This window comes from Crassostrea angulata, chromosome 2 (genome assembly GCF_025612915.1).
Source record: "Crassostrea angulata isolate pt1a10 chromosome 2, ASM2561291v2, whole genome shotgun sequence".
In the NCBI taxonomy this organism is placed as follows: Eukaryota; Metazoa; Mollusca; class Bivalvia; order Ostreida; family Ostreidae; genus Magallana; species Magallana angulata.
In genome coordinates, this window is record NC_069112.1 from 20,227,754 (window position 1) to 20,488,119 (window position 260,366).

The window sequence follows — 260,366 nt, forward strand, 5'->3', positions numbered from 1 at the left end:
TGAAAATAAAGGGCAAGAAACAGGTCAAAAGTCCCCAGAAAAAGAGCAGATTAAACAAAATACTTTTGAAACATATCATGATGCTAGGCCGTATGAAACTCGTGAACCTCGACACCGAGTCCCAGATCAGGATGAGGATAAAGATTTTTTCATTAACCAAATTAAAGCTATAACAGCTGCACTCTCAGTGCCCCTATCTTCTGTGATAATTCCTTTTGAGGGAGATGCTCAAAAATTTAAACAGTGGATAAAGGAAGTTGAAAAGTACAGTGTTATGTCTGGGAAACAAGGTCATGAGATCCCCATGCTTGCATACATAACGAGTAAGGGTTCAGTTGGGGATTATATTAAAAGGTATTTAGATGAAACAGATGCGTCTGAAGAAATCCCATCTTGGAACGATCTTAAGGAATCCCTTAAAAATAGATTTGCAGAAATAACAGATCCCCAACACGCGTTAGCAGTAATGCGTAAGACTCGACAACATTCAAATGAAAGTGTTCAGTTGTTCGCCGAGAGACTATTGCAAATCGCGGAAGACGCCTACAGTAATGACAGACTGAAAGACCCTTTGATACACCAACAGTTAGTAGATATCTTTTGTGACGGGTTGACATTCGACTACCTCAGAATGAAAATTTTGCGAGAAAACCCTAAAGATTTAGAATCCGCAATTCAAATAGCAATGCGAGAACAAAATCTGAGACAGAGGCTAGCGATAAGAGGGTCAAATATGACAGAAATTGTACAAAGTAATGACAACAGACGAACTCTTTCAAATGTTGATACTACTCTTCCCTTATTAAAGGATAGAGCAGATAATCTTACCTCAGTAGAAACAAGGCATGTAGAACCAATGGAAATTGACCATGCGCGTAATAGTAGGTGTTTTAAATGCAAACAGACGGGTCATAGGGCTCGATTTTGTACTCAAAATAAACCCCAAGTCAGGTCCAGTCCTCAAATAAATAAACGACCCAGTCAAAACAAACCCGTCCATAATATAGAGCAGAAACCCCGTTCGCCTGTGGAATGTTGGAATTGTGGTAAAGTAGGTCATGTGCGTGCAGATTGTTGGGGCTCGCATATGTATCAAAGAGCGCAGCAAAATCGGGGCAGACCATCAAATCGTCAAGGCCGAACATATAAATCTAGCGACCAAGTAAATAGGGGATCGTCTCAAAATTTCAAATCGCGTTCTTATTTTGACAAACAAAAACAGGAAAACTAAGACGTTCTTCCTTCGTTGAAGCCCGAAGAAAGAACTTTAAACAAAGACCTACATATGAAATTAATTTTACTAACAACCCTAGTAGCTGTTTATTAAAAGTAGGTAAAAATAAATTTAGAGCTTTGGTAGATACAGGTGCAGCCGTATCTCTAATTAGTAAAAAAAATGTATGAAAATCTATTTCCCCGCCCCAATTTGTTTAATAATGATATCCCCTCTTTACAAGCAGCAAATGGCAATTCTTTAATAAGATTTCAAGATTACCTTTAGACCACAAACTTTATGTGACGAAGGGACTCAACCGAAACATGATTCTCGGTCGTGATTGGCTCAAGAAAAACAATGTTCGTTTATACTTTGATCTTGGACTCATGTGTATTGATGGCAAAGTATACGCCGAACTTAAAGAAGATTTACACATCTCAACTATTGTAAGAACTTCTAAGAAACTTATTATGAGACCAAACACGGTGACTGTATTCTATGGAAAAATAAATAACAATTTTCCTCTGGAAAAAAATGACGTGGTTGAAGTGAACAGCATTGACAATAACTGCATTATGGAAGACCCAGGACTATATTTAAAAGACGCCGTTTGTATAGTTCGGAAAGATAAGAAAGTTCCAATGATCTTCGTTAACCAAACTAATAAAAATTATAAAATTCCAAGAGGCTACATAGTAGGACGAATTACCGCATTAAAACAGAAGGAAATCTCAGAAATACAGACTACTCAAGACACAAAAGAAGAAATTGATGTACCTAAAAGATTTGAACACTCAATCAAAAGACTTGTGAGCAAAAACAATGATTTATTTGCAAAGAAAGACAGTGATCTTGGAGTGACTGATACTGTTAAAATGAAGATAGACACTGGAGATCACCACCCAATACAGAACAGACCCTACCGTGTACCCTTAAATAAAAGACAGATGATTGACAAGGCCATACTGGAAATGATGGACGCAATGATTATTGAGAGAACTCAATCGCCTTGGTCATTTCCCTTAGTAGTGGTGAAAAGGACGGATCAGACCGGATGTGCGTTGACTTTAGAAGCTTGAATAAGATAGTGAAACCAGTATCATTCCCGCTACCGTTGATTGATGACATCCTATGTTTACTAGGTAAGGCAAAATATTTCACTGCACTAGACTTAAAGAGTGGATATTGGCAAGTGAAATTAGAAGATTCAACTAAAGAAAAAAAGGACTTTGCATGTCACAAAAGACTATTTCAATTCAACCGTATGCCATTTGGGTTGAGTAATGCACCAGCAGTTTTTCAGGAGCTGATGAACATAGTTCTTCAAGGACAAGAAGAGTTTGCTATCGCATACCTGGATGACATTCTTATATTCTCAGAGACACTGGAAGATCATCTTCGTCATATTCAAGACGTTTTCAACCGCCTAAGAAAGCATGGACTTAAAATGAAGCTAAAGAAATGTAGTTTCTTCAAGGAACAGACAGAATATCTTGGTTTCATCATTGATGAACATAGCGTTACACCTGATCCAAAGAAAGTCGAAGCCATAAGAAAGTTACCAGCGCCCACTACAGTCCGAGAAGTTCGTGGCTTTATAGGCATGTGTAGTTATTACAGGAGATTTATACCGAACTTCTCTAAGATTGCGGAACCATTGATTGACTTAACCAGAAAATATGCAAGGTTCAAATGGACACCATGTTGCCAAAAAGCGTTTGACTTTATTAAAGAAAGTTTAACGGTAGTGCCTTTACTAGCATATCCAGATACTAATAAGCCGTACATCCTGTACACCGATGCCAGCGACAATTGTATTGGAGCGTGCCTTACTCAAAAGACAGAGGAGGGAGAAGATAAGCCAATATATTACCTATCCCACAAGCTGAGTAAAACTCAAGAAAAGTGGTCAACTATAGAAAAGGAGGCATTTGCAATCCATTACGCCCTTCAGAATTTAGACCATTATTTACACGGTGCTCAGTTTTCTATAAGAACAGACCATAAGCCGCTCAAGTATATCTTAGAATCTCCAATGCAAAATAAGAAAATTCAACTATGGGCATTAAGTATCGCAGGATATAACTGTAAGGTAGAGTACATAGAAGGAAGATTTAACTGCTGTGCAGATCTCTTATCCAGATTACCGACAGTCAACCTCGAGTGTGAAGAGGAAGAACAATCAGAGCATGATGAACCAGATGTTAAGGACAATTTCTTTGAAGTGAACGTACTTAACTCCAATGCCTTTTCGCCTAAGAGATTGGCCAGATGTAAAGTTAAACAACACGACGAATTGGTCAATCCCTTTATTGATCTACCAGAAGAAATCAACATTAAAGAAAGTCAACAACACGATGAGCAGATCAAGAAACTGAAGAATCGGTTAAATAAAGGAACAGCAACAGCAACTGAAGAAAAGAAGTTTTTGGAAATTGATGGTTTAATGTACTATCTTTCAGATGGAGACTCAGAAGGCCAAAAACTTCGCCTGTATGTACCACGTGAGTTAGAACTTTTAGTAGTGCAGCAGTATCATGACGGACTTGGACATATGGGAGTGGACAAAACATATGACGCAATCAGACAAAAGTACTACATACCAAATTTGTACAAAAGGTTATACTCTTATATAGAAGGATGTATAGTATGCTAAACGAGGAGCAATAAGAAAAATCAACCTCCACTTCAAGAGACAGATATACCACCTTTTTCAATGGCTAAAGTAGGACTTGATCTATCAGGACCATATCCAACATCCTTGTCGGGAAACAAGTACATAGTTTCTTTTATTGACATTTACTCTGGTTGGCCAGAAGCTTTTCCCGTTCCTGATAAGTCAGCTGACAACATGGTACATCTTATATTAGAAGAAATATATCCAAGATATGGCTGTCCTCTTCAAATCCTCACAGACAACGGAACAGAAAATGTGAACAAGAAAGTGGAAGAAACCTTGAAAGAATTGAATATCAATTATATCAAAACATCTTATTACAGCCCTCAAGGTAATGGTAAAGTAGAACGATTTCATAGAACTCTACATGACGTGATGGCTAAGAAAACGACAACGCTCAAACATGGGATATTCATCTTAATCAGACGTTGGCAGCCATTCGTTTCCATCCTAACGATTCGTCAAAATTTTCTCCATATTACCTTATGTTCAACAGAGATGTCGTATTACCTCTTGATACGTTGATGAAACCTTGAAGGAGATATGCGGGAGAAGATCAACACAAGATCGCCCTTCAAGAACAACATAAAGCTTTCCTGCTAGTACATCGTAATATGAAGGAAGCCAAGAAGAAACAGAAAGCTCAGGCCGATAAGAGAAGCAAAGATGAAAATTTTCAGGTAGGTGACCCTGTCTACCTTAAGAACAACAGGAGACAAAATAAGTTAGATAAAAAGTGGCTACCATATTATCGAATCATTGAGCAGAAAGGACCAGTTAGTTTCGTGGTGAGAGACCAATTGACTGGATTAACCACCAAATGCCATGCACGATAATTAAGACTGGCAGATATTTTGCACTGGCCCCTTTCACAAACTACTGAAGATGGTAGAAGAACTCTAAGAAAAACTAACTATGTGGTGCCACCGGAAGATGAATCGTCGTCAGAAAATGAAGACATGCAACCAGAACCATTGGAAAGAGCTATACAGTCCAAACAATGGGAAAGAGAAGGATCTTCAGACGAAGAGGATATTCCCGTAGCAGAACTTCAAAGACGTATAAGAGCTAAGAAGATCATGGATGATCAGCAGTATAAACACGAGAACGATCAGACCGTAGATTCAGAATCGGATGAGACCCATGAGTCAGAACAATCTGATGAAAATAGTGGTCAAGACTATGAAATACCCTTAGATAACCCTAATGTACCCTTAGATGAAAATATGGAAATAGATGAAATAGTCCCTAAAGTAGGTCTAGGCTTCAAACCAATCCCTAAACCGCGTAAACTAATCCCTAAACCCCGTAAGAAAAATGCAAACAAGAGTATGCTGAAGATTGTTTGGCTATTTTGAAGCAATTAACCAAAGTACTGGAATAAATAAGATACTTTAATGTAGATGTAAATAATCTTGAATAAGCTTAGCTTTGTATATATAGCACGCTTTTAAAAAGATATGACAGGATGACCCCTGTAACATCAAAACATGTATTGAGATACGCCGACTAGCAAACGCGGACTCAGCACCTCGGTTATATGTATGTATATGCGGAGTTAAAGAGATTTAACATATACTCGAAAGACATGAGACAGCGACTAAGTAAAAAAAACTGTAAGACTAATTTTTGTACGTGATTTAAGATTATTGGTAAAAACAATTAAATATTACAATCGACATCTTGAGTATGGGACAAGGTTGGTCAGGTTTTCATGGTTTAATGTCTTAAGACAAAAGATATTAATTTAAAAGTTTCCCTTATGAATACACTTATGGCGGAATTGCCAATAACTAATTTGCAACCCATGAAATCCTCGTCTTGGGTGGGAAGCCCCTGGTTTTATGTGTGTTTAACTTTGGCAGTAACAATGACGATAGGACTTTGTATTAAGAAACGCAAAACTATTAAAAAGTGGGGTGGTATATGCTGTAGTGGTTGCTGGTCAGGTTGTCGAAAAAGGGGTAGTGACGGAGATAAGAAAGGTTCTTCCAAAGATACTGTATTTTGTTGTGTGAATCCAGAGAAATGGACCTCTAGCGACATTATTGAACTTGAACCAATCCCGAAAGACACTAGGATCCAAGAGAAACCTCGACGGATCGGAAGACTCGAAACTCGCAAATTGACCAGTAACACGGGGACAATTTCGACCAAACTGGCATAACATTTACTTGGAAAGGAGAAAAATGAAGAATCTTCATGGACCAAATACTATAGACCGGACCCAGAGCTAGCACGTAAATACCTGGAAGAGAAGGCCGCGATGTCTACGCAACAGAGGAACACAAGAGACGCTCCGCGAGAAGTCGCCTCGCCATCCGCGCCGACCCTCTATCCACGGGTGCCGATGATGGATAAATAATTAAGCTACAGCCGCGAAGAAGTTGTGTATTCCTTATGAAAGGATTGTGAAATTTAGCGAAAATTAAAAGTGTGAAATGTGTTAAAGTAGAAATGTGCGTTATCTTGTGCTAATATAAATCTTGTATTTGGTGATTCACTTTGGAGAACTTCAAGAAGAAACCGATGGACTCCGAACCTATGACGCTAACCTCACCCCTAAGAAGAAAGAGATATTTTGTGAACTTACAAGCATGCCTTGAATCTGTATATATATGTGACATTAAGCTTAACCATACTTAGAATTACTTTGATGATGAATTACGATTATATTCAACTATGGTTATTTCATCTTGGTCTTTATTGTCATACTTTATTCATTATTGTTTTTATGATTGTAATGCGATATAATCAAGTCATATGATTTTATGTACATGTGTACATCCTGGTTATAGATTTGTTTTTGGAGATGTATGATGTTCCAAGCCGGAGGTGGAAACATGTCACTTGATACTATCTCTTAACATAGATGTTCTGACTGGTATGTCACTAGGAAGCTCGTCTGATCAAGGATAGATCAAGGACTCTTTCCTATTCCGGGCGCCAGGCATGAGAAATCTCCCTTCGGGACATTTCTTTTGTTTGGGGGACGTATGTAAACAGATAGCCATGCTATGACCTTGAATTGCTAGTATTACATAATGGTCACTATGATATTTATGTGTACCTAAATACTGCGCACTGAATGGTATTAATGATAATTAACAGAATGAACTCTGTGACTCTTGTAGCAATGCGTAGTATTTCTAAATTATGTTATGAAACCAGGTGCATAATACGGGCATAATAATATCCAAATTGAGAGTTTAAAAACAAGTGACATATTTGGCGATTCTGTGTCTGCAACGATAGCTCTAGTACTCTATATTGACTCATGTATTGTGTATTCTTTATATTAACCTTTGTAACCTTTTATGCCGTGTATGAATGAACGTATTATGAGTAAGTGATGCCTCATACTAGGTGGGGGACTCCGAGACCCAGGACTCGGAGACTCAAATCCTGCATCCGTACTCTTTGATTGGCAGTTTTGACGGTTTTGTTACTTTATTTAGAAATAAAATATTAATCTTAATTTTGAACACTAAATGTTCACTCATGATCGTCGTAAATGGGCCGAACTTGTCAGAACTGTCCATCATAAGTAAAATGTTATATATACCCATGTAAAATGATGTTGAAGAGATAGATAGATTCCGCTTATAGATATATTCCGCTTATGGAGATTCTGAGACTCCTGATTTGGGTTGCTATTAGCTGATGTAATTGTAACTATACGATCACGCTTAATAAAACCGCTTGAGAAAGAAATACTGGACTTGTCATCACTAAGCTTGAGCTGACCCTCAATAGGATCCTGTAAGACAGAAGGCTTTCAAATGTGTGTTTTGAAATGTTATATAAATGATTACTTTACAGATGAACAAAGTATTGTATTTTAAAACTGGCGTGTCTTTGAACAACTATTGACTAAAAGTCTTTTATAATTAAAGATCTTTGGATTAATTTAGATTTATATTATATTGAATACATTATAAATATAATAACGGTTACTATAAATATAAATGTATTCAAATTGATTTCAGATTTAGAATTTTAGTTGTTGTTTTTTTAAATGTACATGACTATATTATGTGTGTCCATTATGAAGCATTTTACTTGTCTACACTTTGAATAAAAGGCAGTATCAATGCATAGTAACTTTTCTGCACTCGTGAATGAAACATTACCGCCAAAAGAACTGTGATGTCATTTTTGACAAATCCATCAGAGTAACTTGATCTTATGCTATCATCATGGCTGCCTGCAGGAATAATGTAAGTATGCAGATGTTCTTTTACATATTTTTATTATATATGGGTGAATATTATACAATAATGTTCTCAATACTTTTAAATGAAAATTTGAAAGAAAATTAAAGGCAATTTTCTTGTACAGACATCCTCCTGCTGATGTTCAAACTCGGTGACATGGCTGTCTCCTATATTATGTGTGAAGATGAATAGAAGTAAGAATCATGGAGTTTATCGGCTCAAGTTAAAGAACATCTAAGGTAACTAAATTTAATATTATGATAATATTCAATATTAAGGGAGGAATGAAAGGCACAATTTTTTATCATTGATGTGAGATGATCAGAATATGTCAGGGCAAAATGATATAATTGTCCTCAAAGGCTCAATGCAGCCTTATTAAATACTTCTGTTGCATGTTTGTATGATAAATCATCGGCATGATATGCTGATAATATTAGATCAGAAGCTGTGGGTCTTGCACGGATCTAAAGAAGGTCGGATATATCCAGACCCCCCCCCCCCCGCGTGCCCCCTCCCCGCGCCCCTGACCTCCTCCCCGGAAAATTCAAATTGACTTATTCACAGTAAAAAAGCAGTGATATTGCAAAAAAAATTCTGATACACATATTGAAAATGTGCACAGTAAAATAGACCCCCTTCCCGCAAACAAATTTAGTGTTGGATTGAAAACTAAATTTAATAAATTTAAAAATTGTTATAAATTGAGTATTTTTTCTGCATTATTATTTTTATAATGTAAATGCATTTCTATTTATATCAATTTATTTTTTCCATTTTATATGAATATTTTTTTAATTTACAGCAGCATTTTGCGAAAACGGGCTTTTGAAGTTATCAACGAGGTCAGAACTAGAGAACTAAACTGGAACTGAACTAAAGATAGTGACCAAACGCATTTATTGTGATTCGTTATTCATCTGATTGGGAAAGGGGATGAATATAGGAGTAAAGAAAACAAATGAAGAAGATTGAAGGGATGTGGAAGTATATAGATCGACTATAAAAAAAGCATTTGAAAATTTGAATATTGATTATATTTCTGTGAGAAAACAATAAAGTTTAGACTTACTGTTAATCTTTGTGAGATTGTTTTTTAAGGACAAAGTTTGGGAAATATTGGTTGGATTAAATTTTCGCCCCAACATTGGGCCAGCATTAAAACTGTCAATCCGTCAAATAGGCCAACGTCACGCCGGCGTGTTGGTGCAATGTTACGCCGATGAGCAAAATTACATTGGGCCGATGTTATTTTCCGACATTGGGCCCACATAAATGATAACATCGGGCCAACGCTGGGCCAATATAAGCTTGCTATCTGGGAAAATTCGCCTGGTAAATTTATACAAGAGTTTATCTAGATATTTAGATTAAAATAATTGATTTTGAACATAAAACTGCATTGATTTATATCAAATAGCATGCTGTTATGTGTATGCATATCTTATCTTTACCTTGCCAAATTTAATTTTTTTAAAGAAATATCAACCTTGTTACATTGGTTAGATAAGTGATGGGACTCATTTGTTTTATTGACAGCTAATCCTGTGCATAAGAGCATTAAAATATCATATACATCTATATTGGTCAAGGGTCGATACTGGCTGTGATATGGAAAAGGGGTACATGTATTTAATATATTTATTACATGTACATACGTTATTAAATTAAAAAAAACAAATTGAATAAATTGATTTGAAATTATATTAATTGAAGTTAGTCTGTACATGTAATAAAAAAAAATATGATATCTAATTGTTTTAACAAGCACGTATCTTTAGAACCGGAATTTCCCCGGGTTTTAAAAGGATAATACTGCGCAAAACCGTAATTTGAAATACCGAAATAAAACGTATACAAGTCAATTTATAAAATCAGAAATCAATTGATACACATTCAATAAATGCATCATGAAACTGAAGTGAAATTTAAACTAAATTCACATGTTTTGTAAATAGTTTAAATGCCATTTTGTTAATCCCTTCTAAACGGGTTTTAACAAAAAAAAAACTTTACATCATATCATTTACAGACCAAAAAATCTGTTTTATTCAATCAAACAGATATATATTTTTATAAAAATAGTACGTATGTCGATCAGTAGCGAGAATTCGAATGACAATTAACATTAACAAAAACAACTACAAAACGGAAATTAAAAAACAAATCACATGCTCCTATAAGTTTCTAAATATCTGAGGGTCAGCAAGTTAATTTACAAATTTGCTCAGAAATCACCAGTAAGGGACGTTGCAGTATCCATATCGCCTGTTTGTGTTGGTCGTGTAACACCATGGTCACAAGACGATGTCAAGGTTACGGCAGAACTTTTCCAAGTCACCTTGGTAACTTAAGCTGTGGGTATAGGAGGAATTGCGAACCGTAGTACTGGGTACCCTCAGGTCTGTGAATTTTGGAGGTACTCCAAGGAAGATGATACTATTAAGTTATATTTCAGTCTAGCTTGTTATCGAAAAGCTTGCTTCTTAATATAGAAATCATGCAAATCATACATGTATGTTTTTCACACTGGGTCTATATTATCACGAAATGGCCAGTTCAGTCAACTGAATATTAAATGAAAGCTTTGAAAGGTGAAGGAAAGAAATAGATATGCTAAAATAAAAATACCCTTCAATTTATTATTTACGAAAATATGCATTTTTAACTTATTTCAAATACATTGTTAAAATCATGAACCCTAAATGTATAATAAAATTGAAGCAACCCTAAATAATGTTTATGTCATGGTTTGAATATTGATAAATCAATATAATGTGAATGACTCATGACAGATGGAAACGTAAGCTGCAGTGAGAGCAGGAATATGCATGATCTGGTCTCCGACTTCTAAGAGGCTGTTGACGCAGTATGTACTACTTTCACAACCTATAAATAAGACGATTTTTTGTTTTGCCTTCATGAAGCAAAACAGAAAGTCTATAAGTTTAAAATAAATTCTTTAGAGTTTTTAACAATAAATTTTATAACAACTTACTAATTTACGGTTTCCAGAAAGTACTTATGTCGTTAATTTAGTCAGGAACAGCCTAACAACACTTTATAACAACAAAGCTTTTTATAGAGCACATTGCGATGTCAATTCATGCTGTTAATCGGTCGTAACTAACAAATACAATCATTTAATCTGTATGTGTCTTGACTCTATTTTGCAATCATTTAACACAAAGTTCATAGAGTTAAAGTGAAAATGGCATTTTTTTAAACATATAATAAGAATAAAATTGTGGATTGGGCGCCTTATTGCTTAAATAATCAATCTTTTAGCAAAAAAAGTTGATGAACTGATTAATCAAGTTTTAGTAAGTTCAAGTTCGTTTACAGATAATATATCCCTTCAGCTTCTTCCTCTCATATGCGTTGACTATTCTCCATGTAATTGGAGACAGTTGATATATTTATAGTATTGTAACTTGCAACGTCTATGTATCCAAAACACAACCAGAAAATCTCTAAATAGTGTCTCATATTTATAAACAATATTTGAAGGTTTATCTGCTTTTGTCACTGTCCACCCAGCTGCAATTCGGTACAAGTTTACATTTTAACATAATCTGCTATTTAGTTTTTACCCAGCCAGGGGGAAACAACCTCTCTTGGTCTGAAGATAAACAACGTCCGCCGTCTGTACTTTATGGCTTGAAAAAGGAGATAACCTTAGCTTGTTTAATGAATATTTATATGCATACATGTATTAAAACCTATAACATTGTTCTTATCCATTATGAATACATTGTTCAATGATCTTTCGTGATTGTTTTACTTCATCCTGAATAAAGCTATTTAAAATCACCTAATTACATTTAATTACTAATTGACGTTACTTCTTCTGATAATCTTAAAATAAGACTGGTTTTTGTTTCAACACAGGTCGTAAGAAAAATGTTAAAACATGTGTAGTTTTATATAAATGGCACTAAGAAAATCAAATGCAGGTTTTAAATAATAATTTAAAAAAAACAGTATTATTGTATCGACGAAATTCAATATTTATTTAGGAAGACTACAAGATGTGTCTGCACTATCTGGGGTGTTTCTTGTCAGCCCTCAATGTAATAAAATGTCATAGTGCCACAAATACCTAGCAATTGGGGCACGTCCATTTATGTATCTATCTTGAACATAAAAAACAAACCAAAGACTTTGTAAAGTGACGCCGTCAGCCTCCATGACAGGGTGATTCAAAACGGCGTAGTAAATGTCCCTTTCATCACTTTGATAGTACCTGATAATTTTAACAGACTCATTTTCTGGAGGACTAAATTCGCTGTGTGTTAGTTGAAAAACGTTTCCCGATTGGCCGCGAACATAAGCCATAAAGTACTTTGAAATTGCTTCGCTATCTTGACAGTTCCTAACAGTTGCCTTATATTCAGTGTGTGTGTCGTTCTGAAGTTCCTCGATTCCTATATCGCAGCTGTTTACGATAAAAGAATCTTGAATGCTATAGTCGGGGTTGAAACTGGTTAACATTTCCAAGCTTTCTCGTTTAGACTTAGACTACAGAGTTAACCATTTTTCAGAGTATCTCTTGTTTGAAAAAATTTCTCTAACCACATTGTTATTTCCTAAAAAGAAAAGTAAATATTACATGTAGCAGAAGAAATTCAATCATATTTAGTGTATTAGTTAAAAATCTAATGCATTATTGTTATATCATATCTAAAGAACATGTAAAATGTTTTGAATTGATTGATGTTTTTCAAACAATGCTTCATAATATTTTGTATCTGAAAGCATTACATGTAGCATGTAGTGGTGTATTTAATCTTTCTAATAAAAATTGCTGAGTGGAAGAACTTTTTTTTGGTAAAAAATAGTTGCGATTGAGGACACAATACATTTAACACATCGACTGATATGGCTATTTTGTTTAGTTTTTAGACTGTTAGACTTGAAGAAGACTAAGTGGTCAGCAAATGAAATAAAATGAAATTAGCAAATCAGATCTATCGTAAATTGTCAGGTATGATTCTTAGCTGTAAACCAGTATTAAGAATAAAACATTAATTTGAAAAACTTCAATTACACATAGCTTATTTTACTAAGAGATCAATAGAGCCCAAAACTGAAAATATTATTAAAAATGCGTAACAAATTGAGGATATACAAACCTTTCGGGACGTTTTCCATTTTACCCTCGTTTTCAAATTGTGTGTCAGGTGGAGCTAGAAAGACGCCTGTATAGGTGATATGGCTGTAGTTTACCGGGATGGCAGTCAGAGACAGTATTTGTAGTAACGGCTTTCCGAGACTGCGCACAGTTTCAGCTATCTGTAAAATGTAGTAGTGTGAAAAGTGCAGAAAAAATTATCACTACACAAAATAATGTAATAGCAAAGATATCATTAACAATGCCCGCTTCCTGGGGCTGCAAACAGTGCCAACAATGCGCAACAGGTGTGTAATTTGATGACAGGTGAAAAACACATACTTAAATAATAGCAACGATATAATTCAAAAAAGTATATTCTAGAAGCTGAGAACAGTTTCTGCTATCTGTAACAGATAGCCATGCTATGACCTTGAATTGCTAGTATTACATATCGGTCACTATGATACTTATGTATACAAAGTTACTGCGCAATAGATCGTGGTAATGATAACTATCAGAATGAACTCTGTGACTCATGTAGCAATGCGTAGTATTCCTAAATGATATTATCCAAGATACCTGATGAATAAACTAAGAGAGATTGATTGAAAAAAATAATGTAAAGAAAAGCAGTATGTGGTTCTAAGGAAAGGAAATGGGAGAGGAAGGGAGGGTAAATTAATCTAAAGAGTATACTTTATTACAGAGAATTAAAAAATGTCTTACCAGTTTCAAGAAGAATCCAGAAATGATGCAAAAAGAGGCCTAATTTTAAAGCGAGTATATTCAACCGGAAAAATTCCGGAAAAACATAAACACTATTTATAGGTCCTTGGATAAATTTGCATATCTTTGACAAGCCAAGATATGCCGTATTATCCAAGATACCTGATGAATAAACTAAGAGAGATTGATTAGGACTAAATACTTTATTATGGTTTGGCGTTACTGGCCGCAGTGACTTTAGGCTACCAATGGGCTGCCTCACAACAATTCAAACAATACAACAATACGTGACGGCCCATCAATAGGCTCATTGCGCAGTGGGTGAGCGCAAATGCACAAACGTCACAAAATATAATATTCTGTACAGTGGGTAAGTGCAAATACACAGACATACAAATGACAAAGTTATACACAAGGTTTGTGCGAATGGGTAAACGCAAATGCACAAGTTTCAAAGTTCAAAACACATTATAATTGTCAAAGTTCTTGTGCAGCAAGTATGTGGGCGAATGCACAAGCATGAATACACAGCATTTTAAACACATTAACAGCATTATAAACACATTATATTGACAGTAAAAAACTGTATCCTATGATAGTTTGAATGATTGCACTCTTCCATTGGAGTTGGGGTGCGACGATAGCGCCACTTGCAAGGGTCATGAACGATTGTTTATGACACTGCAACCGCCACCAATGGAGTGCGCCACTTTCCAAAAGTAACATTGGTGACGGCGGCAGGACCGCAACTCCAATGGTCACAACGAGCCAGTAGTAGTTAATTGTGATGTGGTTAGTCCGGAAGGCCAACACCGCCACAATTTAATAAATCTTGCAACGCACCTTTAATGGTATTTAAAAGGATATCATTACCCAGCTGGGACAGGTGAACTCCATCAGGGTCAAACAACGTAGGTGGTTTTTGGGAAAACTGAGGGTATTTGATGTAATGACCGCCCCTGGATGTTACAAATTTTATCGCTTCTCTATTCATTCGACCCCTTATTTCATTCATTGCTTTAACATTCTCTGAAAAGCGCCAAGCTAATCTAGGCAGGGAGGGGACCAAAATATCGTTGTGGTAGGGAACATGTCAAATTCGTGACAAGGTTGTGGAAAGGAGCTCCAGCAGCTCTTCAGTGGTTTTCTGGCCAACATTGTTTGCTCTGCAATGAATGATGAGAAACTCAGGACGATCTTCTAACCTTAGCAACGTTGATAGCCTAGTATTGAGGTCTTGTAGCTTCATGCCACTATATCCCTGCCATAAGACTGAAGTATTCTCGAGATTAAGATTAAGCCCCCCCCCCCCCCCTGTCTTGATACTGCACTCATAGCTGCTCGTTTGATGATAGAAGATCCGACAATCCAAACTCTGACAGGACCTAGAATTATCTTGTTTATAGTTAGTAAGATAGAGGTTACCGAATGTATGTACGAAATGCATTAGAGCGCCATCGTCCTGACCCTTGGATGACGTCACTGTGAACGCCTTGAATAGCAAGGGTTGTAGCTGCACCTATTCTAAATGAGTGGGAATTATAATTGGAGCTATCAACCCCTATTGCATTAAGACAACGCTTCAATATGGTGATAAATTGATAACGGGTCAATGGTTGACCTTCAAAATGAATAAACAATGGGCCAGTTTGAGATGTGCGCATGTGTAAGTAGGCATGTATGGCGGCAAAAGGACAAGCAACATCATTTGAAGCAGGAATCTGCAAGTTTGCCCCCACACCTAATTGGTCTGTTTTTTAATGACAAATTGTCAATTGAATGTTGGTCTGCTGCATTGTTATGTCATGAAATTGGATGATAGTTGCTGGTGTGTTGCCTTTAGACACTGTGAATTCCCCTATGCGCAAAAGGGCGTGAAATGCTAAAGTGAAAGCTGCAGTGAATAGTTTGGTTTCGTATATGGTGTTGCATACAGTTTGCAATGTTGGTATACTTTTGTTTAAGAGCTGTAATGTAATAGGCAAACGAGTGTCCTTGTGTAGTGTTGTTCTTTGCATGCCCTGAAGTAGCTTTCTTATAATAAAATGATTAGTAGGATCTACATTGTAAATTGCTTTGCTGTAAAAACTGATGGCTGCAATGTATGACTGAGCTGTGGAGTATTTGTAACCTGAAAGTGACAGGTAAGCGATAAACCTTGTAATGTGAGTGTCGAGAGGTGGCCACAGACTGGGCATGTTATGAGACCGGCGAAATGTTTCAAATGAATTGATGCCTGCTGTGTGTGTTTGCCTAGTGTTTACAGCAACTGAAGCGTTGAACAATGATTGGATGTGACTTTTGAGAGTAATGTCTGGAATAGGGCTGGAATGGCCTGCGGATGAAGGTCTGCATAAGGTGCTGCTGCTCGAAAGACTTCCCACTGTTTGCGAGATATAGAATCAGCAATAATGTTTGATTTTCCCGGAATATGTTGTGCTTTAAATTGTATGTTGTGTTTTAAAGCCATTAAGACTAACGATCTGACAAGTACCATTACTCTTGGGGACTTGGCTGACTGTTTGTTGAGAATATGTACAAGGGAAATATTATCTACATGGAGGATGACTTTTTTGTTTTGCAAACGCAATCCCCATATCATGAAGGCTAATACAATAGGTACTAATTCGAGAAAAGTTATGACCCGCAAAATTGGCTTGTTTAACCATGAAGATGGCCAGGTAAAATGAACCCACTGACCCTGAAAGAAACTGCCGCAACCAAGGTGGCCAGAACCTGCACTATCCGTGTAAAGTTGCAAAGTATCTAGTGTAACCCATTCAGTGTCTGGGAAGTATACAACGCCGTTAAAGTTGCCTAAAAATTGTAGCCATGTGAACATGTCTTCACGGATAGGGTTCGTAATTCTGATGTGATGATAGGGAGAGGGCACCCCGGACATAACATTGTAAAATCTCCTATTGAATGCACGGCTACCTGGGATGGCTTTACTAACGAAATTGAGCTTGCCCACTAAAGATTCTAACTGGGAAAGAAGAATTTGTTTCTGTGTGACCCAATGCTGCAACAAAAGTTTAAGTTCTTGAACCTTACTAACAGGAATTTGGACCAGCATGTTCACAGTGTCGATTTCTAAACCAAGAAATGTAAGCTTAGTGGTTGGCTCAATAGTTTTGTCTTGGTTCAGGGGGACCCCTATTTCTGAACAAATGTCCTGAAAAGTGTGCATGAGAGCTGAACAATTATCTGAATTGGACTTGCCAAAAAAATAAAGTCATCCAAGTAGTGGTGAACTGTATCGAGTTGTGTTTTAAATTTGACAGCCCATTCTAAGAAAGTGGAAAAAGTTTCAAATATTTTGCATGATATTGAACACCCAAAGGGGAGGCATTTGTCGATGTAATAAGCCCCATTAATGTAAATTCCTAGAAGTTCAAAGTCCCCTGGGTAAATTGGCAGAAGACGAAAAGCATTTTTAATGTCCACCTTAGCTAATAGAGCCATAGGACCTAGTGTGCTTATCGTTTGGACCACTGTGTCAAAAGATGTATAGGTAACTGTAGTGAACTGTGGGTCTATGTGTTCATTAATACTGAAAGAGGGTGGGTAGGATAAGTGTGTTATCATACGCCATCCACCGTCAGCTTTGGGTACAACACCTATGGGAGATACGTGTAAATTAGGCATGGGTGGGAGTAAGTATGGGCCAGACATTCGACCTGCCGTAACTTCACTCTATATTTTTTCCAAGAGAACCTCCTCGCTGTCGGAAGCTGAACTCAAGTTTTTTGAGAAAACTGAAATGCGTGGTCCAGAGTATTGCAATTTAAAGCCATGTTTTAGACCATCCTCTAAATACCTTGCCGAACCCTATCTGGGTATTGACTCAAATAATTGCTAATTGCGCTAATGATTATGGGAGAATACCCTAGGACCCAAATGTCTCTGGGGTTGACGAGGGTTTCCTGCCCAATGTTGGTTGGTGCGTGTTTGGTGTGCTGGTGTCTGATACCTGAATGTGGCATAAGAGTTGTTGCGGACTGGAGTGGATGCCCGAAAGGAATTATTTGCATGACCCGGGGGTGGGTTAGCACTGTTGCACAACATAGATGGATGGGTGCCATTGCATTTAGACATCGGTGTATGTACGGACAATGGGGCTTGTAACAGTTTGCTTTGAGATTGTAATCAAAGCACTTGTGGTGTTGGGTACTAGAATATTTATTTGAATTGGTAGTCATGTATAATAACTAAAGCTCATTATCTATGATTCCCTAGTTCTGTGACGGGTTGTGTGCAATCCTTAGCCTAAATTGTTCATCGTACGAAACCCACCCATTAGAATTCTGTGCCCCTAAGCAAACGTTGTGCATATATTTAATAAGCTGTTGCGATCTAAGTGGGTGCACTGCAGTATAAATGCTAAAATAAATGAGAAATGCATCTGTCCATTTTTCGATAGATGTTATTCTGGTTGTGGGTTTTGGTTGTGATATGATGTTACCCTGCGCATCAATTGTGAGAGTAGATGTTGCATGGGCATTAGTGGGGTCCCTTAAAAATAATGTTCCCAGATTGACAAATTCGCCCTTGATGATTTTTTGCTTAATTGGTTGGTTTACATGATACCCAATAGGAACTGTAATAGAGTTGATTGGTTCAGGAGTAGGCTGATGGGTTGCGGTGATAATGGAAGTTATCCCTGTATCTGTGCATGTAGATGTGAGACTAGAATTGACAGGCGAAATGAGGCCGGGCATTAGAGTCGTGGATTGTTGTAATGTTGCTACAGGGGGATTAAAAATCACATTACCCGCCTGATCCTGGGCTTGCTGTGGTGGGGCTGCCTGTTGTAACAGTGCCGCCTGATGCTGTGGGGCTGCCTGGGGTAGTTGGACTGCCTGGGGCTGAGGGGGTGCCAGTTGAGCCTGGACATTTTGTTCGTTATTGTTGGTCTGTTGGCGTTGAGCCCTGCGCCGGCCTGGCCTGCGTGCTTGTCCTGGGTCTTGAGTATCACGGGCAGCCGCCCGTTTAAGTTGTCTCTTCGGCCTTGGCATTGACCCCGTTGATCTCGTGGTATTTTAAAACAAAAGCAAAAATTGTTACCTAATTAATTTGTAAATAAATTAATGTTAATCAATTTCATAAAATTTTATTGGTATATTGGTAGCTTAGCCGAAAAAAAGCAGTATATTTAAGATCAAGCTAAAATAATGTGCGCCATTGAAGATTGCACTCGAGAGATTGTTACATCTAAATCCATACAATCAAAGGACCTCAGTTGCCATCAAGCGGAAATCGGTGGCATATATGCCTTTCTCGACTTAATAAAATTGATAAAAGTATTTGAACGATTAAATTAATCTAAAGAGTATACTTTATTACAGAGAATTAAAAAATGTCTTACCAGTTTCAAGAAGAATCCAGAAATGATGCAAAAAGAGGCCTAATTTTAAAGCGAGTATATTCAACCGGAAAAATTCCGGAAAAACATAAACATTATTTATAGGTCCTTGGATAAATTTGCATATCTTTGACAAGCCAAGATATGCCGTATTATGAAACCAGGGGCATAATACGGGTATAAGAATATTGAAATTGAGAGTTAATAAATAAGTGTCATATTTGTCGATTCTGTGTCTGCATCGACAGCTGTGGTACTCTATATTGTGTCATATATTGCATATTTTATATAACCTTTTAAACCATGAACTCATGTATACTTTTATATATGATATTTTAATATTGCACGCAAGCAATGCGTTATTATAAGGCTGAACACTCAAAGCCTACATCCAAATACGCTTAGTCCCAAGTGAGGCTAATTATTTCTGGCACAGTAAAATCCAAAATGAAAATATATAAAACAAATTATCAACAAATTGTCATATTTGTGATTGCAATGAATTTTTTAAAATCTTTAAAAACATATTTACATCCATGAAATATTAATCAGCCAAAGTATAATATCAGGTTGTGATCCGGTTTGAAGTCGGGAGGAGAGTCAGTCATGTTCTAAAGGAAGACTGAATGTATTCAAACGCACCAAATTTGGTGATTGGGTCTTCTGTGTTATGCCTAAATATCACTCCAATTTATCAATGCAATTTAATAGGAGGAAAGTGAATGTAAATATTGTTTGTTTCTTTATAGAGTTCCAGCTTATCTGTAACCTTTTATCACAAATCACCACTGTATTGAAACGAAAATGTGCTTGAATTTGACTACTTCTCTACTTTTGACTGGTATCTAGAATTTACTGTATATATATTTAGACAAAAATGTCTTGTTAAACAATAAAATAAACTTAACTTTGATAAAAATTACATCGAATTATTTGGGAAGTTACTAATAAAGATTATGAGGTAATTTCGTTTGCTTTCATTTTCAAACACAATTATTACAGTCGTTTATCATTAGTCTGACTGTTTATGATTTTTTTCAAGTGAACTTTCGACTTTGACAAAGAATGTTTGTTTATGCTACAGGTGTATATTCGAGGAATATTTATCAAATATTTACAATAAATATCGAACACCGGTTGTCTCCACGCTTAATGGATACCCACCTTCGTGTTGGACGGGTTACAAATGATTGTGTAGTAATGTTTTGAAAACTTATCTTTGATGTTATGACGACTTTTTTTCGGGTCCATCTCAAGTATTGCATGTTTTGTTTTGTGCATATTTGATGCCGATAACACACATGTATTTAGAACTACAAATCATTTAAGATATAAACATTACATACGAAGCAACTTTATTTAGCTAAAGACGTCAATTTTTAAAGGTCGGTTTAAGGAATATTAATCATTTAAAGACGTCACAATAAAAATGTAAGTTTCAGAAACATTAAGATAATAATGCCTTTCTTTTTTAACAGCTATGGGGAGATCGAGGTGGACCAACCAAAAAGTTCTGAAAAGCTAAACTGTGAAAAATATTTGAAGTTCTCTTAACTATTGCAATACAAATGATTGTAAAATTTATAATGATAATGATTAACAGTAAACATTGTGTTGCTGCAGAAGTGCGAAAGGTATAATTGAACGTATTCCTTTTATTGTTTAAGAATAGGTCACTAAAATATCACACTTACTTATATATACCCAAATCAAGCAAAACATTTTAATTCTACCTGACTTAACACTAATAAACGCTAAAATCAAACATCACATGAACATCAACAATGAGATACCATAAAATTAAATTCTGCGATTTTTTTGTACTGTTTTAACACCTGTCTCGCTTTTGATTATTGATACTTATATAATATGCCTAAATGTTGAAATCATTCTTATAGTATTATCAACAGTAAATAAAAATTTGTTAATCGTTACTAAACGGAGGGGCAAAAAATATGGCAATCGTTGCAATACAATTAAAGCATCAATAATAAAAAAAAAATGTAGCTCTCTTTAACTTATCTGTGCTGTTTATTTTATTTTTGCTATGGTTCTCAATAAAATGATTAACAAGATTGTTCATAATATAAGTCAAAACCAACTTTTCTTAAATCTTTCAACTTCCTTATCCCCTGTGAAGTTCTTTGTTTTAAAACATACCCAAAAGTACTTATATCGATCGAGTTTGATTGTGCAAAATTGTTCGACATGTAAGGCAACCTTTACATGGATTTGTGTAGATCGTCGCTTTGTGTTAATAAATGTCCCACTTGATAGTCTTCGGGGGAAAAAAGGATTTGATTTGTTACTGACTGACTACAGAAATATATCGGGTTAATCTTATAGACATAACTAAAAAGTAACAATATCAACTTACACATATCTGGTTCCCGGCGAGAACGAATAGTGATACTGTTATAAGACTCTGCACCATCGATGTCATCTTGCAGATCAATGATTTCGACAACTTTAAAACCGAGAAAGCTGTCCTATATATACACTGCAATGTCAAATTAAGCTGGTAAATAAATGCATACAAATGACAAATACAAATTATCTCCTTTAAGGCAAACGTTTAGTCGGAAATTGTGTTGATTCTAGCTAACAAGTTATTTAGATCATATATCATTCTACACAGGATATGTTTAGTTGATTTTATTTTGGTTTAGCAAAAAAAAAAAAAATAATAAAAATAATAAAATGAATAAATTGTGAATAAGTCATGTTAAAGACTATTTTATCGGTATAATATCGTAATTTGGATCAGTAAAATTCACAATATAAAATTAATCAAAGTACTGAAAGTACTGGAAAGCGCTAAGCCGGGAAGAGATTGTTAAATCATAGACAGTCTCTTCTGCGGTATATTTTAGGGTATATCATTAAATTTAACTTAGTCTGTAGCTCATATCTTATCATACGTAAAAAGTAGTGTGTTTCAACAAGTTTAATTAAAGGATGTTGTCATGGACGCCGATTCAAATGTCACAACAGTATTTCACCGTAGGTCACGTCAAAACAGGGCTGAAGGAAAATAATTTCCTATTTTTCCTCCGAATTTGGGCCGTTTCCACCTGCAACAAGGGATAACCTTTTATGTAATAAAAAGCATGTGTAAGGTGTCTGACTATCCAAGTTTTTTTATTATGCAAGATCATTTGATTTTTTTTATGCTTGTTTTTTTTTTTTGAGGAGGATAGATGAAAAGTTCTTGACTGGTTTTGTGCTTTTCAAACACACGTGTAACTTCGACGTAACAAACTCTCACGCCTTGATGGGTGCACATGTGTTTTTGCTAAGTTATTCTAATTATTGCTTAACACCTAATACACAACCAAATGCATATAACACCCATTTTTTCCCAAAAAAATATTTTAATTGGAAATAAATCATCATCATAAATGTGATATCTTTTGGAGCACCCATATCCGATATATAACAATAATATTCATTAAAAGAATTTATTCCCAATTTTATATTGATAGAATTGATAGAACAAATGTATCTGCATGCAGGATAACTTGAAGATAAGTTTTCCCTACTGCATAGTTATGAGTTCTCCCGAGTACGACTTCTCCAGGGTACGACTTCTCTAGCATCCGCCAGTAGGTGGCGGTATTTCGGAAATGCGAAATCGAAAGTGGAAGTAGGATCAGAAATCTGGCGACAAAAAAGCGCTGCAGCTATGCTTAGCGCTTTAAAAAAGAATACTGACCCCACCTCATCCATCTAAAAAATTATGGATTTTCCCACAAGATTTTTGTCGATTTACTAGTAGGTCTCTTGTGGGCTATATATAATTGAACACACAATAGATAAAGGTTTAAAGGGTTCTTATTAATTGAAACTGTAAAATATTTAAATATTACACTTATTTCAAATAATAACTAATTCCTTGACGATTTGGTTTATAAATAGCTCGGTTTGTATTAAACCATATTTACCACAGGATGACACTCTGTCATTCAAACAAACAAAGAGTAACTGAAAGATAACTTTAAAAATACTGAATGGCATAGTTTTGCCATTCAGACAAAGTTCCAGACTTTTTAGCAGATAAAAAGCAGAAGTTCATCCTGTGTATCAGAAGGCATTGCAGCCTCTTAATCAGGTATTACAGTCATATAGTCATAAAAAAGAATGTTTTTCCTAATATTGATTTGAATATGGTTTATTATTCCGTCTTAGAAGATTTTTACACATGATCTGTAGAAATCAAGATTTCCAAATGATCTCTTTGTTAGCCAATCAACAAAGGCTTACATCTGTTTGGAACTAGTGTATTTTCGTAAAAGTTTCAATCTTAAGGTCAAATTAATTATGAATAGTAACATTTTCTTATGATTTTTTGAATTATCTAGTAATTGACCAAATGAAATAAATTTATTTCAATAAAATTGCTTTTAATTATTATTGACAAAATTTCTCCAATTTGAACTATTTAGAAACAAATCTTCGTAAAATACTTCTCTAGCCAAACAAAACTATCAATACTTTTATAAATGAAGCATGGATAAACTGTTGAGACAACCATTCCGATAATGAGCTGGCTATTGGAGTTTATATCACAATATCAAAGTCGAATATGGCATCAAATTTTTTATGCAGTCAATGAATTATATCATTACTAATTAAGTTTGTTACTGACTGACTACAGAAGTATATCAGGTTGACCAATCTCATAGACAGGGGGCGAAATATGTGTTTTGTTTTCTCCAGGACTATTAAGTGAGACATTTATTCACAAACAGTAATGATCTACGCAAAATCCATGTACAAGTGGTTTTACATCTTGTCCAATTTTACACAATCAATCTCTTGAACATTATCATTCTCACTTTTCAAATACTCTTTTAAAAAAATCTTCGCTGTACCCTTGTTCACTTACAATGTTTTGTTCCTATTCAATTTTAAATTGTTTCTTCCTTTCCTCCGCAGAGGTTTTAGTACATTTTAAGATGCCATTTTATCATGCTCCACACAAAACAATGTGACGTCTATTTAAAAGGCAACAACTCTAATTTTAAAGTTATCCCAAAGTACCACTACGCCAAATATTTAAAAAACTTAAGAAACGCGGTTTCTCTATTAACTAGATACGATCTCATGGCAATAATTTTTTTCAAACAGATATTGGTTTGATCAACAACTATGCTTCTGTAATGCCTTAGAAAAGATTGATGTTTTTTAAAGGTTACTTGTAATAGACTTTGTCTCTTGGCCTTTAACTAAAGAGGTCAGTTTCTTTTTTTATTGATATCTTAGAAAAGATCACAGAAATACACACATGTTTTCTTCTTCTATATATATTTATCTATAATTGTTGTTCATTTTTGAGATACATGGGATTAAATATTTTATAGACCAGTCCTGTAGATAGATCCTTATTAGGGTCAGACGTTGGTGTTTTGATTAAGGGAAGCGATCAATATTATCAGTACGAGAAATGTCTCTTCCACACTTACTATGAAATATATATCCTTCTCTAGATATATTCCGTTTTGAGAAATTTTGCCCCTAAAAATCCAAAATTACGTTACAAATGGGCGTAGCAACAATTTTTTGAAATAGTTATTCTTACGATAAACAACTTTGTTTCAAAACGCATTACAAAGTCATTTTTAAGTTATTTTTAATTGAGTTTACGAGTCTATTGGGGCCCTACCAAACGGAGCCAACCCTTTTTTTTATTTCAAAGTTTCCACCGTTATATATATATATATATATATATATATATATATATATATATATACATATATATATATATATATATATATATATATATATATATATATATATATATATATATATATGGAAAGTTCTAAACTTTTCACTTAAGAAATAAAGGGAACACGTCCTGATTACTCGTGTATTCTTGTATATTTGTTCAACTTTAATAAGCATGTTATTTATTTCAATACACAATAAACAGTCGCCATGTTAAGTTTGTTCCTAAGACATCGATTTATCTGTCTTAAAGTTAAGACATATCTTAGGAAGTCCATAAGATAAGACCGGAATAGTGAAACGGATAAGTAATGAACTAAGGAAAAAGTTCTTTTCTAAGATATAACTTAGTCCTAAGTATGCTTTGTGAAACGGGTCCCAGAGCTTTGGCTGCGATAACCTAAACATTTAAAGAAAAGTATACTATCAAAAAGTATAGCGTGTTGTTTTAAAATTGACACGAATGGTTTTGGTGTCTGCTTATAAGTCAAAGCACAAGTCGCTATTTAATTCACAAACAAAATGTTTTTAATCTCTAGAAATAACAACATTATCTATACAATATAATATAGGTTCCAAAATCTGACTGTTCAATTGGATTTGTTTATATATATTATATTGTAGTTCTTTTATTTTGAATGGAAATATACAATGATAACATACAGTGCATTACATTAAAAAAACAAAATTATTGTTCTATTGAATAAACTAAGTGCAGTAATTATACATATTTTAGAACAACATTAAGTTTGTCAGCTACATATACAAAGCGTGGAGAAGCTTGTATAAATTCATATAAATAATTCAGTGTTTAATCTATCTTTCTGTAAGTTTATTGAGAACAATGGCTTTTTCTGCTTTGCTTATTAGAGTCACATTAAGCATGTTTTATATTATTCATTTAAATTTGAATGGTCGAATAATGAATACCAATGATCACAAGGGTAAATTGTTATGACAGTGTTGTGTGTATTATTCAACACATGATTGCTTCAGAAAATACTTTGAAATAGATACTGCGCCTTAAAAAATAATCCTACATTTTACTCTTAAAGCATAGAAAATGCATAAGCACACATTAGTCAAAGAAATTATTTGTGAAGTAGTGTTCATATCAAATAGGAAAGAAATGGGGACGAAATGTTATTCCTTTATTGTCTTGATTTTGGTTTTACACCCTTCAGAAAGCCAGGATATAAGAACCCTGCAATTGTCAATGGACCCTAGGTACACGTCACTGCTCCCTTTGTCATCTCAATATTTCATAACTGAACTCAGCAGTACGCCTCGTATGCTATGTTTCTTGATTTGTGTGTTTCTATTCCCCAAGCCCTGGATATGTACGTTCGTATCCCATAGCCTTAATTGTGTCATGTGTTTCTATCCTCCAAGACTTGGATATGTGTGTTTGTACCCCCAAGTCTTTGATATATACATATATGTTTGTATCCCAAAGTCATTGGCACCAGTGTTTGTATCCTCCAATCCTTGTATGTGTGTTTGTATCTACCAAACCTTGGATATGTGTGCTTGTATCCTAAAGTCTTTCATGTATGTGTTTTTATCCAACAGCAATGGGTACGTTATTTATATCCTCAAACCCATGTATGTGCGTTTGTATCCACCAAACCTTGAATATGTGTATTTGTATCCCTTAAGCCTTGGAAATGTTTTTTGGTTTCTCCCAAGCGTTGGATTTGTATGTATTTGTATCCCCAAAGCCTTGTGTATATCTGATTGTACCCCCTAACCATGTATATGTTTGTATGTATCCCCCAAGTCTTGTATACGTGTGTTTGTATCCCTCAAGCATTGGGTATGTGTGTTTATATTTTTTAAGCCTTGGATATGTGTGTTTGTTTCCCCGAGGCCTCAGCAAGGGGATAAAAAACAACGGTACGTTATTTCATGTATCACATGTTTCATATTTTTTGTTTGACTGCGATCTTTTTTATTAACATCATAGGTTTGACCTGCGTGACACTTTTACAAAGAGATGTCAGCAATTTTACGCATAAAAAGTTCAATGTCAAGCAAACATTTTATTTTCGAGAAAAGTCGTTTTAGCTTATAAAAGACAATTATAAAACAGCGTTAAACAATTTTTCAATTATGTACAAATAATTCTAAACCGTTCAACTTTATGATTTTGTTACTTTTTCAACCAATGTAAATTATTCGACTTACAGCTACATAATAATTTATCATGTCGTCACATGGCGTATGAATACACAGTGCAACAGTGCAAAATTATTACGTGAATGTTATCCCCGATTATTTAGCTAAAAATGTAATATAAAACGAGTATATAAGCTTAATGAAATGATATAAATAAACTTATTTCTGCATTTCTGTTAACTTAATTTTATTCGCGACTTTACTTCACGTTTACTTCCGATGAATCGGTCCACAACGACTCTTGTTCGTAACCAAGACTAATCCAGACCCTAGTTTTAATAACAACCGAACAAGAACTAATTGCAGTGAGAAATATTCGCGACTACGAGACTCTACAATATTCTACTCTATGAGAGAATTCTGCTTTAAAAAAAAAAAAAAGATGTAAAGTTAGTTCTGCTGTAACGACTTTCTATTTTTAGTCGGGTTTGCTGAGATGAGGGCATGCGTAACTTCTCCTTATGTGCATTATGAACTGCTATCATAAAATATCTTTATATTCTAGGAAATATTTTTCGATGAAAAGCATGTGATTCATTTTATTATATAGTTTGCAATTTTGTACCAAAACATTTGAAAAAAAAAATTTCTGTTTAAAAAAAATCTACGAACTTTTTATCCATTAATTTAATATCACAATAACTTTTTATGATATAATAATTCAATTCTGGTTGTAACGCGGTATTTGATTGGAGAAAAAAATAGTTTAATGGGTTTAGTTTCTTTGAAAATATGCCGAACAATTCAAAAGTTGTTTAAATCTCATGAAAATGCATATATATAATACATGCTTGTATAACCTGGTTTGTACGTCACAAGACACGTCACAATGCACCAACATCAAACAACTACTAATCTGCTTGAGGTTACGTTTGAAATTTGAATATATATATATATATATATATATATATATATATATATATATATATATATATATATATATATATATATATATATATATATACACCCCGAGTAAACCCAAAGTAAACCCCGAGATGACCCAAATTTTCAAAAAGTAAGCCCAGAGTAAACCCAAAGTAAACCCCAAAAATAAAGCCGAAGTTTAGTTAGGGTTTACTCTGGTGTTAGGTTGGGTCTGATCGGTACTGTATTTGATACTTTTTATGCAAGAATGACTTTTTGGGGGCCTTGTTTAGCCTAATGGGATAAAAAGAACTCAATGCATATTCAGCTAAATTGAAAAATAATTTCTCGATAAGAATTACTTGTTTTGGTTTTCTCTTCTCATAAGCTTACTTAGTTTGACATTGAACAGATAAAAAACAACTGGAGAGAATTGAATTCACAAAATGTGACATGAATTGCATCGCTTAGCAACTGCATTTTCCTTTTGTTGTGTATGCAGCATCCTAGAAACAAAACTGATTTACATATATTGATTATGGAGATCATTGCATAACATATTTCAACTGGCTTAAAGGTACCTCACTAAACCTACATTTATACTTTTTAAGACACTTCGTCACAAGATGGCGATTTAAATCATTTGTTAAACTGATTATGTCGTTTGTTTGGGTTGTATAACGTTGTGGCTCATTGGCTTAAGTATTGGGCTTCAGAACCGCAGATCATGAGTTCGAATCTAGCTGGACCTTTTGTTCATGTTAACTGAATTAAATTTTTGAAAATGCAATTTTTTTTATCAAAAAATGCACATTTGTTTGCCTATTAGACTTAAATACTCCTTATCCATTATGATATCTATCATAGTCAAGTAATTTTATGCTGATTTGAAAATAAATTTCACAGTATAGTGAGCCACCTTAATTCGTGTGCTAATAAACAGACATGATAAAACAAAAGGATACGTTACACTGTAATTGTGGTTCGAGAGATAACAAAAATGCATGTTCTTATTCCCATTTGAACTAAGCATTTCATTGTATGATCATGTCATTACTATCAGGCTTTTTGCAAAAAATTCGAAGGATTACTGAAGATTTGAAAAAGATAAAATAAAAATATGGTCAAAATACGTTATATAAAAACCTGTAATATTATACAATTATTTTAAATGTTTAATTGACATATTGTGGATTCTTTAATGTAAGTTAACTCCATTTTCGTGATATTCGTGGGTGGTCCTCTCTCATGCAAGAGTTTTCTTCCTCGACAGAAACAAATTTAGACTTATGTTTCTAACCGAAACTGAAAACCGTGAATTAATAATTTTTTTCACAAATGTAAGAAAGCGGTATATCACACGATTGGTCATTCCAATTCCCATCTTTTTCTAAATGAATGCAGTTTTCACTATCTCGTCCGTTCGGTTCTTCGGGGTACCAGTTAGTAAAGCTTACTAGCGTGTTTGTATGGTCCCATAGATATTCTCCCTCTGTGCTTCTGTCGTTACCTCCTGTCCATGCGGTGCAACTAAGGTAAACGTTGCTGTCACAACTGTCTGTCAAAGAGAAACACAACAGTTTCCATCATTGGTTCATTTAGGAATATTTACATTTACAAGTATGTATCTGTATAATGTGTATTAACCTATTGAAAAGCAAGACAGATTAATTTCTTGGTATTTCAAAATGTTTTTTCTCATATGAACATATAGCATAGAATAAACGTTTATGCTGTATATCTACATTTGCAAATGTTATTCCTTATATAAGCCTATAAAAAAGCAAATACGTTCAATAATTTTTCTGAAATTTTTAATGACATCACAGTGACTACTGAACTCACTTATTGTTTATAAAGTTTATAATTAATAATTCTAGGCAGTTTGCCTTTCTCAATAGTAAATAGTTATGAACAGCAATGCTAAAAAATTCACCGAGATATGAACTTGATTGGTAAATCATATCTTTTGAAAAACCCTTTCGGTTTCACAGGAATTAATCACGTGACTAACCAAGTTCATATTCCAACTAACTTGATAACAGGATGTTCATTGCTTATTTCAGCATTTTGAATTAAGAAATAAAGAGCAATTTAAGGTCAGACGACACGTTCCTCGAGAATTTTTTTTTGTATCTCCTCGTAAAAAAGAGTTCCAATAAAAAATATTAATTTTATAATTATTTTAAAAATGATAAAAATTTAATTGTATGTGGTTATGTGTCTAGATAGATGGCCGAGTGGTTAGAACCGTTGCCGCTCACTGCCAATAGCGTATAGGTTCTAGATGTCGTGAGTTAAAGCCCCACCCCGGCCGAGATAGAGTTCAAATATAGTGAATTTTGCTGCGCTGTATATGTATTAATTTTATATCAGCAATTCAAGTGTATCTTTAAGAAGATTATAGAGGAAATTGCATACTCTAGTATTTTGCAGAAATACCTAGTAAGGTATCCTAACTTTTTGCAAGAAAACTTGTCAAAATAGTAGTAAACCATCAACAAATTCCTGGTAAAAGTTATATGAAATTAAGAGATGTGTCGTCTGACCTTAAAAGGTTCACTGGGACATAAAGTCGGTTGGTCACATGATCTAATCCTGTGAAGCCCGAAGGGCTTCTCAGTAGGTTTGATCACGTACCAACCAACTTCATCTCCCTCTGAACTTTTTAATATTGATGTTCATTACTAATAATTACGTTTGAAAAAGACAACAAATCGTTTGGAATTATTAAAGATACCGAGATTTTACGTTTAAAATAATCCAAGCGAAAAACGATAAGCGCATTTAAGAAATAAACATCAATTTTTAAAGTTCACCGGGATATGAATTTGGTTGGTCACGTGATCAATTCCTGTAAAGCCCGAAGGGTAGTCAGATTCCCGAGACACATCTGGTTTTATTATTGTACATTTGGACGATTTTTAATAAAAATACACATATCTGTGGGAAAAGTGCAGTTATAATCAAAGGGAAAATTATCAAGATAACTTCATTCGCATATTGTAATTTTTCTCTAAAAATTTCACAGGAACGGAAACAAATTACGGAGAATATTGACATTTTTTCTCCATTCATTTTTTCATCGTTTTCATCCAACCTTAATTATAGCTGATGCAATGCAAAATCCCCTTGGATTTTTTATTTTTAGCCGTGTATTGAAACATGAAAATCTAGAGGGGACGTTTCAAACGAGAAATCTTGGGATTGTTTCATACTATTGAATGAACATCGTCTAATTTAAGAAGTAAATATAGATATCGAATAATTAATGAAAATAATCGGCAAAAATATTTTGGGATAGGCTTTAACTGAGTTCTAACTTGAGTTCCAGCTGAAACCGGCTCTTGAGATGTTTTTCCGAGCTTTGCCGGAAACGTCCGAAAAGTTTCTATAGGAACGGATAGTTCAAAACATTTTAGCGATGACGCAATCCTGGGACGCAAGCGGGCTTTTTGCATAACCATACGAAATGAAACTAAAAGATATCAAGAATTTAATATTCAATGGAACAATTGCTAAAAATTATTTTAAATATTGATACGGAAGTCTTTGAATATGATAGGGTGATTAATATACGGTCGGGCGTAATCCAATCTTTGATCAAATCTTTGACCATACCTGATCGTATTTGATCACCTCATTATACACAATTGTTTCTTGATGATATAATTTATACACCTGTATAAATCCGTGCTGAACTGATGATATAATGAAAGGTAGCCGATCCCGCAAATAGTGTCCCTCAAAATGAGTTGAGCAACGTCAATTTTATAACAATATTAGAGGCAAACCACTCAACCCTACAATGACGTAAACACGCAAAATGTATACATTCATTTAAAAATACATTTAATCGTCTGTGATAACCAAAATCACCGAATACAAATAGCCATCTACCCCCACCCCCCTCCATCTGCGAGATATCAAACAAATAACAATTACCTTTCATGAGAAATGAGGCAGCCAGCCAATCGGATTCCTCTTTACTGTTGATCTCCACAAGGTAAGAGCACAGCTTCTGACACTCCAACTGTTTTCCAATATAATCATAAGTACTAGTATAATTTTAGACATAAATGTAAAAAAAGAAGACAAAAAATGAATATTACTAAACCTGAAGATTAGTTTTCCACCTTATAACCAATGTGTACAACGTATTTATGTCTGTACTATAAATTGTTAATTTTATCAAAATCTCATAGACCCAGCCTATACTGCTTTTATTTTTTTTCTATGCTCATGCAAGTTTAGATATGCACAATTATTTACTTAAATGCGGTGGCTGATTTGCTTTAAATAAGATATATTTAACAACAACAAAACGAAACAAAAAAAAAAACAAAAACAAAAAAAACCCTTCCCCAAAAACTAATAATAAAGATGATAATAATAAAAAAACCAACATTATTTTTATCAACCATTGTTTAGTCTTCCTTTTCAAATTACCTTGGCTTCTTCCCAAGTGGCAGTTTTTTCTACGGGATAATAATAATGTCCCATGTACATCCAGTTTAAATCTGTAATGAATTACCATTAATATGTAATCTGCACTGATAAGCTGTACAGCTTAAAGTTAATAAAGAACTGAACTGAAAATCAAAATTTAAATATTTAACAATTACGTTAAGTATTAAACTTGTAAATAGGTAATTAATTACCATGGACACTAATTAAAAATTATAAATCGCTGATTAATTACTTACTCTCATTTGGTAAAAGAAAAATCATACGTAAACAGAAATTGATGAAGCTTTTACCGGGCTTCTACAAAATTCCGATTATTTTCTCTAAGTTTTTTTTTCTTTGAAAATCAAAATTTAAAAATTTTATGCATATGATCATGGTAAAAAAATCAAACCAAATATGATCTTGCTTAATTTTAATGTTTACTTAAATCAGTTTGTCTTTTATTAATGTTTAATCTAGAGGGAAAAATTGTCACATGGCAGAATAACTTTTCATGTAGCATAATTTTTACTGTACATTGAATTTTTCTTTTAATCAAATTGCTCCAGTTTTTAGCTTAATTGAATGTGCGTAGTGAATCGACTTTTTTTTACCTTACCGGTAACATTAATATAAAAATATTTTTTATAAAAAAAGACGCTCCTTTAATCTGTGTCAAAAGGTAGAACCATTTAAAAAAGAGCTTGGACTTTGGGTTGTTTTGCCAAACAGCAATGTGACGTAAGCCTGTTTATTTCATTACTAGCCACTCAGCCATGGCTCTTTGAAATCAGCAAGATTTGTCTGGCTTTTGGGCTAAGACTACGTAATCGGTGCATATTTCGCCTGAAACCGCGTCATTTTTAACTTGTTCTGACGCAAAGAATAGATACTAAAAGTCCAAGGTCTTCTTACAATGGTTCTTATTAAGTTTAATTGAATAAAACCGCCGGCCAAATTACAGAACTAGTTTCGATATAAATTTGTTTCTTACCTTTCCGGAAACGGAGTATTTGGTCATTTTTCGGACTCAAAAACTGATACGAGTAGCCTGGCTTGTTTACGCAATGGACTGCGTTGCACTGTTTGTTTGTTTTGTTGAAAAGAAACTCTGTGCAATAGCTATCTTCTGTGCACACCGTTCCACATTGCAAAATACTAAAATTTGGATAAGACACCGTAAAAGGGTAAAAAGTCACCTCGATGTCCACTACAGAGTAAGAAACACTTCTCTGCTTACAGAAAACTTCAAGAAATAGAGTGACAAAAACATAATGCGATGTTTGGAACATGTTTTCTTCTGCGTGTCCCTTTACTGTCTGTTTTTGAGCAAGTCGTTGCGTCAATTTTTAACTAAAAAAAAAAGATCGATTTCTAGATTTGTCAATATTTCATCGTCAAATCCAACCAATACTATATGTGTCTCAATCGTGACCGGTATATATGAATGCAAATCAACATTTAAAAAAGAGGTTTGAGAAAACGAGTCTCTTTGAAACAACAATTGTATGCAGCTTGTTTTTTTGTTGTTTTTTTTTTTTGCCTGTCAACGAAAAATACTGTCGGGTTTATAGTTAATATTAATAATATTAATATGTAATTATTTAGATGGCTCAGCTTCAGATATTTATGAATTACAATGTATCTGAGGAATCAAACATTCTTTGCATTATTATGGAGTATATTTGCGTGAACAAATCCAACAAAGCCCAAAGTATTGCATATTTCGTTTTTGTTGGACTTTAAATCCCATGTACTGTCACGATTAATGCAACAATTGCCCACGAATTGCTAAAAGTTAAAAATCGCCATTATCTGCCATGTCAGACTTGCGATAACTCTACAGACGGTGCTTTTTCAAATTTATTACGACTCAACTACGATGTCTGCTCGACTTTTTACGATGTTTGTGCGATAACAGGATGAATTGTGGTGATTCATATACGAATTTTGACGATTAAAGGGGAAGGAAAGTCAAAAACATAATTAATTTATTTTAATAGTGATGTAAATTATCACATGTGGTCATGCTGCTTTGAAAATAAAATACATAATTTAGCTTAAATGAACGTTTGAAGTTGGAGAAATCGTATTTACTGGAGGCTGACATGATGTCGAACTCTTTTGTATTAAAAATCAAAAAAATAATTATTTTGACGTCACACCATCCATTACGGTTTGGTTTATATATACAAATGAATGTACACAGTGCTCTGAATATAATTAACGCTGGTTTATGCCTTTCTGTTACTCAAATGATTGACTAAACAAAATTGATAATGTTTGAGTTCACACGTCAATCTAAAGAATAAATACATGTATCATTGTGTGCATAAATATATGCATTTTTATAAGTAAATGACAGCTGTTAATCTGCTACCATTCAACGTTGAAAACGACCTCGATTTAAATTTGTTATTCCAAGTCAAGTAATTCGCTAACTGAATAAATGTTATAATTGTAATCAGGATGTTTAAAATTCATTCTTTAAAGTCGGAATTACCATATCGAAATAACGACGGCAGACATGTTCTATGATACTTGGCATCTGTTGATAATTTTCACATTTGCGCGGAGATTTCTCTGACACTAACCTCCGCTTTTAGATTTCAACGAACATGCTCCATTTGACGTTAGTTTGTAGTTTGCAAAGGTAAAAGAACGGTCTCAAATCAATATTGTTTCAAATTTTCCAGAACTTGTCATTTAGAGCGAGATCATGATTTACTAACACTGATGCTATGTTGATAAGACAAACCGGAATAGATGGTGTGACGTCATAGATTAAAGTTCAATGGCAGCCCCCATGGCGGCGGTGAATTTAAATTAAGTGATCGATTTTCTTGATTAATTCATTGTTCCGGGGTTTTTAATGAAAATAAATGAGATTTACAATTATAGTAGATGATAATTAATTGATTTATTGTACAACATATTTTTAGTTTCCTTCCCCTTTAAGTAACGAACACTTTATGGTCTTCGTACGAGCAGATAAGATGGGAGGCGATTTTTATACGATACTGTACGATTGATACACGATAATCTTACGAATAGATACGAGTTTATACGAATATGTACATGTAACTGCATAGTGTGTTAATTTATAAAGTGATCGTTATACAAATTAATAATTGCATTTTTGCGAAAAACACTTACCTGGATTTTTTTTAATCTCACAACAGAAGATTATGTAGAGTAATATCCCTATGAATTATAAAAAAAAAGATTGAAAACAAGTACACGTAGTGTGGGTTAAGATTACCAGCGAATGCCATATTGAAACAATCTTTGCAACTGTGACTAAAATTGTTTGAATAGTTTGCTGACGGACGTTTATTAATTGTTGTATTTTTAAACGAACAAGAAGATCGTTCGTTGGTTTGTTATAGTTCATAAATGATTTAATAATCATGAAAGCGACAGAAGTAATTTTTGATTTACACCATGAAAATTAATAATGAAGAACAAAAATGTCTTGGTTTTTTATTTAATGAACACAATTGTATATAAAATTACGAGAGACGATGTTCTGCAAGTAACTTACATAATCACTGGACGATGTACTTAGTGATCAACAGAAGAATACTATTACGAAACACTGACTAGGCTCGTATTTTCGTACTAACTCGTAGTTCACTCACAACTCTCGTATTGCAATTGCCCCCGATCGCCTGTTTTCGTATAGTATTCGCAGCAATTCGAACTACATTCCCATTTATTTGGAGAACATTTTGGGAGGACTTGAGAAACAATCGCATAAACTTGAAAAATACTCGGGGTAGATCTTAGAATATTCGTAGCAACGTAAGTACTACGAAGTTTCGCGATTTTTCTAAGAATGTCAAAGACTTATTGCGACTATCTGCACGAGTGCAGAGCGAGTGTCGTGCGAAAGTCTACGAATACTTAAAAAAATCGTACTGTGGGTACGATTGTTTTGAACATTCTCAAAACATTTACCGTACTTGGCGATTTGCACGACTATCTCTACGGTGAACCCCGATCCCTGACGAATGCAGTTATTGAATTCGTACAGTATCGTAGCTCAACTCGTGACAGTGTGACAGGGGCTTCATATGAGAGAGAGAGAGAGAGAGAGAGAGAGAGAGAGAGAGAGAGAGAGAGAACGAGAGAGAGAGAGAGAATCATTGGGGTACATGTAGTTGGTACTCTTAGTTTATTGCATTAATCAAATGTCGGGCCACATATCATTACTCTCAAGCCATATACTGGGTTTTAAAAAAAAATATACTCTGTAACTGTTTGGCTAAAATTGAACATTGAAATTTTTATGTTGAATTGCTTTTTCAAATATATTAATTAACTGCGCTTGTGTATGAGATACATTTATAAACGACATGGTATGTCTAAAAAATTTGCAAAACCTTTTTGTTTTTATTGTGCATCAATGATTAATAAAATTGCCTTCTTAAAAAAATATTGCTGGTCTGCAAAGTTTTTTCCACATCAATAGAAAATGAATTATGTAAGTGTATAAATATAAAACTGCTTGTATATATTACAAATATATATAAAGGAGTTAAATCACTCATCAAGATGAATGGCATGGTGTCCGACTTTTTCTCTCGTAATGTTGGAGTCCGCCAAAGAGAAAATTTATCAAAGTTTGAAAGTTACTAAAAAGAGTGGAAATTAAATATTAATATAGATGAAACAAAAATATTGATTTTTCCAAAGGACCTATGTGTAAGAGAGGTTTTTTTTTTTCTTTAAACAACAGAGTTAAAGAAATTGTGAAAGAATGTAAGTACCTTGGAATTATATTTTCAAGATCTGCAGGCATGTTCACGAAGGACTATTGTGTGTCCTAAGTACGTCTTAGGATACGTGTGCATTAGACATTGAATTTCACTTCCAAATGACGCTATTCCCTATGACAATGATAGAATTCGAATTGACTACAGAGGATGGATTAACGATGGTGCTGGACTGCGTGATCAACTGAATGTTGGACGATTTTCAGTGTAAATTTTGATTATAAGTATTTTTTAAATATCAATTAATGTTTGTATGTATATTTTACAAAGCTGTAACTCTAATGTTGCAGACAATGAATTACAAGTAAATAAACTATATTAAATGTATAAATATAATTTTCTAATGATTCTAATATATACGGTATAATAAATATAATTACTAAAAGAAAACATCGAAAATAAATGTATCTCGGCTGAGTGAAGAAGCGAGGATAAAATGCAACAGTTTCGCAATGAAACAACATTCCCATGGAGGATTAAGCATCGACATTCCTGAACCACTTCCTGGTTACTCCTACCCCCCCCACCCCTTCAACAAACAAAAAATCAAATGAACAACCCACCCACCTACCTTAAAAAAAACATCTAATTTTCTCCCGTTAAAGATTAGTTTATTTTGCGGAGGGATAGGACAATAATCCAGTCATTCTGTAATTGAGAATTCATTTATTAGTTATACCTGTTTTAGGACATCAATGATTCTCGGGCATGAATAATTTAATTATTATCAGTGCACTAGCTGTAACTATACCCGCTATCCATCTGCGCGTGCGACCAGATAATCTAAAAAATTGTAAACATTTACACCAAAGAAATTAATTGAAGAAATATATGTATATTTGGATAGTTCTAAACCTTTCAGTTAAGAAATAAAGGGAACAAGTCCTGTTACTCGTGTATTCTTGTATTTTTTTTTTCAACCTTAATGTGCATGTAATTTATTTCAATACAAAATAAACAGTCGCCATGTTAAGTTTGTTCCTAAGACATCGATTTATGTGTCTTAAAGTTAAGACACACCTTAGGAAGTCCATGAGATAAGACCGGAATAGTGTAAACGGATAAGTAATGATGAAAGACCTTAGTATGCTTTGTGAAACGGGCCCCAGAGCTTTGGCTACGATAACCTAAACATTTAAGAAATTTATCAAAAAGTTTATCGTGTCGTTTTCACACACATGTTTAAAATTGACACGAATGGTTTTGGTGTCTACTTATAAGTCAAAGCACAAGTCGCACAATTCACAAACAAAATGTTTTTAATCTCTAGAATTAACAACATTGTCTGTACAATATTTATATAGGTTCCAAAATCGAACTGTTCTATTGATTTGTTTAATATACATTATATTGTAGTTCTTTTATTTTGAATGGAACTATTACAATGATAACATGCAGTACATTACATTAAAAAAACAAAAATAAAGTTCTATTGAATAAACTAAGTGCTGTAATCATAAATATTTTAGAACGACATTAAGTTTGTCAGCTACATATACAAAGCGTGGAGAAGCTTGTATAAATTCATATAAATAATTCAGTGTTTAATATATCTTTCTGTAAGTTTATTAAGAAAAATGGCTTTTCTGCTTTGCTTATTGGAATCACATTAAGCATCCTTTATATTATTCATTTAAATTTGAATGGTCGAATAATGAATGCAAATGATCACACGTGTAAAACGTTATGACAATGTTTTGTGTATTTAACACATGATTGCTTCAGAGATGGCTTTGAAATAGATATTGCGCCTAAGAAAATAATCTACATTTTACTCTTAAAGCGTAGAAAATGCATAACCACACACTAGTCAAAGAAATTATGTGTGAAGTAGTGTTCATATCAAATAGGAAAGAAATGGGGGCGAAATTTTTTTTCTTTATTGTCTTTCTTTGGGTTTTCCGCCCTTCAGAAAGCCAGGCTATAAGAACCCTGCAATTGGCAATGGACCCTAGATGTACGTCATTGCTCCCTTTGTCATCTCAGTATTGCATAACTGAACTCAGCAGTACGCCTCGTATGCTATGTTTCTTGCTGTGTTGTGAACAGAATGAGACATGTGCTGGAGCGTTAGTGAATACTGATGCTTTGCAATGTAAACTTATCAATTCACATTTAGACGGACTGAGTCTGGACGAAGACAACCCAGCGCACGGGTGGTCGTTCTATGCCGTCGATGGTGTTTTTTTTAAAACAAGATTTACGGTACTTTAAGCTGTTTATATTTCATTAGGGCCCTCCGTCTTCAGCGAAAGACCCTTCTATAATTCTACTGTTTCTTTTTCATTAAGGTCTTCCGTTTCCAACGGAAGACCTTATAGTGATTGTAATGTTTCTTATTATTATTATTTTTTTTTTTTTTTTTTTGTCCGTTTTTTGTCCACAAGATTTCTCAGAGATGGCTGGATGGATTTTCTTGAAATTTTCAGGACTGACAGAAAATTATAATATCTCCAGGCGTTTTTTTCATTTTTTCAAAATTCACTTCCTGTCGTCCGTTTCCTGTCCCGCGACAAAAAGCTATGGACAATGAGATCTCAGAAACGATAAAGACTTGAACATCCAAACTTTGAGGGATGATAGACCTATAGTTGTAGATGTGTTTAAACTATTTTGTTTTGTTCGTCGTAACTTCCGGTCGTCACCGGAAGCTCTTCAAAAATTATGCTTTTACGCATTTAATATATTTCTCGGAGAATTGAAATATAAGTATAAATGCTTACATATATCATCTATCCGATGATTAATAAACATAAAAATTCTACTTCCGGTGAGATATCTCAAATATCTCATGAAGCCTTTTTTAAAGTAAATGTTTGAACCCCGAGATCTCAGAAACTGTAAGTGATCAAAACACGAAACTTACAGGGATGATAGACATTTGATAGAAGATGTGTTTAACCGTTTTCATTTTGTCGACTGTCACTTCCGGTCCACACAGGAAGAGTTCAAACAAATCAAGTTTTTTAAAAAGTTAACTCGATTTTTCAGTGATGCATGGATGGATTTTCTTGAAATTTATAGGACTGATAGAGAACGAAAATATCTCTAAGCACTTTTTTCATTTTTTAAAAATTCCCTTCCTGTCGTCCGTTTCCTGTCCCGAGACAAAAAGCTATGGACAATGAGATCTCAGAAACGATAAAGACTTGAACATCCAAACTTTGAGGGATGATAGACCTATAGTTGTAGATGTGTTTAAACTATTTTGTTTTGTTCGTCGTAACTTCCGGTCGTCACCGGAAGCTCTTCAAAAATTATGTTTTTACGCATTTAATATATTTCTCGGAGAATTGAAATATAAGTATAAATGCTTACATATGTCATCTATCCGATGATAACTAAACATAAAATTCTACTTCCGGTGAGATATCTCAAATATCTCATGAAGCCTTTTTTAAAGTAAATGTTTGAACCCCGAGATCTCAGAAACTGTAAGTGATCAAAACACGAAACTTACAGGGATGATAGACATTTGATAGAAGATGTGTTTAACCGTTTTTATTTGGTCGACCGTCACTTCCGGTCCACACAGGAAGAGTTCAAACAAATCAAGTTTTTTTAAAGTTTAACTCGATTTTTCAGAGATGCATGGATGGATTTTCTTGAAATTTATAGGACTGATAGAGAACGAAAATATCTCTAAGCACTTTTTTCATTTTTTCAAAATTCCCTTCCTGTCGTCTGTTTCCTGTCCCGCGATAAAAAGCTATGAACAATGGGATCTCAGAAACGATAAAGACTTGAACATCCAAACTTTGAGGGATGATAGACCTATAGCTGTAGATGTGTTTAAACTATTTTGTTTTGTTCGTCGTAACTTCCGGTCGTCACCGGAAGCACTTCAAAAATTATGTTTTTACGCATTTTATTTGTTTAACACTGAAATGATATAAAGGTATAAACGCTTTCATATGTCATCTATCCGATGATTGATAAACAAAAAAAATTACTTCCGGTGAGATATCTCAAATATCTCAGGTAGTCTTTTTAAAACAAATATTATGACAGCGAAGTCTCATAAACTGTATGTGACCAAGACACAAAACTTACACGGATGATAGACATTTGATAGAAGATGTGTTTAACCGTTTTTATTTTGTCGACCGTCACTTCCGGTCCACACCGGAAGAGTTCAAACAATTCATGTTGTTTAAGAGATTTACTGCTTCTGTTTGACAAAGTAAGACAAATTGATAGTCAATTAAGTCCTGTTGTCTAATGGTTATGAAATACTGAGAGAAGCAATGTCTTACAGTTAAATTGATACATGTATATCAAAACGGAAGACCTTTTTGTTGCTTTTGCAACAAGAGTCTAGTGTTTCTTATTATTATTATTTTTTTTTTGTCCGTTTTTTGTCCACAAGATTTCTCAGAGATGGCTGGATGGATTTTCTTGAAATTTTCAGGACTGACAGAAAATTATAATATCTCCAGGCGTTTTTTTCATTTTTTCAAAATTCACTTCCTGTCGTCCGTTTCCTGTCCCGCGACAAAAAGCTATGGACAATGAGATCTCAAAAACGATAAAGACTTGAACATCCAAACTTTGAGGGATGATAGACCTATAGTTGTAGATGTGTTTAAACTATTTTGTTTTGTTCGTCGTAACTTCCGGTCGTCACCGGAAGCTCTTCAAAAATTATGCTTTTACGCATTTAATATATTTCTCGGAGAATTGAAATATAAGTATAAATGCTTACATATATCATCTATCCGATGATTAATAAACATAAAAATTCTACTTCCGGTGAGATATCTCAAATATCTCATGAAGCCTTTTTTAAAGTAAATGTTTGAACCCCGAGATCTCAGAAACTGTAAGTGATCAAAACACAAAACTTACAGGGATGATAGACATTTGATAGAAGATGTGTTTAACCGTTTTCATTTTGTCGACCGTCACTTCCGGTCCACACAGGAAGAGTTCAAACAAATCAAGTTTTTTAAAAAGTTAACTCGATTTTTCAGTGATGCATGGATGGATTTTCTTGAAATTTATAGGACTGATAGAGAACGAAAATATCTCTAAGCACTTTTTTCATTTTTTCAAAATTCCCTTCCTGTCGTCCGTTTCCTGTCCCGAGACAAAAAGCTATGGACAATGAGATCTCAGAAACGATAAAGACTTGAACATCCAAACTTTGAGGGATGATAGACCTATAGTTGTAGATGTGTTTAAACTATTTTGTTTTGTTCGTCGTAACTTCCGGTCGTCACCGGAAGCTCTTCAAAAATTATGTTTTTACGCATTTAATATATTTCTCGGAGAATTGAAATATAAGTATAAATGCTTACATATGTCATCTATCCGATGATAACTAAACATAAAAATTCTACTTCCGGTGAGATATCTCAAATATCTCATGAAGCCTTTTTTAAAGTAAATGTTTGAACCCCGAGATCTCAGAAACTGTAAGTGATCAAAACACGAAACTTACAGGGATGATAGACATTTGATAGAAGATGTGTTTAACCGTTTTTATTTGGTCGACCGTCACTTCCGGTCCACACAGGAAGAGTTCAAACAAATCAAGTTTTTTAAAAGTTTAACTCGATTTTTCAGAGATGCATGGATGGATTTTCTTGAAATTTATAGGACTGATAGAGAACGAAAATATCTCTAAGCACTTTTTTCATTTTTTCAAAATTCCCTTCCTGTCGTCCGTTTCCTGTCCCGCGATAAAAAGCTATGAACAATGGGATCTCAGAAACGATAAAGACTTGAACATCCAAACTTTGAGGGATGATAGACCTATAGCTGTAGATGTGTTTAAACTATTTTGTTTTGTTCGTCGTAACTTCCGGTCGTCACCGGAAGCACTTCAAAAATAGTTATTTTACGCATTAAATTCATTTTCGAAATATATAAGTATAAATCTATACATATGTTATCTATGCAATGTTATGTCAACAAAAAAATTCTACTTCCGGTGAGATATCTCAATCGTCTCAGGTAACCTTTTTAAAACACATTTTGTACCCGCGAGATCTCAGAAACTATAAGTGATCAAATCGCGAAACTTTCATGGATGAAAGACATTTGATTGAAGATGTGTTTAACCGGTTTTATTTTGTCTTTCGTCGCTTCCGGTCCACACCGGAAGAGTTCAAACAAATCGAGCTGTTTATCAGTTTAACTGTTTACCTTTGACATTTTTTTGTTAGATAAATGGAAAATAATCTACAAAAGGCAAGTATACAAGAAATATTTCATACAATTTAAATTGAGCACTTCCGCATGTCCGTTTCCTGTCCCGAGACAAAAAACCTTATTTCGACGAGATCTCAAAAACGGTGACGACTTGAACAACCAAACTTTGTGGGATGATAGACCTATGTAAGAACATGTGTTAACACTATTTTTTTTGTTCGGCGTAACTTCCGGTCGTCACCGGAAGCACTTTTATTTTTTTTCTTCATATTTTATTCATTTTACACAAAATGAAAATATCAGTATACAATCTTACATATGTCATCTATATAATGTTTAATTAGCAAATAAATTTTACTTCCGGTGAGATATCTCAAATATCTCTATGTAGCTTTCTTTTTTACAAATTTGATATCTGCGAGATTTTTGTCATTGTAAGTGATTGATACATGAATCTTTCATGATTGATAGAAATTTGATTGGGGATATGTTTAACGGGTTTAATTTTGTGAACTGTCACTTCCGGTTCTTACCGGAATGGTTCAGACAAATCATGTTTTTAACAAGTTTAACTGACTTTCGTGGGTGTTTCATCTAGCCTGATAAACAGTGATGTACGTTAAGCAAATGTACGAGAAAAGCCATCTTTTGTTTTCATTAATCACTTCCGTTCGTCCGTTTCCGGTCCCGAGACAAAAAATATTGTCTTAAAGAGATCAGAGATGTGAACAACTAAACTTTGAGGAAAGATTGACTTATGATTGTACAAATGGTTAAAATTTTTGTTCAGTTCGGCGTTCCTTCTGGTCATCACAGAAATTACTTCAAAAATTGATTTCTTTTTCATTCCCGTTGTTTTTTTTAGAAGTAACGTCTGGATATATCATTCACAATAATTATCATATCTACTTTTTTTTCTATGTGAGAGAAGCAATGTCTTACAGTTGAATTGATACATGTATATCAAAACGGAAGACCTTTTTGTTGCTTTTGCAACAAGAGTCTAGTTATTATTCTTTTTATCTTTTAGATTAAAAAAAAATATTGAACACTCAAAGGCAGTTGTAACACGTCAATTTAACACTTGCTTTAAACACATTTTTTTATGATTGTCGGACATTTACCAACAGAAAAAACCGCAGAATATTATATGTATCCATGTTTTTCATCAAATAATAAAAATTAAAAACAACAACAATAGACTATTGCATCGCTCGTTGTCAATGCCTTTTTATTCTAAATAAGCCACATCGTTCTTTTCAACCCTTAATATCAACGTCCATTTTTAGTTAAGAAAAGCAAATTAGGCTGAAATAAGAGGTGGTGTTAATTGTAAGATTTTCATAGAGTTTATTAAAGCTGAGTTGTCGTAAGGTCTTAAGAAGGCTGTATGGTCAAAAAACTACTAAAGATCTTTATTTCAAAAGTGTATCCGGGAAATTTAAGCAGTTATTGTTAAGTAAAGAATATAGAAACATTCTCTCTTTACAATTTGTACATTTAAGTGTATCTACGGTATGTACATGGTTCTTCGTATCCAGGATTTTAATAATAAAACTTAAAGTCAGTTCTCTAAATATTTGATTATGCATCAAAAAAAAATAAATTGGTCATCTTTACAACTGGATTTAGATGTAGTCTATTTACTCTATCTCAACCTTTAAATTAGGTTGTGCCTCTGGTTGGACGGCCTACAACGGATATTGCTATATCAGAATAAGCACTCAACTCAGCTTTTATGATGCTCATGTAAGTTTATTCCTCAATCTGACTTGAAAAAAATACTTTAAACAGGGGTTATTTTCGCCCTTCTTCGTTTGCAAACGGTTTCGTCCCGTCCTGAATTTGCCCAGGTGCAATTGTGTTAAACGAGATATTATGTGCAAGAACGGAATTCACCCTGCCTTAAATTCGACCGCTGATAACGTGGACGAAAGGACGAAAATAAAAACTGAGCAAAAATATCTCGGTAAACAGAAATTTACTTAATTCTTAATGTATCATAAACATATATATATATATATATATATATATATATATATATATATATATATATATATATATATATATATATATATATATATATATATAGTTAGTTGTAATGTGAGAAACTATTGATCGTTGAAAGCGAACATCATATATATATATAACATTGCTGTATTAGACTTGCTGAAATTTCAGAAGGTTCTCTTTTTTATATTTTTCACGATGAAGGCCAAGTTGATGTTGTTTTCAGCAAGCTTTCTCATTGTAATTATTAAATGTGTCTAATTTATTGAACAATTAAAGTATCTCTGATTTTAAAACGAATCGCAGACGTTGTCCTGACATTTTGATTTTCGGGTATTTTCTTAAGTTTGCTGAGCAAATGGCTCTTTGAATTTCGAGCCCAACTTAATGGAATGCAGATTTAATGCATCCGAGGTTGATATCATAGTAACAGTTTTTGGGGGAAAAAATTTTTTTCTTCAAAAATGTTATATATTGCTATATCTCGTAATAAGATTATACTTTCACTGCAGTAAACAACAGGTCTTTGTATAAAAAAGATAAAACTATATAGCTATAAGTTTATAACATAACGATTATAAATAAATAAATTAAACGACATCACTAGTACTGGAAGTGAAAAAAAGAATTTGAAAGAAAATAATGAATCTATAATATGACATGCATTTTTCATTATGAAGATACATTATCTACAGTTGGGTGCATATTTAGTTGAAATCAACGACCCGAGTGAAAACACCTGGATCACACAAAATTTGCTGAACAACGTATGTAAGTGTCAATTTACACACATATTTATTCTGTAAATGGCGGAGCTTCAGAGTTTCAATATAAATATAATTAACGACCCTTTTAGATTTCATTTTGTTTTGGTGCTACAAGATGAGGATGGATACATTTTCTCTTTGTGTTGATTAAGTGTTTTTTTTATTGCAAACAGGGAAATTATATTAAATATTTCATGAGAAACTAAGATAAAAGATGAAAACAATCAATGTCCTATAGATCTCTTTAAAATGATGTGCTTATAAATAATTCTTTATCGTTTGGTATAAGATTCATCTTCTGTATAAAAAAAAAACAAATAAATTTAACTGCTTATGTCAGCGAATGAAAACTGGATATTTTGATACGAAAATCACAAAGTTAAAAAAAAGCAAAGTATTATTACAGACAAATACACGAGACAACATAATACTAAAACTATTAGTCTGTGTTTATCATAAACATTTTTTGCAAAAAACTGCAAGTGTTGTTATTGCATTTCTTTAGCGCCTTACCTAGTAAAGATCCTCGACACCACGTGACTTCTACTTTTAAAGTCAGTACGTCACACCATGGCGATTTTAACGCATTGTGAAACAGTGAAACAGTGAAACAGTTTATACCGCCGAAAATTGTTGTTTATCTCTGAGGCGCAATGAATGTACATGTAGCTTAGATCTACCAATTAATCCGCAAGTCCAGAGTTCTAATATGGCGGGGACTTTTATTTTCAGTTAAAAATATTGATGTACAATATAAAAAAGAAATAACAAAAGGTAAATCTAAGTTAAGCTAAGTCACATGAACCCATTGACTGAATTAATGCTGTTATAATTTAAGCTAGAATTTCGTTCAAGACCATACCGGTTACGTAGAGCAAGGTAGCTGCTACGATCTGAAAGAAGACCATCGAATTTTTTAAATCCACTACCTCAATCCTCAACTCATAATGTTTAAAGAAAAGTGCATAAATTTGAGGTAGATTCCCATACTTGACGCTGAATATTGACGTGAGGAAAGTTGGTAACGGCGAGGCCTGCGCCTTGATTTTAGACTTTTTTATTTAGGTTGTGCATACATGTAAATTTGAAGTAAAATCTCATCTTGAGGCTGAGTTTGGCTTTCCCTGTGCTTTTAATTTTCAAGTTTGGCGCACATTTTAGACTGTGAAAATAAGTACGATTGTGGATCATGGAAGGGAGCGAACGATATCAGCGTGGAGGACAGTTTTGTGTATATAGGTTCGAACACCCCTGTTACTTTCACCAACTGGTCTGGAGCGAACCCTGATGATGATATGGTAACGGAGGACTTAGACTGTGTGGAAATCTTCTATGATAGCACGTAGAATGACAGGCCTTGTCCGGATCTGAAGCCGTTCATTTGTGAAAAGTAACGGCTTGTGTGATTTTTTGCATCGTAGCGTGAATTTTTTTCATTAACAGTAATGTGCGTTGATTATTTGATTGACTTGAAATATTGATGAAAGAACTATTTCCAATGTGTTATTTGTTCCTTTTTTTTGTTTTATTCGGTTTATATTTTGTTTTGTTTTAATAACTTATTAATATGTCAAATATTGTTTTTTCCCTTTTCTAATAAACGTTACAATATAGCATTAACCGGAACTATGTTCAAGATGAATCACTCACTTTTTACTCTTATTCACAGTTTAAGATTTTGCGTCAAAATTAAAAGTACCAAAGCAAATTATATAAATTATTAGTTATTATTAACGATTAATCGTTGTTATATTTTGCGTCAATATTGGCGTTCTTTGTATTAAATAAAAATTAGTATTGAAAGTCATGGCGAAAGATGTCGCGTCAGACTGTGTTGGATTCTTCTATTTTTGGTCTTGGAATGATAGGATTTGTCCGGAAATAGTCTCGTTCAACCAGACGCTCGGCTGTCTCCATAAATCTCCGACGAGCAGAGAGTCTGGTAAAGCGTCACGTTGATAACCGCTACCGATAGGGGGCGCTGATTTAGCTTCATTTTGAATCGTTGTCAACATGGTCAATGTGTGCCGGTTAAAGATTTGTGTGATATACAGTACTTTATTTTCTTGCCGTGAAAATTATGGAACTTACGTCAATTTAGTCTTATACTATAGTCTCGCTTTCCATAGACTCATTAAACATGGCTGAACTTAAGTTCGACGAAGCGGTGAATGTTTGTTTACAACCTTGACAGCTATAAAATAGATGAATTATTGGTTTTACCCTATCCCGTAAGGTAACACTGCAAATAAATCCTTTCCATTTATAACCGTTTTTAAACTTTCCAGTCGTAGATCTTTCTTACGTTTGCTTCGTTTGCTTCTGTCATTGTTTACATGTTATAGGAGGTGTGTTTCTTTCAACCAATCAAATTCAATACCAGGATTTTGGTAAGCCTCGTTTAGACTTTGCAAACATTAACGTGACGCTTTACCAGACTCTCTGCTCGTCGGAGATTTACGGAGACAGCCGAGCGTCTGGTTGAACGAGACTAGTCCGGAAATCGAGCCGTTCATTAGTGCAAAGAAACGGCTAGTGTATATTTGTGCATCGTAGCGTGAAGTTTTTACATGAACAGGGGTGCGTAAAACAATTTATTTACTTTAATATTGATGAAAATATCTATTCCAGTGTGTTATTCTATACTTTTTTTAAATTCTTTTCTGTTTACTTGTTTTAAAATGTATTTTACATTGGTTTTGCACTTTTGCAATAAACGTTACAGTAGCTCACAAACCGGAAGTAGATCGCAAACCATATTTATGCTCAAGATGTATAAATTACTTATTACTCTTATTTACAGTTTCTGATTTTGCGTCAAAATTAAAAGGTACCAAAGTTAATGGTATGAATGATAAATATGATCGATTAATCGTTGTTACATTTTGCGTCTTTAAAAAACAATTTTCGTCAATATAGGCGTGAATTGTATCAATAACAAATTATTATTGAAGTTCACTTCCTTTCTTTAAAACAACGGTAGAAGTGGCCTGTCTAAAGCCCCTTTCACATTTGGCCCCCGAGCAGAAGCGACCAAATATTCGTGCGACCGAAAAAATTAGATATGAATCGCCAATTGTTGCCGAAATAATCGCATATGAAAAAAGTATTCGTACGAATTTCGCACAATCTAAGCGAGCGTTGTGCGATGTAAACGCATCGAATCTTGCGATATATCTTGCGTCTATATGCGACTGTTGTACAATGAAAACAACTGTTGAAAGATAATACGATAGGAACGCGCGAGAGACTAATTGATCGGACGATTGAACGCACGCCAATGTGATTGGACGTGCGATTATGCCTTCCATGGTTCGAATGGTCGTGCGAGTCAGCGGGGGCATGTAAACCGCCCATATTCAGTAGACATAGTTGGAAGCGAGAAAAGATGAGGCCTAAGAAGGTACAGATATGCAGCAGCATTTATTATTATACCTCAATATGCTTATTCTGTTATATCTGATTGGTCTAGAAAGTCACGTGACAGGGAGATATCATAGGAATGAAAAAGCAGATATGAGCATTCGATGAAGACAAATATGATTAAATCAAAAATATTTAATCATTATGATTCTCTTTATATCTCAGAACCAACTTAACTATCTATGATTTATGAAAGAAAAGTGAGACAGTTGCATGGGAAATCAAACAATCACGACGTTAATGTTGCAACTGTTGAAAAGAAAAAACATTTTTATAAATCAACGTATTTTGTGTAATCATATGTTGCTTGGTATAATAAAACGTTCATTGCATTAATGTTCAGGGAATATGAAGATTTATTTCCCAGTAAAAAACAAATTTCTCTCAGGCGAAGCCCTCGGGAAATATGATTTTTCTTGAGGGAATAAATCTTCATACATGTATTTCCCTCACCATCATGCAATAAATGAACATTGTTAATTTGATTCTGAAACAGAGATATATACAGGGTATATATACTAATAGCAAAACATGGCAGATTGAGGCTGATAAGTCGTGCAATGAGAGTAAAACGTTGCAAGATTACATGAGATATGTTGAGCAACAGTCTTACGGTCGCAAAACAGACGCATAAACACCAGCGATTTATCTTACGATCTTTACAAATCGTGTATCACTCTTGCGAGTACACAAAACGTTGTAAAACGTTCGTACTAATGTTCGTGCGTTGCACTGCGATAATTTGGATCGCATTGGGTCGAGTCTGAATAGTGTGCATGTCCACTATTCAGAGGAGACTTGATGCGACCAGTAAAACGTATACAACGAATGCGAGAGCTCGTTCAACGTAAGCGAGCGCTCGTGCAACGTATGCGAGAGCTCGTGCGAAGCTCACAAATTTCGATCTCAAAGTGGTGTGAAGTGGTCGTGCGCCAATTGTGAAAGGGGCTTAATATATAGATGTTTAAGCAATAACAGAATTGTCGCTAGTATGAAGTCCAAGTAGAAAACAAATGATGATGTGCATTGTGTTTTCTATGACAAAAACCTTGTCCAACATTAGATAGGTTCTTTAGGAGGCCGAGTGGTAAAAAAAATAACCATCAAATTTGCCTTCAACTTTGATATATGGTATTTTTAGTCAAACACTAATATAAAGATAACAAAAATTTAAAATATTATAGCTTAGAAATTTTATTTCATCATTTTCCCATATTTCAAATACATAGCTCTTCTTCATAAGGAGATTAAAATAGTCTAAAATTGATCTCGACCATGGAGCCCTCTTAACTGTCTTTCGTTGGGAATCTAATTATTTATATTGGTGCCTTCTTAACGTTTGTGAGCTTTTTCTTTTTTGCTTGTTAGTTTCTTATATACCAACGACAGCGACGTTTAATGTTCAAAAGCAACAACAACAAGCCACGAGATGATGTATTATTAAATACTCTCTTATTTAAAATTTAATTTTACATGCGTCTCTGTAAATAAATTCTGCACAAATGACGTCTGTTTAAAACATTGAAGACATTCTTAAAGGGGCATGGTCACGATTTTGGTCAAATTTTATTTTTCTGTTTTTATCATTTACAAAGCTTTAAGAATGCATTTCTAATGATCAAATGAAATTTGGGTGCCAGTCGATGAGTTTTAAGCAAGATACAGGGCTCACAATTCTTCGTCTGGTAAACAAGGCTCATGCCCTGTTTTTGTTTAATTAGGTTCAAAATACCAGCAAAAAATCTTTTTCAAGCTGATTTGTCTATCTTTTTTTTATTCCTTTTAAGCATAAATAAACAGTTCCTAACGTTTAACACATTTATTTGAGGTCTAACACTGGAATTTTCACTTCAACATTAAAAATGTAAACAAACGCTTTGTTTACATAGCGAAGAGTTGTAAGCTCTGTAACTCGCTTATAACTCAACAAATGACTCTCAAATTTTGGTTGCCTATAAAAAATGTCTCACTGAAGCATTGTAAACATTAAAATCAAAAAAAAAATTGACCAAAATCGTGACCATGCCCCTTTAAAGCAAAGTGGATTAAACGAAGAATTGAATATAAGGTGAATAGGATAAATACGATCAATATGTGTAAATAAAAAAGTTTTGATGATATCACATTTTTTCAAAGAATTATATTTTTTTTACATAATATAATTATTAGAAATGAAAGAATGTTTATAACATAAAATTCGATCAGAATAATCCAGTTGTGTTAATGAAAAAAATTCTAAAGAGAAATAACTGATAAATGTAATTTGTACAACGGTATATTCGTAATGTTTGAAATTATCAATGAAAAAGTGGATTTTATTATCCACTGAACATAAAATGTTGGTAATAAGAACCTTTATGAGATTTGTTGCTAATGCAATGAACCTAGTAAGGTTTCTACTCGATTTCAATTTTTATCAGAAACAGAAAGTTGAGTGATTTTTAATGCGAATTACGAAACCTACTGATTTATACAGGAGCGGATCCAGGACAGCTTTCTAGTCGGCGAGGGATCACGCCTTGTCAATCACCTTGACAACTTCCTTCAAGGCGCACAGCGGAGCTGCTGGTACTCCTCCTATATATAAAACGTTTGTACATAAAATACCATTCCCACATAAATGTGATGAGAAATGAAATTATTGATACGATTCCATTGATGCGTTAACCCGCAGTGTGAATATTAACTGAAGGAGCAAATTTCATATGCGCTAAACTGAGTGTATTTTGGAATTTTTAAAAAACTACGTAGATCAATGACGTTTCTTTAACACAATTCATATTGATTCATATAATTTTTTATTAATTGTTCTATTTACGGTTTCAACAGCACAGCTTCTAATCATTTTGTTTTTGTAACCAATAGTCAACAAATACAGTGCAAACATTAAATGTCCACTGGTTAAAAAATATGATTCACAGAAACGAATGCTACACTGTCTGATTTTCAAAACATTTCTCTAGTGTTATTTGAATTCCCACATACAGTTTTTTGTACCAAAATTAAAAAAGTTCTCGTTAATCACTAAAAGCATAAAATGTTGCTTTTAAAAAGTCAAAATAAAGTGCTGTTTTTATAAGTCTCAGCAACCAGTGGGAAATACAGATTGACGTATCATAGTGGGTTGGGGGTGGGGTTAAAACAGGGCCTATATTTATGTGGTAGTTAACATTGAACAGTTCAATCCAGTGAACTATCAATTTTTTAAAATCTGTTGCTGATTATTTAGTTTATTTTATAAATATTTGCTTCATGGTACCTGATCCTACCTCTATTTTTTGTTGACGGCCGTGTTTGTACTACTCCAGTTTCGTAATTTTCTTTTGGACTTTGGAACACTATCCGTTATCACCAGATAGCATGCAATGAAAAAATGACAATGACCATAGAGGTAAGATTAGGTGCCTAGGAGGAGTGAGCATCTTCTGCTGACCAGTCACACCCGCCGTGTGCTCTTTGTCGTAATCGGTAATACACAATAAAACAGGAGATGGGGTTTATGAAATAAAAATCACAAAACTATGCAAATGTTTTGAGTGATTCTTACAGAAGAAAAAATAAAAAAAATTAGATGATATAAAGAATAATAGTCTAGCTTGGTTATACATATATGTAAACTCTTTATTTTGACGCTAAAAATTTGTATATTTTATCATGATATTTTAATTTGTTGGTGTCTTAACGTCTAAACATTGAAAACAAGACGCCAGAAACGCATTGAGCATTAGTTAACCAATTTCAAATACAATACTTTAAAAAAGTATTACTTGTCACGTTCACAATTTTTTTTTTAAATTGACTTCAATATGTTTGGCCTGTGCATGTAAGTCGAAGCGCAAATCGCTATAAAATTCACAGCGCATTCGTAAATGTTTTTCATCTTCTATTACTCTATCTGTGCAATATTTACAGGTTCCAAAATCTAATTGTGTTATTGGTTTTTCATAATCTACATCACAATGTCGTTTTGTTTTAAATTTTATTAGAAAAATAGAACACTAATCAAAGGCAATGTAGTAGATTAAGAATAAAAGTCCTATTGAATGAAATGAGTGCTGTAATTATTCGTATCTCATAACAATATTGATTTTATTTTGAAAATTACAAAGCTTGAAGAAACATGCTAAAAAATCGTATGTATTATTCAGTGTTCAATCCTGGTTTTCTTTGCTTTTATTCAAAACTAACTGTTTTTTTCTGGTTCGATAATTCGAATCAAATAACTGTGTTTTATCATTCATTCAAGTTTGATTGGTCTAATAATGAATACCATTCACCAAAAGGGTAAAAACCTAGACATAATTCCGTTTATTGTTCAGCAGATAATCGCTTTGAAAGTACATTGAAATAGATACTGCGTCTTGAAAATAATCAATCATTTTATGGCGTATATAGTATATAAGCATGCACTAGCCCCCCAAAAAGCCTTTCTGAGGTAGTGGCCAGGCCAAATAGGAAAGAAATGGGGACAAATTTTATTCCCTTGTTGTCCTTCTTGTGGTTTTCCGCCCTTCAGGAAGCCAGAATATAAGAACCCTGAAATTGGCTCTGGACCCGAAATATACGTCACTGCTCCCTTTGTCAACCAAGTATTACATAACTGAACTCAGCAGTACGCCTCGTATGCTATGTTTCTTGATGTGTCTTCAACTGATTGATATCTGTGCTGGAACGGTGGTGAATACTGATGCCTTGCAATGTAAACTTATGAATTCACATTTGAACGGATTGATTCTGGACGTAAGCAACCCAGTGCCCGGGTGGTCATTCTGGGCTGTTGAAAGCGGTATGGCTTTTTTCTGTTTTAAACGCAGATTTACATTATTACAAGCCGATTATTTCATATTTCATCTTTTTAACCTTTACTTTCTAAAAATAATCTATTGAACACTCAAAGACAGTTGTTACACGTAGTATTAACGTTTGCAATAAAGACATTCTCATTTTTTGTCAAATACCTACCGAAAAAAGCAGAATATTATATGTATCCGTGTTTTTTAATTAAAGGAATATCGGTATGTATTAAAAAGACATTAATTGCATTGCCCGTTGCTATTGCCTTTTTTTTTTATATAAGATACAACCTTCTTATCAGACCAGGAGGTTGATAGAGAGTAAACGAGGAAAACCAAATTCTATTAATGTTAATTTGTCTAAGATGTGAATCTATTAATGTTAATTCATTTGTCAAATTTAGTCGCCAGTGAATCTTTACAGGAAGATATACATGATATCTCACCCTTTAAATTAGGTTGTGCCTCTGGTTGGACGGCCTACAACGGACATTGCTACATCAGAATAAGCACTCAACTCAGCTTTTATGATGCTCATGTAAGTTTATTTTTCAATCTGACTCGAAAATTAATAAAATGTTTTCAATAATTAATGGACCATTTATCATAAAAATTGCTTTATCAGAATAAGCACTCAATTCACTTCAGTGATGCTCATGTAAGTTTGTTCCTTAATTTAACTTGAAAAAAAACCCTTCTTCAATACTTTATGGATCATTTGTTTATACAAAAAGGTCTACTGATCTAATGTGTATATTAACTGTGATGTTTGAAAGTATTGAATGCTCAATGCTGACATAATGTTATGTCTTGGAATTAGATAATACTTTTACTGAACTAAAGCCCATTTCACAATTGGCGCACGAGCACTATGCAACACTTTGCGATCGAAAGTGTTTAAGCTTCGCACGAGCTGTTGCATACGTTGCACGAACTCTCGCATTCGTTGCATGCGTTTTTATGGTCGCATCAAGTCTCCTCTAAATAATGGACGAGCTATTGCATACGTTGCACGAACTCTCGCATTCGTTGCATGCGTTTTTGTGGTCGCATTAAGTCTCCTCAAAATAGTGGAAATGCACACTATTCAGACGCAACCGAATGCGACCAAAATATTGCAATGCAACGCGTGTATATTACTACGAGCGTGTTTACAACGTTTTGTGTACTTGCAAGAGTGATGCACGATTTTCAAAGATCGAAAGATAAATCGCACCTGTTTATGCGTGTGCTAGGCGACCATGAGGCTGTTGCATAAAGTGGTTTATGTAATCTTGCAAAGATTTACTATAATTGCAACATTTATCGGTTTCAGTTCCTATGCTTTGTCTCTAATGTATACTGGATACAGGGTTAATTTCGCCCCGTGATATTTTCGCTTCTACTTACGTTTTTTGCCTCGTCTTGAATTCGTCTTCTCAGTATTTTGGTAAGAGATAATGTGAGACATTGGAATTTATTGCAGAGCCGTTTGAATATTGCTTTCAGAATAATTCCTATAACAGATTAAAATCGTGTTAAATTTTCTGTTCATTTTGTCCTCGATATTGTTTTAAATATTAAGCAATCCGAAGCAAACGTTATTTTTAACATAATTGTTCTCTGCTGTAGTCATTTTCATCGGCAATCTAAACCGATCCGAAAGTTCTGGGCCATTTCTAACCAAACTTTGAAGTTTTTTCTCTACTGAATATTCAGCAAAGGTCCAGGGTTTGGGTCAAATCAAGAGGTCAAGATCAATACACAATTCTTAATAACGCTAGAATTAAATGGAAATCGGACAGCCCAATGACAAAGCAAATGATGGATTTATTTCATAAGAAATAAATATTATACTAAGTGATCACTCATATTTTTACCCAGTGTATATATCAACATGCCCAAAACTATTTTTGGCATGTAAAGTGCATGAAAAGCTACTGCTGTTATATCACTATAACACATACTGGGTAAATAATGTGTTTTATTAAGGCGCCATTAACGTTTATCGCTAAGTAGAAACATCACATGCGAAAGTCAAAATTTTTCCATTAAGTTGAACGTATTCTTAATAATGCAATTATCTTAGGTTAAAATCGGGTTTGCAGACAAGGCAATATGTTAAAAAAATATTAAAAGGTAACTTACTCAATTTTTATGCACACTGCGTTGCAATTCTGAGACTAAGTCTTTCACAAAATAATGTTTTAATTTATAACATAATAGATGAATGAATTACACGCCAGCACTCTTTGTACTAAAGGAATTTAAATGTATATGATAATTATTATGACATTAGCATTTTATGATGTAGACGCATTGTCAACAGTTTGCCGCATACTTGGTTGAAATCAACGACCCAAATGAAAACACCTGGATCACACAAAATTTGCTAAAGGACTTTTGTAAGTGACACTTACAATGTGTTTAATCAACGGTTCACTGATTTTTTGTTTAAGTGTTGCAAAACGAGGTTGGAGTCGTTTTCCTTTAATGTTGATTGAATTTATTAATTGCAGACCTGGGATTCAGATAGAAACCTCAATAAAAAGTAATATAAAGCATGTTAGATTGAAAAATTGAACAAAGCAAAATAGATCTCTAGATGAGAGGAATAGTTTTTTTTTAAAGTTATTTACTAATGTTTCATTACTAGACATTTGTGATGCATGTTTTGTCAAAAAAAATTATAACATAAAGATGTTTCTTAGAGTCGAAAACATTAGACAACAAAATACTAAAACTATTTTTTCTGACGTTAAAATAAATATTCTATTTTATCTTATGGAAGCTGCAAATGGTGATACTTTGGCACCGACGTATATTTTGTCGTTTTATAGTTAAATAAAAAATGAAAACACGAATTACAAATTGCAAAATGCTCCAGTTCAAATAACAATACATTAGCGTTATATATTATTGCAAATGTGAAAAATTATTCTTATGTCTTGTTTCTATATTCATCGTATCTTGAAAAAAAAAATTGGAAAAAAGTTGAGTTTTTAGGAATTATAATTTTAAAAAATAATTTTAGTTATTATTCACTAAAGTTTCTTTTGTATTTCTTTTTGCATTGCAAATCTCAGGAGTTTTATCTCCACTGAACATATAAATCCTTTCTGAGTTCTTTGTATTTGATAAATATACATTTTGTAAAATACCAGGTGCACAATTTAATCTGTTTTAAAACTTTCATTTTGATAAAGGAAGAAAATAATATGGTCGAAGATGACAGCATGCGCATTTTGTTTGACTTCTGGTTCAATTATGTATCTATATAAAATAGCTCTATTTTTTCAAATTTGGCGCCAAAAACTGCTTATACATTACTTTTTTCCAAATTTGGCGCCGATTTCAGACTGTGCTGATCCATACGCATGCGGAACATGGACGGGTGGAAATGACATAGCGTGGAGGACAGTTTCGTGTGGAAAGGGTCGAACACACCCTTCACCTTCACCAACTGGTATGGATCTAACCCTGATGATGCCTCAACAACAGAGAAACTAGACTGTGTGGAAATCTTCTATCTTGGCTCGTGGAATGATAGGCCTTGTCCAGATCTGAAGCCGTTTATTTGTGAAAAGTAACGGCTAGTGCAATTTTGTGCATTGTAGAATAAATTATTATTTTTCCAAAAACATGTAAAGTACGTTGATTGATTGACTGACGTTTCAGAATCTGGATAGTCAACAAATCCTTCCCTTTGATTATAGAATTAATTTTATAGGCCATAAACTATTGTTACGAAAACATAAATTCCTAATACTTAACCTTTAAAGTTTGAATGTTTTCCTGTATGTTTTTTAAAAAAAAGGATATTTATACAGTATAATATGGCCGGCGCTATCTATCTGTTTAAATGTTTGTGGAAACTAGATACACCCCTGCGAATGTGTTCGGAATGTTTTCTTTATCGTTGCTAAGTATGTAATAAATCTAGAGGTGCTCGAATGAAAGTTCACGAGACTTCATCGAGATTTGTTCAGTTCCTGTGAAATTTCGAGCGGAAGTATAAGTGTTCGGATAATATTCTCAAATTACGTAAGTACTGGTCGATTATCATATCCTACTTTGATTTATGTTAACACATCAACATCTTTCAAGATGTATGTCTTATTTCACCAGCTAGCGGTTTTTAAAAATTAAACGATATTACTCAGAACAGAGTTATCGTTCGTGTTTAACCAAGTGTAGAGTGGTTGATAATATAAACATTGGGTTGCTTAAGAAAATCATAGCCATGTTTGATGCTTGTGGTGTGCAATACCATGTTTTTTAAAAAAAATGAATGTTTTGCATAAAACCCTATTATATCGAGCCATTTTCGAAAAACGTTCTGCATAAAATAGTACAGTCTGTTTCACTATTGATGTTATTAATAGGTCAGGCGCGGATCGAAAATTAATTCTTAGTGGGATCTCTATGACGCATAGTAATTGTCGCAACAGCAGAAAAAAATGTTTTTTGTATAGTCACATTTATTTCAAGAACACATTTTATCCTCCAATTAATGAAGATAAAGTTTAAAATCAATAAACCTTTAGAATTTATATTTGACTAGTACCTAGATTCTCTAAAATAGACTATAAACACGAGGCACTATTTTTACTGCGAAACTGAAAGGTTCAAATAAAACCACGTGATCTAATATTTAAACGACAATAACATTCGCAGGGGTGAGATAGTCTGAGTGTAAAAAGTTGGTGTTTTGTTTTGTGTCTTATTAAAAAGGAAAAAAACTGTCTGTATCATCTCTGTTCAAAATGACATGTAGGGTGGTCTTAACCATTTTGTACTGATGCCTGCTTGAATCCTTGCGATTCCCCCCTCCCATATTATTCTCTTTTATAATACCTCTACTAATTTTTTCAATATATAAGAGGACTTCGATATCTTTTGCTGATTTACTTAAAATTCTTCGTTAATAGACTGAATGTCTGCAAAACAAACCGATTTTCTTTTTTAAAAAATGCGTACGTTCGATAAACTGATACACCCATGTTCGGAAAACTTCGCAATTTCCTCTAATCTAAGTAAAAGTTTCGAAATATTCCGAATAGAATCACGTACATGTATATTCATTATCGAATAAACTGACAACCTTGACGTTTTAATGACACATCAACAAAAACAAAAATAAAACAAACTCAGAGATGATATATTGCTCTAAATCTCTATCTTACTTCAAATGTACATTTACAGGCATATGTGTCAATGATTTTGTGCACATGACATCAGTTTGGAACATGGAAGACATACTAAAAGGAAAGTGAAATATAGGAAAATTGAAAATCATTTAAGGTCAAGATCTAGTATATAATTCCAGAGTGTCTTTTTGGTTCTAGAACCATTATGACGTCATAATTGATTTGAAGAATCTTTTTCCCGTGCTTTACGGCTTTAAAGGAATAGCACGTGCTATACTAATGGATCTGTTCAATAGACCGGAAAATCGGCGTAACAGAAATGTGAAATGTGAAATTCTTGAGGTGCTTAATTGACTTGACTTCGAGATAACGCATGTCTTTTAGTGACTTAAATTTACTTCGAGATAAGCGGGGTATTCGGGATTTTCGTGTTCGACATGCTGGTTTTTTTTTCAAATCTATATAGTAAAAATGGCCGGGACCACAGGTATGCCTCGAGATATCCTTGGTACATGTATTGGAAATCTCGGTGTTCGAGATACCGAAGTTTAACTGTATGTCTGTATGTAGAAAATTAAACAATATATTCTATGTTAAATCATGGGAAAAGTAATCCCGATACCTATATTTAATTTGACATCATTTTAAAGAGAGGTCAAGAGCTTGTTTAATTCCGTTTTGAGAGAGACTGGTAGCACTTTAGATATATCTTATTAGTCAAAAATGGACAAAACTCCGAAATTTGTTCCTCAATTCCTTCATATTTCATTGAAAATGACAGTTTGAAATATGATTTTTCATTGTGTTTACCAAACATTTAGCCCCGGAATACCCTATCACACAAAGCTATTGTTATGAAGCATCATTGAAAGAATTTATATCTTAAATTGTATGAACCTGTGGTCACCTTTCATTTACTAGATCTTGACCTTAAATTAAATCAAATTCATTCCAAATAAAGAAATTCAACAAAACTTATTTAGATAATATTGATGTCAATATAAAAGTTCAATATCATGCAAATATCAATACATATAAATGATTCAATCCAAATATTTATCAAAACAAATGTTTATAAAAACGAATTTTGAAAAGAAACGGCTTTGTACATTTTAGAACCATGTATTATCATTTATTTTATTATAAACAACGAAAGGATAGAATATATTTTGCAACATGTCAATAATAAGAACCTTTGATTAGTTTGCTGATAAAACTAAATGTAATTAAGGATTTTGAATATATACTTGATATTTTTTGGCAAAATCTGTTACAGACAGATAGTTAAGTAATTTCCATTGAAAATAACGTGACTTACCGATTTATGAACGAGCGGATCCAGGACACCAATCCAGTCCGTCAGAGACCAGGCCTTGTCAATCACCTTGACAACGCCATTAATGGCGTACAGCGGTGTTCCCGACACTCCACCTGGAAATGCAAAAAAAAATCATTTAAAAAAGTTATAATCTAATTATTAAGAAAAATATTCAAAGTTCAACATTAAATTTGATAAGTTACTACCAAACGAAGTTTATTAATCAGACTCCGTTAAAAACGTCATTTAATCAGTTGCATCAGTGTCCAACCCTTTGACTTTTATGATATACAGTCCACATAGAATAACAGTGCAAAATTTAAACACTGACTGTTCTAGATGTCGGAAATTTGTATCGTGTTCAAAAATATCTCAGAATGATGGAATGCCAATCAGTTAACAGTAAGGTGACTGAAGGTAGAAGACAGATGCCTGAGAGAGGCTGGAAAGTATACTAAAACAAAAAGACTAAACGGTAGCTGTAACCAGACTGAAATGTGACTAAGATTGGACTGAATGGAGACAAAAGGTGATTGAAAGGTAACTGAAAGTGATTGAAAGTAGACAGCAAAATGCTTCAAAGGAGCTAGAAGGTTGACTTAAACAGAAGGACTGAAAAGTGGCGTAAAGAAAACTGAAGTGTGAGTGAAAAAAAGACTAAAACGTGACTAAAAAAACTTAAAGGTAAACGAAAGAGGACTAAAAATTGACTGAAAGTAGACTGAAAAGTACTTGATAGGAGCTGGACAGTTTACTGAAAGAGGCAGACTGAAAAATGACTTAAAGAACACTGAAGTGTGTCTGTAAGAGGACTAAATAAGGATTAAAAGTAGACTTAAAGAAAAATGAAAAAAGAGGTTTGAAAGAAAATTGAAAAGTGACTGACAAAATTTTTTTAAAGGTAAATGAAAGAAAATTATTGAAAAAAAGATTAAAAAGTAAGTCAAATAAGAATGAAAAGTACATAAAAGAAGACTAAAAGCTGACTGAAAGAAGATTTAAAATTTGACAAGATTGCAGAACAGTGCCATTCGGTTCCCTTTTTAGACCTTTTAGTTAACATTCATTTGACTGAATAACATACGTTTATTCTGTGCATGTAACGGTCTGACTATCATAGTATTTTGATAACACGATTACAAGAATTGTCTTGTTTACAACAACGCAAAAACCATTCAAAGTCTGACAAGATGTAATATAGCCTTTTTAGATATAATCCTGTATGGTAGCGTGTTTTATCAATGTAGGGTGTTATCAGTACCCCTTGAATTTGAGTAGATTTTGTTGTTAAGTTGAAATAACGCATCATCAGAAAATGAATCTCTGATCGAAACGAGATTTCGTTTTATCAAAAGGATTTTGTCGACGGCACGCGGTACGGGACACGTACATCACAACCCTGGCATAGACTTTCGTTCTTACTTACTAAATTTTGATTTTAAAATTTAAAATATAAATTTTAGATTTCTATTTTTTATCCCAAAACTGAAATATTTTCGCTTATTTGACTTATATAAAGTTTACTTATCATCGTATCTTTCATAATAAAAAAATTACTGTTATTTTGGGTTATTTTTTACATATGTGTAATTGCACTTTAAGTTTACAACGAAATAAGATGGCGAACTATTAAATTTCATTGCATTGATATGGTTATCGCCTACGGATTTACCTATTCGTAAAACTGTTATTTTTACTTAATGCACAATGCATAGCCTTTTTCGGTAGTTTTCAATACTCACGAGTGCATACGTACTTCCAATCCATTCGAATATTCATGTCCACCCATGCATCAGCCATCTTGTGTAAGAATTGTGATTTTTGTATGCCCAACTGCGCAGCGATGTCTCCAAGCATGCTTTAAAAGATAACTTCACTGAAATGCGTTCATAATGACAAACATGTTTTGTTTGGAAACCAGACATACGAGGGTTGTTCAAAAAGTTCGCGGACAAGTTCGATTGTGAGCGGATTATTCGCATGATACCAGCGAAACTTTTCATATTCAATCTTGACGTATTTTCTAAGAAATATGTAAAGATTTGTTTATTATAAATGCACATTAAAAAATATACAGATTAATTATTTTGATAAGATGTGCTTCACGGAACATGTCAGCTTTTAATTGTGTTATATTGTGTACGCATATTTTCTAATTAAGAAAATGTACAGTTTGAGCGCATAAAAATAAACGATATTTCATATGATATCACAATAAGTTATGAAGGTCATTTAGTGAAAGTTTTAATTAAATTGAAGAATTTTGACCGTTTTATCGCCAAATATGGTCGACCAACGGTAGAAAATTGTGTCAAAAACGTTAACGTAAATGGATACCTTGGAGCACCGGGTCGTCATTAAATTTTGTGTGCACGCAGAAAAATCTCTGATGGAGACCAAAAGGTTCTTAGATGCTGCTTTTTTTATAGGACAAAGGTTTACAATTGGAAACACAATTGGAATTGTAGGTTTAAAAATGAAAATACTGATATATTTAGCTCTTGCAGCACCCCGACCCCCCATACAGCCCGGATCTTGCAACAATGGATTTCGCTTTATTTTCTTATCTGAAGTCGAAACTGTGCGATCAGAGATTTTCGGACCTAAATGATATACGATATGACACAAAAGACATTATACAAAAATTTGACAAATAATGGTGAGAACATGCGTTTTACAAATGGGTTAAATGGAATGAAGAGTGTGTGAACTAAAAGGTGTTTACTTTGAAAAAGAGTGACATGTTAAAATTGCCTTTCGGTAGCTTGACGTCACCTGACGTCGTGGAATATGAAATGGTGCCCGTTAATCCAATTCATGCAAAATAAATATCGCTGTATCTTTTGAAAACATCTTCAAAAATATGATTTTTTGCATACTTATTACGGGCCGCCGGAAGGCGGTCCGTTATTTGATACACATTTAAATATTGTCACTGCGTTTCTGCGGGATAGTTCTTTTTTAATAGAATTAATACTATGCTTATTTTTATGAATTAAACGTAAATTTGCATGTAGAAATATGTTTTATGCCTTTTAGAAAATATCACATATTTTTTTGTTTTACTCGTAAATGAAAGGTAGGCCATACTTAGTAGATTGTCGTATTTGGCGCGTTTTTATCGAGACTATAATCTATTCGGAAAATTTCGGAGTTCTTCATTCTTTTCAAAACAATGCATCAGGATCGGTATGCGGGACATACTAAAGACCTAAAATACGAAAGACCTGAATGTCATTAAATTTTATATAAATGATACATTTGAATTTCTATGTGCCGTGTCAAATAAAATGACTATATAATGCGTTAAGTTTTCATTCAATACAATGCAACAAAAAAAAACAAACAAAAAAATGGTTTGAAATTCATAATCTCCAAGAGAAAAATGATAAGTTGAACTTTTTATTAGAGTAATGTAAAAATCAATGTGTTCTCCATTACTTCATACTATGGCAATGATCATACAATTTCCGTTAGAAATGCTTACAGTAACGAAATCGATTCTTTATGATAATAGTAAAATGTTAAACTTCAAAACAAGTTGCTGAAAGTATATTAAAATTTACCATACAAATTAGTACAACCAACTCTTATTTTCTTCCTTGTGGTGTGTTTTTATGTAAACAACCAATGATTTATAAAACAATTATATTTTTGCGGCCCATTTGACGCTTGCGTCAATATGATTTCTTGTTTACATTTGGTAGTCATTTAATAAAACATACGTCATCCTACAAAGTACACTATAATTTTGCCGTAAATAACTTTGTCCACGAGCTTTTCTAACAACCCTCGTACTTGTCAAATATTATGAACTAAACTAGAATTTATCTATACAATATATTTATATAAAAATGCTCAAAATTTCGTTTTCAAAATAGGTGCAATTTCGACGACATAATTGAATGAATTGGCGGAATTAAGAGACGAATGAACATATGTACTTAGTGACATCCGTTTCAGACATGTGTTTGGTGGGTGCATTGGACAGTGGGTAGATGTTGTCATAGATTTTGGCAACCCAGTCAAACACAGCACTTGGAGACGATGCTAACTGGTAGACCGCCTCGGTTCCCTGTCAAAATAACAATAATTAAACAAACAAATGAAGAATTGAATAAACAGATTAATGGATGATTAAATGAACAAATGATTAAATTAATTAACCGATCAATAGATAATTGAGTAAATAAATAAATAAATAAATAAATAAAAAAGAGCATAAGTTAATAAATAAATAAATAAATAAATAAATAAATAAATAAATAAATAAATAAATAAATAAATAAATGAATAAATAAATAAATAAAAGATATATAAATACTAGTATTCATTTGATGAATAAGTATTATATCATCGATTTATTAAAAAAAAAGTGATCAGAAAGCGGGGTATGAATAAATATTATAATGGGCTATTAAACAGTTTTATATGTTATGTATTGCAAAAAAAGACGAATGTATTGTCGAAACTTAGAAATACAATAAAACAATAATGAAAATTTTTAAAGCATGCAGCAAGACGAATGTAAAATCAAATTAATATGTCCATTAATAAATAAAAATGACAGATAATTTAATATTTACCATAGATGCAAGGAAAGAATTCCTATGGTACGGAAGCGGAAACATATGAAGACGAAGCGTCAGCACATCTGGTCCATAGTGATTTGCCACTTGAAGCAGCGTAGGAAAGGCTTGTTTGCTGTCCGGACACAGCGGATCAAAAAACGCGTGAAGCTGCAGGTCGGTCAGATTGTTGGATTGACTGTAAGCATAAACGTACCCTTGGGGACGAGGTGGGACCGGAACTTCCTGAGCATGCGCAATAATTGTTACGCAAAATATTACTGTGCATCTGAAACCCGTCATTTCGGTACGGCGTCGGAGTTAAAAATGGCTCTAAATGGAAGATTTGATAGTTATATAATGGAAGCCTCAAATTCCTACGTGACTATGTTCTGCATGTACCAGATGCCTAATTGAGTTACTGAGTAGTCATGAATTTATGGGGTATTAAAACAACGAAACGGGTATCGCTATCAGGTTTTGTAAACATCTTGATATTTCGATTGAAAGGTAGGCACACATTTTTTCTAAACTTCATCTCATGTACACATGAAATAAACTTTCAAAATCGTCTGATTAAATTTTGTGAATAGTTTATTTTGAAGAATTTGATGTCTTGAACATGCACACGCCCGTGCATTTTATATTGCTGATATTAGTCGGTTAATTGCCTAAATTCATCGTTCGTGGTCTAAAATGATCATGTTATGAAGAATTTTACCAATATATTACATAACTAATGTGGTTTATTAGGTTTTTATTTTAACATTAATTTGATAAATAAAAATCCCGCATTCGTCATTTTAATACAACAGGATACATGCAGGAGACATGTATTTTACATATTCAGATGCACAGTTTCATATATTTAATGTTAAGTTTAGTTGATATACTTATCTTTTAACTTTTCATATTCATTTTGTCTCGCTGAAATAAACATGTTTTGCACATTTTTTTTTTGGTTATTCATGATATTAAGATGTTATGTATATAACGGGGTCATTAAATGCCAGTAGCTCTTATCAGTAATACCGGGTAGAAAATAAACAAACTATATAAACAAACAGCCTACCAATTAAAAACTCAATCATTTTGCGAGTATTTTAAAATCTTGACCCCTGAACTCCGTAGCAAACTTTACTTTTACAAGAAAAATGTAAAGCATATCTAGTCGTGTTGTAATTTTTTTATTTGATGAAACAAAGTATATGAGAATGAAGCAGAATACTTACAATTACTCAAAAAATTCATTAAATTGATTTGATGGATCTTTTCCCAATAGTTAACGACTTAAAGAAATTATGTAAAAAATGAAAAATATGAGAGAACTTAATTATTTCATTTTCACTTTGCAAGAAGTAAGACCTTGACCCTCTGTATATTACTGACTTTTGAACTCCAACAAGCCGATCTTACAGATCAAATACAGTTTCACTGAGGGGTCTGTGATTACCAATGAAACAATAGTACGACTTATGGCAATCACTTTAATAAATGATTATTTGTCATAAACTGTCAAATGATTTTACTTAAATTAATTAAACCATACATAAAAACGAATCTGACATTGATAGTTCTGAATAAATCCTGCACGTTGAAAATCTTTTCATTGGACTGAAACAATTTCTTCCTTTTTTTTCGTTGTGGGGTTTCTCTCAACCGCAGGCATGGGGTATTTGTAGTCATTGCAGAGAAAATATAAATCCTATGAATACGTGATTGCATGCACAGTACAGTTAAGGCGGCATATAAAAATATCGGCATTTTTTGTAATGAAAACACATATACTTTAATTCAACTGGCATGTTGTATTTTCTCCAGTTTGGTGTTTCGTTTGTTCGGTGCACAAATAAAATAATTAAACTGAATTAAACTTAAACGAATAAGCGAGAACTACTTTCTTAGAAAATGTTGAGGACTTGTATTTTGCTGAAATAAAAAGATTGACAATGTGCACTTATATTCCTTGATTGTATTCGACTAGGTAGCCTGTTCTTAACACAAAAAGCTGCTGCTAGCTGTTAAAAGTTATAACCAATTGTGCTAGGATGAGCGATGTGGCCCTTGGGCCTCTTGTTTTATGATGAATTGTTCAATTCTCCCATGTACACGTGAAATTTAGGGGTTTTTTTATATAACTTCTATTTATATATAAATTTGCCATTGCGACCTGTTCTCTGTTTTGTGTCTGTTTAGGGCAGTGAAATCTGACCTCTCTTCGTGTCTGTCTACCCCGTCCGCGTCCGAGTCCACTTGTAGATCTAGATCTTCTGATGACAGATCTAGGTCTCCCTCTATCATAAAAATCCCCAGCAGTTGATGATGATGATTAAAATATTACAGAAATAACGTCTTATCTTTAACTGCCGTATTTGTCATATTGTCTAATTAACCTTCTTTGTCATTTTTCTCAATACGACATCAGTTCTCAGTATACCGTTTTTAATAGGTTTAAATGCAATGTAATATAGCATTGAATGATTCATTTTTGACGTCGTCGTGTCAATAACTGCCGTCAGGTGAGCAGACAAATTGAATAACGCGCGTTAGCGCGTTATGATAATTTGTCTGCTCACCTGACGGCAGTTATTGACACGACGACGTCAAAAATGAATCATTTAATGCTTATATTTACATTCCCTTCCTGAAGAAATCAATTGTTTACTTAAATAAATCGATATAAAGTGCAGATCACGGAGGAAGTGAATAAGTAACAGCAGGAACAGCTGTTTTGTAAAACCGGTTTAAACTGGTTTTCACATAGACTGTTGGAATGAGATCGACGAGCATGAAAATATAATCCATGATAAATAACTCTTGAAATGGTGCTTTAAACAATAAAGTCAACTTTTTTGTTGAATAATTATAAAACATGGTGTTTTTACAACATTCATGAAATACATTTTTTAACAAATAACATAGAAATCACTGTTTGAGAACTACTTATGTAAATTAATCGTAAATTCATACGCAGTGAATAGGTGTTGCATTTAGAGGCATTTAAACGTCACGGAATTTAATGGAAAAACACAGTAGAATGTAAATATTATATTATTAAAAAAGCAGAATGCTTACTTCCATGAAATCGAAAGTCAGGTGATCTTTTCTGTTAAATATTCAGACAAAATTTCGGAGAGTTTTGTTTTGATTGTTTCTCGTTTTTAACTTAAGAACAATGTTCTTATAATCAAAGAAACAATTAGAATATTCATTTATAAATACATATATAATACGAAATCGGTGTTTTATTGCCAAAAATATGCTTCATAATCGGACTAATCAGCTTTGTTTAAAGTATATAATCAAAATCACTATCATTCAAGCCAGTCACTGAACGTCTATCCATTTACTACGCATCTCAATCTTGTGTATCCCTTTTTTCATAAAAACAAAGTGGATCAAAGCCATACGGATGTACACATAACATCAGTTTAACCAAATAGATAACCTATAGATTGTTAAGCTCATGAATGAAAAACGTTGCATTGACCGAGGATTCAGAGTAAGCGTATTAGGAATCCGTTATGACTGGGTTTTTTTTCTAAATATAAAATTATTGATTTTCTTAATAGCAAATTAATATTCTATATTTCTGAAAATGTTTAAAGCATTAAAGGTTCGTTTAAGGGGGTGCGCTCGATTGAAACCCTTCTTATTCCGGATTTATTATTCCGTCCTCTCAATTGGTTTGGTAGATTACACTTAGAAGGCCTTTTTAGCCTTCCGCACCAATGATGGAAGGATAACATTCCGGTAAGGCGTCAAAAAGTCGTTTTTAAAGTCGTCCCCTACCAGCTGGACTTCAAACCGGAATGCTATTCTTCCCTCTATGTAAATACCCTGGAACCACTCATTCCATACATTTAAATTCTATAAAAGGCACGAAATTTGATGCATTTTAATGCAGTAATTAATTTAGTTGACAAACCGTCATATTCAATACCTTTCTGAGCACTCGATTGAGACATAAAAATTTTAACCCGTCTGACCTTCCCTACCGCTTCAGGGAATTTAATGGGACTGTTTGTAATAACTCAATGTACAGGGTCTGATATACTTTAACTAATGCTTGGCTTTGAGCAATAGTTCCTGTGTTGTTTTCATGTTTTACTTGTCCAGTTTAATAAACCGACAATACTACTCCGTACTGGAAAATGTCTATACTGTATATGATGATTAACGCCTAGCATTGTATTTGTCTTTCTGAAATAATTCTTAAAGTGATGTACTGAAAATGTTTAACTGAAATAAGACCAAATTGACAGACTTACTGTTTATTATTCATTTAACTACAATAAACAACAGCAGAAGTTGGGTCCGCAGTGTGTTTTAGTACACCCATCATTGCCTCCATAGATCCATGTGTTGATCCATTTAGTGTTTGCAGTGTTTTTTGAGCCGCGATTACCAGGATATATGTGAAGAGCATTGAAGCATTGAGGGCTACCAATAAAAAAAGAGAGATAAGTACAATATTATTGTTATACAAATCAATTATTAGTATATATATATATATATAGAGAGAGAGAGAGAGAGAGAGATAACTGCAGTATTATTTACTTACGCTCCGTAACCGCCATTAGTTTCATCCATGGTTTTTACAGATGAACAGATATCTTTACACGACTTCCCACCATGACAGTCGCGGGGAATGGCGGCGGTGTATCTTCTAGTTGATGATAGACCAATGCAAGCAGATGTTGCAATGGCATGATCATCGCCGATGCTTCCAATGATCTGCGTTCCCAACACTTCAATTATAATACTCTTATGAATTTAGAACGGCAAATCAAATTAAAAGGATATGCTATTTTTAGGTTATTTCATCTTTGATAATATGTCTTTTCTATATTTACGCCCAATCTGATTCTGTTTTGCTTTGGTTTGAGTCTCGGAGAAGTTACTGAAATTTAAAAGCTGGACGAAACGACTAAACGATACCCCCTTGATGCAGAACAAGCAAACTTTTTTGTTAAAGGGTACCTGCAGTGCCGGTCAATTTTTGATATAATGGAGATCTATGTGTAAAAACATCATCCTGAAAATTTTACAGCGATCGCATAAGTAGTTTTCGAGATATTTGGGGAAAACCCGATTTCACACCTGAACGAGTTTTGAATCAAGCCGATTTGGCGCGAGATGAACTGTGACGTCACAGGGTCAACGCCGCTGCATGAGAAACAGGAATATCGTATGAAAACTGTTTGTTTTCTTGCATTGTTTTATCGATATATGAACATTTTTTCTGTTGTTTTATTTCCGTATCAACCCTGGATGACTTATTATACTGTTGTTTGAGTTTAACCCGCATTTTATCGAACAAAAATACCGAATTTGGACAATTGTTTGCTTCATGAATTTCGTCAAATGTGTAACACATTTAACATATAAATGCACACCATATGTAGCAAAATGACAATTAATCAAAGCATCATTGTTATAAGAAACATATTTTGTTAATATTGTCATCCTTTCGATTGATTTCTCAGTGACATTATTAACTGATTAATAATATTGATAATACATAAAGTAATTTCGTAAAAGGTAATTTGGGGTCTATTTCTCGTATAAGGCATAAAATTACAAATGATGTCGCCCGATTATTCAATAATACTGACATCGGACCAATAACAATCAAAATAGTATGCATTCTTTAACAAACAAACACGGGATTATAAACGGATCAAGGCGAAAGTCCAAAATGGCTGCATGATTAAGTCTGTCTCGTATTCTTTTAAAAATACGATAATGGAATTTAATTTTACATTTATTTACATCCTTTGTCAAAATGTTCCACTTTATTTAGATTTCATAATGATTCCTTGACAGTATTACAATTTAAGCTCTACGGAGTTATAAAGCGTTTAATTGCTGACCATAGCGCTCGAAAGAAAGTTGCACTTTATTAAATAAGAAATTATAAATCCGAAATAATTACTTATTCACATAAAAAAGGTCTCAATTGCTGAATTGTAAATTTGGTCATTATTTAAGTGATAAGATAAGTAACAATAAATGCATTTACCTCGAACATTAGTTTTACTATTTAATAGTATCATGCATGATTCTTTAATCACTGATTGGCGGACATGTTTTAGCTGACGAATGCTTGATTTTACACAGTCTAATTTATTTTTCTGTTTTATCTGTTAACAATTGAGTAGTTAATCATACACAAATCAATTTACCAGTCTAGAGGTGTGAAACCCTCTCTTTGTTCACCAGACTCGTGTACCTTGTGTATACATACCCCAGATACACGTGTGTCTGGAGCAGTGGCTTCGTTAGTTTACCTGTTTACCTGTGTCGTCATCTCGGATCACTCGTGTGTGAAATGATATTATGTAATCAAAAAATGAATAATGAACATAAATTTGCCCATGTAAGCGTTTTAAGATATCGTATTCATCGGTAAAAAGGCGAGGAGAATAAGAAATTTTAAAATCCTTTAAAAAGAAATCTGATTGTAATAAAATAATAACGGATACAAATTTCTAGATCTACAATACTTAAAATAACAAGATACGTCAAAACATCAGACCTATATCAATCATTTTGGCTGAAAAATCGAATTAAATTTGTATAGCTTTGTAAGGAAATTTCCCTCGTGTTGACCTCGTGACGTCACTTCCGCTGAAGCCTCGTTATCGCCTAATTCTGATTTCTCTTGATTAGATTTCCGAAAGCAGGTAAAAATAGCCACTTTGAAGAGGCGTAACTCCGTTATTTTTGCACCGATTTCGATGCGGTTTTTTGCATTTAATTTTGGTAAATAAACTCTTTAACATATGTTTCACATCGGCTGGGCTGCAGGTACCCTTTAAGATTTGACGGCCATGTTTTTTTTAATGCGAAAGGTTGGAAATAGTAAACACCCTAAATACCAACTTAAAGGGTTTATTCAACGATGAATGACGCTTGTGAGTATTGACCTCTGTTAAAGCAGAAATGGCAACATCTTTTTTTAATATAGTTTAAACACTATGCTTGCTTTCACAAATTTAATGCATTTTAACTCAACAAATTGAGTTCAAAGGGAGATAACGATAATAATTAGTTTTCTTTTATTTTGTTTCAGACAACAATATAATTTTTAAGGTAACTTATTAATTTAAAAAATTATTTAATTAAGATATTAATTAGATTAGATTAGATTAATTAGATTAATATAGTATTTGATGAAAAAAATTATTTAATTGTAACCAAATCAGTAATTTATCTGAGATGTAGTCTTTTTAAATAAATGGAGTTTTCTATTGCAACGTTTTTAGAGGTTTTATTGTTCCCACTTAAGATGGGCGGCGGGTTTGCCTTCGTCATCAAATTCTGTACGCAATTTATACAACTTGCATGGCCCTTTTGTGCACATTAGTTTATGACATCATAACGGATACATCTCAAGTTTTCCTATTACACTCTAAAGCCAAAAGCTGTAAATTAATATATAATGGTATGATATATCAATGATATATTATTATATTATTACATGTAACTATTTTATACCAAAAAAGGGAAGAGTACAGGCGGGGATTTATATTTTCTAAGTTGTGAAGATCTTGATAAGCAAAATAAATGCCCACAGCTTACAAATAATATCCGTTTTCTAGATTCAAGATTATAATATACATTATGTTTAACTGATATTCCGACTGAGCAAATTAATATGGAAAAGGGGAACTGGATAATCTTGGACTTAACAAATTTGATGCTTTCGTTCTCTTCGTGATTAAAATATTCAAAAGATTATGTAATGCATCATCTGATTTCGAATAAAAGTGTAAAAGTTAACATTTCTTGTTAATATTTTTCAATTAAGAAATGAAGATAATAATTTTTCTATTGATCGACGTATCAAAGAAAAAATTGACCGGAAAACTTCATCAATGCGCTACGCGCATTGATGTAAAAGTTTTCCGGTCAATTTTTTCTTTGATACGTCGATCAATAGAAAAATTATTATCTTCATTTCTTATCATTTAATAAAACATTTTCAAATAAAATAATGTGAAGTGTCATTGATCAAACATGTAAATAAATGTAAATGAAGCGGCGCGTATGAATACTAAACAACAACAGCAACAGTATTCAAAATGGATGCGCCTTCAGCTGATGCAGAGCTATTGAGCTGAATTTAATGGATTAAACACAAAAAGTGAGTTAAAATCTGAGCCGGCTGAATTGAAAACGAAAGGAAAATACATGCGATAGCTTGTGATATTATTCACTGTGCAGAAAAACTCGTATTAGAACTAGTTTTCATTTGAGACGCTGGAAAATGCAACTGGACATAACCATTCAAGGAAAGGCGATCGTGAACGAAAATAGCTGATATGTCGACAAAGAATAGTATGTATAAGCGACTTTTGTAAACGTTGTGGTAACTAGATAGCCAGTGATGTACTTAAATGGCATATCTGCCGTTTGGAATGCGCCGAAGGAGTTGATGCATTACTCATAGCTTTTCTTTACGACGCTATTTCTGATAACCGATCATGTACGTGTGTAAAATTTGAAACTTATGATTATCGTTACCAAATTTTAACAGCAGTGCAGTGTTACCGTGAAAGTTTATAGGTCTATATGTTCGTTATAATATTCCTGGAAAAGGAACAGCCAGCCTCGCTGTAAATGTTGATTTATCTCTAGCAGACGAAATCGTGAGAAGACGCTTAATTTTCTGTTTCGTGAATCAAATAATGTGTTTCGTTCATTTTTGAAGGTTAAACTTTCAAGTTTTTATATTCACAAGATTGCATTTTCTTTGCTGACAATAAAACAGACACAACTTTACATTTTGTTGACAGTGTTTATCTTGGAAATACCCGTTCTATAAATAGTGTTAGACCAGAACAGTTGAGAAAAGTAGATCCGGCAAAAATTTTATTGATGCAGGTATCAAAGAAATTTTTCAACCAATCAGAAGCGCCGATATCTCATCAAACGAATAAATATTAAATGATTATCAACTGAATTGATGTATTAATGTACATAAAACCGGAGGTACACGAGAGGCTGCGCCGCAATTAAAAACTTTGAAATAATGATAAAAATATATTTAATCTCTTTCATATTCTTAAAAAGTCTTAATATATGTATATATGCATGTTCATGACGGTAGGTGGTCTAATCACTAGGAAAATGGTCACTTGAACTGTTACAAAGGTATGTTTTTGAACATGGATATATGTGCGGGTATGTAAAAAGTTTTCTCTTTTCTCTTGTTTTGTGGAGAATACTTTTGTAAAAAGAAACTGCATCGTCCTTTGCACATTAAATCGGTAAAAGTTTTAGCTTTAGAAGTCCTGAATATAGTGTTTAAATGATTGCTATCACTGAGTAATAGGAACAGGTTTAACATTGTTGACGTCGAACTCATGCTACTCTAATGTTTGGTAGAATAATCAGAAACATTACATAAAATTGCAAGAAATCTAGCGAGAACACATATGATTTTTTACATACATAATTTGTAAATCACGTTTTCTGTACACATAGAGACAGTTGATAAGTTTTAAAGGATATTTGAAATTTCGCAAAATAACTCGATCTCGAATATAAAGAGCAATATACTCTTTTTCCTATATATTTCCTTAGAAAAGCATCAAAACAGCACCACAAACAAAGTTTAGAGCGGCATTGCATAAAAAAAGCGTAGGCAAATTTGATGAAAAAATTTATATAATGACCTGTTTATCCTAAATAACGATTTAACAAATTTTCAGGGCACGTTTGGTCATGAGATTTGTTATGGGGTAAACCCGTGACCCACCTTAAATACAACTATAAGCTTTTGAAAAGAATGAATCCTGCATTGTTTCCTGAAACTGAAATTTCCGGACTTTATGTTTTTGGTTAACACATTTTTTTTAAACATTTTGAATTCAATTTTGTTTTCATTAAATTACTTTTCAACAGCCTTTCAAAAAGTATAGGATACAAATAAAATATATTTTTAAACATTATTCCTTTACCCTAAATTTACAGTACTCACCTATCATGAAACCAACAAAAATGTTTGAAACCATGTTGAACAGTTGCTTCTAACAACTGTATTTTAATCAGCTGACAAACTGTGTCTGAAAAAAACACGGATATACAGCTCTTTTATACTCAATTTTCTGGGAATACCTCATTGTTTCCCGTCAAAAGAGTTTGAACACATACGCATATTTGCACATCTTGTAAATAAAAATGACAGCTTGCAATCCAAATCAATAATTTGATTATAGTTTAAATTTGTACTTGATACTTAAATATGTTGTCTTCGATTAAAGCGCATGTTGATATTTATTTACAGAGGGTGGGATAGTGTTTGTTCATCAAAATAATGATAATTCAAAAGAATTGGTTAACAATAAAATAGAAACATATTTCATATTAATGTGTGGGTGCGCTGAGCATCAATGGAACCATTTGTAATAGATATTGTATTTATCCGTTCTATATTTCTGAACATAAAATTAACAATGTCTAAATAAGCCTTTTTATAATTCAACAACTTGGACGAGGTAACAAGGACAGTTAATATAAAGTTACTCTGAATATTTATGACGGACATACGCTGGTTGCAGTAATCTGTATATAAAAACAATATTCAAAAGTAATACCAATTTAACCTTAGAATTCTCGACTGCGACCAGAGCTATTTCTTTAGGAATACAATCACAATGTTAGATATCTTATAGTTCCAAAACTGTAATAATATGGATTCTTTTTTATTTGTCTATTCATGTTGTTTCCGAGGATATGAAAAAATTTAAAAAGAAGAAAAGATAACTTTTAAACGAAAACATATGTCTTAAATATTATCATTTATTTTTATATTACTTTATGCAATGAGTCTAATTTTTTCCCGTTTTTAATTACACTACATCTTCAAGAACACTTCATAACTTATTACCCGTATATACAAATATTAATAATGATTTCACTTCTATAATGCAGACTTATTTTAAAACTCTTGTCCAAGAGAGATTTACTATCTCTGCAGTTATCAATACTAGCACAGATTAATGATGCATTAATCGTCTTGATGTTTGACAAAAATAAAGTCAAATATGGCTTTGTGTTCGAGTTTTCTCAGTACTTTGATAATTTTTTTTTGTTTGCTGCTAGTTTCTACGCGCTAAATGGCAGCTGTTAGTGGCTGCAAACTGAGACTGGTGTCTCAGTTATCTAGCTTGTCTTAGAAAAGCTCGTTTGACATGGTAAAGTAAGTTAACGAAAAAAAGTACTTTCATTTTAAAAGAATTATAAGGGGGAGATAAATTCACTCTGATAACACATTACTTTGCAGTTTTATAAAAGATATTGTACCATCTGTTATTTATCGAATTAGCATATGAACAAGGGAGCTACATAATAATGACATTGTCAATATACACAGGAAATAACTCGCCAAAAATAGTTTGCCGTCGTCAAATATCGCTCTGCACTATTGGACTCTAGCATAATAGACAATATGTGATATTAAAAAATCGTTACGATGTAAATGAATTTCAGACTAGATGTATTGCCTTTAAATTAGTGCATGAATAAAGTCATTACCGATCTTCAATTTGGCTGCACAGGACATATCGTTCAAACGAGTGCACAGGATGGGGAAAAAAACGAGTTTCGAACGAAACAAAGAAAAATTGTGGCTAGATTCTTATTCTTCAGGGATAGAAAACTGGTATGTTTCCAAGCACCCAAGAAACTAAAAGGATCCAACATCTGGGTTAATCAGCAGTTCCCACCAGAGATAGAGGAGAAGAGAAAGACATTATACCCTCTTAAGAGAAAGGCCAGAAAGACCCGTCATCGAGTGAAGCTTGTGAGAGATAGCCTCTACTTATACATTGACGGGCGGCTTTGTGTCACCAGCAGTAAACTAATATCAGTAGTAAAAAAAATTAAAAGCAAAGGAGCGCACACACACACACACCCTCTCTCTCCCTCTCTCTCTCTCTCTCTCTCTCTCTCTCTCTCTTTTTTTTAATTTCTTTCAAATCAGAAAAAAAATTATGTATCGTTTAGCATTGTTACAACCAAAAGAATTTACCTCCTGACATTCCAAGTACCATTGCCTAAATTGAAATTAAAGATATAAATCCCATGACTTTGGATATTTTGGTGACTAATAGGATGAATGATATATACACTAAATTCTAATTAAGCATTGAATCATTTTGCTTGAAAGATATAGTCTCCTAATTGCAGCAATGTGTGCACAGGTATTAAGTTATCCACGTTAGCGCAATATTGAAATTTGTTTGCACACACCTCTGCAGTTATGTGACTATATTAAAAAAAATTAAATGCTTATTTTTACATTTTTTAACTTCTTGCATTGTATGCAAAAGTGATTTATACGTTAAAAATCCTATTTTATACAAAGGTTCAGTTTATATGAATGGAAGAGCTACTATTACAATTACAAGCAAGAAATTTGACCTTTGCTGGCAATGTTGTATTTTACAGCGTTCAACATTTGTGGCGTTGTAAGAACACTTGTCATTTTAACCGTTATATACTCTTTGTGTATTGCAGTGTTATAACTGCAGTATCTTTCAACACACCTTACATGCAAAAAAAATGTAAATATGTCTATAAATAATACGATTTAATACTGGAATTAGACACAGTTTGAAGCTATGCAATTCGGCCAACTGAAAATGAAAGTTAAATAGAAGCGGTAGGTATATTTTTAAACATGTTTTACAAAGGGTTAGAGAATACAAGGTTTTGCTGTTGGTTTTTTGTTTACGCAAGAGGCCCAAAATAGGGCTCCTTAAATCTTTGTTTATCATCAAGAGAGGATTTATGTACTTTAAGTTTACTTTAAACGTATTCTACATATTTAAGAAGGAATTACCCCTCCCCCTTCCTTTATTATATTGCTACTAAATTGTATAGATACCAACAACAACAAAAACAAAATTCAACCCCCACCCCCCAAACATATTTCTAATTGTACAATCTACTCTTTCAATTATTCTAAATACTGTACACATGGTTACTTTCGCCCCTTGCAATGTTCGCCCTTCTACACTTTAAAGCAATTTCGGACAGCGTTGAATTTGCCTATAAACAGTGTTTAGAAAGAGATAATTACTGACGTCAATGTTCGCCCTGTATTGAATTCGCATGTGACAACGATTGCGAAAGGGCAAAAATTTAACATAAGCAATTATTTCCTTGCATGTAGTATATCATGTAGTCTTGGAGATGGAGCGGGATAATGATTTTCTAACCGGGTTTTCCAACGGAAAAATCCGGTTATTAAAGTATTGAAAATGGCGGGCGGGCGGGCGGGCGGGCAGGCAGCTGCCAAAAGGGTTCCCTTATTGTACGTGTAACTCCTCCTACAGTTTTCAAGATAGGAAGTTGGTTTCTTAGCAGATTAATTGTACATGTATCAGAGGTATGCATATTGCTAAAATTTTGATTTCTGATAATTTATGAAAAAAATACCAGCTTTTGAACTTAGTCATTTTTGGCAAAATATTGCATATAGGGTACTCCATTTCACTGGATACGGTAGGTAGTGTTTATAAATTCAGGGTTGACATGAATTATGGATACTGTTCACATAAAAGGAAACCTGGTTTCTGTCACATTTACATCTTTTCACTTGTTTTTACATTTTACTAGAGCAACTACCTTATATAAAATGTTCCTTGCTACTTCAGCTTAAATCACTATGTCAAATTATTAAAAAAAAAGGATTAAGACGTTGTTATCCTTTTGTTAACCATTGGCAATGTAATATCTGTAAGGAATGACTACACATAACATTATGAAATGTTTCAATCCTAATAGTTACCAATCCTTTCAGGTGATCGTTATTTACATAAAGGGGCACTATCCCACCCATTAGAAATCAATAGTAACTCGTGCTTAAAACGAACACAACATATTCACATATTTATGAAAAGTTTTAACTATAATTGAATGATTGATTTGACTCGACAGCTGTCATTATTAATTACAAGATGTGAAAATATGCTAACATATTCATTTTTTGACAAAAAACCAGGGGATATCTCAAGAAATGTTAATATATCCGTGAGATGTATAATCGTGTTTATTCGGACATAGTCTGTCAGCTGATTAAAAAATAAAGTTCGGTATGGTTTCAAAGATTTTTGTTGGTTTCATGAATTTAAAAGATATGTACTGTAAACGTATGATTTATTTTTAAAAATGTCACTTAAAAGCTGTCTCAGTATAAAAATATATATTATAAAACACATGACTTCAAAACGTTAGCAGTATTATTTCGACTGATATCAAATTTCATGCTCTTTTGCATACTCTGGTATGAAAAAATATCATACATGTTTATACAATCGTTGTAAATTGTCATTGGGAAAATATCAAACATTTCATTAGTGCGTAAAATTTTTATGTTTTTATTACCAGCGCTAGCACATTTTCAGAATTAAGAGATTAAAAAAAAGCGAAAAAAAATCTTTAAAAAAAACATTTCATTTTGCTAGGAAACGGATATGGGCGTTATTCAACATATTTCCAAAATATTTATATATTATATAATTATTGCATAATATATAAAGAAAACTAACATTGTGTTAAAAACTGATATTAAAAGACAATCTATTTTGGCAGCAATTGGCACTACGGTTCTAGCAATTGGGGATGACTATGCAATTGCGCGAGCAGCTTGCACTGAATTGGGGTTGGAAAAAAGATATACCGCTGCAATTCCTCGAGAACGAGGGGGAAAGCCATGTCAGGATATTTGTATCTTAATAACATGGACGATGATAATGAATTTCGCTGAGCGTGAGTTTTTAATGTAGAACAAAATTATACAAAAATGTACGTCTGATTGCAGCAAATATATATATATATATATATATATATATATATATATATATATATATATATATATATATATATATATATATATATATATATATATTACACTCATTTGTTTTGAACGCGTTGTTCAAATCCACTAAACTAGAAACCTAAACAACAATAGCTGGAAACAGTACACTTTTCTTTTTACCTTGTAAGGATGAGTAAGCATCCCCTGTTGATCGGCCGCACTGGTTAAAAATAATTAAAGAAACGTGCTTTTTATTTTACATTTTGTTGATAAACTTGATATACGTTGAATTTACTGGCATAAAAAGGAAAATGTTTTCTTGTACATTGTACATTTTAATTTTGAGGGGTACAGACACGCAAATGAAGGCAAAATAAATTGATGGTATATAGATAATGATATATGTTAGACAAAAGGCCTAGACTTAAGACGCTAGACAATTTACTACAAAAATAAAGAAAAAAAATATTGTACAAAAAACTTATTCAAAACACACACTATTTCAATGTAGCAAGCACATGCAAATCAGAATGAAATGTATGAATGTCAATATTATCAGTTTAACTTCTTCAGCTAGTCATAATGAAATATGCATTTACTTTACATGTAAAACGGAATTACCAAAGCAGGGCCTATTATGTTTGAAAATTGACAAGTATAAACAAAGAGGCATAATTCTAGAAAAATGCAGATAAATTTAAATTCAGATTTTTCTCTATGTGTCTGAGGTCCTGTAAACATGCAACCCGTGACCGTAATATGAATAAACGATTTTTAAATTGATTTAAGATATTTTATACATTGAGATATCATTCCGATTGGTTTTTAAGCTAAGAAGCTGTATGTAAGAGGACTTTGCTTTTACCTTTTTATCTGACTTAACAAAGAAAGTTGAAGAACCTTGCTAACTCTTTATCCAACAATTGCTCAGTTATTTTCATACTATATTGCATAGATAAAGTTATGGAAGATGGAAAACATTTACGAATGCGCTGTGAATTTTATAGCGATTTGCGCCTCGACTTACATGTACAGGCCAAAGATATTGAAGTCAATTTAAAAAGAAAATTGTGAAAGTGACAAGTAATACTTTTTTAAAGTATTGTATTTAAAATTGGGTAACTAATGCTCAATGCATTTCTGCGTCTTGTTTTTAATGTGTCGACGTTAAGACACCAACAAATTCTGACGTCATGATAAAAATATACTTAGCGTAATATATTCTTAGCGTCAAAATGAAGTGTTTAAAACCAAGCTAGACTATTATTCTTAATAACATCTGATTTTTCGATTTTTTTATTCTGTAAGAATCACTCAAAACATGATTTTGTGATTTTTATGGTGTATTACCGCTAACGACAAAGAGCACACGGCGGATGTGACCGGTCAGAAGAGGATGCTCACTCCTCCATAGGTCCTTATCCTACCTCTATTTATTTTTTTAGATCTGTGTTGCTCTGCTTTCAATTTGTATTTCGTTTTATAGATTTTTGAGATGGTTGACGGTTTGTTATTGTCATTTTTTTTTCACTGTATGATATCTGGTGATAACGACCAGTGGTCCAAAATCCAAAAGAAAATTACAAATATGGAGCAGTACCAACAAGGCCTTCAACAAAAATAGAGGTAGGATCAGGTACCATTAAGAATATCTATAAAATAAACTAAATAATCAGCGACAGACTTTAATATATGATAGTTTACTGGAGTAGGGTTCACTGTTAACCTCCACATAAATATAGGCCTAACTTCATTGATCTACGAGGTCTTTCAAAAATTCCAAAATACGCTAGCGCATATAAAATTTGCTCCTTCAGTTAATATTCACACCGCATGTTAACGCATCAATGGATATTATATCAAAAATTTCATTTCTCGTCATATTATGAGTACAAACGTTTTATATATCGGTGGAGTATCAGCAGCACCGCTGTGCGCCATGAAGGGAGTTGTCAAGGTGATTGACAAGGCATGATCTCTCGCCGACTACAAAGCTGTCCTAGATCCGCTTGTGTGTAAATCAGTAGGTTTCGTAATTTGCATTAAGAAATGAAGATAATAATTTTTCTATTGATCGACGTATCAAAGAAAAAATTGACCGGAAAATTTCATCAATGCGCGTAATAGTGTTAGATCAGAGCAATTGAGAAAAGTAGATCCGGCGAAAATTTTATTGATGCAGGTATCAAAGAAATTTTTCAACCAACCAGATGCGCCGATATCTCATCAAACGAATAAATATTAAATGATTTAAAAATCACTCAACTTTCTGTTTCTGATAAAAATTGAAATCGAGTAGAAACCTTACTAGGTGCATTGCATTAGCAACAAATCTCAAAAAGGTTCTTATTACCAACATTTTATGTTAAATGGATAATAAAATCCACTTTTTCATTGATAATTTTAAACATTACGAATATACCGTTGAACAAATTACATCTTTCAGTTAATTCTTTTTAGAATTTTTTCAGAAACACAACTGGATTATTCAGATTGAATCATTTATTATATACTTTATCTCATATGTAATAATTATATTATGTAAAAAAAAAATTACTTCTTTGAAAAGATGTGATATCATCAAAACGTTTTTATTTACATAATTTATATTGATCGTATTTATCCAATTTATCTGATATTAAATTCTTTGTTTATTCCACTTTGCCTTAAGAATGTCTTCAATGTTTTAAACGGACGTCATGTGTGCAGAATTTATTTACAGAGACGCATGTACATTTACATTTTAAATAAGAGAGTATTTAATAATACATCATCTCGTGGCTTGGTGTTGTTGCTTTTGAACATTAAACGTCGCTGTCGTTGGTATATAAGAAACTAACAAGCAAAAAAGAAAAAGCTCACAAACGTTAAGAAGGCAACAATATAAATAATTAAATTCCCAACGAAAGACAGTTAAGAGGGCTCCATGGTCGAGATCAATTTTAGACTATTTTAATCTCCTTATGAAGAAGAGCTATGTATTTGAAATATGGGAAAATGATGAAATAATATTTCTAAGCTATAATATTTTGAATTTTTGTTATCTTTATATTAGTGTTTGACTAAAAATACCATATATCAAAGTTTAAGGCAAATTTGATGGTTATTTTTTTACCACACAGCCTCCTAAAGAACCTATCTAATGTTGGACAAGGTTTTGTCATAGAAAACACAATGCACATCATCATTTGTTTTCTACTGGGACTTCATACTAGCGACAATTCTGTTATTGCTTAAACATCTATATATTAGACAGGCCACTTCTTCCGTTCTTTTAAAGAAAGGAAGACAGTGAACTTCAATAATAATTTGTTTTTGGTACAATTCACGCCTATATTGACGAAGATTGTTAAGACGCAAAATGTAACAACGATTAATCGATCATGTTAATCATTCATTCCATTAACTTTGGTACCTTTTAATCTTGACGCAAGATCATAAACTGTAAATAAAAGTAGTAAGTAATTGATACATCTTGAGCATAAATCCGGTTTGTGATCTACTTCCGGTTTATGATCTACTTCCTGTTTATGATCTACTTCGGGTTTGTGATCTACTGTAACGTTTATTGCAAAAAAGCAAATATATTTTAAAACAAGTAAACAGAAAACAATTAAAACAAAAAAGTATAGAATAACACACTGGAATAGATATTTTTATCAATATTAAAGTCAATAAATTGTTCGACTCACCCATGTTCATGAAAAAAACTTCACGCTACGATGCACAAATATACACCAGCCGTTTCTTTTAACAAATGAACGGCTCGATTTCCGGACAAATCCTACCATTCCACGACCCAAGATAGAAGAATCCAAATCAGTGTGAGGCGACATCTTTCGCCGTGACTTTCAATACTAATTTTGTTTAATACAATTAATGCCAATATTGACGCAGCATTATTTTGATGCAAAATGTAACAACGGTTAATCGTTTATAATAATTAATAATTTACATAATTTGCTTTGGTACTTTTAATTTTGACGCAAAATATTACACTGTGAATAAGAGTAAAAAGTGATTGATTCATCTTGAACATAGTTCCGGTTAATACTATATTATAACGTTTATTAGAAAAAGGCAAAAATAATATTTGACATGTTAACAAGTTATTAAAACAAAACAGTATATATAAACCGAATGAAACAAAAAAGAAACAAATAACACATTGGAAATAGTTATTTCATCACTATTTCAAGTCAATCAATTGATCAACGCACTTTACTGTTCATGAAAAAACTTTCACGCTACGATGCAAAAAAATCACACAAGCCGTTACTTTTCACAAATTAACGGCTTCAGATGCGGACAAAGCCTATCATTTCACGTGCTAACGTAGAAGATTTCCAAACATTCTTAAGTCCTCCGTTACCATATCATCATCAGGGTTCGCTCCAGTCCAGTTAGTGAAAGTAACAGGGGTGTTCGAACCTATCCACACAAAACTGTCCTCCACGCTGATATCGTTTCCTCCCGTCCATGTTCCACAATCGTACTTTTTTTCACAGTCTGAAATGTGCGCCAAATTTGAAAATTAAAAGTCCAGGCAAAGCCAAAACTCAGCCTCAAAACTGAGATTTTACTTCAAATTTATGCACAGTCAAAAAAAAAAAAGTCAAAAATAAAGGCACAGGCCCCGCCGTCACCAACTTTCCTCATGTCAATATTCAGCGTCAAGTATGGGATTCTACCTCAAATTTATGCACTTTTCTTTGACTTTGGAGTGACGTATTGACATAAAAAGAAGAAGTCACGTGGTGTCGAGGATCTTTACTAGTTAAGGCGCTAAAGAAACGCAAAAGCACCATTTGCAGCTTTTACGAAAGATGTTTATGATAAACACAGACTAATAGTTTTAGTATTATGTTGTCTTGTGTATTTGTCTGAAATAATACTTTTGGTTTTTTAACTTTATGATTTTCATATCAAAATATCCAGATTTCATTAGCTGACATAAACAGTTAAATTTATTTTTTTTTTTTTTACAGAAGGTGTATTATACCAAACGATAAGGAATTATTTATAAGCAATCCATTTTAAAGAGATCTATAGGACATTGGTTGTTTTCATCTTTTATCTTAGTTTCTCATGAAAATTCAATATAATTTCCCTGTCTGCAATAAAAAAAAACTTAGTCAACACAAAGAGACAATGTATCCATCCTCATCTTGCAACACCAAAACAAAATGAAATCTAAACGGGTCGTTAATTATATTTATATTGAAACTCTGAAGCTCCGTCATTAACAGAATAAATTGACACTTACATACGTTGTTCAGCAAATTTTGAGTGATCCAGGTGTATTCTCCATAGAGATAGTGCACAGAGTCTACTAGTGCTTTGAAGGTTTCATATGAATAAATAGTGAATGCATAAGGCACAGAAGAAAAACTAGCAATGAAAGAGTGCTGGATAAAATTTTAAAGACATTGCAAAATCATCTGTTAAAGAGAGACCACTCTATCAAGGACATACATGTAGAACCCATAATCAAAAAACCAATGAACCTAAATAAAACAGAGGTCCGTGAGATAATCAAGAGCGAAGCAAAATGCGCCCCCCCCCACACACACACACACCAAATGGTTATTGTTACAAATGACAATCCATGCGTTAATGGTTAAAAGAAAAAAATGATCAAATATGTTACCAAAAATTTAGATAATTGTATCTTGCGAAAATAAGAGCACATAAGACTTAAAGATATGATTATTTGATCAAACTTTACACAAAAGTAAGACTTTTTGTAGTACTGCCGAATGACTCTTCTCTTAAAATTCTGCAAACTATATATACATGTATATTGATGTGCAGAACATGTTAAAGTATCATAAATATAAGAGTAAAGCTCGACCAAGACTATTATAAATAACACATCTACATTAAAATGTAAATCAAGAACAAGAATAAATCGATAGAATATTTAGACTCAGAAGTAAAACGAACAAAACTGATCTTTCCATCACTTGTATTTGGTTTGAGTGCTCGTTTCCAAATGATATACCAATCTAGTGTGTGCGTAGGTATATTTGATTTTTATTCTCTTCTATGATGCTTTAGTTGTAGTCATTGTTTTCGAATTGCAGCTTTTTATATATCTCGTGATAGAGATACATAAGTTATGAAATAGTGCAATAACTCCTTGAGCAATCTAAATAAATACCTCAAAGTCAATTGATTTTATTAACACACGTTTTGTAATGTTCGTTTAAATATATTTTTCTGCATCAAATTTATTCACTTATCTATTTTTAAGTTATATTAGTCATCAACTTAATTAACAATTATCAGATAAAAATGCAATAACATACGTATACTTTCTCGAAAGAAAACTTTGACTCAAATTTGCATAAAATCTATTCAATAATTCCTATATAATATTACTACAGTATTCATCAAAAACATAAGTGTGATTGCTTAATTAAAAAATGCCTTTGACCCATTTATATGTCAATACAAATTGAAATAGACTTGTACGTTTATTGAATACGCCATCAGTTCTTTGAACATACCATCAAATATATCACATCACATATATGCAGGTTTGCATAGACGACTGACGAAAAAAGTAGAAAATAAGATAATAAGCCTATGAATTTAATTGTTATATATTATCTTTTGTTGTTTACATATCAAACTTCAGGTCCTCGACAAAACAAAACACGTATTAGGGTTTGTTACTGACTGTTTACATAAATTTGCGGTGTCGGTAAGGTCCATAGAAGGCGAGGCGGACTTTATCGACCCCACAAATTTATGTAAACAGTCAGTAACAAACCTAAAAAGTAATAATGTATTGTAAAGACGCAGAGAGCATTGGTGTATAGAATAAATCCTTGACAAATGTCAAATGAATTTATTCTCTAAATTTGTATTGCATAACACAATTTAAAAAAGACAACGAAAGCATTTTTGGTAACAACCCTTTATATGGTCTGAATATTAATGCTTGCTTACAAATAAGCTTTTAGTCGTGTTAAACTTCTTAGAAATAACTAATTTGTATTCTCCTTATGTGCTGAAAGTTCTCAATATGATGAAATATCCGTGTTATGCTCATTATTTTTTATCAAATGCAATTGGTTCTATGAACACACTTTTTAAGTTATGTTCTAATCTATGGGAAAATGTGCTCTTTTTATCATTTGACATAACTCTGTTAATTCAAGCCTTATACTATAGTATAAAACATTGTGACAGGTCGCGTTCAGAGATAAACGTTTACATGTTAATTAAACATGTATAAGTACATACAGTTGGATAAAAGAGAAAAAGTCGGTTTATACATTTTAAACCTATCTTCTTTGAACACATCTCTAAAGATAAAAGGGGCTTTCATTTAAATATATTCTGTGAACATGTACATCTTATTATTAACTACATTTTTCAAATAAAGTTTTCTACTTATTCATATTAGTGTTACATTAAATACAATAATTTTAATCAATTGGGCAGCATTAAATACATTCTCCTATGTGTCTCAACATCTAGAATCTTCTTTTATGTTGCTTGATAGTCTGCACTTTAATAATTCTTCTCGTCATGTCTTTCTACATGTGGTAATCAAATAGCATTGCTTTTATTCAAACAAAAAATAATAAAGTTACTTTGAAACTGGTTTATGACGAATTGTTTCCATACCCATTTAACATATGAAGTTTCTAATCATGATATATAAGTGACACTTTCACCGACATTTTATGTTTGTATTCAAGAATGCGCATAATAATCAAAATGACCTATGTCATTCTCAAATGAAATCTAGTGGAACGCACTCCCAAAGGACGAGAAAGATGATCATTTTATGCTAATTTCTAAAGCAGTTCAGGATGATATAATTTAAATTTGCTAAACATAACGTCTTTGTCAAGCATTGTTTACTCTATTAAAATTCGGTTTAAATTAATGTATCTAAATTTATTTAATGGGCCATTTTAAAGGTGTCACACCTCTCTTTATATTTTACATGGAACTGGACGTTAATTTGTGAAATCACACATTTCATGTCGAGGCTAATAAATATCTTTCTACGTAGACCAAGAAAGGTATTCGAAAGTTAATGCGACGTTGGTCACCCAAACATTGACTAGGATTTCTTTTCAAAACACAAATTCGTGTATATTTGGAGTTCCTTCGCATTTGGACGGTATAATATCATTGATTTAGTGTGCGTGCTGTTGAAATATGACCAGCCAAAAGTTAGGCGACAAAATTTGTTTATGCCTGTTAGACATTTTACATTAAATACCTAAAGGTAAAATATTTGGCAGAATTTCCAGGTCGCGAGAATGTTTATTCAAAGAGAGTCTCTACTACAGACAGAATTAGCAAAGAAGGATAAGTGTAACAGCAACAAGAGAAAAAGTTTGTCAAATACAGATGCGGTAAGTAAGATGTTAAAAAATCTAAGTATCTAATGTTATGAACCTACTTTGATATACACATTTTCATTGTTTGCTGAGAATTTACTTTGAGGTTTTAAATTCGAAAAAAAAATTTATAAAGCAGTTTTCTATATTCCAACAAATAATGCTCTTTCATTTATTTATATGAAATATCAATTGGTCCAGAGCTATTTTATACGCATAAATTGTTCTTCTTTTATAAACACAGAGCATACAAATTAAAAACGTTTAGTGCACATGAAATCTGACGTAATTTATTTTTTAAAAAATAAATGTATTTATGATGAATTGTTTACATGAAAGTATTCCTAGTTGCTAAAGTGTATTCTTTTTAAAAAGATTAAAATTTTCTTTTTTAAACAAACTTTACAATTTTATTTTTTTAGCAAATGCACGAGTGTATTCTTGTTTGAAAGGTAAACACGCAAATGTTTATGTTTATTGTCTGTTAATGTAAAATTTCCTTCCTCTTTTTACAGTTAACTATTCCTACTTGGATAGTTTTGGCTACTAACATACGGAAACCTACTAGTACAATATCTGAAAATACGGCGAGAGCTTCATTCGTCGGAAACTACAACACAACTCTTGATGACATAGAGATTTACTCGGACATGTCAGCGACAGACATGATCGGTCAGCACGAGGAAAAATCAAAACGAGGCAGGATACCTGTTCTATTTATAGTTTTGCTGTTAGTGGTGGTCTTTGTCGCTGTGGCTGTTGGAATTACACTTAGTTTTGTCGCTCGTAGTGGTAAGATTATGCAGATACATGTAAACAGTCAAACCTCATTACATTGAATGTGTAAAATATTAAAGACTGGGTTGCTTAAAACTGTGGTTTACAATGGCCACTGCTTAATAACCAGTTGCCAAAATTGGGATGCTTAAACTGAAGAACTGTGAACGCTAGCGCCCGTTTCCCGCCTACATTTTACATCCAAATATTTAGAAATTTCTGTCAGATATTCAAAAACAAATTTATCTACTTAAAGGTATGATCAAATCCTAATTGATTTATTTCAAAACTAAAATTTGAAGTCAAAATATTAATTTTTAAACAAAAGTTTTGTTTGGGGGGGGGATAATTTTTTTTTCATAGAAATCAGTCTCTATGAGTGAGGAAAGTATTATTTAGCGGCCGATTTGTGCAATAAAACTAAATAAACACATGTTTACGTTACACATTAAAATAAAATTGCATTTTAATTCATATCTGTTGATTATTTTTCGAAAATTTACAAAGCAAAATTCTTTTTTTGGAATGTATTCCGGTCTGTAGACATATGCCTCCCCCCCCCCCCCCCGGAAACAACAAACCCTTTGGTATAAATATGCTAAATTACAATATATAAAACCCCTCAAAAGGAATTTTTGTTTAACGTGGGGGGGGGGGTATGTTTTAAAAAACATTTCCGTTTTCCGTTATTTTCTATTATGAAATGAGCTATTTTAACCCAAAATACAGTTATCTCTCTTTATTTGACCAAATCATTTATATTTAATGAAAATATACATAGATGTTTACATTATTGTGAAAAATAACTTTAATTAGACAATTTTCAAAAAATGACTTTTAGTTAGGCGGCTAGACAATGCTATCGTTCGCAGTCCTTTGGTCGGGGGTTATCTATTTGACCAGTCAAAATTCAATCACTGAATAAGAGAATCGCACCCTTTTAATAGATTGAACTTTTTAAGAAGAATTGTCTAGTAGGTAATTGCAAAGAAAGTTTATTTTACACAAAGCTCAAGGTTCTTCATACTGATTCAAATCTATTTAAGATGCAGTAATAGAATAGTTTAATAAAGTGCGCTTAGATCAACTACATTTAATCATATAAATTGCATTGTTTTCTTTAGCAAGCTACAACAATGTCATTTTTCAATACCCAGTTCTTTAAAGCAAGAACATTCCATTGGCAAATAATTATTTTTATATTTTTGAAATAATTTAATAATTTCAAAGCTACATTTTCATTAGTGTCATCAGGTGACCCTTTTTAGATGCCATCTACATTTACAGTTTCATAATCTTACTTCTCTTTCATCGGAGCGTTCCAACATGGGAGATGCTTAAAAGCAAAAAATCTAATTGTTCACTAAGGCATACATAATTAATCTTATAGTTTTAACTGCATGTATGATGAATTATAGGTACATATATTATGTTTTATACATGTAGATATATGTAAGAGCTAACATTAATCTTATGTACCCTTTTACAGATATAACGAGATTACACGTCACCTTTAGTGTAACAAAAGACAACACAACACAGCAACATGGAACTGACACAGGACAAATAAAAGAAGCAGATGCTTATTGTGAGAAGGTGATAGTGATGTAAAGGGACTGATTTCAGTCATTTCAAGGAGAGCTCTATGACAAATAATGTTTAGCTTTTCAACAATACAATGTTTTAATACTTAAAAAAGATTGTTCTTTATATCCGGATCTAATAATTATTTGTTGTTCACCCTTCACATATTTTGAAGTTGAGAATTTTTTTATCGTAACAGCCAATTATAAAGGCTGAAACAAGCATCACTTCCCATGAATTCAAAGTTGAATTATGCTTTAAAAAGGGAACGATGAAAATTATGAAAAATTGTTGCATATTTTTACAAATTTCTTGGCTCATTTTACAGATAAAGCATGCAATTTATTTGTCGGATTGGAAAAGAAATTTTATCAGTTGCCATTCCTTTGTCACGAGGTAACTTTTGTTCTTCAGCAATCTTTTTGTGTACATCTCAACCTTAAATCGTTATTGATTGATTAGTTGATTGATGTTTTTGTTGTTTTGTATTCTGATTTTACCGGATGATAAACATGTGTTTATGCACATGTATATTTTGACGTGAGCATGTGTCTCTTTGGAAAAAAAATAAATGATTGTACAATTTCCTTTACATCTAGTAATGTTCATATACACTCTGATATTATTTAAATTGTAAAAAAATGCAATATTCTTTATACGTAAAACATGCAATATTCTTTATCTTTTATTATGCCCCCCCCCCCCCCCCCTCGACGAAGGGAGGGCTTATTGCTTTGTTGTTGTTGTCGGTCGGTCGGTTAGGTTTTAGGTACAATCACGCAATATTTGACATATTTGCTTTCCGTTCATTACCTCTCCAAAAGTTAAATAAATTAAATACTGATTTTACATGAAAAACGTGTTTTTGCAAATGATGTAATGTAACAGATTTGTGCAACCTATAATTTTAAAACTTGTTTAGCTTTAGACTCGTCATACTTGTTATAATTATAACGTATTCATAACAATGCATCTCAGATAGTACCTGTAAATGACCCGCATTGATTGTAAGTTCAAAAAGTCAATTTCATTTCCATGTATATTGCATGCACTGAAGGGTTATGTAACCTATAAGGTATGTCAAAAAGCGGGAGGTATAAGTGTTTCACAAACATCTCTTGTTACTTAAAGGAAAACACAGGACGACATCTACTTCTCTCTCACACTTGACCTAAATGACCACAATAGTAAGAGTGACGTCGACGAAATCAAAACAATCGTCATTAACGTCATCAAAGAAGGAAGTGACGCCACCATTCAATCAGTAAATGGACAACACGTTAAACCTGACAAAGGTATGTTAGCAGCTGTATTCCTTTGACTACATAATTTCGTGCCTTTAAAAAAGATTCTCACTGATTCGGAATTTATTTCTAACAGTTAAATGATAATGATTTTACAATATGAAAATGGGATTTGCTGATATCTGATCAGTCTTGTGAACTTGTGACGTAAAAAAAAACAACTTTGATACCTATCAAAGTTGTTAAAAGAACTATCAGTAATGCTAGTACTTGTTTTATAGAATACTCTGTGGTGCAGTTGAACAATGCATGCATAACTAAGTTTGCAAGTTAATTTAAATTCAAATTTTAGCATTTTATTTAAAATTATTTACTCTGGAATTAATTAAATTTGTAAGAGCCATTTTTTTTGTGAATTGTGGGCTTTTTGTTTATTCGCGGGGGTTTAATTTCGTGGATACGTCGGGTTTCAGTAAGAAAACTCTTTCAAATTTTGTTTTTGTCGACAATATACATTGGTTTGGGAGGGGGCTTCTAACGATTACGATAAAAATTAAGCCACCACGGATTCTCATGATTCCACAGTATTCTAAATTAGCTTTAAATTTTAAATTTTCATATTTGAATATATGAACAAAGTGGGGGGGGGGGGGGGGGTTGCAGGAAATAAATAGGCCCTGACATTAGTGAATTTTAAAAGCGGAAAGAGTTACGTTTGGTTATAATAATATACGCATACAGCACCAGTTTCATTTTGCATTAAAATACCTTTAGAACAAGAAGTATAATGTTCCAACCGTAATAATTTATATTTAACAATAACTTCTAATTAACGTACAAAATGTTCTCAACCTTTTAACTCTATATAATATTTATAATAGATTGATTAATAAAGCAATAATTCATATTTAACAATAACATCTAATTAACGTACAAAATGTTCTCAACCTGACAACTTCTCTATATAATATTATGTAGGAATTATAAGGACCAAGAGCACGCCGAATGAAACAAAAGGGACGAAAATCGGTCAAAATGGCACTGTTGCTGATTCAGAACAATCGAGAAAGAAACCAAATATAGTGTCCGGAACAAGAAATGATTTGCCGTCAGGGAGTGTGACAAACAATAAAGATGGACGGAGAATGACAGATATAAAAGTTTCATCATCATCATCAACATTATCATCATCATCATCAACAACAACAACAACAAAAACAACAATTACAGCAACAAAATCAACAGAAAGTGTTAATGAACAGCAAAAGACAACTTTACAAGCCAAAGTAAGGTCAACAGCTAAATCAAAAACAACCAAAAAAGAAGCAATTGTGATGAAAACAGCGAAGACAACCACCACGCCAGGCTCTTCTGATTCGGACAAGAATTCATGGGATAAACTATTGTCAAAAATTTTGGATCAAGAATTGTTCTCCAAATAGTGGTTTTTTTTTCATTAAAAATCAATGCGCTTGGTGTGAACTTCATTGTGCTCCATTAAAATCAACACCGGAGTTAAGCTTTGGCGGTTTCAAAGAAAGAAAATAGATTGTGTAAAAACAACAATTCATAATAATGTTGGTTTTTTTTCATACAACATACATAACATACCCACTATATGCTAGCAAACTTGTACTTTTGTTTTTGTAATATGAATGTGACATTCATTGCGTAAGTGGTAGGCAGCCAATTTCCTAATATCTTTAAACTCCTTATCAAATCTAATTTGTTAATATGTTGTATAACACAACTTCCCAAATTTCTGTGTTTTAATTGATATATAAAAGATTGGTTGTAAAAGTATTTGATTAAAGATAAATATATACATGTACCTTTAGAATTATGTGCCTTTCAATGTAGCTTTACCATTTATACAACACGATACTCTGTGATTTTGTTATTTAAATCGATAAAAAAAAACTGTATAAGTACTGTGTTGTTTATACATGTGTAGGTATCGATATAAATAAATATTTTGGATGTTTCATTACCCTTCCATAGTACTGTTTTAAAGGATTTTTTCTCAGTGTCTTATTCAGTGTTAAACAACATTTCCCAGTAAGAGCAATTGAAATTTGATGAATGTATTAAATATCTCAATTTTATGTCAGAGGTTTTGAAACATTAAACCTGATGGGATTTTTTTTATTGTTTTCTAAGAAGTAAAAATAAAAGTTTTTACTTTGAATACGTTAAATTATTATCCGCTTTCATTTACATTTGGACAAAACACAAAAACGAAAAACACTAACGTCCTAAAACATTGATAACGTCGATAACTCGTCCTTTTCTTATCACTCCACACAAATCGATTCTCTTTAGAACGTTGACATTTCTTATCTATACAACCTGAACCAGTTTCGCATAGAGTTAAAATGGCGTTCCATCAATTCATACTGTTTGCCTCGCTTTTTAGTATTGTTACGTCACAGGTACCGATTCCCAAGCGGAAGCTTGGATACGTCTTCGGAGAGGTTAAAGGTCTCACCCCAGTGAACATCGATGCCTTCCTTGGTCCTGTCTGTCCGGATAGTAAAGAGGTGTTTCCTACACTACTACAATTGGCAAATCACTATGGACCGGACGTTCTTACTCTTCGTATGCACATGTTTCCGCTACCGTATCATAGAAATTCATTTCTCGTAGCAATGGTAAGGATGTGTTCAAATATTATTTTTATTTCTTTAATATAAGTTCATAGTCTATTAACACACATTTCAAGTCCCGCTGACACAGAAACATTTTTCTGATAAATCAAGTTTAGCAAGAAAGACTGCTATTCCAAATGTAAGAATGCTCCTAAATTGTACAAATATGTGTAGGGGGCCCAAGTGGTGAATAGAATGATCAGCTCGGCTCAAGGAGTGTACAACTGGACCGGAAGTGTATACGACAAGATCGACACTCTGTCAAACACTGCAACGAAATCAATGTCAGAGATTCAAATCATCAGGTAGTAAATTTCTAATGATTTACCATTTCAATTATTTCTGTCAGTCTTGTTGATATTCTATTATTCTGTGACAATTCGGCATTAATACTATATTAATAGTCAAACAATTTATTATCTCATCTAGATTGATATCTTTTAAAGGATTCATATTGAAATTTCTGAATATTGCAAACATAATTATGTTTCATGACCATATAACGTATAACGTATCATATACGTTATAAACTCTGTCATTGCAGTATGTTGGGTGATATAGCTGCCGGGCTCGGAATACAGAAATCTGTATTTGTCCAGAAAATGGCGGACCCATTAGTTGATGAGGATGCACGTGTGGAATGGAAATACACATGCACTCGTATGTATTATATATTTGATTGGAAACTTAGAGCTTCAAATTCTGCGGTTTTCATCTTATTTTTATTAAACAGACAGGTGCCTTATCAATTAAACTTATCATTTATGTATTTGTCATGAAAGTATTGAATAGTTGCGCCGTACCAACTAGTAATACATATTCATGATACTTTCATTTTTTCTTATTCTTTTCAAATGTTTTAAAATATGTGTAGTCCGACGAGAAGAGTATTGTTTGTTAGATAATGTTATTGAAAGCTGTAATATATTTTTTTTGTACCTAGGTGGAATATCGGGGACCCCCATGTTTACCATCAATGACGTCATAGTAGCTGCCGACGCGTCTTGGAGTCTTGAGGACTGGAGGAAAGTCATTGACCCTCTCTTAAGCAATAATGTACGTTGAAAACGTAACGTTTGAAAATCACCTCATGTTATGGTGTAATAATTAGAAATTTGCCTTATTGAAGTGTAGTTCAAATACAAGTGCATATATATCAACCAGCATGCACTAAAAGAGAATTAAAATGTTCTCCTCCTCTGTGTGTTGTGAGATTAAGAAATCAAAGTCAATATTTCGATTTGGTTCAGTTGTTTTGGGGGCGGTGGGTTTACAGTTTACTTAATTGTTCCCTTTGTTTGTTTTTAACTATAGTTATGACCATTTAGAATGTAAGATGTCTCTTGCACATATAAATGTATGTACATGTATGCAAAGGGATATGTTACAAGTTTGCAGGTCCTAATTATATATAACTTGTTAAAAGATTGGAAAAAAACATGCTTTCTCAAGGGATCAAAATCTAAATTTAACTGAAGCAGATTTAAGTTAGCAGGGCGGCATGGTTGAAGTTAAGATAGCCCTGAATACCTTCACACAAAAGTAGTCTTTTCAATTTAGGGGTTTTTCGTCATTTCTTGTATTATGAAGAAAAGAAGAATATCTTATGGATTATGCCTAAGACAGAACACAATAAATTGAACTTTTAGATCAGTAAAACCTACATATACAAGAATCTTTGAGATTATCATTTTAGTTATGATTTTAATTCATAATGTTCTCATTTAAATAGAGGACCCCACCCTCTAGCCGTAATCTTTAATGTATGCTGTGATCGTATTGACAATTATTTGATTTTCTCTCCTTTTGTTTTCTATTAGCTGTTTGCATTCACAATAATTTTATTTCCCGTCATGTTGTGTTGTGTCAAGCTGGTTGTATTGTCAGTACTTTGATTTTCCATCATGTTGTATTGTGTCAAGCTGGTTGTATTGTCAGTACTTTGATTTTCCATCATGTTGTGTTGTGTCAAGCTGGTTGTATTGTCAGTACTTTGATTTTCCATCATGTTGTGTTGTGTCAAGCTGGTTGTATTGTCAGTACTTTGATTTTCCATCATGTTGTGTTGTGTCAAGCTGGTTGTATTGTCAGTACTTTGATTTTCCGTCCCTGTATGTTGTACCAATCAGAATTAGATTTGCTGATGTCAAACAGTATATAATTTTAGCATTTAAGCTTCCAGCTTTTTGTCTGTTGAACGCAGCTGTTTTTGTTGGCTTTACTTTAATTTTTGTCTCTTTAAGACATCCTACCAGAGTTTCCATTTCACGGGCTGTAAGATCGGCACAACAAAATGTGAGTACCTGCCCGGTAAAATAGAGTGCTGTACCAAGGGGGAGGCGTGTATACCCAACGTGGGATGTCGGTGCTGACGTCACGACATTTAAATATATAGACAGCATCATACATGTACTTGTCAGAAATATGTAAAATACCGGTATTTTTGTGTTGTATAAAAATAAAGAATACCTACCTCACATGTATGTTTTTATTTTGTTTTGTTCTTTTGTCGGTGCTGATGCTACAACACATGAATATTGTCACCATTTAATATTTTCAAAATATCAAAAATATTTCGGGGGTTTTTTTTGGGTAAGAAAAAAAGATAAAGAATATTTACATTACACTTATGAGTTTGTTTCGTTAAGTTATTCAAAACTTACAATTGGGCATGAATGTAATTCAAAAAAAAACCTCAAACATCGCACACTTAGGATCTCTCTGTAAGGTCTTTTTTGGGTTTTTGAGATCAAAGGGAGGAAAATTGATGCTTCGATTTTAAAATCTTTAAAATATTATAACCTGTTGCAATTTTTGATATTCAGGCATGTACATGGACAGTCAACAATGTTTTTAAGTTCATAACAATAAGATTTTCCTGGATGGAAAAACCACATCCCGGCCTAAGGAGTTCTAAAATGTCTTAACTTAATAATGTACGTTGTCATCCTCATGAATAAAAAACCGCTGTAAATATGCTCATTATGATTAATGATTAACCCCTGAATGAAAACTGCTTTAATGTTTTGAATTTTGACAAGAAAGATAATTGTCCTCGATAATTGAAATAGACGGACCGCACGTCCTTTTTGACGACGCACGTGAGTTCTCTCCCTTAGACTGAAGCTTTTCTCTTATGACTGGTAAGCAGATATGTGGTGGACTTTTTTTACTTGGCTCATTCTCTCTGTTGATTTAATTCAGGTAATTTATTTTGTTTATACTGTATAGATTTGAATTATGAAATCATCTCTCTCTCTCTCTCTCTCTCTCTCTCTCTCTCTCTCTCTCTCTCTCTCTCTCTCTCTCTCTCTCTTTTTCTCTCTTTCTCTCTTAATCATATCTGAAAAGTGGTTGATTTATACCGTTACTTTTCTTTCCTTATCATTTCAAAGTTACTCCTCGGACGTTTTTTTTTTATATTTGATTAATTTAAATGCTTTGGAAAAACGTATCTAATTGAATTTGTTCTCTATTTATTCTAAAGTCAAAAAGGATTTTTCAATAATAGCACTGTGAACAAATTATGTTAAGTTTTTACAATTATTTGCAAATTAACCAGCTAAAATATAATTTGAGAGTAAGAAAGTTGTTCATTCAATGAATTTGATTTGAAATATTCTATAGCCAGGGTAGGAAATTCTACCTGTATGCATGTCTATACACAGGCACCTGAATATATAGTAGGGGTAAAATTTTTCGATATATGACTTATTACGCGACTCATTGATAAAAATTCAGGTGCCTAGGGTCTATTGCCCCCCCGTCTGAGAAAAATGGATGGACGACATTGAGACTGTAGTTCCCTATGAGTTAAAAAGTTGCAAGTGTACGGCGGATAAAATCCTTCCCTAGTTTTGGACTAGAAAAATACAAGAATTCTCGACCTCTTTTTATCTTGAAGCACGTGATAAAAAAGTTATTGTATTTTATTGTATGAAGTATTTCTGTTATCATATGCAACTTAGATTTACTCTTCTGCAAAATATGAAACCCTGGCGACACCTTTCTGTCCGGATATTTTTCCTTCAAAATCCGGAGCATGTCCACAACTTCCGGTATGGACGCCATGTGACTGTCACCTTGGAAACATCTGGTGCAAAAAAGATATTGATTGCCCCGCAAGTGAGAAAAATTTTCATTCAATTTTTGTTTAAGTTTTTATTCATTTTTATTTTCTTTTACCAATGTTTTTTGAATTTCTTGTTAAAATTATTCATTTACTATTTTTATTCTGTGTTGGATTTGCGTCACCTGAAATTTTATTTTCATCAAACATCTGCATTGCATTCGAATTAAACGTATAAAACATGTATTAGATAATCCTTTATACTACAGTGTATGACCAAGATTCATAACAATTGATAAAAATCTTAATACAAATACACAATTGCACATTGTTTTTTTCTTGAGAAAAAAAATCCGATCCGGTGAATGTTAAAATCTTGATTAATTGGGATGTCTGCATGTGCATTGCACATTAATTTTAATTAATTTTAGCTGTTATGCTTGCTGACAGCTAGCCAAGTGGTTTATGAATTCGAGAAGTTTTGTTTGTTTGCCAAAGAATATTATGAAATTGGATCTTCCTTTATTCTGTGTTTTGATAAAATGATGTTTGGGATTATGCTGCTTTAAATAGTATGAAGTTACATTGAATATAAAGGATACATTTTTATGATGCTTGATAAAGTGTCGCCTTTTTGGAATGTGCTGTTAATCATTGCTCTAATTTCTTTAGGATATGGAAACCTTAAGTATTATGTCGTTATTTTGTAAATATAGTGTAATTTATGCTTATTTTTTCTCATTATGCTTAAGGGTGCTGTTTACTCAGGGTTTGAGTTCTCAAATTCGGATTGTTGGATAAAGTTCAATGTAATGAGTAAAATTTGTTCTAAACAAAATGAATTATTATTGACGAAACATTCAACATTTTTACTTTATTATGGCATTAGGCTGAAACAAAAATAGGCTTTTAGCCAAACATATGAAATTCGGACTAAATTTTGCAGATTTTGTTTTCCGCGTTAACATTTTTGGCAGCACTCTAATATGAAAAGTTGAGGTTCAATATCTTAATCTATTTAATTTTTCATATTTTCTGATGGTTTAACCTCACTTATTCATTAAAATAAGGGTATGGTACGAATTGCAAAAGTATTGAAAAATGCTTTAAAACGATAAAAGACACCATATCTCAAAATTTTGATCATTTACCACATATAATTTTTATGTCAATACTATAAGGTTAATATAAGCAGTTCCATACTATAAATGTTTTGTCATCATTCAATTTTTTGTAAACTTGGATCAAAAATGGGTAGGGATTTGAAAACTAATAGAGGAAATTCGGACTGGAATTTTTCTTAAAATTGTCGGTGAAATCTAACTGCTTTGTATTTATGAAGTGCCACTACCATTCATAAACTGTATTTCATTTTTTTAAGTGTTAAATGAAAATAACCTACTTTTTTGAAAGTGAACAATAACAATACAATCAAAGGTCTATAACATACAAAAGATGACTTTTCATTATCATCAGTGGATTTTTTTTTTCATTCTGAGTAAACATCATCCTTAAGTAGACAGTTAGTTATTTTTCGAGTTTTTTGGAGGGTGGGGGTAAGATGCTATACAATAGAAGTATACTATCGTTCAAGTATATGGAAGGGGGACTTAGAGAGAAAATCAAATCTTTTAATTTTAACACAGAAATATAACGTAGATGGGGCTCAGACTCAACAGTCCCCGGGAGAGTGGGAGAGGGGCGATTTCTGAAACTGCGTATAATTGTTTTTTTTTTAATTACGATGTAGAACATATTGAGAATATAAACTTCTATTTCATGTCTTTCTTTTTTGCACTTTAGGACAGAAATGCTGCTCTTACGGCTGTGGGTGCCGATCTATGTGCATTATCCCTGACAAAATTCCTAAACAGATCAAATGTAAGAAACCTCTCACCAGATTCAAAACTTTTGGTGAATGATGGCTATATAGACTATATTTAAATCCTTTAGATAAAATGCTCTGCATTTAGATATTGAAAAAAAAAAATAAGATTTTAAAGCTAAAGTATTTTAATTTTTAGTTTACTAATTGTTTGTTTGTTTGTTTGTTTGTTTGTTTAATTGTTTGTTTGCTTTATAGGCCAAAAATATCATATTTAAATTTTCAGGTAGGTCTGAGGAAGTCATTTGTTGACCAACTATACTATACCATGTTTATATTGGTACCGAATATATTGAACATATTTTGAATTTTATTCAACAGGGACAAGGCACAATTTTAGAAACTTAAATCGCCCTTTCCCCTTAGACTGTAAGCTATCAATTTACCCGGAAGCTTCATTTGAAATGTAACATCTTAGATAAATCATGCTATGATTCTTAATAACTGATCCTGATGAAAATGTTCATCTATTAAGGTAGATCTCAGGGAATATCCTGTTAAAAGATTTCTTTTTATCTAAGGAGAAAGTCGATAATCATTAAATTGATTCAAAATGTATACAAAATTATGAAAACATTTTCGATTACGGTTTTCTCGTCTATTTGCTTGACAGACACTGTTAAGGTTGCCGATCTGTCATACATTTTCCGCCAGAAGCTTTACATATCAACCTAATATCTTTCATTTTAACAATTGTTAATGAATTGAGTGTTTGGCTAATTTTGTATATGTATCAATATATAAAGTGGATATAACATTTCATTGTCAATGTAGATCTTCCACTCCTTATCTCCCCTTGTCAGCTACCAAAACTTCCAGGACCTTGTATAGCCGCCATTCCTCGCTGGTGGTACAGCGCAACTTCCGGTCGATGTGAGGTCTTCCGGTATGGCGGATGTTGCGGGAATGCCAATAATTTTCTTTCTCGAGAGGACTGCGAGAAGCAATGTGTTTGACGACATTTCTGAATCGACACTGAGAAAAAATTCTAAACAGATAATTTTGATAAATTTCACATGAAATAAAATTTGGTAGACTTTCATGATTTTTTTTATCGACAGTGTAATCATTTCATTTTCTGTATATATTAATTTGTTTTAAAGAAAAGGTTGAGGCCTGTCGGCATGTGTGAACTCTGTAAAAACTGCAACCAACCTAAATATAACGCAATCAAAAAATAAATGAATATCAATCAATTTTGTGTATATACCTTTTATTGAGAAGTTATATGAAGAAAACGAATAATTGTGTTTCAAGGCCTCGAATACAATCAATCGATCAGTTAATCCATAAAACGCTACTAGGACCCCGCTGTGTACTCCATCAAAAAAACTTCTTGTGTTAAACTTCAAAAATAGAGTATTTAAATTTAGATCAGCAATTTTAGCGTTATTTTGGAAGAAGAAACACTGCTTTGAATCACTGTGCACTACGCGTCAAACTTTTCAGCAACATGACTGATTCAAATTAATAAGCACGATTCATATGAATTTAATAAATTTCATCGCCGCTCGGAGTCATTAAAATCTGTCTTCTAATTAATCTCTATATGTATTTTTTCTGACGTGCATGAATCTTAATCTAAAGGATTATGGTAAAGAATGGCGAATTAAACTGACAGTTATAAATTTGGATCCTGATGAACATAGTGTCTCTCTTTTAGCTGTCGGGATTTGTAATTTTCTGAAGCAGACCGGACCAGTGTTTTCAAGCCTCTGATTTAAACAGCAATGTGACTGCGCATTTTATGCAGTGGCTTGAGCCTGCGTCATATTCATTTTCTAAATTTCGTGTAGAATTTAACGAGGGATTAATTTTCGGAGAAGAATAAATTAAGGATTAATCCCAACATGTTCTTTCTGAATGGAGTGTTCCTTTTGCTCCATCTCTGTGTTTTAGTAACGGTAAGATAGATTTTGATTCAATTATAATTATTTCGTTTAATTACTTATTTTAATCAAAGATACATATTTTTTATATCTTTATTCATTTTTTATATTAATCTTTTAACGCAATATGTAACTATTAACCGAATTATAGGTGGTACGTAAAGACAAACTTCATAATTGTTTGATTTGTGCCTGTGTGTAATGCAAGGGGGTCCATTAACCCCATCGGTTTTCACATTTAGTCGATATTGATAAGAACTGTCATATAAAAAAAGTTTTTCTTGATATTATTGTAATTTTTAGATACTGTTTTGTTGTCAAGAAAATCTGGTTTTGGTTTCATTGATCATGCACAGCGCAACATGAATTGCGTTGTGTTCAATACTTGTCTTCAATACTGTTTCGTTTTAGTATAATTACCCATGAAAATAAAAAAGCATTTTATACATTCTCGTTTTAAATTGACTAGATAATTGATCAAATATATTAGATTGAAAAATTATCTAATCGCATATTAGTTTGTCATGTTAATAGTTCGGATGGGGTGAAAGCGGATCCAGAATTATTTTTCAAGAGGGAAGGGACAAGTCTAAACTTAAAGGCAGGCGTTCTAATGTGTTCATGATAAAACGTACGCTCGATGATAGACGAAAAAATCTGGGAATGAGGAGGGGATAACATCGCCCACCCCCGCCACCACCCACGTATCCGAACAATAGAAATTATGCATGTCATTTTTCATCCCAACTATTGATGATACCGGATTAGGTTGGTTTTGAGAAAAAAATGTTTTGCAATTATCTATGAATCGAAGATAAAAGAGGGATTAAACTCCACTGACGTAAAAATATAATAGTCATCATTTAGAATTTAAAAAAAAAACCTTATCTTTTAATAACGTTTAAACTTAGATTGATAGTACTTTGAGATAGTTGACGGTTTGTTATTGTAATTTTTTCATTGATATTTGGTTGATTTCTTATAACAGATGTTCGATATTGTTTGATGTTGGGTGTTGGGTTTTGCTTGTTTGCTGGCATCAACGTCACTGAAAATTTACACTCGTATACTGGTATTTGTTTCCATATTGTCGTTGCGTTCGATGATGATATCTGTTGTGTTGCAGTTTGTTGAGTTGGTAGTGAGGATTTTCACTTGTTTTGATGACGCGTATTGATGACCAATCCATGTGTTCTCTTCGGGGTTTATGACGTGTCATTTAATGAATCTCAAAAAAATATACTAATCCCATATAACCCCACTAATCCCATATAATCCCATTAACTCCATTAACTTTACTTTTCGTTTAATATTTCGATTTTTCCTATGTACCTCAGTTCCACAGCAATTCTCATTCATTCCGATGAGAAAAAGTCCATTGTTTTTGTTGGGTGGATAATATTTTATCATCTTTTTTATCTGTTTTACACAATAAGAATGTTGAGTGGTCAGCAACATATGTCGTTCAGATTTACCGACAAGTTTCAAAATAATTAAATTTTTGATATGAACTTTATTTTTGAAAAGTAAAATCCTTCAATTTTACTCCATTTACCATTTCCTATATTTCTTCAAAGATATTTTCCTCTAAGGTACGTGACTGTAACAATGGTCATACCATACAGCCCATTTATATCTGTTTTTTTTAAAGAGTAATGCAAATTGATTTATTCTCACTGCATAATAAAAAAATATTTCCCTCAAAATAGAGTAGAATTATTTATTTATAATATTATAAATATTCAAGTAATATTCCTTCTTCTTAATTACTGTTGCATCAAAAGTAATTAAACCAAATCCGTAGCACGTAAAAGCGCATTTTCCAATCTGACCTCAATGACCTTACAAGGTCATTATTGCACAGATATGACAGATACCGTTCCTATTTTTACCTGTATTCACCTGTTGATTGTTACCTGTGTTTTTACCTGTTCTCGCAACGTTCACTCAACTCAACGTGTATGACATGTTATTGCCATATTTGTGATAATGGAATTACATTTAAGCATTTTATTGTTAACGTATGCGTTATTTTATCTGCACAATTTCTATATATAATTCATCAATATGCATTTTTGTCATTATTTTCAGCGGTTCGAAATAATTTTATGCATTCTTAAAAATTCAGAACCGCCACCTTGTTATGTCGTCATACTTTGAAAAAATGTTAATATTTTATCTTATTGAGAACTCGACTAAAGAAAACCATTATTGCCTGCAGATTTAATTCTAAATTCGATCGATTTATAAAAAGCAATGTTAGTCAATCTTGGTATGTTTAGGTACATGTATATGAAATTATTAAAATATGATATTTCTACTGAAAATGTTAATGTACACTTAGATAGAGACAACTTTTATAATTATGATCATACAAACCCAGTTGATCAGATAAGTATTATGATAGTGGGTTTTTTTTTCTTTTTCGTTACAATCATAAACTTAGTCTACTACATTCTTTCTTTTGTGGTTCATGGGTATATGATTGTATTACAGCAAAAATAACCCGCGTCACTGGCTTTTGTGTTTTCTTTTATAAATATTTTTAAATCTTTTTTTTTGGGGGGGGGGGGAGGGGGGGGGGGGCAATAATTGCTCCTTTAACCACATGTGAGAACCTCCAAGAATGAATTTCACTGTTTATATTTACACAAGTCTCTGAATCTCTTTTCTTCCATAAAAGAAAAGTTACAAATAATATTGTTATATTGAATCTGATATTAGTTTGTGCATGTCAATTGAGCTATGTTTTGATCGATGAGAAAAAGACATGCTAAGTCTATATAATCTATAAGGACTGAGTAGGAATTCGGTTTCAACATGTAATAAGTTTACTATATATTCATTTATTTGTTCCTTTGAATTATCTCCCATCGTGGAAAGCTTCAGTGAATGAGAAGTGATATTATGAGATTATGGTATCCTAAAAAGCAATTGCAACTCCTCGGGCCTTTTCGGTCGAGTTCGGATATATAACATATGCGTCTATGACAACCTCGCTTGAAATAAATACATTAAAACCTTTAAGGTTTAAGCTATACTTTATCAATTTGAATCATATATATCTATAATATACACCAGAAAAGAAATACAAGGCTATTTAACAGATGCTTAATTTGCGATTCTTATTTTTGTATTGAATTGTGACATCTGGAAACATTAATACATTCAAGTGGATAAATCAAATAAGAGAAATTATATATCGTGTCTATGCCTGCTTTTCGGCCATACAACTTATATAATCACTAAAATTCGTGGTGGCTCAATTTTAGTGATATTCGTGGGTAGACCTCCTCCACGAATTTACAACCCCGACGAAAACAAATTTTGAAAGAGTTGGTTTTCTTACTGAAACTGAAAACTGATGCATCCACGAAATCACATCCCTGCAAAAAAGCAGAAACCCAAAACATTTACGAAAATTGGCCCCGCGAATTTAAATGAGTCCACAGTATTTTGTTTTATACGAAATGTTCAAAAATGATTTTGACGTTCGTGGTCCCACCGAATGATAGACTGGCTTTGACATGCTGTATGGTTAGAAAACTTGTATCATGCACAATTGTACAAAACTTGTATTACACGTATAAGAGAACGTGTTTACCCATCTGTTATCACATTAATTGTTTACATACATGTACATATATATACTGAAGCTACTAATTCTTGCGGGCTTTAGCTATAAATATAGCTATAAGATGTATGTACATTTACCTTTATACATGCTAGTATGTGTTTATATTTACACATTAAATGAAATATGCTACATGTTTAACTTAGCTAATTCACCACATGTTTCTCCTCGTGAATAAAGTTGTTACTAAAATCATTAAGAAAATATAAATAAGTAAATAATTGAATAAATGTATATAATTAAATTTTAATCGTAATTAATCCTATGAAGAAATCACGAACTACGAGCCAAGTTGTCCTAAAGTTGTTTAAACACACCACATTATGTTTTTAATTGTATTATAAATGTCATTTTTTATCCGCAGGGAACTAAATATTTGTATAAATAAAACACGAAAACAATTGGACAATGTCTATTACTTGTTGATCTCTTTTCTTTTCCTTCCTTTTGCCAACAATACAACGAGTAGGAATAAGTTAGGTTTTAAATCTACATAACAATTTGACACACATAAAGTTTTTCCTCGTTTCTATTTTTTTTAACACAGAGAGAAATGTTCATGAATATTTAAGTAAAAAGTTCGCCATAAATCCTAGCCTTAACAAGGGTTTGTGTCGCGGTAACTTTTAGGAAATGGAAAATAATTATAAGCGTGCAGCCATGAGATCGTGTGTTCAGTTATTATTTCTAATTTTAACAGGGGTAAGATTTTTACATTGATATCATTAACGCAATTTTATTAACTCTCTCTTTTAACAGCAAAAAAGACGTATCTATTTTTAATTTTTTTAGCATTATTATAATGGCATTCATGAAAAATTGTTTCATTAATTATTGTATTCTCCGTGCAGATCTTGCTTTGAGTCCGTTTTCTAAAATAGAAAAATCGTGTGTATATGGTTTTAGAGAGAAAGCATTTTCAAAGGTATGCACGACGATGAGTAAAATGAAGGATTTATTGCCGAAATCTCCGGTTCTAATTCGTCTGCTTATGTTAATCATTTCGTCAGCCGGAACATCTTACCATTATAATTCAGATATTTGTATAAAAACTTTAATGCTTTTAATCAAATAACGTCTTTCAGTGGAGACTGGAATATGAAAAGGAAAATAGCATTCACTTTTGTAAATTGAGGAATGTAACAAACGAAGCTTTGAACGTTTTAAATTTAGCGAGTACTATATTTAGCGTAATGTGATTTTTAAACAAGTTACAAGCCAGGATTTGAGCGTATTTCTAAATGAGCCTAGTTTTTGGAACTCACGATTGCTTTGTTAGAGACAAAAACGTACTCCAGCGACCAGGCTAAATTGTTAACCTATTAATTACCGTTAGTTGGAACATGATAGTCTTGAACTATAATACATGTGGACTATCATATATCCTTATCATATTTTTACCCTTTTTTCATCGTCTATTTTAAATCTGATAAGGTTTATGTGCGCTAGGATTCAATCGACCTCGAGCATGCTTTATATGTGTACTTTGTATGATTACAAGATAAAATGCAAATATACAAACTTGAACTTGAAAAAAAAACATACAAATTTAAATGCAACATGGGATGACAGTTATGGTTCCACTATTTCAAAAGTAGGTCAATGATAATGCTGTTACTTCGAGCATAAAATGAAGCATTTAAACCACCTTTGAAAATGGTTTTGTTAGTCCTCAAAACCAGTATAAGATCGTTTAACCATTGTGTGCGGTGGAATGAGATTTTTCGATTATCCTTGAATTTCTACTCTATACTTTATCTTCTTCTTTTATCATTAGTACATTATTTGTACGTTAACTAATTTCAAAGCAAACATTGTTCTTTACAAATCCTATAAAGAACGTTAAATTTCATTTTCACTTACTCGTCTTCTTTTAATGTTTTTTTAAACATCCAATTATTCAAAACAAACTATAACTTCCTGCAGACAAAGAGTTAACGCCAAATTTCTTTATGCAAATACAACTGTACAAAGTCTGGCTGAAGTTAACCATGAACATAGACTCCTTAATTTAAGGCGGTATATTTGCACTGTTAACCCCCTCTTCTTCCTAATGAGGTCGTATGTTTAACATGACAAGTTAAGGCTGTTCACGTCTTTCCAGTGAGCTGTTGCACATCTGTGGTTTTTTGGCCACAATTTTATACCACCTGTTTGACTTATACATTTTGTTGGTATTAACTAAGTTCTTTATTCATGCATTTTTATTTGTTTTTTAGTGTATGTATATTTTTTAAATGAGTCGACCACTCCCAAAATTCCCACAGTCCTTGAGGAAAGAATCGAACAATCCCCCCCCCCTTTTTTTTAAAAATCAGACCATCCACATATAAAATTATATATGTAGAGGGTCTGATTTAAAAAAAAATGTTTGTTTTAGGTAAATTTGTGCAATGAACGTATAAATAAGATTAGAAAATATGTCATAAAAGGATAATTTAATAAAAAATGAATAAATAAAGTCCCGGGGTCTATATATTTGGGGGTGGAAAGGGGGGTCGACCCTGTCCTCAAGTACCTATGAAAATTCCCAGTCATTTTGTTCCAGGATAGGAACAATCATTAAACTAACTTTGAATGCATAAGTTTAAAGGGACATGGTCACGATTTTGGTCAAATTCTATTTTTTTCTGTTTTTATTTTTCACAATGCTTTAAAAATGCATTTGTAATGATCAAATGGAATTTGAAAACCAGTCGTAGAGTTATCTTTGTCATGTAAAGAAGGCTTATGTCCTGTATTTGTTTACTTAAGTTTAATATACCAGCTTTCAAGCTTATTAAATTACCTTTTTATTCATTTTAAGCATTAATAAACGGTTTCTATTACTTAATTCATTCATTTTAGGTAAAAACAAAACTGGAATTTTCACATTAAAATTCAAAATATAAACAAAAGCTTTGTTTACATAGCAGATAATTGTAAATGTAAGCTCTGTAATTCGCTTTTTACTCAACGAATGACAATGAAATGTTGGTTGCTCATTAAAAATGCATTTCTGAAATATTGTAAACAATAAAATCCAAAAACAAATTATGAATAAAATTGTGACCGTTCCCCTTTTACGATCATATTTTGTTTTATCTCCACATATGAATGGAATGAACGTTACTGTAATTTTCACCATGGGATGTATTTAATCCGTAATCAATTTAGCTTTTGACCCTTTTGTCAGGTACTACATTGTAGATAAATAATAATTTCTTCTGATAAACAATTCTTTTAAACATGAGCTTAGACTTGTGACGTAGGCCTGTCTATTTCATTGCTGGCCACTCAGGCATGGCTCTTTGAAATCAACACGATTTGTCTCGCTTTTGAGCAAAGACTACGCAATCGGTGTATATTTCGCTTGACACCAGCGTCATTTTAACTTTTTTCGACGCAAGAAATAGATCGTTACATCCTACCGAAAGTCCAAGGCCTTGTTACAATGGTTCTAGTAAAAATTAAAAATATTCTTTTATCAGGGTAGTGGAACTTCTGAAAAACGATATTCTCACTGTTTTAATGTAGATCAGTTGGTTTGTTTGTTTCTGTTTTAAGTTTATTGTCTGATTGTCTCTCTGTCTCTGCCGTAGGTCAATTGTCTGGTGATTGTCTGTTTCTATAGAAAGTCAGTTGTTTTTTCTTCCGTCTTTGTTATACATAAATTGTATGATGATTGTTTGGTTCTGTTGTACGTTAATTGTCTAATTCTGAAGTATGTCTGATTTTTGTTTGTGGATTGTTTTTTTTTTTTAAAGGTATGTCTGTTTTGTCCAATTGTCCGTTTCTATTGTAGCTAGGTCAATCGGTTGATGATTGTCTTTAAAAAGACAATTACCTTATGTCTTACAAATCTCTATTTAATTGACTGACGGTCTGTTTGTCTTTGTTGTAGGTCAATGCCCAACTTTCCGGACAGCTCCAGTTCGCGGTTAAATCAGGAACATGTCCAACCGATATCTGTGTGTCTGTTTTTGACAATGGGTGTACCAGTGACTTAACGTGTCCCGGAGGTAAGAAGATTGAGAATAAGATAAAGAAAGTGAGAAAGAGACAAAACAGCGAGAAAGAAAAAAAAAGACATACAGAATCAGACTTACTGGGGGAGAGAGAGAGAGAGAGAGAGAGAGAGAGAGAGAGAGAGAGAGAGAGAGAGAGAGAGAGAGAGAGAGAGAGAGAGAGAGAGAGAGAGAGAGAGAGAACAAGAGTTGTTGTAGAAGGGTAATGGGCTGATAGAGGTTATAAAAGTACAAAGATTATGAGAGGAGAAACGAGAGAAAAAAATTCCTTTTAACGTTCACTACTGCAAATATATAACTTGTTAAATTTTCGAATAGTTAGCTAACATATAGGGAAAGTCAAGAACCACTATACTTAGCTCTGCCTAAACGTTAAAGACAAAACTAACATATCTTAATCATGTCTTCGATCCTTTCGTTTCAGATTTTAAATGTTGTTCAAACAACTGTGGGAAGAATATGTGCTATCCTCCAAAAGCTCAAGGTAAGTATTTGACAAAGTGTCCCTTGCATACATATACTAACTAACCTCCATTGATTAACAGCGACAAGTTTACCTTGTATTTCACTCACATTAAGTTGTATTTCATGTAATTTCGAACGACCAATGAAATGGAATTCGCGTTAAATACAACATGCAAGTGAATTTCACTTTGTTAAATGTTAATTTCACATTAACTTAAGTGATTTTTTTTTAGTTCTATACATGTTTTATTTTCGGAAATAATGTTTGTTGTATGCAGTGGCGTCGGAAGCAAATTAGAGGAGGGGGAGGGGGCTAGACTTATCCAAAAAATGATGATATGGTTATGTCTTACTTTGCAAATAAAAGACGGAGTCTAAGCCGCTCCTAGACCCCCCCCCCCCCCGCCCAGTTCCGACGCCTATATGTTGCAAATATTTTTCTTAGCAGTTCATCAAATGTTAAAACTGATGAGTTTTTAACTTTTTTGCCCTTATCAGTAGCCAGTACCCAAATTTCTTTTCACTATATTTATACGCAAATTTTTAAGGTCAGAATTACTAAAAATCGTAGTAACTAATAAATAAATGTATCCATTCTCTTTTATTTTAGTAATACGACTTCATTTCTCTTTTAACAACAGCTACACAACAGGAACAACCGCTACACGTGTCGTTTGTTCAAAATGGCGGAATGGAGTTTAACAACCATTGCTACTACAACTCAAAGTGGTACAGCGCCGGCCAAAACCTAATCAGTCGAAATGGCGACGTCTGCACGTGTGTTAACAGAGACAAGATCACGTGTTCTCGATCAAACAATAACATGAATAACAACAATCAACAAAGTAACAACTTCAACGGTAACAGGAACAACTTTAATACACAATATAACAACAATGCAAACAACGGTCAACGTTTCCAACGTAAGTACCGCTATTTTCTGCTTATTAATTTACAATTTAAATGGATACAAATTTGAAAAAAATCCTGATTGTCACTGGATGTTATCATATATCATATGATTCTATGTATTACATTTTAAAATATCTGAGGTAATAAATTCTGGGTTTTAATTTCTGAAAGTGTCAGGTTTTATGAGTATTTTTCAAATAGATATCTTTATTTTCTTTGATTTCCATTCTTTTTTTTTCTGAAAAGATGCTTATTTTCTGCGTTTTTCATTATTAGTTAAAAGAATCATCTGCAAAATTTCTAGTTAAAAGCTATTCCATAGAAATAGTAACAACGGGTGTCTCTCTTTAATTCCAGAGAATTCTCCAGTCCAACAGCAAGCAAACTTCCGCATGGGACCGGACACGTGGCAATCTTCGTGGACCACCAAGGCCCCACCAACAACCACCACCCAGCGGGAAGCCACCCCTCATCCCGCCAAAATCTTCATCCAAAATATAAATCATAACCAGGTCATGAACGGTTTGGGAAGTAACCAACAGGCAAACGGACAAATGTACAACAGTCTCGGAGACCACAAGATGACACAAACGCCTGCCTTCTTTCATGCGAGTCCGGTTAAAGAGGCACAAGCCAACGGTGTAATTAACGGACATGTGAACTTCCATGACCCTTTTGAACCGGCAAGTACGCATGCGCACCAGTCTTTATTCGATAAAGGATTTCCAAGCATAGCCAACAAACCTTTGTATGTTCAGGAACACAAGACGGAATCTAGCGGACCTTACAAGCCAATAATGGACGGGAATGTAAACTTTGGCTTGCCTAGTAAACAGGCGGGAAATGTTTGGGCGGGCCCACTAACGACAGAAATAAGTGTGATGCAAGAGGTTGGTTCGCCCGGTGGGTCGCATCAAGGACAAAGCGTGGCCCAGGAGTACAATCCTTGGGGCGTCACCCAGACCTACGAGAACACAGGCTTCAGCCAAAACGTCGTGGAGAACATCGAACTAGGTTTGCTCGAAAGTCAGACGCAAGGCTTTGTTGCCTCCAGTGACTTTAACGCTGCCTTTTTTGGAGGTCAAGAGCAGCCTCAAGATATCAGTAACCCATCCAATCAAAACAATAGACAAGTAAAGAGTCAGTCTCTTGGTCAGTTCCAGCAGCAAATTGCAATGCCACCGACCAATATCAATCAAAACTTCAATCAACAGTCCATGGGTAGTAGTTTTCAAACAAGTAATGTTAATTACCAAAATAATCCGAGCGTTATCAATAATGGTATGGGCCATGGATCGGAATCACATATGTATCAGCCAGCGGATCAAAGGAATTCCCAGTCCTCTTTTCAAATGCATAATGTTGAAAATCAAAATGTGAATCCTCAATCAGTATTTGGCAGTTCCAATCAATATGATAATCAATACCAAGGAACTCATACTTCGAACGTGAGAATGCAAGAAATGGGAAATCCCTTCCAACAACCTGCTGAAAGAAATCCTTACCCACAACCCGTTCAACAAAATCCTTACCCACAACCCGTTCAACAAAATCCTTACCCACAACCCGTTCAACAAAATCCTTATCCACAACATGTTCAACAAACATTTGCAGAGCAACAACCCTGGTCAAACCAACGTGCAGAAAATGCCAACCAACAATGGGCACCTAAGCATCAAATCTCTGCTAATGGTCCAGCAATCTTTCAACATGACCAAAGTCAAATTTCTAATGTACAACAAAGGATCGGCTCAGGGAACATTCAAAATTTAAGTAAGCAACCAACAATGAATAATATTTGGGACAATGCAGAGGAAGCCAATCAACACAACAACAAGAACAAAGCCGATAAATTTTCGATCATCCCAAATCCAAACGAAAATCTTTCCCAAGGGTCACAATTTACATTTGGTAATGGTAGAAGCCAAGCTAAAGTGCGAAACGTCATTAGTTTCGAAGCATTGCAAAGTCAAAGTGATTTAAGACGCTTTAATAGTAAGCTAGCAAGAACACAGTTTTCCTTAAGTGATGCCCAAGGGGGTCAACCAACACAGATAGAAACTCCGATTCCTCCGACAACGAAAATTGTCGAAAAAACTACAGCCAAACCAATTGAAACCACTGAAACACCTAAAACCAAGACAAAGTCGGACATAGATATCCAGCCCGCTGTTGATGAAATTGTTATTGAAACCACCATACCTCCAAAAACTTCCACACAGAGTTTCATACAGTTCTTGCAGTTTGTTTTGGAACAGAGAGAGTTGGTTAAAAGTAAAGCAGATGCAAAAGCGTCGGAAACTATTGACACCAGTGACTTCGTGAAAAGTAAAACTGCTGCACCTACGACGAAGATATCCGTAAAAGCTGAAACAGTGGCATCTACAACAAAACTTCCTTTAAAGAGTTCATCATCAGCCCCAATCACACCCTCTCAAAGCACTTCGACTGCTGCTCCTACAACGCAGAAACTGACAACTGTTGTAAAAAGTACAACGACAGTACCGACAACACCAACTGCAGCAGCGATAACAACAACAGCAGCCAAGATAACAACAGCAGCCCCAGAAACAACTACAAAAGCAAGGACAACAACAGTCAAAACGACTGTTGTTACTGCTGCCCCAACAGTCGCTTCAACGGAAGCTGCTACTCCAGCAGCTTCTACGACCACGTCCAGTGTAACACCAGCCGCAACCACCGCCGCAACCGTTATTACCACTACTGCTGCCAGCAAAATGAACTCTATTGAACCGACCACGTCTGTCAATTTTAGTAAAATACCAAGCACATTGAGATCCCTATTGGCTGACATAGACAAACAGACCACAGTTCGTATAAAGTTTAAGAAGTCAAATGATGCAACTCCTGAAATATCCATAGAGTATGTCACGCCTTCACCAAAGAAAGATGAAAAACCGTCGTTAAAACAGGTGGCTACTTCCACCATTCCTACTACGACATTCAAATATGGACCAAATAACGCCGCACAAAAACTATCCTTCAAAAACCCGATTCCGATAGAATCAAAAGAATCACGCATAAAGATTGTTACAGACACGCCTCCTCCAAAAGTTGTTACGTCTACTGAAAATCCAGGTTCGACACAAGCCGGTGTTCCAGACGAAAAGAGTGGGGGACTAACTAATTCGCGCTTTTCTCATTATCAATTTACCGACAGTTCTCCAGTGCGTATGGATGTGGTCGATTATAGCAAAGATATTCCCTTGAATGCAAAGCAGACGACAACAGCCGTGCCAGCGGAGACACCGGGTGTTTACAATGGGAATTCAACCAACTTCGGTCCAGGAAACATTGCAAAGCAAAATTCTCCACCAAAGACCTCGAACAGGCAACAAGAAGAGGAGGCACTTCCTGCAAATGCGACATTTTTCCAAAAGATTATGTTTCTGAAAAGACAAAAGGCTGCCAGGGAGAACCCGGTAGAAGCGCTGCAGAAGTTCGGAGACCCGTCAGCCAACATGCTGAATCTCATTAAGCTGCTCCCAAAGAACAACAACAGTCCGATGGCTGCGACAAACGAAGCTGCGTTATTTACATCCAAGGTGGAACCACCTGTGAGAAAGACGACATCGAGAGACACTGCCACCACTCCTGCTCCAAAAAAGTCACCCAAGGTCGTTAATAGGAATGTTCCTGCTAAGACTAACACTAGGGTGAAAACTCCATCGGGTAATATGCGTACTAATAGCAGAAGCAATTCAAGGAATACAGCACAGCGGAGGGGCTCTAAAAATGTCCCTGTGACGCCAAAAGGACGTCGACCACAGTCAAATAAAAAGAAACCACAACCAAAGAGAAACAAAAACCAGTGCATATATTTTGGAAAGGTCTACAGAGCTGGTCAAAGGTTTAAGAACGACAAGGGACAGAAGTGTAAATGCCAGCGAGGAGGACGAGTCAAATGTAGACGATAACAATGTCGCAAGTGACGGCGTCTGTTTTCAATTTTTTTTTTTTTTTAATTTTTTTTCGTGAGATGTGTCAGAGATTTTACCATGTTAAAAATAAAAAAAAAAACTTTTATAGAAAGACGAATCACTTAGTTTTTTTTTAGTTCGAATAACTCTTAAATAGATTTATATACCGGTATACGGTGTGATTATAATTAACTTTTTTTTTTATTTTAAAACGAATTTAAGAAATGTAAGAAATTGGCGTGGTTGTTTGACACACTATTTAATAAGTTCCATATAAGTGCGATGTAGTTATATTATGGGGCATTACCAGCACAAAGTCAAGTTATGTCCCTTAATTTAGGACCTTGCAAATACTAGTAGACATAAGATCGAGGTCATGCGCGGATCCAGAAAATTCGAAGGGATCCGTGGAAGGGTTTGGTATTGGGGAGGTCCGATGTATATTTTCGGTAATTTGACTATGCATACATATGAAATTCGAATTTCCATTAGTTGGGGGGGGGTGTCCGATACACATCCTATTGACCCCTCTCCCCCTATAGCCCCCCCCCCCCCTGCATGAGAATTGTTTTAATAAAAACAGCGCTTAAAAATACTACACCAGTAAATGGTAACACTATTGATAATGCAAGTGCTTAAGTTTATTGTTATAATGAATGTTTACATAATGTTGCACGATTTTGTGGAGACTATATATAGTTGCTAGAAATAAATGAATCCAAATAGAACTTTGTGTTTTATTGTTTATTGATATATTTTCATTTTAATCTTTTAATTAATTATACAATAGTCAATATTACAATATGCTCCGGTTTCCTGTCGCCAGACTTTTTCATTCTTTCTACAATAAAACAATAACTTAAATCACATCGAAAAAGAAAGAATAACAAATTTTAACAAGAGAGTACAATTAAAAATAAATTGGTCCCTAGGATATAAAATCGGTTTGTCTCGTGATTAAATCCCCTGAGATTCAAAGAGCTTTTAGGGGCACTTTATAATCATCAGCCGCTAAAAAATGAAATTACGGAAAATATTGTGAATCATTTAAAATTCGCGGGGGTCAATTTTCGTGGATTGTGGGGCTTTTGTTTATTCGTGGGGATGTTATTTACTGGATACGTCCTTTTTCAGTTTCGGTAAAAAAAATAACTTTCAAAATTTGTTTTCGTCGAGGATGTAAGTTCCCGGGGGGGGGGGGGAGCTATTCACAAGTACCACGAAAATTAAGCCACCATAAATTCCAATGATACCACAGCATTTAAGAAATGGAACAAAGAGTGAATATTCCCAGATAACCCGTATGACCATTCAGACATTCGGTATAGAAAGAAATCTTTTTTGGCAGCTTCACTTTGCAGCGCACTTAACATTAATTTCAAGAATTAAAATTCTCCTTAAAAAAATTGGAGAAAGAAAACCAAAATGAACCAAGTTTGAAAGCACGTAGTAAAATTTCTGTAAGTAACGGATTGAAATTTTCTTTAATTCAAGAAAGGAAAAATAATGCAAAAAAATACCGTCATAACTCAGAAACAAAATCATGTTGACATGTATAATCTCTGTCTTTAATACAACACCTAGACCATAACAATTAAGTGACGTCACGTACCTTAGCCTTCAGCCTGACACTCAATCATGCAATCTTGTAGAGTCTCAAAGTTATTCCTGTTTCCATAGCAACCGCTGTAGTCAAAGGACTCGCACTTCTGTTGCTCGGGGTTGTACCAGAACCTGGTAATGGAATCTCTGCAGTAGCCTCGCTTTAGAGGCTCTGTACACCGACTGGGCTTCTCTTCCACTGATAAATGGATGGATGGACACATGTACAGAGAGAATGCAAAATATGAAAGAAATGAATATGTGTAGCTATCTTTCAATACAACTTATCTCGATCTTTACGTGCTGATAAATAAGATAAACAAGGAATAAAGTGACCAGTACTAGCTTGTGATGTGAATTTTCAGTATTATTACTAGTCTGCATGTTAGTAATGTGTTGTAAAGTAGACATTTGTCTTGTAAAATTGCTGCATATATTCTGTGTTAATAAGTTACTCAATTTGAGCTTTTTGCTCTCTCTCTCTCTCTCTCTCTCTCTCTCTCTCTCTCTCTCTCTCTCTCTCTCTCTCTCTCTCTTTTGTTTGTTGTTTGTTGCAAAGCCAATCCATTGGATTCCGCCGTTGTGGCGCATGTGCGGATCCAGAATGTTTTTCCAGTTGGGGGCGGGGGGAGGGAGGTTCCGCGGGATATTTGAGTTTGACCGGGGGAGGCATATTCGTAATTTTGTCATGTAAATTAAGAAAATACAAATTTTATAGGGAGTAAAGGGTCGAGGACCCCCCTCTCAGATACGCGCATTAAGGTGGTGTACTAATGCTTTATTAAGGATAACGTACAGAAAACATCCTAGCTGTTTTAAATGTTATATACGAATTTATATTGCCGACTGTCGTTGTGATAACACTTGGAATCAAAAACTGTTATCACTTAAAACTCAATACAGTTTATAGATGATGATGCAAATGACGGACTATTAGGGCGCATGCGGAGTTTGCATAGTAATACGAAATGAAAGTAACGTAAAAACGTCAAAAAAAAATTTTAATACCCAGTCGCACCGTTGCTAAAAATAAAAATGAATAATAAGGGATGATGAGGTAATAATGATGTTTATGGCGTGATCAAATCTAGCATTTTTTATTTGACCACACCCCTTCCAAAGTTATCACCTCATAATATTCAAAGAGTTGTTTCTTATTCATTTAGGTTAATTTCTCTTACCCTGCTTGTTGCAGACCTCCTTTGTACATTGGACACCCCCGTTGGTAAGACATCGACACAGGTTGCAGCCATCCTTGGCTTTGAACATATATTGTGATGAATAGGGAATGCCTTCATAGATGCATTCGACTGAAAAAAGGTTTCAGTGTTAAAGAATTTTTTCGGTTTCTACAAAGTCACATGTCATCTGAACCTTTTGTTTGTTAATTACATGTACCAGTTCTTACGATTTTTTTTTTGTTGGGTCTTTGTTGAGCGGATTATTGATAACAAAATATTTTTATTAGTAAAGCCGTTGCCAACAAATTAACGTATTAATAGTGCATGTGTTTTACAAATTCAACGAAACCCACAAATATCAACCAAACCGTCACTATATCAGGTATTGAACAAGAACATTACACGCCAATGCTACGATGAGAAAAAAGTGACCAATTAATTGCTTTTGAATTTTGTTTCTTTTTATACTCTCTCTTTCTTTTCACCTTGAAATGAAATGTGATGCAGCAGAAAAAAACCATAAACACTTGTGTGCATACCTTGAAGAAATTATCAATCACTAACTGACTTCTTGATTGACAAGAGTGACTTCGAAAACACATCAAGACAGATTTCAAAGGTCATGTATCGTCCTACTGTGTACGTGCCCTGTCAATGTTACTGTTTTTGATTCAACCGCAATTATTTTACTCATCTGGTTTGACCTAATTTGAAACCTTACCACAATTTATTTTGGAACGCATTATTCAAATTTTTCTCATGATCGTTTCCAATGTCTTACTGCATTTTATATTTGGAGTATTTTAAATGGCAGTTTTTATAATCATTGATAATCAAACGTATTTATTTTTGGTGTACACATTATTTTGCGTGTTTTCAAGTGGTGTGTGCATTAGACAGCGTTTCAAATGAGTTAACGTCTTTCCACTAAATCATAAATTCTAGTGTTCTCATCAACTTCCACTGCAAACGTTAAAACTGATAAGGTATTCAATCATAGTTAGAAGTGGTTGGGAATAAACATATTAGTATATTTTTGCGTTTTGGATCATTTGATATAGATTAAACGACTTAATTTTTTATAACATTTGACATGATTCTTCTTTTGAAATATTATTCCGCTTTTACTCGTTGTGCAATTAATACATTGTATATCCCTTTTCCACTTTTTAGTGCACCAATATTTAAAAAGTTGTTTTATTTGATTTTATATGTAGCAGATATTGGAGTCTTGTCGCATTAAGTCGTGATTCATGATTTAACCCTTTTAATCATTTTTATTTTGCATCGGTGCATTTGCTTTGACCTATTTTTAAAGAGGCTGGGTGATTAACAAATTATCCATCAGATCTGCCTTAATTTTTTAGAAATGATATTTTGAGCTGTTAACTTTTGTTTTGAAAAGAAAAAATCCCAGATATATTAGCTTTAAAATTTAAGAATTTCCTGGTTGTTTTTTTTTAAATCGAACTCTTCTCTTTATTGAGATCAATATTGTCTTACCACACTTAGTCTTTGAACACGTGACTTGGCCTCCCTCACAGCGACATTTGTTGCATCCGTCTGGAGCCGGAAAGGTGGACATTTCCGGATATTTTTCACCCCTATACATACAGCCTAGAAAGATGAACGTAGACATTCCTAAGATAGACTATTAGAACCATCTTTAAAAGACTTTGGACTTCCGGTAGGACGTCAATATCTATTTCTTGCATCAAAACAGGTTTAAAATGACGCTGATTTCGAGTGAAATATGCATAGAATGCGTGGTCTTAGCTCAAAAGCCAGAAAAAACTTGTTGATATTTCAAAGAGCCATGACTAAATGGCAAACGATGAAAGAGACGTCACACTGCTGTTTGACAAAACTACCCAAAGTCCAAGCTCTTATTAAAATATTGCTTATATACATGTTGACATCACAATAGACTACCGTTGGGTACGTTGACGGCCTCCGTGCATCGACGCTCCCTTCCACAGCCGTACATACAACACTTCTGTTCTGAAACAGATATATAACTGTTACAACATCCTTAGCGAAAGAAAGCAGATCAAAAATTAAACCATTTGTATTTTACCGATTATTGTAAAAGTTTGAAATAATTTGTTTCGTCTTTGCCAAAAAACTAAGAAACAAATTAGTAGATTAATATATTAATAGATAAAGGAATATATATTAAAAATAAAAGAAAGAAATAGATAAAAATAAATGAATAACATATAAGTAAATAATTACTTACGGCCAGAACAGTCGTAATCACTGGTACAGAACGTGAAGAAAAATTCGTTAACACATGATCTTCTGTTCGTGTAACGAGGGCACTCCCCGACCTACAAAATATTAAGCGTTTTATGAACGGTGGATTTGTATAGTAAGTAAGTAAGTAAATAATTTATTATAGTGACATGTGTATATAGCATGATTATATGATCTTTTTAAAAGATAAGCTTGTTAATACTTACCTTGTCGAAACGGAAGTCAGTTTGTCTTCTTGTAGACTGTAAGCCTGCAAACGGAAGTTGCTTCAGAGCTCTATATGTGGCTAACTGAAATAATTATTTTATTCATTAATATTTTTAAACAACATTTAATTTTCATTTGTATTTATTTTTGCGACAATGACGACATTCATATTAGTTCTGCTTGTTTCCGTAATAAAAGAACTATAGACTTAAGACCAAAAAGACCTCTTCGCGAATATTGCGCATGCAATACTGTTCTCTAGCAGGGCAAATTCATATACTTTGCCGAAGTTTAAGTAGGTAGATAATTAAATGACTTGTATAACAATTGATGTAACGTCATATTTCTCCAAATTAAATCAAGAGTAGTATCGCAGATACTGTGAAAAGGCCTATTAATGAATCCTCTTTAATCTCAAATTAAAAAATGTTTCAAATGTACAACATAACAGGCAAAAATTTAAAAAGTTGTAAATAAATTGTTTAATATAAGTTTTGTTCATCAAAGAGCATTTCATGAGACTAAAAATATTGACGACTCTGTCGTAAGTTCTTTTGTAAAACGCAGCCCATTGCATTCTTGAATATTAAAATTAGAACAATTTTAACGAGACCTTGGACTTTCGGTATGAAGTAGCTATCTATTTCTTGCGTCAAAACAAGTTAAAAATGACCCGATTTTAAGCTAAATATGCACCGATTGCGTAGTCTTAGCTCAAAAGTCAGACAAATCTTGCTGATTTCAAAAAGCCATAACTGAGTGGCCAGCAGTGAAATAGACAGGCCTACGTCACATTGCTGCATGTTTGACACAACTACCCAAAAGTCCAAGCTCTTGTTAAAATGGTTCTATGATTGTCGTCCAGGGATATTTTTCTGTTCTTTTTCATTGACATGGATACATACCTTTCTGAATCGTAAGTCCCTAGTGGGAGTATATATCTTCTTAAATCTCTGGGACACCACCTGAAACAAATACATGTATACTAGAATATACTTACATACATTACATACATCGGTACATTACGAATGAATACAAAAAGACAAATTAAGAATAAATACCAGAAATCTTGTAATTATAACAATTATTAACTACTAAACTCACATAAACTTCCGGTTAAGCGCCATCTATACTTTGAAACAACGTTTACAGGATAATTTGTAAACCTTCCTAAATGCGATCTTTAAAACTAGAACTAAACATTTTAGTTTATCCCATTAACTGGTATAAAATGCTTTTTAGCATTGGAACAATATTGCATGTTTATGATTATATCAGTTATTATAAAATATTCGATTCAGTAGACATCTGTGGAAGACAGAAGTCTGCACACAGATAAATCAACTTTAATATATTGGATGGTAGTTCGCACAGATCTATACTGTGATCAATCCTGTTAATGAATCCACTTTAATCACAACTTTATAAATGTTCCAATTTAATGGCTGTACAATATAACTGGCAAAAAAATAGTTGTTAATAGAATTTTTTATATAAATTCTGTTCATCAAAGAGCATTTCATGAGACAAAAAATATTTACGACTGTGTGGTAAGTTCTTTAATTTGTAAAATGCAGCCCATTGCATTCTAATAAAAAAGGGTCAAAAGAATAAAAGATAAAACTTACCGCTGTCAATACAATGGTAAATATCAAAAGTCGAATCATGACTAGAATACAACAATGCAGGCAGCGTGCAGCAATGGTCGTTCACGAATCTTTGCTGGTTTCTGTGTATTTAACTGACGGGGTTCGTTCGACATTCTGTTTTAAACGATTTATCAGGGTCAGTGCAGTGGGAAGAAAATGCAAGGCGGTTGATTTGTCTTAATCAAGCAACTGGTAATTAATTACTTGAATCATTTAATTACCGGTTTTTGATAACAGATCTCTCTAAGCCCCGCACGCCCCCCGGTTCCGCCGCCTATGTCTTGCATACTTTTGCTGCTGAAATACCACGAAAGTAGGTACGCAGGATTTCTAGCTGTAATGTTTAGGTACTCAGGATTACTAGCTGTAATGTTTAGGTACTCAGGATTACTAGCTGTAATGTTTAGGTATGCAGGATTTCTAGCTGTAATGTTTAGGTACGCAGGATTTCTAGCTGTAATGTTTAGGTACGCAGGATTTCTAGCTGTAATGTTTAGGTATGCAGGATTTCTAGCTGTAATGTTTAGGTATGCAGGATTTCTAGCTGTAATGTTTAGGTACGCAGGATTTCTAGCTGTAATGTTTAGGTACGCAGGATTTCTAGCTGTAATGTTTAGGTACGCAGGATGTCTAGCTGTAATGTTTAGGTACTCCATTATAATACAGTTCAGCTGTGGTAAAGTTACATTATTACATGAATGTCCCTTAGTTATATCATATACACAAAACATCAAAAATATCACTCTGTAAACCAATTACTAGTATACTATATTCTTTAGAAATATTTAAACTTCAATTCTTGACTTTGTGTATGGAAACGGGTTTATATGGGTTTTGCCTGTTACCTGTTGCCTGTCAACTTGAGCATCAAAAATAAATATGTTTTTTAAAGTAAAAAAAAAAATTGAAATACAGGAATAGAAATGTTGGTGGGGAGATCTTTCATCAGACATATTTAGATTTTGAATTGCACACCGCTGGTTTCAATGTCTGATGGGCTAGCGCTGTAAAGCCTAAAGTGAATGAATGAATGACTCAGCCTGTCCACGTTCGGTATAAGGTACAAAGTTTACTGACAGACAAAATTCGATCAGTATTGATAAGTAAAAGAAGCCTTAAGCGAAAAATAAAACTACAAATTCCCATTAAACTTACCATTTTTAATACACTTGGACATTGAAAAAATTACCTTAAATTAAATTAGTTTTTTAAAAGGTCAATGACCACAGACACAATGAAATATTTCTTTGTCTGTTAAACATTTTTAAATTTTAACGATTCATGAATGTTTTTTTTTTCGTTAAAAGCTTAGGAGATACGTATTAACAAATCGGCGACCCAGTTTATTTTCCGGATCGTTTTTAATGTTAAAGGGATGGGGGTATTATATTATAAACTTAAATCATAAACTTGTACACTATAACTATATATATATAAAGGATAATGGGGATTAATTAACATCCTCTAAACATGTGTCGTTTTATATTATTTTATTTTGCTCTTTCTGATGAAAGACAGAACGATAATACACGTACTCCATTCGTTTGTATGGAAATCTAATTCCTGGTTTTGATATTTACACGTTTTAAAAGTCCCCTCTCATCTACAGATTAATATTGTCTTTATCACAGAATTACAAACATTTACAGTATTCATGAAAATATAGATAGCGTCCTTTCCAATATATTTCATTTTATCAAATAAAATATACAACATGACTACATTTAATTTGATGAAATTAAATACATGGGAAAGAACAATAGAATAAAAATCAATGTTCAGTTATCTGGAACAACTTGTAAAATACTCATGTTACTTGCAAACTAAACAGCAACATCCTATTTTCCTTCATTATTTCACAGCGAGTTTGCTGCAAGATCGCAGCAAAAGCAGAATTGATTCATCTACGAACGATCAAAAGAGTTTCCTTCCTGCAAACGATTTTGTTTACCGCAAAGTGAGGCAGAGCTAGGCGGGTCCAGCAATTTGGAAAGGGGGGGGGGGGGGGGGGTTCCAATAGATGAAAATCAAAAGGTGCAAATTTCATTATTTGTCAATGAACAAGGCCTTTTGAACGTTTTCCGTGCGCAAATCTGATAAACATTTAGCTCGCCAATGTCTTCTTCATATCTATTTTAATATCATATGTCTCGAAGAAAGGGGGGGGGGGTTCGGGGTCCCCCCCCCCCTGGATCCGCCAATGAAATGAGGTACAGCATTTACTGCACAAATTGTGACATAATGAAAAAAAGTATGGAGATAAGGGACTTATTGCAAAGATATTTCATCTTTTGGCCAACCTTTTGAACGCTGGCAGCAAATGCATGAGTTTAGTTTCTGTAACTGGTTCTTTTAAGTAAAAGTATGCAACCATTGGAGTAAACGAAATATTTTTTTTATAAAATATGTAAACATGTACATGTATAAAACTGCGGTTTCTAATTAAACTGATACTTAGTATTCATAATTTTATGGACCATTCGTCTTAATTTTTTACCTGATGATAGATAAGTTTTAAGTGTAAGGAATGAATGCTACAATTCATTGAAATTATTCAAAGAATAAACTGCTTTCGTAGATATAGGTATAAATGTAGTGAGCATCCACCCTTAAAATCACACCTTAATATCCCCCACCCCCACCCCCAGCCAAAAAAAAAAAAAACCAAAAGAAAAACCCTCAAAACTGTATAACCCGTGTTCTCTCTCTCTCTCTCTCTCTCTCTCTCTCTCTCTCTCTCTCTCTCTCTCTCTCTCTCTCTCTCTCTCTCTCTCCTAAAATCTTTCTATATGACAAATGAACGATAACTCTTTTAAATAGTTAATATTTCCAATTTTATCTGAGAAATTTTTTTCGAGTTATAGTAAACTGAACGCCGGTAAGAAGAGAACCAGTTTTGTTGTTTTCCCTCGAGCAGTCACGAGAGTGTTGCTAAATTAAGATGTGAAGGCTGCAAGCCCACGCGACTCTCTGATACAACCGCTGCACAATTTAGGTGTAAAAAATGGTTTTCGAATCTCTTGTGGCGGACTTGATTAACAAATATCTGGGCGACTTCGTGGAAAACCTTGACAGGTCGCAACTGAAAATCGGGATATGGGGAGGTATGTTTAGTGTCTCAGCATCCATCACGCATGAGTGAGCAGGCTCTGAGCCGCGTAGCATCCGATTGATTTGTATTACATGTATATTTAAAGATATCAGTGCTACTGGGTACTGACATCGCACTTTTTTCTGCTTGTCATCCTTTGCACTGTGTTGATGCGCAGAAAAGGCGCGGATCAGGACTTTTGGGGGTGTTTTTTTTAAAAATCATTTCCACATAGTTTAGTGTTATGCAAGGTTACTCTGTTCCTCTGGGAATCAAACTATGACACACCCCTTTACAAATTGGAAAAAGAAAGTAGTTTGGCATTCATTCAGTATCTAGCTTGTTAGACTTGTTAGACTTAGCTTTGTTGCAGGGATGTGTGCTGAAGTTTATAGATCTTCTAGATCTATTAATTAGATTAAGATGATGCTCTTGAATTATCTTGAATTGTTAGTAATTAGTTTATTCACTGTAGGAGAGCCTGCAAGGGTGAATGATCAAGGGAGTTAGTGCACTCATCGTGTAGCCTATAATGCTGTCAGTTAGTTCATGTTTTCACGAATTAGCATAGTAATATAAAGCATTTGGGTTCAATCATTAAAAGGATCTTTTCCCTATCCTTTGGGAATGGTATTCTTGGCATGAGTTATTCATTTAAGGAAAAAACACAGATCAATTTTAGCTATCATAATAGAAAAGACCCTTTCACAATATTACCCACTGCAGTAACTGCTCTCTTACATGGCAAATTGATAAATTTTGGCCAAGTTTAAGTTGGTATATAATTAATGATAAAGATAAGCTGCAGGTCTGTAGCTCCCGGTCTGAAAAAAATTGGATGGACGACTTGGGAGCCACAGTGGCACCCACTGAAAAAATTATGTATTTATTGCGCACAAAAACATGTACAAGTTTTGGACCGATCAACCTTATGTGAAAATTCTCTGAAAACAATGAGTACCATTATATTCTTCATGCAATTTACTACAGTAACTGTTATGGTCTCTTGTATTTGTGAGGAGCAGTAAAATCCTGACTTCATGATTTCAACAACACCCCCCCCCCCTTTTTTTTTGAATTAGTGATCCTGGCCACTGGTATTGTGTTATGAATTAAAAATATTGTAGGAACATGAATCTGCACTTATGTTAAACTTCTCAAATCTGTTTGACCAAGTGAGACTGTATAAAACTTGCAATTAAATGTGTTTTTAAACATGTCATCTTAATTTTGGACCTACATGTATTTCTCTAATTTCATAAAACAATATAATACCTATGTACAATATTTGATGCCGAAAAATACTTAAAAATTTTACTATTACTTTCACTTTGCTTTTCTGAGAACCTCTTTAACTATGTCAAGTATATCGCTAGTAGGAATTTTATATTAACTCACCAGCCAAATGTCAGAATTTTTCAGAAACAGTATGGGGTTTTGATTTTTCTATACAGTCATAATTTATCATATGATAAATCCCCTATGGAGTGAATAACTTATAATTATGGTTTTTGTACTAAATATATTCTTTGTACATATTGAACCCAACTGTGTTGAGTTTGAACTTCTGTCCATAAAGTTAGAGTGCACTGTATCCATGGAAATTATTCACCCCTCTTTTATTTTATCCCCTTAAATTCACCCTCGTTGCTATAGTGGGCAAATTTTAAGACTGGATGAATTCCAAATAAATGTCTCATATTATCTCTCTTTATCCAAAACTGTGTCTGGGTGAATTCAAGATGGGGCAAAACTATTTGCAAATGTAGAGAGGTGAATATTACATGGGGCATATTATGTGTCCAATATGACCATTATTGATATACCCCTCATTTTACATTCTTGCATTATAATTGTTACACAAAGAGAGAGAGAGAGAGAGAGAGAGAGAGAGAGAGAGAGAGAGAGAGAGGCAGAGGCATGAAGAAATAGAGATGGAAGTCTGACTGGTTTATTATATTTTTGTGCAGAGATCCCCACCCCCCCCCCCCCCCATAATAAAACAACATTTCGCAGATTGCTTTTATATGATTGTTATAATCTTCCAAAATTATAAACATTGTCAAAAGCAACTTATAAAATGTATATGTACCATAAAAAAATACATAATTAAGCTAGGCTCCCATACTGTATACATTTTGTGTGATTATTTATACCAGTGACAAAAAAGAGTCCAGCCTTATAACCCTTTAATCTGTTATGGTTAATTGCATGTGAGTGTCACTCTGATCTCTCCACCTATATAATGTAATAATTACAACCAGTCCCTTGTCAAGTGCCCAGATTTATGACTGTGTACTGAAAGGTTACAGAGGGTCACATGATCAATGACTGTTTTGTCATTTTTATGCTAAGGTCAGGGGTCAGGCAGAAATAGACTACATGTAACCTTCCATAGACTTTCAGGATGTGGGATCAATTTTTGTGAAAGTTCCAAAGACTTAAGAATATTATATGGATCTAAAAGGAGAGAACTGCATTGTTTAGAGAAAACCTTCTTGTAAAAGCTTTTAGACTTGCTGTCTAGAAATAAAATTCATGCAGGTTTAAGAAGTCATGCAACTGAAGAAATAGACACTGTTTTATATATCATTTTAAAAAGTTAAATGGACTCAATTTGTACGGCAAATTAAGGAAAATTAAATTATAAGGAATGAACTCAATATCTACCCAAGTTATACTCGCGGATTATAAAGCGTAAATTGCCCCAACCGAAGTTATATGAGTATAACTTGGGTAGACATTGAGTTCATTTCTTCAATATATTTACAAAGCTTTCCCTCTAAAGGAGATAAATATGGTCTAAAAGTTGTCACGACCATCGAGTCCTATTAAAACTTAATTTAAGTGATGATATAATATGATTTTTGTAGGCATCATATTTTGTAGATTCAGAGAAAATCACTAATAATTAATGCATAAAAATTAATTCCAGATATTGCACTTCAATGAACTAAATAATTCCTAGATGAACTGAAGAATGAAATCCACTCAAATTGATATTCATCAATTACTGAAATCAATTATTGAAATCACAGTATCACTTCTACAGAATAAGTTGGCCAAGGATATATATTGAGTGTTTTGTTTGTTAATCTTTTGACGGTTGGTTTCATGAACTCCATTATCTGCCTATTATCTGTTGTTTTGTTTGTGATAAGTGGCCAACGCCCCCGCTGATTCTTTACTGAGTCTTGGTTATATGTACACCACTGCAACCGATTAAACTGGTATGCAGGTTGTGCACGAGATAATTGCCTCATTGAAACTTGTGCATAGCATTGCATAGTAAGCAGATGTGTGCAGGAAGTACTCTTATTTTGCATTGGTATAGAAATATCCATATTCCACATGCAGTGACTATCTATTGAACCCTGTATTGGATGGGGTGAGGGGTGGGCTGGGGGGGAGGGGGGGGGGGGTCACAGATTGAAATATAAAAGTAACCTAGGTCATTAAGTTTGACCCATTATACAGTATTAAATTATAAAACATGCTTATTGCTTGCAAATAAAGATAGTTATATGAAATCAATTAAGAATCAGCGGGGGCATCTGCCACTTATTAATATTATGTAATCTTCTTATTTTAATGTATTACTTAATATATTTAAATAATAATAATTTGAATGCAGTTAAAATCATGATGATTCCCAAGAGGTGGTTAATTATTTCTTGCATCAAGAAATTAAGTTGGAGAAAAAAGGACGAGCAGAGTAAACCAAATTGTATGTTTATTGAACTTACATGTATACTAAGTGGGCAGAGAGGCATATAAGTAATACTGTAGGTATCTTGCCCCATTATTTTGAAATTCTGGTTGCTTTGATTCATTTTCCTTGCTTCTAATTAACAGGCGATGTTGTGCTCCAGAACTTGGATCTAAAGGAAAGTGCACTGGTAAGCCTATCAATTCTTATTGCCTTATTACATCACAGTATTGATTTGAGGTTTTGTATACCATTTACTGTGATATCCGTAGAATTCATCAGGGATCAGTTTTCGAAAATTACTGCAGTTATATTGGTACCTTCAGTCTATGAATAAACATTAACTGCAATCTGTGAAAAACTGTCCTTATTTATTGGACATGTTGTATGTGCAAACAATCCCCGAAATTACATCTCCCCTAAAAAATCATCGCTAACTGTTTTTGAAAATTGACCGCAGTCAATGATTCTACAGTCGGTTTTTTTTTGGCTGGAAAACTTGATTGCGATTTCTTTCATGACTGAGCAGAATGTATTGCATTTGAGATGATACATCCAGATTTATGGAAAAAGGACACCCCACAGAAAACTACTATGTTTAATTAAAAACAGTATATATGGTGATACAGTCAAACTTCGTTATCTCGAACTAGATGGAACTGTTTAATAACTTCAAGATATTTGAGAATTCAAGATACTGAGGGTAAAATACTTAAAAAAATAAGTGGTTGGGACTTATAAATCACTTCGACATATCCGCTGTATTTGAGATATCAGTGTTCGAGATTTCAAAGTTTAACTGTACAGTACATAAATATCTGTAAAGACAACAGTTTTAAAGAGATCCTGTTATGCATTGTATACATTTTTTATATTTCATATATTGATAAGCATTTACGTATTAAATTAAAGTAGCATGGCAACAAAAACTGGTTGCTAAAAGTATTCATTGTCAGGGAAAAACAGACACTGAATATGAGAAAATGGCAAATCTTTTCTACATTGTAGCCTTCATATAAAAAAGTAAATCTGTTTTTAAAATCTTTATTTATCTTTTATTCACTCTGAGTTCACAATTTTTACAAGTGTTTTGTTATTGTTATACAAGTTCCTTGTGTACAGTATTTTTTTTTGCTTCGGAACCAATATTAATATACACAAGGAAGTCTCTTTCAATTAAAAATTACCGTAAATTCTATCATAATGTGAAACTGACTTAAAGATGTGGTAGAGTTAACTGAAGCTTGTAAAACAGTTATGGTCTGTTGGTCATTGTCACCATAAAATTACAATATTGTGATAAACCTTTTTTTCTCTCTTTTTAGGATGATTTGGATCTTCCAGTGAAGATAAAGGCGGGCCATATCGGTAAATATGATTTCAAATTAGATATGCACATTCAGATGTTCTTAATTAATTATAAGCATGGTTTAAGATAAATATGGGGCATATTAGTAAATGTGATTTTGAAATCAATAGATTAATACAATGGAAAGTCCAACAGATGTACTAAAATGTCAGCATGGGAAAGATAAACGCGGGCCATATCTGTAAATGTGATTTCAAAATCAATAGGTGAACACACATGCACTGACGAGTTAGCTATATGATGCAATTTCCCACGTCTCTTCAAGTACTTGATAAGGCCTGAGTATCAAAACAGCTTGCTTCTTTGTCTACTTGTGGAGTGATATAGCAGGGAAAATTAATATCAATGTCATTACATATCCCTTTCCCCTTAGATGCAATGATTTCCTTATTCATGTAGATTTTATAGACTTTGCTTTAGACATGTACTGAGGTATGACAAGATGTCCTTGTCTACGCATCATGAACAAGATACTAATTAAGTCAAACAAATCTTACTGAACATTCACAGGATGTAAGGCAAAGAACTCAATCTACTTATGTCTGAGTTCAAAGGTCAAGGTCATAGTACACTAAGCTTGGAATTTCTGGCCAGACTTCTGAAAAAATAAATATAAAAATTTGGACAAAGTGATATATATGAGAGAATCAGATGATATGTTGCTGTAAATATGATAAAGCATTTTAGAGTATTTTATTCAAGGTGGCATGGCACACCAATGTATTATTTGAATGTTAGAGTTAATGTCCAGTGCAGTTGTTAAAGATTTACCTTCTGGGAAAGTTCAAAATATATAGATGGGAACCATGCTAGCCAGGGTACTGATATCTTGTATGTATATTGACTTAGGTAATGTTTGATGAATAATCACCGGGGAGTTATATTTCCTGCATAAAAAAAACCAAAAAGGCGATTGAAAGATTAATGTTATCACTGGCTATTTTTTTGGTTTCAGGAAAATTGACATTGAAGATTCCTTGGAAGAATCTTTACACTGAATCAGTGGTTGCCTCTATAGATGGACTCTATGCCTTGGCTGTGCCAAATGTTGGTGAGTTTTGTACAATGCATATATTTTCAACAGAAAAAATACTCTTAATCTCTCTTTATTCAAACATGTTAGTCAGGAACTTTTAATGTTATTTTGAAAAAAAAAAGTGAAAAGGATGAATGGTGGTGTATATACAATTGAAATTATGGAGAACTTTGAACAACTTGACTTTAAACATATGGCTAAAAGGATATGTCTTGCCCAACATTCCCCAAGTATAGTTGTCAAGAATTACAGATACACTGTCTTTTAATCTCCCAGGATGTTCTTTTTGCCAATAATAAGATCAGAGCTTGCATAGCAACTTTCAAGTCTTCAATCCCTCATTACATTGGTGTATTTGTTTATTAAGCCACCAGAGAATTTCAAATTGATTGTAATGACTATTATTACTTTGAGTAATTACAGTTCAGTACGTACTTTTAGTTCATTGATTATTAGGTTATCAATAGTAAAACAATGTGTAGAAGTCCAGTACTCTCAGTACGTTGATTATTTTGTTTTTTCTTCCAGCCATCAAGTATAATGCTGAGAAGGAGGAGAAGGCCAAGCAAGAATCCAAACAGAGGAAACTGCTGCAGATTGAAGAAGCCAAGAAAGCTGCCACAGATAAAGGTCCTTATACTTTCCTTATAGTTTAGAGCTATAATTAGAAAGATTCAAGGTTTTTGTTTAATTATACAAAAATTGAAGGCATGCCCTGTACCTGAGTTTGCTCAAGTAATTTGGAAATTCGATTGAAAAGATTTGAATCTTAAACTGAATACTTTGAACTTAAAAGAGAAGCACAACAAAGATCTCATTTTTAAGAAAATGGCTTTTTAAATTAAAAAAAAAAATGCCCTCCTAGTGCAAACAAAAATTTTACACTCAAATTTAAAAAAAAAAAAACTTCCTCAAAACCAGCCTGGAAAAAATATTGAAAAAAATAGCATTGTGAATTACAGTAGTTGCTGGTTTTGATAAAAAAAAAAAATTTAAGTTTTGAATCTGTTCATTTTGGACGACTATGGAAAGTTCTGAATTGGGCTCAATAAGAGATGCATTTAAGTACCACCTGTCTTGTTTGAATTAAAAACAGGAAAAGAGAAGGAGCCAAAGAAGGACTCCTTTGCTGAGAAAATGGCTGCCCAGATCATCAAAAACCTACAGATACAGATCAGGAACATCCATGTCCGCTACGAGGACGCCTACACCGATCCCAAGCACCCCTTCTCCATCGGAGTCAGTCTAGCTGAACTCTTGTTTCAGGTACCTAGATTTTCTCAGGGGTCGATCATCAATTAGATATACTATTTGAAATGTTTAAATGTTGTTTTACCAAGTATTACCCATGAATTAATTGATCATGAGACAGATTTAGTTTGATTAATTTTTTGGCTTTTTTTAGACGACAGATGAAAACTGGAAACCATGCGTGGTAAAGGAAGCCGTGAACCAGATTTTTAAGGTAAATCCTTGATTAATTTTGTTCAATTGTCCAAATGCTAGTAGTTGAAGTCTTGCTGCTAGCTGTTACCCAATCATATTCTTTCAAACTTACTATATTTAGAGGTACATTTTGGAGAAAATAAAATAGTGATAAGAAAATTGATACTAGAAAAAAAAAGTTCATCGTACATCATACTGTAAATTCCTTACATTACACGAGTACTTAATTCCGCGACCCCACTGTTTTGTATCAAATCGCAAGAATATAAAATCGTGAATGTGGAACATTTATCCACATTTCTTATAGTTCCAAACTCTCAGAAAATAATGGCAAGGTTTTAAAATCGGCGAGAAGTGCTTCTCGCAATTTTCCACTGATATTTAAAAATTCCTCGCATTTAATTAGAAATTTACAGTAATAGAAAATGTGGAAACTGAGACGGATATTTGCCTTTCAGCTGGTAAAGTTGGATTCTCTTGCTGTTTACTGGAACAGCAGTTCTGAACAGTACGCCTCCCTCAGCAACGAACGGCTGCTGGTAAGTACATGTACTTACAATATCACAACAAAGAAGGAAGCATTTAGCAGTAAAATGTTGTTCTTTTCTATCGGACTACCTTTTGATAATCTTGTTCCTCTGTTATCTCATATTCCAGGAGAGACTTGGGAAAGAAATTGCAGGACAAGACAAAACGTCGGCCTACCAGTTCTGTGAGTCCTTTGTCTGACATACTCTGTTTAATTAAATGTTGTAATTATGATGGTAAAACATCTTAATTTACATAAATGTATTAAGATGTAGGTGATATATGCATTCATGTGTCAGAATGGAAAAAAACCTACCTAAGCCAACACCTGTCAACTAATATGAAAAAGTTTTTGATTTCCCTTAAACATCATTAATTCTTATAGAAAAGTCTGTCCATTCATGCTGTTAAAGAGAGATCAGGCCCCAAGATCATGAATCGGTCTTAATTAAAATTTGTTCATCACACCACATATTTATAAAACCATACCTTCAAAATTCAAAATGCAATTTAGAATTTTTCCCAGTCTTGTTGAATTTTACACATTTAGAGTCTTAAATCTTAGACTAATAAGTATTTCATGAACGAATCAAATTTTTTCCTAAGTCTAAAAAATCTTTAATGATCCTTGAAGCAGATGTGTTTTGACCAGCATTTCCTCTGTACTGTAGTGATAAAGCCGATTTCCTCCGTGGCTCACCTCAAGCTGAACATGAAGCCAGAACTGAACAACTTTACTCTCCCGAAGGCCTTCCTGACGGTCGTGTTTGATGAGATAGGCATTGGACTGTCCAAACTTCAGGTGAAAAATATTCAGAAATCTGTAATAAGTTTCAAGAGAGTCAACTGCTCTTTCAGTACAAATATACAGATTTGCCTTGGAAAAAAAGTATGTTGAGGAATTGGCATTTTCTTGCATGATTTCAGCTGAATTTAAGAGTGCAACTTCAATATGATTTAACCAACTGAAACTAAATCTAATTTGAGTCAAATTTTGCGTGGAATATATTAAATATAAATATCAATCAAGATAGGCATAGAACGATTGGTTTAATTTTGATTTCAATAGATAAATTAATTTTATTAATGCTTTAATGAAGACTTAAGACAAGGGTCTGATCCTCATTATTTTGTTCTATTTACAGTACAATGATGTCCTAAATATGTTGGAGTCTTTTGAGAGAATGTACCTGATGAGTGTGTATAGAAAATACCGGCCTGACGTCCCACTACATAAACACGCCAAGACTTGGTACGTAGAGAGAAGGAAAAATTTATGTTTATAGAGAAAATACCAGCCTGACGTCCCACTGCATAAACTCGCCAAGACTTGGTATGTATAAAGTAAGAAAAAATTACATGTGTTATACAGAAAATACCGGCCTGATGTCCCACCGCATAAACACGCCAAAACTTGGTACGTATAGAGAAGGAAAAATTTATGTCTATACTGTAACTGAAAATACAGACGAGACGTCCCACTGCATAAACACGCCAATACTTGGTAAGTATAAAGTTAGAACAAAAATACATGTGATATACAGAAAATACAGGCCTAACGTCCCACTATATTAACATGCCAAAACTTGGTTAAGAATGGATTGAAATACATACAGTTAAAGAATGCAAAAAATGCTTGTACAGAATTGCTGTCAGAGGTAATGATACATGTGTACACTTGTATATTGTTTGATAGGTGGCATTTTGCAAGGGACAGCGTATTAGAGGAAAAAGTTCGTCGAAGGCGTCAAATGTTTTCCTGGGGTCATATAATTCACCATCGAACAGTTATGAAGAAATACAGGGACGCTTACACCAAGAAGCTTTCAAATCCCAAGAAAGTGCCCCAAGACGTGCAGAAAGGCATTGAGGTAAAAATACATGACATTGTATAGAAATGAAGTCATTCCCCTTTTCAATAGCGCAATACTGATTATAAATCAACGCTGCAGCATCCGACCTGATGCAGTAGCTTGGAAATAAAACATGAATTTATTTGGCCATAGGCCATGATTTTTTCTTTCTAGTAGTAAATAAATTTACAGAATTTGGGAGTTAATTTTATTACGTGTGTTATTCAATCATTGCAGGAGTATGAGAAAGTTTTGGACGTGTTTTCAATTACTCTGATGAGATCTCAGGCAGAAGTTGAGGTAAATATCATAGTTACTAAACACATTATGACCAAGCATTGTTATTGAATCTAATGCTATGCATAGCTAGTATCTATATCCTGTAACAGAGAAGTTGTTACACACAGTTTTAAGTTATTTTAATTTGTTGATTTTAAATGTGAAATTTCCTTATTTTTGCTTTGTATAAATCAATCTTACCTGTTTATCTGTGGAAAAAAAGCCCCCCCCCCCCCCCTCCTCCCCAAACCGTAGAAAAATGTATACCAGTAATTATGAATGATAATGAATGTGACATTGTTGATAAGATGATTGTATGATCAGTAACTATACGTTTAATTTAATAATTGGCAGGCTGCAAAGCTTGGGGCCAAGAAAGCCGAGGAGAAGTCGGGGGGATGGTTTGGAGGATTTTTCGGGGGCAGCAAGAAGAAAAAGGCGGGAAAAGAGGAGCAAGATATCAGTAATGTGGCTTATGTTGAGATCTTAATTTCCAATTAATTTTTTATTGCAGTAATATCTAATTTTTATTTGAGTAGCCTCTTATTGTTACCCCTTTCAATGCGTCATGGTGACAATATAAATCCTTTTTCTTTAATGGAGTGACATCATGGAAAAACCTGACAGGAAAAATATCGGGTTATTTTAATGGAAGACATTTGAAATTTGTATATGTATAATTATTTTGCTGCTATTTGAGAAAAGAAGTCTTTATGTACCATTTTTGATGCTGTAAGCATAGTATACTTTATGGTAGATAGAATCATATAATTATTTATAATTCTAGAGGAACAATTTGAAAAAGAATTCAGTGAAAAAGAGAAAGCCAAGCTGTATGAAGCCATTGGATATCAGGAGAATGAGGTGGACCCCGCTCTCCCAAGAGAAGTAAGTGTGAATAGATATCAAACAGATATCAAGCAGATATCAGATATCAAGCAGATATCAGAGATGTGTTTTATGGAATCATTATTGCTTGTGGTGGTTCGATGTTTAGGAATTTTTTTAAACAATAAATTTTGTTGTTGGTATGTGTGGATTCAGTTGGATATTAAAAATATAATGCATTGTTAAAGAGATATCAAGTTTAATCAAATTCAACAAATTAACCTTTTGCTGTCAGAAACTTTGAAATGAATAGTAGTCATTCTGAAACCTGTTTTCTCTGTTTTTAGTTTGTAGCAGTGAGGCTTGTTACCAAATTAAGCACGCTGTCTTTGACCTTGACTGATGAAACCAAAAAGTGAGTAACCGAAAGGGTGTCCTCAGACTGTGCAATGAATCTTATGGGCAGTTTCTATATTCTTTTATCAATGAATTGCGGTTGAAAGGGTTAAAGAGAGGTTTTATAATCCAAATAATGAGTTTGGTGGTAGACTAAATGTGTACAGTTTATTTTTGTAAAATATATATTATGTTTGTAAGGAAGTATAGCAATCTTCCTACACATACAATTGTGCATTACGAGTACATGGAATAAGTGCATTACTTCGATTAATCTTTTAGAGAGCCTCAAATTCTGAAGCTGCAGCTGAAAGATGTGTATGCTAGTGTTGGACAGAGACCTGCAGAGAGTGCAATACAGTGAGTATCCAAAAGTTTGTAACAGTTATAGCATTGTACATTGAGTATCCAAAAGTATGTGACAGAATTAGCCTAAGTAATGTACAGTGAGTACCCAAAAGTCTGTGACTGTAACTGCTTTTAATTTGTAATGTACAGTTAGTATTCAAAAGTTAGTAACAGTTATAGCATTGTACAGTGGGTATCCAAAAGTTTTTAGCAGTTATAGCAATCAACAGTAATTATCCAAACAGTTTGAATACTGATGATATTGTATGCAAGGTTATGTATGAACTTAATTTTTTTGCTTAATCACACTCGTAAAAGAATTTCCCCCATTTTCAAAATGCCGTAACACCTTCAAGATATTAAGTGTAACAAATCTTTTCAAATAAACCATCATGATGTTTTAAAATTTTGTAACAGTAAAAGTGCAGTACAGTGAGTATCCAAAAGTCTTTAACAGCAATAGCAGTGTACAGTGTGTATCCAAAAACTTTTATTAGTTCTAACAGAATACAGAGCATCTCTTCACAGTACATATCTTAAAACTTGTAACGTGCAGCATATATCCAAATGTTTATACCACACTAATTTTACAATATGTCATATGTCTCCAAAAGTCTTTAACCTTAGTGGAACCATACTTTGTTTATCTAAAACTTTTGGAACAGTACTTTTACACATATAGCAATGTAAGGTTGGTATATTAAATACTGTGAAATTGATTGATACAGAAATTGCTTAAGTTACTGTATACAAGGAAATTTTTGCCCCCATTTTGTTTTCGCCACTTTTGCCCTGGTTGTCAGTGGGCAAATTTAAGACTAGGTGAATTCGAGTGTTCCAAATTATCTCTGTGTAAACACAACTTTGTGTGCCTGGGCGAATTCATGACTGGGCTTTACCATATGCAAGTAAAGAAAGGGGAAAATAACACACGACAAAAATAACCCTGTATACAGTATGTCTTGTTAGTTATAAGTTGATAAAAATGCCATTTGAGGTCACAAACTCAGACATGTACTATGAACCTGATAAGAGAAAAATAAATTTTCAGAGTTGAAGGGAAGATTGACCGCCTACAAGTGGTCGGTTCACCCCAAGATGGTTCCACTCCTAAGATGGTCATGTCTCAGAATCAGGAGAAGGACAAGGTGTACGCCCTCCTGAACTTTAACCTTGAGACAAACCCTCTGGACAAGAAATGTGACACCAGGGTCATTGTGGAGTCGAGGCCACTACAGATAGTGTACGATGCGGTGAGTAGCTGGGGTCAAGGGTGATATTGTGTAGGATGCATTGAGAAGGAAGGGGTTAAAAGTCAAATCGTGTAGGATGGAGTAAGTAGATGCCAGTGGGTTCAAGGGTAAAGGATCAAATTATGAATGAAATTCAGGGATTAGATTATGCTGGATGTGATAATGATTAGCCAGGGTCAAGGATTAGCTTGCAGAAAACAACACGGAGTTGTTTCTGATGCTGTTGAGTTAAAGGTCAAGGGTCGGATTGAAATATTGGATATAAAAAAAAATTACTTTTATTTATCGCCTCATGCAGTAGTTACTATCATGGTACTTTTATATTTTTTTATTGTTTTTTTAATAAAAATCTGTAATAATTATTCTAATTTTTTATGAGTGAGAAAATTCATTTATATTTCAGATTTCTATCAACAATATGGCTGACTTCTTCAAACCTCCAAAGGAAGTTTATTTGAAACAGTAAGTGGTCATTTTATATTAAAACTGTGTTTGAGGAGACTTTATTGTGACAGTCAAAAAATGGATTCAAACATTTTGAGACAGATATAATAAAATTAATCTTATTTTAATTAAACAGTCATTTAAATTTTTTAAAGATTTGCCATTTTAATACATGTAGGTTATCAAATCTTGATACTTTTCCCAATATCATGCTGTCAAACAAATTCTTTTAAATTTACCATGTGAAGCTATCATGTTTTGACACTTTCCCCAGGTTATCGAGGGCTGCCATGGCTAAGTTTGAAGACATCAAGGAACAGTCTGCCACTGGACTGAAGCACGCCATAGAGCAGCATAAATACACCGACATACGTGTCGACCTGAAACCGTCGTATGTCATCATTCCACATGGCGGAGTCTACAAAAAGTAAGGCAATAGAAAAACTTACTGAGTTTTATCAAGGATTAATTTTATTCAATCATTGATTAAGGTTCTATCTAAGAGTTTATATTGTAAAAAGAAAAAAAAGATTAAAGAAGTCAGATTTGATTTCAGTCTTAATAAATTTTAGGTCAGTCCTTTACATGATTGTATAAAAGCCAGCATAATGTAAAAAAAAATAATTGACCTTAAGCCTTTTGATAATTTCTTCATGTTTTTTTTTTTTCGTTTTTAGAGGGGCTGTGAATATGCTTATTCTTGACCTAGGTAACCTCAAGGTCAACAGTGAAAAGAACAAAGTGGGCGGAGATGACAAGGTAATTAATATATTGTAGCACAAGTCTGTTTGTTTTTGAGTGAAATATTTCAAACGTTAACCAAATGATTTAGTTTTAGAAATAGTTTACCATACTGTACATTAAACAATGTTTTATTGGAGAGATTTAATACTTAGATAAGTATCTTTAGAATATGTTTTCGTAAAGGACATTTATTTTAAAACTGATAAATATAGTGTTTTTTGAATCAAATGATCAAGGGTGATGCTTTTAATGAAGACACATTTAGATATGTTAACCTTTGCTGATGTGATCTTCTTTAGTCCAAACTATGGAGCAATTCAAGGAAAATTCTGTATCCAAAGATGGTAGATATATTAAATGATTTATATTTTATTCATCTTCCAACTACAAGATTTTTGTCAGCCTGCGAAATTTTGAAACAGGTTTTCAGGGGAATCGACTTTGAAATAAATTTTTTCAAACTTTTTGGCATGATTTTATTTCAAGCCTATCTTTAGCTACCTTAAGTCATTGTTAGAAAAAAAAGAATGATGCAAGTTTTATCAAATTAATAACATATATCTTTTGGATAGTAATTATTATGAGTGTACAGGAAAAGGTTGAATGAACAGCAAACTGAACATCTGAAAAGGAGTCAAAACACAGAGAGAGAGAGAGAGAGAGAGAGAGAGAGAGAGAGAGAGAGAGAGAGAGAGAGAGAGAGAGAGAAAGAGAGGGGGAGAGAGAGAAGGTGGGAGATTACATATGAAAATATCTTAATGACTTTTTTCAAGATACATGTACTATGTTCAAATAATGTTCATACATTTTAAAACTCAAGGAAACATATTTTATTGTTGTTTTCAGGAAGTTCTTCTGGTAATGCATGTTATGGGGGTCTTCTTCACTTCATTTGACTTCAAGTTTGAGGAATTTTGTAATTTTCTAATTGTTATTTTGATGATCGATGCATGCTATAAGTCAAGGGTATCCTGATTTTGGGTTAAATTATTAAACATTTTTATTGATGAAAAATATCCTTTTGGGAATAACCCATTGTTATGGATAAAGATATCCTGTTGGGTAGATTATTTTTTTGTTGTTGGAATTACTTGTTAATGTTTCCCAAAACAGGGAGACTACATTTAATTTTATTAAATTCAAATGCCAAATGTTATGAGTTACATTCTGTATGTTACTGTGGAATCATTATAATTTGTGGTGGCTCAATTTTTGTGGTATTCGTGGGAAGCCCTCTCCCACGAATTTACATCCTCAACGAAAACTAATTATTAAAGATTTAGTTTACATACTGAAACTGAAAACTGACTCATCCACGAAATAACATCCTCACGAATCAGCAAAAAACCCACAATCCACGAAAATTGGCCCCCATGAAATTAAATGATTCCACAGTATCTGTAACATTGTTCAGTTACATTTATTGTAAAAATGGTATGAGCTGAAGTTTGTTTCTTTTACAGTTATGTCATCATTATATATAAGAATATATGATATGAATGTGTAGTTTATAGTTTGAATTTTTTTAATGAAACTCTGTGACATACAATTTAAAAAAGCTTAATGAATGGATATTGTTTAAACTAAATTGATCATGAAAATTCAGTTCAAGTGCTTAATGAGATTTGGTCATTTATGATCCAATAATCTGTTCAAAAATTGAATGGTTTGTTTTAGATTTTTTGTTTTAAAAGATTGAAGACATTGAGGCCTTTCATGCCTTTGATCATTTATTAACAGGCTATGGCTGTTGAGGAAGTGATGTCCAGAGCTTATGACAATTTCAAGATCAAGTTAGACAGAGTTCAACTCCTTTATGCAAAACCAGGTAAATTGATCATGCCAACTGTTTAAATAAACTCTGCACACTATGCATTTGTAAGAATATTTTAAATTGGTAGTTCTTTGTCCAAAAATGTTATTATTTTCTAGGAGTAACTGGTCAGGAATGATTCAAAATTTTATGATCATAGTTTTTTAATTGGTAACTCTATAGTCATGGAAATTTCGAGGGATTTTTAATGCAGTCCAGAGGATCAATTATAATTAAGTTTAAGTTTTAGGATAAATCTATGGTTGATCAGTTGAACTGTCGGTTGTCCATTATTTCAGGAGAGGACTGGAATTCTGCCAGACTGGCAGGGACTTCCCCTCAGCATGTCCTTCTACCCATCTCTATCAACCTCCTTCTACAGAAGAGCATGTTTGACAATGACCGACGATTGGCCAAGTAAGTGATGACTTATGACAACTCCGTGTTTAAGGAACCCCACTTTTATACTATATTGCTGTGTTTTATAGAAACTGTTAAAATCCTTTAAAATACATGTATATAATTTTAAAAGAACTCATAAATGTCATAATCATATTTTTCTGTAACTGTCTCATTCCATTTTAATTCGTAAAATTTTAAGAAAAAAATTTAAGTATAGTACAATTAAAACCAACCCAAACCAACTGTCAAGTTTCATGCCTCTCCCATTCCTTAGCCTAAGCTTGGCTTCTGATTGGCTGTTATTTTTATCCAGGATGAAGATGTCTGGGGATCTCCCGTTACTGAGCCTGAGCCTGTCTGACCTGCGTCTACAGGAAATCCTCCAGCTGGCCCAGAGTATCCCCCTCCCGGAGGCCGGGGACGAGGATCAAGAACTGGAAGATATGGATGTTTTCTCTGTGAGTCTCATTGACCTTCAGGGTGCTATTTTTAGCCCAATATCATTGACTCTTAGAGCAGTTGATGTAAAAATTATCCATATTGGCCATGACCATTCAGGGTATAAAAAGTTAAGGTGAAGTCAAGTGATTATTCAGAATTTTGCAATTTAATATCTGTTCACACCAAAATGAAATAATTATTGATTTATTTGTACCTTTAATTGGGTCAGTCTTTTTTACTTGCATAGTTTTCAAGTTAGACATTAAAAAATATCTTACTATATCAACAATTTGTGTTGGTGATTTCAGTAATTTGATTTTATCTTGCTTGTATATATGTTGATAGAAAAGTTGATATATAGATGCTAAAATAGTAAGGCTGTGCTAATACAACTGTTATAATAGCTCTTGCAGTCATAAATAGTTGAGTCAATATAAATCTTCCTGATATCTATTAATGCCTTTATGAATTGTGAACAGGTGCTTGGGGTATTTCTGTATAGAGTGTATATTGACTTTACAAGTGAAAGTTCGATTGAAGAGTCTGATTTCAATTACAGGATGCCCTTGATATTCCCCTGGATGTCAATGAGAATCGGATCATGAAGAAAGTGGTCAACGTTTCGGCTGAAATGGCTGAGCAGGTAATGTACCTTTAATCTCTGTACAGGTCAAACTAATTAAAGCAATCTAGTAGTTGTTTAATTACATCTAAATATTTTGAACGTTAACGTTTCTAAAAATTACCAAATTACCTAGTACTTATAAGGAAAGACTACATAATCTGTAATGGAAAGAATGTTCTACTTTTGTCATTGGCTATAATGCATTCATGCATGAACCTGTTTGATTGGTCGGAAACTTTTGATTGACAGGAAGGTGAATCTGGTCCACCCCGCCCACAAGATGTAGTGAACAGAACTATTTTAGAGATGAAGTTTGAAATAAAAGAGGTAGGTTAACTTTAGACAGTCTTAGACACATTCAGTTTGTGTCAGAATCATCAATTCTGATTGGCTGACATGGGTTACAGCAAGATGGTGAATATCTTACCCCTCAATGCCAATTCTGAACCCCCACCCCCCAAAAAATGCATCAGGCTTATTTTTGATTAGAAAAGTTTTATAAAGTCAACAATAGGATGTATTATATACAAAGTCATTAGATTAACAGGTTAGTACGTGATGATAATAGTTCAGTAACTGTTACAAAAGAAAATACCATTACACCTGATTTTATCGAGGAGCAGATTGTTTCCTTTTGCAGTCAATTCTTCTTCTATCTGTTTAGGTGTCATTTTCCTCTCTTGCTTCTCTCTAATGATTGGTCACTTTGCAGGTGTCTGTCTGCTTGCAAGAACACACAGAGGATGGGGATATTCCGATGATTAAACTGGTTCTCACAACAATGGGAACCAATGTAACCACCAGGAAATTTGATATGGAGGCAGAGGCCTACTTAGGGGGAATCTACTTGCAGAATCTCAAGTTCAAAGGTCAGTTTTTAGAGATCTAAGAACACATAAGAACAGGAGGTCAGTATGCCAAAAAAACTTGTAACCAATTTTAAAGTGTTTGATACAATGAACCAACTTTTTTTGAGACACAGATTGTTTGACATAATTGTCAGAAACTACCCATGGTGATAATTGGAGAGTTGAATGGTAAAGTTGTCATGACCAAAAAAAAAAAAGAAAAAAAGAATTGGTTTACAACATTTTCAGCATGTATATTGTGTATTATTGGATTACAAAGTTATGAAATTATTTTATTTTATGTCCTCAAGATGTCACACAGAGAGCCCGCTCTTTTCTGATCGATTCAATAGCTTCAGCATTATTATATGTGTACCATGATATGGTACAACTTATTTTTTCAAAAATTAGAATCTGAATGGTAGTGAGTGATAATGCGGTTTGTTTAAGCATACCAGATATCTTACAGGTCAAAATTTGATAGCAATCACCTTTTAACTTGATTTTACATTTGATCAAACTTTATTGATTTGATTTAAAGAAGAATGGTAATTTGTTCCAGTGAGAGCAGAACGGTTTCTCTGTGGTGACTAAGTTAAGTTCTTGTTTGTTTGGTAAATAGTGACCAATGAAAAATAATGTCAATTTTATGAATTTGATTTGATTGTTGAAAAAATCCTTGACAAGTCTCTCTCTCTCTCTCTAATTTTTTCATTTTCATGTGCTTTTTCAGTTGTTTTTAGCTCACCTGAGCCAAAGGCTCAAGTGAGCTTTTCTGATCACAATTTGTCCGTTGTCTGTCGTTGTCGTTGTCGTAGTCGTCGTCGTCGTCGTTGTTGTCGTCGTCGTTGTAAACTTTTCACATTTTCATCTTCTTCTCAAGAACCACTGGGCAGATTTCAACCAAATTTGGCACAAAGCACCACTAGGTGAAGGGGATTCAAGTTTGTTCAAATGAAGGGCCAAGCCCTCTTTAAAGGGGAGATAATTGAGAATTATTGAAAATTTGTTGGTATTTTTCAAAAATCTTCTTCTCAAAAACTAATCGGCCTGAAAAGCTTAAACTTGTGTGGAGGCATCCTCAGGTAGTGTAGATTCAAGTTTGTTCAAATCATGGTCCCCGGGGGTAGGGAGGGGCCACAAGAGGGGGATCAAGTTTAACATAGGAATATATAGAGAAAATCCTTAAAAATCTTCTTCTCAAAAACTAATAGACCAGAAAAGCTAAAATTAAAATGGAAGCATCCTCAGATAGTGTAGATTCAAGTTTGTTCAAATCAAAGTCCCTGGGGGTAGGGCGGGGCCACAATTGGGGGATCAAGTTTTACATAGGAATATATAGAGAAAATCTTTAAAAATCATCTTTTAAAAAACTATTAGGCCAGAAAAGCTAAAATTAAAATGGAAGCATCCTCAGATAGTGTAGATTCAAGTTTGTTCAAATCATAGTCTCTATGGGTATGGTGGGGCCACAATGGGGGATCAAGTTTTAAATAGGAATATATAGAGAAAATCTTTAAAAATATTCTTTTCAAAAACTATTAGGCCAGGAAAGCTCAAATTAAAATGGAAGCATCCTCAGATAGTGTAGATTCAAATTTGTTCAAATCATAGTCCCTGGGGGTAGGGTGGGGCCACAATTAGGGGATCAAGTTTTACATAGGAATATATAGAGAAAATCTTTAAAAATCTTCTTTTCAAAAACTATTAGGCCAGGAAAGCTCAAATTTGAGTGGAAGCATCCTCAGATAGTGTAGATTCAAGTTTGTTCAAATCATAGTCCCTGTGGGTAGGGTGGGGCCACAATTGGGGGATCAAGTTTAACATAGGAATATATAGAGAAAATCTTTAAAAATCTTCTTTTCAAAAACTATTAGGCCAGAAAAGCTAAAATTAAAATGGCAGCATCCTCAGATAGTGTAGATTCAAGTTTGTTCAAATCATGGTCCCTCAGGGTAGGGTGGGGCCACAATTTGGGGATAAATTTTATACAGGAATATATAGAGAAAATCTTTAAAAAAATTCTTTTAATAACTATTTGGCCAAGAAAGTTCAAATTGGTGTGTAACCATCCTCAGATAATGTAGATTTAAGTTTGTTCAAATCATGGTCCCTGGGGGTAGGGCTGGACCACAATGGGGGATGAATTTTTATAAATAGAGAAAATCTTTAAAAATCTTCTTCTCAAAACTATTAGGCCAGGAAAGCCCAAATTTGAGTGGAAGCATCCCCAGATCATATAGATTCAAGTTTGTTTAAATAATAGTCCAGGGGTAGGGTGAGGCCACAATGGGGGATGAATTTTTACATAGGAATATATTGAGAAAATCTTTAAATATCTTCTTTTTAAAGACTATTTGGCCAGAAAAGCTTAAAGTTGTGTACAGGCATCCTTGGGTAGTGTAAATTCAAGTTTTCAAAATCACAGTCCCTAGTGGTAGTGCGGGGCCATGATGGCGGTTTGAATTTTTACATAGGAATATATAGAGAAAATCTTAAAAAATATTCTGGGAAAGTTTTCAGTACAAAACTCAGTACTATGTGTGAAAGCACAGGTTATGCAGATTTAAGTTTGATGAAACCATGATTCCCTAGAGAAAAGTGGGGCCACGAAATGGGGGGTAGGGGTATATAGGATAGAGAAAAATCTTCTTACAGGTACAACAACAAAAGGGGCTTGGTATTTACTAGCTGCAGGACTGTAGCTCCCGGTCTGAAAAAATTCGGATGGACGACCTGGGAGCTACAGTGCCTCCCATAGTAAAAAACTGCAATTTACGGCGCACAAAAAAATGCGCTAGGTTTTGACTGATTAATCTCATCTACGATCACATTCTGTACAAATATTTAATCCCAAAAAATTCCTCGGACATTTTACTACAGATATTGTCACTTCACTTGCCTCTGATATTCTTTTAAACACCATCCCCAGCCCTGTCAATTAAAAGTGGTGCATGTTTGTTTACATTTAAAAATGGCGACTCTCGATCTCGACGTAAATTAACATACTTCATTTATCATGTTTAAGAGAAGGTCTGAGGCAAGTTAAGTGATGATATCAGTAGTAAATTTGCTGAAGAATTTTATGGTTCTAATTATTTTTACAGAATTTGTGTGAAAATAAGGTTAATAAGTCCAAACTTAGCGCAATTTTTTGTGCGCTGTAAATTGCAGTTTTTTACTATGGGAGGCACTGTAGCTCCCAGGTCGTCCATCCGAATTTTTTCAGACCGGGAGCTACAGTCCTGCAGCTAGGTATTTACCAAAAAAAAGAGGTGGATAAAAATTTGCAGATTTTCAATTTTTTTTTAGCAAGATCTACTGTACTTAGTTGTCAAGATATTTTGATACTGTAATGCTAATTTGATCAGAATTAAGACAATTGTTGCTCAGGTGAGCGATGTGGCCCCTGGGCCTCTTGTTCTCTTTCATTTGCTCTCTCTCACATTTGTATCTTCATTTGCTCTTGATTTTTTCTCTCCTCTTTTTATTAAACTCTGTAAAACTTATTTTACCCTCCTTACTCCCTCGTTAAGTCTCATTAATTTTACCAACCTCCCTCTACCTTTCCATCTCTCTCTCTCTCTCTCTCTCTCTCTCTCTCTCTCTCTCTCTCTTTCTCAGAGCTCTTTTCATTCCAGATCACTATTTTACATTCTTTCCTACAACTAACACATATTATGATGCCGTTTTATTTTGTTTTCACTTGTTCTTTGTTTGTTAGCTTTTTGAGTGACATTATATTTTTATTGCATGTTCCAACAGCCACAGAAAGTTTGAATCAACAACTTGATTCTTTGACATCATCAGGTAAACTCCAGTGTTAAATATAGTAACAAATTGATAGCATGGCATCATCAGGTATTCTCCAGCCTTAAAAAAAGTTACAGTAACAAATTATTACTATGACATCAGCAGTTAGTTTCCAATGTTACACTGATATTGAAATCATTCTATAATATAATCAGAAAACATTCTTTGGCATATATATATACAGTAAAACACAGTTATAGCTAACACGCTTACAATGAATTGACGCTTACAGCGAAGTGATTTTCATTCCTTGAGACTGTATAATATGTTTTTAACTTGACCGATTTATCGATTTTCGATTATAACGAAGTAAAATCACCCGTCCCTGGCACTTCATTTTAAGCGTGTTTTACTGTATTGAGTTTTATGATAATGAGAGGTAAATATCGCTTTATCCTTTAACATTTATATTTAGTAGGATAGTAATTTCTGATAATATTTTAGCATTTAGTTCAATTTCTAATGCAATTTTCTTTGTGAGATTAATATTACCTTGTGTTCAAAGATGGGAAGATGAAGATATAAAATTTGCAGTGATTATATAATCCAAAGACATTCAGATAAAGTTACTCTGAGACTAATTAGTACATTCCAATAAGCCAGATTATACTCATCTGATTCAGTAACTATAGGATTGTGATGCCAAACCAAAACTTTATAAATCTGTTCCCATTCTTATTATCTTGATACAATTTGTAATGGTCAGATTCTAGATTTAATTATTTTCCTTGCTTTGACAGTGCTTGAGGGCGGACCTCTGATTAACTTGATTAACACGCCTACTAATGAGGAGACACGTCTACTGACCTTCACCTTCCACAAGGTCAGTTTCACCAACACCTTTTTCTGTGTCCATATTGATCGCCCCATGCCATGTTTAAGAACCACCATTGAATAATTGTCTGAGAAATTGATTGGTTAAAAGATATTGCAATAAAATAATACAATGCATGATAAAACTGAGTTAAATTTTGGAACATTAATTAAAGCTGTTCTTAACATAATTTTTTTAAAGTTAATCACAATGCATATATTATTTTAATAGCGAGCGCAGCTCGCCGGCGCGCAGCGCCGGCGCAAAGCGAGCTCTACCGGCAAGGCGTGTGTGAATAGAAAATTTGGACTAGTTGCACATTCATTCATCGGATTTTTTTGGCGTCAGTAAATCGGACCAGTAATGCATCGTTTTAATCGTCCCAGTAGTTCCCTGTAATCATGGCAATTTTTATCACTTCACACTCTCACGAGAATCAGCAAGACAAATTTAGACAGTAAAAACAATAACGATGTAAGCGACATACAGTCAATGTTACCTCTAAAGTTCACCTCGGTACACTTTCAATCAAAAATAATCGTGTGACGTCACAAACGTTTACACATTGATCCGATATATTTTTTCGGAGTCAGTAAATTTTGACCCACAATTCATAGTACCAATGGTTTCCAACCTCACGTTCCAACATCACGTTCTCCCGAGAATCAAAGTAAAACCTTTGAAAAGCTTATAAGATGTGTAATTTTAAGAACATCATGCTTTTTAAGTAAATAAAACAGTATACTTCGCATACTTTTATTTCTCAGGGGAGTTTTAAAGAGTAAGACGACACTAAACCAACGTCAGCTTTGACGTCACAATAAGCACTGATAAGGGGAAATTACTCTAATTGAAGTTATTGTAAATCTGCTGAAATGACCAAAATCCTCTTAAAATCTTGCAAAGGCTAAGATAAAGAACAGCTGACGAATAAGGGCATTTCTTCAGATACAGGAAACAGTTGTAAATTGCACTAATTTGGATGAATGCTCACAAATATTTTATTCACTATAATTACGGTAATTTCCTGAAACGTAACGTTATACGTAGCAGCGCCTTTTTTTAAAGGGGGTGGGTGGGTGGATGGCAGCCTCATCCAAAAAATCTTTGCAAGCAAAAAGAAAAATAAATCATGAAAATTCTAATCCTTCAGCTCTTTAGCAGTTCAATGGTTTCTTTATTTTCACTTCCATTTATTACATGCGGGGGGGGGGGGGGGGGGGGGGGGGGGGGGGGGGACAACAACATGTTCTTTTAACATGATATTAAGCAAATATTTTTAAGCGTAAATTAAAAATAAAATTAAACATTAATTATTTTTTTTAAGTGGAGGGGCAAATCCATGGTAAGTCGATTTTCTATGTATAAATTGACAAAAATGAAAAAAAATTTAGCATGGGGGGAGCTCTATGATGAGTCAAGTTTTATATGTAAGTTTAAGAAAAAATGTCTACTGCAAAAAAAAAGGGGGGAAATCAATCAATCAATCATAATCACAATCACTTTAAAAGAGGAGATGCAGTGCAATGAATATTTATATATTAAAATCTTTATTATCTAACAACATTGTATCTGAGATTAAACTATTGTTCTACATATAAATAAATAAATTATAACAAATCTTATAAACTATGAATAATGAAAATTTACTGAAAAATTGGTATGTTTTATTTTTTGGCATTCAAATTTCACGTTGTTAATTTTATTTTATTAATTTATTATAATTCATTGTTTGATCACATGCTGTGCTCGCCCCAACGGTCGCACCGTAAAACATATTATTTTAGTGTCATGAAATCTTCCCTCATTTTTGTAATATTTGTGATTTTTCAAACTGTGTTGACTGTTTGATCAGGCTGATCCAGAGGGACCTGAGTTTGAATCGACGTTTGAGAACACGGAGCAGAAGATCGGTGTAACATTTACCTCCCTTGAAGTACTGCTTCACCAGGAGGCACTGCTTAGTGTGATGAAGTTTGCAGCTCAACTGCAGAAGAGTTTGCAGGTATAAGACATAAACTGTATTCCATTTTCTTGATTTATTTTGTGATGTAAAATGATCCCCCCTCAAAATAGGGAAAAAGGATAACCTTCCCCCAGTCCTCCCATCTACACCCCTGAAATTTTTTGGATTTAGAACTGAATTTAAAAAAATGAGATGTAAATATTTATGATAGTCTCGATTTCAGTTTCGACATGTTCACATTTATGAGAAGTCTTGTTAACTGAGTCTAATAATTTTTATCTGTATAAATCTTTTAACAGTTACATGTTGCTGTCTAAAAAAAACCAAAACTTGATGTTTGATCATAAAATAAAACAGTGTCACTCTTTTTTGAAAGCTTTGTTTATGTTAATTTTTAGGTTGAAGAATCTCCGACCAAGGAAGCAAAGACCAACGCAGATGCCCAGAAAAAGAAAGAGGAACAATCAAAGACCGCAAAAGATAAACAGGCTGGGTCAAAGGGGTCACAGAAAAAAGGTAGGTCATCAAGTTCAAAAGTTCAAGGTCAGATTTATCAGAGAAAGGTCAAAGTTTCTTACAAAGATAAAATCTAGGGTATAAATGAGATTAAAGTTAAAAAAAAAATATCATTATGATGTCGAAAAGAGGTCATCTGTGTAAAAATAAGATTAATGTGGCGAAAAGGTCAGTGTTTACATTATAAAGTTAGAACAAACTCAGACAGGAAAGGTAGATAGTGCAGTAACACATGACGTTTACCATTGGTGAGGTCCATGATTGGTTCCCTTAGTATGCAATATAGAAACCTCTGATTCTTTGTATTTAGAAATTCTATGTATGTATATAAGTATAATGTTTTGCAGGGAAAGTTAAGGATACAGAGAGGATAAACCTCCGTGTGACGGCTGAGCTGGAGGGATTTGGAGTCGCAGTGTGTACAAATAACACCGTCATAACAAATGCCAGGATCAATGGTAAGAAAGATCAGCATCTTAACTCATTCAGAACAATATTAAAAGATATGCTTTTGGGTTAGTGTTTATTTACAGTACTTGTGTTGATGTGAATAATGGGCATTAGTTTTTGTGGGTATTGTGAAAACACAAAGTAGCAAGTATATGTCAATTAGTGTACATCAATTGATTTCCCTGTTCAAACTGTTACTTTATCTCTTACTTTGATGAGCATTGATTTCATTGATCATCACAAAAAATGTATGCTCTTTAGATAATAATCAAATCTCAATATTCAATAATGAAACAATGAATGCACTAACTTTGTGTACATATTGAATTTTATGAGAAAGTATTTGATGGAAAATATCACCTTTCATGCAGTTCATGACATACAGGTGTGTTTTACAGGTATATCAGCAGGTGTAGTGATACAGGACAGCAAGACTGTTGTAACGTCAGAACTAAGGGAGGTCACTGTGTATGACTCCAATACAAAAACAAAGTATCCGAAGGTAAGCAGGCATTATCAGGGATCAGTCTTTTGGACTAAGGGATCAGTATTTATGTTAATAACAGAAAGCAAGCAGTCTTTAAGTGAGAGGCTCAAAGGGATCAGTCTTTAAGTTAGAGTAAGGGAGCAGTCTCTGTATACTTAAGAGAGCAGTGTTTGTGCTAGAAACAGTTTTCATTGCAATGTATGGTGTTATTAGTACTAGATGATGTATTTTACAGATTGTAGAAATTAAGGGTGATGCTGTGTTGAAGCTGAACCTGACGATTTACAATAATGCGACAGAGGGTGATAAATACTCCGACATGTCATGTGTCGACACGAGCGTGGATGTCCAGCTTGGATGTATTAGAGGAGTGTTTCTGATGAGATTTGTCAGCGATTTACTGGTAATCTATGTTAACTTTATAGAATTGACAACTTGTCTGTAAGATCTACACCTGATCTTCAACATTTGAAACATAAAAAGATTTCTTTACAAATCATACGTCTCTAAACAGGAATACCTGAATGGCTTCCAAGTAGAAGAGCTAGAAAGTCAGATTGAGGCCGCCAAGGGGAAAGTACGCGAGGCGTCCGAGGCCGTGACAGAGAGTGCAAAGGTCGCCATGGCCCAGTTAGCAGAGAAATCACCACGTGTCTCAATCAAGGTCTCCATGAGCGCCCCAGTTATCCTAGTTCCTCAGCGTTCCGATTCCTTGAATGTCTTAATGGTGGACTTTGGACATCTTCACGTCAGTAATTCATTCAGTCCTTTCAAGACAGACGCCAAAATTCCTGCTGTTCTGGACGCAATGAAGATTGATCTGAAGTCACTGAAAGTTGCTCGGTTAGTAATGAAGAAAAATGATAAGCCGCAAAGCCTGATAATGAAATCATGCTTAAAAGAAAGTCAAATTTGGAATTATATTTATACCCCCGCAAACGAAGTTTAGGGGGGTATATTGGTTTCACCCTGTCCGTCTGTCCGTCTGTCCGTCTGTCCGTCTGTCCGTCTGTCTGTAGACGCAACTTTGTCCCCCCTATAGAATTTTTTATTACTGCATGGAACAGTTTGAAAATTTGTACATATGTTGAACACCATCTGAAGATGTGCACCTGCAATTTTTTTTAAGATCAGACAAGATTTAATGATTTTATGACAGTATTCATTTTCCTTATTCTATATATTGTACACTATTGTTGAAAAGTAAGGGAGGTAATCCTTACAGATTTTATTAATTAATTAATAGAAAACAGTCTAAAATATATTTATATAAATACATCCAGATGGAGTTTTTTGTCTTTATGTCTTAATTAATAAAAAAAAAAATTATTTTTTATAATTATTCTATCAACTGACAATGCAAAGTTTTTTTTGTCAATGATAAATTCTTAGGAGCTAATGAGAACATCAAAGACAAGTGTGGCTGAATTCATTTGTCCCAAGGGAGCCATTATCTGAGCCATGGCTCAGATGGAGCATGTGTTTAGGGGAAATTGATAATCTGTAAAATGGGTGATGGTTTTGGGGCTATTTTAAAACTGTTTCATGTAAACCAAAAGGTCTATCATTATAAGGAAATAAATAATATAATTATTAATAAAGAAGTTAAACTATTTTTAGAGGTTGTTTAAATTTATTTGTCAAGTAATTTGATGAAGTGACCCTATTGGGCATTAATTTAAATGAAATTCAAAATTACTGATATGATTGTAGTGTTTTGGCAATTTTAAAATTGTTTGTAATATTAAATTTTCTTTTTTTTTTTTTTTTTTTACATATTTTTACATAGTATGGTAATTATGGTAATGTTTTGGGAGTTTATTAAATTTAACAAGCTCATCAAAGAAAATCATAGTCCTATGGGATCAATTTTCTGATATGGAGTTCAATTGTGCCATAGGAGAAAGTGAGGAAAATTTGAAACAACTAATTGCATCTGTCAAGACTCTTATTAGAAAGATATTGAAAGTTTTATCAACAGAAGAGCATTGCTTGGCTACCAGTATTTCTATTCACTGCAAAGGGAGGGGTTATTGTCATTTTGTTGGTTTTTCTTTAAATCAATTAAATTAAAAAAATATATCATCAAATACATACATTTGCAAATGTATTACTGTTATAGATATGTATTTACAGTGAAATTCTGACAATTTTGATTTTAATTTTTCTTTGTTAACTATTTTTTTTTTTTTTACAATTCTAGAATTTTTTTTGGGTATGTGTTCCAAACCTTAATTATTATTCAATTCAATTATTTGTCCCATTTGAAATTAGCCTAGCGGGGGTATTAGTCCCATTAGGACAGTTCTAGTTTAGAATCAGAAAGCTTCACTTTATGTTCTTTTTTTCTCAATGGTAACGAAATTCAGAATTCACTTGTTACAACCATATCAAATGCATGTATATCCCTAACAACATCTTGAGAGCATTTTGAAAGTAGTTTTATTGCCATTCCAAAAGATACCAAGTCATAGAGCTTTTGGTCATTTTCAGAGCGGAGTTGAGCACAGAGAAGGAAGTGGTGGGACAGTGCCTAGTTTTAGAACCGGTATCGCTTAACCTGTCTGTTACCAGGAACCTGGCGTTTGGATGGTACAAGGAAATCCCTGCCGTGGATATCGGTGGTCAGCTGGAGAGCATAGAGGTCAGTTTGAGGTCAAGATCAAAATAGTTAGATCAAAGGTCAAGGTCACAAAGAAGTTTTTCAAAGGTCAAGATCATAAAAAAACAACAAGGAAACCAATCAATATGTGGCATTGTTTTTTTTGAGAGATGTTTGTATTTTGATATCATGAATTAAATGATAAAAAGAGTATCTTTATTATGTATTGAAAAGGCAAAAATTCATAATCTTACAGACAATCCATGTTACAGTACATGTACCTGATAAAATTATGCCTGCAATTTTTAGGCGACCATGAGTCAAGGTGACTACAAAGTCATTATGACCTTGCTCAGTGACAACTTGTCTGAAGGTCAGAAGTCTGACACAGTTGCTGGATCATCAAAGGTCAAGGACACAGAAATGACCCCGGCCCAAGGTCAAACCGTTGATACAGAGAAAACCACCACAGGTATGTTAGGTTGATGTAATTTATAAAAATCTACTTTTTTTTATTTGGCAATGAAATAGTTATGTACCATGTGTGATTTTTTTAATTTAAAAATGGTAAATTGCATATATTATTGTCAATACCTGTGGTGTTAAAAAATTATCTCCTTTGACAGCTGGTGCCCCTGCTATAACTTTGACCCCTCCGGAGCAGTCGGATACATATAAGCTCCACACTCAGCTCAAGTTCCAGTTCCAGATCAACTCTCTGTCAGCCACACTGTACTCAGGGGAAAGTACACTGGTGAGTGAAGGAAAGAGAGAGAGAGAGAGAGAGAGAGAGAGAGAGAGAGAACTAAAGCTTTTTAGAGAATGAGGAAAATCTATACAGTCTTGTGAGAGAGATAAATAAAGAGAGTAAGAGAAAATATTTGCTTTGTCTCCTTGGATAAACACCATTGCTACTTGTTAGTTTTTTACTTCTTTAGACAACAGATGGTCAGAATTCTCGATCAGCTGATCAGGCCCTCGGTCAGTTCATGATTGAGGTCGTCGGGGTCAAAGGTGAGATGAAGAGTGATGGCTCCTTGACAACCAGTGTCATTCTGAAGGACACAGTGGTAGATGACAAGAGGAAGCAGAAACAGGAAGCGGGCATAAAGAGGTAAATTTAAGGAGAATCAGCACCCTGTTAGGGGAGATAACTAGTGATTTTACTTATAACATTATTTTATCAGAGAATATATCTGTAACTATGGATTTGGTTATTATAATGAAATTCATTAATATTTGATGGGGAGTTAGATGGTTTTATACTATGACTCAGAAAAGATAACTGGCTTTTGCTCATCATAATTGTAACATTATTGGGTAATAAATATGTAACTCTGGATTTGGTTATTAACCTGAATATATTTACATTGAAAGTGGGAATTAATGGCTTGGATTCAGAGATTTATCAGGATTGAAAGGGAGATAAATTGCTTGATACTTAGATTTTGAGGTTGACCATCATTTCATAGGAAATTACTTTGCCTTTCTTGTAAACTGTTGTGCTAGTACTTTCATCAAGAAAATTGCTCATGCATTTTCATTTCCATGTTTCATAAATTGCAACTGATATTTTGATTCAACTTTGACCATGTGATGAAGAGGAAATTGGACTTCCTGTTCATTCTATGAATTCATCGAATTCATTGACTGTAATACATGTTTTGTTTGTATGGTGACTCATATATTGAGTCAAGATTTCCCTAAATCAAGCACTACATTGTATTTGAAAAGAACCCCAAAAATAAACCAAAGGATTTTTCTTAAAATTTTCATGCCTTGTTGTTAATGTATCAAATTCATTGATTCAAATACTGTATACAGGGTTATTTTTACTCCTTGATTGATCAATTGAACAATAATTTCTCGGAATCATATGTCATTGATACTGTAAACATATTATATTTAGCATGTACAATATTTGGCGGAAAATGATTTTTCGATAAGTTAGCATGGATTTGAATTGACGTTTTTCTGAATGTACTTATTCTAATACATAATTATATCAAAGGCATTTAGCGATGTACAGACCCTGAAACGTGCTACTACACCTCTAAAACGAACCGTACCGTTCCGTGCAAGAAACTAACCGTACCGTTCACAAAACGAAACGTACCGTTCACAAAGTGTACTGTACCGTTCACAAAACGAACCATACCGTTCACAAAGCGAACCGTACCGTTCACAAAGCGAACCGTACCGTGCAAAAAGCGTGCAAGATAATTTATGCAAGACCCGCCTCCAGACGGACAAAAAAGCGTACCGTACCGTGCAATAAGCATGCAACTTCCATATATGGCTTATTGACCTAATGTCTTTCGATGAATACGGACGGAGATTATCGCTGACCAGATAAGTTCAATATTTTGCTAGATTTTTTGTACGGGATTAGATAACACATACTAAGATTTAAAACTGTTATTCTTATTAAAACAGTCACAAAAATAGTTCCTTTCTTAGACCGTAACCATTTCTTTTTTTTTCGACAAAACTTCCATCGCCGATTTCTTAAACATTGTAAACTATTAACGTTCACACAATCAGTGGTTATACTATTTTGATTATTTTTATGAAATGTTTGAAACATTGGGTACATACTGGACTTTACATAGCTTTAAGTGATTCTCGGGAGAGAGAGAGAGAGAGAGAGAGAGAGATATCTCGTTACCCGAAACGTTAGAAAAGTAGCGTTTGTTTAGAAATATATATATATACACTATGGCTAAATAAGGTTGATATATATCTATTTATAATTTTATATCCTTTTTAAATAAAAAAAAATGTCGACTTTAGTTACGCAGACCCAGAAAATGTAAATGACAACTACATATTACCGGTGACTCGAGTGAATTGTTCTTGAGCTATTTATGTACCAATAAATAAACAAAAAATCACTCATACATGTATGATGAATTGTAAATAAATACATGTACAAAATCCTTATGCATTAAATGCAAGCATTGAGCGGGAAAAAAGTACACGCATTCCATGAAATAACTTTCAACTTTATTTCCCGCATAGCTGGAAATGGCATCGTGATTTCACATGAACAAAAATCACTCGTGCGAAACACGTGTACAGAAGCTGATCTTTGGTTCTATACACAACAGGTGTTATTGTCTTTCTTTGGTTTTTAGCAGTTATTGTACTTTACAACTAACTCTGTATATTTGGACGCTTAAATAGGTGTACACAAGATGCCGGTATTCACACCTTTCCACGGGCACCTGTTAGGTTACTCATCACAATCTGTCGTGTGTATAGTCTGAATATATCTTACTTCTACTTTGTTAGTTTCATGGCTTTTCTTAATCTCTAAAAAACAAAAGAACCGTCTGTAGAAATGGACACAAACAACTACACGAAAGACTATCGGCGCATGGATCCGTGGAACAATTCAGTGACTCTATACATGCGGGATTTTTACATATTAACTTGCGATAAAAATATCATTTACGGGGTACATTAATGTACCAAAAAAAATGATTAATTAAATCATAAATAGTTGAATGAGATAACAAGTAAATGTAAGCACAAACACAGCTCTTTTAAAATTTATTTTCAATCTTATATGTGTGATGTGAAATAGCGTCGAAATTTTAACCGTCGAGATCAATCTTTATGTACATCGTCCGTTGTACAAACTTTTAGTCATTGTGTTGAAATCGTTGTGAAAACAATGAGTCTAAAATAAATGAATTCAATTCATACAAATAAAAATCTAATAATTCCAAATGGTTTGCACACAATCACATACACCCTCAGAGAGAGAGAGAGAGAGAGAGAAAGAGAGAGGGAGAGAACTTGTGTGTTGATTATAATATTTAAATTAAAATTTTATCCCTGAACTTTCTTATTTAAAATTTCGCTTTAGGTTTCTTTAGTTGGTCATTTGAGCGGGATTTTATCTCAGGACTCCACGTGCTTCGCCTGTCAATCAGTTTAAGTATAACAGTACAGATCACGCCACGCGCCGCGTGCTACTTGGCTCCTCCTATATGGCTAGAAGAAAATTATCGAATGAAACGTTTTTAGCTCACCGAGACGAAGTCAGGGGGAGCTTATGCTATACCCTCGGCGTCGGCGTCGGCGTCCGGACCTGGTTAAAGTTTTTGTTGCAGGTCCTGTATCTAAGCTATTACTTGTCCTATCTTCACCAAACTTGCATGGATGATGCATCTGGACCTACTTATGGACTTGAAAGACTTGGATGCTGATTCTGAGTCCTAAATTTCAGATGCTGGAGGAGGTTAAGGTTGTTGGACCAGGTTAAAGTTTTTGTTGCAGGTGCCCTTTGATAGCAATATCTAAGTTACTGCAGGTCCGTACTTCACCAAACTTGCATGGATGGTGTGTCTTATGATACTGATGCACCAGACAGGCTTGAGTGCTGAATCTGAGCTATAGGTTTCGGATCCTGGAGGAGGTTAAGGTTTTTGGAGCAGGTTAAAGTTTTTGTTGCAGGTGCCCGTTGATAGCATTATCTAAGTTACTACAGGTCCGTACTTCACCAAACTTGCATGGATGGTGTGTCTTATGATACTGATGCACCAGACAGGCTTGAGTGCTGAATCTGAGCTATAGGTTTCGGATGCTGGAGGAGGTTAAGGTTTTTGGAGCTGGTTAAAGTTTTTGTTGCAGGTGCCCTCTGATGATTATATCTTGGTTACAACTTGTACTAACTTCACCAGACTTCCATGGATGGTGCGTCTTATGATACTGATGCACCAGACAGGCTTGAATGCTGAATCTGAGCCATAGGTATCGGATGCTGGAGGAGGTTAAGGTTTTTAGAGCTGGTTAAAGTTTTTGAAACAGGTGCCCTCTGATGATTATACCTTAGTTATTACTTGTCCTAACTTCACCAGACTTCCATGGATGGTGCGTCTTATGATACTGATGCACCTGACAGGCTTGAATGCTGAGTCTGGGCCATAGGATTCAGATGCTGGATATGGTTTTTTGGATCAGGTCACATGTTTAATAGATAATAGTATTATTTCAAACTTGCATAGTTGATTAAACTGTAATATGAATGAATCACAGAGGAAGCTTCAGATGCAGAGCTTGATCTCCATTATCAAGGATGCTAAAAAATATATCTTAGTTATTACAGGTCCTTACTTCATGAAACTTGAATGGATGGTGTGTCTTATGATACAGATGCACCTGACAGGCATGGATGTTGAATCTAAGCCAAAGGTTGCAGATGCTGGAGCAGGTTAAGGTTTTAATTGCTAGTGTCCTCTGATGATGATATCTTAGTTATTACTGGTCTGAACTTCACCAAACTTGAATGGAGATGCGTCTTATGTATACTGATGCACCTGACAGGCTTGAATGCTGAATCTGAGCCATAGGTTTCGGATGCTGGATGAGGTTTAGTTTTTTTGGAACAGGTCACATGTTTTATAGATGATAGCTTGCATAGTTGATTTAACTATATTATAAATGAAACGCAGAGGTTGCTTCAGATGCAGAGCCTGATCTCCATTATCAAGGATGCTAAAGAAATCTCCTCACTCAAACCTGCTTGATAGATAGATGTGTTTGTTGATAAATGAAACAACATGATTCCTATGATATAGTATGGTATGGTATGAAACAATACTGTTTAATATGATACAATATAATATCATATGTAATATTATAAAAAGTTATATGATACGATATGATATTGTATCAATTTTTTTGATATTTTATGTTATGATATTGTATCATGATATCGATATGTATAGTATTGTATATTATGATACAATATTGTATAATATTATATTGTATTATTAATTTATTATTTTATCACATGATACTATTACATAAGATATTGCAAAATATAACATTGTATCCTATGATACAAAATTGTATATTCTATAATATTGTATCATACGATATTGTATAATATGATATTAATTTCTGTAATAAAGAATTATATGACATGAAATTGTATAATATGATACTGTAATATTATATAATATCGTATCATACGATATTGTATAATATGATATTGGTTTATATTATGATATATTATCACATCACATGAAATTGTATTGTATGATTTTGTAAAATATATTATTGTATTATATGATACAATATGTATAATATAATATTGTGTTATATAATATTTTACTTTATCACATAATATTGTATCATATGCTACAAAATCATATTATGTATCAAAAATGATACAGTATCATACAATCTCATACTATATTATTAGCTCACCTGAGCTGAAAGCTCAAGTGAGCTATTCTGATCACTTTTTGTCCTTTGTCCATCTGATCGTCCGTCCGTCTGTCCGTCCATCTGTCCGTCTGTCTGTCCGTCTGTAAACTTTTTACATTTTGAACTTCTTCTCTAAAACCGCTTATCCAATTTCAACCAAATTTGGCACAAAGCATCCTTATGGGAGGGCGAATATAAATTGCAGAAATAAAAGTCCGATCTGTATTCAAAGCGGAGAAAACCTTGAAACTGTAGAAAAAGGGGGGTGCATTTTTAAAAATCTTCTTCTCAAGAACTACTGATTCCAATTCAACGTAGTTTAGCATAAATTATCCTTATGGGAAGGAAAATATAAATTGCAAAAATTAAGTGGTAATTCTGTTTCAAATCTGAGTTATTACGAAAATAATAATAAAGGAAAGGCGTGTTTCAATCAGTTTAATAGCCTCGGATTCGGCATCCGGTAAAATGGGTAGACAAGACTTGGCCTGGGCAAAACAAAAGATAAGCAGTTATTAATCTGCCAATCCCATTAAAATTTCAGGATATTTGATGGACCAGTATATTTGTATTTGCTGTAAATATTGCTGCAAAATAATGCGTATTTGGAATTGACGATTGCCGATCTGCCCCGGCTTTTACTTTGCCACGGCCCGGTTTTGCTTACCCATTTTACCAAGACTCGTATTCCATACTTCTAAAACGAGGTTCTTTGTTTAAAGCAGCCATGACATTATACGAAAAAGGGTCGATCTGACTATGATGAATTTGCTTGTTGTGCAACAGTTCGCGTATGAAGGGAAATTTTTGAAACATGAAAAATATATTGGTGCCGATTTTGTGAAGTAAATTGAGGCTAAATATTTCAATGCGTTGACAGTTTTCACACATGACGTTGATGTTAGCTTGTTCTGATTTTCGTTTCGTTTTCATTATTTATGCTTTGTAACCTGGAAACTGTCGTCTGTATTTCGTGATTTCTACGTATCAAATCAAACAGAGACTTTGGTAAATCAAACAGTTACGTTAACTGTTTACCTGCGCAAATTAAGCAAAATCTGATGTAGGAGTACTGAAATACAATTCATTCTATCGGTAATTCGGCATTATTTTTTGCGTAATGGTAGATTAATGCAATAGGTTTTTGTTGAGATGCTCGGCATTTTCTCTAGTTTATTCAGTTTAAATAGAGTTTGATATCGCTTACGGAAATATGTAGGTATATACATGTATATATATGATTCATTTCGAAAAAATAAATTGTGTTCTTTATTTGTTATACATGTAGTGCATGTTTCTTGTGTTTAATTGTTAACAATTTCTATTTACTAACCATTTTTGAGTGTTTGCTTCGAATTATAAGCAAGATACAGAGATTTGCTAACAATTCTATGTTTGTACACAGATCTTAAAAGCTAAAGATTAAATCAAAGTACTGATAGTACTGAAAAGCGCTAACCCAGCTTCTGTATGTAACAGATATATGTATATAGCATTTCAGCTTCTGTATACGCACTATATTTCCTCATCACTGCATGACAGTCCCTGCAATGATGTATGTAAGCCCCGTACATTAATTTCACAATAACCCGTAAATTAGATTCACAATAGCCCATGCAGTTATGTGCATAAACCCCTGAAACTGGTTCCCTAACCAGTTTAAATGATGTATACTTTTGCTTATAGGGGGCGGTTATTCGATGCACCGGAAGTTGAAGTCTAACGACAATAAAGGGCTGAGCTATGCTTAGCGCTTTAAAAAGTAAAAAAATTGTCAATATTTATTACGAAAATTTTCAAAATCTGTTCTTCCAGAAACCAACTTATTGAATTGTAAACTTAACCTTTTTAGCTCACCTGAGAATGGGGCCACAATGGGGGGTCGAAGTTTAACAAATGAATATATAGAGTAAATCTTTAGAAATCCTCTTCTCAAAAACTAATCGCCAGGAAAGCTGAAACTTGTGTGGAAGCATCCTCAGGTAGTGTAGATTCAAATTTGTGAAAATAATGATCCCCAGGGGTAGGATGGGGCCACAATGGGGGGGGGGGGGTCAAAGTTTAACAAAGGAATTTATAGGGTAAATCTTTAAAAATCTTCTCAGAAACTAATCAGCCAGGTGATTCTTTATAATTGTTAAGACTTTGGCCCCAGGACAATTCTTTGGCCTCACGAGAAGGTTGAGAGTTTACTGTACGTTTATATCCCATATATAAACTATTGTTAGGGATCTTTTTGAGAACTGCAATACTCACCACATGTTATGACTATAAAATCATCCTGTTAGAAAAGGGACTAATGATTATAAACATAAGAATATCCAGGGGAAAATGGATTTTATTTATACAGGATTTACATGAATTATTGTATATTGTCCAGATAGTTTGTATTATGACTCCATTGAGCTGATTTTATCATACCTATTGTTCCTCAGGTGAGCGATGTGGCCCATGGGCCTCTTGTACAATATAATATCATATGTTTCAATGTTATGATGTAATATGATATTGTAATATAATACTATATTGTTTTATCTATTATGATATTGTATTATGTGATCTAATACAATAACATTTAACACAATACAATGTCATATCATATGTTACAATATTATATCTCATCATTGTTTATTATGGTATTTTATTGTATTATATGATACATGTTGTAGATATGATAGGATGCAATATTTAATTTTATATTATTGTATTGATTAACATATGAACATATGATTATCATACAATTTTTTAACAGATGATATACGATGTTGTGTCAAAACAGAATCCATGAATATCCAAGATCATAAAGTATGATTTTCATTTAATATGATAAGGGTGGTCTCATAAAGGTGAAGTCTCATAAGGGTGATGTCTCGTCTCGGTGAGCTTTGTAATCTGTGATTACCTATGTTTGTTTTATGTTTTCTTATATCCCTATTGAAAAGACTGTTCCTATTTTAAATTATTCAACAATAATTTCTCTCCGATTTCATGCTTATAATTCATATACTGGCGATCAGAGTCGTTTTCCCTCGCTGACGTATTATTTTTGCTACTAGATAAATTCTTATATATTTATAACTTTTAACATTCATTTGTTGATTACCGGGTATTTTGTCGTGTCCTGTTTTCGACAAGTATGTGTGTAAAAAGGTAAATAAAATATAAACAGGTTAGTCAGCATTTGTAAAACGTCAGCTAAATCGCATGCATACAGTGAAGAGTGGACACTTGTTCAACAGAATGATAAATATCGCCATTATATACATAAAAGTCTATATTGACTTGTTGTGTATATCCAGTTGTGTACATATCGTATAAAATATGTTACATGAACATGTATAGTTTAACGGAAAAACAAAAACTAATAGTCATATTTTGACTATACACGCGATCTTAGTTCAGATAAGAGAGGCGATGACGGGTTAGATGTAGGTATGATCTATGTATACAAACAAGTGCAGAAAATCATAGAATTAATATTTAAATGAATAAAAATTCGTGTCAAAAAACTATATACATGTACATGTAACAGTTGATTTCAAGATTTCTTATCTATCCATTAATTTTACACCGTCTATTCACTAAGGCAATCGGCGATCGGCAATAGTACTACAGTAGTACGCAATAAAGAATGATCATACGAATTATGAATAATAAAAACTAGCCGAGAATCAAGACAACGATAAAGGAAAATAAACTAAAAAAAATATTGGAATAAAGTCGGGGCAATTTGTTATAGCAATTTTAAATGGATTAGAAGTATTTAATGACTTCAACTTAAGTACATGTATAGAAATAAAAACTCAAGATGCTTTGTAAAATCATTGACAGCTTGCTGAATTAACAAAAATATATCGGATTAAAGTCAAACAGTTCTTTTAATCTATCTGAATGATTACATTAATCTAAATTAAATACTTATAATAACAGACTGTTCAAAATTAAAATTACCCCCGCTTCCCAGTTGTCACTGAGTACACGGTTCACGCAACGTATCAAAAACGGGGGAACGGATGGACGTTCTGATTTTAAATAGATCGATTGAAATTCTTTTGTAATATATCATATAAAAAAAGAAAAATTCTTGTCATAATTACCACCTTGCTGAAGTAGATCGACTCAACAAAATTATATGGAGAAAAATCAAAGCGTTCAGGCCACGCCTACCTCATTAATAAAGCGCGCAAACCGTTCACAAAGCGTGCAGCTATTTTTAGCAAAGCGTACCGTGCAAGAAGCGAACCGTTCCGTTCACAAAGCGTACCGTACCGTTCACAAAGCGAACCGTACCGTTCACAAAACGAACCGTACCGTTCACAAAGCGAACCGTACCGTTCATAAAGCGTAACGAACCGAACCTTGCAACTGGTGTAGAAGCACGTTTCAGGGTCTGTACTGTGGTTTCATTAATATTCGTTGAATACCAATTTTCGTGGATTTCGTTGTTTAGTTGATCCACGAAATTAAATGTTCATTGAAGTGCAATTTTTATTTACATTTTGTATTCAATTGATAACATCATTGGCCATGAATTTACGTATCCTTGAAACTGTGATTTTCACTTTATCCACGAAAATTGATACCCTTGAAAATTAATGAAACCACAGTACTTGAATAAGCAGAAGTCGCTTTCCGCCAAAAACGCTAAAAAGTATACCCAGTCAAATGTTATACATTTTACAGTAATAAATTGTTGGATTGAATAATGACAGGCCGATGTGTTATGGACAGCTCTTCAGCTACATGTATATTTGGTCATTTCATTGGTTCATACAATTTCATGCTTTGTTACCTATAGCTCTCACCCACCCATCAGGTAAAAAACCTAATGATTAAGAAAAAAAAATGTTTGCATGAATTTTAAATTTTATTTTAACTAATAACAATTGTTTTGTATTGGATCATCTTGCATTGTCAAAAACACATATTATTAAGAATTCCAACTGTTGGCCAATTTCCCTTGTTTTCTATTCTGATTAACTGCTGTGTTCATTAGGGGTATTTGTCAATATTAAGTTCAGTACTTACCATAACTGTAGTTAGTTTATTTTTTATTTTGCATTTATTTAACAGCAATATTTTTATATAAAAAAATTGATGTCATGGATTTGTTTCGGATTCCTGTATATTTTAGTTTCTGATCTGTAGATGTATCCTATTAAGCACATACAGTTATTGACAGAAAATATCAAAGCAATGTCAGATAATTATGATAAATAAAAGAGCATACAGCTAAGTATGATACATTTGGGGTTTTATTCCTAGTTTATCATTCTATCATATCTGCATGCTAATGATATGTAGAGAATATAATTGTCTTTTAAATTTTTCTTTGATTACGACTTTCTATCTATTTTTTTTCAAACTAACTTTTCTTTCATTTGTATCTTTCATTTATAAACATATTAATAAAAAAAATCATAAAGCTTCATCCTATGAAAATCTATCATCTAGCATGTTTTTAGCTCTGAATTTCCTTTCAGCAGTAAAACAAAATGGAATTTGATTATGTACAACTATCACTTGAAATTCTCAGATGCCTTGAAAAATCTTCATACACTCTATGCATTGCAAGTTTTGTATATTTATATATATAAATGTGTCCCATTCATCCAACTGAATTGATATTGATAATAAATAAAGTATCAAATATTTGCATTATATATTTACCATTCATTCATTCTTGTGCATTAATTCATTCTGTCAATATGTGGCATCAATAAAATCATCTGTATCTGTACATCCATATATCTCATTTTCAAATCAAAATGTAGTCAAGAGTTGATATTTTTGGTCTCCCTTTTCAAGATCTTGACATTGATTTTTTTCAGGATGATAGAGAGAGTGACCTCAGGAGGGAAGAAGAATGATATGATAGATGTACAGTTCACTCAGGATCCCTCCCAGAATAAAGATGGTGGGTGTAGCAGAGAGAGAGAGAGGGAGAGAGACAGACAGACAGACAGACAGAGAGAGAGAGACAGACAAACAGACAGACAGACAGAGAGAGAGATGATAGATGTACAGTTCACTCAGGATCCCAGCCAGAATAAAGATTGTGGGTGTAGCAGAGAGAGAGAGAGAGAGAGAGAGAGAGAGGGATTACTAGTATTTATATTATAGATGTACCCAGGATCCTACACAGAATGAAGATGATAGAGAGATAGGAGAGAGAGAATGGAAAAGGCCGGTCATTCAAATTATTGTAGAAGAAATGTGCCATGTAAGGGAGAGAGAGGAGGTGGAGGTGTGTCTGGGTTTTCTGATGCCCCAATATTTGCAATGCTGTAATAACATTAAATAAAGCTAGCATTTCTCTCTGTATTTCAGTGAATGTGAAGGTTTGCAGTATTCGGGTGGTGGTCTGTCTGGATTTCTTGATGCCCCTCGCTGACTTCTTCACCAGTGGACTCCCAGACTCCAAACCTGCCCCGCCCACTACAGGAAACGCCCACTCCAAAGGTACAATTTAAGAGAGACAAACAGACAGATTGAACTAATAACAATAAGTGAAAAACATATGATTCATAAGTAAATCTGGTTTTATTTGGTGTTTCATTGCTTCTTTTCAATTTAAAAGTTTGATTTTCTATGTACATATAGTATGATATTGGTTATTATTAAATGACGGTGGCTACACCATATAAACCTCAGCCTCATCTCCCCGTGATAAGATTTACTCCACTTGATTTTCTATGTAATATGATATGTCAAGTTTTTGATTGACAGTGGCCACACCATCCAAACCTCCGCCCCCTCCTCCCCCTACAAGTGAGATGTCAGTAACTGTCAGCATGGAGACACCAGAGATCATCCTGATAGAGGACCAGATGGACCCCGCCTCCAACTCACTCCTACTCAGTGTATGTATTGAACCAGATATCTTGTGTAGATATCATTTCATTACTATTATGTGTATTTTTGTCCCCCGCCACAACGCAGAGCGGGGACATAAAAATGCCGGGCGTCCGTCCGTGTGTCCGTGGGTCCGTGCGTCCGTCCGTCACACTTTTTTGTAAGCGCTCTCATGCCTACAAATTTTGACTGATTTTCATTAAATTTATACCAAATGTTTATACCACTATTACCTTGGACAAGTTCGAAAATCAGCATTGGTCGATCCTTTTTGTTGGAGTTATTGGACTTTAACCACAATAATGACTCCGTTTTATCCAAAAATTGACCTTGTAAGCACTCTCATGCCTACAAATTTTGACGGATTTTCATTAAATTTATACCAAATGATTATACCACTAATATTTGGTCAAGTTCGAAAATCAGCATTGGTTGATACTTTTTGTTGGAGTTATGGGACTTTGACCACAATAATGACTCTGTTTTATACAAAAATTGACCTTGTAAGCACTCTCATGCCTACAAATTTTGACGGATTTTCATTAAATTTATACAAAATGTTTATACCACTCATCCTTTGGTCAAGTTCGAAAATCAGCATTGGTCGATACTTTTTGTTGGAGTTATGGGACTTTGACCACAATAATGACTCCGTTTTATACAAAAATTGACCTTGTAAGCACTCTCATGCCTACAAATTTTGACGGATTTTCATTAAATTTATACCAAATGTTTATACCACTAATACCTTGGTCAAGTTCCTAAATCAGCCTTGGTCGATAGACTCGATACTAGTATACTGCTTGACAGGCGGGGGACCCAGGAATTCTATTCTTGTATGTATTGATTTAGAACCAGATATCTCTAGACTTTTGGATGTCAACTTATGACTAATCAGTGTATGTATTGAACTAGATATCTTGTGTAGAAATCGACTCTCTACTGCTAGGTGTATATATTAAGCCAGATATCTGATGTAGTATCAACTCACTCCTACCCAGTCTCTGTTTTGAATCAGATATCTGTTCTAGTTAACAACTCATTACTATTATGTGTTGTGGTAAGTGCATGTTTTAAGCCAAATATCTGAAGTAGGAATCAACTCATTACTGTGATGTGTATGTATAAAGCCAAATATCTTTTGTCCATTTCAACTCATTACTACTCAGTGTATGCAGTAATCAAGATATCTGTGGTAAATGTCATATCATTTTTCCGAAGTTAATGTATTTAGCCAGATATCTGTTGTAGATGTCAACTCAGTCATTCCTATTCAGTGTTTATATAAAACCAGATATCTTGACGTGTAGATATCAACCCTCCACTCCTTAGTGTATATATAAATCTGTCGACTGTATCTGATAAAGATAGGATAAGGATCAGATGGACTCGGTATATGTGTTAAGTAAATAATTGACTGCTACTTAGTGTACATATTAGTTTTAAAAATAAAATTGATATCCATAGCCTCCAACACACTTCTACTCATTTTGTGTATGTAACTAAATATTTGTTTTAGAAATCACAGTACTGCCACTCAGAGTATGTATTTAATCAAATATTTGCCATAGGTATCAATTTCTATTCATTCAAATTCTGTACATTAAACCGAGATGTCAACTCCTATCTACTCAATGTGGATATCTCTAGTAGATATCAAATATTTCCAACTGATCACTCCTTCTTATTGATGTATAAATGATATATCTGGTTATATCCGGTATAGATATCAACCTCCAAATTCTCAGTAGATATCAGGCATAGGGGTCATTCCCTCTGCTCAGTGTATGATAAACTTAAAAATTGATGTTTGGTGACTGTATGAATGAGATATCAATATCTCTAGCCCCACCCCTTCTTGTGTTCCTTAACCTCTTCACTTTCAGGATTTCTTCCTCGAGAGAAAAATTGTTTTCAAAAATTTGTTTATATATATATATGAAAAATAGCAAAAGTAATTCTTACGTATCATAAATTTTTTGTGTCATGATTTGAATATTTGATCCTTTGTACATGTATATATAAAATACTCAAGATTTGTCCACTATTATTGCTGCTATGTATAATAGTTAAGTGAAATTTGCTTATCGGTCAACTTTGACCTGTACAAATGTGATAGCGTAAAAGAATGAATATATAAATTTATTGTATTGGTGATTCAGATGTCTACATCCTTTCAATTTACAGATGGGGGTGGAGTTCAGAATGAGGGTGACGCCGGAAACCCAGGATATGTCCGCCAGTGTCAACAGTCTACAGATTGCCTCGGCCATATTTAATGAGAGAGAGAAACGCAGGGCTCAGGTAATGTACTACATAAAACTTTCTGAAGATTCCTTAATTTGAGTTCAAAATTTTGTGATTCCAGCATTTTAATCAAATTGCTAGTTGATTTCAAGTTGCCTGACCCATTTGATATCTGGTTTTGCAGATCCTGAATCCCTGTGATATATCCTTCTACAGCAAGACGCCGCAAGGGAAATCCCCCCACATGGACATCTCCACATCTGATCTCATACTCAATATTTCACCCCGAACAATAAGAACGATCACTCTCATTACAGCAAATCTATCCAAACAGGAAGTAAGTCCTAACAGAATCTATCCAGTTGTAATTCCTATAGGGAGTAAGTCTGAACAAATCTTCTCAGCCCCTCTCAATTAAAACCTTTCTCAGGTAGTAAGTCTTGAATAATCTATTCAATATTTGATGATTTGTTCAGAAAAATTAACATACAAAGTAGAAGTACCATAAGTCTTTGACAGTGACTTGGCAAGATGTGATTGATGATCGAAATTCTTTATTAAAAGGAATCAGAAAATGACAAGGAAAAGCAGAAAGTTCCGGCAGATTTGTGGAATACAAAAAAACTCTCGGAGCGGAAATTCTGGTTCCTGAAGGATCCGTCAGCGGAGGAATTACCAGACATTGATATGTTCTCTCCCGATATCACATTAGACGAGATTGAGCGCGGAGAGCAAGTTAGTATAAATCTAGGATAGTTTTAATGGTGTATTTTATTGTAAATGTAATATGATGGAGTCCATTTGTTGTTTTGAATTCCTGAAAATATATACATGTATGTGAGTCAGATAAATGCAAAATTCCCATTAGGTATTGTTTCAGATATTATCTTATTAAAAAAATGAAACCTTCACCGCTCAGTTATATGTACCAGATGTTCGTATAGTTCTCTGACATTGCGACGCAGTATGTCATTATCAACTTTTAATGAGAATCAGTGATAACTCTCTTAAGAAATATGGAGAGATTCTTTTCTTTTAAGAAATAATATTTAAATCCCCATCTATGATTAACAACTTACTAATGACTTAGCTTGTTAACTAACAGTTAATCCCTACTCTTTGCTAACTAGTTTTTCATTGGTTCTGTATATGGTTCATTCTAGGGCCCCTCTGAAATGGTAATTAAAAGCAATGTTCTGCACGACTGCACGACTCATACTGTTGTTGTTATATTGTACCTGTCTCATTGTCTCATTGTAACTGTCCTAATGCATGATTTATTGTACTCATCATGGTCCAAATCAGCATCCCCCATCACCTGTGTACAGGTATATGTGTGTTTCTGCCATGTAAAATGTTGTTCCTATATCAATCATTTAAAAGCTGCTTGGTCCGATTTTAAATCAAATTTTGTGCACGTTTTTTAAACGATGGTTATGCTTAGTATTTGTATAATAATAGACATTGCAGTAGTTTTCCTGGCCAAATTTTGATGAGAAAAATCATGTACAAAATTTGTTAAGAAAACAAACGACATAAATAGGGTATTGCATTATTTTGCCTCATGTTAAAATTTGCCCCTGACGTCAAGAGGGATATGGTTGTATTACGAATTTGACATCGCTATAAATAAAGGTCGTAATGTTCAGACAAATACAAATAAACCTGTGTACGTTTTGTTCGCTAATATTTCCAAAGTCTGCTTTCTTTACAATCGATGCATAGCATGCGGGTTGAATAGCCCTAATCATTCGGGGGACGAAACTAAACAGTTCCCTTTTCTAAACATCCCATGATGCATTTTGGTTTGTTTTTTCGTTTGCCCAAAGAGAAATTATTTTTATTGACTTTAAATATTTCTAACTTTGAAAGAAGACCGATTCTGTTGGTGTAAATAGGAGAAAGTCCATAACTTTCTAAGATAAATGGTTTGTATGGAAATTTATTTGATACTATAATAACCAAAAAATTGGGCCCAAGCAGCTTTAAGAAATTTACATTTACAGTAAAACATAGTTATAACTGCAAGGGACAGGCGATTTCGCTTAGTTATGAGCATAATTCGTTATATCCATTAAGTTTACAACTTAAAATTCACTTCACTGTGAACGTCAATTCATTATAAGTATGTTCGCAATAAGTGTTTTACTGTTTATTTTTCCCTGTTCATGCCATGTCAATGCTTTGTGGGTTGTTGCAGTGCATTGAATTTACTTCCCTTCCCCAACTCCAACATCCCCCTCCTTTGATCTCAACTTCCACCTACCGGTAACCCTTTCCACCATTCGATTTAAAATTTTTAAAATGTTTTTGCCCATGTTGTTGATTTCTAAATAATTATGAGTTAACATTTTATGTGAGAAAAATTTATACAAAGTTAACGTCTCTCAAGTTGGGTGTTATGTCTTCAAAATTTTAATAGCTGATGCCTTAAGAAAAAACGCATGCTCAAAAAACGCATTATCTTTTGAATTCATTTTATATTTAATATCTGAATGATATTGTGATTGCTACATATTTAGAGAATGCATGAATTGATAAAGGTTGGTTTGTATACAAATGAGTGCTTCTCTTGTTTGCCTCAAATAATGTTACAATATGGTGTTTGCGTTTCTGAAGATAATGGTAGATTTCGAAACTGTGTGATTTTCTCTGATCTTTATTTTTCGTGCAGACACTTGATAATACACTTGTAATGCATAAACACTTTTAAATACACTTACTGTCTCTCATTAGTTTATAGATCTGTATGTAATCAAAATATGACATTGATGTGCTTAATGTTATAAAATTATATACCGTATATCCGGTAATTTTTGCGATGATCTACTCTTCGCTTTTTTCGTGATCTCTTTGAAATAGCAAATAATTGAATATGCAAAAATCACATACTGTATCATTTTCTATAACAAACTTATAAAATCGCAAAAAAATGACAGACGCAAATTAAAAATGTTACAGAATTTCCCCATTTTAGCAAATTTTGTGACAAGGATATACGGTATGTTTTTTTGACCGTCAGTATATTGTAAACTAACTTTTATTTGAGTGAGAGAAATTTATGATGACATGGCTGTTGATAAAGCTTTTTCAAGAAAATAAGTCACCATGAACCAGTTTATCTCGCAAATCGCAAAGCAAAATTATCACCAAAAAAAGTTTGTTTACAGTTACTGTATCTCAAAGTGACACAGAGATCTGACTTATTGGATCACCCACAATTAAATTAAATTGTGTTTAATCTAACATTCTGCAATAATTTGTACAGCAAGGTTTAGGTGATTAAGTCTTCATTACTATTATTACAAAACATGGATATGCCTTTCATTTTATGAAAAAAAAGTTGTTTTGAATTATTTGTTCATGCCAATTAGGTATTATATTAAGTATTTCTTCGAGAAAACAATGATTAGTTTTTACCTGCAACTTTTTAGAAGTAGAACAAGACAGTGTTACAATGTATATATTATATAGATTAATTATACATAACATAATTAATAATGAAAATTTGTGAGCATTTTAAAGCTTTGCTGATTGAGATATGATTTCTGTGTCTGTTAACAGCTGATAATAAAGGTCCCCAACATCGTGGTGAAGCTGGAGGGAGGGGTGGGGAAGCGTACTGTACCCCTGCTCATTGCTGAGACCTCGTTTGACGCCCAGGTCAGGGACTGGAGTTCTAAGGTAGGTCACTTGTTTTATCTTGCAAATATAGCGAAATCATCATACTCAACATATCTGTCAGAGGTGGATAACCCTCTCAAGTCCCTGTCCTCTGGCATTTAACATTGGATCTTAGGATAGAGTTTAGTAGGAATGTTGGTCCTGTAGATGGTTTTTCCTTTAGTTTAGTTTAAAGGGCAATGAATGTATGCAATTGATAATGTACATTATTAGAGTGTACAATTTGAAACCTCTAATCCCCCACCCCCTACACACACAGATACTAAGCCTATGAACTTGCTTGTATTATTCAGCTTGAAGTGGAGAGTAACATGCGGCTGGAGGTGGCGTTCTACAATGAGAAGTTGTCAGTCTGGGAGTCCCTTGTGGAACCAGTCGTAGAGAACGGGAAAATGAAGAAGTGGGATCTGGGACTACAGGTAGGAATGAGGGATTACAGGTAGGATTGTATCATTGAAGGGGATCTGGGACTACAGGTAGGAATGAGGGATTACAGGTGGGATTGTATCATTGAAGGGGATCTGGGACTACAGGTAGGAATGAGGGATTACAGGTAGGATTGTATCATTGAAGGGGATCTGAGACTACAGGTTAGTTTAAGTCAATGAGTGGGATCTGGGACTACAGGTAGGAATGAGGGATTACAGGTAGGATTGTATCATTGAATGGGATCTGGGACAACAGATTAGTTTATGTCAATGAATGGGATCTGGGACTACAGGTTGGTTTATGACATTGTGATCTATGATTACAGACAGGATGTATTGAGTGGGATGTGGGATCATGGGTAGGAATATATAATGGAGTGGGATCTGGGATAACTTTGAAGAAATATTGTTTTGGTCTGGTATTTGGGGTTTCATGTAGAAAATATAAGATGATATTTATGGATTTCTGGTAGAAAATATTAAGTGGAATCTGGAATCATACCGGAAATATTGAGTAAGATCTGGTATTACTGATTGGTAAATATGTCAGGATAGTTTGTATTATGTTGGGTCTGAGTTTACAGGTGGGAGTATTTGCCTAGAATCTGGGATTGTCTGTAGTGAATATTCAGTACTAGGATTTGTGATTAATTGAAGAGGATTCATAAAAAGGTGATTGATAATAGAAAAAAAAATACTGCACAAGAATTCAGAAAGAACAAAAAAATGTAAAAAGATAGTTGAACTTCTTATCAAATTTTTAATTAATGAGGTCTGTCCTAATATATTAGGTAACGAAGAATGATGAACTAGCCCCGGAGGATGATGAAGAGGATGAAGACTCCAAGAACATTGTGTTACCCCCGCCCAAAATGTCAATCAACGTCCGCTCCAACGATCCAATGGAAGTGACTGTTACAAAGACTTGTCTGGAGGTCCTCAACAACTTGGCTAAGGTAGGCAGTAGAGGGGGTTATTATTGTGGATTCAAGATTTGAGAATATGAAAATGGATTGCTTGAACTGCAAAATACATTTTAAGAAATTTTTATTTGTTACAATTTTATAATATTATTAATTTCTATATAAATTATTTTTTTCTGGTGGGGGGATTAGAGAGCCTTAATTGATTGTATATCTCCATTTTGCTTTTCTTGCAAATATGTAACATTCACTGTACAATTTCTCTCACAGCATTCACATATTTTTACAGACTTCTTGCTTCATTTGAGGATTTTTGAAATGACTTCTAATCTACAATACCATTTATATACTATATATCAATTACATTTTAGGCATTTGGAGATGCCTACAGACTTGTTGCGCCAGCAGAAGAGGCAGGGAAGATCCTGTCACCTTACGTCATCTACAACAACACAGGACTACCTGTTGTTCTCAAACTGGACAATGCTTTTGAGGTCAGTAGTCGTTATTGTGTGTATCACTCTATTTATACCAATTTATACTGTAGTTTCATTGATATTCAAGGGTATCAATTTTCGTGGATTAAGTGAAAATCACAGTTTCAAGGATACGTAAATTCATGGCCAATGACCCCATCAGTACAAATTAATAGTAGAAATTGCACTTCAATGAGCATTAAATTTCATGGATAAACTTAACAACGAAATCCACGAAAATTGGTTTTCAGCGAATATTGATGAAACCACAGTATGGGGGGTTATCAGAGGCTGGATGATGGGATGTTGATTTGGTCAAACTTGTTTTTCAATAACATTAATTTTTCTTTCTATTAAAGTTTGAAGTTGACAAAACGGAGACTAAAATTTAGTTAACAGTTCATTCTTCTTGTAAAATAAAGTGGTGAAATTGTCAGTTTTTTAAACCAATTTTAAGGTCAAAAATATTTTCAAGGACAAATGTGGTAATGTATCCTGAGGAAGTTTTGGTGTTGCTAGACCCTCAATCTGCTAATTTCAAAATATTGTTCTATTCAGATGCCTCCTGAAGTGAAAAATGGCAAGGTGACCCTGGAAACAGATCAATCACTTCCTCTTTATGGACGGCAAAAGGCTGTACTGAAACGACAGGCATCGGTCATCAAAGCCACGCAGGAGGGCGACGAGAAAAAGTTCATCTTTCAGGTGTGATACTCAATCTACGCTTAATTTTAACATATATAAGAACCCTCTTAAAAAAAAGTTGCGTTCTTAGTTAGTCTTGTTCAATTCGATCTTGTTTTTGTGTTGTTTTAATTCAGCAAAAAATATACAACCTTTAAAATCACAAGTTATAGTACAGAAAATGCATGCAAATAATTTGTTTTCAATTATTTGATCTTTGTCTGAAATTATTGCATCAAGGGAATATTAAAGGCATAAGAATATACATACATGTATTCATTGAAACTTGTGGATCTGACAACATATTCATGGAAAAGAATCATAGTCATGTAGTCTAATAGATTATGTTGTCAATGACTTTGCAATAGAAAAATGTTGTGAATGTATGTGTATTTCTAAAGATGTTTATTAAAACTCATGGAATTTTATCACTTGTGCATGACCAAAAAAATGGTGTTAATCTATTGGTATGTTACAGATTGAGCAATTTGGAGCTACGCGAGAGGTGACAATAAAACGTTCTGAGAGACGACTGTACCCAGTCAACCATAAGACGTATCCAGGCGATACGTGGGCCGTAGTCTGTAGTATTGAGGCTCCCATTGGTCAGAAGATTCTTCATCTTCGCTCCATTGTACAGGTAGAGTGGCCCTTGCTTGAAGGGGTTGTGTTTGCTCCTATAACTTAAAAAGAAACATTGTCTAACTTAGGCCTAAAAAAAAAGTTGTGTGTTTAGGGTAACCCGACCTAACCTACAAAAATGCCCGATCCTACCATTTTTAGATGTCTGTTTTTTTCCAATTGTGAACTTTTATTATTTCTATTAAAAAATCCGTTTTTAAATATAGCAGAAACAAACATTCTAAGGATTCATGCAGAAAAAAAAAAGATAAAATAAAAATAAATCCCTACCTACCTAACCTACTTTTTTCATCAGTGTTACCCTAAACACACAAATTTTTATATTAGGTCTTACTGACTATAACTTTATCAGATCTATTGAAGTATGGAATTATCAAGACTTGTGTGTCTTTTGAATATTAAATGCTCATGCAGAATTAGAGCCATTTTTACAAGAGCTTGGACTTTGGGTGATGCCCTACTGATAGTCCAAGGTCTTGTTAGAATGGTTCTAATTGATTTCATAGTTTGGCTATAGATTACTGTGGAATCATTTAATTTCGTGGGGGCCAATTTTCGTGGATTGCTTAAATTTTACAGGTTCGTGGGGACGTAATTTTGTGTATTCTCTAAAACCTACAAAGGAAATATCACTTTATTACCCTAATTTATTAATTCGTGGAGGATTTTAATTCATGGATGAGAGGAACCCACGAATTCCACGAAAATTGAGCCACCACGAAATCTAATGATTCCACAGTAACAGAGTTGCAATCTGAAATTGTTTAGATCTCCTAGCTGATTAGCTGGCAAGTTAATCATTAAATGATTAATGTTCATGCAGGATTTATTCCTTTGGTCGGTTGTAGATGAAGAACCACCTCCCTAATGCTGTGGAGCTGTTTTCCCGGCACGGACAGGATGTGAAGTCGTGCGGGGTCATTGAGCCCGGAGAGAAGTTTCACGTCCCCCTGTCTGACGTCTACACCCCGGAAGGTTACTTCCTCCTGAAACCTAAGGACAGTGGGTAAGTACTTATAGCATTAATGTATTACAGTGCATTAAAAAAAACCTAGAAAATTCATGTAAAGCAACCAAAAAAAATGCAGAATTTAAGACAAATACTAAATGTTGGCCATGAGTTCTAGGTACAAGAAATGCAAATTAAAGTTTAATAGATATCCATTATAAATGTACAAGAATCAAACTGGCATATTAAGACGTTGTCTTCTGATTTAAAATGAATTTACTCTTTTGTTGTTATCCAGGTGTGAAATGTCGCAGACCCCATTCTCTTGGAGAGGTGCAGAGAACTCTCCCAAAGTGTACCTCTCCTGTAAATTCAAGGATGGCTCCGATTATGTCATCTGTGTAAGTGAAATCAATTAAGAAGGCAACATGCTGTCAATAATTTTAATGAAATATGAAAATCCTTGAATTTCTTACCTTTAATTTGTCTGTAAAAATTGATCTTGCAAAAATGAAAATATAATCTAGAATATTTGTACATACAAGTTTTAGTAGAGCATGCCAAAAAAATAGTCATGATGTTGCTGATTCTGTCAAAGGGACAGAGTAAAATGATATTTTCAGAACTTGTGCCAAATACCATTCTCAATGTTGCAATTATATCTTTAAAACATTCCATTGAATTCATGGAAAACTTTTTTTCGAAACTTGTCACGCTCTATCTTTCTTAATGATAACTCTCCCTTTTAAAAGTGTTTCAGGGGACGTAAGAATTTTAATTTCTCTTCATTGAATACAGGTGAGGTCTGAGGTGATTAACGTCTACTTTGATGAGACGGAGAAACTGTCGGCCAAGACTTACCTGTTCCATCTGTCTCCCACCATCGTGTTCCACAACCTGCTGAATATTCCCGTTACCTTCCTCCTAGAGGTATGCTACATACTCTTCATAAAGTACAGTAACCACTATATTAAAACAAATATTACTGCTCTGATTTCAGGCATGCTTTAAAATTGAATGACTGTCAGAAACAATGAAATGTGATTTGATTTTTTGGTAAATTAAATTTTTTAATTAAGTTTTTTCAATGGCCTATGTCATGTATTATACAGTTGATTCTGCTCAGAGATGAAATACATTTTCATCAGATTCCTAAATCTATGGTGAATTTAGATTGATATTAATTTCCAAAATGATTGTAAATTCAAATACATTTTCTTTATGAAAGAGAACATAGACTAGTAATTTTAAATTTTTCATTTGAAAATTAAAGCTGCTTGGTCCGATTTTATATCAAATTTTATGCACACTTTTAAACGATTGCTATGCTTAATTAGTATATGTATAATAATAAGACATTGCAGTAGTTTTACCCGTCAATTATGCCAAATTTCAATGAAGAAAAATACGTACAAAATTTGCTAACAAAACAAAAAACATTAAAAGGTACCGCGTTATTTTGCCTCATGTTAAATTTCACAGAGACGGGTATGGTTGTATTACGAATTTGATATCGCTTTGCTTTAAATAAAGGTCGAAATGATCAGACAAATTACAAATAAACATGTGTACGTTTTGTTTGCTAATATTTCCAAAGTCTGCTTTCTTTACAATCGATGCATAGCATGCGGGTTGAATAACCCCAATCAGTCAGGGGACGAAACCAATCAGTTTCCTTTTTAGCCGGGTTTTCCAACGGAAAAATCCGGTTATTGAAATGGTGAAAATGGCGGGCGGGCGGGTGGGTGGGCGGGCAGCTGCCAAAAGGGTACCTTCATTGTACGGATAACTCCTCCTACAGTTTTGAAGATAGGAAGTTGTTCTTTTGCAGATAATTTGTACATATATCAGAGGTGTGCATATTGCTAGGATTTTGATTTCCGATAATTCATGAAAAAAATACTAGCTTTTGAACTTAGTCATTTTTTGGCAAAATATTGCATATAGGGTACCTTCATTGTACGGATAACTCCTCCTACAGTTCTCAAGATAGGAAGTTGTTCTTTTGCAGATAAATTGTACATATATCAGAGGTGTGCATATTGCTAGGATTTTGATTTCCGATAATTAATCGAAAAGATACCAGCTTTTGAACTTAGTCATTTTTTGGCAAAATATTGCATATAGGGTACCCTCATTGTACGGATAACTCCTCCTACAGTTCTCAAGATAGGAAGTTGCTCTTTTGCAGATCAATTGTGCATACATCAGAGGTGTGCAAATTGCTAGGATTTTGATTTCCGATAATTCATGAAAAAAATACTAGCTTTTGAACTTAGTCATTTTTTGGCAAAATGTTGCATATACATGTAGGGTACTCCATTTCACTGGATAAGGGTTGACATGGATTATGGATACAGTTTACATAAAAGAAAACCCGGTTTGCTGTCACATTGACAGCTTTTCACTTGTCTAATCATTCCCGTGATGCATTTTTGTTTGTTTTTTCATTTGCCCAAAGAGAAATTATTTTTATTTACTTTGAATATTTCTAACTTTGAAAGACTGATTTTGCTGGTGTAAATAGGAGGAAGTCCATAACTTTCTCAGATAAATGATTTGTATGAAAAAAAATTTGATACTGTAATCACAAAAAAATCGGACCAAGCAGCTTTAAGATAGAATGCAGAATGGAAGATTCATATTAATTATTTTTCCCAAGGGAATGGCATCGGAGGTGTCCCTAGGTAAAGGAGAGAACAAACCACTGCTTCACGCCATGCCAGGGCATTCCCACATAGAAGTCAAGGTAATTAGGTCTGATGGGCCTCCGGATAGGGTCTCGGGCAAAACATTGTTAAATAAATATAATTCAGTATGTTAAGGTAGAGTTGTTTTAACGTCTGTGGTATTATGCAAAAAAAATTTTGACCATAAAAGATTTTTTAAAAATTATGAATTCAGCATTAATTTTTGCAAATATGCAGCGTAAACTGTTGTTCATATTTATTTTTAATTCTCAATATATTTTTTTTTTTTGAAAAAATTTTCTGTAGATCCCAGCGTATCAAGATCTGGAGTGGCATGGAACACAGCTTCTCTCCACGGAGTTTCCGGAACTATCCATGTGGACCTTCAGTGCCTTATTCAAAGGACCCCAGAAAATTTCCTTGGTAAGGCCTTATCGTACACTATGTAAAGTGTACTTCATTAATCATGACCGAATGCAATGAACTTAACTTCAATTCCAATGAACTTGTTACATGAACCATATATGCTGAAATTGTCTTTTGAGAACTATGCTCTAAAAACAGTAAATGATGTTTTAATATTTCTAGTCAAAGTTTGAATTTCATTTTAAATACTATATTACAAAACTGACTGCACTGTAAATTAAGACATTTTAAATACTATATTACAAAACTGACTGCACTGTAAATTAAGACAGTGAGGAATGTTTTATTATCCCCATAATGGCTTTTCTTTAATTTACACTTTCACAGGTTAAAGGTCTTGTGTAATGACTTGACAATTTATTTAAATCTCTATTGCAGATTTTAGGACTGCACTGTAGTCTTGTGTAATGACTTGACAATTTATTTAAATCTCTATTACAGATTTTAGGACTGCACTGTAAGGAAAATGAGGGATGTCTAGACATGTCTATTTATAGTCCGTACTGGATGGTCAACAAAACTGGAATGACTCTATATTACAAGGTTTGTGTATTGTGAATGCATAATCTCTGACTCTCTCTCTCTCTCTCTCTCTCTCTCTCTCTCTCTTTTTTTTATTTATTATTTTTTCATATGCATACAAACATTTTAATAATATAATTCTAAGCCATTTTTTATTCATCCACTCACACATTCGTGCTCACATTCATCCAGATTTGGCAGTGGTTGCTGGTTTAACAAAGGCAAACGGTTAATATTAATAATAAACAAAGAAGAAACAAAGAACAAAAAATTACTGAATTGTATCAAATATATGTTTCCATACATGTCAGTTGTTGGTAAACTTTTGCATTTGAAATTTCTGACATGAAATATATTTTTCAAATTTGTATTTGTTATATCGATAAAATAGCAGCCCTGATAGACTAGGCAGTATATTTTTTTTTATTTTTTTTCTCTCTCTCTCTTAGCTTTCTAGCTTTCTATTTATCTTTTGAATCAAATCTATTTGAATATTTGTCACAGGTTTTTATCTATTTGAATATCTATGAGTGTGTACTTTTCTATCTGAATCAGTTTTTCATTATTGATTTGGGACAAAAATTTGATACTTGCGACTTGCAAGGATACAAGGTTTGGACTTACTGTTGTTGGTTTTTCAGGGCAGTGATTCTGATGATGTTATAGAACACTCCCCCGATCATCAGGAGGTGGCCTTTTTCTCCTTTAAACCAAAGACCTGCCTTGGTGGAAAGAAAAAGGTATAGATAACATTCAGTAGAGTAATTGATTAATAGCTTTCATTATTGTCTACTTAAATTCTGTTAATCTGACTTAAATAGTCAGCTGTCTATAAGGATACCAGCCATAGAGGGTACCAAGCAATAAAGACGGCTGAAATTAAGGAGTCTGATAATTATTGGGTACAGGAAAAATCCCCAAGTCGTCTTTTTAAATCATTCTCCTGAATAAAAATAGATCATACTTCAAAAATGTGAATTACTATCAATGAGAAAAAACAATTCTAACATTTGAGTATGAATTTAGGGGTTACTTTATGATAGAAACATGCAGAGTAGATAATTCGACATGAAATACTCTTTACAAAAATACAAAGGAGACAAAACCGCAGAAAGAAAATTCCAAAGAGAAAGTGAAGGAATGGCGGCAAGTTGGTAAAGTAAGTGCTGGGCACCAGTCAACAATGCTACCAGTCAAGTGGGCAAAACACCCTCGCTTTTAATATGAATTGGTCTCATTCTATTTTAAACTGCATGGCATATAACAGTTTTTCTTATTTGCAAAACACCTGAGCAGAGTTTGTTGTGATTTGTTTTATGTAACAGTAATTCTGTTATTTTTTTTCCTTTCTTTTTTCTCTTGCTTGAAGAGTTTAGATTTTTAGGATTTTATGATAACTGATTTAGCCTATTGCAATAAACTAAGGGCTATCATCCCTTTCATACCTTAAAACCCTTAATATCATAAACACCAAACTGTTATAAACTTTAATGTAACATCTTATACTTTATAAATATCAGACAAATGACAAAGTATAACCCATGTAAATAAATGCGCCAGGTATAAGTTTCTTTGAGTTTATTTAGGAATTTACAGTATGTTACATGAATAGTTGTCTGTCTGAGGGGTTTTCTTCTGTGATTTTTATGGCATTGCTAACATTGCCTCAGGGTCTTCAAACTGTTTAATATACATTTATCACATAGGATGAGGATGAAACATATCATTTTAATTTGATAAAGAGATAAGATTAGTAAATTTTCATTTTATAATACAGTCAAACCTCATTTTCTCGGACAGGATGGGACTGGTTAAAAACTTAGAGATATCCGTGTATTTGACATATTGCCAATGGGTTTAAATACTTAAAGTATAAGTGGTTGGGACCTTCAAATCACTTTGACATATCCATTATATTTGAAATATCTCATTTTATTCTGTGTTTGAGATGCCAAAGTTCAACTTTACTTTTACAAATTTCCAGTTATCAAATGTTTAAATAAATCATCCTGAAATTAAAGAAAAATCTAAAAGCTCAGTTATTACTGCATATAGGATTATTTTCGCCCATGTTATTTTCGCCCTTCTACACTTGCAAACGGTTTTTCTCCATCTTAAATTCGCCCAGACTCGCTTGTGTGTTGAAGAAATAGCTTGGAACATTGGAATTCGCCCAGTCTTAAATTTGCCCGCTGATAACAAGAATGAAAGGGGCGAAAATTAAAAGGGGGCAAGTTTTTCCCTATATACAGTATATATTGTTTTGTTTTTCTTTAGGAGATAGGGGTTTGGAGTGAGGAGATTTGCAGTGTATGTTATTTACTGGAAATGATTGATTGATTAAGTGTTGTTTTATGTCATAGTTGAAAACGTTTTTTAATTTCTTGTAATATTGTTTTTGTTTTTTTTTTACAATTTAAACTGTTACTTTCAAACAATTTAAATTTGTTGGGGTCAATTTTAATGGATTTTACAAGTTCATGAGGATATGATTTCATAAATTTACTTGAATTTATAAATGAAGAATCATCTTTAAAGGTTTTGCTGTATTATTCACCGAGGATTTGATGATGCTTAATGCTTAGTTTGTTAACTCCAAGAAAATCCATCAAAATTGACTTATGATGAATCTGAATGACTTTTGTTCTGCATGATGTGGTACCAAGTGTCTGGTTTACAATTTCCTCAATAATTATATTAAGTTTTACAGAAGTTATAATAGCCTGTTTAAATTAAGGTTACTTAGTTTGAGTTGAATTTAGAGGATCTGACAAATTATTTGCCTTTTAATCCAGGCATTTTTGTGCCCGGTATGTTAAGGCTTTCCATAGCATTGTGTAGAAAGTCACTTGTCTGTATTTCATACAATATGACGTCATATTAAATTAACTTTGACACCACAATCTGCATTCCTGTCGAGAGTTCTCAGGGAGTGTATCATAACGTTAAAAGTGGATTATATTGAAACGGAGTAATAAAACCGATTATTTCCTCTATATAGATGCTGTCGTTAATGCTTGAGGTATAGAATTCAATCATTTTAATAATCAGTATCAAATAATTGGCTGATTTAGAGCTTTGCTTCAAGTAAAAACTTAAGACTATTTATAAATTAGTGGTTTAGAGATTCTCCCTGCTATATGTAAACAACTGAAGGAAGAAATTTCAATGCATTTAAAAAACAGCTTGGCGCAAGTTGAAGATCAATACAATTTAAAAATATTTTACATAAAATTGGTAGAAAATATAAGTACCAATGTGAATCATGCTTGGGAAACCAACGGATATACCCCAATTTTATGTAAATTTTTAGTAGTAAAAATATGCCTTGAGGTTCTTTTGATGATTTGATGAAATGTTTTAATAGTATATTTCATAAACAAACAAGATTCTTAAGGTATATGACAAAACAAAGGATTTCTTAAAAATATTTTTGATTTATTGTCATTAATCACCTGCGCCCATGCGATTTAATAAGATAAGTTGCAATATTAGGATACGCTTGTCACGTCACAAAAATGCATCAAATATTGATAATGTTAAACATTGTTTTCAATATATGTCATTCAGATCTTAAGGAATACTCTCAGTCAAAGTAAATTTCTGTTGATTCAAACAATATCGTTTTACAGTGGTATTTTTAGCTCCGGGACAGTTTAACATTGCTGCGTGTGGCTTCCATTGTAAATATAAGTCCAGTATGAAGATAAAAATCTCAGCTCTTTGAATGATTATAGCCCATTCTATGACTATAAAGTGTTTCTTGCACCATGTTCATTATTGTTATTCTGAATGTATATAATTATATTTAGGCGTCGCTAAGGATAGCGGATGCTGATTGGTCAGACAAGTTCTCCTTGGATACAGTGGGAAGTTCTGGAACCATCCAAAGCAAAACCAAATCCAGGGTGTATGAGGTGAGATTAGTGTTTTACAATCCAAGTTTACTGTAAATTATTTCTTCCCTATATTATGCGATCCCGCTGGTATGTATCAAATTGCGAGAATATAAAATCTCGAATGTGGAACTTTGCTCTTTTGAATTATTTCTTATAGTTCTCAACTCTCAGAAAATAATGGCCAAATTGTGCAATCCTCGAAGGGTGCTTCTCGCAATTTTATGCAAAAATTATTTCCTCACGTTTAATTAGGAATATGTTCCATATGTTATATGTAACAGTTGTTTGGGAATTTGTTCACTGTTCATACAAATATCAAAGGATGCAATTATTTATTTATCATTTAAAGTTTTCACAAGTCAGTTGTGAGTAAACGATTTTGATTTAGAAACCAAAATTTCTGTGAATACTTTGGTCACTTAGCAAACTTTTGGGTTTTTGAAAAAAAGGGATTTTTAATGAATCACATATTATTTCTTAAAAGATTGTGGTAAACTTTGGTAATGAATTATATAATTTTACTCTTGGTGCTCAACCATGTTAAACTTTTATGAATTTACATCTCTCCATATTTCTCTAGCTTTGGGTCTGACTGAACAATTGCAATAAGTTTGGTGTTTTTACCTTTTTGAGCTTGATTGAAATCAATTCTATAAGTTTTGTTCTAATATTTTATGTTAATTTTTGAATTATCATATTTGGCTGTAAATTTCATACATTAAATTCCATCAATTTCCATACAAATATCTATCTAATTAGGCACATCAATTAGTCTTGGAAATTTTATAAATTGTCTAGAGGGTGCTCGCAAAAGAACAGATTCTGAAGTTGAAACAATTTGGTAATGAGTCTGGGACCCTTGTTGATTCTTGGTCCTGGCTGCGTTTTTTCCCATTATTTAACATAAAATGGATTTGTGTTTTAGGCAGGGGTAAAAATTCGCCTTTCAAGCTCTGGGCTGACCAAGATCTGTACGTTTACACCTCTATACATGCTGCTGAATACATCAGAGGTCAAACTGCTGTGTGCTGAAACCACGAAACAAGATGAATGGACTCAAATTCCGCCCAAATCAGTAAATGGAAAAAAATGATTGAAAAATTGTATAGAGGGTCAATTTTGCCTTGGTTATTTTCGCCCTTCTTTACTTGCAAACCGTTTGGCCCTTTCTTAAATTCGCCAAAACATAGTTGTGTTTCAAGGAGATAAAATAATACCTGAGAATACGCCCAGTCTTAAATTCGCCCGCTGACAGCGAGGACGAAAAAGGCAAAATTAAAACGACGAATATTTCCCTTTATACAGTATTTTCAATTATCTCCATAATTTTGCAATTGGTCCTACCTTAATGAAATATAAGCGTTTATTGTAAATGTAATTCATCTTTGTTGTTTCTTCAGTGTCTGCCCTTTTGGCCATTGCATTCTGGGAAGGAGATGACAATGGTGGCCAAAGTTGACGGGTCTGCGTATAGTACAACACCGTTCTACTTTAACAAACCACACACTACTCTGATGAGAGTGGATGATGAGGTAAAATACTTACTGATATATTCATAAAGTTCAACAATTCTCTGATTTGATTTCAACATATTTTATTGTATATATAGCATTCATATACGAAAGGTTAGGACACAAGTTCTAACAACTTATAAGGTCTTTACTATTTAACTTGAAAAATTGTTAAAAACTTTCAACTGTTATAACTTACATGACAATCATATGAATTTGTAATTAGAAAATAACAAAATACACGATATCTACAAGTATAAGAAACATGCACATACACTATAAAATGAATCTTCCATTTTCGTTGATATACTATAATTGGTGAGATTGTTAATACTAGACAAAATAATGCATATTTTGTGTGTTTTTGGGATGTTTAATTTCTCTTTAGACTAAGTATATTCAGTTCAATGTTATTTGTTCTTGTGAAGGTTGGAGGAATAAATGTGGACTGTCAGGTGACAGAGGCTGCCACGGTAACATCCTTGACAACATATAAACCAGGCATGGCTACTGTCCTTATGATCAACAGTACAGACCGGGCAGTCGTCAAGTACAACCAGTGGTGAGTGGTCAGGAGAGAGAGAGAGAGAGAGAGAGAGAGAGAGAGAGAGAGAGAGAGAGAGAGAGAGAGGGTGAAAATATGGTCAGAGAGAGGGAGAGAGAGAATCTCAGTCAAGTCAGGGGTAAAACTTTCGCAGAGAAAAGAAGAGATTGGTGAAATTTTGATTACACAGTAGATGACTACAATTTGAGTTGCGTTACTTATTTTTAGTGGTGAGAAGTCGGCACACGTTGTGAATCCCATGGAGTGTGTACTGTACACCTGGGAGAATGCCATAGGAAAGAGGGAGCTAGAATGGAGCTCTGGAGAAGTGAAATCTCAGAAAACCAGCCTTATCCAGGTAAATAGAATACTAGGTGTAAATTAGATTTATACTATGATGAAGACTGTTGAATTAATAAGTGAGTTTGTTACACTCATGGTCTACCTAACAAATAAAGAAGACAGTTGTGGCTTTGTGCGTAGAATTATATTGAAATTTTATGTAGTAAAAAAGTAAAAGATATAACTAAATATGAACTATAGTCAAATTAGATGCAATAGTTGAACAAAATAAATACCTCAGTGGTTCCAGGAAGACAAAAAAATTATAATCATTAATACTAAAGATATGTGGATGTGAAGAGAACAGCCAAATAGACTGAGAAAAAATCTTGTTTGACAGTATTATTTGTCTCTATTTGTAGGACGGTACAGACAGTTTTTTCCTGGATTCGGACACCAAGATTTTCTGGGTCTCCTTCCTGGACGGACTACAGAGAGTGCTGTTGTTTACTGAGGACCTCGCCGTGGCCATTAATGCTCAGGAGGTTAGTACAGTGACTCTCATGTCTCCTGAATGAATGCGAAACTTGAACAGTTTCAAAATTGTTGATGTGTCTGTCTGATTGAAAGAGGAGATGTCTGGATAATTGAAATTTTGAGACATTATTGTTAACCATTTGAATATTGTTGCTGTGCGCTTTTGATAGAAAGGGGAAATAACTGGATGAATGAGATTAATATGATGAAGGTGGATACTCTGGTTTTAGTGATACTCATTAGCATCAATTGTAATGGATTTAGTGAAAAAAAACAGTTTTCAAGATATGTAAATTGGTGGACAATGATCCTATTAACCAAGATACCATTAGATTTTGCTGAATTTCATGAATCAACACAACAACAAAGTCTTCAAAAATTACTAATATATAAATATTGGTGAAACCACCTGAGTGTAGTAAATGACATAAGATTGATGTCAGACAAACGGCAAAGTTGTAATGGTTGACATGTGTATGCTATATTTTTTATTTTTGTTATACAGGCAGGAGAGTTGGAGAGAATTGAGCAGGAGATCAACCTCTCTCTCCACAGTATGGGTGTATCCCTGGTCAATGACACAACACAGACTGAAGTTGCTTACCTCGGCATCACAAGGTATCTCTCTCTCTCTCTCTCTCTCTCTCTCTCTCTTTCTCTCTCTATCACAAGGTGCTATGTCCACCAGATGCTGCGTACCAGGGCATTATGTGTGGTTTTATGCCCCCTGTCTTATCTATATATCCATCTATCCAGATTTGTCTACTTTTGGTTTCGTAGTGACTCCATGGACTTTTCAAATTGATTCAAGTATCATAATATATTTATTCTATTTATTTGCTTCATATTTCTTTGTTTCTGACAGTTCTGGAGTAATTTGGGAAGAGAAGAAAAAGAGGTATAAAGCACTGAATGGAAAGACAACAGGATTACTGGAGGCAGCCTATCAGAAGTATGTCATGGAGATAGAATTAGGTCACCGTCCACCAGAGAAAATTGCCCTGGACAATAAAATGGAGGTAAGCTTTCGATGAGAATGGTGATTGAAATGATTAAACTAGTAATTTATGTAGTACTTCTAATTCTTGGATTTTGTTTGTTGACTGATTCTACAATATTGTACATATACATGTATATGTTCAGAAATAGAGACTTCAGATGAAAATAGATGTAGTTCTGAATTATGTCTTTATTTTGTATAAGTGAAGAGTAGATTTATTCAATACATACTTGTTAAAGTGGGTCTATGTGGGAGGTTTTTCTGTCTTTTAATTTAGTGTATCTTTAGGTCATCCCTCGCGTATCTGAAGTCTGTTTCTCGGGGTACGTGCAGTACTTTCAGTACTTTTATTTCGATTGTCTCCCTGTCAGTGCATTCAGTTCTTTGATTTTCTTCAAGGTGAATTTCCAGGAGATGAGGATGATAAAGCCAAACAACAGGGGGATTCGAAGATCTTTCCAGGATGGGGTGTGGATCCAGTATAAAACATCACCCCATCAACTTCAGGTCCATGCCAAGATCAATCGCCTACAGGTAACAAAATTATTGATTTGATTAATGATTCAATAGTGATAGTTTAAATATTAAAACATGGATTAATTGATTTGATAATTGAAGTATAAATGAGTCCAGTGCATAAAATATTACCCAGGTATTTAATGTCCTTGTTCTAAGATATTTGATATGCAAAGTCGCAGAAAGAGAGAGAGAAAGAGAGAGAGGGAGACAAATGAGTATGTTGTACAGATAGAAACAACACAGGATGCATACACTGTCATAGCATATATAATCATCATGATGTCATGCTTGTAGATAACTTAAAGATGCTTTCTGTCTGTTACAGCTGGACAACCAGACCTACATCTATGTGTTCCCCACGGTCTTGGCTCCCATCCCTCCCCCCAAATCAGTCGCCTCAGACAGTGGTCAGTGACCCAATTATTGAGATCTTGTGCTAATAAGGCATAATAGAATTAGGCCTATATAAAAAAAAATTGTGTGTTTAGGGTAACACTGATGAAAAATTTAGGTTAGGTAGGTAGGGATTTTTTTTTATTTTATCATATTTTTTTATGCATGAATCCTAAGAGTGTTTGTTTGTGTCATATTTAAAAAATGGGTTTTTGATAGAAATAATATAAAAATCACAATCTGATAAAAACAGACCTCTAAAAATGGTAGGATCGGGGCATTTTTGTAGGTTAGGTAGGGTTACCCTAAACACACAACTTTTTTTTTTTAGGCCTTATTCTTTAATTATATTAATTTTATTTATTCATAATGAGACAGGCAGGTTTTATAGACAGTGTAATAGGTAAAGATTTAAACTCAATTTTAAATTTTTTGAACTTTAATTGAAAAATTGAGCCGAGTATGGTTATGAAATCTATAAATGATGTAGAACAGACCTCATGTGGTTTGGACTGAATCGGATAAACAAACCATTTGTATCTGCATTTTAATTTTACTTCAAGGAAGATGAGTAAAATTTAGAATTGAAGGTGAAAAAAGGGCTAGTTGAAATGGAGTTTTAGTTAATCAGCAAAAAAAAAATTTGCATCAATGAAAAATATGACAAATTATTTAGAATAGACATGTATATATTTGAAATAATAGGATTGAGTTTGAGGTTAAATTATTGTGTTTATTTTGTAGTTCCAAAGCCTTTCGCTGAGGTCAGCATATTGTCACGGAAACATGAACACAGCAACATGCAACAGTTTAAGTAAGTGGTGTTGTTGAAAAGGGTGAAAGGTCAAGGTCAAATTACAGGTCAAAGATAAAAGGTCAGAAGGATTTATCCTGAGATTTTCTACATCATATTGCTCTTATCAACAATTTTGAACTCATCAGGAAAAATGAAACCATAGCTAGAGCGTCTTTGAAACTTCATTCCATAGCATTGTAAGGAAATTAAGGTGGTATGGGACACTTCCATGTTGTGATGTATTGTTTATCGAAATAAACAATAAAACCAAGTGTAATTATATAAGTATTTTCTTTCCCAATATTCTCACCTAACAGCATAGCGCAGTGGGTTAGAGTGTTTACTATGAATTTGTACATCATGAGTTTGAATCCCGCTGGGGGTTTTACAATTTTTACCTCTCCAAATATTTTTAAAAGCTATTTTTTGGTTAAATATTGTAAAAGTTGCAAATTCTAAAATGGTAAAAGTATTTTAATGATAATGTACTTTAAAACACATTAATATCGACAGATGCCAAATACCACTTTAAAACAATGTTGGAACATCTTTTCAGATATTTCAAGGTGTTGGTCCAAGAAATGTCGTTAAAGGTGGACCAGGGCTTCCTGAACAACATAATAGACTTCTTCACCTCCAGTCAACAGGTGTCACGTGATCAGGAGGTGGGTGTATTTTCTAGCTAAGAAACAAGCTGATACTGTAAACAACAAAGAGAAATTTTTGCAAGGTTCGCAAGAGCTTCATTGAAAAATTATTTCACTGTCAACCAGTTCTTGTCAAAAAAGGGCTGTGGTTTAGGCATGAATGAAAAAAATAATCATTCCAAACCAGTTTATTCAGAAACTCCTGAAACAAAGTCACAGCAAATAAAATTTAATTTACAGTACCCAGTAAACGTGTTTTTAAAGTATAATTGTGAGATTTACAGACGTCCAATCAAAAGTTTGTTTTAATTATAATAATGGTTCATTTTTTACACAACAGAAGGAGATGCTGGAGGCAGACCTGAAGACAGTGTATACGGAGTTACTTGACGAGGCCGGGCTTTCACTTGCCGAGGAACAGAAGAACTTCTTTGACTACCTCCACTTCTCACCTATCAAGGTAAGACAGAAGATTGACATCTGAACATGGTTTCCAATTTTTTTTATGAGCTTTCTGTCCACAAAATATATTGATGATGTGATATTCATTCAAATTTCCTTGATTTATTTTCACATTGTTAATTATTTCTATTTTTAGATCCACCTGAGTTTCTCCCTGCAAGGAGGGGGAGGAGGAGATGGGAAGGCGGTCCATCTCCATGCCAACATTATCAATGTCTTCCTGCAGAGTGTCGGGGTGGTGCTGACTGATGTACAAGACGTGGTGTTCAAGTAAGTGTTTCATAAAGTTACTGTAATAGTGGTTGGTATTCAGGATGTGTTGTTTGAGTGAGCGTTTTCACATACTGTATATAGAGCAATGTTCTCCCCCATTTATTTTCGACCTTTTGTCCTCGGGTCAGTGGGCGAATTTAAGACTGGATGAAGTTTTATTTCTCAATTCATCTCTTTAAACGTGGTCACATCTATGTCTGGGCAAATTCAGGGCAAGGCGAAAACATTTGCAAGTGAAGAATGGCGAAAATAAATCAGGGTGAAAATAACTCTGTATACAGTCCTTAGATTCCTAGTAGGAAACCTAAGGCCCGGCTGGCTTGACTATGCAAAATTCCATCATTGAAGTTTCATATAAATTCTTTGTATCCTACAGTTTGGACCTTTTTTTAAAAGAAGGAAGTGTTCAGTAATTTGTATTTCTAACACAATCCAAATCAAAAAGGGAAAATCAAAATTCCTTTTTTTTGACCCCGTTTTTCATATCTGCATCCATATGCACCCCTTTTTGCCAAAAATAAGCCTTTACAAGTCAAAGTTATGGAATTTTCCTGAATCATTGACATTTAAATGCATTACCGGGCATTTAAAATGAGTAACGTTCCTCTTATTCTTATAAAAACTTATGAAGCATCAGAGGAACGTTCCTCTTTACCTAAACTAAAATCTCTACACTTCATCTGAGGAACGTTCCTCTTTTCACTTCAACAGAAATCTTCACAAAGAATCTGAGGAACGTTCCTCTTTTCACTTCAACAGAAATCTTGACAAGTCATCTGAGGAACGTTCCTCTTTTCACTACAACTGAAATCTTCACGAGGAATCTTGAGGAACGTTCCTCTTTTCTCTTTAACTGAAACCTTTACATGGTACTTGAAGAATGTTCCAATTGAAAGTAAAAACAGTAATAAGCAAAATACCGGTAATCTTAAATTAAATAAGCATTTAAACATGTTATACTTTACGTAAATATTAAGGATGTTAACAAGTACTCGAGTACTTGACTATCGCTCAGTCCTGATGATGATCAGCTAAAATTTTCTAAGTTGATTACTCGATATAAAGTAAAAAAGAGTTTGAATTTTTAATATTTTATATCGCGGCATTTTTGGGTTACAATTCAAAATAACAGCTTAGACATACATAGGCATGTAATTAAGAATACCAATTTATTAATATTTCTTTTTATATTAAATATCAAGTTTAGTTTGTAATTGGATTAGATGTTTATATAATTAAAAATTTAACTATATTAATAATTGTCTCAGTGCATATGATTTTATAATTACTAAAAACATAAAGCTCGCATCCATCAAATTCAGGATGGAGTTCCCAAGTAGAGCTGCATTTTCCAGAAAGCACTTTCACTTAATTCGGTCTTCGATACATGGTTGACATGAATCAAGGTTTATCTTCTGTTCTGTTTATCTTCTGTTCATACTGTGTGACTGGCTGGATGGCTTTTGAACTTTTCTGTGGCCTCATTGATTTCCTCCCAGGGGGGATGTCCAGATCTTCTATAGAATCTATGTAAAATAGATATTTGCATTAAAACTCATCATCGCTAAATAACTTCCTGTTATTTCATTTCATAATGAAGATCTGGTGGTAATGCTTATTTTTGTTGATAACACACAAATTCTCAAACATACATTTAGGTATTGACATTCTTTAAGAAGAAATACCCAGTATATTAAAGGTCACATAAGTTTTTCACTGCTTAACTTGAAAGAGAGAGAGAAATTAGAGAGATGTAGCACAAGAGAGAGAGAGAGATATTTGTACAACAAATATTTCTCTTCAGATATAAATACCTATATACCTAAATACGTTTAAACATTTACAGAATCCAAGCAGGATACTTAAGCATGAATTTGATTTGAATCTACCAAACATCAATATACTCTTGAATTTCTGCTCTAATCTTAAAACACATTGGTATTATTGCATTATTATTTTTGGATGGCGACAGATCTTAAAACTTCACATCAAATCCCAAAGCTATTGTTATCGGGGCCGGTCATTCTTGTGAGTATGAGAATGGTTCACAGCTCTAAATTATTGGTTTTAAGCCAGACAGCTGAGCAGATGGAATTTGCATCACTTAAATAAAGCAGGAATTATTAACCACGTCAAACAAGAAAGCTGTATAATTCAGATTCTGTTCATCCTATCAATTTAATGTTGCAGCAAGGTAATACTAGATTCAGTAAATAAGCTTGATGAGCTTAATCAAACTTATTTTTGTTTGAAATTTAGAAGCATAAATTATTCAGAATATTTGCTCATCATAAATTCTGACTTGTTATACTAAGGACTTGATGTTTGTTTCATCAAAATTCTCTTCAATTTTTTACATGCTCCCAAAAAAATGGGGGGGGGGGACTCCATGTTTATTCACTTTTTGGGAGTTAATTTTAATCAACCCTCCTATGCAGTTACTCAGACAAACCGAAAGTGAAACAGTGTTTGGACCTCAGCACAAATCATTGCTGCTGACAAGACTTAGTTCTTGAAAATAATTGATAAGTTCGATGTAATGTATGCTAATAAAAGCATTGTTTTCAAGGAAATTTATTTATAAATACTTTGAAAATAGTCAGATTTTAAATGGTAAGAACAATTTAAATATTTTTTGTAGTCGTATGTATTCCTACGCCAGACTCACTGTTCAATATAGTCTCGTTCAACTCGACGCTCGGCTGTCTCCGTAAATCCTTGTCGGAGATTTACGGTGTCAACCGAGCGTTCGGTTGAACGAGACTATATTGATTGAGTTCAATATTGCTTGGATCTATACAATTTTCGAGAAATATTTCTATTACTGATACATAGTTTAATTGAATTGATTTTATCTTTGAATATTATTTAACATGATTCATATGAGGGTTTCTCGACATTCTTGTCGAAAAGGTCCAAAAATTCATATTATAAAAATGTGCGTAATTCATATTAGAAACTACATGTACTTGTCATGCAAAATAACATATCATTGATTTTAAAATAAATAAACATCGACAAAATCAACTCCCGTCAGTTCTTCAGTACTTTGATTGATATGTAAATTTAAGAAAATTGTTTTCTGTGAGAAAAAGTTAAGGGGGGGGGGGTCCCCCCACTCTTTACATCCTGATGCTACGTGCCTGCTTAAAAGGGTTGATTTAAAAATAGGGTGTTTTTTTAAAAAAGAAAACGCTGCAAATAAATGCATATTGACTGATAGAAGAACTTGACCATAAAAGGCAAAAATTTCTGAATGAAACAGCATCTCATGGATGATTTAGCATCAATATTCCCAAATCACTTAATTTGCGGTAACTCCTACCCCCTACCCCCTTCCCCGACAAAAAAAAATAAGATGAAGAAAACACCTAACATTTCTCCCCTAAAAGAAAAGCTAATTTTGTGGAGGGATAGGACAAATCATCCAGTCATTCTTTAATTGAGTATTTATGTAGTATTTATTCCTTTTTAAGATATCAGTAATTCTCAGGCATGAATAACTTAATTATCATCAGTGCACTAGCTATAGCTTTATACCCGCTATCCATCTGCGCATGCAACCAGATAATCTAAAACAATTGTAAAAATTAAAAGTCTAAACCAAAGAAATTAATTGAAGAAATATATGTATAATTTGATAGTTCTAATGTTTTCAGTTTAGAAGTAAAGTGGATATATTACAAGGAGAGGACATACATAGGCTATGTCTGTTGTCCAATCCTATTGAATTTTTTCAATAAAACATGTTTAAATAAATTAGAAGTAAAGTGAAAAAGTCTTAATGATACCCGTTATCTAGTATTTTTGTTCAACTTAAATGTGCATATAATTCATTTCAATATAATATAAACAGTCACCATGTTAAGTTTGTTCCTAAAACATCAATTTACCTGTCTTAAAGTTAAAATTCATAATAAGTAATGAACTTTAAGGAAAAAGTTCTTTCCTAAGATATAACTTTAAGTCTTAATTAATTTTGCTTTGTGAAATGGGCCCCTGTGCACTCATTAGATTAATCCTTTCACATTTGTACAGGTTACAATTGTGTGATAATTCATTTCGGCAGATTAATCATATATTTAATATTTAACTTTTTCTTAAATAGAGCATGTTCCTATTCCATATGACCTAATATCTGTTTATGATTTTCCTATTTACAAAGTCTGATTTGAAAGATTTAAAACTCACATCATGTAAAAGGAGTTTATAGTGTTACTGAATTCATTTGTCCCAAGAGGGCCATTTTCCTAGCAATGGTGTTGATAAGCATTTGTAGGGGAAATTGATAACCTGTAAAATGAGAAGTGGCTAGCCGATTACTCTGTTTCAAAAGAGCCTTGTGGGAGTATTAGTCCCAGAAGGACAGCTATAGTGTGAGATTAATTTTAAATTAAGAATAACAAACCTTAATCTTCAAGCATCTTTCATCTCATCAAGCTCTGTCCAAATTAATGCTACCCATCCACCAGACCAGCAAACAATTCAAATGCAGTGATTTCAAACCAAAATCCACAAGGCAAAATATTTTGTCACTGCCAATCATCATCACCTATAACATTACATTGTATTATGATTATATTTTAATTTTGCACATCATTTTCAAAATTTGATGATTACAATAATTTTTTTAAATATCAGATAATCAAGAATTTTGTATCAATTTAATCTAAATGCTTTAGATTTGCAATTACCTTGATTGTAGTAAATAAGCAGAAGAGCAAAAGAAACTCAGTTATGTATTTTAAACGTTTGGATATAATAAAAGTATTTATTACCTTGATGCAAGCATCCTGCGAAGTTTGCAACTGCAATTTCCAAACAATATTTCTGTTCACCTTCATAAAGTATACACATGAAGCGTTGATCTTAAATTAAATTTGCGACCACATTTTGCATCTGTTCCTAAAGCAGTGATCTGCTGTTGAAAGCTCTCGAATTTCACACAGTTACTATTATTAGCACACCCCGAACATCTTATCAGCATCCAGTTAGTGATTGACATCTGATAGAGGACCTTAGCATGTGCATGAATGGCCGGCGGTGACATTAGCAAACCAAATGTAGCAGAGGAATATGGGCTTTAGGTCATGACATTTCTATTGACCATGCATGCTGAGAAGTTATTTACAGAATATACTGGAGTATTTTGATATTAGATATTTTCTAGTTGATAAACATGAGGTACTTCAAGAAAGCCAAAAAGTGAGTTGGTTTTTTTTTACCTTAAATATCCTACTAATACCAGAGGTAGATTTGTAGATTTATCTAAACTACGAGTACACTATTGAATTATAGCTTGTGTATGTTGTGATTTTATTAGGAAGGGGGTGGGGGTAATTGTTAGCTAGTGTAAGATATAATTTACATATATATTAATATAATGATTGCATTTCATATGAGAACTGTAATTCAAATTTTACATCCTTTTACTAATGTTTGTTACTATCATCCAGCTCAAAGAATTTGACAAATAACCTGATTGTTTTCTCAAAGCTAAGGTCCTGTCACACCAGATTGCATTCCCCCAGAGTTTCACGATACTGTTATATTTCTGGAATTGCTGTGGGTTCGCTGGGAAATTCAAAAACATTGTACAGTTGTATTTTAAATTTTTACAAGGTGAAAATGTGACAGTTGACCAAGGGATTTCTACTCAGCTCCTGCGGCGTGTAACTGCATTCCTACAAACTTTGACAAACAAATGACTGCGCTCCAACTGAGTGCTCATAATGTGCTTAGAGTTGTGACCTCGAGTTTACGGTGTGTGTGTGTGTGTGTGTGCACCCTTTTTCATCAGTCCTTATATTACTTAACCAACATCATATTGTTGTTTCAGCGGCTTGACACAAAGTTTTTGATTTTATATTTAAAATTGTTAAATTATGGGCTGCAAACCCGCTATCATCGGGAGTAATTTTGCACACTTGTTAAACAAGTTATTTAATAAGTGACATAATTAGCATGTCTTCTAAATTTCAATTGTGCTTCTTAGCTACATGTGCAATAGGGGTGAAAATTATCCCTGCAATAATAATCACCGCAATGTATCATTATATAAATAGTGCCTGTTTGGGAGGGTAACAGTTGAAATTGACACCCCGAGGAAACCATTGTCAACCGACGCGAAGCGGAGGTTGACAATGGTTTTCGAGGGGTGTCAATTTCAACTGTTATCCTCCCAAACAGGCACTATTTATTTTGTTATACTGAATGTCTTAATTTTAAAGAAAACATCACTGCTTTTAGATAGTAATAACGTGAATTCTACGGCGAACCGTACGCGCATGATTTTCGCGCATGTAACATTTTTAATGTTACCCATTGCTAAGTGCGTTGCGAACGCTGAGGGTAATAGAACGGATTATGAACTGCGTCTTAACCAATCAGATTTCAGTATTTAACATGAAAGTATAACAAATCAATTTGCATCATGATAGATATTAAAAATAAAATCAGGATTTTCCAGTAAAATGTTGACAATCGCACATCAATTATTTACAATTAATTTAAGCAAAACATTTTTAAGTCCAATTGCACAGAAGAAGAACAGACGGATATTCGGACTGACGGACGGACAAGGTGATTCTTATATACCCCCCAAACTTTGTTTGCGGGGGGTATAGAAACAATAAACTTAAGGTCAGTCGCGGGTTTACAATTTTGCGCCCTCTGCACAGGGTATTGCACAATACTTAAAGGAAATAGTTTTAATGTCGTAAAACACAAATGCAGAGTAAAATGTTCTAATAAAGATTTCTGTTGAAGTGAAAAGAGGAACGTTCCTCAGATTCTTTGTGAAGATTTCTGTTGAAGTGAAAAATCGAGGAACGTTCCTCAGATTCTTTGTGAAGATTTCTGTTGAAGTGAAAAGAGGAACGTTCCTCAGATTCTTTGTGAAGATTTCTGTTGAAGTGAAAAGAGGAACGTTCCTCAGATTCTTTGTGAAGATTTCTGTTGAAGTGAAAAGAGGAACGTTCCTCAGATTCTTTGTGAAGATTTCTGTTGAAGTGAAAAGAGGAACGTTCCTCAGATTCTTTGTGAAGATTTCTGTTAAAGTGAAAAGAGGAACGTTCCTCAGATTCTTTGTGAAGATTTCTGTTGGAGTGAAAAGAGGAACGTTCCTCTGATGCTTCATAAGTTTTTATAAGAATAAGAGGAACGTTACTCATTTTAAATGTCTGTGTAATGCATTTAAATGTCAATGACTCAGGAAAATTCCATCAACTTTGACTTGTAAAGGCTTATTTTTGGCAAAAAGGGGTGTATATGGATGCAGATATGAAAAACAGGGTCAAAAAAAAGGAATTTTGATTTTCCCTTTTTGATTTGGATTGTGTTTTCTGTATATTGTTTGCCTGTATTTTGCAGGCTTGGATATTTTGAGAGAAAGAACACTTTCTACAACCAGTCGCAGCTGACTTCAGAAATGGGTCGTCATTATGCTGGCCAAGCGGTCAAACAGCTCTATGTCCTGGTACTTGGGCTTGACGTACTTGGGAATCCGTTTGGACTTTTGCGTGGAATGGCTGAGGGAATGGAAGATCTATTCTATGAGCCGTATCAGGTATCTAGCTTTTCCAGATCCAAAAAATCTGCCTTTCAACAACATCTGTTTGTTGTCTCAAATTAAACCCTTACAGCAGAAAACAAGTTTCAGCCGCAGGGGATGTCAGATACAAGTGATACCTTTAAGCACTACCATTGCTTGCTATATTTTTTACATGTAAACATTTGTTGTTGTTTCCGGTTTACAAACAGAAACTTTGATAGATCTTTGATATCTAGAAGACAAACTTTTTGCTGAGTATATATAAAAATATTAACCAAAACTGAAGAAGTACATGAACCCGTGTATAAGAATCCAGCATCAACCCCATTAGATTTTGAACCCCCGCACTTGCCCATAATTCAAGTATCAATAAACCCATTGAAGATTCGGTTTCCGTTGGAATGTAGATTTCATTGTAATTATCACAACACTTCCACCTGATTCAGATCCTTATCTCACTCTAGAGCACATTAATCTTATTAACACTTCAACCTTTCCTTTTTAATATTGGTCAGATGGTAAGTACTCTAATATCAGCCAACTCTTAGTCTTCTGTTCTTACTCTTACATGCATATCAGTGACCATCCTTGCAAATTCTTTTCAGTAAATAAATTTATTGGCTGTTCATGACATATTTCTTCTAATCAGGAATTAATAGATGAATGCATTCATATTGTTGACAAATCTAGTTCAATGCATTCACACTATTGACAAATCTAATTCATTGCTAAATTCTGTATCATTTAACCCTGTTTTCATTTATGAATAATAATTTACCATTTATCTGTATATGAGATACACATGTACATGCTTCACCAAATATTATCAAAAAACAGTTTAAAGCAATGCACTGAAAGAATACACTTTAAACTTTGTTAGATACTAGCAGAAAACAATTGGTGTATGGATGCAATACCATGAAGTACATGTACTTGAACACTTGATTGTAATCACCTTTTCATTTACAGAATTATACTAACTAGTCTCGTGATTGATATTCTCAGTGACAATAGCCTTCCAAACAAAAGTTTGTGAATTTAAGGACAATTTATGCCTGTTTTATTTTGTCACATGGGTCTTTCAGAAGTAAAGTTCTAAAGCTTCAGACCATGTTGGCCTGTGGACCACCAAAAACATTAGTTAATGTATTAGTCATTACCATCAATTTCCAGGACTCAAGCCATCAGTGACCCTCTAAGCATGGATCTGCATTGAAAGTGTGCATCTTCTTTGGATGTTGAATTAATCAAATTTAGTAGTTCTTCTTAATTGAACACATTTGACAAATGAATGTTAAATACTCTATGCACTGGACAATGTGAAATTATAATGATAAAATAAACATGATCAATGTGTTAAGAATGCTCATAACTCTGATTGGACTTTCTATTTTGATCACAGGGAGCTATTCAGGGACCTGAAGAGTTTGCTGAGGGTCTGGCCCTTGGGGTCAGAAGTCTCCTAGGTCATGCTGTAGGTCAGTATGATTTATTCATTAGACAGAAAAGTCAAAGGTCGGTAAGCAATATCAGTATGAATTACGCAGAGTAAGTAAATCATATTTATAATGTAGATGATTCTCAAATGATCTCTAAAAATACTTTGTATGGAAGCTGTGCACCTTTTCAGTAGTAGGTCATACACTCTGCTATAGGATTGAGAGTCCTTTCCAAAAGAATTCAGGCAGGGAGGAAGCTCAATTAAATGCATTAATTTAATGAGACTCCTCCACAATTTTGTGTATCGGCTATGGTACTCGGGTGACCAATAAGGTCTATTGACCTCTTATTTCTACTCTTAGGTGGCGCTGCAGGAGCAGTTTCTCGAATCACCGGTACGATTGGCAAGGGACTGGCAGCACTGACATTTGACGATGAGTATCAGAAGAAGAGGAGAGAGGGACTGAACAAGAAACCAGCCAACATCGGAGAGGGGTTTGCCAGGGGAGGGAAAGGCCTTGTCATGGTTAGTAGTGACAGATACTGTAAACGGACTATATTTGGCGCGTACAATATTTGGTGGAAATTAGTCTGAACAAGTTGGCGTAGATTTGAATTAGCGTATTCCTGAATAAGACTATTCTTATACATAATATATATATTATATGCATGGCATTTAGCGACGTACTTGATTTAGCGGAAGCCCTTACCGCCAAAAGCGCTAAATAGAATACACAGCCAAATGTAGTACGTTTACAGTATTCTGTGTGGCAAAATGAAACTAAATAAATCCTTTTGATAAAAATTTGGAAAAGAATTTAATGAGGGAGAAGTAAAGTTACATTATTGTCAGAAAAAACGTGTAGGAATTGAGCAAGTTCCATGCAATATTTTGAATATTATTAGTATGATTTCAATAACCCATGATAAAACGATGTTTTGGTTATTAAAAAAGGAATTGGTTATCTTTAATTATGTTTGGAAGAGTTCGATTATGGATTTATGTTGTTATTATGGACTTGTGCATTATCTATAAGAAAAAGTTGTTTTTGACAGGGAGTTTTTGACGGAGTTACAGGAATTGTCCGAAAACCAATAGAGGGCGCTCAGAAGGAAGGTGTGGAAGGTTTCTTCAAAGGTACAAAAACTCTGAACATTGCTATTTTGAAAACCAACTTTATAATTTGCTTGTGGAAATGTTTGCCAGATTCTCATGGAACAGATGTGAATATTTCTTGCCATCATTCTTAGTTTCTTAGAAAATCTTAATTTTACCTGTGAGTTACCTGTTTCAGGGATCGGTAAGGGCTTGGTTGGCGTGGTAACCAGACCGACCAGCGGCGTGATAGATTTTGCCAGCAGCTCCTTCGAAGGAATCAAGAGGTAAGCAGAGAATATTAATGAAGGACTCCATGTGGTCAGTGCAAGAAAATACCACTGAGAGTACTGAGTGTATGAAAGCATTTGAATATGAATGGCATTTGTTCATACTGAAGTGCATGATCAACTAAAGTCTAATGCTGTAGATATATGCTCCAAGACTGCATCAAAATTAATGATGATAACAAAAATAAAGTGAACAAAATGTTGATATAAAAAAAAGAAATTTATTGAAGTTTTATTGACTTGTCATTGTCTGCCTAGCTGTTTGACACAGAAAATAAGAGGAATTTTAAGTAATTTTTTCAGCTGGGCGGAATATTATTTTCTTATGGAACAATATAATTCTATTTTTTACAAACTCAACTTGTATGTAATTACTTAAAGTAGGAATACAATTGCATTGATCATACCTTGTGTATTAATTCGAATGTTAACAAAACACTGAAACCTTTCCTTTATTTTACAGAATTGCAGAACTGTCAGATGATGTAGGAAGACTACGTCCCCCTAGACGATTTCACTCAGACAAAATAATTCGTCCGTACAGTCTCGTCGAGGCCTCAGGATACGCCATTTTACAGGTAAACTTCAAATTGATCTCTTCTATTTTGAATATTAATTCTTTTAGTCTAGATTAGATAATCATGTAACTGTTTAATTGTTGTTGACAATTTCAGCAAGCTGTGAAGCTCTGTTTTTTAGAATGCTGAATATAAGTGTTGAGAAAATTTGTATAATCTACACAGTTTTGTTTTATTGAGTCCACATTAAAAAACAAATATGGATTCATTAGAAGTTGGCCTTATCACGATTACACAGAAATTAAATAGTAGAGTTTTTAAGTACATCATTAAGTTATCGCTTTTGTTCTCCTTTGCAGTCCACGCAGTTTGTTAGTATTTTCAAAATTTTTAAAGATTTTATTACTTATTATAAATTCTTTGGGCTAGTGTTTTCATGGTGGTTTCCTCTCACTTTATGTTCTACATTTATTTAACTTTTTTAGTTTTGTTGCAGGAAGTGTTTCAGTTTTTCACCATATAACTTCTATGTATGACCATTATCCCCTCATTCTGTGCACACTTTTATTTAACTGTAATGTTTTGACTTATTATAAGTTGATTATGTTTCCATGCATGATTGGCATTGATTGCAAGCAGATAATTGGAAACTGATATCTTTTTCATTTATATGAGCACCACAAGTTTACTCAACTTTTCAGAATAAAATTTTCTCAGCTATCTTATTTCTTTCCATCATGATGGTATGAAATTTTGCCTTATTTTTGTCTTCTCTGAGAAAGCTTGACCAATGAATTGTTCTCACTAAAAGTTGTGAAAAGCACCCCTTGCAGATTTTGAAATCTCACTATTACGAAGGTTGTCCCAAAATAATGTAGACAGGACACATAATTTATAATTTGTTCACTGCAATTTCATTAGACTTCTATGTTTTCTTCAATGACCCTTTGGCAAACAATACTAAAAAATTCAAATCTGTACTTTATTTATATCTCGAGAAAATAAGTAATTATTAACAACAAGTTTTGTCAGGCGGCGCAATGTGCGACGTCGAAAATTTCCAGTTTTACGTTGTTGCTAAACCCTCCACATCGTTTTACGATAAACATTTACGTTTTATTTCTGAAAATGTGTTAGAAAAAATATCATCTTTGAACATGTACCCTGAGTGCACATTCAACATATATTTCTAGTTTGTTGTTTTTTTTTAATATTTTCTAAGTACAAACGATCTGTCGGCTCCAAACTTGCCCTGTATTACCTGTTGTCTAACGTCCGTCCTACCGAAATGTGTCGTTCTGCATTTTGACGTACATTGATATCGTTCGGGGTTTCTTTTTTTCACTTATTGTCATCATACTTGTTCAAAAATTTTCAATGTTGTTTAACTACTTATTCACAAAACGCATTTCTAATCGATTTTGTTAATTTCATTTACTTCCAAAGCCGCTTAGGATTTATTTCATGGTTTTTACAAAATTGTACCAGTTACTGCTGCGCCGCCTTAAACGCTGACATCGTCATTTCATTACGAGTTAACTTTTCAACTTGTCACAAAACGCGCTATATAATATTTAAAAGTTTTGTTATAGCCAAAACATTTTCTAAGTAAATAATAGAATTATTATCAAATATCAATGTATGTTTTATTTGAATTTTTTCATTCAAAAAGTACTTTTCCTCGCAATTTTCATTTCATTATGTTGATTTTAACTTTTTGTTTTTGACTTTGCGCCGCATGTCGAATTTCTGATCTAACATGCTTTCATTTCACTAATTTAATCTCAAACAATTTTTGATTTTAAAACATTATTTGAATGCAATTTTTTTTAACCCTCTGTGGCACAAATTTCATCTTCCTTTGTCTCCGATTAACTGAATAACGCCACTTGTCTACACTATTTTGGGACAACCCTCGTATTTTTCTGATAATGAATACACGATATGAAATTAAATGTTTAGAGTTTATTATACGAGGGTTGTCCCAAAATAGCGTAGACAAGTGGCGTTATTCAGTTAATCGAAGACAAAGGAAGATGAAATTTGTGCCACAAAGGGTTTAAGAAATTAGCATTCAATTAATGTTTTAAGATCTAATATTGTTTGAGATTAAATTAGTGAAATGAAAGCATGTAAGATTAGAAATTCGACATGCGGCGCAATGTCAAAAACAAAAATTTAAAATCAACATAATGAAATGAAAATTGCGAGGAAAAGTACTTTTTGAATGAAAAAATTCAAATAAAACATACATTGATATTTGATAATAATTCTATTATTTACTCAGAAAATATTTTGACTATAACAAAACTTTTAAATATCTTATAGGGTGTTTTGTGACTAGTTGGAAAGTTAACTTGTACTAAAATGACGATGTCAGCGTTTAAGGCGGCGCAGCAGTAACTGATACAATATATTTTGTAAAGATCATGAAATAAATCCTAAGCGGCTTTGGAAGTAAATGAAATTAACAAAATCGATGAGAAATGGTTTTGTGAATAAGTAGTTAAACAACATTGAAAATATTTGAACAAGTATGATGACAATAAGTGGAAAAAAGAAACTCCGAACGATAGCAATGGACGTCAAAATGTAACGACACATTTCGGCAAGACGGACGTTAGACAACAAGTAATACAGGGCAAGTTTGGAGCCGACAGATCGTTTGTACTTAAAAAATATTTTAAAAAACCCCAAAAACTAGAAATTTATGTTGAATGTGCAGTCAGGGTACATGTTCAAAAATAATATTTTTTCTAAGACATTTTCGGAAATAAAACGTAAATGTTATCGTTAAGGATGTGGAGGGTTTAGCAACAACGTAAAACTGGAAATTTTCGACGTCTCGCATTGCGCCGCCTGACAAAACGTGTTGTTACTAATTATTCATTTTCTCGAGAAATAAATAAAGTACAGATTTGAACTTTTCAGCATTGTTTGCCAAAGGGTCATTGAAGAAAACATAGAAGTCTAATGAAACTGCAGTGAACAGATTTTAAGTTATGTGTCCTGTCTACATTATTTTGGGACAACCCTCGTATTTAATATTTTCCCATGTGATTTGTTGTAAAAAGACAGAATGATCATGGAATTTGGTCCTTGCGTGAAATAAGGAATTTACAATTAACGTTGAAAATAAAAATTTGTTGTTGTAGGAAACAGAGAAGGGGAAGTTTGCTGGAACAGATGAATACATGGCTCATTCTGTGATCATTGGAGACAGCAAGTCCACCAAGAGTGTTCTACTAGTTACCGACAGGTAAACTTGATATTACAATGATGTAATTACATTACATAACAGCAAGTCCACCAAGAGTGTTCTACTAGTTACAGACAGGTAATCTTGATATTACAATGATGTAATTACATTACATAACAGCAAGTCCACCAAGAGTGTTCTACTAGTTACCGACAGGTAACCTTGATAATACATTGATGTAATTACATTACATAACAGCAAGTCCACCAAGAGTGTTCTACTAGTTACAGACAGGTAATCTTGATATTACAATGATGTAATTACATTACATAACAGCCAGTCCACCAAGAGTGTTCTACTAGTTACTGACAGGTAATCTTGATATTACAATGATGTAATTACATTACATAACAGCAAGTCCACCAAGAGTGTTCTACTAGTAACTGACAGGTAATCTTGATATTACAATGATGTAATTACATTACATAACAGCATGTCTACCAAGAGTGTTCTACTAGTAACTGACAGGTAATCTTGATATTACAATGATGTAATTACATTACATAACAGTAAGTCCACCAAGAGTGTTCTACTAGTTACATACACTGGCAGGTAAGTTTGATATTACAATAATGTAATTACATTATATGACAGCAATTCCACCATGAGTGTACAACTAGTAACTAACAGGTAACCATGATATTACAATTTGATATGATTACATATCCCATGACAGAAATTTACAAAGAGTGTTCTACTAGTAACTGACAGGTAATTTTGTAATTACTTATGTAACAGTGGTATGAAATACCATGCATGTAACAGAGCAATAACCTTTGTACTTGTTTTATATTACTTGTATCTTTATGGCAGTTTTACAGCGAATTACAGAATACCAGTAGAGTTTTCAATAGCTTGCTAGATTGATCAATAGGGTATTCAATTTGGTCAGCAAGGTATCACATTAGGTTTAAATCTAGGTCATGTGATTACTCAGGTATGACAGCAATAGAGTGAGTTAATCTGGTTAAGGTGGCTCGACACACCAATGCATAATTTGATGGATCGATGAAGAATCATTTTTGAGAAATGATTATACAAAAATGACACCTATATCGGCCTCTGATTATTTTATATGAATTTTTTTGTGTTTTTTGATGGAAACCGGAAACATCGTTTTAGCTGCGAACAAGATATATTAGAGCTAAAAATTTGTTATCAATTAATGCACAATACAATTATCTATAAATATATATCAAAAACGGCCAGATAAACTTTGAAATATTTTTGTAAAAAAAATATTTATGAAAATGAAAAAAAAGGATTGTAGATATTTTTTAAATCTATGGATAAAAACTGCAGATAAACTGTTATTCGCATTTAACAATTGCTGTACAATCATATTTCAACAAGAAATTGAAACCAAATGGTGAAATTAAAGAAAAAATGAAAATTTTAAAATCGAACCGATCCCGATTGTAATTAAACGGATCCCGAACGAAATCACTTAAAAATTAGAATGAATCAGAATTTTGCAAAAATTTCTGGTTGTTTAGCTGTAAAATGGTTTTGTCATTTACTAACTTTATAATTTATATCAATTACTTAGAAAAAAACTGCAGTTTATTTGTAAAATTTCAATTTTAAAATAATTCTGATCGGGATCAGTTTTTTTTCAATCGGGATCGGTTAAAATTTGATAAATAGCAATTTTTCCAAAATTTCGCATTTTCATTCCAATTTCTTTGTAAAATATCATTGTTTAGTAAAAAGTTTATGTGACTGTATGTTATTTTTAAAATTGTATCCATAGATTAAAAAGATATTAAAGAATTACAATTTGGATTTTTAGAAATATTTTTTTAATTAAAAAATTAAACACTTGACCAAACGATCTTTGGCATGAATTTATTTATAATTATATTACACATTAATTGACAACAAGTTTAAAGCTCTAATATATTCTATTTGTCTGCCAAACAGTTTTTCCTATTTCTTTGAAAAAATACAAAAAAATTCGTATAAAATAACTGAAAGCCGATATTGATCTCTGTTTTGTGGAATCATGTTTCAAAAAAGATTCTCTATCGATCCATAAAATAAAATTTTGATGTGTCGAGGAACCTTAACATTTGCACGTTTTGGGCCTTTTTGTTTCTCTCTGATATCCTACATTACTGCTATAAAAGTCTGAACTAATTTAGCAGTCAGCAAAAAAAAAAAATATTAGTGCTGTAAGATGCACCAGGAATCAGGGAACCAAAATGTTTAATGATTTTTTGCAGTGAAAAATACCTCCTTTTTAAGTTATGCTTTTCTCTTAAATGTTTGTTTGTTTCTTCAGAACTGCTTTTTGAATTACATTTTTTGAAAAACAAAATTCAAATTACTCCAAGCAGAATTGATGCTCTATAGAGTCCAGTGCTGTCCAGGTGAACATTCTTTTTAAACGTCTATGAATAGAATAGCTAACAATAGGAGGGAGTGTTCTAGAGGTTTTCTTTGTGTAAAATGAATGGGTTGAGTGCAAAATAACAATCTACACTTGAGTAACCACATGACCTAGATTTAAACCTGATGTGATACCTTGCTGACCAAATTGAATACCCTATTGAGCAATCCAATAAGCTATTGAAAACTCTACCGGTATTCTGTAATTCGCTGTAATGTGTTTGAAAAGATAACAGAGACGGTCTTAATGGTATAATATATATATGATGTGATTTCAATATCATTCTTATAATTGATCTCATTTCATTTGAATAAAGTTTGTTCTTGATTCATTGAAAATTAAAATGTTGCATGGACCCTGAGGTCCACGCAGAAAATATATAAGCGAGGTTAAATCGGATGCTATGGGGAAAGTTCAGCCTGCGCATGAGCTAGCCTGGTTCCTGTGCGTAATGGGTAGCTCAGGGAACCAGGCTAGCACAAGTTTATCTGAATCGGGATTCAATGCCATATGCACACATAAGTTCAAAGGCGCTGTAATTGTAAAGTTGTCGGTAAACGTAGTCGGTACAGAAACAAAGTAATCCTTTTAAAAAAATAATCGGCATGTAATATGAACTGTCAGTATTATGAAATAAGTTAATGTTATGCTGAATCTACAACATGCATCAAATAACATATAAATTTGCAATGTTTTGTTGTTTACTGTATACACATGTAACTTAACTTTACTTTTATAGTAGCCGTGGCTAGAGTACTTCCCGATTAAAATTGTTTAAGCATTTAAGTGTGATTGAATAATTATGGCACTGTATAAAAGTTTAAATCTCAAGAAAATGCATCAAAATATGAAATTAATTTAAACAAAGGTAGTGCAAATCGTAATGTGTGCGCAAATAGTAGAATTCGCCCAATGCCCAATACTATACATTCAGACTTCATTAATAGATAGATCATAATTGTTTTAGAAGTATGAACCCTTTCAATTCTGAGGTAAAAAGTCAGGGCTATACATTTACGTAATCCAAATTGAGTGGTTAAAAGCAGAGGGCTAGAGTCGGTGGAATCTCTGATAATCTTAAGGCTTTCAAGTTTTCGTTGGAAACACATGCAAATGGTCCACGTATTGTAGTCCTTTTTTAAAGGACAGCAACTTGTTTTGCAAGTATTTGACACTGTAGACAACAAGTAAAGCACTTGTTTCTTGTTTTAAAGACTGTATTTTATTTTCAGACGAGTTATCTATGCCAACAAAGGTGACATCTTTGGACACTGGGATGCAGAGTGGTCACACACATGGAGTGATTTAAAAGAAAAACCAAAGAGATCTGCCAAAGGAGTGGAGTTCCTGTTAAAGGTGAGGGCTAAGTACTGTCACACAGAACATTAAGAAAGCTGGATGGTCATTGCCATATTTTAGACTATTTAAACCTCCTGAATATGAGAGCTCTTTATAGAATATTCATGTATACATAAATATGAAATCATAACTTTTTTCTTCAACACCAAAAAAAAATTACCGGTAAGCTGAACATTTTACTTTTTTTCACCCAAAAGTAGTATTCTAATATTTTTTTACTTTAAGGATGACAAAAAGAAAAAGTTCCCTTTTTCCCTGGGAGGATCTGCCAAAAAGATCGAAGTTCATATCCCTGATCCCAAGAGAGCAGAGGTAAAAATGGGTCATCATTTAATATTAATTATTAAATACTGTCACAGTGGTTTTGTCAAAAATTGTTGAGCACATCAATTAGTGGATTTCTTTGTTGATTCACAAAAATCAAATGTCAATCAATTTGTAAATTACAGAATTGTCCATAAATTAACTTATCATTGAAACTTTCAACTCAACTTATTCAACAAAAATTCATGTCCACGAACGTTTATGAAAACACAGTTACTGTAAGTCTAAGTGAAAATTTTTTGTTCTGATAAATGTAAGTTTTACTAGCCCCCGTTTTATTTTCACCCATTTTGCCCTTGTTCGCAACAGACAAATTTAAGACTGGGTGAATTAAAAACAATTTCTAAATTACTGTGTTAATTAGGAAGGGTTAATCTATCATACTCTGTGTTTAGGTAAATTTAAGAAGGGCAAAGTCATTTGCAATTGTAGAAGGGGGGGGGGAGAGAAAAACATGAGGCAAAATTAACTCAGTATACTGTATTTGTTTACTTTCTGATTACAGTGGCTGGTCGGGAAAATATCAGAAGCAATGGAAATAAGACACTGAAAATCGTTACACAAACTCCATTCATCTTTGTGTATTACAAGGAGTTGTTGAATCATGATAGGATAAAACATTTCTACATTTCTACATTGTGTTGTTGCACATTCATTGACTGTTGAGAATTAAAGCCACACATGCATTTACATGAAATATAATTGTAAAATATTATATATACTGAGTGCTAATTTTTATGTTACTGAGCAATCTTTGTGTTTTAGCACTGTTGAGAGGATGTCAAGATATAAAGTGATTTGCTATGAAATATACTTTATTTATTTCCCTGTTTTTTGCATACCATAAAGCCATTTACAGTTTTAAGAACAGCTTTGAATTTAAAATATGAATGATGTATATGGAATTCATCATAATCATTTTCCTTTAATTCAAATCGGTAAGGTTAATTGTAGGATGTTCAAACATAATGACAAATGTTTGTCATTAAAATTGTGTTGCTCTAGACTATTGATAATACAATACTAAATTAATATTACAGTAGTTTGGTTGTAGTAATGCTATATAAGTTAGATATCAGTTCTAACATATGAATACTGTAAGAAAATATTCATTTGTCAGTAAGTTTTTAGTGCTATTCAATGACAATTCACCTATACTCTGTTACATATGACACAAGTGCCATCTGGTCAATATTATGACAATGCTATGTCATGACCTAACTTATTCAGATGTCTCAAAATTGTTTAAATTATAACTTAATTAGAGATATCAATACAATATTTAGATTAGGTGGTACTACCGGTATGTAGACAATATGGAAGTGATATATCAGAGCTATATTTGTCAATAGGAAAGCAATATCATGAAAATATTATAATATCTAAACTATTTCAATTCAATTGACGTATTTTATCTAACTAAGCTCATTCATGTCAATATTATCTTGTTTATATGTTAATATACATTCATTCAATATTATCTTGCTATGTTGTTTTCAAATGTAAACAGTACATCATTCAGTACATGTATGTCAGTAATAGATTTATACTATATGCACGCAGCTTAAAAAATGTCTAAGAAAGTACATGTACTGAAGTTTATTTTAGACAATGTTTATCTTTTGTTTCTATTTTATCCTACACAACTATAGATATTGATTGATGTGTATGTTTAAAAAAAAAGTAGTTTAAAATATAATTCTATTTAATATATACATTGTATGTATTGCGTTATATTGTAGGAATGTTAAATTATCACTTATTTATAGATATACCGTTAGTTGTTCATTAAATGCCAATTTTTACTTTATTTCAAAAAACAAATACTAGGAATTGATTTATGAGCTTAATATGTCTTTATGACAGTTTCCCTTGGCTTTTTTCCATGAACTAACATTCCCCGTTTCAGTTTTATTTTGCATTTGAATGAGTTAAGATAAACACTGATAGTAAGCATTTTATTTAACATGTTCATGTCCATGTGTTGTATGATTTTACAACAGTTATTTTTGTGTTATATTTACAGGCAAGTGTTATAGCAATATATTTACAGGGTTAAGGAGGATGCTTTGTAGATCAAGAACGGTTACTCTAGCATGGAGTTTGATCATTATATCATCATAAAGTAATATGCACTAATTTTTCACAAGATCGTTTATAACTTCTTATATTTTATCATTAACTATTTACTGGTTATTTATGCATTTAGGTATGTAATGTCCAGCTTAAAGACGTACAAGACATTATTTCACCCCAAACCGATTGTGACTGAAAAAAAATATTTGTCTTCTTAGTAAATACATGTGACTGTGCATTTAGACACGTAGTGTGGGTTATATCGTAAAGATTAACGCAGTTTGGGTTACTGTTAGATTGTCAGTTGGGTACTAATACATTAGCGATATGTTTATATATGTGTTTGTTGTTTAATATGAAATTAATTGTTATCTGTTCTCCATTTTATACTCTTGCCGAAACATTCATGCGTTTATTTTTAGTGTTTGTTGCTTAAAAATGTATGTTTCAATTTGTTTTGTATTTGCATTTTTCTTTAAGAAAACACTTTTATTTAGTTTTAACTTCATTGTTTCTTTTGTATTTAATATTTAGAGTTTAATATAATTAACAAAATTCACAATCCATTTTGTTAAATCAAGCCTAGAATCGCCTTTGATTAAAAAGCTATGCTTTGGCAAAAAAGGACAATTTGAATTTTGAACTGCCTGCGTTGGAAACAAAAGGGAAGGGGTATGGTTCAAACATTTGTCTGACAACCCATCTCAACCCCTAAACACAAATTATTACAACCTAGCCATTCAGCTTCTTGACTAGATTTGTTGTTTATTTCTTTAAGAATTGATGTGTTGAAATGTTCTTGTAGAGTTTGATCATCATGCATTGGATGTGATGGTTTTGTTGTTAGAATTCCGTTGTTTATTTTGTAGCCATAATAAGACACCCACGCAAATAATTCAAAAAGTCGCGCGTGATTTCACGTGCAAAAAACACGGTGAAACCACACACGAAAATAATTTATGAGTTTATTTATCATCAATTACATGTTAAAACGAGTGATAACAATGCGATATTTGTTTTTAGCTCACCTGAGCTGAAAGCTCAAGTGAGCTATTCTGATCACATTTTGTCTGTCGTCCGTCTGTCCGTCTGTCCGTCTGTCTGTCTGTCCGTCTGTCCGTCTGTCCGTAAACTTTTCACATTTTCAACATCTTCTCAAGAACTACTTGGCCAATTTCAACCAAACTTGGCACAAATCATCCTTAGGCAAAGGGGATTCAAAGTTGTGAAAATTAAGGGCCACACCCGTTTTCAAGGGGAGATAATTAGAAATTAATGAAAAATTTCGAGAAATTTTCAAAAATCTTCTTCTCAAGAACCAGAAAGCCAGGAAAGCTGAAACTTGTGTGGAAGCATCCTCAGGTAGTGTAGATTCAAAGTTGTGAAATTCATGACCCCCGGGGGTAGGGTGGGGCCACAATGGGGGGTTGAAGTTTTACATAGGAATATATAGAGTAAATCTTTAAAAATCTTCTTCTCAGAAACTAAACAGCCAGGAAAGCTGAAACTTGTGTGGAAGCATCCTCAGGTAGTGTAGATTCAAAGTTGTGAAATTCATGACCCCCGGGGGTAGGGTGGGGCCACAATGGGGGTTGAAGTTTTACATAGGAATATATAGAGTAAATCTTTAAAAATCTTCTTCTCAGAAACTAAACAGCCAGGAAAGCTGAAACTTGTGTGGAAGCATCCTCAGGTAGTGTAGATTCAAAGTTGTGAAAATCATGACCCCTGGGTGTAGGATGGGGCCACAATGGGGGGTCGAAGTTTTACATAGGAATATATAGAGTAAATCTTTAAAAATCTTCTTCTCAGAAACTAAACAGCCAGGAAAGCTGAAACTTGTGTGGAAGCATCCTCAGGTAGTGTAGATTCAAAGTTGTGAAATTCATGACCCCCGGGGGTAGGGTGGGGCCACAATGGGGGTTGAAGTTTTACATAAGAATATATAGAGTAAATCTTTAAAAATCTTCTTCTCAGAAACTAAACAGCCAGGAAAGCTGAAACTTGTGTGGAAGCATCCTCAGGTAGTGTAGATTCAAAGTTGTGAAAATCATGACCCCTGGGTGTAGGATGGGGCCACAATGGGGGGTCGAAGTTTTACATAGGTATATATAGAGCAAATCTTTAAAAATCTTCTTCTCAGAAACTAAACAGCCAGGAAAGCTGAAACTTGTGTGGAAGCATCCTCAGGTAGTGTAGATTCAAAGTTGTGAAAATCATGACCCCTGGGTGTAGGATGGGGCCACAATGGGGGTCGAAGTTTTACATAGGAAAATATAGAGTAAATCTTTAAAAATCTTCTTCTCAGATACTAAACAGCCAGGAAAGCTGAAACTTGTGTGGAAGCATCCTCAGGTAGTGTAGATTCAAAGTTGTGAAATTCATGACCCCCGGGGGTAGGGTGGGGCCACAATGGGGGGTTGAAGTTTTACATAGGAATATATAGAGTAAATCTTTAAAAATCTTCTTCTCAGAAACTAAACAGCCAGGAAAGCTGAAACTTGTGTGGAAGCATCCTCAGGTAGTGTAGATTCAAAGTTGTGAAATTCATGACCCCCGGGGGTAGGGTGGGGCCACAATGGGGGTTGAAGTTTTACATAGGAATATATAGAGTAAATCTTTAAAAATCTTCTTCTCAGAAACTAAACAGCCAGGAAAGCTGAAACTTGTGTGGAAGCATCCTCAGGTAGTGTAGATTCAAAGTTGTGAAAATCATGACCCCTGGGTGTAGGATGGGGCCACAATGGGGGGTCGAAGTTTTACATAGGAATATATAGAGTAAATCTTTAAAAATCTTCTTCTCAGAAACTAAACAGCCAGGAAAGCTGAAACTTGTGTGGAAGCATCCTCAGGTAGTGTAGATTCAAAGTTGTGAAATTCATGACCCCCGGGGGTAGGGTGGGGCCACAATGGGGGTTGAAGTTTTACATAAGAATATATAGAGTAAATCTTTAAAAATCTTCTTCTCAGAAACTAAACAGCCAGGAAAGCTGAAACTTGTGTGGAAGCATCCTCAGGTACAGTAGATTCAAAGTTGTGAAAATCATGACCCCTGGGGGTAAAGTGGGGCCACAATGGGGGGTCGAAGTTTTACATAGGTATATATAGAGCAAATCTTTAAAAATCTTCTTCTCAGAAACTAAACAGCCAGGAAAGCTGAAACTTGTGTGGAAGCATCCTCAGGTAGTGTAGATTCAAAGTTGTGAAAATCATGACCCCTGGGTGTAGGATGGGGCCACAATGGGGGTCGAAGTTTTACATAGGAAAATATAGAGTAAATCTTTAAAAATCTTCTTCTCAGATACTAAACAGCCAGGAAAGCTGAAACTTGTGTGGAAGCATCCTCAGGTAGTGTAGATTCAAAGTTGTGAAATTCATGACCCCCGGGGGTAGGGTGGGGCCACATTGGGGGTTGAAGTTTTACATAGGAATATATAGAGTAAATCTTTAAAAATCTTCTTCTCAGAAACTAAACAGCCAGGAAAGCTGAAACTTGTGTGGAAGCATCCTCAGGTACAGTAGATTCAAAGTTGTGAAAATCATGACCCCTGGGGGTAGGGTGGGGCCACAATGGGGGGTCGAAGTTTTACATAGGAAAATATAGAGTAAATCTTTAAAAATCATCTTCTCAAAAACTAATCAGCCAGGAAAGCTGAAACTTGTGTGGAAGCATCCTCAGGTAGTGTAGATTCAAAGTTGTGAATCATGATCCCTGGGGGTAGGGTGAGGCCACATTGTGGGGGGGGGGGTGTTAAAATTTTACATAGAAATATATAGAGTAAATCTTTAAAAATCTTCTTCTCAGAAACTATTCAGCCAGGAAAGCTGAAACTTTTGTGGAAGCATCCTCAGGCAGTGTAGATTCAAAGTTGTGAATCATGATCCCTGGGGGTAGGGTGGGGCACAATGGGGGGGGGTGAAGTTTTACATAGGAAAATATAGAGTAAATATTTAAAAATCTTCTTCTCAGAAACTAAACAGCCAGGAAAGCTGAAACTTGTGTGGAAGCATCCTCAGGTAGTGTAGATTCAAGTTGTGAAAATCATGATCCCTGGGGGTAGGGTGAGGCCACATTGGGGGGGGGTGTTAAAGTTTTACATAGGGATATATAGAGCAAATCTTTAAAAATCTTCTTCTTAGAAACGGATCAGCAAGATGATTCTTTATAATTGTTAAGACTTTGGCTCCAGGACAATTCTTCGGCCTCACAAGAAGGTTCAGAGTTTGATGCAGCTTAATATCCCATATATAAACAATTGAAAAGGATCTTTTAGAAAACTGCAATACTCAACATGTGATATGACTATAAAATTGAGGCAGGCAGCTATTTTTTCATTAAAATCTTTTTGTATTACTGTATTGAGTTATTGCCCTTGATTTATTGATTCTTGATTATTTTAATTAATGCATCCACTGTTAACCAATTATTGTGATGATTATTTTTATACAATAATAAATATTCAATGTGTTTAAGTTGTTCTGCATAAGTAGTTTTGGGTTAGGCCGGATTAGTTAGTTTATTTTTGATTTCCAATTTTTAGATACTATGAATTATTTTAGGCTGGCACATATATAGGGACAGTGTCTCTTGCATTACAATGTGCGACTGTTTGGGGTGAAACTTGAACAGTTACAGATAGATTGAGTGTGTGGACACCCCTGCTCTATCTAATCTTCGTGTTTTCTAACCTATGACACAGAGTGTGCGCTCTTTCCTGCCCTGTATCGCATAAATACAAGTGTGCGGTCATACTTGCTTGTGGTGGATGTGGCGGAGCACTAGTAAATGGTCATCTCTGCTGGTGTTCTGGCCTTTCTAGCGCAAGTGTGCGGCACTCCCTGCTTGCGTTATGTTGAGCTGTTGGCGCAAGTGTGTGGTCATTCCTGCTTGCGTTAACGTTGGTACCTGTTGAGTTGCGTAGGTGTGCGGACATCCCTGCCTGCGTAACATTGAGTCCCTATACATGTGCAGGAGAGGTAATTAAAGTCTGCTCTTGTAAGTATTGGCAGCAATCGGGGCTATCCCAGTTCCAAGGGGGAAAAATCTACATGTATTATTGTACATTGTCCAGATTGTTTTTATTATGACTCCATTAAGCTGACTTTATCATACCTATTGTTCCTCAGGTGAGCGATGTGGCCCATGGGCCTCTTGTTTTTTAAACCGTTCCCCGTGGAAGTTGCACACGATTTTATATAATTATGCATGATGATATACCTATATAGTACATGATTGTATGGTATATTTGCCCGAGAATCACGCGTGACTTATTTGTGTGTAGTAGTGCTTCCTCTTCTAATGTATCCTTGAAGTGCAATAAAAACTAATAAACTCACGAAGCTGTTCTGATGTTGTACCCCGCTCTTCAAAGTGCAGCCTGTTATCTTTTTAAATTTATTAGCGTTTATTCCTCTATTAAACACGAATCTGGTATAAGCAACCAGAGTTATTATTCGGATTTTATTAGTTTTAAACATAATGCACATTTTGCGTTTCACGTCTTAAAACCACCATGAGATTGCGTTTATAACTCCATAATGGCATCAGTTACCGTCCCTACAATAACTTACAGAAGTGATGTCTATTCCCAGTTCTGTACGTACCCAAATTTTTTTGACAGATTTTACGGAATTTTTGGGACATTAAACGGAATTGCAGAACAAGAAAAGAACAAACACTTACGGAAGCGCGTTCGTGCTACGTAAGAGAAATATTGTATATGGCAACCACAACATATATCTGCATTGCGGCCGCGTTATAATTATCTGGCGGACACTTGGTAGCTTGAATGTCGCCTGGTAGCTTGAACGTTTGTTAATTCTATTATATTGAATGTCTTAATTTTTTTTTTTAAAAATCTGCTTACGTGAATTCTACGGCGATCGCGAACTGTGCGCGCATAATTTATGCGTATATAACAGTTCGTTGTGTTACCCGTTGCGAAGTGTGTTGCTAACGCCGAGGGTACTGTAAATTCCTTATATTACGCGAGGACATAATTCCGCGACCCCACTGTTTTGTATCAAATCGCGAGAATAGAAAATCGCGAACGCGGAACATATATCTATATAATTTCTTATACACGTAGTTCCCAACTCTCAGAAAGTAAATGCGAGATTTTAGAATCGCTTCTCGCGATTTTACGCTAATAGAAATTCCTCGCGTTTATTTAGGAATTTACAGTAATAGATTACGGATTATCAACTGCGCATATACCAATCAGATTTCGTTATTTAACATGAAAGTATAAAAATATGAAATAAATAAATAATGCTTGTTTGAGAGGGTTAAAGATGAAATTGATATCTCCGAGAAAACCATTGTCAACCGCGTTGGCAAAACAGTTTTATGGTTTAAAAAGGAATTGGGGCCAGGGAGTTGAAAAGCCCTTGAGTAATATCGAAACCGAAGGTACACGTAATTCATCCAACAAATAAAATTGCGATTCAATGTAAATGTTTACCTATTAAATATTATATTAAACAAATTTGATACTGAAAATATTCATTGCTCAAAACAAAAAATGTTCAGCAAGATGACTATAATCAAGAAGTTGTAAGAGAAATCTGGGAAGTTTTCAATATTTTCGATTCTGTACAATTGAAGCAAGGATCAACGAGGATTCTATCCGGTTTTTCTTCTTCTTTGGGTGATGTATATAATGTTTATGATGGCAGATCTGGAAAGTAATCTGGATGTTGAAATATTATGAAGAAAAATGAAAAACAGTGAAGGGGTAGTTAGCATGCCTTACTTTTTGTAAAAAGTTTTCTTTGGAATGCACCAAGTGTGGTACAGTGCGTCAGTCCTCATTGCTCACATTATATGCCAGTGCAAGCCGAAGAAAGACAAAATATAGACATGTACATATATACTATATAGGACATGTACATGTATACTATATACTAGTAGGCTGTAGACACATATTTATTTCGCGACCACCACTAGGGTGGTATGCGATAACTTCCCATGTTGTGACATAATATAGTCTGTCCCAAGATATTCATGCTGCACATTTTGACGATTTTTTTTATAAAAAAAAAAATATATATATATATATATATATATATATATATATATATATATATATATATATATATATATATATATATATATATATACCTGTGAGAGAAGTGCAATTGAAATCGACGAAATAGAAAATTTCCAAGATATCTTCATTGACACATTATCGTTTTTCACTCATAAAAACTCACAGAAACGAAAACCGATTTCTTACGGAGATTTATAATTGGGAATGTTTTAAAACATGTTAACATTCTCCGTTCGGGAGTCACTCGGAATACCTCGCACAATTTTTCAACGTTATCATCAGGGCTGTTTTATGGCTTATGCAATGCAAAATCCCCGTAGACTTTTTATTTTTAGCTGTGTATTAAAACCTGACAAGCTAGAGGGGGCGTTTCAAATGGGAAATCTTAGGATTTTTTCATAGTATTGAATGAACATCGTTTGAACCCAGAGGTATTTATAAACATAGAACAATTAAGGAAATTGTGCGGCAAAAATATCTTGGGACAGACTATACAATATATATTTTTAAATCATTCTTGTTGCTTAACAGAGTAGCGCTGTGCATGGTTAAGAGGGTTCCTTACCAATCTGTAAGTCATGAGTTCGAATCCTGCTGGGGTACGTTTTTAAAAAAATTGAACTTAAAAAAAATTTGCCTATAGTTTTTTTTATTAAATATCGTAGAATTTTAAAATTCTAAACCGATGGAAGTATTATAATTATAATTATGTTATATTAATTAACTTACGGCCAACAGATGAAATTTTTTTGCTTGTCAAGATTTTTTGGATAAGTCTGGCCCTCCACTTACGATGCTACGTGCCTGAAATGTTATATCTATCCGATGAAGTGTGTCTGTGACTTATATGACTTATATGTCTAAACCAGTAACCCTCACCACAATCCGAGGCAATCTAGTGTTAATAAAGGAAGGTTAATGGTTAAAACAATATTTGAAAGATTGAAATATCAATTTTCCATCTCTCTCTCCATATTTCTTTCAGTCTTTCATTGTTTTACTGTTCTACCTTTCCACATTCCTCTCTCCCTTTCTCTCTTTCTCCATCCATCTCTCTTCTTTATAAATTAACGATACAATACAAAGATCGTCTTTTTCCACGCCTCGCTAATCTCCACGACCCGATTCCTTGCTCCATCGCCCCCAATCGATTGTTATTCGTGGAAAGAGTTCATCACCGGTACGTCCTGCAATCCCGGACTTTCTGAATACGGATTCAAAAGATTGCTTTACTTCAGCGTGTGGAGCTATGTACTTGGCCTAATAAACTACCAGGATGTATCATAACTTTTAAACTGGTGGCCATCGGCGACTTTTTGAAAAGATGTCGTCTGCTTCATCCGCGGGAAAAGACAGCATCTCGTGCCAATCCATGGAAGACAAGTAAGAAATAAGTCCTCTAATGGGATTGTTTACATGTTTAATCAAAACACCATCTAATCGATTTTGAGTGTTGGTCTATTGACTGTACTCTCTCTCTCTCTCTCTCTCTCTCTCTCTCTCTCTCTCTCTCTCTCTCTCAGAGCGAACTCGCATCTCATATTTTCTATGTATATGTGTTGAAGACAAATCGTTAGTTTTTTCGCTTTTCTTATAAGAAAGTAATTTTAAAAATCAAATAATTATGCTATCTTTTGTGTAATCTAGCATGATTTGCATTCAATCTAATACAGTTATCACATTCACTGTGTAAAATAAATCTAGTTTAAAATTATTAAATCAACTAGGAATGACATTTTAAAAAAAATTCACGATTTATAGGCATAAAAAGTGTAAGTGTTCTATCCAAAACGAAATTTAATTTTCCGCTGATGCTATAACTTTGAGTTGATTTCTATGCAGGAGACCTGAACCTTCTATACACTGATCAAGTGTAGCGACATTTCTGTAAATTATTAATTGTCGCACTGAATTCAAAGAGAGCTCGCCGACTCGCTACATTAATTTCGCTATAGAAAAGATTTTCATTAAATATGTATGGTATTATTTATCCCATTCCGGAACTCAAATTAATCTCTAGCTATCGACTAGCCTAGAGTTGCTCTCTCTCTCTCTCTCTCTCTCTCTCTCTCTCTCTCTCTCTCTCTCTCTCTCTCTCTCTCTCTCTCTCTAATAATAATAATTGTGGTTTTTCAAATCCAAAATCCCAATGGATCGACTGAAAGGGATGGATGATGCTACAGTTATAGAAAGCCGATAGCCATCTTATGGCTTTGTTGGTCTTCTTTAGAAGAAGAACTCAGAATAAAGATATAGGAAAAACCTAATTATAAACGCTAAATCCTATTAACTTTTTCTTTGTTTTTATAAAGTTTATGGCTTAAAAAATCATATACAAATTTAAGGTATATATGGAAGGTAACCTTTTGACCACCCAGCCTCTTTATAAAGAATTTTAACGTGACACTCTCTGAGTGGGAGTACAATATACGTACGTTTAATTCATAATTAATGGGTGTCGATTCGTGAAACGTTATTTTCTTTCAATCGTCACGGTCGATAAAAATGTTAAATTGACAAGTTAAATCTCTACCATTTTTTGCTGGCAAGACATTAAGTGTTGGCCACATTTTGGATCACATTACCTTGAAAAATTAACTGTTTCCAGGTATACCTTAAAAAAAAAACTACCGAAACAAAGTTCAAAAGCAGAATTATGAGGCTAAAATGAGTCGAAATCAAACAGAGAAACTAGAAAATTATCTTATAACTGTTGGTCCAAGAAAAATATGAATCTTTTCACTCTGATGAAAAAAATATTGCGGTTCGGTCAAAGTTGTATTTAAATCATTTTTTTTTTGCAAGTTTCTTTTATTTGTACATCATTTTCGAAACCTTTTCATTAGAAGACTTCTCACAATTAACTTGATTGAATCCTATATACATATCCACGTACACTAATGCATGTATATCTTTCATGATTGAATATTCATAATTAATATAAATTGGTTTTAATATGCACCTTCTCCCTGACGCAGCTCGAGATATAGTTATGATTTATGAGTATTTTTTTAATCTATATACGCGCCCTCTCCTTTTAATTTTAGACATGATGTTACATATATGTGTTCAAATTCTGGTCCAAGTTTTTATATAAGATTTATATAAATGTATATGCTTATAAAAAAACACACAAAATCACCGTGAAAAAACGTAACTAATATTACATGCGCGTAACATTGCAGGAGAATTTTATAGATAGAAAATTGAATTTTAAGGACCCCCCTCCCCGATTTTAAGAGCACGTAAGAATTATATGGATATTAACAAAATTATTAAAAAAGACTTGTAAAATAATTAGGTACTAGAAACTACAACCCCTCCCAGGAATAGGATTTTGAAGATTGTATTTATTGGAATATACTAGGTGGTTTTTAAAAAAAAAATTTTACATGCCCCCCCCCCCCGATACCCGCCTGCCGTTGTAGGCGCCTCCTCCAAAGGGATGTTTATTGTTGGTTGGCCCTCTACTGACGAGTTGTTAAAATTTGAGTCGGCGGATAGGGAATTAATATTTTTCAACGATGTGCCAAAGTAATTTGACGAGAGATCTGCAAACAGAGTCGGTGACTTTTAGTGAGTCGGTTTCCGTTTAAACATGGATGGTTTGATTATTGTAAGCGATTCTCCGAGGTTTTATTAATGAGACTGTATGGTCGTGGGCATTTGAAAGTATAAATCTACCTCCAGACACCGGAGATGTTGGTGAGTTTTAACTATATGTATATGCATGTTGGAAAGGTAACTACTGGACATTATGTTAACCTTTGTGATTAGTTAAGCAATTTGAGATAGTCTAAAGATGATGAGATACATAGATCTATTATTTACAAATGATCTTTCTAGCATTCTTAAATTAAAACAACTACTGCGCAGTTGCAACTATAATGGAAAATCCAAGCTCAATTCAGTTGTACACCGGCATTTTAAACAACATACATTGAAATGAATATATCTCAAAACGTCTTTAAGGGTAACCATTTATTAAACGGATATCGAATACACACACCTAGTTAGGGATTAACACAGTGGGATAATCCCTTAATCAGTCTCTCTCTCCTGTAGTTTTAGAAGTAAATGCACGTAACAGCGGCGGCCTCGGGGTTTTGTAATTCGGGTTTAATCGGTGTATTAAAGTAAGGTATAAACCAATTGGAGTACCCTGGGTATTTTGTGTATTGTCGAACTATAAGACAACCAGATGTTTGTACAAGTAGATATTTTTCTTTTAAAGATTTTAAGTGAATTCGGTTACGTATAATTATCATTATGTGGTTTTATGATGTGATTATTTATCTATATTTGGTAAGTGGTTTTTTTTTTATTCCTACGTCACGTCTGGTATATCATCCATTGATTAATGGTTTTACTATAGTAAATGGGGAGGATTATCTCGATATTATGTACATGTATAACCTTTTATCAAAATTGGGGTCTAAAAATGTAGGTCATTTAATTTGTTATGTTCTTTTTCATGAAGCTTTTAGGGGGATATTCTACTATAAGATGTAGTTATAACTTTTGAAAAATGATCCCGACAATTCACCCCTGTTGATTCATTTAAAATATTTATGTGAATTTCCACATCGTCACGGATGTCAAATGATGCATTTATAATTCCAGCATAAAACATATTTTATCCTCAGTGCTATTATCCATTTCAGCGCTAGAAATGTGATGAAAGCATAGTAAGCTACCGTTGTTTCCTTAATCTATGGAAGTAAGATAGAAAGCATTAACGACTTTGCTGATTAATTTAGTTCTTACTTTCAGTGACAAATCTGACTTCATCGATGAAAATTTAGGGATGAAATTGCAAGCAACACTCCAGCTAGCTCTACAATCCTGCGATTTCGACGCCATCAAAAGTATTGTAGAAAACGACACATTTGACGTCAACTGGCGTGATGTCACTCATGATCTACAGAGCCTCGTTATGAAATTATGCTACGTCAATCTAAGTGAAAAAGAAATCATTCAAATACTCGACGCCGTCTTAGAAAAAGACCCGGACCTAAATCTACAAGACTCACACGGAAGGACTGCTCTTATGCATGCATGCATTGGCGGGAAGGAAGAACTCGCTGACTGGTTGATTAGTGACCCCACGACCCGGATAGAGGTGTTCGACTTTGACGGTAACTCGGCCTTGTCTCACGCCGTCCGGGGCTGTTCCGACAGAACCGTCAGGAGGTTGCTGGACCATCCTAACGGGCACCTGCTACAGGAAGTCTATAACAGTTTTGGTAAGTTTTAGAAACGGGATGTCCAATATAACAGACACCTGCTACAGTTCAATAGGTTTTAGAAACAGACAGTCCATTTTAACGGACACCTGCTACATTTAAGTATGTTTAAAAAACAGACATTCCATGTTTACGGACACCTGCTACAAGAAGTCTATGACTTCATGTTATAGGTACGCCCACTTACATGTACCACAAACGTTTGTTGAGAGGGGGACGGGGGTGCGAAAACTTTTGACTATATATGACAAGTCATTATAATCGTTATAATTTAGCACTAGGTTCACGCGCACATGACTTACATAAAGATGACCAATCATTATAGACGTTGAATAGAATTTCGCTATGTGCATGCTGTTTTCTATACAGCGAAAAAGGTCAAAGGGTTTCATAAAATACAACTTGTGATAAATATCGGACATTATGTTTAGATTTGTAGTATTGCAAAAAAGAAGCAAATTGATGCACTGAATACTGTTTTTCACGCTTTGGGGAAAAATATGTAGCAATAAAGTACTTATACAGAGTTTGTGTAGCTCGTGCCGTCAGAAATTTACACGTCTATAGATCGACTTGTCCGTTAATTATGCAAATGCCAACTTGGCTTCCCTGCACTCATATGTCGTACAGTTTCCAATTTTTAAAAGGCAATCGCATGCCTGATGAGTTTTAAACCTTATGCTTTAAGTGATTTTCACCTGTTATGAACTGCAATTTTTCATGTCGGAAATTTTCATCATAGAATTGTAATTAATATCTTAAATGACCGACAATGTGGTATACAATTTTTTTAATCATCCAATTGGTTCTTAACAGGGTCCTATTTGAGTAAATTTATATTGCTGTCGTTCTGTAAAAAATGGTTTGCTATACATGTATGTTTCATTGTAAAGAAATGTTTCATATCATACGGAATAAGGATTTGGTTTACTTTTTCTTATTCAAAATAAGAATTTTAGTTACACATATAAACTTATCACAATTTGGAAGTTTTAGCAGAAAAAAAAATCTCAAATATTCAGCACGTAAAGCGTAAACAATAAAGTATGTAAAACTAGAGCAGAGCTCGTGGCAAAGCCACGAGTAGGTCTTCCGTTGTTGCTGCGAGTTGAAAATATATGTGATATGGTGTCAAACGATTATAATTACTAAACTTTCAGTTCTGCTTTTGTTATAAAAACGTGTTGTGATTGAAAGCCTGCATATAAAACGTGTTTTGAAAAAGAAAATAAGAAAATGTTTTAGGAAAACTATTTGTCGCACACAGTTTATGTAATCGTAACAAACATTATTTAAAAAATGAGATATTTAATGGCGAGTTAAATTTTCAGAGGGTAGCAAGCATTGTAATAAACAGTATGTACTCATGTGTCATGTCAGGAATTGTGTTTTTTTTTTAAACCGAACCCGTTTACAAAACACGTAACCCTTTCTCTAAGATAACTTCTTTATTTAAATATTTGTAAATTTTTGAAGACAATGTGCAATTTAGAATTGTTGCGTGCTGACAAAATTTACAGACCCTGAAACGTACTACTATACAACAACAAAAAAGCGTGCGACTTACGTGCGAAAAACGTTTCGTAATAACCGTTTAGCGTTTCGTGTGAATCGTGAAGCGTTTCGTGTAAACCGTTTAGCGTTTCGGACAAAGCGTGCAGAATTTCGGACAATGCGTTTAAATCATTTCGAGCAAAGCGTGCGAGAACCATGTGAAACGTTTATCAGATTTCATTCGGAACTCTCTGACAATTTGTTTCAAAATGGAGCCCGTGTTTTACATTACATGTACTTTAAACTGTTTGCGATTGGCAAAACTCTCTTGTAGGTATTTTCATGAAAAAAAAATCTAGAAGAAATGATATACTTATCTTTTAACAAAATTGAATTTATTTTTAACAAACAAAAGAAAGGTATATGTATTAAAAGACGACTAGTTACAGAGTACATGTATATATGACGTTTTTATACGATGTTTCAGTACTGGTACAGTTTTACCGGTAACGAATATTTGCCAGTATCGAATAATTTTTAGAAAAATTATTGGTGGAAGACAGAGTTGAGGTTTTAAAAAATTCTAGCTAGGTGATTATAACACAGAAATAAATATTATATCAGTACGTGAAGTTGTTTGCCATTTGCACGATTATTTACCGAATTGTTTACAAATTAAAAATGTGCCCCAGATATGAGCTACCGGATGTTCAAAGCAGAAAAAACGAAAGTGTGAAAACAATTAAGCCTAACTATGAAAATAAGTTTGTTATTGATCCTTATTTAGTGAATAATTAGTAAATATAATTCATTTAAAAAGATAATACATCATATCAAATAATAATGGAGCTTTGAATGAAATTACGACTTCAAATAGAACCACGTGTAGTTTTCCTAGTTACGGTTCATTGCGACAGCAGTATTATTTGGCTGCAAAAATTGATAGATATACGGGAAAAACAAAGGAAAATGGCAACTACTTATCATCAATTACTATTATAAAGTGTTTTTATGAAAATTCAATATTATAAAGTAACGGAAATGAAAACTGTTCAAGTCCTGTTTCAATTTGACCGGAAAACGGTATGATAAAAATAACGATCATATAATTTGTTTTTCCTTGTTCATTTATAAGTCCATTAACATGTACCTCTAGAATATTTTTAAAATTAATTCGCCTCAAAATATTCGGTCAGAAGTGATAAAGGGCGCTTAATTCGATACTGGGAAACGAATTCGAAACTAGGAAACTGGAGGGGGTGTTGAAATTACTGTCTCCGTAATTCATCCTTTATATTTTCGGAAGTTTGATACAGTTTAGAAGGACAAAGAAACGCGATTTAAACAAAAAATAAAAACATTTGGAATTTTGATAATAATAGTTGCATGCACGAGAAACCGCATACTGATTCGTTACCGGTAAAATGACTGTACAATATTAAAATTCGCTATACATAAAAAATATTAAATACAGTTAGCAAAACATGATTTCTGTTGGAACAAGCCTTAATCAACTTTAACTTACACGAGCATGTTTTGATAAGCATGTATCTTTTTTTTAATTTATTTACATCGATAACTCTTATTGAGACCACTCGCGGCACACATAACCTCGGACATCGGGTGAGACCTGCACCTGGCTGAACCTGTCAATCAAACTCTGTGTATTTGTTTTCATTGGATGGTCAAGCGTCTCTTTTTTTGTCAATAGCCAATGGAAAAATTAATGACTTCAAGGTAATTGGAATCAGTATCTGATGAAGCACACAATTTAAATGATGGAAAATTTATTAATTATTTGAACAAAATTAAATGTAAACATAGAAAGAAAACATACTGATCATTTCTATGAATTGCGGGAAGTAAGTTCTTTGGAATCCCGATTATAGATATTTTTACAAGTAATTATTTTAATTACTTAAACCACTGTTAACGGAAAACAAGACGTAATTAACGCACAGGGATTTGCCTACAATGTACACAGTCATGCAATAAATTATTAAGGGAATCTTTACGAATGGAACTTAATTCAAATAGATCATGATAATCTATATACACTGAACGCCGTTATACATGTAAGGAGCGCCGGTAATATATACGAAGATTGAGTCAAAAATTTAAATCATTTTTATTTCTTGTTCTTTTCAATACAATGTTAAATTACTTTGAAAAAAATCCGAAATAGTAATTACAACTTTCTTTTTTGTTTAATCATTTGAATTTTTTCTGAGGTACATGGAAATGTAAAGAACATATTTATTTACGCGAATGATACGACATAGGAAAAAAATTATCGGATGTTTGTACAACATTGTTTTCTAACGAATGTGACTAATTTAATTTTAAATATTTTTCAACATTATCAATGTAAATAATATCAGATTTATTTCCTGTTTGTATTTTTACATCGTATTCTCTGAAACCAATAAAAATACTAATGTTAGAAGAAAAAATCAAATCCCGCCGAATACTGAAAAACCGATTTCAGTTTGTAATCATACGGATTTTTATTTTTGGTATTGACTATTGAGTTACGGTAACATTTTTTCATTTTTTGTGGATGATTTTTTTATTTATATTTTATGTAGTAAAAGCACCATTCCAACTGTTACTCAATTACATAACAATTGATGACCCGGGGCTATATATGTTCTGAGCTGTGTGCGCTGAAGCGACACAAGATTCTCGGTCGCACGTGGCGATTGAATTAACACAGACTGACCGAATAAACAAACGGTTGGGAAAGTGAAACAAAATGTTACACATAAGAAGAAGCCACCAAAAATGATTTTCGACAGATCTTGATATCGTTTTGCCCCCCCCCCCCCAAAAAAAAAATACAGCGCGAGCTCCTGTCAGCGGGGCGGGAGGAGGGGGGCGGGGGGGGGGGAGGGGGCAGCAATGAGTTCGCTTCCATAATGAAACGAACATGTAGAAAAACTACAGAAGTGATTAATATGTGACCGACAGAATCTAATCTAAAGTTGTTTAAAATGTGAATATTCTTTTAAATAATCATCGAATGCCTCAACTCAGGACATTCTTTTATCGTGCTAGCACCTACCGCAAACATGTAACATGGAACTTTGATTATAATTTGATTTGATTTTTAAACTACCTTGTACGCTATCGTATACACCAATGCTTAATCAACTGTACAAGTAAAATAAATTTATCTTTTCATCTTAAACCAAAATAATAGTTGAAAACATAATAAAATATAGTTGTGTCCGTGCAAAATGCCAAAATATGAAACATGAACGCGTGATAAGGTACAAGATCACGAACCGACCGCGGATCACTTGTCCAATCGTGCCGGATCTCCTCAGCCATGGGCGATGGATGATCATCATTTAAATGTTTAATATTTAGGGGGGGTTGTTGTTGTTGATTTAAAACATTATTTGTACAGTTTATAAAATATTTTATATAAACAAACCAACCATTAATTTATGTCTGACGATGTTTCCGATTTGGGTTAATATCGTTCATTAATATTCATTTACACTCAAATTTAATTAAATAAATACAAAATGGACAAACTTTTATAACATAAAATTAAAACAGTTCTTGTATTTACGACTATATTAACTCAAACACGTTCATATGCATGGAAGTGTGCGTCTCGGTGTGCGAATCTTGTGTATAAATAACCGCTATGTAGTGCAGCCGTGGCTGAGATCCTCGGCCGTGGGCGAACGATAGATTACGTAAAGGTACAACGCACAGACCCACACGGCTCAGAACCCAGTAAGCCTTGAAAATTGCAGTATAATGACCTTACTCTATCAAATAGAAGTTATTTATTTTAAACTTAAAACCCACAATTTATCTATATCTATTATTGCTTTAGATTGAGAATGACATTGCTTTTATTAATTAACTGAACGATTTCTTAATTGACACCCAATCGTTTAATCCATAAAAAAACATGTGTAATCAAAACGAAAACAATTCTTGGGTTTGCGGATAAATAAAATCATATATGAGAGACGCAACTCTCGTGTATTAGATAACCCCTGACCGCTAGGTAGTCCAGCCGCGACCATGGTGACCGATTTTCTCGGCCGCCGGCGAGGGAGAGCTTACGTAATGGTACACACCAGCTCTGATTCAAGGTAGATTTTAAATGTATGGAGTTAATAACTAAAATGTAATGCATAGATTTTTTTAAATTCCATATTTTGTGGTTTACTAGAAAAGAAAAACAATGATTTGTTTTCCAAATCCCGTTTTTAAGGGTTGAGCATCATAAGAACTTAACAACAATGACTTAAACTCCTAAAAAAAGCACGTATATTCTAAAAAAAAATTCTTATAAATTAATGCCGTTTGTATAAACCAGCATACTTTCTGCGGTGACTTTATGCCAGTTGTACGCGCAAAGACTTTCGTTAACTTGTCAAATGAAAACAGGTACATGTTAACATGTAAAGCTTTTTACACTCATACTACACAAATCACATACAAAATAACATTGTAGCGACCTTTATGAGATCCCAACAAACAACTTTTCCAGCGACAGCCATATCAAAATCCTAACCGTTTTTGAGTTATTAAGCAAACTTTTTTAGGGGCCATTGGCCCTTAATTTAAGGGGCCAGCCCTTTTTTATTGGTGTCAAATGAAAGCCCTCTATATTTTGCACAACTTTTATTCTACATGTCTTAACAAAATATTTTTCGTTTAAAAGATATAAAGGAAAATATGTCTAAATTTTCGCACTTTTTTGAATCCTGTTTTTTGACCCCCTACCTTTTCCTAAATAAAAAACGTAATCTAAAAACAAAAACAGATGTGCACAACTACAATGTCTCTGTTATTCAAATTCGTTGGATTCCCATTCCCTGCTATCATAGTCTCGGAGCCTTTGTCTGGAAACAAAAGGCCCTAAAATTTTTTAAAAGGGGAATAACTCTTTAACGGAAAGGGAATTCTAAATTTTATGAATTGCTTAAGATAGTGTTTTGTAAAGTACATTAGCCCTGAAAATTTGAGCAAAAACCGTTCAGAAATAAGCAAGATATGAAGCCTCAAAGTTCGCGTCTAGGAAGAAAAAAAAAAAAAGAAAAATAATCTTTCCCGCACAATAATAGAAAGGTCTTCCGTTGGAAACGGAAGACCTTAATTACATTTATTACATGTATTCATTAAAAAAAAACCCCAAAATTAATGATATTTTCCCCTATAGAATAAGTTAGTAAATACTCTCCTATTAAAGTCCAAAAGGATTTTAAAATCGGTCATATTCTCTTTAAGAAATACGTAGTCTACATGCAAATCCGTAGAACATAAATTAACTTAAATTTGAGCCAATGATCTAAAATAAAGATAATATACGTTTGATTTTTAGGAAGTCAGAAGGATACTATTTGATTTTTAAAAATAAAAAAAACCATATCATTTTCTTTTATTATTCATGTTGTAAAAAATGCTTAGAGTGTAGCATTTAAACTGTGTATTTAGGGTAACCCGACCTAACTAAACTACAAAAATGCCCCAATCCTACCATAAGATGTTTGTTTTTATCCGATTGTGATTTTCTTATTTTCTCCATTAAAAAACCATTTTTTAAAGCAATATGAGCTGCATTTTCATGGAAGATTTTTTTTTAACGAAAATCTTATTTTCTACTAAAATGAAAAAAAAAATATCATGGTTTTTGGGAGTTGATTTTTAATCAACTCTCCTATGCAGTCACTCGGACAAACCGAAAGTGAAACAGTGTTTGGACCTCAGCACAAATCATTGCTCCTGACAAGACTTAGTTCTTGAAAATAATTGATGAATTCGATGTGATGTATGCTAAAGCATTGTTTTTCAAGGAAACTTATTTACAAATACCTTAAAAATAGTCAGATTTTAAGGTGGCTCTATACACCCACAGTTTATTCCAATTTTCAATAGAAGACCACAAAACATATACATATCAAATATTAAAATGATGATAGGGATCCTATCGGTATTTTTAAAGAATTTTTTAATGTTTTTTCGTGTTTTTGTAAAATATTTTTTAAGAGACAGCTAATAACAAACTGAGAGAAATTTGTTTGTCATATGATGGATATTTCCTTCGGACACATCAAAAAAAATATAACACTTCTTAGCATTCAAAATTGTTATTATTGCAATTTTTTTTAGTATATCCCCAAAACATAATTCTTCATATTTTCTTACTCTGTTGACAAATCATCTGAAAAAGTTGCTTGATGTTATAAGAAAATGTATTTTAATAGATGTGACATAAAAAATTTACTGAAAACCACTGCAAATAAACACAAAAAATATTTTAAATTTTATTTGGTATGAAAGTTCCTCAGGTAAGGATTATCGTTCCTAAGTCCCATGGCCCAAACACCTTGGGGACTTTTCATTTCTGAGTTGAAAAAAAATTCCTAAATATAATGTTGGAATGATAAATACATACATATTTCATTATAGACTTTGCCCTGTATAAGTAAATATTTTCGATTTAATACAAAACTAAGTCGAATAAATAAAGGGGAACATTGACTAGGCTAATAGGATTCATGTATACCACATTACTTGTAAGTAATGAATTTTCCAATTATCAAATTAAATCTATTCATTTAACAATTTTTTCAAAAGAGCGGTTCCCATACAGTTCGCCTCAGTTTAAATCAGCCAGTACCGGAATTGCATGCTTCCAGATTTACTTTTTTGCGTACTGCGTCATCAAAAAGTGGTGCATAGAGCCACCTTAAATGGTACGAACAATTTAAATATATTTTTGTAGTCGTATGTATTCCTACGCCAGAGTTCAATATACAGTGTAGTCTCGTTCAACTCGACGCTCGGCTGTCTCCGTAAATCCTTGTCGGAGATTTACGGTGTCAGCCGAGCGTTTGGTTTAACGCGACTAGAGTTCAATATAAAATAATTGCTTGGATCCATACAATTTTCGAGAAATATTTCTACCACTGATACATAGTTTGATTGAATTGATTTTATCTTTAAATATTATTTAACATGATTCATATGGAGGTTTCTCGACATTCTAGTCGAAAAAGTTCAAAAATTCATATTATAAAAATATGCTTAATTCAAATTAGAAACTACGTATACATATACTTGTCATGGAAAATAACATATCATTGATTTTAAAATAAATTAACATCGACAAAATCAACTCCCGTCAGTTCTTCAGTACTTTGATTAAATATCTTTTCGCCAAATTTTTGCGAAAAGGGCCGTTAAGGAACTGTTTTGGAGCGAAAATGAATTATTGTCGTCCTGTACAAAAATTGATTTGCTCTATGTTCTTTAGAAGAGATATCTTTTCTCTGACAAAAGTTAATGATTTTTTCCAACCTTATTTATCATAAAAGTTTAAGTTTTATGCAGACTTACCATACTAGCAGGTTTTTACAGCAAAATAAATTTTTTTAGAAATACAGCTCATATTGCTTTAAATATGACACATTCTTGGGATTTTATATTTGTGTTTGTGCCCACATGCAGAAAAAAATATTTGAAATAAAAACCCAACCTACATGTACCTATAACCTTAGTCTATCATCAGTGCGTGAATTCAACAAACATTTACTAGTATTTCTGTGTATTTCTATTGACAGATCAATTATGTTTTCATAATTTCGTCACATAAGAACATAGCACTTAGAATTAACGCATTCTCAACTACATTCTTATAATTAATTCCATTTCATAAGTTAATTTGTCAAATTATTCATCCTTGTTTTATAAAAAAGAAAAACCCTGTATGATTTTGATTTTAATTAAACGATTGAAACTTATTATATTTTTCATTAAAAAAAACCACAGTGACTCATGTATATGTACTAGCATACTTTTATCGTCATCTTGATTTGTAGGACAAAGGCCTATTGAGATAGCAGAAAAACTCGAAAGCAAAGATATTTTTAATTTGTTGGCATCATATCAAAACCAAACCAAGCGAGGAGAATCCCCAAGGAAGAAACTCGTACTTCCACCCGCCTTCTCGCCTCAAAACGAGACTGCTTTAAGAATGGCTGCCAATAAAAATACTTCCATGAGCGATGTGGACAAATTAACACCGCGGTCCACATATATTGATGACGAAACACCCAATCTGTATCTGACGTCATCAAAATTGAGTAGAAAGAAGCATAGAAGGTCGATTGACAGTTTAAGTGTAGAGACCTCGCTTCTCCCAGCGATAAAACCTACGAGTAAAAAGTGTGCGCAAATAGGTACGCCAAGGGACCATAAAGACAAACTGAGCGTAGACTCGAAACAAAGGGAAAGGCGGAACTCTATTTCACTTCCGGATCTTCGGGATTCCCCAGGAGGTTTAGTGGCATCCGGCGGAAATAGTCCTTATGGGAACGATGATGATTATTCGTCCGACTCAGATTTTAGTGATGACGCTATTGTTGATCTCTGTTCGCTTGACAAACCAATGGACCGGGTAGTCAAACGGAGCGCATCCGAGAAACATATTGGGTTTCCAAGCATCAATAAAGGCAAAGAGGGTACGAAAGTGAAAAGAACTTTAACGGAGGGAAGTGTGTATAGCAACAGTGACAGCAAACTAAACAGACTTAAACTGCTTCAGAAAAGCGTTTTAAGTTAGGTTTAAACCATAAACGGTAGTTGCTGACTAAACTTTGAAACATGAAAGTTTTGAATGGATAAACCATTTGTAAATACATGTATATGTAATTTTTGTAAATGTCTAATATTATTTATTACTTTTGTATGGAAAAAAGAATGTTAAAACTTGATCCCGAATTTTTTTTTCACTGAAAAAGCATGTTGATATTCTAACAATAGCGCAGTGTATGCTAAATTTCAGACCTAAACCTGTTTCATTTGAAGTAAAACATACATTTTCGGTGTTGCGTTTAACACTAGTACGCTTATCAAATAACATCAAGTTAAGCCATGCAAACAAAACTTTTCTATTGCGTTTTCAACGCTTAATATTTCTCAACATTGTTTTTAACATTGTTCTGAGTTATTTTTCTTAGATTTCAAATTCTTAAAGATAGATGCATTAAAACCTGTTTAAAACATTGTATGCAGAGCTATAATTATTATAGTATAAACTTAAATGGCTTAATTATGGCCAATGCGGAAGTTCCGTAGAAAAATTCATGTTTCGAAAAATCGTGATAATTTCTCGTTTGCGTCTAAACTGTCAAAATTCATGACTTCCTAAAGGGCTTTCATATCGTTTAACTTAATTAAAGTACATGTATTAATTCACTCTACCAAACGTCTTTAAATAGTTGACAAAAATCATCACTTGAATATGTACTAGTAATACTTTTAAGTTTACAAAAACAAAACCGCTCGTTTTGGTTGTTGCACCATTAAAAAATCATACGAATTAATTCAATTAACGTCTCTAATGATTTTGCACTTGATTTGATTTCTTATTTTAACTAGATTAATCAAACAAATACCCCCATTTGTTCAAATCTGTTTATTGATGTTTCATATCTCTCTCTCTCTCTCTCTCTCTCTCAAATTCCTTACTTATTTATGCATGTTAATGAAAATAACAAATATATCTAGACAATTATGATACTATAAAATAATCGTAAATAACTGTATATACAATCAATGCGTATGGAAGCCTTCACTAATGAAACACAACAGACTATTTTATATTTGAATATAGTGTATCGTCAGTTCCACATGTACATGTATTTTCAAACGATAAAAAAAAAAAAACAAAAACACAACGCCGTGAAAACAATTTCCTGCAGGAAAGTTAACTAGGGAGGCAAACATTACAGCGAAGCCTGCGTCACTTCCGGTTTTATTCAGAGGGACGGTTTCACACTAGCACCTGTTGCAGTACCGTTTACAGGCTAGAAAGACGAAGTTGGCGTAGTCGTGATTCGTGCAAAAACCGTCCTCATATTCGTCGCAGTTTGGTATCGTATCCTTACATCCCACTGCAAAAAAGTTGGCTGTTCAAAGTATATGTATATTGCTCTAATTTCAAAATACAATTTATGTGTTCGCATAATTATATGTGTTAAGGCAAGACATACTTATACAATAACAGGACTGTCCTTAACAGGCACGTAGCATCGGGTGGGGGGGGGGGCTTTTTTTTGGATGAGTCTGTCCCCCCCACCCCCACTTTCAAAAACGATGCTACATGCCTGTTAAACAAGAAGAGCTCTATGTAAAGTTATATAAAAAACACCCAAATTTAAAAGGTTAGATACATCAATATTGATTTTTTTCTTTACTGAATAATAGTTTGACGATCTGATTGTTAATTTGTAGACCATCCGGTGTCCTTAAAGCTTACTTATAATTTGATTTTTTCCTTTACTTATTAATAAACTATTGCTGAAGAAATTCTATTAAAAATTTAAAGTAGGCCTGCTTGGTTACTTGTTGAACACCAAGCCTCCTTATAGCACAAAATACACTAAAATAAGTGGCTAAATATAAAATTAATGTATCTTGAGATGTCTTCGTAATATTCTATTAACCCACCTGGATGACATATGCCACAGGTTAGAGGGCAGTGGGTCTGCGCAAATCCATAGTAAATGCTCGTCTGGTTACAAATTTTAAATAAGTCGTAATGCTTGCAATCGATATTCTTGGCATCGATACAGGCGTCTGCAATAGAAAGAGTGTATGAATATCTATCTATCTATCTATCTATCTATCTATCTATCTATCTATCTATCTATCTATCTATCTATCTATCTATCTATCTATCTATCTATCTATCTATCTATCTATCCATCCATCCATCCATCCATCATCCATCCATCCATCCATCCATCCATCCATCTATCATCCATCCATCTATTTACCCCTCCTTGCATGTATAATAATTTTTTTCTCTTACTTCTTTTTCTAACCAGTATACCTGTCCCTCTCTCCTTCTTTTGTATCTATTCATTAGTACTTATATCTTAAATATGCTCTATGATAACAATTACCGGATGTTGTCGGAAAAGACGCTGGAGTTGACAATGTTGTTAGGTTGTTGGTATGTACAGTGCGATCTGTTTGTACTGAGGACACTGTAGAGTTTCCCGCACTATCTGTATTGTGTTGTCCGGAAGTAACACTGCTTTGAATCGTTGGAGAATGCGAGGCGAAGGAAATCGGTGAAGTCGAGGTCTGGTTGTTCAATACACTTGTCGTCGTCGACTTTGTTGATGATGATGATGATGATGATGATGATGATGATGATGATGATGATGATGATGACGACATCGAAAGTGATGATGTTGAGGATGGTAAAGAGGTAGATGTTGATCTCATTGCTGTTGGTGGAGAGTCTGTTGTTGTTGATGTTTTTGTTGTTGTTGTTAGGGATGGTGATGTTGTTGTTTTTGTTGTCGAAGATGTGTGGTTTTGATATCCTGCTGTAACGTTATATGTATGAGGAGTTGACAAGTTGTGTTCTATTAATCAGGAGAAAAATGTTAAATTAATATTTTTAATGAAATAAGCTTAGAATTATATATTGACAAACAAAGTCAATCAAAATCAGTTTCATTAAAGTTTTAACTTTTACTAAATTCTAGAAAGAAGTCCTCTAAATTCATCAAAATGTACAAATTAGGATATAGACATATTTTTCAATAATATACATATTTTTTTCACGCTTCCTGTAGTTAACTCGCGACATCAATTATGCAAAATTCTAATGCAATACAAACTCTCGGTGTTGTTTTTTGTTTAATCAAAAAAGAGACACACATCTAGTTTATACCAATTTACATACAATCTGATGACAACCAAAGACAAATAAATAATCTCCTGTGAAAAACATACATGTATTTATTAGGTTATCAAGGTTAAAACAGAAGCATGTTTATATACGTTTGAGCGTCAACAGCTGCACTGACCTTGACATAAGGAACAAGTGCCGGGACACGCCAGCCTGACCTCTGACACCGAGTGACATTTATCCTGCAGCAGAGGACAAAAAGGATTGCGATCAAGGCACAGTTTATCTACAGAAAATTAAAAGAAACCTTGTTCGATACGGTAGGCATATCGGATACATTGCATGCATTAGTAACTATGTTTAAAATAAGTATATTGCCAAGTGGTTCTACAATCTTGAATTTATACACCTGTAAATATCTATTGTATTTTGAAAATTGCAGTATTTTTATAAAGCTGCAATTTCTTCCTTTTTTCTGTGTATATAATAAAAATGTACAAGTACTATGCAAACTAGAACCCACTGCATTATGAATTTAAATATTTGTTAACATAATGTTAACATAAACGAAACTTTTAATGAATCAATCATTTTACAGGAACTAGAAAAAGATACTGCATTAAATGTTTTGTTTTAGATATCATTCAACAATATTTATTAATTAAATAACATAAAAATCGACATTTTAGCACCTTTTTACTTATATCTGAAAAAATCCTAACAATGAATTGTAAATCAAAATTACATGAAAAGCGAAATAATTTACCATTTGTGAAGTTGCTATGACAACGGTCATTACAAAGGTCACCTTCACAACAGCGGGAGCAGTAGGGATTGTCCGGATATTGCTCCAGCGTCCAGCATTTCTACAAGGGATGGAATTTTCATTGGTTAACTATTCAACGCTAAAACAAATGGTGTTTCAAATTGTATCATTTCTGCTCTCACACCTGATTTTGTTCTGTTGAAAGGAATTCAAAACCAATTAGTTTATTATCATTTCTATGTCCATTTCACCCTTAAACTTTGGAGATTAGTGTAAACCTTTATAAAAGAGGGGTGGGGACATATTGGTTTTCATTCCTTTTTTCTCTCTTTCCAATGGAACGTATTCAAATGGGACATCAAATCTAGAGCTGTTTGTAATATCACTAGATAAAATAATTGTCGATTCTGTCGTCAATTGTATACTATTCCAAAAATGTAGAACAGAAATTTTATAGCTTTTTAAGATAACATAAAAAAACAAGGTCTTTTTATAATATTAGGTAAATGTAATTTATTCAGGGTACATGTGAATAGTTTAAGGGTTGATTTATAAAATGCAGACGACAGTAGAATATATCAATTAAACAGTTTTATCGAATCATTTTATGCATACCTTTAAACACGCGGGCAGTTTCAAAAAATATATCAAAGGGGCATGGTCACGATTTTGGTCAAAAATTATTTATCGATTTTAATATTTACAATGCTTTAGTAAGTCATTTTCAATAGGCAACCAACATTTGAGTGTCATTTGATGAGTTATAAGCGAGTTACATAGCTTACAATTCTTCGCTTTGTAAACAAAGCGTTTTTTTACATTTCAAATGTTGAAGTGAACATTACAGTTTTAGACCTAAAATAAATGTGTTAATCGTTAGAAACTGTTAATTTATTCTTTAAATAAATAACAAGATAGACAAACCAGCTTTAAAAAGATTTTTTACTGGTATATTGAACCTATGTAAACAAAAACAGGGCACGAGCCTTGTTTACGTGACGAAGAATTGTGAGCCCTGTATCTTGCTTAAAACTCAACGACTGGCACCCAAATTTCATTTGATCATTAGAAATGCATTCCTAAAGCATTGCAAATAATAAAAATAGAAAAATAAAATTTGACTAAAATCGTGACCATGCCCCTTTAAATATATCTTCGAACATAAGGGCAATTTCAAGAAATATCGCGTGTATCTATGAACAAGGGACAATTTCAAGAAATATCGCGTGTATCTATGAACAAAGGGACAATATCGCGTGTATCGATGAACAAAGGGACAATTTCAAGATATATCGCGTGTATCAATGAACAAAGGGACAATTTCAAGAGACATCATTTGTATACGAACAACGAACAAACAGAAGTGCTAACCGTTTCCTTAAGAGCACACCCAGTGACGTAATGGTAGAGCATTGTGGTTTCGTCACGTGATATGCCAATGTAACAGGCCTGAAATAAGAAAATAAAAAAAATAAAATAATGTGATAAATCCACTATTTTATCATGTCTATACAATTTTACTTAAGGAAATAATTATAAGACAACAAAAGGCTTCTGAAATCGGGACTAAAGAGGATTGCATATTCAGAAATTATAGATTAGGAATACATCCAAATATTCAACAATATGAGTTGACGTCTAGTCAGTTGAGTAGTTCTTGCAGTATCACACTAAACAGAATGGCCACTTATAGGACACTTCCCGCCTTCTTCTTTTATTGCTATATTTGAATAGAGGGTCACAACCATTGATAAACACAAAACAGTAGTATATATAATACTGTTGCTAAAAATAATTGACACCATTTTAAAGGACGCGCTTGTGATCATTATTTGTGCGGGCGGGGGAAAGAAACAATTAAGTCTGACAAACTTTACAAAAATCGTGAAATATGTGATAACCAGGTAAACGCGCGTCTTATTCATGACGCAAAAATGGCAGACATGTGGGTTTTCTGTTCAGTTGTTGACGTAGCTTCGACGTTTTATAAAATGTTAATTTCAGTGTTAGGCAGGTGTGTGTTATTCACACGTATTGTCAATCCGTAAAAAGTAGGTCGTAATTACAATTTATACAACAATTCAAAACACACATCTGACCGCATGTCTAACAGACAAACTTACATTGGGCGGTATTTTGCACAACGTTGTATCTACAACTAGGAGAAACAAACCGTTCAGAAAGAAAATTTCACATATTAATGATAGCGATAATATACAAAACGTAAAAACATATGAATAGAAACCTTTCATTTTATTTTCTAATATAAATTAATGAATATTGATATGATACATTGTAGTATAGATTTATATCTTTATAGCAAAATATATAAATTAAGCATTTCTTAGAAAATGTTTGTTTGGAATGCCGTCAGGGGTTTTCTAGACCCAGGTGGGAGGGAGGGATTTTTTTTCAAGCTTGAAGTTTAACTAATTGAAAATTGGTTTTAAAAAAAATCCCCATGTATAAAAAAAACTTCATGATTTTCTAATAAATTTTATCAGGGGGTGGGGGGGGGGTATTTCAATGAGGCGGGGTGGGGGGGGGATTTCAATCAAACAATTTTATTTTGGCCTTATCATAATATACGGACCAAAAAGTAATTGAAATTAAATAATAAAATCGAGTACAAAACGACGTTTATCTTAACTCAAACACGTCACTGGTCTGTAAATTAATTCAAAAAAAAGTTACTCAACTTAATATATGTATTTTTGGTACAGGATTATATAACTACATACATGAAGTTTTCTTTTTTATCCAATAAACATTATTACGTCAACAAGTTGACTAACTGTGTACCTAGTTTTGAACTACCCAACGTTGCTCTACATAGCATTCTACATAGAGCAGCGGGAAAAATAGATCATCGCAAAAAAAAAAGAACAATTATACGTTGTTGCTCAAGACATTCATGCCAGTATTTCCCTTTATTAAAATTAATAGTTAAATGAAGACTTCCAATTTGTATTGAAATTGTAATACGAACATCAGTGAAAAAAAATTGATTTAATTTAGATTTGTTGGTGATCAATTTCCGTGGATTGTGGTTTGCTTATTCGTAGTGATGTTATTTCATGAGGTCGTCGGTTTTCAGTTTCAATCTTAAAGATACCTCTTTCTAAATTTGTTTCCGTCGACGATGCAAATTCGTTGGGGTAGAAAGAAGGGGGCTACCCACAAATAACGAGTTCTAATGATTCCACAGTATTATAGTTTACTAGCACAACATTTAAACTAAAAAAGTTTTTGCTTTTCAGGGTTTTTTTTTTGTTAGCGGGATGATAATGCAAATCCAAGCATATTTATATTTGCACTGTGAAGGGAAAATTTAGTCCACTGAGTGATTGACAATAGATCCAAGGCTTACCCTGTCTATGGAGCAGAGAGTTATCTGATCACACGACTCCGGGTGAGTCTGGTAGTCACAGGCGTAACAGATGGTCCCCGAGGAGTCGGGCAACACTGGAGATAGACAGAATGAAGAGATAAGGTGTATATATACAAAACGGAGAGAGAGAGAGAGAGAATGGAGAGAGAATGGAGAGAGAGAGAGAGAAAGAGAGAGAGAGAGAGAGAGAGAGAGAGAGAGAGAGATGTGACACCCAATGATTTGATTTGGGGTTTTCTTTCTCAACATTCTCGAAATATTGTCCCTTATAAGTTCTTTTTTTAAGGAAAAAAAAAACCATTACACATTACACTTCAATATGTATCAAATCCTTATACAATTTTGGTTAGTTAAAAAAAAACCCACAAAATTTGTTCAAAAGCTGCTAGAGCGATCGGGCTTAAAATTCTCAGCAGTAATCAAATTAACAAAATTAATATTTAACATCTTACCTTGACTCCCACACAGATTTCTGTTGTTGCAGATCTTCGTACTATTACAACAAGCCTCGCAAACAATAGCGTTTTGTTTCCCTAAAACTCTTTGAAGTTGTCGGTTTCGAGGAAACTCACCGCAGACCTGTTCAAAGCAATAGGGTAGGCTAATTCATTTCTTTTACTGAATGCGTTAACGGATATAGTGACCTTTCTCCGGCAACCTTTATAACCAGAGGTCAAAGTTCATAGTTTATACAACACTTACATAATGGTCCGCGCATCCAAGGTCATACATCACGTGACCGGCTGCATTCACATACTTCTGGACATAACATTGCTGAAATACAAAATCCGTGCTATAAAGTAAAAGGCTTGACAAATGTATATGAGAGGACAGGCACGTAGCATCGTTTTTGACAGGGGGGGGGGGGGGGGGGGGCAGACTCACCCAAAAAATCTTGACAAGCAAAAAAAAAAATTAACGTTTCCCAAAATCTTCAAAATCCTAATCCAAAGGGGGGGGGGGGGGGCGTTGTTTATAACTTCAATTTCACTCCTCATTTCCTTATTTTCATATCAATTTTTTAACATACTCCCAAAAAAGTCGGGAGGGGGGGGGGGGGCAACTCCATGATAATTCATTTTTTTATAGGTAAATTTTAAAAAATTTGTTGCTGCGAGAAAAAGTGTGGGGGGGGGGGGGCAGGCCCATTCCCCCTGATGCTACATGCCTGGAGGATCAAGATTTTTTTTGTTTTCTAGTTTTCTAGAGGTATAAAGGCATTTTTGCACAACTTTGCTATGCTTTTTACATATATTAAGTTGATTAAAAATCACTACGGGGGATTCAGTGACTTCTCACATGAGTTGAAATATTTTTTTGAAGGGTCGGGATCCAGGACAACCTGACCCCCGGTAGATTCGAACACATTGTAAATTGTTTACCCCAGCTAAGTCAATACAGTATACTAAGAGTAGATTATAGCTCTTAGACAGGTGTCTGTATTCTCACCTCATGACTTCCGCATTCGGTCACAAAGGAGCACTCCGTGGGTTCTGGGATACCCTTACAGGAGAGGCACGTCTGTCCAGCATTCACACCTAGATCAATGTCACTGGTTTAGTTTGATACATTATAATATGGTTGTTGAGAAGTGCATGATATTTAGTTGCTCATGAACCGTGTTGCGGAAAATTTGAATCGGAATATTTTGAAAATGTTTGAATTAAATTGAAAAATTTAATTCATGACATGATTTTTTTGGAGCATTTGGTTTAAACTTAGCAAAGATGGTATCATTTTTTTTTTAATTTTCCAAAAATCATTTCAGTTACACTTGTTTTTCATCCACGGTAAACAAATCATAATTTCTTAAGCTTATTTTATCAAATATATCAAAGTTCTTTGCATATAATATACATGATTGTACATTTACACGATTAAAGTTATCAATGGAAACAATAAAAGCAATGGCTATTTGTCACGTGACAATAATGGCACGATACATTGACCTAGTACTCTGTTCACGTGACTCACCGTATATCGCTACTGATGTCAAGAAGAAGGTAAGCTCTAGCCTGAATTAAAAAAAAAGGTTGGAGTAAAAATTAAACATACAGCTATTTAGAACACGATCAGAAATATGCACAGCAGTGTACTAGAGCAGTAATTTTTTTCGTACGTCTAGATTGAGACAAAAACATCTATGACGAATTCAATGTATTATCTTCCTCTGGAAAAGAATACCTCTAATATTCATTCCTAATAGCTTAAGAAAAAAAAAACAATAGCAAAACGTGTTGGTAAGAGATAAACATTTTCGTTAAAATGGACTTTTATATTCACTAAAACTTATTATATACACCAAAGAAAATCATGGATCTTTCTTGGACGTTACATCAATTTTTAATCGAGAAATCAAAACATGTATTACTGCCCGATAAAAATTTGAACCCTCTTAAACTGAGTATGATACGTTGGATCTCATTGTTGTCACTTGCAGGTAATATTTGCACTTGTAAATATATCAAAATCCAGGAATTATTTGAATCCTCTTAAACTGAATATAATACATATATTATATTATTCATTAGCATAATTTATTTGGTGAATGTTGAATTTACTGGGTGAACATGTGCTACACGTTATACAATTTTTCGAAATAATGCAAGCAGTCATGTAAATAATTCAAAAATTATTGTATGACACATAGATTGTTAAAATAAACTTATCTTAGCTTACCCCTTTGTAGAATTCAAAAAAACCTAAGTCTACTTATATGTATTTTGAAAGAAACAGTTTAAAATTTAAAAATAATGAGTTGCGTAACTCTCACATCACCTGTAATTCTGTGAAATCATGTCGTCTCTTATTTTCTCGTGGCCACGGTAACCCAATTATCGTTTCTCTTATCACGTGACCTACGATCCTTTGGGTCACATACGTCAATTATCAAAACATCGAGGTGTTCCAAAGGTGCCAATGCATAGAGGTAGCACGGACTAAAAGTTCATGAACTATTATCTACATGGTTCCTTATTTCCTTATACCTTTACTCATTTATTTTTTTTTATCGAAAGCGTAAAACCACAAAATATTATGCCACCCAAAAGTGTTTCTGTATTTATAAACGTAATTAAAAAAAAAGACCTTGGCAAATCTGCAATATAAAATCTACTTACAATATATTGGTATATGTCAGAAGCTGCATTCATTATTTATCTTCATTTGAAAAATATCACTTTCGAATGTACAATAAACCTTTCAAGGTGCACATTGATGATAGAGTGAATCATTTTGGTACAAATACGAATTTACTATACTAAAACAACATATCTCTGACAGATAACAGTTAACAGTGCAAAATCGATATGTTGAGGTTTTGCAATAATGTTAAGAAATCATGTTAAGAATATATTTTGTTTATAATAACGTAGAGTTTTCCTTTCTTATAATCGCATGCATAATTCTATTAATTTTAAGCTCAGTCTTAGTACAGCTATCGACTTGGATATTATGTTTTTCCGGAACTTCCGGTTTTACTAGAAAATGGCACTAAAACGGATATTGTAAAGATTCTTTGTCGCCATATTTAGACAGTCATAATCCCGATGTACAATCAAGCCACCATAATGTGGTTTTATGTGATATTAAATTATCAGCTGAACGAGCATCGAACTTTAGGACTTGAATATTTACCGATTTTTATAGCACTTTGTGTCTTTGATCAAAAAGGATTTACCATAATATTAGATCAGTAGGCTTACATGACTAAGAAACATATAATAGTCGCCTTTTATCAAACTGCGTGTCTTCGTCTAAATTTTGCAGATTTGTACAGTTTGACGTATTAACTAACATATTGCATTTAAAAACGATGATTAATTAAAGAAATTTTATTTCTACTTTACACCTGTTTTATCAATCTTGTAGAAAATAGGTGAGTTAATAACTCCCCTCCCCCCCCCCCCCCCCCCACCACCACTTTTGCAATGGATTTGTTGGGTTTTTTAAAAAGTATTTTCCCTTTATACATACTTTGCTGAAAAAGTTTGATGTTGTTGCTGTCGTCTCGTTATATTTAGCTTGAACACTAAAATTTAGTAAAAGATACATTACACGTTTGTTGAGGTTGAGTGTTTCACTAACTTTTTATTTAACGGATCGTCAAAGTATCGTGTTTGAAGTGTGATTTCATTGTTTAGAGAAATATATAAGCTTTTAGCTAGTTAATATCAATTTATGGAATTTGTTTAATAGTGGTATTTTGTTCGAAAGTAAGACACAGACGCATTAATTCTTTAATTGCTTTGAAAACTTACGTCATTTTAAATACATGTATCAAATAAAACATGGCAAGAACAGATGTATTTTTATGATAAAATCATTTATATTTTTATGGTATGAATAACTTTGAGAAAAAATTTTAATATGATATTATTTTATTGTAAATTTTCAAAATAAATTTAGAATAAAAAAATCATGTCTTAGCGTTCAACCTTAATGTTCAAAAGCTTATAAATAGTTCATTAAAAATAATTATAGTTATCTAACAAATGATCAGCAAGTCATGATCTCGAAACCCGTGGTTTTTTTTTTTATAAACTTTATACCTTTTTTAAAAGACTTTTTAAAATGCAGTTCATAGTCCATAAAGTATATGATGCGCATTTACCCAAACCAATACTTTAGGTATCCCATACCACCATAATACGTTTAGAATACGTTTTAGACGTCTATGTTTGTTTCATTTTTTACCACATTCCCTTGGAAAACAATTGCAATTTTCCTGACATATTATAAGATACCTTTTAGTCTAAAGTTATTCTTTTCTCAAAAGAAAAATAGTAAATCATTTTTAAAAATGAGTAGTCTTCAATAAGTGTATGGTATTTACTCATTTCAAACCATTTTTGGGAGTTGATTTTAATCAACTCCCCTATGCAGTTACTCTGGCAATCCGGAAGTGAAAAGTGGTTGGACATACTAAAGACCAGAAATACTATAAAGACCTGAATGACCTGAAACTGTATATAAATGATATACTTTTATGTTTTAAATGACCATGTGTGTGTGATTATTATTATACTTCCATATGAAATGTGATAGAAAAATATCATGAAATGACATCCATCTAAATTATTTAGGCAAAAATATGAAAGACTTGAAAAATTGATTTGATCTGACTTGAAATTCTATATAAATAATACGTTTCTATGTTCTGCGTCGAATTAGATGACTATGTGTGGGGTTTTACCATACTATTACATGTAGCTCGGAATTCTTATTGGAAAAGCCAAAAAAATCAAAGTAGAAGAAATGTGTGCAATATTATTCATACACAGCTAAGGAACTATTTGCCAAGCAAAATAACATATCGTTGGTTTTAGCATAAAAATAATCAATAAAATCAACTCCCGTCAGTACTTCAGTACTCTGGTTAGGAATAAGAACAACAGGAGAAGTAATGCAAATCAGTTTATTCTTCATTGGAGCAAATCGATAAGATAATCATCTTTTAATTTGAAAAGCAGAAAAAAAACATTTTGAACAAATACAAACTTTTTGTTGTTGTGTGAATATTTCAAAAAGTCAATGTTATAACAGATGAATGTTTATGTTCGGGATATAAAAGATGTCGGATAAAGAAGGTTTTTGAAGGCTAAATCTTACTCTCTGTTAAAACTTCGAGGCACTTGCTAAAGATAAACTCTAAGATTTACAGAACAGATTGTCTAATAGGACGGATTTTAGATGGAATAAGACGCTTTTAGGATAAGACAGGTGTTTGAATATGCAAATTACAAGAGACAGAAGGTACTTTAAACCAATTTGTATTCGCGTGTGAGAAATTTTATTAGCAATGTTTGCGAGAGCCTCAGCCTCGCAAATATTGTTTTCCGTGAACCAGTCATGATCTGTATATGGTAAATAAGTCTCCAAATAATCTGCATCTCAGATCACGAAAGTTGGTCGCCGCGAACCATTTCATCTACAAGAAAATCGCGAATAAAGTCGTCGCGAATCAACAATTGGCTTAGGCCTACAGTTTTTGAGTTATGAAACTCGAATCCGGCCGTCTCTTGTAATATGCATATTAGTATATGGCAGGTGTTTTGGATTGTATACAAGTTGCATTAGCCAGGCTTTCAGAGTGTCCGATGAGTCAGATAATGCAAATGTTCGGGATATACAGTTTAACGGATAAGGCAGGTATTCGAAATGCTAAGTTAGGTAATTGTAAAGAGAAGTGGAAGAACATAAACTGGCAAAGCAAATAACCAGAAAATACTGGATAAGACAAGGCAGAAAAAGTATATCTCCTTTTATGACTCTCATGAGAAGTATGTATGAGGAATATACATCAAATAACTTTTGATTAATTTTTTTCGGATATCTCTGTACGCAGACAGAAAAAAATGGATCAAACAAAATCATGAGCAGTTTAGTTTTATAATAGAACTCAAGTATCTAATACAATCTTAGACCAGAGATATGTCTTGGTAAAATAAACATCCGTATACTGTGGTTTCATCAATATTCGTTAAATACCAATTTTCGTTGATTCCGTTGGTAAGTTTATCCTTGAAATTAAATCTTCATTGAACTGCAATTTCTACTAATATTTTGTATTGATAAGGTCATTGGCCACGAATTTACTTATCCTTGAAACTGTGATTTTCACTTTCTCCACGAAAATTGATACCCTTGAATATTAATGAAACCACAGTAGATTGATGAAGTAAAACATTTCCAATTGCAGAAAGAGATACGCTATAAAGTCACATCTCTAAAAACACAGTTGTTTACATTTGATAAGGCTTTGCATTCTTCTATAACAAGAACCAAAACAATCCGACATTAGTCGGCGGTTCCGTACGAAATGTTGGCGTTTTGCAATCCGATTGGTCTGAATGAGCTCTGTGACGTCATAATCAAATATAGTCGGAAATTGACGACTGAGCATGTTCTGATAGAGATTCCATAGTAGAGTTCTTACGTCAAATATTGAGAAATCAGATGACTTAATGTCGAAAAAATCGTCATGAAACTTGTCCTTCATGCTGGTTTCCGAATGATCTATTTGCACGGTTTTCTCGGCAGTGTTCTTAACCGGTAGTGTTGAACCTAAAACGAAAGTGAAAATTGAAAGTGAAAAATGTCCATTATTGATTTAAAACTTTAAATTTAGTTCACAAAGGACGCTGAATTTTCAATATATAACCCATCTTAAATTTTTAGGAATAGGTTTCTTTAGCCATAAAACTATTGTTAGGTAAAGAAAAATCTCAAACATTTTAATTTTGAAGTTTTAATAGTGAGTGTTTTAATCACATAATTCTCTTATAGCTCTCTAGTCTAATTAGTACATTGTAAGTTCACACAATCATTACACCAAAGCACCAACTGCTTTGTCTGGTTTTTTTTCTTGCTGAATAAGGATCAAACAAACTTTTAGTCTTAAGAAATGAAGATAATAATTTTTCTATTGATCGACGTATCAAAGAAAAAATTGACCGGAAAACTTCATCAATGCGCGTAGCGCATTGATGAAAAAGTTTTCCGGTCAATTTTTTCTTTGATACGTCGATCAATAGAAAAATTATTATCTTCATTTCTTATCATTTAATAAAACATTTTCAAATTAAAAAGTGTGAAGTGTCATTGATCAAAAATGTAAATAATGTAAATGAAGCGGCGCGTATGAATACAAAACAACAACAGCAACAATATTCAAAATGGACTCGCCTTCAGCTGATGCAGAGCTATTGAGCTGAATTTAATGGATTAAACACAAATAGTGAGTTAAAATCTGAACCGGCAGAATTGAAAACGAAAGGAAAATACATGCGATAGCTTGTGATATTATTCACTGTGCAGAAAAACTCGTAATAAAACTAGTTTTCATGTGAGATCGCTGGAATATGCAACTGGACATAACCATCCAAGAAGAGGCGATCGTGGACGAAAATAGCTGATATGTCGACAAAGAATAGTATGTATAACCAACTTTGTAAACGTTGTGGTGACTAGATAGCCAGTGATGTACTTAAATGGTATATCTGCCGCTTGGAATGCGCCGAAGGAGTTGATGCATTAACGACGCCTATTCTGATGACCGATCATGTACGTGTGTAAATTTAAAACTTATCGTTACCAAATTTGAACAGCAGTGTTACCGTGAAAGTGTATAGGCCTATATGTTCGTTATAATATTCCTGGAAAAGGAACAGCCAGCCTCGCTGCAAATGTTGATTGATCTCAAGCAGACGAAATCGTGTGAAGACGCTTAATTTTCTATTTCGTGAATCAAATAATGTGTTTTGTTTAGTTTTGAAGGTTTAACTTTCAAGTTTTTATGTTTATAAAGTTGTATTTTGTTTGCTGACAATAAAACAGACACAACTTTACATTTTGTTGACAGTGTTTATCTTGGAAATTCCCGTTCTATAAATAGTGTTAGATCAGAACAGTTGAGAAAAGTAGATCCGGCAAAAATTTTATTGATGCAGGTATCAAAGAAATTTTTCAACCAATCAGAAGCGCCGATATCTCATCAAACGAATAAATATTAAAATGATATACATGTCTATAGTAAATTTTGTATTAGCGCCAACCCAGTAAATTCAAAATTTACAGCATGGCACGTAATTCAGTTTTATTTATTTCAAAAAGTAAAATTAAACATAGAGAAATCAACAAAACTCTTTAATTGCCAAACGTTAACATTTTACATATGATCAAACTAACTAAAAACAATACCTACTTCCGTTTCAAAGTTTTGCGCCAATTAATTCATTTGTTTCCCGTCTATATATTTTATGTTTCTATTTTAATGTAATATAAAACGGTTGCTGATTAATGAAAATTTTAGTTTTCAGGTGTCAATTGTCCCAATAACACTAACTTTTATCTTATCAAAGTTACGATGGTTAAAATGTTTGTTCAAACTACTTGTAGGAATTTTTTTTAACAATGTAAAACACATTAAAAAAAAAGAGAAAAAAAAATATATTAGAACTGAGGAAAGTAAGGAAAATTTAATGTATTTAAAAAAATAATGAATTATTACTAAGCACGTATCTAATATTAATGTCACGAAATCTGATACAAATTACAAATTATGTACGAATCTTTAAATGTCATTGAACGTTTCGTAAGAATCATTTTAATATGTTATTTTCAAATTTTAAAGTTCAGTATATTTTTGAATGTTGCATACTATTTTATTAGGTTAATATACTTTCTCTAATTAAAACATACCTAAAGAACTTGTCTAGTATGTAATTTCAGTGACGTCATGCCTAACTTAATTTACCTTTGGCGGGCTTATACTAAATAAAAAAATATGAGAAATTATGTCAGACTGTCTCGATATTTGAAAAAAAATATCCGCCTTTACATTAGAAGAGAAAATCTACACATGGAATCAAAACGGTCATATTTCTTTGTACGTTTTAATATACTAAATTTTGTAAGTTTAACGTTCATCCGAATAATAGCAGTTTCTATAGATGAGTTGCATTTAATACTCTCCTTATTCTTACCTTTCTACAAAGAAGGCGGTATATTTAAAGGAGGTTTAAATAGTCTTAAAAATTGTCTGAATGCTGAGACTCCTTAATCTTTCATTTCTATACAGAACTCTCTTTTTGTGGAGATTTAAATAGTCTAAAAAAGTACAGACTGCACAGTAATTTTTAATAAGCCACATGTCTCTTCATTAGGTATACTGGAGCCGCGCTATCACCATAGACATGCATTGCACTTACTGACATCGGTGAAGCTTCCAACACAATTTCTATAAAAGACGAAATGCGGTCTCCTGGTATACTCCATTGTACTATGACACCCTGTTTCATTTGAGTAACTCAGCAATCATTATTTATAACAGTTTGTAGCAGTTTCCATTCAAAAATTTTCAGGCCATATCATATTGGCAATTGCCACGTACCTACACAGATGTTGAGAGCTAAGAGGCGTTAATGGACCCATTCAAAGGAGGGGAAAAATTAGTTTTTTAAAGCTATACAGACATTCTTGCATTATCATCAAACGACATTTTGCAAGGCATCGTGATGTGAAACTAATGTATTTGCAATCGAATTCTTTTTAAATATAAAATTAAAGAAATAATTATTTGCTTTGTGAACGTATGAGATATTTTTATACTAAGTTAATTTCAGCAATTTAGCCTTAAATGTTTAGTGGATGTGTTTGATAAAGACGAATCATTTAGACCTATCTATAGAATTAAGACTTTAAGGAAATGGGACATCGTTCTATTTGCCATTGGTTATTATTATAAACTTTACCCTACATATAATAAAAAGCAACCCGTTTCTATCCGCACCCTAATAATTTACGATCCGTTTCTATCCGGATATAGTACATGTTTAAGAAAACCGCCTATAAATAGGTTCAAACATTAGACATTCTAACATTTAAGATTCATTCAAAAATAAGATAACAGTTTGCTTCCTAAGAGAAATAAAAATGCACATGAAGGGTGAATTCGGCCATAGATATTGACAGGCACATATAATTTATCGTCGAGCATCAAGGGACGAACGTCGCCATATTTCTCCTCGTTGACGTAGTCAAAACGTTTTTTCATTCCTTCGGTAGCATTGTTTAACTCACATTTGCCCACTTTAAATAGCCATTAATATTTGTTTTATTATAGAGTCTTGTATACGGTTTAAGATTAACCGTATTTTGCAATCACGGGATATGCATGTAGTTAAACGAATCAAATAAAGAGTTTTGTACTGAACAGGCCTAGCTGTTGCTCGATCTGAGATAAAAAAATTTTTTTACCAAAAAATCAATCTAAGGTCAGACTATAAATTTTATACAGTATATAGAACAAATTAAATGGACAGAAAAAATATCTAGGACAATGTGGTTTTGATTTAAAACTAGATTAATACCCCGAAAGCTAAAAAGTAAATTAATTTCGATTAGCAATACACTTAACAAAGACGTTGTCTTGGTTAAAATCAGTGATATAAATATTATACCCAAAAGAATAAATGGAGATGATCTGAAAAAGGTGTGATGGCAGTTTTGCTAAAGGCTGTCATTATACAGATATCTGGGGCACCTCTGCGTTTTAAGAAATTAAGGCAATTTAATATATATATGGGGGAAAATGATATTAATTAAGGTACATTGATATTCTGATAGGAACGAGAACTCTGGAACATTGGATTATTTTTATGTCTTCATTAATTCAAACTGAAAATTCTGGCAAGTTCAGAATTTTATTATCTTTATACAGAATTGATGGAATTTTTATGTAGACACTTACAACTTATTTAATAAATAATCCAGTATAGAATTTGTCTTTCTTTGTATATATATAATTATATATATATATATATATATATATATATATATATATATATATATATATATATATATATATATATATATATATATATATATATATAGATCAGAATTTTGAAAACCACCCCTTTGATCATAGAAAACTGTAGGTTTCCGCATTATGAAAATTGACCGATAAGTTGAGACCCTTGTTTCAGCGTGATTGTCTTAACAAAGAAGATTTGATCATAACAGTTTACTAATGTCATTGATTCTCGAAAACGAATAACCTACCCGTGCAAAGACGGCTACAGTGTAGCACATAGGAACGGCTTCCATTGCCAAAGCCCAGCCAGTGTGTATCATTACTTTACCTAATGAACACGTGCGTACGGGCAAAATTATCAATATCGTTAATTGCACTCGCGCTATCAGACAAGATCGTTGTCTTGATTATTGTTTCATTTTTCCCAGCCTTAAGGGAGCTGGATGGTTGTGGCCATTTTAAGACTTTATTAATCTCTTTTAAATGAAGAGCTCTGTATAAAGATTTTTTTTGGATTTGTTTCTTCGATAAATAAATGTAATTGTCAAAATTATATAATATAAAATTTTAAAGCAGATCTGATGGTTAAATTGTTGACCAGCTATCTTCCTTAATCTATCCATTTTCGCCAGACTTTATTCTCGCCTCATGCAGTTTAAGGGGGCGTAATGGCTAACAAATTACACACCAGATTCACCTGAAAACTTTGAATATGATATTATTGGCTAGAAACAATAAATTTAATTAATAAGAAAAATCCAAATGTTTTTGCTTTAAAAAGGGCTCGATGGTCGTAGCCATTTTTAGACTGTATTGACCTCCTTTAAAATAAAAGCTCTAAATCAAAATATAGGAAATGACCCGTAATTCAAAAGTTAAACTATATGGGTTTTTTCCTCCATTTTTGATACTAGTTTATAGCTGTACAAATCATATATCAATCATATATCTAGTAGCGTATCAGCCCTGATACACGTGTTTTGGACTAGGTGAGACAGCAACCGGAAGCTAGGGCTGTATCGCCCTCGGGGCTGATATTTCTCTGTCTCAGCCAGTCGTCAAGGGGGTTTATTGCCCTCAAATTTAAAATCGCTAATTCCCAAATATCTCTGCTTTAAATTAAGACTTGTTTGTAAAATAACGATAGCTGTACAAATCATGTATTAAGATGTTAGGTAGATCTGATGGTTAATCTGTTGTCCACCCAGCCTCCTTAAATTTTAACATCCTATACCTTAATTCAGAGCTCTTTCTTTAAGGAGATTGATAGAGTCAAAAAATGGCCAATAAGCCCTTTTAGAGCAATATGAGCTACCAGTTTTTTTGTCGGTTATTTTACTTTTGAAAATTGTAATTCACTACCGAAACGAACGAAAAAAAATTATTGTTTATAAAATTCTGTGAGTCATCATTTTTTTTTTTTGGGGGGGGGGGGGGGGGGAGGAGGGGGTTGTGAAAAATGCTATCATATCGCTCTAATTGAAGCAAAATTCCATTATTGCCGTTCTGTGTAGAAAAGGTTAGATATAATGTATCTCTTAGCAAAAAATCTTTCTCCTGATTAAGTTTACTTTCAATTATTTATTATATAGCTCTCAGTTGTATACAAATTTATCACAATACAAATACAATATAATTGTGAATGAATTTAAATCATGCATTTTTGGAACGAATTTAACTAGATTAAAATTAATAAGAGAGTGAAGAGATTCGAATTTGACGATAATCGAGTCACACATAGAAAATCGGGTGAAATTATTCTATGCCACAATAAAATTTTATTTGAGGTAAATTTGAAAATGCTTTGCTTAGTCTGGGACACCCCACCACTGCTGATTTTTTTCTTTGGGGGGGGGGACGAGTTTAATGACAAAAAGTTTAACTTGACAATCGGTATATTAAAAAAAACTATGAAAGTGAAATGAGTTTCGGTCATTTTAAAAATGTAGAACCTTTTTTCCTTTCGCACTAAATCTATCGAAAAATGAAGAAATTATAGAGGAAATGATTTCAAAATTTTGGAAGATAATGTAATGCTGTAAATTTCGATATACTGGGTGGGTGTAAATACAAATTCTACAACATTACAAATCATATTGTTCATTTTGTATTTACACGTCCACCCACCCAGTAAATTAAAAATTTACTACACGAGAGTGAAACATTATCTTTATCTACTTATGTTGTAGTAAATTATGAAGATGGCAGAAACAAAAACTTGACATTAGAATTTTAATTATTCTACCTTACCTAGCACACTGAATGCCGCCAGTACGAGGAACTTTAGCACTCTCATATTCCTCCGCAATATAGTTCCTAGAATCCGTTTCGTCTGGATTTTTTTTTCACCTTTCTTGAGACACCGTTAACTTTTCCCGACCTTCTCTTCTACTTCGCTTTCTGACAAGTCATGATTTGCTGGTGATATGTCGAGAATTTGTCTCTGTCTTTTTTTAATGAAATAAACGAATAATTTTATAGAAATCCCAATATATTCTTAATCAAGTTCTTATGATATTATTTTTTCTGTTCTGATAAAATAACCAGCTTTCGCCCTCCTTTGGGAAGAAACAGCAGATAATGTATATAATGAGTTTCTACACGGCACAAAACCGAAATATCGCTATAACTGTAAAATATTATTGGAAGTATCCACCTAAAGTATTGTTAGCTTCTTAATTCATAACCGAACGAAATTCTGGTAGAACTGACTCCATTTTTGCATGATCTGTGCTCTCCGTACATTAAGAGTTTAACATCAAGGTGTGTGAAAATATATACCATCTTACAACCTTGTGTCCGTGACGTCACAATTGCTCGTAACATGGAATTTCATTAGTATCATTTAGCGTCATGCCTGCAAGTTGATAATTGGATCAATAAATGATCAAAGCTTTTTTATTCATAAATCATATATAGGAGGAGCGATGCAATATTTGTCCTTGGGAGAATGGTTTACTTGTCACGTGCTGCTACCTTTTTTGACCAGATCTTTCATGGCATGATAATTCATTAATAATTACAATATTGATCACAATTTGTTAATCATGTAGTCCTGAAATAACACAATAAAATAACAAGATAACAATTGTTGAATTTTTAGTTTTTATGTTTTATATTTCTAAATACATTAGTAATACATGGCACAAAGACCATGCAAATGAAGTTCCATGTATTGAAACGTTGTTTCAATGTTGCTTTCAACGTTAAACGTAAGTTAGGTCTTCAGAGTAAAAACAATGTTGATAATTATATGGTTCAGGTTTCAACGTTGAAAGCCTATCGTTGATTCTATGTTGAATAACGATTGATGAAAGTTGCAACTTGAATTTGACCATTCCTCAACGTTGAAACACCATGCATTTGTACTGATTAACCTGCTTCACTGCTAATTTTGACACTGTCTATTCCAGACTTGCACTTTGCCAGAATCTTTTCAAATGTTGTGATTTTTTTTCTTTCGCCTTCTTTATTTTTCCTGATGTTTTGTTTTAGGGAGTTGCTTACACATAATAACTATAGTTTCACACATCTATTCTTTTTAATTTCTTATTCCATAAGAAATCAGGATCTGCTCAAAAAGCTTTTGACCAATAAAACTGAATTAGTTTAACTGCAAAAACATTTATGGAATGAATTCAATATTTATTTGTTTTATACGATATAAAATGGTTTGGGGCAGTTTACGCTTTATAAACCGCGAAGCGGTTTATAAAAAAAGCTTTCAAACCATTTTATATCGAATGAATATATTGAATTCATTGCTTATAATTTAATTTTTTTACTCTTCATTGTTGATAAAAACGGTCATTTGACCTTTAAAATGACGTAAAATTGTACAAAATTCAAACGTAACGTCAGGCGTATTGATACGTTTTTGACGTAAGTTTTACTATGACGTAGGCAACATTCTTTATACGATATAAAATAATTTTTTAGCCAATCAGAAAGCGCGTTACAACCAGATTTAAATTATTAGTAAATTAATGTATTTAACGTTGGCTAAACTTTTCACATAACTTTCTTATCTAACGCACTATTTGACTGTTATGACACAGTTTACTCAATTGTAATAAAGACTTAACCGAACCCGATAACCACTTTCTTAAAATTCTACTTTCGATTTGACCCCCAAAACACCTTTCTCAATTGCATCTTTCATTTCGTAGGTTTAACTACAAATATTTATTTATACTTTTGAGGCTGACAAGGCGTAGATTATTTCAATAACGATCAAAACTGTTTGCTTTACTTGTCAATGAGAGCACAGATTGGCCAGAATGACGTCAGACTAGAACTTCTATATATTGAATACTGAATAAACAAAAGAAAAGGCTATTCACATCGAACTACTACAGTTTAGAAGGTATAATTTTTTAAGATTTTCCTCTACGATATGGTGACAGTGCTCAAATTAAGACTAATATGCAGGCACGTAGCATCGTTTTTGAAAGTGGGGGGGGGGGGGGGGCAGACTCATCCAAAATATCTTAACAAGCAAAAAAAAAAAAAAAAAAAAAAAGGGGGGAAATTTATAATTCTTCAAATCTTCAAAAACCTTATCCGTCGGGGGGGGGGGGGGGGGGGTGTCAAGTCCAATTTATAATTTTCTTATTTTTAAAAGAAGTGGGGGGGGGCAACCCCATGATTAATGTATGCCCCCCTGACCCCCCCCCCCCCCCCCCCTGATGCTACGTGCCTGAACATGCAGTCAAACTTTTTTAAGGTAAACGCTTATAATTACAATTTATTCAGAGTAACTGCCATGTCATTTCATTGCCGTCACAAAACTCAATCTGATATATAACTATCAAAATAGTTCGATTGCCACGGGGTCTTCGCTATAAGCAATACACATGTATTTTACTGTACATTTATAACTAGTTTTTCATTAAAGACCAATAATTTTTTTTTCCAAATCTTACTTATCTATTAAAAGTATTAAGGCAAGGATTCCTAATATTACTATATATTTGACAATGCCTGCAAGTGCCACCGTTTTAATCTAGTTATCTCAACCAAAAGTAGTGAGATTTTGCTTGATTTGCGAAGAACAAACTTATTTTTCATTTTATCAATCATCAATATTTACTAGTATAGTAGAAATGAAATATTATTTTTTGGATGGTAGTACATATAATACTGAAGTTAAATTTCAGTCACTTCCGGTCAAGATCAAGGGCCAACACTGGCAGGGATCTGAGGATGGTATATACCTTTGAAAATGACGGGAGTTGTACGCAGCTTCATACTTCCATTGCATAGTGCAGGCACGTTAATAAGCATCGCTTTTGAAGGGAAGGGGACCTTTATGTACCTCAACATCTTGACAAACAGAAAAAAGGACCCTCGCCTCTAAATTCTAATCGGGGTGGTGGTTGATGGGGTCCTCTACATCCTCGCTAGGGACGTCTACAAATTACAAACAAGCCCTTAGGACTTTGAGTAACAAACCCTAACGACACGCCTGAGAAACAAGCTTCTCTAGAGCTTTTTCTACAGACTGTGGCCAGTAGCAAATCTATTGTCATGATCAATGACCTTGGCCTTAGTTAAGCAGACATTCACTTTCGAAGTTCATCAAATACGAAATCAAAAATTACGGAAGGTAAAATCTAGACGGAAAGAGGGCAATCAATCTTTTCTTGTAATTTTAATTTTATGTGTATTTTTGGCAACACCCAAAAGGTGTGTTGAGACGATGTTCAAAATTCAGTTTTATATAATATTCTAATTAAAGAAGAATGCCTGCTTCGAAAACAAAAGTTTTAATAGTTACTTTTGTCCTACGTGCCTGTAGTGAGCAGTCTAGACTGCATTATCCCACCTTCCCTAATCTGCAATGACGCGCTAAAGAAATAAATCAAATTTGTTAAAGCTAACGTGTTTTAAAGAATAACGGTATACATAAAGAAACCCTTTGTAGTTTGCATTCGTCTGAAAAGATGGAACATAAACCATGCATCTAGTGCAACTAAATTGATTGCAGAGTCATTAATTAGAGCGGTGGATGACGTCATCACATAAAGAGTTACTGTTCTTGAAGAGGACATTAAAAGTCGAACCGGAGAGTGTCGAGTTCATTGGTCCTGATTGGAAAATTACGCGAGTCATATTAACATCTGATTTACGACCAGATGTTTCCACATTTACACCTTCACCCAGCAATTACCTCGATCTTCGTCTAATATGGTGGACACAATAATTAATGAGGATATTTCGTGCAAACATTATTTTTCCGGAAAGGCTCAAGAAACCATTATATTGCATGCGTTTTTATTGTTTATTGAGGCATGTCAATTTCTGCGTAATGTTTCGGGGACATCAATGAAGATACTAGCGGGTGGTAATGATTTTAGCATATTTATTAATATCTACTCGATCGGATGAAAACGGAATATAACGCTTACCTAACGATGGAAGGACACGACACGACCATTTACGACATTCAAATCAAAGTACTGAAAGTATTGACGGGAGCTTTGTAATATGATAATTTTCCATTTCAAGATGGAGATATATAAGGTTGAATAGTCTTACTTTAAATAGTTACAATTTACACAGTCAGAAATGAAAAAATCAGCCGTATTTTTTGTTAGATCTACCATATGCTGCTGTACCCAACGAAAAGAATTTATCATACTGGATGAAAATATAATGTAGCTGTCCAAAAATCCTTACGTAAAAATGTATAATTATTTAACCTTTCAGGTTTGAGTCATACTATTAAATTAAAAGAATATGCAAGTAGTTACCTATAATTAGACAAC

The 260,366-nt window shown here is 33.6% G+C and overlaps 12 protein-coding genes, 3 long non-coding RNA genes and 1 pseudogene across 27 annotated transcripts; 7 read left to right on the plus strand and 9 right to left on the minus strand.

Annotated features, from left to right (window-relative positions):
* Window positions 1-10,321: 10,321 nt before the first annotated feature.
* Window positions 10,322-14,849, minus strand: LOC128173995 (uncharacterized; annotated as a pseudogene).
* A 348-nt stretch (window positions 14,850-15,197) lies between these two features.
* On the minus strand, window positions 15,198-18,999 carry LOC128173996 (lethal(3)malignant brain tumor-like protein 3). The gene is made up of 2 exons (XM_052839646.1): window positions 18,727-18,999; window positions 15,198-15,337 (listed from the first exon to the last, which is right to left on the minus strand). The coding sequence occupies exons 1-2, from the start codon at window positions 18,968-18,970 to the stop codon at window positions 15,198-15,200; spliced, it is 384 nt and encodes a 127-aa protein (XP_052695606.1). The 5' UTR covers window positions 18,971-18,999.
* A 10,214-nt stretch (window positions 19,000-29,213) lies between these two features.
* LOC128170873 (hepatic lectin-like) lies at window positions 29,214-33,827 on the minus strand. The gene is made up of 4 exons (XM_052836627.1): window positions 33,530-33,827; window positions 32,536-32,606; window positions 32,032-32,119; window positions 29,214-29,644 (listed from the first exon to the last, which is right to left on the minus strand). Exons 1-4 carry the CDS (start codon window positions 33,825-33,827, stop codon window positions 29,406-29,408), a joined length of 696 nt encoding a protein of 231 aa, XP_052692587.1. The 3' UTR covers window positions 29,214-29,405.
* A 20,294-nt stretch (window positions 33,828-54,121) lies between these two features.
* LOC128170589 (uncharacterized) lies at window positions 54,122-56,844 on the plus strand. Its single transcript, XR_008241867.1, has 3 exons — window positions 54,122-54,455; window positions 54,921-55,000; window positions 56,756-56,844. It is a non-coding gene; the product is annotated as an uncharacterized LOC128170589 (long non-coding RNA).
* A 2,742-nt stretch (window positions 56,845-59,586) lies between these two features.
* LOC128173265 (uncharacterized) lies at window positions 59,587-65,797 on the minus strand. The gene is made up of 5 exons (XM_052838981.1): window positions 65,496-65,797; window positions 64,854-64,984; window positions 62,652-62,767; window positions 60,910-61,022; window positions 59,587-59,702 (listed from the first exon to the last, which is right to left on the minus strand). The coding sequence occupies exons 1-5, from the start codon at window positions 65,778-65,780 to the stop codon at window positions 59,679-59,681; spliced, it is 669 nt and encodes a 222-aa protein (XP_052694941.1). The 5' UTR covers window positions 65,781-65,797; the 3' UTR covers window positions 59,587-59,678.
* Window positions 65,798-69,739: 3,942 nt separating this feature from the next.
* Window positions 69,740-75,611, minus strand: LOC128173099 (uncharacterized). The gene is made up of 3 exons (XM_052838824.1): window positions 75,469-75,611; window positions 70,042-70,228; window positions 69,740-69,920 (listed from the first exon to the last, which is right to left on the minus strand). The coding sequence occupies exons 1-3, from the start codon at window positions 75,500-75,502 to the stop codon at window positions 69,767-69,769; spliced, it is 375 nt and encodes a 124-aa protein (XP_052694784.1). The 5' UTR covers window positions 75,503-75,611; the 3' UTR covers window positions 69,740-69,766.
* A 12,806-nt stretch (window positions 75,612-88,417) lies between these two features.
* On the plus strand, window positions 88,418-94,288 carry LOC128173281 (uncharacterized). The gene is made up of 6 exons (XM_052838997.1): window positions 88,418-88,697; window positions 89,198-89,474; window positions 90,949-91,055; window positions 91,372-91,439; window positions 92,175-92,338; window positions 93,266-94,288. Exons 1-6 carry the CDS (start codon window positions 88,602-88,604, stop codon window positions 93,727-93,729), a joined length of 1,176 nt encoding a protein of 391 aa, XP_052694957.1. The 5' UTR covers window positions 88,418-88,601; the 3' UTR covers window positions 93,730-94,288.
* Window positions 94,289-94,627: 339 nt separating this feature from the next.
* Window positions 94,628-97,412, plus strand: LOC128172552 (uncharacterized). Its single transcript, XM_052838307.1, has 5 exons — window positions 94,628-94,938; window positions 95,110-95,240; window positions 95,480-95,595; window positions 95,879-95,991; window positions 97,179-97,412. The coding sequence occupies exons 1-5, from the start codon at window positions 94,663-94,665 to the stop codon at window positions 97,305-97,307; spliced, it is 765 nt and encodes a 254-aa protein (XP_052694267.1). The 5' UTR covers window positions 94,628-94,662; the 3' UTR covers window positions 97,308-97,412.
* Window positions 97,413-98,083: 671 nt separating this feature from the next.
* LOC128172553 (WAP four-disulfide core domain protein 8-like) lies at window positions 98,084-102,075 on the plus strand. The gene is made up of 4 exons (XM_052838308.1): window positions 98,084-98,139; window positions 98,904-99,060; window positions 100,808-100,885; window positions 101,664-102,075. Exons 1-4 carry the CDS (start codon window positions 98,089-98,091, stop codon window positions 101,843-101,845), a joined length of 468 nt encoding a protein of 155 aa, XP_052694268.1. The 5' UTR covers window positions 98,084-98,088; the 3' UTR covers window positions 101,846-102,075.
* A 489-nt stretch (window positions 102,076-102,564) lies between these two features.
* On the plus strand, window positions 102,565-116,234 carry LOC128173840 (mucin-4-like). 2 transcript variants are annotated; one of them, XM_052839515.1, is made up of 5 exons: window positions 102,565-102,793; window positions 110,296-110,413; window positions 110,844-110,903; window positions 111,526-111,807; window positions 112,154-116,234. In XM_052839515.1, exons 1-5 carry the CDS (start codon window positions 102,740-102,742, stop codon window positions 115,732-115,734), a joined length of 4,095 nt encoding a protein of 1,364 aa, XP_052695475.1. In that variant the 5' UTR covers window positions 102,565-102,739; the 3' UTR covers window positions 115,735-116,234. The 2 variants fall into 2 exon arrangements, with proteins under 2 accessions (XP_052695475.1, XP_052695474.1); XM_052839514.1 differs by lacking the exon at window positions 102,565-102,793 and adding an exon at window positions 107,012-107,114.
* A 1,115-nt stretch (window positions 116,235-117,349) lies between these two features.
* Window positions 117,350-122,725, minus strand: LOC128173841 (kunitz-type protease inhibitor 1-like). 3 transcript variants are annotated; one of them, XM_052839516.1, is made up of 8 exons: window positions 122,612-122,725; window positions 121,889-121,948; window positions 120,983-121,066; window positions 120,760-120,850; window positions 120,453-120,521; window positions 120,024-120,137; window positions 118,521-118,649; window positions 117,350-117,538 (listed from the first exon to the last, which is right to left on the minus strand). In XM_052839516.1, the coding sequence occupies exons 1-8, from the start codon at window positions 122,648-122,650 to the stop codon at window positions 117,351-117,353; spliced, it is 774 nt and encodes a 257-aa protein (XP_052695476.1). In that variant the 5' UTR covers window positions 122,651-122,725; the 3' UTR covers window position 117,350. The 3 variants fall into 3 exon arrangements, with proteins under 3 accessions (XP_052695476.1, XP_052695477.1, XP_052695478.1); XM_052839517.1 differs by lacking the exon at window positions 120,024-120,137; XM_052839518.1 differs by lacking the exon at window positions 118,521-118,649.
* A 2,796-nt stretch (window positions 122,726-125,521) lies between these two features.
* On the plus strand, window positions 125,522-213,212 carry LOC128170585 (intermembrane lipid transfer protein VPS13A-like). Of its 6 annotated transcripts, XM_052836360.1 has the most exons (86): window positions 125,522-125,736; window positions 129,579-129,622; window positions 130,758-130,800; window positions 131,757-131,852; window positions 132,366-132,467; window positions 132,934-133,103; window positions 133,243-133,302; window positions 133,742-133,822; window positions 133,941-133,995; window positions 134,483-134,613; window positions 134,957-135,063; window positions 135,508-135,682; window positions 135,902-135,964; window positions 136,298-136,406; window positions 136,731-136,831; window positions 137,119-137,186; window positions 137,450-137,527; window positions 138,567-138,768; window positions 139,172-139,230; window positions 139,487-139,639; window positions 139,890-139,971; window positions 140,256-140,300; window positions 141,697-141,784; window positions 142,069-142,186; window positions 142,485-142,629; window positions 143,172-143,255; window positions 143,487-143,564; window positions 143,950-144,106; window positions 147,851-147,895; window positions 148,639-148,721; window positions 150,568-150,717; window positions 151,077-151,194; window positions 151,542-151,652; window positions 152,043-152,146; window positions 152,367-152,534; window positions 152,646-152,974; window positions 154,625-154,775; window positions 155,043-155,205; window positions 155,360-155,487; window positions 155,672-155,847; window positions 165,754-165,771; window positions 166,787-166,872; window positions 167,286-167,417; window positions 167,685-167,818; window positions 169,998-170,114; window positions 170,242-170,394; window positions 170,622-170,792; window positions 171,221-171,235; window positions 173,622-173,741; window positions 174,035-174,160; window positions 174,961-175,125; window positions 175,464-175,586; window positions 176,127-176,273; window positions 176,731-176,892; window positions 177,743-177,900; window positions 178,142-178,244; window positions 178,642-178,773; window positions 180,506-180,592; window positions 180,840-180,956; window positions 181,401-181,502; window positions 182,123-182,221; window positions 182,578-182,640; window positions 185,294-185,398; window positions 186,306-186,455; window positions 186,781-186,912; window positions 187,320-187,453; window positions 187,664-187,793; window positions 188,140-188,262; window positions 188,760-188,872; window positions 189,120-189,273; window positions 189,654-189,788; window positions 190,099-190,180; window positions 190,911-190,980; window positions 191,519-191,627; window positions 191,950-192,069; window positions 192,208-192,341; window positions 199,716-199,911; window positions 201,299-201,374; window positions 201,699-201,862; window positions 202,393-202,474; window positions 202,632-202,719; window positions 203,186-203,300; window positions 206,396-206,499; window positions 210,124-210,247; window positions 210,476-210,562; window positions 211,080-213,212. In XM_052836360.1, the coding sequence occupies exons 1-86, from the start codon at window positions 125,637-125,639 to the stop codon at window positions 211,122-211,124; spliced, it is 9,822 nt and encodes a 3,273-aa protein (XP_052692320.1). In that variant the 5' UTR covers window positions 125,522-125,636; the 3' UTR covers window positions 211,125-213,212. The 6 variants fall into 6 exon arrangements, with proteins under 6 accessions (XP_052692320.1, XP_052692325.1, XP_052692321.1 ...); XM_052836365.1 differs by lacking the exon at window positions 182,578-182,640; XM_052836361.1 differs by lacking the exon at window positions 171,221-171,235.
* On the minus strand, window positions 192,950-197,801 carry LOC128170586 (uncharacterized). The gene is made up of 3 exons (XR_008241866.1): window positions 197,123-197,801; window positions 196,753-196,896; window positions 192,950-193,870 (listed from the first exon to the last, which is right to left on the minus strand). It is a non-coding gene; the product is annotated as an uncharacterized LOC128170586 (long non-coding RNA).
* A 7,684-nt stretch (window positions 213,213-220,896) lies between the features above and the next one.
* On the plus strand, window positions 220,897-235,189 carry LOC128173521 (uncharacterized). 3 transcript variants are annotated; one of them, XM_052839223.1, is made up of 3 exons: window positions 220,897-221,085; window positions 224,476-224,948; window positions 234,296-235,189. In XM_052839223.1, exons 1-3 carry the CDS (start codon window positions 221,027-221,029, stop codon window positions 235,036-235,038), a joined length of 1,275 nt encoding a protein of 424 aa, XP_052695183.1. In that variant the 5' UTR covers window positions 220,897-221,026; the 3' UTR covers window positions 235,039-235,189. The 3 variants fall into 3 exon arrangements, with proteins under 3 accessions (XP_052695183.1, XP_052695185.1, XP_052695184.1); XM_052839225.1 differs by lacking the exon at window positions 220,897-221,085 and adding an exon at window positions 223,221-223,407; XM_052839224.1 differs by lacking the exon at window positions 220,897-221,085 and adding an exon at window positions 223,849-224,007.
* Window positions 235,190-235,915: 726 nt separating this feature from the next.
* LOC128172573 (uncharacterized) lies at window positions 235,916-245,171 on the minus strand. Of its 3 annotated transcripts, none has more exons than XM_052838357.1 (12): window positions 245,061-245,171; window positions 244,257-244,297; window positions 243,732-243,820; window positions 242,985-243,056; window positions 242,735-242,861; window positions 242,262-242,356; window positions 240,263-240,340; window positions 238,892-238,991; window positions 238,304-238,411; window positions 237,386-237,814; window positions 236,928-237,056; window positions 235,916-236,371 (listed from the first exon to the last, which is right to left on the minus strand). In XM_052838357.1, exons 1-12 carry the CDS (start codon window positions 245,078-245,080, stop codon window positions 236,256-236,258), a joined length of 1,404 nt encoding a protein of 467 aa, XP_052694317.1. In that variant the 5' UTR covers window positions 245,081-245,171; the 3' UTR covers window positions 235,916-236,255. The 3 variants fall into 3 exon arrangements, with proteins under 3 accessions (XP_052694317.1, XP_052694316.1, XP_052694315.1); XM_052838356.1 differs by having other exon boundaries at window positions 237,386-237,817; XM_052838355.1 differs by having other exon boundaries at window positions 237,386-237,856.
* A 2,513-nt stretch (window positions 245,172-247,684) lies between these two features.
* Window positions 247,685-256,323, minus strand: LOC128172548 (uncharacterized). The gene is made up of 2 exons (XR_008242307.1): window positions 255,847-256,323; window positions 247,685-249,347 (listed from the first exon to the last, which is right to left on the minus strand). It is a non-coding gene; the product is annotated as an uncharacterized LOC128172548 (long non-coding RNA).
* Window positions 256,324-260,366: the final 4,043 nt, after the last annotated feature.

What these genes read in the sequence shown, in the direction of transcription:
- LOC128170873 (XM_052836627.1), bottom strand. Translation starts at nt 33,827, where the DNA reads ATGTTCCAAACATCGCATTATGTTTTTGTCACTCTATTTCTTGAAGTT. An exon ending in CCACTTGGGAAGAAGCCAAG is followed by an intron (nt 32,120 to 32,535) that starts GTAATTTGAAAA and finishes ATTGGAAAACAG; the next exon opens with TTGGAGTGTCAGAAGCTGTG. An exon ending in TGCCTCATTTCTCATGAAAG is followed by an intron (nt 29,645 to 32,031) that starts GTAATTGTTATT and finishes TCTCTTTGACAG; the next exon opens with ACAGTTGTGACAGCAACGTT.
- LOC128173996 (XM_052839646.1), bottom strand. Translation starts at nt 18,970, where the DNA reads ATGCCAAGGCCGAAGAGACAACTTAAACGGGCGGCTGCCCGTGATACT. An exon ending in GCAAGCCCAGGATCAGGCGG is followed by an intron (nt 15,338 to 18,726) that starts GTAATGTGATTT and finishes AGATAATTCTAG; the next exon opens with GTCCTGTCAGAGTTTGGATT.
- LOC128173281 (XM_052838997.1), top strand. Translation starts at nt 88,602, where the DNA reads ATGTTTATTCAAAGAGAGTCTCTACTACAGACAGAATTAGCAAAGAAG. An exon ending in CAGATGCTTATTGTGAGAAG is followed by an intron (nt 91,056 to 91,371) that starts GTGATAGTGATG and finishes CTCATTTTACAG; the next exon opens with ATAAAGCATGCAATTTATTT. An exon ending in TGCCATTCCTTTGTCACGAG is followed by an intron (nt 91,440 to 92,174) that starts GTAACTTTTGTT and finishes TGTTACTTAAAG; the next exon opens with GAAAACACAGGACGACATCT.
- LOC128172573 (XM_052838355.1), bottom strand. Translation starts at nt 245,080, where the DNA reads ATGATTTCACAGAATTACAG. An exon ending in ATGATTTCACAGAATTACAG is followed by an intron (nt 244,298 to 245,060) that starts GTGATGTGAGAG and finishes TTTTTAATTCAG; the next exon opens with GCTAGAGCTTACCTTCTTCT. An exon ending in CTGTGGCATATGTCATCCAG is followed by an intron (nt 236,372 to 236,927) that starts GTGGGTTAATAG and finishes ACTTTTTTGCAG; the next exon opens with TGGGATGTAAGGATACGATA.
- LOC128173840 (XM_052839514.1), top strand. Translation starts at nt 107,046, where the DNA reads ATGGAAAATAATTATAAGCGTGCAGCCATGAGATCGTGTGTTCAGTTA. An exon ending in TGACTTAACGTGTCCCGGAG is followed by an intron (nt 110,414 to 110,843) that starts GTAAGAAGATTG and finishes CTTTCGTTTCAG; the next exon opens with ATTTTAAATGTTGTTCAAAC. An exon ending in CAACGGTCAACGTTTCCAAC is followed by an intron (nt 111,808 to 112,153) that starts GTAAGTACCGCT and finishes CTTTAATTCCAG; the next exon opens with AGAATTCTCCAGTCCAACAG.
- LOC128173841 (XM_052839516.1), bottom strand. Translation starts at nt 122,650, where the DNA reads ATGATTCGACTTTTGATATTTACCATTGTATTGACAGCG. An exon ending in CTGACTTCCGTTTCGACAAG is followed by an intron (nt 120,851 to 120,982) that starts GTAAGTATTAAC and finishes AATATTTTGTAG; the next exon opens with GTCGGGGAGTGCCCTCGTTA. An exon ending in GGCCGTCAACGTACCCAACG is followed by an intron (nt 120,138 to 120,452) that starts GTAGTCTATTGT and finishes TCATCTTTCTAG; the next exon opens with GCTGTATGTATAGGGGTGAA.
- LOC128173521 (XM_052839223.1), top strand. Translation starts at nt 221,027, where the DNA reads ATGTCGTCTGCTTCATCCGCGGGAAAAGACAGCATCTCGTGCCAATCC. An exon ending in TGCCAATCCATGGAAGACAA is followed by an intron (nt 221,086 to 224,475) that starts GTAAGAAATAAG and finishes TCTTACTTTCAG; the next exon opens with TGACAAATCTGACTTCATCG. An exon ending in GGAAGTCTATAACAGTTTTG is followed by an intron (nt 224,949 to 234,295) that starts GTAAGTTTTAGA and finishes CTTGATTTGTAG; the next exon opens with GACAAAGGCCTATTGAGATA.
- LOC128173265 (XM_052838981.1), bottom strand. Translation starts at nt 65,780, where the DNA reads ATGACGGGTTTCAGATGCACAGTAATATTTTGCGTAACAATTATTGCG. An exon ending in ATTCTTTCCTTGCATCTATG is followed by an intron (nt 64,985 to 65,495) that starts GTAAATATTAAA and finishes TTATTTTGACAG; the next exon opens with GGAACCGAGGCGGTCTACCA. An exon ending in TTGGAAGTACGTATGCACTC is followed by an intron (nt 61,023 to 62,651) that starts GTGAGTATTGAA and finishes TTGCATTTCCAG; the next exon opens with GTGGAGTGTCGGGAACACCG.
- LOC128170585 (XM_052836360.1), top strand. Translation starts at nt 125,637, where the DNA reads ATGGTTTTCGAATCTCTTGTGGCGGACTTGATTAACAAATATCTGGGC. An exon ending in TACAGAGAAAACCACCACAG is followed by an intron (nt 155,206 to 155,359) that starts GTATGTTAGGTT and finishes CTCCTTTGACAG; the next exon opens with CTGGTGCCCCTGCTATAACT. An exon ending in TGATGAGAGTGGATGATGAG is followed by an intron (nt 186,913 to 187,319) that starts GTAAAATACTTA and finishes GTTCTTGTGAAG; the next exon opens with GTTGGAGGAATAAATGTGGA.
- LOC128173099 (XM_052838824.1), bottom strand. Translation starts at nt 75,502, where the DNA reads ATGGTTTCAAACATTTTTGTTGGTTTCATGATAG. An exon ending in TTTTGTTGGTTTCATGATAG is followed by an intron (nt 70,229 to 75,468) that starts GTGAGTACTGTA and finishes TTATAATTGAAG; the next exon opens with TGTTGGGAACGCAGATCATT. An exon ending in ACTAATGGCGGTTACGGAGC is followed by an intron (nt 69,921 to 70,041) that starts GTAAGTAAATAA and finishes TTTTATTGGTAG; the next exon opens with CCCTCAATGCTTCAATGCTC.
- LOC128172552 (XM_052838307.1), top strand. Translation starts at nt 94,663, where the DNA reads ATGGCGTTCCATCAATTCATACTGTTTGCCTCGCTTTTTAGTATTGTT. An exon ending in ATTCATTTCTCGTAGCAATG is followed by an intron (nt 94,939 to 95,109) that starts GTAAGGATGTGT and finishes AAATATGTGTAG; the next exon opens with GGGGCCCAAGTGGTGAATAG. An exon ending in TCAGAGATTCAAATCATCAG is followed by an intron (nt 95,241 to 95,479) that starts GTAGTAAATTTC and finishes CTGTCATTGCAG; the next exon opens with TATGTTGGGTGATATAGCTG.
- LOC128172553 (XM_052838308.1), top strand. Translation starts at nt 98,089, where the DNA reads ATGTGGTGGACTTTTTTTACTTGGCTCATTCTCTCTGTTGATTTAATT. An exon ending in TCTCTGTTGATTTAATTCAG is followed by an intron (nt 98,140 to 98,903) that starts GTAATTTATTTT and finishes TATGCAACTTAG; the next exon opens with ATTTACTCTTCTGCAAAATA. An exon ending in AATTCCTAAACAGATCAAAT is followed by an intron (nt 100,886 to 101,663) that starts GTAAGAAACCTC and finishes TTGTCAATGTAG; the next exon opens with ATCTTCCACTCCTTATCTCC.